We start from the raw sequence: 288358 nt of genomic DNA, 5'->3' as shown, positions 1-288358 counted from the left end.
TTAGGTCACCCGAACTCCTTTTCACTTCCTCTTTTAAATATGAGATAAAGTTTTAATATTCCATATATTTGAGTGCTCTATAACCTAAACTTCTCTAATTTTTCTAGGGTCTTAAGTTGTTATTGAATTTTGAACCTGTTTCTGTCACTTCTACTATGCCACTGCCTATGAGAAACTGTATGCTGATTTTGGTGTGGCATTTAATACTGCTAGATGATTATAAGGTCCATTAAGGAAAATGTAGATGTAATTTGTTTTAATTAGGAAGAAAGTTAAAATCAAATTTTTTTCTTATTAAAATCAAAACAAATATTAGAAAGTGGTCAGTTGCTTTCTGTTTGTTAATCACTATTACTGTCATATTTAGCAATTTCTACTCATTATTAACATAGCAAAAATCAGCAGATTAGCTATATTTGGTTTACCTTCATTTTTACAAGTATACTGGTAGTCTTCATAGCATTGCATATGGACATATTATATGGATGGGTGATTACAAACTTTAAAAATTACTCAGTAGCTTCTAATCTTATCTTTAGTGCTATTATAATCAGTTTTATCATATCCTTGGTGACTAATTTTAGGATTGCTATTGTACACATTCTTAGATTATTTTTATGGCAGAAAGAAGTTGTAAGAAATTCTAGAAGATTTTTTTAAAATGTTAAAATTTTTCAAAATAAAAATTAGTACCTAGGTCATGACATCATAATTGCAATATTTGATCCCCTAAATTATATTTAGGTGTTTTCCAAAAATTTGTTTTCCTTTCTCTCTTCCTTCCTTTCTGTCCTTGTCTCTTTCTCTCAATCTTGAAATAGACATCAGATTTTGAAAGATGTTGAAATCTTTCATATAATTCTTTTTATGATATTAAATAATATTTGAGTGATTATAAAGATTTGAGGGTATATTATAAATTATTTTTCTTCTTTCTAGTTTTCATTTCTCTCCTGAGATGCTAAGCTAGGCTTCCTCCGACATTAATTTCATGACAGATGTGTCCATGACATCTCATATTCTGAATTGCTATCATCAAAATATAGCTGAAGTGAAGACTATTTTTGCCTGCCATTTGGGCAACATGGTCCTTCTCTCCAGAAAAATGCTTTTGATATTTAATACTTATGTCCCACAGAAAAGACTTTGAGGTCTGTTAATAACATCACCTTACATTTTGTACATTTACATTTTCTGGTGAATTTCAAATCCTGTATTAGGCCATTAAAGAAGCAATTTAAGGAAGATAGAATAAATATTTTTCTGAATATTTTGTAAGGACACTGAGCAAGGAATGTTAAAATTGAAATACAAAAAAACTGCAAGATATACAAAAAACATTAGGCAAAAAGATACCGAAGTTTTAACTAAATGTGTGAATACGTTTAGAGTTTATGTGGTCTTTAGAATGTTTTAAAAAAAATTTTAATTTGAGTATAATTGACACACAGTATTACATTAATTTCAGGTGTGCAATATAGTAAACCAACTTCTCAATTTATGTACCATCTGTCACCATACAACACTCTGACAAAATCATTGATTATATTGCTTGTGCTGTGCCTTTTACACCCATGACTTTTCATTCAATAATTGGAAACCTGTATCTTTCACTCTTCTTTACTCATTCTGTTCATCACCCTAACCCCTCCCATCTGGCAGCCATTAGTTCTCTGTATTTGCATGTCTGATTATGCTTTTTGTTTGTACATTTATTCACTTGTTTTGGATTTAGATTCCACATATAATGTGAAATCATCTGGTATTTGTATTTCTCAGTCTGACTTATTTCACTTAGGATAATACCCTTCAGAGCCATCCATTTGTCACAATTGATAGAACCTCATCCTTTTTTATGGCTACATTATCTTCTGTGTGTGTGTGTGTGTGTGTACATCATCTTCCTTATCCATTCATCTACTAATAAACACTTAGGTTGCTACATATCTTGGTTCTTATAAATAATGCTGTAATAAACATAGGGGTAGAAAAAAATATATATTTTTGAATTAGTGTTCTCATTTTCTTTGGGTAAATACCCAGTGGTAGAATTATAGGTCATATGGTATTTGTATTTTTAATTTTTTAAGGAGCCTCCATGTTGATTTCCAGGAATATTTTATATTCCTACCAACAGTGCACAAGGATTCCTTTTCCTCCACATCATTGCCATCATTTGTTATTTCTTGTCTTTTTTTTTTAGTTTAGCTATTCTGACAGGTGTAAGGTGATATTTCATTATGGTTTTGATTTATATTTCCTTGATGATTAGCAATGTTGAACTTCTTTTTATGTGTCTGTTGGCCATCTCTATGTCTTCTTTGTAAAAGATGTCTGTTGAGGTCCTCTGCCCACTTTTTTAATAGGATTGTTTGATATTTTGGTGTTGAGTTGTATAATTTCTTTATGTATTTTGGATATTAATCCCTCATCAGGTATATCTTTTGCAAAGATCTTCTCATATTCAGTAGGTTTCCTTCTTCTTTTGTTGATAGTTTTCATCGCTGTTTCTTTTTTATTTTGATGTACTCTCAATAGTTTATTTTTGCTCCTTCACCTGAGAAGACATATTTAGAAAAATGTTGCTATGGCCAATGTCAAAGTAATCACTGTCTGTGTTCTCTTCTAGGATTTTCATAGTTTGATGTCTTATATTTAGTTCTTTAATTTAGAAATTGGTAGTGTTTCTATACAGTAATAATGAAGTAGCAGAAAGAGAAATTAAGACAATTCCATTTATAATTGTACCAGAAAGAAAAAAAAAAAAAAAACACTACCTCAGAGTAAACTTAACCAAGGAGGTAAAAAGACTTATACTTTGAAAACTATAAACATTGATGAAAGAAATTGAAGATGACACAAAGAAATGGAAAGGTATTCCATGCTCATAGATTGGAAGAATTAATATTGATCAAATCTCCATACTTCCCAAAGCAATCTGCACCTTTAATGGAATCTCTATCAAAATTGGGGTAAATTGGAAGGGGAGGTGAATCACGGGAGACTATGAACTCTGAAAAACAATCTGAGGGGTTTGAAGTGGCGGGGGCGGTGGGAGGTTGGGGTACCAGGTGGTGGGTATTATAGAGGGCACAGATTGCATGGAGCACTGGGTGTGGTGAAAAAATAATGAATACTGTTTTTCTGAAAATCAATAAATTGAAAAAATTAAAAAAACAAAAAAACAAAAAAAACCTATATTTTAAAATTTGAACAAGAAAAAAAAATAACAATAGCGTTTCTCACAAAACCAAAACAAACAATTCTAAAATTTCTATGGAACCACAAAAAACCCTGAATAGCCAAAGCAATCTTAAGAAAGAAAAACACAGCTGGAGGTTTTTCAATTCCAGATTTCAAGGTATACTTACAAAGCTGCAGTAACCAAAACAACATGATACTGGCAAAAAAAAATCTGACACATAGATCAATGAAACAAAATAGAAAGCCCAGAAATAAACCCATGCTTGTATGATCTATTGATCTATAATAAAGAAAACAAAAATATACAGTGGGGAAAATTTAGTCTCTTCAATAAATGACATTAGGAAAACTGGACAGCTATATGCAAAAGCTACATAAAACTGGATGACTTACTCACACCATACACAAAAATAAACTCAAAAAGACATTTATAATGTTTAAATTACTACTCTATGGATTTCTTTAGATATATCTATTTTATAAGACTGATTTTAAATTTTATTGAAGGAGTATGTCTGTGCAGGTAGTTGAGTAAGACATTCTGAAAAATTGTCTTTTCCATAAAAATAATACATAAACTGACAAAAACTGTTGGAACTACTTTTTTCAGAATTCTGGTTATTAACTGAAGGCTTATTTTTGAACTCTATTCTGTTTCTTTGAACTTTTTATCCTGAGCTAGTAGCTTACAATTTAGTTAATGTAGTGCTAGAGTATATTTTGGTAAGTATCTTGTCATATCTTACCTTTTCTCTTCCAAATGTTCTTGGATTTTTATTAGATTTACCTTAGGATTATATTAAGATCACAGATTATACTGAGAATTAATACCTTTGTGGTCTTAGATTTTCCTACTCAGAAATAATACATTACTTCATATTTGTTTTGGTCTTTTTTATATACTTCTGGAATGGTTTATAACTTTTTCATATAGTTTTGCATAGTTTTTATTAAATTTATTCTTTTATTTTATATATTCTGTTATGGAAAAGATTTATTCTTATTATATTTTACATTTGCTAATTGTAATATATGGAAAACTCTTATTTGTTTGTTTAATTTGTAGACCTATAATATGTAGATTTTATGTATCTTGATTCTCCAAGTAAACATAATCTCTGACAGTACATATTTTGATTTTTTTCCTGTTTGAGTTGCATACTCTTCATTTCCATTTCTTATGCTATCATCCAAGATAATAAAATCTTTAGGTTGATGATTAATAACTGTGGTGACTAAGAATTCTTATTTTATTATTTATAGAATGATAAAATGGTATGATTTTGGCATACCATAGATATCATCTAATCCAGTCCTTTAAATTGAAATATGTGAGAACAGGGAACAGAGTAATAAAGTGACTAGCTTAAATATTTTTATTTACTAATTTGAAAGAGAGAGCCTGAGTGGGAGAGAAAGAAGGAGAGGGAAAGAGAAGTTCAAGTAGACTCTGTGTTGCATATGGAGCCCAAGGTGGAATTTGATCTCAGGACCCTGAAATCTTGACCTGAGCCAAAACCAAGAATCTAACACTCAACTGACTGGGCTATCCAGGCATTCCTAAAGTGACTTCCTTAATTTTATATCGTTCATTAATGGCATAATTTCTACGAGAATTCTCCCTTTGGCTTTCATTCCAGCTATTTACTACTCTAGCCTGAGTAGTAATCTTCACAGGGCAATCAGTGAGACCACTTTGAGTAGAATCTCACTTTGATTTTTCAAACATTGTCATTATACTGGCACTCTGCTCAAGCCTGCCAGGTAAATAGCTGAAGCCTCACTTTCCACCACCATTAGGTACTTCTCAGGGCTAAAAAAAGATAAATAAATAAATCAAGGTAACATACTCTTCCCTCTGGCCTGGTAGTCATTACATGTATTTATTTATTATACATACAAGACTACATACATAGTCTTTGATTCATATATATTCAGAACATATAAAATTATTTGATCAAGTTTCTTTCTCTAATGGATTTTCAATTTAAAGCTCATATTTTGATTATTTTGGTTTTCATTAGTATAGTTTTTTGAGGAGTCTGGGTTGGTTAAGATGACATCACCTTTACTTTCAAGGAAACAGGTGATTTGACTGCAAGAAATATTATTTTTGAAGATGTGTCTAATGATTTTTGAAATTCCAAAGACAATATTCTACCTTTGTCTATGTGAATATTTTGTCAGAATCAATTATAGAATTTGTAATTGTATGGATGTTGACTAATTAATGTAAAACCCATTGGAAATACCAGAGAGTTAAACAAGTTCTGTCTAGTACATAAGAACAGTTTCTCTGGTAGGTCAAATTTCATTAAACTAATGATGTCAACCATGTGAAGGGTCTTAGGTAAATTTAGGTGATAATTACACATTATAGACCATGATTCAAACATCGTTTCATATCATCAAAGCCACATTTCACTGTGGCAGAGACCATGTGTTCCAAGCTTCTCAGCAATTCTTTCAGTACAATTATGCAACATGATAGGACCCAGTAATAAAGGTTGCTATATTTTTATTCAACTGAGCATCTTTATTGAAACGTTTTATTTCATGATCATAGTTCACTGGTGTGAACAAATTCTAATAAAGATAACTGTAGTCTGCTTGTTCCCCATATCAGAGACCATGATAGTTATCTATCAGGGTACAGTTGAGAAACACAAACAGAAAGGTGATGAGCATAAATATTTTCTATTTCATGTATACAACTTTCTAATCAGTTAATCCAGAAGAATTGTGATGCTGCCCCACTAACTCTGAATTCCATGATAGTAGAGACATTATTTTTAAACTATGCTGTTCATCACTCTGTCACCATGACTCAGCCTATAGTCCGTCTGGTAAGAAGCAGGTGTTCATATTACACAATTTCCAGAGAAAAGCCAGAGGACAGTATTTTGATGAATGTTAAGCCAAGTTAGAGTCACTAAACCATATCTTTACAGAAAACTTTCCTATTATATCCCTAAAAGAAGTAATCACAGAAGAAAAGCCAGGCTTTGGGGATTTTATACTTCCCCCAAATCAGTATATGATGCCTGACCTCTGTGTAGAACATATCTGATACAAAAGGATTCTTTTTGCCTACCTAGTCCATGTCAGCCTTTGTATTTATACAAAAACTTGTCTTTTGGGCACTTTGCAGGACCCTGAAAAAAGGCTTAGAAACATGAACTCAAGAAGATTGTCAATGAGTGACTCACTTATATATTTTCTAGAATTCTAATTTTATGATTCTGTAGCACCTGTGTAAAGTTCCAAGAGTAAAAAAAAAAAAAAATCCCTAAGAGAAACCAGATAAGGGTCATCATTATGGAAAATATTTTTAGTCCCTTATATAATCAACTAAAAATTATTTATTACTGTGATTAGTTCTCCAAGAGCATCATAGTCCATAAATATTGATTTGGGTTCATACGCACCTCAGCACTCCTCAGTGAATTTTAGGAATAAGGTTGGGGCCTTGAGAGTGGAATACACCAGTGGCCTGACTGTGCCACTAAAAGTTAGTAGTGGTCAAATTCCTAAGAGTAAGTCAGGGAGCCTGGCTGCCAAGGCAGATGAATTAGTAAGGAATTCCTAGCCTTTGTATGCTCAGCTCTTCATATATTTCTTTTTAGCAACATTCACCCATAAAATTTCCAAATGCTATTTCCTCTGGAGGAGTAGGAAAGAGTATTTCTTAGCTCTTTCCACTATTCATGTACGTAATCACAAAGACGTTTATGTAGCTTTTGACATATCCTAAACCTGAATGAACTGTGAAGAACAGAATCTCACTGTAAGACCATAGTGGTTAACATACTCTTTTAGGATTATTCTACTTGATGAGTATTATGAATATTTACTTCCCCTCTATCTGCCTGTATGTATTTCTTCAATAATGCTTAAAACTTACATTATGATTGTTAACAGTCAACTACAATAGGCTAATTTGTATTACAGTGCTATAAAGCTAGGTGACATTTTGCTGCCTATAAGAAATACAGTGAATTAACATCATGAAATACACAACTGGATGTTAGGTTCCATGACAAAATGCTGATTTCTTAAAAAACATACTTTATATCTTAGTATTAGACTGAGTAAAATAAGAAGAAAGGGCCAGTTCTTTATCTCACCCCCTACAGATACCATTAGGAGACAGATCTTGGATTACCTTTCTTTATTAAGTACTTCATGGTTGTACATTTCTTTCTCTTCTCATGTCTGTTCTCCCCAGACACAGACACATACTATTTTGACCTGTCAACAAACTGAAATCATTACTAAATGCTCACCTATTTAATTTTACAGATAGGACGTTTTAAGGTAAAGAAGGTTAATCTTAGTTTTCAGATTCTAGGTCTGGTTTTGCTCATCATTTTATCCCACTTACCCAGCACAGTGCCAGGCATATAGATGATCCTCAGTTAATATTTATGAAATGAATAAGGAAATGAAAAAGGTACACTAAGTAAAGACATAGGAAGAAAACAAAATCTCCTGGCTCTTTTACTCAAAATTTGAATAGAGTCTATGAGTCAGAGGTTGGTGGTGGTAAAAAGCATTGCTGCCAATACTGTGGATGTTAGAACTTCTGTCAGCTACTGTGTCTTTCTCATATAACCTTAATAATTTTCCCTGGGAAGACATCTTTTAGCACCACTGAATTGTACTATATAAAGTGCAAAGATTGTCATTGATTAGAATAATTATTATCTATTAAAAGCATTAGGTCAGCTAGACCTGTGGAAAGAAACCCTGCTCTGCTTTTATTCACACCAGGTTAGTAATCATGGTACATTATTTGATATTAAATGGAATTTTTTTAGGTTCCTCCAAAATTATTACCCATTGAAGACTTATACAGGTACCTATTTAGCACACATCATATGTCAGAACAATTCTTGTCTGATGTAAATTTAAATATTATGGAAGGGTTTTTATTGCAACGGTACCAGTAGCAAATAGAGCTCTCTCAAACTTACTGAGTAGTGTTCATTTTTCTCAGTTCAATTTAAGACGTGAGGATAAAAGCAAAAGTATTCCTCAAAATGCCAAACCCAAGAAAGGGGATGAGAGAGTAATGGTGATAAAATGAAATCTTTGCGAAGGTTTATACTCATTATGTCAATCTGCATATACACACTTACCTGCTTTTCAGGTGTTTATTTAGGATGGCGACATAAATAGCACTAGACCTCTGAGAGGTTTGCTAATTCTAGCTCTCTAGTTACATGATGAATTTGTCAATTTAACCTTAATGTCTTTAGCTGTCTGACAAAATTCACTAGACTACAGTACTGGAAGCTAAGAGGGAAGAAACCTCTTTTCTGGCTATATAGGAAAGCTTATCTCTGACTAGCCCTGCACCAGTGGATCAGTAGATCTTAGTCTATTTTCTGTCAGTGTGGTTTGTGAAACCTAAGAGACAGTTACATTGTTTCAGAAGTTTGTAGCATTTGTTTATATAGAAGTCTACTAACAGCCTCTATATGTGTTGATGTATGTCATGCATGTAGAAGCTTGCCATGAATGGCTTCCCCAGCATTATTCAGTACACAGTCTCCATCATCCTCTAAAACAGCCATGGGTCCAATCCACTCTTGTCCTTTACTTCAAAGAACCAGGGATATTTGTATCTTATGAAGACAACAATCATTTTAAATATAGTCCCTTATGTTCTGTGTTCACAATTATAGATAAAGAAGGCAATCTATGCCTTTCTGCCCTTAGATCTGCTAGTTCATGTACAAACTTTTTTTGTGCATATATTGTTGATGCAAGCGAGAAGCATCTCATTTCCATTTTCACCTTTCCCTAAGTCTCTTACTTAGAGAAACTTTAAAAAAAAATTTATGGGCTATCAGAAGCACCTAGACCAAGACCTAAAATCTATCTGGCCAATTCTGTATAGTGACATGAGTGTTAATGAGAGAACTTGCTAGGCCAATAATTGCCTCACATATCACATACTTTTTAAATTAATTTGTGAATGTCCGTTTCCCCCACAAGACCTAAGTAGCAGGTACATAGGAACCATAACTCTTGTGCTCACCTTATCTCTAAAATTTTTCACAAAAAACTTGCTCAGAATGTATTTGAATAAATTTTTAAAAATATTTTAAAGATACATAAATTGTAAATGAAACAATATTAATACCTTAACAGAACATCTAGCAAGTCATGACATCTGAAAGCTAAAAAAAAAAAATACTAAAACTATTTAATTTAAATGGAGGAGAAGAAATTCACTTTTGTTGTATACTTTCCCATTACATATATTATCCAATTATATTTACAGCTATCTTAAAGAGTAACTCTCATTGGAGGGTTATTAAACTCTCTGACTATTGTTTGCAATTTGTCTAGTTTTCCTTGTAGTTCTATCATTTTGTGATTCATGTATTAAGAAGTTCTTTTGTTAGTTGCATAATTATTTAGAATTATTACTTTCTCTTTAAGGATGACTCCTATATCATTCTGATCTATTTTAATTCCTTAAAACATTCTTTACTCTAAAATCTATTTTTTGTAAAGTTAATGTAGCCATTTTAGTCTTCCTTTTATTTAGTGTTAGCATGTTAAATCTTTTTCCATTCCTTTTAACCTATTTGTATCTTTAGATTTAATGAATGCTTTTTATAGGCAGCATAGAATTAGTTGACTATCTAACATTTCATTGTGTTATTTAGACCATTTATGTTTATTATTATTATTATTATTATTGATAATAGGCTTAAATCTATCATCTTTTCATTAGTTTTCCCTTGGTCCCATTTTTTTCATTTTTATGTTGTTCATATTTTCTGCCTTCATTTGCAATGATTTTATCCCTTTTTTGGCTGTTTTTATTACTATTATGTGTTAACTCTTGCTTTTTTAGTGGTTGCTTTAGGGTTTTTAGTATACACACTTAACTTATCATAGCCTACATTCATCTACATTTTATCTATACTTCATGTAATGAAATTATACCAATTTTAAAACACTTAAAGAAATTGAAAATAATATACTTCATTTCTTCCCTTTTCACCTTTGAGCAATTTTTTGTCATAATTTTACATTATATTGTAAATCCCTAACATATGATTATTATTGTTTTTAAAAAGTCAGTTATCCATTAAAAAGGATTTAAATAATAGTAAGAAACATTTCTCACATATTTATACATGTAGTTACACTTTCTAGCCCTCTTCATTTCTTGTGTAAATCCATATTTTTGGCCTGGTATCATTTTCTTCTTGCCTAAGGACATTCTTCAGTATTTGTTGTGATGCAAGACTTTAAAGATGAATTCTTTCTGCTTTGTCATGCCTCGAAAATGCTCTATTTCATTTTTGTCTTGAAAATAATTGCAGTGCTATAGAGATATAGGTTAATAATTTTTTTTTCTTTTAGCACTTTGATGATGTTCTACTGCCTTCTGATTTTTATTGCTTTTAAGAAGTTAGTTAATGTTCTTATACTTTTCTTCTCTAGTGGTATATCTTTTTTTTTCTGGGTCTCTAAAGATTTTCTGTTTATCTCTGGGAAATTTCATTATTATTTTACTTTTCTATTGCTGCTATAACATATTATCACCAAGTTAATGATTAAGAGAGCATAATTTTATTGTCCCACAGTTTTATAGGTCAGTAATTCAGTACAGGTCCATTGGACTAATTCAAAGAGTTGGCAGGTAGCATCCCTCTCTATGTTAGAATCTACTTCCTGAAGTTAGAATCAACTTCATTCTTGTTGTTGGCATAATTCAATTACTTGTGGTATAGACCAAGTTCCCCATTTTCCTGCTGGCTATAAATCGAAAACTGTTTCCAGCATCTAGATGCTACCACATTCTTTGATTCATGGCCTTCTTTATTTTTGTATTTTTATAAATATTCCTGAGCTGTGTTCTGGAACTTGGTTAAGTAACTGATAATAATTTGGTTCTTTCATGTCTTGCTTTTAAGATTTCTTAGGTGAGATGAAAAAAAAAAAGTTCAATATGGTCTAATCATGCCAATTATGAGGCACACTGTTTCTGGATACCCTACTCAGTGCCCTATAAATTTTGTGTTTCCATTCTGGCTGGTGAGAAAAGGCACTATTCCCAGCTCTATGCGAGCTCAGGCAGTATTTCTTCCAATCCTTATTGTGACTCACTCCTCATTCTCAGGTAGTTTCTTAATATGTATTTGTTGATACTACTTTGCTGAATATTCAAAGGCAACCTTCAGAAGATAACTGGAGCTATCTGTTTATATAGTATTTTCCTGTCATGTATTCCATTTATCGAGTACCAACCAGTTTGGTTTCTCCTAGACTCTCAGTTCTGCTTCCTCTACAGGGAGTGCACTGGCATTCAACTGGTTTCCCCTTCCCGTGGTATTGGCTTATAAGCTGTCCAAGCACTAAGCTGGGATATTTAAAAGGTCTATCTCATTTTTTTTCTTGTGTCTGAGGGAGCATTCACTTTCATTACCCAATGTCCATTATATTGAACACCATTATTTCATAAATTCTGTTCAGTTTTTTGATTGTTAAATACAAATGAATCAATCAGTATTCATTTACTTCATCTTTGTTAGAGAAATCTCTCCAGAGAATCTACTGAGAACTGTAGAACACTGTAGACTGTAGACTGTAGACTGTGTTCTACAGTTCTCAGTAGATTCTACAGTTCTACAGTAAAGCACACTGAGAGCTTAAAGCATCATGTCCTTATTTTTTGACTCAATAATTTATTTTATTATTTTATTTAAAAATCTTGTTCTCATTTTTTTAAAAAGGTAGGAAGGAGGATTCCTGATAAAGAAAGGATATATATGTATGAGAAAGAATAATTCATATTCCAATCACAAATAATATAGATAAACTAAATCGGGGCACAATTCTAAGTGACTATATCTGTGTTGGACATAGTAATAACAATAATAATCTAAGACAGCAAGAAAAGTTTCAATTTTAGTCAATAACCTCTCTTTATAAAATTGAGAATGTGAGATAATCTGTTTTTTAAAGTTTACTAAATCAGAATGGCTAAAATAAAGGCTTATTTTATTTTTTGTGATAGTCTATACTTCATTTACCTGAAGCATTTTTCTGTGGACTAACTCATTCTGTTTGATGCAGTGTGAGTAAAGTTTTGCCTGGTCTCTCTGAGGTACCAGCAACATGTCCATTTGTATCTATAAAGCAGATATTCCTCTTTGGTCCTTCACTAACATGCATAAGATAATTTTAGTGGTTTATATTTTACTCATCATCTGGCATTTTATTCTTTAATCAGGGCTTCTGACCACAGGACCCAGGGTGTGCTATGCAACGCATCCCTTCAGAAAATAAATAAGAAAACTTGCCTAAGAGGAATGTCAAGCTGTGATCACTCATTCCTCAATCAGCACACACCAGAATCTCTTTTACAATGCCCAATAATTAGAATGGTTAAATTACTTTCTCAAGGCCATACATCAATTTAGGGGAATATTATAATTGCCTCTCAGATCGTCCAAGAACTCTAATAGTAAAACGTGACTGTGGAAGCAATTTGTAGTCCTCATTAAAAAAAGAGCTGTACAAAAACAAACTTAGACATACAGATGCAAAGAATTTTATTTCCTTTCCTCAAAAAGTATAATTTGACAGTTTAAAAAAAAGTAAAAAGTTTCAATCTTTTTTTCTAACGTTTTCCATCACTCCAGTGAAGAGTACTTTGTGAAGAACAAAAGTTCATGCAAAGTGTTCTACCAGCCCAATAAAAGGTGGGCTTTTATTCTTTGAGGTTAAGTTGAGATTGAGACAATTAGTCATCTGATTCTAACTTAAATGATATCAAAAACTGAGATAATAAGCAACATGATCCTACCCTTGGGATTGTGCTCTGAATGTGAATGGTAAATATCACCTTTATTTTAGATTCGTTTTTTATCTTTAATTTACTTCCATGCAATTATCCAGAAATGAATGTGTGCTAATTTACTACACTATTTGAGGCAGACATAAATGTGTCAAGGTTGTCACTGCCATGGCACTTGTTCACCCATCCACTTTCAGGAGCTGAAATAAGTATACCTGCTTCATCACAATTCTTAGATATCATTTACTCTTCATCAGAACCATCTTATATGGTGATATTATTTTCAGTAATTAGAAAAGCTATCACTTAATCCATATGAGTCACAGAAAAACCAACAATAGTAACCCACAGTTAACGATGAGCAATTCTCCTTATAGTAGAGGGGAGGTGGTTAATTAGAGAAGGGAATTAATGAAATCATCCGGCTAAGCCCCTGGTGAGAAGGTTTAAAGAGGGTGGATTCACAAGTGAAATATATTGTCTTGTGCTAAAGCAATTATAAGCAATTAGATACCAAAAGAAATAATTGAAATCTAAGATAAAACAATGGTTTTTTTTTTAATGATTCTATAATGTACACACCCAGAACTCTTAACTACAACAGTGATAATGGTTTGAACCTAGAATGAAATTATACTAGTTGCTCTTATTTCTCATCTCTTAAAAGATTTGTGGCAACACATATTGGGGCCATTTTTCTCCTTTTCAAATTGCCTTTATATTCAGCCAGTGAATAAATGAGGCTGAAAATTAATTCACATAGCATTTAACCAATAGTCAGTAATTTCTATTCAGCAAGCAAGAAACAGCCCAATGCACTTAGGAATGATTTTCCCAAAAGCCACTCTGTTAGCTGCCACCTGAAGGGAACAAATCCATTTCATTGCCATACCTTTTCACCAAATGAAACTCTTGTTTTTATTAAGATGCCAGTATCTAAGCTACATTTTATTCAGTATAGAGGCCATTTGTCTCTTGTTTTTGGCCAGACTGCCTCTGAACCTCTTCCAATATTTGGGGATATCTCCACTTTGTAGATCTTCTTAGTTGGCTGCCTTCTATTATTAAAGCAGAAAAGGCTAGTCAAATACTTTCTTAGCCCTCTTGCCAGCTATGGCAGGAGACTGGATCTACCAGTGAAATGCATCCAGACCAGAGGTTCAAGTCTGACAGGAAACTCTAATTTTTGCAGTAATAATAATTGAAAGATGAAAGGATATAACAAGAGCAAACTTCAGGGTCTAATGTTTCCCCATTAGTGGTGATAACTTCAGCAGATCAGTTCTGCAGTATGATTTTTGTCATTGCCCTTTACTGAATCCCCCACACTGAACAAAACAAAACTGTTTCTCTAGTTCATGATACCACTGTCTTTCCAAAAGAACCTTCCTGTCTTCCACCAGATTGGTCTAGCAAAAAGAACCTGCAGTTCTTTGCAAACCTGCAAAGCCTTTGCAGTCAGATACACTCAGGTTCTGACCTCATCCTGCTCAGTTCTCTAAATTGTATTATTAGGCTTTAGTCAAGCTGAGGACAAGTTTTTCTCTTTTCAAAACTGGATTGCTCTGCATATCAGAGGAGTGTACATGTGTACAGCACCTAGCATATGTCAGGATAATTTACTGATATATTAACTGCTATTTTGTATTTAATGAAGTTGAATAATTAAAATAAACTGCTAATAACATTTTGTGCTCTAGATGTTTTTTCCCTCTCAATTTCTGTGATGTTAGTGAAGACTTTGTGCTTTTTCATCTCAGAGTAGTTCAGGCTAAGAGATTATCTGAAGATATTTCCCAACAGCTTTAGTTTTTGTAAGGTTGAGTTCACCAAAACATTATTTTAAGAACAAAGAGATGTAAGTGCAAGCAACAAATAGGAAGAAGTCTTCCCAAACAGGCAAAGAAGCTTGTGAGGTTCTTAGACTGGGAAGATGGAGTAGCCTCAAGGAGTGAAGGTGTTTACGTTGCACACCTAGAGAGATAGAAATCTGTCACTGGCTATACCAGCCTCCACTTAGAAGAGCAGAGCTCATGGCCAGCAAGGGGACCATACAACCATACTAAAGAACATTTTCTAGTTTTATTTTTGGTTTTTGCACAGCTACACCTCTTATATGTATACATGTCCAGAGGAGGGGTAAAGATCTTACCACAAATTCATGAATAAGCCTAAGTTTCCTGGTAACCCAATAAAATGAGGATTCAGTGTCATCTTCAGTTCACTTTGAAGGAAATGATATATGTCTTTCTTGCCTTTGTGGACTTGATTCTTTTGGTTATACTGACACAGTGGTACCTCAGAAAATATCAGTTCTATTTTTTTTTGTCCCCCTCCCTTTTTTTTGTCTTTCTCCATCACTTCCAGTTATTGTGAAGTACCTAGTTCAGGGCCTAGCACACAAAAAGTTACTCAATGTATTTTAATTCTGTGCTTTCCTTAAAGTTGATAAATCTTAAACTTGTGAGGTCATTTCTAGACCTAACACATTAGCATGGGCTTGGGATTTCAGTGGCTTCAAACTAAATTCATTCAAATATGGTTTATCTAACAGTTTTTAAAAATATTTTATATTGATCATTTTAAGGGGAAGACAGAGGACAATCATGTTCATTACAAGCCCCACCTCACCTTTGATATATTTGGGGTGGGGATGAAGAGGATTATATTTTATTTTGAACATCAACAAAACAAAATAAAAAGACAGTAGGAATAAATTGAAAACCAAGGGTGCATTTACAGGAGGAAACAATGAACTAAAACTTATCAAGACTCTACATACATATACACTGGGTTAAGAACAGACATGGATAAAATGATTAGAGGCCAGAATTTTCAATTATATATGGATTAGCTCTTATCCTAGGAATTTGTTCATGTATTAGCACATATAATTTTTACCTAAGTTATGAAATATATCTAAATTTCATTCATTTAACAAATAAGTAAAGTGGAGGTACTGAGAAGTTGAGGTTTATCCACAGTTACTCAGTATGAAAAAACAGTCAAGGTTTTAACCTAGCAATTTGACTTGAGATTCCACATATCCACCACCGTATATTAATTTTTGTGGTTTAAAAATATATCAACTTTTGGGATGCAGCCAAAGTTGTCCTAAAAGGGAAGTTTGTAGCAATGCAGGCCTATCTCAAGAAACAAGAAAAATCTCAGATAAACAACTTAACCTAACACCTAAAGGAGCTAGAAAAAGAAAGAAAAACAAACAAAACCAAATCAGCAAAAGGAAGGAAATAATAAAGATTAGAACAGAAATAAATTATGTAGAAACAAACAAACAAACAAAAAAAACCAACAGAACAGATCAATGAAGCTGGGAGCTGGTTCTTTGAAAAGATCAATAAAATGGATCAACCTCTAGCAAGACTCATTAGAAAGAAAGAAAGAAAAAAAGAAAGACTGACTGACTTAAACAGAATCACTAATGAAAGTGAAGAAATAAACAATACCATAGAAATTCACATAATTATAATGGAATATTATGAAAACCCATATGCCAAAAAATTGTACAACATAAAAAAATGGATAAATTACTAGAAACATATTATCTACCAAAACTAAAGCAGGAAGAAATATAAAATTTGAACAGACAGATTACTAGCAATGAAATTGAACCAGTAATCAGAAAACTCCCAAAAACAAAAGTCCAGGACCAGATGGCCTCACAGGCAAATTCTACCAAACCTTTAAAGAAGAGTTAACATCTATTCTTCTTAAACTATTCTAAAAAATCCAAGAAGGGAATCTTCCAAATGCATTCTATGAAACCAGTGTCACCCCGATACCAAAATCAGATAAAGACAACCACAAAGGGAAAAAGGGGGGGGGGAACTATAGGTCAATATCTCTAATGAATATAGATGCAAAAATCCTCAACAAAGTAATAGCTAATCAAATCAACAATACATTAACAAAATCATATGCCACAATAAAGTGGGATTTATTCCCAGGTTACAAGTATGTGTGGTTCAATATTTACAAAACAATCAGCAAGATACATCACATCAACAACAGAAGGGTAAGAACCATTTCAATAGATACAAAGCATTTGACAAAGTATAACATTCATTTATGATAAAAACCCTAGGCAAAGCAGGTCTAGAGAGAACATTTCAATGTAATAAGGGCCTTATAAGAAAAACCCACAACCAAGATCATACTTAATGGTGAGAAACTGAGAACTTTTCTCCTAAGGTCAGGCACAAGACAAGAATGTCCACTCTTACCACTTTTATTCAACATAGTACTAGAAGTCCTAGCTACAGCAATTAGAAACATAAAGAAATAGAAGGCATCCAAATTGGTAAGGAAGAAGTAAAATTTTCACTATCTGCGGATGACATGGTACTCTATATAGAAAACCCTTGGTGTTCTGGTGTGGCTCAGTTGGTTAAGCATCCAACTCTTGATTTGGCTCAGGTCATGATCTCAAGGTTATGAGATTGAGCCCTTCATCAGGCTCCACACTGGACATGGAGCCTGCTTAATATTTCCTCCCTCTCTATATATATCTCCCTCCTACTCTGTCCAAAAGAAAGAAAGAAAGAAGAAAACTCTAAATTAGACTCCACCAAAAACCTACTAGAAATTATAAATGAAATTAGTAAACTCACAAGATATGAAGTCAACGTACAGAAATCTGTTGCATTCCTATAATAAAGAAGCAAAGAAAGTGAAATTAAGAAAATAATCCTATTTACAATTACATCAAAAACAATAAAATATCCAGGAATAAATTTAACCAAAAAGTGAAAGACCTGTACTCTGAAAACTATAAAACACTGATGAGAGCAATTCCAGATAATGAAATGTAACAAAAAGGTATACTATGGAGGACAAGGGGCGTTAGAGAGGAGTAGGGAATTTGGGTAAATTGGAAGGGGAGGTGAACCATGAGAGACTATGGACTCTGAAAAACAGTCTGAGGGGTTTGAAGTGGCGGGGGGGGGTGGGAGGTTGGGGTACCAGGTGGTGGGTATTATAGAGGGCACGGCTTGCATGGAGCACTGGGTGTGGTGAAAAAATAATGAATACTGTTTTTCTGAAAATAAATAAATTGGGAAAAAAAAAAGGTATACTATGTCTATGGGTTGGAAGAACAAATATTAAATGTCTATACTACCCAAAGCAAACTACAGATTTCATGCAATTCCTATCAAAATACCGACAGCTTTTTTCACAAAACTAGAACAAACCATACTAAAACTTGTATGGAACAACAAAAGACCTCAAATAGCCAAAGTAATCTTGAAAAAGAAAAACAAAACTGGAGGTATCACAATTCTAAATTTCAAGTTGTACTACAAAGCATTAGTAATTAAAACAGTATGGTACTGGAATAAATATTGACACAGAAATCAATGAAATAGAACACAAAATCCAGAAATAAACCCATAATTATGTGATCAATTCTTTGACAAAGGAGAATAAATATTGAATGGGAAAAAGTCTCTTCAAAAATGGTGTTGGGAAAATGAGACATCTATAAGCAAAAGAATGAAACAGGACCATTTTCTTATACCATGCAGACAAAGTAAACTCAAAATGGATTAAGGACCTAAATGTGAGACCTGAAACTGTAAAAATCCTTGAAGAGAGCATAGGCAGTAATCTCTCTGACATCAGCTATAGCAACATTTTTCTATATAGGTTTCCTGAAGCAAGGGAAATAAAAACAAAAGTAAACTATCGACCTACATCCAATAAAAAGCTTCTACACAGAAAAGGAAACAATCAACAAAACTAAAAGGCGACTGGGGTGCCTGGGTGCTCAGTCATTAAGTATCTGCCTTTGGCTCCGATCATGATCACAGGGTTCTGGGGTTGAGCCAGCATTGGGCTCCTTGCTCAGTGGGAAGCCTGCTTCTCCCTCTGCCTGATCCTCCCCTGGTAGTGCTTGCTTGCTCACTCACTCTTTCTATCTTTCAAATAAATAAATAAAATCTTAAAAACAAACAAACAAACAACTAAAAGGCAACCTATGGAATGGGAAAGATATTTGTAAATAATATGTCTGCTAAATTTTTAGTATCCAAAATATGTAATAAAAAACTTATAAAACTCAATAAGCCAAAAACAAATATCTAATTTAAGACTGGGCAGATGACATGAACAGACATTTCTCCAAAGATGACATCCAGATGGTCAAAAGACACATGAAAAGAGGTTCAACATCACACATCATCAAAACTACAATGTGATGTCATTTCACATCTGTCACAATGGCCTAAAACACACACACACATACACACAAGAAACAAGTTTTGGTGAGGATGTGGAGAAAAGGAAACCCTCTTGCACTGTTGGTGGGAATCCAAACTGGTACAGCCACTATGGAAAATAGGATGGAGGGTCCTCAAAAAATTAAAAATAGAGTTACCCTATGATATAGTAATCATACTGCTGTGTATTTACTCAAAGACAGCAAGAACACTAATTTGAAAGGACACATAAATCCCCGTTTATTGCAGCATTATTTACAAAGCAAACTATGGAAGCAGTCCAGTGTCCATCAATAGATGAATGGATAAAGAAGATGTGGGGTGTACATATAAAAAGAGTATAATGCTAAGCAAAATAAGACAACCAGAGAAAGATAAATACTCTACATTTTCACATATATGTGGAATTTAAGAAACAAATGAGCAAAGGAAAAATAAAAGATTTTTTTATTGAGAGAGAGAGAGAGAAATCAAGATATAGACTCTTAACTATAGAGCACAAATGATTACCAGAGGGGCAGTGGGTAGGGGAATGGAGAAAATGGGAGATGGGAATTAAAGAATACACTTTAAAAATATCAACTTAATAACCTATGAGAGACAGAATAATTCTATGAATGACCAGAATAAGAAATAAATAATGGAAAGCGCAAAGACAGCTTTTCTTTTGAAAATAGAATTAAATAAATAGGAAGAACTTTGCAATGGTCCTGAGAGGAATAAAGGACCCGAGTTTATTTAAGAGAGATTTTTGTTATGGAAGCACTTCCTAGTACTGCTGCTATTGCAAAGGAAAACTTGTGTTTATATCTTAGACTTTATCTGTAATGCCCAGGTGTTCTTACATTCAGGAAATGACAAACCCTAATTCTCAGAAAAGAGGATTCATAGTAAAGTTCTTTGTCATGCCTTGAGACCTGTGCTCATTATACCTTAGCAGTATTTGTTTGGCTCTTTTATGAAATTGGATAAAAGATGGAAGATAGAACACTTGCATGGCAAATGGTTGCCCTGTTGTAGATGGCAGCCTGTATATCCATTTAATCTATGAAACATAATTGCAATTGATGTGACATCTGTGTCCATAGCTAGGAAATCCATAATAGCAGCCTGGAGAGCCCCACAATTAGACATGCAGCAAAACAGAAATGGAGAGTGGATTGTGCAAGCAAATGAGGAGCTACAAACAATAGCTAGCCTGATGACTGAAAGAATTTCCATATTAGAAAGGACACATTTGTATTGTTTCATTTATTTAAGCATGGCTCAGCATGTGGCTGACTGCTGTGAAATCTGTAACTTAGTTTTCAGAATGGCTTTGAGGGTTGTTTTTGTTTTTGTTTTATCAATGGTGGAAGCAACAAGGTTGTAAAAGCATACTCTAAAAATTTTTGAGATGTGTCTAGATATGAATCAAAGTACAAAATTTCAAGGAAATGAAAATAAATGTTGACTTTTCATTTTAATATGTTTCTAATGTTTTCCTTTCAATATAAGTTACTTTTAAAAAATATTGACTTCCTGTATAATGTGAATTCATAATTAACTCTAGCATAGAAATAATTTCATCAGAGTCCCATCTTTCTTTTTGTGCCCCTAGGCATTTACATTCTTAGGTGAGTCATAGAATTTAAAAGTTGACTTAGAAGTTACCTAAAAGGAGAGTGGAAAATATCCCATTCAGTCACAGTTAGTGTTTTGGTTATTGATGTTTCTAGAAAAGCTGTTATAAATGAATCCATATATATATGATTTTAAGAGTGTGAAAGAGAGTGCACGAGACAGGGTAGGGTCAAAGGGAGAGAACTGAACAGAAAGCTATGCAGGACTAGATCCTGGGACTCCAGGATCATGACCTGAGCCAAAGGCAGTTACTTAACCAACTGAGTCACCCAGGCACCCAATCCAAATATATTCTGATACTAATATTAAGCCATATCTAAAAGAAACGTAACTGGTGACAATAAGGTGTTGGTTTTGACATCGTTCAAATCCCCATATTATCACTGTTTAACTCCTGAATGCTTGGGCTGATTATCTAACCTCTCCTAGCCTTAGTTTCCTGTAAAAATGGTAAAATTGTAACTACCGCACAGGAATTTTATAAGAAATAAATGATGTGATGTGTTGTAGAATGACTACATTCTAAAGTCAGAATTACCTGACTTTATTGTGACATGTAGTTTATTTGTTCATTAAAAATTGGTTAAACCAGAAACGTATAGGATTCCAGATGCCTTGGAAATTATCAGTATGATTAGCACAGAAAATGGAGAGTGATGTATACTTCTTATTGATTTCCATGAAGGTCAGTCAAGAGTTTCTTCTGTATAAGAAAATGCCTAGAACCTGGCTCAACATATATTTGCTCTTTTCTCTTCTTTTCCCTTACTGGGAATTCAGTGGAATCATTGAGAATTCCAAAACCAATTGTTTTCTTGTAGTTGTTTCAAAGGAAATATTTTCTTTATGATTTAGAAAATGTATTTTTATTATAATAATAACAATAATAATAATCAGCAAATATAGGTTAGCTTTTTAAAAAATTTATTTATTTTTTCAATTTCTTTTCAGTGTTCCAGAATTCATTGTTTATGTACCACACCCAGTGCTCCATGTAATACGTGCCCTCCATAATACCCACCACCTGGCTCACCCAACATCCCACACACCTCCCCTCCAAAACCCTCAGTTAGTTCCTCAGAGGTTAGCTTTAAAAAGAAAACAGAACTGTTATTTTCATAACATGCAAGTCACATTTAGATGTCATACTATTAATGCAAATTGTACTATCAATAAAACATCATCATGGAGGACAAGGGGTGTTAGAGAGGAGAAGGGAGTTGGGATAAATTGGAAGGGGAAGTGAACCATGAGAGACTATGGACTCTGAAAAACAATCTGAGGGGTTTGAAGTGGAGGGGGCGGGGAGTGGGAGGTTGGGGTACCAGGTGGTGGGTATTATAGAGGGCACAGATTGCATGGAGCACAGGGTGTGGTGAAAAAATAATGAATACTGTTTTTCTGAAAATAAATAAATTGGAAAACAAAACAAAGCAAAACAAAACAAAAATCACTGAGGAGCTTAAAGCACATTTCAGACTTTGGAAATAATTCTCACAAAATTATCTTTGGAGCTAGTGACAGGATCATATTGGTCCTTACTGTCCCTCTCACTGAGGTGGCAGTAAGAGTCCGTTTCACTCTTGGAAATGGGAAGAAAATTCTCTCTCCTCCTTCCTGAGGGAGCTCTTGATCCATATCTTTCTTGAAGAAAATGGTATTGGAGAAGGCTCCAGTAGTGTTTCTTACTTCCTTTAACCTGTAATTCATCTGTGAACTCTCATGGACCAACTTGGACAAACCACACCCAAATTTATTATCATTAAATCTTTCTAGTCTAGCCTTTGAACTCACTTTTTTGGCTTTCTTTCTTCACCTGGCATTTCAGTTCAGAAACTGGGCAATTCAGGATTTTGCCCCATTGAGAATATCATCATTTCTCCAAGTACCCTTGTACACTGCTTAGAATGAGTGATCTATATTCTAATTACAACTCGAGGTCTTCACAGAATGATTATTCTCTTTACTCCATGCTATTCTTTGTCTTTCAAACCTTTTAGGTCTTACTGCAGTCCACTATGCCCATGACTATGTAACCAGTTCTCTCTGGACAGTTTTCCTAGTTCTACTATCTTTCAAGGATAGAAATATTATAGCTCCCTCCCCTTTTCTACACTTTAAATCATCCTCTTCACAGTTTTTTCTTATTTTCATCTGTTTTCTGATACTCCAATCTTATTTATTCTCTTATTTTGATATTTCCTTGTGATGGCCTCACTTTTTGTGCTTTTCTTCACATCTACACACTCATCAATGAAAACTCTAAACACTAGATCCCACTCAGCCTCTACTTGTCATGGGAGGAAAAGTGAACATGCTAAAACCTGGAATTTTATATCTTAACATAAACCTTTGCTCAAGGAAAACCTTTCTTCATTAAGTATGATTTTTCCTCTATTCCTGCGAAAACAGATCATGATTCACATTCTGTTTGAAATGCATTTTCATTTGTGTGGTTTTGAGACCTTCCCTGCTAGAATCTGAAATGATCATCTCTCCTTATTTTAAGGGAGTTCATATTTATTGAGCACATATTACATGTGAATTATTTTGTTAGATACATTACACATCATCTCATTTATCTTTCACTAACAATCTGAGTTAGTGGATTTCAGCCCTTTCAAGTCCAACGCCCTATTTTATAACAAATGTTTTATGATCACTTTACCAACCCAAAACTGAATTTGAGAAAGAACACTTGCTTGTGCATTTAAAAAAGGATATAATTTTATCTCATTAAAAAAAACTTAAATAAATACATGGATGTATATTTTAATATGCTTAGACATGAACATAGTAAATGGCTTAATGAAATAGATTCTTTCACCATTTTATTTAATTTTTTTAAAGATTTTATTTTATTTATTTGAGAGAGTGAGCAAGTGAGAAAGAGAGCATGAGTAGGGAGAGGAACAGAGGGAGAGGGAGAAGCAGACTCCCTGCTGAGTGGAGAGTCTGATTTGATCCTGGGACTCTAGGTTCATGGCCTGAGCTGAAGGCAGACACTTAACTGACTGACCACTCAGGTGTCCCTCTTTCACCATTTTAGAGAGATAAGAATCAAAACCATTCTGCACATGAATAATAGGAAAACCAAAAAGAAGAGATATTATTAGATGCTAATTCAAAAATAAATGTTAAGGTAAATATTCAGAGACAAGATATTAGTATATGAGAAGAAACATAAAATGTGAAATAAATAAAGGATAAACATAACAAGACAAATTACAAACTGAGCTGGAAGAAAAGAGAAAGCGTGATATAACCTTGCCAAAATTCTTTGCTAAATTTTCAATTAATTTTGGCATTTTGTTTGTTTTACTTCATATGGCAAATAAAAATCTTGACAGTAGAGCCGTAAATTTATGTTCAAGAGTATAAAAGGCAATGTCAAGTATTCCCATATCAATTGTTGAGTTTTTCATACTACTGAATACTTTGAAAAGGATATTAAGGTATGTTTATCTATCTATCCTTATATAATATTTCTATACCTCTGTTTCCTTAGAATGCAATGGGTAAAAATTCAAACTGATACAAGTGTATTGTCCTGGCTGCTTGAATACTGTTTTGCCTCTGGGGTTATTTCTGAAATGATGAACCATTCCTGGTAAAGTTCAGGAAATAAAAGTACAGTCTTTCTTTGACTTGCATGTTAAAGTAGAAAATCCAGTATAAACCAAATCTGAGCAAAAGTACTTGGTATATTGATGTAAACAGAGGTTTAGGCTAATAAAATTATAAACATATTTTTTAAACTACATTTCCAGGTGGACATTTAAAAATCTGTAGACATGCAGAATCTGCTCAGCATTGAAAAGACATTGATATCACTGCCTCTCTTCTCAAATGCTAGCACTACCTCCAATCAGTGAGGCAATCATTTATAATATTTGCAATGTCCAGGTCTTGCTTACTAACTAGAATACAAAGTTAAAGACATGCTAGTTTGTAATTATCTTTGTATGTCCTAAAAACATTTAGAATAATATCTTGCATGTAATCGGGATATAAATAATAAATTTCCATTTAATTAACTTAGAATTTAATTAATATCTTCATTGGCTAGCTTGGTATATTGGAAAAAAGAGTTTAAATAAGTCAAACAATGTGCTTATGACATAACATTATTTCACATGTAGACCCCTAGTCCTATCTAAATGTATCAGCCATCAGATCATGTTAACTTTCTGTTAATAGTATAAAGTGTGAGACCTTAAGGATATTTTTAAAAAATTATCTTTTTTCCAAAGAATATGATAAGATGAAATGTGTTCAAATACATTTCCCAAGAAAGCAAGAAAGCATTCTATCTGCCAAGCATTCCAGCCAACTAGGACCCTTCTTGATCTAATGCTATCTATTTTTTAGTTGGTCACAAACCATTGGTAGCCCCCCTTCCATTTTGCTTTGTTCCTGGATTAGAAATCCAATTACAATAGTTTTTAGATGATTGTATTTTCTATAATTCATTGCCATTAATATTTTTACTGCCAGATAATTTATCTATTTATTTTTGTTTTCTTTAATATTTTATTTATTCATTTGACAGATAGAGATCCCAAGTAGGCAGAGAGGCAGGCAGAGAGAGAGGAAGGGAAGCAGGCTTCCTGCTGAGCAGAGAGCCCGAAACCAGGCTCCATCCCAGGACCCTGTGATCATGACCTGAGCCGAAGGCAGAGGATTTACCCCACTGAGCCACCCAGGCACCCCAACTTTTATTTACTTTTATAATTAATTTTTTATTATGTTGTGTTATTCACCATACAATACCTCATCAGTTTTTGATGCAGTATTCCATGATTCATTGTTTGCATACAACAGCCAGTGCTCCATGCTATATGCCCTCCTAAATATCCATCACCCAGTTACCCTATTCTCCAACCCCACCTTCCCTCTAAAACCTTCAGTTTGATTCCTGAAATCCATAGTCTCTCATGGTTTATCTCCCCATCTAATTTCCCTCCCTTTATTTTTCCCTTCCTTCTCCTAATGTCCTCCATCCTATTCCTTATGTACCACAAATAAGTGAAACTATATGATAACTGTCTTCCTCCATTTGACTTATTTCACTCAGCATAATCCCCTCCAGTCCCATCCATGTCAATGCAAATGTTGGATATTCATCCTCCCTGATGGCTGAGTAATATTTCACTGTATATATGGACCACAATTTCTTTACCTATTCGTCTGTTGAAGGGCATCTTGGCTACTTCCACAGTTTGGTTATTTTGGACATTGCTTCCATGAACATTGGCGTTGCTCTATTTTTAACTTTTTGAGGAACCTTCACACTGTTTTCCAAAGTGGCAGCACCAACTTACATCCCCATCAACAATGTAAGAGGGTTCCCCTTTCTCTACAACTTCCCCAACATTTGTTGTTTCTTGTCTTGTCAAATTTTGCCACTCTAACTAGTATAAGGGAGTATCTCAATGTGGTTTTGATTTTAATTTCCCTGATGGCTAATGATGTTGAACATTTTTTCATGTGTCTGTTATATGACAATTAATATTAAAGAAGCTCTGTGAATTTGTTTTTTTATTAGAAGTGACTCTAAGAGCTATTTATGCTCTTGGTCAGGCAACATAACATGTAAGATTAGTAGAAATAGAATTGCCAGGGAATGAAGTCATGGCTAAGGAATGGAGACAAGGGCATCTCTTGTTTCTACAGATATATAGATATAGATATAGATATAGATATAGATATCTATCTATATATATAGATATATATATAGATATATGATTTTCAATCTACTAGCCTATGGTGTTGCTCATATATTGGCAACAAAATTGCCACAGATTTTCCTCTGAGGTTCTTTTGGTAACTATAGCTTAGTTTAGTCTCCAATGTGGGTTAGAACATGTTAAAGAGAAACATTTTTTTTTCTTTCTAGCATTTGACCAAATAAATACCATTTGACTATGCCTCCTCTCCCTCTAAGTACACTAACATTAAGTCACCAATCTGTAATTGTGGGCATGATGACTAACATTTTCTTTTTACTCTTTTTCTCAAATATGAGTTCCCATCAAGGACTCCATAAAGCATATCCTGTCAAGTTAAGTGGTTAATGCTGGCTAATTGAACACTATAATAAAAAAGTGGGGAAAAAAAGGCAAGTGGTTAAGCATTTGTGGTAGTTTTTATTTGAAATGTGCACAAGGTTTATAGGTTTTCATTAATGCTAACGGTTCATCTGAGTGAAAAGTGTGTTGAGACAGGTACTCTTCTGAATGTGATTTTCAGATCTCATTCACACACAGCTGCTCTCATGGAAGGGTAAGGCAAAGATTATTTCTGCCAAAGTACATACTTTTCACACAACTAAAGGTGGGGCTCTTGAAGCACTGACACATTTTCTAAAAACCAGATATATTATTTATTCTGTTTTTGTACATGTAGTAATTGGCAAACTAAAAATAATGGATAATTATTGGTCATCTTCTTCCCTTCTGGCTTGGCACTCACTGTGGGAGCTAATGAATGTGATAGTAAGAATTTATCTGTCGTCTTGTGGCTACTGGGACTACTTGGTAGTCATTTTCATAGATATCTAGCTGTTGTTGTGGTTCTGTCTCCAGGGCCAAATAGGATCTCAGTGGTTCATCTAGAGATGATACTAGTCCAATGAAGTACTTTCATGGTATTTGGATAAATGCTGCATGACAAATTTTAAATTCATTTTTATTTTGGGGTATGATATCAGATACTAATGTTCCTGATTCTAAAGGTCAGAAGCCATGGTAATAAACCTAATACACTTTTAGCTTTCAACAAAAAATCACATCTTCTTTTGTAGCCAGTGTAAATTGGGACTCTTAAGGTTGCAATTTCAAAAATATGTTCACTCATTTGTGGAGCATAACCAATAGCATGGAGGACAAGGGGCGTTAGAGAGGAGTAGGGAATTTGGGTAAATTGGAAGGGGAGGTGAACCATGAGAGACTATGGACTCTGAAAAACAGTCTGAGGGGTTTGAAATGGCGGGGTGGGTGGGAGGTTGGGGTACCAGGTGGTGGGTATTATAGAGGGCACAGCTTGCATGGAGCACTGGGTGTGGTGAAAAAATAATGAATACTGTTTTTCTGAAAATAAATAAATTGGGAAAAAAAATATGTTCCCAAACTCTCATAAGCATAGAGGAAACATACTGCTTTTTTATAACATTAAAGTCTAAGGAAAAAAATGGGGTCTCTACTAAAGAGTAAGCCTGGGATAATGGACACTATGAGGGTCTAGAGATAGTTCAGGAAGCCATTTTGTATTCTGAGGAGGCAGAAATTCCAAACTCTTCTTGCTTCCAAGTTGCATACAGTAAAACCAAGGAATCTGTGGGTAGAATTGAAACATCCCATGTGAGAGCAGAGCACTAGAAACTCTTATTCTCTTAACTTCCCTTGAGAAGATCCCTAGGATACAGGTGATCCAGGGCCATTCCACTGTTTAACTCCTAGACAGAAGCTTCTCTCTGGCTTTGCCCCATTTGTGGAAATAGAATAAACTTGGGATACGTCACTATAACTAAGAAGCAAGTTACACATAAGAAAGGTTATAAATAAATAAATAAAAGGAATGTTACTGGGACTGAGATAAGGGATATATTTTTCATATAACTTCAAGTTATATAATAAATTAAGATAAAATATGGTAAATAAAAGAAAATAGTAATAAAAGAAAAAGTATATGGTTTTATAGATACTCTTTTTATCGGAATATCTAACAGTAGGGTGTAAATACCATATACCAGGGAACTGAGAAGTTATATGAATAAAATTGTTTAAAGTGGGAAGAACATGAAGGGTGTGGAATTCACTCCTGGTGACTCTAAAATGTTCTGCTGAAGGAGCACACAGAGGCAACTATAGGCTGAGAGAAGAGTCCCCAACAGCCAATTACCTACCAATTATGACCACTAAAGCAGCTAGGAACTTGGCAGCTAGACAGATCATGAGAATAGTTTTAAAAGTTCCCATGGTGTCTAAGAGAATCAGCCTGGAGAAATGCATTAAGAAACAAAATTGTAGGCTTACTTCTTTAATACATCAAAAATCCTGCAGGTTAACTTATCATACTCATTGCTCAAGTGTTGATGATTCTTATAGAAATGAAAATTTACTCTAAGACTATAGGCAACTAATAAAATTCCCTTGGCAATAATAATTCAGAGATATGAGAGGATATTTTAAATCCAATATTTTGAGTGCAACAGCTATTGATTATTTCTTCTTTCATTAAAAATTGAAAAAAATTGTATTTCTTCCTCTTGTATAGTTTTATTTTGAACACCATATTGCTTCAGACTAAATATTCTATCTGAGCTCAAGACGGACAGTATTTTCAACTCCATAGGAAGTCATGATTGCCAAGAAAAGATTTCAAACTGGCAGGTCAATTAGGAGTACAGAACCCCTGCCTCTAGGCAAATTTCCATGCTGACTCAGAGCAGCATGTCAGTGGCTCTTCTCTGCTGGCAAGGTATATGACCTTACCAAATTTACATTTTCTTTTCAGAAAAAAAGAGTACTGAAGAATTTTTTATAACTCACTTTCAGAATATAATTGTGGCTTCAAGGATCACAATAATACTAAAATTTAAAAACTGGATCAAATTCTTAAATTCAATAATGATTGCTTGGAAATCTCTTCACAATTATTTTCAACTAAGGGTATTTTAGAAATTTTTGTAAATTAGAAATAAAGTATACTTATTCAACAGTTACTGGGAAAGCAGATTAACTGTCCTGTTTAACATGTTAGAAATAGTTATTTCAGCTTTCTCTAATTTAACCGGAGAGGAAAATCAGTATGTGTTTAAGTAAGAGTCATGTATCCTAGCCCACAGTTCTATTCACCATAGGGCTGTTGCTATCTACCCATATTAGCAGTAAAGCAGTACATTTTGGTAGGGGAGGGAGGGGCTGCATTTTTTCTTCTTCAAAATTTTGGTAAGCAATTTAAGGAATACATATTTTTAAAAAAAATTATTGAATGAGTACATCTCATTTTGAGAAATTGCTCCTGGACCTGTCAAGTAAAATTTTAAGGTAAATTTAAGTATAACAGGAATTGTATTTTTTCAAAGAACCCCTATAGTGACTTGGTTAAACAAAGAATCCTTTAGTAATATGTCCTTCAGTTTGTTTCTATTGTTCATATCATTCATGTGGAACAGAAACTCATTCAAAATACCGTGTGTAAGGAGTGCATAGCTCTGAAAAAAAAAAAACCAAAAAACAAACAAACAAACAAACAACCCATGAGAGCAGCAATAGCAGGAATTTTTAAAAAAAGAGTGTAGATGTGCTCATGAAGACTGGAACCAAAAACCTTCAAGAATGGGGATACTGCCCCTTTCTCCTATGTTTTTATCTTTCCTCTTATATATTCTGATCTCTCATGACGGTCCTTTCTGATCTACGTGAACTCTGTCTCATAGCTTCTTATTACTCATAACTATGGCTTCCCATGAGATCTTGGGGCTCCAACTCTTCGTTTGTATCCTTCTAATCTCAGCTCCAACAACAAACTGTGTCTCTCAAGTCACGGTAAAGTCTGAGTGACTCACTTCACCTTTTATAGCTTAAGGATTTGCTGCTTTAGAACAAGAGGCTAACCCTAAGACCAGTCAGCTGCACCGGGCATGTTATATATATGTGATATGAAATAGAACTATTTAAGGGCTATAATTTCAGCATATTCTGAGTGTGAGGAAGATGACCTTAAAAGGGAATTAGTTCTGTGGGAGAAATTCTGAGACATTCAGAGGCTTAGCTTGCCTGGTGAAATTTTTATAATTCTCTTAGCTTTATTTGTTTTCATTTTTTCATAAAGTATGTATTTTAAGTGTGTGTGTGTGTGAGAGAGAGAGAGACAGAGAGAGAGAGAAACAGAGAGAGAGAGAGAGACAGAAAGAAAGAGAGTTGACATTGTGGTTACTTCCGAAGCTTCTACTCCCTTTCATTCAACATAAGGAAGCCAGTCATGTGATTTGAATGGCTTTGACCTCATCCTCATTTCCGGTGGTAGACCAATTCCAAACCATTCAGGCCAGCCACTTGTTAATAGTAATTGATAATCTGAGCCTATGACATTTCGTATTTCAGTTTTCTTGGGTAAGGAAATATCCTAATTGAATCAATCAAAATAAAGCCCGAGACTATTGTATGATTTTCAGTAATGTGAGGTTCTCTTTCTTCCTGCTTGGTATGAATGATGAAGCATGTGGTGTCTGAAGCTTGATCACAGAATGGGCAATCAGTTACTGTGAGGTGAGTCAGTCTTACAACTGACCACACACCACCTATGTTTGAGCTTCTGAATTAAGCCTCACAGCATATTACTTTAAATGTTTCTAGTTCCCTATTATTTCACTAAGTTACTTAAAAATGCAAGATTTCCAACTAATAAAGTCTATTGTATTTTTCTTAGATAAAATTTATTGAATAAGAAACTTGACTTTTACTTAAGTATTAGCTCTAAATAAAACACTATGTTTAATTTAGGTTAATATCCAGTAAACTCTATTTCCTAAAAAAGTAGAGGTGGGTGAAAATGGATTCTAGGAAGGTTGGGCAAACAGTAGGACAAGGTGAGAAAATTAAGTCAATTACCATGAGTTCTGTGCAGGCTTGAACAAGGGAGAGAAAAAAATTTTTCACCGTGTAATATAATAAATCCTTTAGTAGCTGTTGTACCAATTAAGAGGATGGATTATGGGTTACATTTTTAACTTTAGTTCCTTTTGAGTCTATTCTGCTTGTTTGCAGCTTAACCATGAGGAACAAGAGCCTTTTTTTTTTTTTTTTTTTTTTTAATCCTCTTAGAGTGGAATGCTCTTTCACTGGCAGAACTCAAAGTCAGCACTGGCTGTGGAAGGTGGTGGTAGTTCAAGGAGGTTCACAGAACTTTGTGCTCCTAACCAGAACCTGAGTAGAGCTGTAGGCTGATGTGATGTGAACTGTGGAAGAATGTCCTGGACTGAGACATGGCTATGAGCACTGAACAGTGGACAGGGAGCATACTTCATGGAAATGACCAGAACAGAGGCCAAGAAGATGACTGTGTGGGTGGTTCATGCCTCTGGATGACTGGAGCAACTCCAAGGCAGCAATTGGTTCTATGCAGGCATACCTGGAGAGGGGAGTACCACATAAGAGGAAACTCTTCATCTAGGTGCTCTAAGATCAGGAAGTACACTCTTGGAGAAGGTAGAGCTTTCAGGAAAATGTACTGTATATTAAAGCTAGAGGAAACTTGGAGATCAGTATTTGCCAACATAGGTCTCTTGTAATAGTATTTCTTTGATATATTAATAGATGTGTCGTAAAAGGAGATTTTGGAGGGCATTTTCTAGTTAAATACACTCAATTTTTTTCTTTTTTAAAAAAGATTTCATTTATCTATTTGTCAGAGGAGGACACAGAGAGAGTACAAGCAGGTGGGGCAGCAGCCGAGGGAGCAGCAGCTCAGCAGGGAGCCTGATGTGGGGCTATTCCAGTACCCTGGGATCATGACCTGACCTGAAGGCAGATGCTTGACTGACTTAGCCACCCAGGCATCCCACAGAGAGGGATTTTCAAAATAATTTAAGATATTTATTTACTGTTAGGAAAATCAGGGTCTCATTAATATGTACTGAGAATCTACTATTCAGTGTGTGCTCTCTCTTTACTTCTTAGGCCCCCTCTCCTTTTTTCTTTTTCCTCTTTCTCTTTCTTTCCTCTCCTCTCCTTTCCTTTTCTTTCTTTCTCTTTCTCTCTATTTTTCCCCTCCCTTCCTTCTTCATGCCTTCATTCCTTCCTTCAAAATCATTACTTGGCGGGACGCCTGGGTGGCTCAGTTGGTTGGGCAGCTGCCTTTGGCTCAGGTCATGATCCCAGCGTCCTGGGATCGAGTCCCACATCGGGCTCCTTGCTCAGCGGGGAGCCTGCTTCTCCCTCTGCCTCTGCCTGCCTCTCTGTCTGCCTGTGCTCGCTCTCTCTCCCTCTCTCTGACAAATAAATAAAAAAATCTTAAAAAAAAAAAAATCATTACTTGGCAGTGAACTCATAGAATATATCTTAGAAATGTTATTTGAAGTTTTTTTTTTTTTTTTATGAGTGACTCTTTTTTTTTTTTCAGCATAACAGTATTCATTATTTTTGCACCACACCCAGTGCTCCATGCAATCCGTGCCCTCTATAATACCCACCACCTGGTACCCCCAACCTCCCACCCCCCGCCCCTTCAAAACCCTCAGATTGTTTTTCAGAGTCCATAGTCTCTCATGGTTCACCTTCCCTTCCGATTTCCCCCAACTCCCTTCTCCTCTCTAACTCCCCATGTCCTCCATGCTATTTGTTATGCTCCACAAACAAGTGAAACCATATGATAATTGATTCTCTCTGCTTGACTTATTTCACTCAGCATCATCTCTTCCAGTCCTGTCCATGTTGCTACAAAAGTTGGGTATTCGTCCTTTCTGATGGAGGCATAATACTCCATAGTGTATACGGACCACATCTTCCTTATCCATTCATCTGTTGAAGGGCATCTTGGTTCTTTCCACAGTTTGGCGACCGTGGCCATTGCTGCTATAAACATTGGGGTACAGATGGCCCTTCTTTTTACTACATCTGTATCTTTGGGGTAATCTCTTTGATATCAGCCACAGCAACTTCTTTCAAGATACGTCTCCAAAGGCAAAGGAAACAAAAGCGAAGATGAACTTTTGGGACTTCATCAAAATCAAAAGCTTCTGCACAGCCAAGGAAACAGTCAAAAAAACAAAGAGGCAATCCACAGAATGGGAGAAGATATTTGTAAATGACAGTACAGACAAAAAGGTAGATATCCAGGATCTATAATGAACTCCTCAAACTCAACACACACAAAACAGACAATTATATCAAAAAATGGGCAGAAGATATGGACATACACTTCTCCAATAAAGACATACAAATGGCTATCAGACATATGAAAAAATGTTCATCATCACTAGCCATCAGAGAGATTCAAATTAAAACTACATTGAGATATCACCTTACACCAGTTAGAATGGCAAAATTAGCAAGACAGGACACAACATGTGTTGGAGGGGATGTGGAGAAAGAGGAACCCTCTTACACTGTTGGTGGGAATGCAAGTTGGTGCAGCCTCTTTGGAGAACAGTGTGGAGATTACTCGAGAAATTGAAAATAGAACTTCCCTATGACCCTGCCATTGCATTCCTGGGTATTTACCCCAAAGATACAGATGTAGTGAAAAGAAGGGCCATCTGTTATTTGAGTTTAATCATGACATAATTCAGACAAGGAAACTGAGGCCTAGAAAGATGATTCAGCTCAACTCAGCTCAACTGGTTGAGTTGATGAGGATCAAAGTATGAATTAGTGACACTGTTAAAATGTAGACATACACCCAAGCTTTACTTTCTCTCTACCCCATGATGATTTCCCTCTTCTGTAACACAGAACATGCAATAGTCTTAATTTCTTTTAAGAAATATTCCTTCTCATTCATCTTGCCTGGTGAATTTTTAAATATAATTGTAAACTGTTAACTATGTAGACTTGCATCAAATTTCTAAGCAGTGCGCCCAAGTCAATGGATGCTTGATTCCTTAAAAAACAAGTGGATCCTTTGTGTCACAGAGACCTCTAGCACAACAGTTATGAATGCCTTATAAAAGGATAACATCTTCAATAAATAGACTGAATACTGTACAAACAGGAGTTTGTGAAGACATCTATTTTATACAGTTTCTCACTAAAATGGAAGTACCTATATTTATAGTATCTTAGCCATTGTTAAGAAGGACCTGTAAGGACATGAAAATTGGTTTCCTACATAAGACAGATTCAACTTTTATATTTTTCTAAATATAAAAATACACTCTTGACTATAGAAAAAGAATATTGAAATTATATGAGCAGATCGCCTTATGCTACATTTTAAGGTGTAGTATAAAACACTCCATAAATGCTATAGCTATTTATCTTCGTATTTCTCTGAAACACTTAGAGAGAGCTCATGGTGTGCTGGAAGATTGGAATCTCAGATTATATCTTAGTAAATATTGCAAAATCCATTTCAAATAGTTGAGTAAGTTTTCATAGTTCAGTGAAGTATGAGGTCAAAAGGATGGAATATATAGGAAGAGTTGTTCAGTCAGTCAGTAGGAAAATGTAAGAACTTGTCATTTTTAGCATGCGTAATTATAAATTGTAATTTAAAAAAAACTAATTAAGTGGAAACTAAATAAGGACAATGCCAAGCCTGATTTTCAGTAGGAGCATTTCATATAATTGTTCAAATGTAGAATAACAATGCCAAACTCTATTAAAATCTTGACATATTATAAAGTATTGAATAACACACAGAATCAAGTTGATGAGGTAAACTCTTTTGAGTTATATATAAATAGGAAAATCAAGTGACTTGGATAAAGAGTGGATAACTGTTTATTAATTATTATATCACAATAGACAAAATCATAAAGGTTGATTCAGTATAGGTTTGTGTAAAATAATGTCATCTTTCTGTAGGAATGATAAAGTCAGTCTAATATCAAATAAGCCTATTTCGTTGTAAAGACTAGACTTAACCTATTCAGCACATTAACCTCAGCTCATAAACAAAGCTTGTCATGAACAAGTTTGGTCGCTAGGATCATGAAAGGTAGGACATAGTTTGAGGAAAAAGGAATCAAATATGGACTCACCAAAGTAGAATAAGAAATCTTAATATTTCTACTCTGTCTTGATCTTCAAAGGGAAATGCTGTGAAGAGGTTAGGAGATACCTAGAATGTACACCAAAGACCCACTTGTTTGGGTGACATAATGTTTAGCTCTGAGAAGTTTGGAGAAAGGTAGGTGGGTGGAGACTGGGCTATGGTGCTTTCTCTCCATAACCTCTATCAACTGTGGGAAACTCCAACTTCTCTCACTTGGAGCCTTCAGCTACCCATTCATTGAGCTTTGCTACCAGCATTTAGTACTTCCATCTTCAAGGCTTTTAAAGGCATAGTCAAAGCAATTTCCAATCAAGACCTGAAAATTGGTTATTTCTATTTTAACTCAGAGGAGAAGAAAAAGACTTTTTCCCCTGCAGAAGCATGTTCTGTTCTGATAATGTCTTCCTTATGCCTCCCAATAGATGGAAGTGCTCCTTAACCCATTATGGAAAGATTTCTGTAGCAAGAGAGTGAGGAACAATGATGGAACCCTTATTAACAAACTCATATCTGTTAATATGCTGCATCAAAGGCAGATTCACTGGGAAACTATTGGCCCAAGTTTCAAGTCCCTAGCTTAGACGAGCCTGTTCTGAGACCTGGAAGGAGCCTTTGCAATGTTTTCATGTGATCGTATGTTTGTATAAGATTTGTAAAAGTACCATAATTTGTTTCATTTCTTTTGAACAGCCTCCACAAAATATAGAACTGTATATGAGAGAACCTTACTGCTTCTCTCATATGCTAAGAAAACTGACTTTTCATATTTTTATATTTTATATATCTGATCTAATCTTACCCAATCCTTGGATAGCAGGTTTTTAGTTTTGTTGTTGTTGTTGTTTTAAGTTTCTAAACTGCAGCATCTCAGTACCTTCTGATGTTTGCATCTCCTTTTCATGTAACTCTGTTGCACTTGTCTCTTTTGACTATACTTTCAGTATTCAGTGTTATGGTCCCAATTTTCTTTTCCCCAATATATTCGGGGTAGTGTACTTGACCTTGTGGTGTGTTGCAAGGGAAAGAGAACAGTAAACTCTGTGTGCTATCTTTTCGGTCTTTGCTGGTTTCCGTTTCATTGTTTTAGCTGAGCTAGAGCTAGGTAGCATATATATTATTCTTAGGTATTTTTTGTTGTTTTTGTTCTGTTTTATTTTGTTTTAAACCCTATAAAAGCCTAATAGTTCTTTTTTTAATGTTTCAACAAGTTTATAGTTAACATATAATGTAATATTAGTTTCAGCAATAAATTTAGTGATTCATCAGTTACATATGACACCCAGTGCTCATCACAATAAGTACCCTCCTTGACCTATCTCCCATCTAGCCCATCCCAGCCTCCTCCCTCCATCAACCCTCAGTTTGTTCTCTTCAATTAAGAATCTCTTATAGTTTGCCTCCCACTCTCCCACTCTTTTTTCCTTTCTCCTATGTTTATCTGCTTTGTTTCTTAAATTCTACATATTATTGAAAGCGTATGGTATTTGTCATTCTCGGAATGGCATTTATTACATAACATAATACACTCTGACTCCATCTACATTTTTGCAAATGGCAAGATTTCATTCTTTTTGATGGCTGAGTAATATTCTTATGTATAACAATTATATATGTATGTGTGTGTATATATATTATATATATATATCATATATATATATATATACAATGATTATGTGTGTGTGTATATCAATATATATACACTGTCCCACTATATGGTTGTGTGTGTGTGTCTGTCTGAGTGTGTACTACATATCCTTCATCCACCCATCAGTTGATGGACATTTGGGCTCTTTCCATAATTTGGCTATTGATAATGCTGCTATTAACATTGGGGTGCATATGCCCCTTCAAATCACTATTTTTGTATCTTTTGGGTGAATACCTAGTAGTACAATTGCTGGGTCATAGTTCTTATTTAATTTCTTATCAGTGCTGCAGAACCTGATGTGTGTAAGCAACACTATCTTTATGATCCTTATACAGATTTTTTTAACCCCAGCTTCTGTAGCTTGCACCTTTCTTGATGATTGTGTAGTGGGTCTTGTCAACTTAGTTATCACTTCCTTGTCTCCCATAGGGCATGCAAAAAACTTCCAATTACATTCACCTCAGTACATGTGGGAGCAAGTGGAGGGCTGAATATTTTAATCAAGGCTCCCCTTACAACTTCCTGCTGGACATTGGAACCCTGTGACTGTCACTCTCCACAATACCAAATGAGAGTAAGGGAAAGCCCTCTTGGCTTTTGACTTTTTCAACACATCTATTATAGAATTTTGCCATACATGGCAATGTAGACCACAAAAATGCCCCAAATTCTTGTTTTCCTCATGTATTCATGTACATTGCAATGTAAATGTGCAGTTCTGTCCATGATGAGGTGGCGTCTATTTCTCCACTCTAAATTTGAGCTGGCCCAAATGATTCACTTTGACCAAAAGAATGTGGTGGCAGAAGTGATGCTGTGCAAGTTCTCAAGCATAGGCTTTAAGAGGTTTTATAGTTTAGTTCTGTTTGGTCTCTGCCTTCACTGTGATAGCAAGACTGAGATAAAATCCTGAATGATGAAAAGTAATGTGGAGCAAAGTGATTCATCCCAGCCAAGCTCACCCCATTTCAGCTACCAAAGGCCTCCTTGCTAACTGCAGACTCATAGACACATATGCATGAGCCCCTCAGATCAGCCTAACTTCATACTCAACCTATAGAATCATAATAAATAATAATTGGTAGGCAACATAAGTTTTGTTATGGTTTGTTATATAACAATAACTGAGAGGTCAGTCCCTAAATCAATCCCCTTCTTCTGATGAAACTAAAATCTTTTTTTTTTCAATTTATTTATTTTCAGAAAAGCAGTATTCATTATTTTTTCACCACACCCAGTGCTCCATGCAAGCCGTGCCCTCTATAATACCCACCACCTGGTACAAACTATGGAAAGAACCAAGATGCCCTTCAACGGATGAATGGATAAGGAAAATGTGGTCCATATACACTATGGAGTATTATGCCTCCATCAGAAAGGATGAATACCCAACTTTTGTAGCAACATGGACGGGACTGGAAGAGATTATGCTGAGTGAAATAAGTCAAGCAGAGAGAGTCAATTATCATATGGTTTCACTTATTTGTGGAGCATAAAATCTTTTTTTTAAAGATTTTATTTATTTACTTGATAGAGAGAGATCACAAGTAGGCAGAGAGGCAGGCAGAGAGAGAGAGAGGAGGAAGCAGGCTCCCTGCTGATCAGAGAGCCCGATGTGGGACTGGATCCCAGGACCCTGAGACCATGACCCGAGCTGTAGGCAGAGGCTTAACCCACTGAGACACCCAGGTGCCCCGAAACTAAAATCTTTTTTTAAAAATTGTATTTCTTTACAGAATATCCTGAGTTATCTATAGCCATGACTTAATGATGCCAGAACTTTGTTTTATATATGTAGTGGGAAATCTGTAGTATTTGGAAGTCCATTCTTCCTTTCAACATATTTTTTTCTCTAAGATCTCATAAAATACTCTTTGAAATTAAAGTAGAACAATGATCCCTTTGTGCTAGTTGTATCTGCCATCTCTTTCAGAGAATTTATGGCATTCATAGATTGTGTGGTGACCCACAGGCAATCTGATTTGTAGCACATGAAACGATAATTGATAATCTTTCAATACAACTATTGTTGCATACTTATTCTAGGATTATATTAAAATAAAAATCTGAGGAATGTTTCAAGGTAATGATTATCTCCAAGTATAGCCGATACTAAATAAAATTTTTGTAGTTTCCAGCTTAATGATCAATAATAAAAATGATATGTATGAAGCTTTCTACATTTACAGATACCATGATCAATATATCTCATTTAGATACTTTAAAAAACTTTATAAGGCAGGCAAGGCATACATTATGATCTTTATTTTATGTAAAAGGAAATTGAGCCTTAGAAGCCTTAGAAGCCTTAGAAGTCCTGGAATCCATCTCAACTTTGGAAGAATGAAGTAGAAGAGACAATATATACATATATATACATATCTAGAAATAATATAAGGTAGAATGTGCCAAAGCATATAGAAAAGGTAAATATAGTGCTATAACAATTTAGAGGAGGGAGGAAGACATTACTTTTGCTGACAGATCAAAAGTGGTATTTGAATTGGGTTTATAGAAAAGGACATTAGCTGAGGAATATAACAATGAATCAAAGTCATAGACAACTATTAATATAAATACTCCACTGATAATAATGGATTCTATTTTAAAAATTACCATTTCAAATAATGCAGAAAAGCAACTATTTAAATTTGTTATCGATTTAAAAACCTAATAGCAAACTAAAAGTATAAGATACTTTTCTTAATTGAATAATGAGTTCCTTTCAAAAACCTAGAACAAACATCATACTTAAAGGTAAAATTTCAAAAGCATGCCAATTAAATGAGGAGCGTGACAAGGATGTCTTCTAGGACCCGGGCTAGGGTGAAACCAGTAAAAACAAGGCTGACATTTGCATAACCCTCTGAGGGAGTGACCCCTTAAAGTTTGTACCTTAGGCTTCACACTAAATATTCTAGGCAATAGAACTAAAGACATGTAATTAATAAGATGATTTGAATAAGTCACATGAATAGAAAAAGAGAAAAAGCTGTTTTTGTTAACAAACCACGTAATGTTCAGATATCAAATATGTATCAGTCTGGGTTTTGAGAGGTGCCATTATGAACTCCAGACCCATCATGTTTCATTTGCAAAACTGAAAATCAGGAAAAAAATTTTAGTATTATAGCAGCATTCATAATTTTCATAGAAAGACTTTTGTGATTTTCATGAGCTAAATAACAAAAACCAATAGCAATCTTACAACTACCAATTTTTTTTATTATGTTCAGTTAGCCAACATAAGGCACATCATTAGTTCTTGATGTAGTGTTCAATGATTTATTAGCTTTGTGTAACACCCAGTGTTCATCACCTCTCCTTAATACCCATCACCCAGTTACACTATCCCCTAACCCCCTCCCTTCTGTAACCCTTAGTTTGTTTCCTGGGGTCCAGAGTTTCTCATGGTTTGTCTTTCTCTCTCTGATTTCTTCCCATTCAGTTTACCCTCCTTCCCCTATGGTCCTTGGCTCCATTCCTTAGGTTCCATACATGAGAGAAACCATATGATAATTGTCTTTCTCTGTTTGACTTATTTCACTTAGCATAATCCCCTCCAGTTCCATCCATGCTGAGGCAAATGTTGGGCATTCATCCTTCCTGATGGCTGAGTAATATTCTGTTGTATATATGAACCATATCTTCTTTATCCATTCATCTGTTGAAGGGTATCTCAGCTCCTGCCACAGTTTGGCTATTGCGGACATTGCTGCTATGAACATTGGGGTGCATGTGCCACTTCTTTTCACTATATCTGTATCTTTGGGGTAAATACTTAGTAGTGCAATTGCTGGGTCATAGGGTAGCTCCATTTTAATATCTCATGGAACTCCAAACTGTTTTTCAGAGTGGCTGTACCAGCTTCCATTCCCACCAACAGTGTAAGAGGTTTCCCCTTTCTCCACATCCTCATCAACTTTTATCAGCACATTAGCCCTGTTGAACACATCTCTTAGTTGTGGGGGAAGTCTCTGGTTGGGGGTAAGTTACCACATGAAACGAGCAACAGCTTTTTTTCACCCACATTAGTGCCTACTCTTCTTCTCTGACCCTGTTTAATAAAACTCACCACATATTTTCAAGAAGTGTCCCACTGGTGGCACAGTTGGCAGTGTCATCTGTAAGGGGTCTGCTTTCTGTGTCAAAGGGTCCTATGATTTTCCAAAGTAGTTTACCACTTGTCACCACTGTTATTAATTCCTGCTGTTACCAAGTAACGGGCAGCAGACACCACGTCACTTGAGGTTCCCTTTATCAAGTGAGGGCTCTATCCCTACACCTGGGCGCCGGGTCCTATTGCTGCCTTCACATGTATGTCCTCTCAGTATATCAAAGTGATTCTATAAACCTGAACATAATTTGGAGATGTCAGATGTATTCTGACATTATGAGATGTATTCTTCATTATGCATATATCTTGCATCCTCAATATCTTAGTGAGCTTTTAGAGAAAATATTTTTCTAGGCTTATACCTCAGCCCTACTATTTCTGGGATTCAATCCTAGCCCTGTAGCAGATCGGCCAGAGGATAAGTTTGAATGACAGTATCACACTGTAGTTTCAATTGCCCATCTCCCTCTTGGCTTGGGAAAGGCTTTCCCATTGTGCAGAATTTTGTGTTGTCCCAAGGTAAACTCTTTTCTTGTACTGTTATTTCTCCTCCATGCAAAAAATGCTTCTGGCTTGTCCTTCTCAGTCAGTCTACCAGATATACCAAGCTTTACCACAGTTAGGCATAGCTTAGACTCAATTAAGAAATTGTGAAGTCTGATCTTAACACAAAATCCATTTGTCAGTTATTCAGTTTGACAGTGAAGGTATGTAACAGTGAAAGTTAATAAAATGCAGGGTAAATTTTCAATACTTAGAAATAAAAAAAGGCACAAGAAGGTGTTTGGCCTATTGCTTCATAGTCACATATATTCAGACTATAAATACCCAACAATAATGAGAAAGAAGAGGAGGAGCAGAAGGGGAAGATGACAGTGACCCACTAATTAAACATCGTAACAGAGAAACAACAGTGTCTGGAATGTCAAATATTGTGTACCAGGGTTTCATGTCAAAACCTTGGGCTTAATGTGACACAAGAGATGAGGGCTGAAGGCTGCAGCAATCCACCCAACTAGATAGATAATAGATAGACCCCAACAATGCAATGCTAAATTCTGGGAAACCAAATCACCCAATTGAAAAAATAATAATAATAATGTACTTCTTATACATCATTAGCTGTAAAATATACAGATTTCTGTCTTTCAATATTTCAAACCTAAATAAATTAGATAAGTTTCTTAGATAAAAAAAAAAAAACCCTTATCTAAAAAAGTGGGATCAGGAAATTCCTCAAATGAGAATCTTTTTGGAAAAATGCTCTTGGAAATAATTTTCCTTATATTTTTGCATTCTCGGTTTTAAGGTTAAAAACATTAGCTTTGGGGAAAGACTTGAGTTTGATAACTTTCTACTGTTCCTACTAACTCTGTCATAGATAATTACTTAAATTCTCTCTTGGTTGAATTTTCTGTAAGATGGGGGTTGTAATTTCACAGGGGGTTTTAATCAAGATTTAGTAGGATAATGTCTTCGTGTGTTTGCCCTAGCCACTGGTATACAGCCTTACTCAATTAATGGTCACTGTTTTTATTTTTAAAGTTTATTCAGATCTTCCTGGCCTCTTTGGAAATTTTTATTGGGTTTTACCCTGTTACCTGTAAAAGACCAGATGTATAAATCCTTAAACACTTTAAGTACCACCCATTCTCCCTCTTCTGTTCACCTTTGTGACATACATTAAATGAAATTTGCTGAAAGTGGCTGTGGGCCCCTCAAAACAATATAATACAATATTTCATTTCTAAAGGATTCTTTATATGATAGGTGCTCAAACATGCATTTCAAATATTCAAGATGAAGTGGGCAAACTGCTGCCTTAATTCAATGAGAAGAAACATAAAGAAAACATACATTGTAGAGGGGTAACACAAATATCCCTTACTTTGGATCTTTCAGCTCTGGGTAGAATGGTAGCTCATAGCACTTTTCAAATCAGCAATGCAGCTCAACTACGGGAGTTATAATTAGATTAAAAAAATGAGCTCAGTATCAAATTTTGTACACTTTTAACGTGCTTGACAATCTTACAAAAGCAAGTGTCTCTCCAGACAGTGGACGGCTGGGCTGGGCAACCACAAGAGGCTGAACAAATATACCTTTAAGAGCAGTTGAAATTGACCCCTCATATCAGCACCCATCCCATGGAAACCTTGTTCTCTGGAGTTTGGATTCCCTACCTCAGAGACTGCTTCGGCTACATTCAAAATAAAGACTGAGATCATGCGCATCAATTTCACTTAATTAGCTTTTTACATGACTTTCATTTCTGTTAAGTTACCTAATTAGCAACATGCTTCCAAATCAAGTCTCTTACTCTTCTCTCTTGAGTTCACAGACTTCTTCACTCTCATATTCACTACAATCAGCTCTGTCAACGTCTCCTCCTCACCAATGATTCAGGCTTGAGGGTAGTTCCCCATTGAGATACAGTAGTTGTACTATTAATTTTGTTCTATACTTTTCTTTCTCCAGGAAACAGGCTATTTAATTCGTGAGATCGCTTTGAGGCAGTATGTTTATGTTGTTGAGCAGATTTATGTAGTGTCTGTATTGAGCAGCTGAGTATGCTGGCTGAAAATTACTTAGACTTGCCACAGATATGAATTTTAAATAAAATTTTTCTAGTGTCTGTTTAAGCAAATGAAGAGTCCTCTCTCCATTACCAAAACGGATGGTATCTTGTTTCCCATATTTTTTTTCTTAAAAAGAGCTGGGATTATATCTTTGTGACAGACCTTCCTTTGTTGTTGAATGCACTGTTAATTAAATACATTTTGGTTGATCAGGATTTTGGTGTAAAATGGCTGATAGCATTAGACTCCTTAATTCTTTCAAAACAACCATATTGAGAAACTTCTAAATGACTCTCAGACTATATCAAAGCTTGTAATCAATATTTTGATCCAGCCAAATTGGTTAATTCTTTGTGGAAGGAAAAATCACATTTCTCTCTCAGTACCCATAGGTTTGATTTTTTAAATATTTATGTAGAAAATTTTAAAAAATTTGTAACTTATTTTGGTATAATGTGTGAGGTAATTAGTATGTGAATTTTTGTTTCCAAAAGTTAGCAAATTATGTTAAGTCATCAATTGACAAAGTTACCTTTTCTATAGAGATGACATCCTATCATTATGCAAATTGATTTTTAGTACTGCATAAACTGGCATCAGAACTTGTGTCTCTCCTTTTGAACATAAATGAAAACTACTTAAATTACCCATTTTGGAGAGGAATGCAGAATGTAAACTTCGAAGGATCTGGAACCAGAATCTTTTCAATTTGGATTTACCCGTTCATTTTGGAAGAGCTTAGTAAATGTTTGGTATTTTATAACAAAGCAATATGTTTGCCCTACACAACATACAGTTTCAACTACTAAACATTTAGCCTTGGTGAATAAATGCCACACATTGTCAAGATACCCATTACTGGCAGCGTATTGGAATAGATTGAAAGAAATTTTCTGTTGTGGTTTACCCAAACCTTTGTGTATCTCATCTTCATCTAATTTCAAAAATTCCTTTCATAGAATTACTTTAGTAAAGGATTGCAAGCGATACCATATTGAATAACAATAAAATGTCATTATTAGTAAATCCTAAATATATAATTCATCAGAAAAAAATCACTTAAAAAAGAATCATATCAAGTTGACAGAAAATTGTCGATTTGTGACATATCAATAATTCCATATGTAATAACACATTTAAAATATACATATTATTTTCTTGTGGATGAAATTGGAGACTCTCAGCAAGTGGTATATTAAGCCTTAGTGATGGCAATGATATATGAGGGTATAGAGACGGATATTGAAACAATTTCAGTTCAAGCTTTGATTTATAGCCTTCACAACTTAGAGAGTTAGATGCCAAGTCAGAGAGTATAATAAAAATTCAGTATGCAAATAGGTTTTGCTAATTTGATATAAATTCAGATTTTTTAAATTTGAGATTCAGTAAGCCCATGTCTCTAACCAGGGAAGAGAGTTGTCTCAAATGTCTTGTATTTTTAGCAGAGCAGAAATGCTGGTAAAGACCAGCATTATGCAATAACTCACTGTGGAAACCTATCTGAATTGTATGGATAAAATGGTTCCACAACGTTAACTCTACAGAGTTCCAGATCCCAGCTCCACTACTTATTAAATATACCAGCTCAGGCAAGATACGTAACCTCTTGGAACATGGTGGCCTTATTTGTAAAATAGGGATAATGAGATGTATTTCAAGGCATTATTAGGGATTAAGTGAAGTTATCATTTCAAGGGGCCTAGCTCATCACCAGGAAGAAAGAAAACATTCAGTAAATTGGTATCATCTCAGATGAATTGTAATCCCACAGAAGGCAGGAGTTAGGTCTTATGTTTCTTCCATATCCTTCATGGGTTCATCATATTGTTCAGCAAATGGTAAGCCTTTCTCTGCATACTTAAGAGTTTTGTCATGTACTGACAGATTCCCGATATGCTATTAGGATGTGCTTTCACATAAACTGTTGTCTGAATGTAACTACATGGAAAATGCAGATTTATCATTTGGAAAAGTAGGTTTGTGCCAGTTTTTCTCTTACAGAAATAAATGTAACTTTGGGTTACAGACAATCCAAGAAGGAGATTGAGAAGATTCTGTCTTCTCCATTTAAGGAAGGCCAACTGTGCAATGAAAAACAGAATTGGGTTCAGTGTAAACTACTCAGCTGCTATTTCCTTTTCTTGAGGATAGTATCTTTTCATACCTGATGGCTTTTAAGAACATAAACTGTTACCCAATTTCCTTCTTCCTTCAGCAGGTTTGTAAATCAGATAGCTGTGGAGAACATTGTGAAGGCTTGCTCTCAAATGCTCTTACACCTCATAGGCTGTTTAATAAAACACATCCTGCCCACAATTGAGAGAGCAACACTGGAACTTCACTGACAGCTGAATTCCGGAAGCATATATATTATGTTTTTATAAGACACTCATACATAGTGTTTATCTCCATGCTTGTGGTGATTTTTGTTTTCCTTTAAAGTAGGCCAAGTTGTAGAGACAAGAGGAAGAGGATTATTTTGCTACGTATCATCCAATTGACTGAGAGTATATGAATTTGATAGTGTTTCTAATCCTGATGAGCGATGTTCTTTTTGTCATGCTTTCTAGAAAAGAAATATAGAACAGATTTATGACAGCCAAATCATTAGTGCCTCTTTTCATCTAACAATAAACCAGTGGTAACAATCACCTATAAAGATGATCGAAACTCTTCAAGTGACTTAAAAACCAGTTCTCTGAGTACTACTAAGTCATTTACATCTGCTTATATTATTGATATATTTTTGATTGATATATATTTATGTGACTAAAGAACACAGACATGGTATTCTTACAAGATTAAACATTTTATAGATAAGATATTTTATTAAGACTATTTCAGGGACACCTGCGGGGCTCAGTCATTAAGTGTCTGCCTTCAGCTCAGTCCATGATCCCGGGGTCCTGGGATGGAGCCCTGCATGGGGCTTCCTGCTTGGTGGGGAGCCTGCTTCCTCCTCTCCCACTCCCCCTGCTTGTGTTCCCTCTCTCGCTATATCGCTTTCAGTCAAATAAATAAATAAATAAATAATATCATTTCTTAACAAAAGACTATTTCAGAATTCCTCTGATTATAAGATTACTTCATGTTTGCTATAATAATTTATGAAAAAAATACAGAAAAGAATAAAGAAAAAAGTAATGTTTCTCATATGGCTACTCTCAGAGACAGCTGCCATTAGAATTGTTACAGCTACTTCCAGTATGGAGTTGACAAGTCTGAGTCTATAGACTTATTTCCTTTTCAAAATATGGCTACACTATAACTACTGTGTGGTTTTTCCTCCAAATAATAATTTTGGGCAAATCTGAAACATTTTTATTTTCATCTATTAACAAATGATTATGTTTCTAAAACATTACATAATCTTGCTGATAGCTTTAGAGATATTACAGAGAATTACTGCCTATGGATATACAATAAATATTTTAATTTTCTGCTCTTCTTGTGCACTTAGATTATTTTCATTGTATGTTCTCTTCATCTCATTTATATCATCACGAAGAGCGCTAGAGTCATTTTGTTTGTATTCAGTCTAAGTACATTTCAGATTACTTCATTAGGACAAATTAGTTAAAGTGGAATCACTGGATAAACTATGATGAAAATCATTTGATTCTATATTACCTAACCTACTTTCAGAAAAACATGACAGTTGATACTCCTAACTGTTATATATGAAAGAGATATTTCACTCATTTCACGTCACTCTTCTATAGACTCATATAGGCAAAAACAAAATTTGCTTTAATTTGCATATTTTATAACTTCTAGTTACACTAAATATGTCTGCAATAGCACAGGGTATTTTATGTCCTCAATTTTAAAAATATTTCTAGTGGAATATGTATCTCTTGTTTATTAATGTGTGAGAACTTTCATATGTAAAAGATGATGACTTTAGTAACTAAACACAAATAGTTTTTTCAGTTTATCTGCATTTTAAGGAATTGTTATATTATTTTCATTTCATTTTATCGGTCATCTTTTCACTCATATTTTAAAAGAATATTCTCAATTTTAGTCACATTTTCACATTATTATCTAACTTGTTTTTACAGACTTAATTCAACAGAGCATATTGATAATCAATACTAGTTTTGAAGACTATTAGAACTAATGTTTACACCATTTTGAGTTTTTTGAACATCAGAAATAACAAAACAGTGGATCTGTAGTTTTTTTACACCTAATTTTAAATTAAATTATGTATACAAAGCCCTTGTCTTGAGCCTTGCACATTTAAACACTAATTTACTGATGTCCTCTATGACAATAATAATTTATAAAACTTCTTTAAACTCTGTGTTCATGTAGGCATTGTGGTTTTGTGGGTTGTGAGTGGAAGGTATATGAGCAGGTCAGTGTTTTGTTTTGTTTTTTAGTTTGTAATTAATTTGTATTTTATCTCTTCTTTAATATTGAAAAAATGCTATTTCTGTTTTTCCTATCAGTGGAATTAATGTATTAACAATTCTTAAATGTTTTACTATTTCTCAGAAATACACTTTGCATTTTTTAAATGAATTCTTATTCAGCATATTTTTAGATTACAATACTTCCTTTAAGAATCTTAAAATCTGTATTCTGACTAGTAACAAGATTGCATTTGTCCCTTTTAGGGCTTTTTTTTTGGTTTGGTGTCAGAATTTAGGATAATTTTATATAATAAATTGTTTTTTAAAAATCTTTCTTATATATATAATTATATAGATTTATTATTATATCTTTACTTTTTCTTATTTGTAAAAAAACCTAATTCCTGTATTTATGTAGATTGTACTGTATAAGGCTTGCTTCATTTTTATTAAGAAATAAAAAAAATAGTGCTTAGTATCTCTGGGATTCTCCTATCAGACTAACTTTCAGGACTACCTGAGGAGCATTATACTTAGCAAAGTATAGGAGAAGTTGTATTTTTCCAAGTTTTCTGGCTTATTATATGTATTACTAGTTCTGAGACCTGAGCTTTGGAATCATTAAGCAGTTCTCTTAGTGTTTTTTATTTACAGTTTCTTGTGTTTGTGGTATGTATGCATGCATGTGTGGAAATTGTTGTTAGAAAATCCTGTATCTTCTGAGGATTTTTTCCCATACCAGGGGAGAAAAAGTTAATAACTAACTGAATCTTTTTTTCTTTTTGGCTTTGTGAGGTCCAGAGACAAATTAAGACTTAGTCATAGTAAGTTTCTTTCTATACTGCCTATGTGATCTCTTTTTGTCTGACTTTGACCTTGTAATTTCTCTTATATTGATCCTATCTTCACATATATAGTATGCAAACCCTTAACTTCAGCTATTTTATAATTCTTAAGTATAAAAGTCTTCATATACTAACAAGGTCTGTGAAGACAGATTTTTTTCTCTGTTATTCTCCACTATATCCCCAATACCTTGAGTAGAACAGAGCCTAATGTATGCAGTGGCACTCAAAATATATTTGTTGAATGAATACATAAGACAATCAATTAGTGATTCTGAAATGAGGTGGGAAGTTAATAAAAATACCCAAAAATGCTATCTTAAAAATTAATAAAAGAAATTCACAATGCCTTGTCATTAATTACTGTGTAGCTACCTTGTCCTTTCTGCTTTTTGTTTCTAGAATTCTTGTAAGTATGGTCAATTGTATCCTTCTCTCTTCTATTGGAACCATGAGGAATGAGAATATATTATTTGTGATTTTTAAACCAGTTTTAAATTATGTGTTTAAATAGTCCATTGAAATAGCTTTTACTCAAATTGCAGTTGCTCTAAGACTAATAATTTCCCCTGGAGCATTATCTTACTCATTGCTTACTTACATATAAAATGACACAGGCTTATTTTAGCACAGAGTGAAACGTTTCAGTAAAAATGTAGGATAAAATATGACTATAAAGAAGGGCTGACAGCATAATATATTGTCCTAACAAGCATAGTTCTAAGAGTAAACCTGTGACCCATTAAAAATTTAAGCCAGGACAAGAAGCGTAAGCGAGGATGACCCAGGGTAAACTGAAATGTGAGGTCACCCTAGTGTAATGTAGGCTGTGGCACTGAGATGTTGCTTTTGGAGAAAAGCTTTTGGCTGTGTCCCCAAATCTCTGGGGTATAAATAAATGCTCCTCTGCATAAGGAGGCATGGTGGAAACATTTGTGAATCTCTGGTGATCATGGTGTTTCTAAAATGCAAACTGGAATATTCTTTCTCTGTCAAATTCGCTGGTAGTTGTCATTTAAGTTCAACATCTGAACTCAAGTCCTCCTGTTCTAGATACTTCTAAGAACTGCGCAGCACTGGATGGAGTTGAAATTTTGTGTTTATTAATTATTTAATTAATCTCTCCTATTTAAAATTTATGTACCATGAAGATAGACACTATGGTGTTTTGTTCATTTATCTGCTGGCTTATTGTGTCCCTGGAAGCCACTCTAGTCTGACACAAATAGGTATTAAAAAATATTTAACAAATAAGGAATTGAATAAATGAATCTTTTATGTTTCACTCATTCTCATTACATGTGCTCTAAGAGACCGTTACTTCCATGGCATTTAAAATGCTTTCTAATCCAACTTTCATTTTTTTCTCTGTCAGAGTCCCTAAGAACATATATACTTGATATAAATTTATTAATTGTGGTTTTTTCCCAGTTATTTAGAAGAAAAAAAAGAAATTGTAATGCTTTTTCTATAGAAATATATGTGGGAAATCCAAACTGACCATAAGACAGTTACTTATGGTCAACTATAATTTTATCATTATTCTAATCTATGTAGCCATGGTAGAATGATTATCATGGAACAAGTCTCAAAATCTAAACCAAATTCTCAAAATCTAGAATCAAAATCATGTTCTCACATGTCCATGAAATGAAAGTGGTCAGCAATGATGTCTTTTGTTTTGTGTGTCAAGTTTTATTTAAATTCTAGTTAGCTAACATATAGTATAATATTAGTTTTAGGAGTAGAATTGAGTGATTTATCACTTACACCCAGTGCTCATCACAAGTGCCTTCCTCAATACCCATCACCTCTTTAGCCCCTGCCCATCTCCCCTCCAACAGCCCTCTATCGTTAAGGGTCTCCTATGATTTGCTTCCCTTCTCTTAATTTTTCTCCCCTTCCCCTATGTTCATCTGTTTTGTTTCCTAAATTCCACATATGGGTGAAATCATATGGTATTTGTCTTCCTCTGACTGACTTATTTTTCTTAGCATAATACACTCTAGCTCCAACTACGTCATTGCAAATGGCAAGATTTCATTTTCTTTATGGCTGAGTAATATTCCTCTGTGTGAGTGTGTGTGTGTGTGTGTGTGTACCATAACTTCTATATCCATTCATCAGTTGATGGACATTTGGGCTCTTTCCACAATTTGGCTATTATTGATAATGCTGCTATAAACATATGGGCACATGTGCCCTTCAAATCAGTATTTTTATATACTTTGGATAAATACCTAGTAGTGCAAGTGCAGGGTTGTAGGGTAGTCCCATTTTTAACTTTTTGAGGAAACTCCATACCATTTTCCAGAGTGGCTGCACCAGTTTGCATTCCCAAGAACAGTGCAAGAAGGTACCTCTTTCTCCACATCCTCACCAACATCTGTTGTTTCTTGTGTTGTTTGTTTTAACCATTCTGATAGGTGTGAGGTGATAGCTCATTGTAGGTTTGATTTGCATTTCCCTGATGATGAGTGACGTTGAACATCTTTTGATGTGTCTGTTAGCCATCTGGATGTCTTCTTTGGAAAAATATCTGCCCATTTCTTAGCTGGATTATCTGCTTTTGGGGTGTTGAGTTTGATAAGCTTTTTATAGATTTTGCATACTAAGATGATACTAAGTATCATTTCCCATTCCAAAGGTTTCCTCTTAGTTTTGTAGCAATGATATCTTTAAACTGCCTCAATATTGTGCAGTCTTGGATATAAGAAATGAGCAAAGAAAGAGCTATCTTCTGACTAAATTTTGACTTTTTACCACGTTCTGAATCATTGAAGAAAGCTTCCAGGGGAGACCATATCTTGTAGCTCCAAAATAAATTAGAATATAGTAATTTTCAGTTTGTTGCCTCATTGGTTCTAAGATATTTATAGTTAGGAATTATTGCTTACTTATCTTTTTGGAACTTCAACTTATTAAAAGTCTGTAAAATGAAAGCAGAATAATAATCATAATAAAGTTAACTTGTTTTAGGGTAAAAAATTGGAAGTTCTTTTGAAAATTATAAAAAACTATGCAATTATGAAGTATAGTTATTTGGTAATAGGTTTTATACACACACCTACACACACACACACACAAACTGTTTAATTTTTTTTTCCCAAAAATATCTTTACAAAGAGGTCTCTTAATTCTTACTACATGCTTTATAATTCTTTATAAATATAATTCTTTATAATTCTTTTTTTTTTTTTTTAAAGATTTTATTTGTTTATTTGACAGACAGAGATTACAAGTAGACAGAGAGGCAGGCAGAGAGAGAGAGAGAGGGAAGCAGGCTCCCCGCTGAGCAGAGAGCCCGACGCGGGACTCGATCCCAGGACCCCGAGATCATGACCCGAGCCGAAGGCAGCGGCTCAACCCACTGAGCCACCCAGGCGCCCAATTCTTTATAATTCTTAATAATGCTTAGTCTGTGACCTGTAGTACTACTTTCACAGGTGGAATAAAGCATTATTAAGAATTATAAAGAATTCTTAATAATGCTTTATTCCACCTGTGAAAGTAGTACTACAGGTCACAGACTAATTCACAGGACTTTATTTTCTTATAATTTTAACAGAGCAACATCTGGTCTTCTGGCAGAAAATTCAAACCATTTTACTGGCAGCTACAGGATTATCCCTCGGTGAGTCTGTTAATAGGATGTTTGAGTTTACGTGCACTCTCAACCACTATTACCTTGTGGTATATATTCTTCTTTCCAGGTATTTTCTATGTTGACTACACACATTAAGGTTTTTTAAAATTAGTTTTACTAGGAAAAAAAAAACCCTAAGGAATCATATTTTATTGGTAGTTCATGTAAGTTATTTTATTCCAGGCTCATATACTGCTTTATCTTAACATTGACTCTTTGATCTTCTGAATTCTTATTCTGTAATTTTCCACCTCCATTTCTAGTCATACTATTTAACTTTTCCCTGTTGGTTAAGTTTTCTTTCTATAATATTTGTAATTTGACTGTATAATGCAATTCTCCATGAGATTTTAAGAAAAAAATAATAAGAAAAAGTATTAAACAGAGATAATGTGGGCTTTTATGGAGGATTGTTTTCTGGATTATTATGGTTATTATCATACACATTAACTTCTTCCATATCTATAAAAGACGTGAAATTATTTCATTAATAAAAGATCTTATGTGGAAGCACAATAAGCCTACGTGGGGAAAATAAATGAAAACTGGGAAGTTCCTAAAACTGAGTTAAGGCCTTATAAGAAAAAGATATGTAAATAAAATGATGACTTATCAGTCTTGTTGTGTGACCCAATTCCACTTTTGGATGTTTTGGGGTTTTTTATTACAATTTTTGCTTCTCTTAGTCACACTAATTGGAATGGATAGATATGATTATGACTCATATACATTAGAGCTAAATAGATGGAATAAAATATGTAGCTCTAGTAATAGTTTAAAAAATTATTTAACAACAGTAATGATACATTCTTTAATTTACAACAAACTGTGAGGAGATAATCCTTTATATGTTTCTTATTTTTTTAAAGATTTTATTTATTTATTTGACACAGAGAGAGAGATAGTAAGAGAGGGAACACAAGCAGGGAGAGTGGGAGAGGGAGAAGCAGGCTTCTTGCTGAGCAGGGAGCCCAGTGTGGGGTTCAATCATGGGACCCCAAGATCATGACCTGAGCCAAAGGCAGAAGCTTAAGGACTGAGCCACACAGGTGCCCCTTTTATATGTTTCTTGCATTTCTTTGCTTCTTGAGGGCAGAGGTTATAATTGTCTTTTTGTTTCTGATTACCTTCTAAAGAAAAGTTTGTGTATGGAACAGTCTTGGAAAATAGATATTATGTCTCCCTCCCAAGCAAAGGACTGACTTGTGTTTCATCCAATACAATAAAGACCATGTCTTCCTATAGGACAAAGATTGGGTTTGCTTGCAGTGGGTTAAAAAATATCAGAGTTTCTTATACTTGGAGACTTTGAGCTTTAATACAAATCCACTATCTGTTCAGTATCCACCAGGCCTCTCCACGTCACCCGATGAGACCTTACTAGAAAATAAAAATGACATGTGCCACAGATAATTAAGTTCTTTGTCTCTGAACCCAGGAGTTTCTTCTCTTATGCCAGCATCCATAAAACAGACAGGATAATTTGTTATCTTGGAAGTACGTTTATTTTCAGATCTTTCACAGTTTTTGAAAAACCCTGTAAAATAAAGTAGGTTCTAATACTACATACATTTCTAAATGAGTATTACTAAGGCACAGTGAGCGTAAGTATCATTCCCAAGCTCATACAGAGCACAAAGAGAAGAGCTGGGATTCAGACTGAGACGTGTGGCTCTGGAACCCATGCTTTCAAACAAGTCACTCCACTCCTAGGCACATTTACTGCTAGTTTCTCTTGTGGTGCATGCTTCCTGACAACGTGACTATAAATGTACTTAACAAATAGTAGTGACTATGAGATGAATTTTTACCCGAAACTTCATTATACAGAAGTATTAAAATATTCTTCCCAAAGAATGACAAAGTTCAGTTTTCAACTGTTTTCTTAATTTTTTAAAAATCAATTTTACTCTTCAAGCCTGGAGCAACCTACAAGTAACTGACAATATGTACTCTGCAATGATCCAATATCTAATATTTTTAATTTTAAGGAAGATTTGATGCCCTCCTCTAAATAATAACACTTACTAATTATTCTTTTTTTTTTCATGAGTCTCTTCTCTGAAAACTTTCCCACCCTCTTGGGAATTTCTCTTACTGTTGTATCACTTTCTACAGGGGACATTTATTGATCTTGGCTTCTCCACCTTGGTTACCCCTTCTTTGTATAACTTTGTCATATTAATTACCTTGACTTTCTGGTCATGTAATTTGAATAACCATACCCTCCCCCCCCTCAGGATGGGGCATGTATCATCCACAACTTGCTATTACTGGCGAATATTGCCGTTTCGTCTCTCCTACGTGACTGGTTCAGACGTGCAAGTGTGAACCAGGTTTTACCAGTCAAAGGTAGTGGTCATCAATCTGGAGGTTTTGTTTGAACGACTGGCACACAAGTCAAACTGTAGTTGAATTTGCTAGATTTTGGAAGTAAGCCTGTGTCCGCCAGTGGCCATTTTGGTGTAGAGGAAATTTCCTTCCTGGGAATAAAGACAACACAGATCAAAGCAGGACCAAAATATAGAAGGTAAACATTTTCTGACAATAGTGTTTGAGCACTTGGTTCCAGCTATGCTATGCTTTAACCTAGAAATATCCCTGGACATTTTAGTTTTGTCATGCAGTTGTGCTCTCGCCATACTTATTTTCCCTCTTAAGCCACTTTGCTTCGGAACGTGGCTGCTTACAAGAGTCTTCAGATTTTTGTGCAATCTCAGTTTCCTTTTTTCTAAAATTATGTATTTTCACTTGATTTATACTTTCTCTCACTTTAGAATGTTACAGTTCTGTGATTTTTTTTTTTTTACTTTTTGATTTTATTTTATTATTTATTTATTTTCAAAAAGATTTTATTTATTTATTTGTTAGAGAGAGAGTGCCCGAGCACAGGCAGACAGAGTGGTAGGCAGAAGCAGAGGGAGAAGCAGGCTCCCTGCCGAGCAAGGAGCCTGATGTGGGACTCCATCCCCGAATGCTGGGATCATGACCTGAGCCGAAAACAGCTGCTTAACCAACTGAGCCACCCAGGTGTCCCAAATTTTTTATTTTAAAATATCTCTAAAGATTGTGTCCTCTTGGAACAGGAAAAGCAGCAGAATTTTTTTGATGTTAACTATGCAACATTCAATCATATGTGGGTCATAATGATATATATTACATTTAAATAAATGATATAACAATAATTATGCAAAACAGTAAAGTGATGGAAGAATAGCCCCTGTCTGAAATACGAATGAATGTGGTAAAATCCCATATTTACTCAGCAATTAACACTTTGCTTTAAATAATACAGTGCTGATCTTCTGTTTTGAAAATAATATACCCAATGAATTTATGGTATACTCGGTTTTGCATTAACAAACATGCTGTGCTAACATATCCATGTATTGCTTATAGGCTTGTTTCTCTTATTCAGTCCCACATGGAAGATAAAGATCATAATACTTCTCTGCTTATCAGTCCTCAGGTACACACACACACACACACACACAGACACACATACACACACACACACATATATATATATATTTTTTTTTTTTTTTTCCTGGTGACGAGAAATACTCATAAGGTGATGTTTTTCTCATTTATCCTGAAACATTACCTCTCACATTCTGTATACATTCTCTCTCTAGCTTTGATGACTATTCTGCAAGGTTAATCAGAAAGACGCCAAGACCTCTATTTTGCATACAAGATAAATGAACCAAGTATTTCAATGAAGTCTAGAATACAGAACTTCAGTTGCTTAGTCCAGCATACCTGTAACTGCAACACAAATAGAAAAATAGTCTGAAGTTGGTAGATCAAATAGAAATAGCCTCACCTAAGCATTAAATCTAATACATTTCATATATACATCTTTAAGGTATACAGCCTAGGACAGGGTCAGAGCTGTCATATTGCATTACATGGTAGAAAATAATAATGCAGAAGACTCGTTGATTTATCGAATCTTCAAATATAGGAAGTGTATTGCAACATGCCAGGCACTGTTTAGGGATGAAGTCTCAGTGGTAAACAAGTCTGACTCTGTTTCAAAGATAATCTTCTTTTGTAATTTCCTGCCTTTATTATTTCAATTGGAAAAGAATCTATTCTCATATTCAATTATTCCTGGTATATAAGCCTAACTCAAAGGTCCTGCTAACTAGGAAATCAAAGGGACCCTATTAGGCCTTGGATGTGCATGAATATGTTCTTGAGTAAATTAAAACAATAAAAAAATGTATAATCTTGTCTGAGTACAAAATCATATCAGAAGCAAACATATATACAAACACACAAAACAGCATTTTTGGCTCTGGTGGCTGCCCAGGTCAGCACATAGTTAATCTCTCCCATGAAAAATTATTCACCCTAACCTTGGAAGATTTGCTGCTTCTTGAAGAGGCTGCTTTTTGAAGGTGGGATGGGCGCAATCTTTCTGCTCACTACATAAACAGAAACAGAACAGACGTATGTATAGCCACGTAGCAAACCCAAATGTCAGCTTTCAAGTACAAAGACTTTCTGCAACCTCAGGCAGCCAATCTTCCAAAGGTGCCAGTTTTGTTCCCCCTCTCTGCTGCGCTCTGAGAAGGAGAGGCACCACGGGGATCAAAATTAAAACACTTAATTACTTTACGCGTTAAATGCAAACTATCTGTGGAAAACAGCAGGCCAATCTTTTTTCCTATGCACTCAACAGAAAGCTCTTTGGTCCCCGGACAACTCCACTAATCATCTGTGTTTAAATACTTTTCAATCGTCGTGCATTCTCCCTACAAACATCTTTACCCTCTCTTGGAAAGGCCTATACACTTGGTTACTATTTAACCACTTATCTATTGAAGTAAATGCCTGAGAATTAAAGCTCCCTGGAGCTGGCTGATGAGCTTTCACATAGAGTAAGTGTTGTAAGACATCTGGAAATAAAGGCTATGGGGAAAAGAAGGCTAGAATGAGTTTCCAAAGGCACTTCTTGGAATTTGCAGAATTGCCATTATAAAATGAAGTGTTTTCAGTGGAATCAAATTTATATTTCATCGATAACATTAAAATCATCAGGAAATCTTGATCATCTATCCCAGTGTCATTAGCAGAGAATGACATTGGGATAAATATCTTAAAGGCTTAAAATAGACCATGATAACTATAGAAAAACAACTGAGAAAATTCTCCAAATATATTATAGATTTTAAATTTGCATATTTCAATTGCTCATTATTCTTTTATCTTTTTTTGTTTAAAGTTAGCACACTGTTTGTTTTCTGAGCATTTCAACATTTATTTTGTAAGTGCTTTTATACTTACAGCAGTGATTTGAGTCAGAAAATAGCAATTATCTCAGTTTTGCAAATAAGGAAAATGTACAGAAGTTGTCCTGGCTTTCACTTGAGGTCACACAATTAATTAGTGCAGAACTCAACATAGAATACAGATTTTTAAAAACCCCTAGCCTAAGACTTTTTCATTAGAGTGAGTGGCTTCTTGAACATGTATTTATACAGTCATTATAAAAATATATATTAAGTGAAAATATGTAAAATTGACTTCCTAAAGCTTGGGAAAAGACTCTTAGGTAATTTGAAAAGAGTCTTATGAGAAGTAAATTTGTTCAGATTATATGAACTATATGTGTAAATTGAGACACATTAACCACATACCAAAATCACCAATCAAACACAGTATGTACGTTGGAGAAGTCCAGGATGGTTGGAAAGGCAAGACAAAAATGGAATGAAATGTGGGAGACAATGTGCTCCTTCCACACTCCTGAACTTAACTTTCTTCTCCAAATTGTCTCTGATTGCTGTAATTTGTGGTGACAAGGGTCAGTAAAAAAAGCATCAAAGATCACAGTACAAAGGTGAAATGATTCACCCTGCTTTTAAAATCTTAGTACAGAACTCTGAAATCTTCTAATTAAAGAACCAAGATAGACATCTACTCGACCTTTACTTTGACATCTTTAAATTTAAAGCAATTCAACTCACTCCTACACTCAGGTTAATTTTCACTAGAAGAAATGATTTTGACAGTTTCAGAAACTCAGATTAAGCTCATATAAGGAAAAAAAGGATAAAATTATCTCTTTTACTAATAGACGTATCCTCCAAGATGAGATTTCCTGAAAGCTCTAGGACTGGCCAGGATGGGCCAGAGCATAATGTGCATCCAGGAGTTCAAAATTGGGCCTGGAGTCAGAAGTGTGGGTGTAGCCCATCCCCACCAACACCTAGCCACACTATGAATTGTCCCTATGATCTTGAGAGAAACACATAAACATCTCTGAAAGGTGATTCCTTTTGCTGATTTAGGGATTTATGATGTTGGTAGTGGGTTGAGTGGTGGCCTCCCAAAGGATATGTCCTTGGGCTAATCCCCAGAATTTGTGAATGATACCCAAAAGGGGTGTTTTGGTACCTCATGATACCTGAAGAGGGTCTTTTCAGATCTAATTTACCCAAGGATCTTGAGATGAGATCTCCTTGGAATATCTGGGTGGACACTAACTCTAACGACAAGTCTCCTTATAAGAGACAGAAAGAGGAGAGACACACAACAGAAGGGCAGATTGTGTGACAAGAAAAAGAAAAGACCAGAGGTCATAGGGTTACAAACGAAGGAGCACCATAGCTGAAAGAGGCAAGGAGTGGATTGTCCCCTAGAGTTTTTGGAGGGAATAAGACCCTGCTAATATCTTGACCTCTGACCTCTAGAACTGGAAGAAAATAAACTTCTGTTTTTAGTCAACAAGTTTATGGTAATTTGTTAAATAACCACAGGGAACTAATAGAACATTAAATGAAGTAATTGCAAAGAACGTACTTAGTGTATGACCTAGAACTTAGGATGGCTTGGTAAATGGAGGTGGTTATGTAAAGCCTGAGAAGTACATAGAGCCTAAAACTATTGCCAAGGGATGTGTGCACTTGGGAGCCCTTTCTATTTGTCAAGTATGCATTCTATAGTTTCTCCATCTAGCTATAACAAAAGTAGATATTATCATTTCTTTTAGCAGAGAAGGAGCTTAAGACTCAGAAAAGTGAAATGGCTTGCCCAGCTTCTTTTTTTTTTTTTTAATTAAAAAATTTTTTTTTACTAACAAAAAATGTATTATTAGCCCCAGGGGTACAGGTCTGTGAGCTTGCCCAGCTTCTTATAAAAAGGAGGAGCATCAAGATTAACTCAGGCCTATCTGAAAAAAACATTTCCTATCTTTTCCATGCTGCTTTTGTAAGATACATTGTGCTGGACTGGTGAGGGGATTCGGGGGAGATATTAAGCTAAGGCCAGGAGTTCTGGGTAAGTTTGTCAGCCTTACTGGTGATGGCACAGTGGAAAAATCAAACAGTGAAGCAATGGAATAGATAAAGGGAGGTGTAGACGAAGGTGAGGGACTTGGAAAGAGACCCAATGTGAAACTGGCAAATGTTTCCTAAACTAACTGCAATCTTGTTCATTGGAGGCAGGAAATGGGTGTTGGTAAATTGTATAGGATGTTAAACGTTTCAACACTATCCCGGGGCAGAATTCTAAAATGGCCCCCAAGATTTCTGTCCCTTGGTGTACTTGGCTATTATAAGCCCACCTTGGAATATGGGTGGGAACTGTGACTATGATGGGATGTCCTTCTTAGGATTACTGCACTTTATATGGCAAAAGTAAATGGATTTTACAGGTGTGATTAAGGTCCCAAATAAGTCCATCGAAAGAGAGATTATCTTTTGTAGACACAATAAATCATATGAAAGACTTCAAAGGAACAACTAGGTCTTTTCTGAGGTTAGAAAGAGATTTTCTGACTGCTCTTGATGAAGCAAACAGTCATAGTGTGAATTGCCTTTGGAGAAGGTACATGGGGTTGCGAGTGGCCTCTGTGAGCTGAAGTCACCCCAGCCAATAGTCAGCTATAAAACATGTACCTCAAACCCACATTGATAAAGGGGTAAATTTTACCAACAACCTGAGTAAGCCTAGAAGCAAATACCTTCCTAATCAAGCTTCTGATATGAATACAGCTTTGTGAGAGCTTGAGCAGAGGACTCAGTCTAGCTGTGCCTGGACTTCTGACACATAGCCCCTTTGGAGAGAATAAATGTGTGCAGTTTCAAGGCAGTAAAGTTGTGGTCATTTATCACACAGTAATAAAAAACTGATACAGACACCTCTAAAAATCAATCTTTTGGTTTAGTTACATAATTTATATGAAAAAAAATTACTATTATGCTACAAACTAGTCTAGACCTTGCAGGGTTTACCGATAGTGCTGCACACTTAGGTTTTGACACTCTGTTTTGGTCTCAAAAATGTCCATCCCCTGTTTTCATACCCTCACTATACATCCTTCTACCCACTGAACATATTGTTAACACCATCAACTGTGAGCCGTGAAATCTGAATGCCACCTTTGTACACACATGTGCATACACACATACATAAACACATAGCAGGCACATACATGAACATACATACCTCTCTGCACACACACACACAGAGACATACATGAACTCAACCCATTGCACTACATCTGCACACACACAGTGCATACACACAAACTTGCTATCATTGCAGCCTGATAACATGTGCTATGCCTTTTTTACTTACGTGAAAGCCATGTCGGTCCTTACTTTATTTCTGTTTCTCTTTAGTGCTTAAAACACACTTATGCCCAAATGTACTCCTGCAGTTGTATAGTAATGTACTTTTAACACTTTTATCACATAATAAAATATCATGGTGACAGTACTTTAATGTTCAACTGCTGCATTATTAATAAGAGAGGTTTTGCCTTTCCAGAAGCATCCTGAATTTGTTGTGATCCACAGTCATTATAGCCCAATAAATATGATGTGGGTCAGATTGGAAATGCAAAGAATTTGGTGAACTCTGAATATATTAGGTGCACTTTGAACCATTTACTGCCACAATTGCAGTAATATTATTTCAAAAGAAGCATTTTAGATCTTCAAAGCAAATCTTTTTAACACCATAGATGGTTACCCTCTCTTGCAGTAAAAATAACAGATTTATTGGCAAAGGTTGTCACTTGTTAATTTCATATTTTAATTTTCCAAACTCTGGTAGTTGAATACAGAGTGACATCGTTTAAGCATAAAGTAATGATTTAAAGCTCAGCATATTAATGTGATCCAAATAGTTTTTTACGGTTCAGCTAGATTAATTTGCCAAGGTGGGACCAAAAATCTTTATTTTTCTGGATGAAATTAATATTTTGATATATTTTTATATGATGGGCTAAAGTATCACTGAATAAAGATGATAAGTTAGTTTTGATTTACAAATGTATTTTAAACAAGTAATTCACAAAGTAATGAAACACAAATCCATACATGATGCAAATAAAAATAATGTAAAAAGACTAATAGTACAAAAATTTTCCTAATCAATACATAAAATAATATTTGGAAGTGTTATTAACAAACAAAAGGTGTGAATAACTAAAAGCAATCAGTCATTTATTATCATTTAGCAAATATTTTCAAGGATTATAATAATAAGTTTTGTCATGGAAATAATGAAATGGGCAACCTATCTGAAAGTGTGTATCAGTATAATTCAAAAACCTGGAAAATATATATACCTTTGATACAGTTATTCCAATTTTCACTTGTAATTATAATTTCCAGAAGATAATACAACAAAGTTACAAAATCTTAAAAGCAGAAAAGACATGATAATTCAATCCAATCAATTTATTTTAAAAAATTAATGATGATAATCTGTTTTAAATAGAACATAATTCAATACATACTATGTCATTCTCACAAAGTTAATTAATTGGTGATATATAGGCATATGTTTATTTAATGTAAACAGTCATGATGAGCAATTTCTCTGACATCAGCTATAGCAACTTTCCTAGATGATTTTATGCTCAGTTCAGTTATACATTTTCCATTTCTAAAATTCATCTTCATTTTTTCTAAATATAATACTTGTTCCCTGTAAAAAACTGAATATATAGCTTCAAAGAGAAAAAGTACAAAATGAAAGAAATAAAACTTGTTCTCTTAATTTTAAATGACCTTTGGACTATGAAATTCATAAATATTTTCCTAGTGATTTGGAACTTTTAAAAAAATTCTAACATTGGGTATATTATACAAAAAAATAACTGCTGGGTCTTTTAAAATAATATCCCATAGTCTCTCTTGGCCTGCTCAGGTAAATATTTGACTACTGAATAGATACAGGAATTTTAAGCTATGATTTAGTGACTCCTTTTCAAACTTTTCAAAGGATTCTAGCTGTGGCTAGTATTTCATGATAGACTGACAGTAGAATTAGGTCTCTTGTTTCTATATATCTCCAGCACCCTTATCACATATTAAATTTGAGATGAAGGATATTTTTTTCTGAATTTCAGTTTTTTTCTGATCTCCTAAATGTCATTATTATTAGACTTACAGGAAGATAATTTGAGAATTCCATTTAAAATTGACCTTGGTCAATTAATCTTTGACAAAAGAGGCAAGAACATCCAATGGAAAAAAAAAAAAAAAAACAGTCTCTTATTAAATGGTATTGAGAAAACTGGACAACATGCCAAAGAATGAAACTATACCACTTTCTTACACCATATACAAAAAATAAACCCAAAAGGGATTAGGGACATAAATGTGAGAACTGAGACCATAAAGATTCTAGAAGAAAGTGCAGGCAGTAATTTCTCTGACATCAGCTGTAGCAACATTTTTCTAGACATGTCTCTTGTGGCAAGGGAAATAAAAGCAATAATAAACCACTGGGACTACATCAAAATAAAAAGCTTCTGCACAGCAAAGGAAAGCAATCAACAAAACAAAGGACAACCTACTGAATGGAAGAAAATACTTGCAAATGACATATCCAATAAAGGGTTAGTATGCAAAATATCTAAAAACATAAAATTCAATACTCAAAAAACAATCCATTTTAAAGATGGACAGACATGAGCAGACATTTCTGCAAAGAAGATAAACAGGTGGCCAGTGTACATGAAAAGATGCTCAAATCACTGATCATCAGGAAAATGCAAATCAAAACTGCAATGAGATATCACCTCACACCTATCAGAATGGCTAAAATAAAAAACACAAGAAACAAGTGTTGGCGAGGATGTGGAGAAAAGGGAACTCTCTTGCACTGTTGGTGGGAATACAAACTGGGACACCCACTCTGGAAAATGATAGGAAATTTCCTCAAAACATTAAAAATAGAACTACTGTATGACTTAGTAACTAGTCACTAGTAACTAGTCACTTAGTAACTTAGTCACTACTGGATATTCACCCAAAGAATATGAAAAAACCAATTCAAAAGAGTATATGCACCCTTATGTTTATTGCTGTGTTATTTACAATAGCCAAACTATGGAAGCAGCCCAAGTGTCCATCGAGAGAAAAATGGATAATGAGATATGGTATGTCTGTGTTACATGTACACACACACACACACACACACACACACACATACATATATACATACAATGGAATATTAGCCATGAAAAAGAATGAAATCTTACCATTTGCAGAGGCATGGATAAACCTAGAGAGTATAATGCTAAGGGAAATAAGTCAGTAACAGACACCATTTGACTTCACTCATATGTGGAATTTAAGAAACAAAATAAATGAACAAAGGAAAAACAGAGAGAGAAAATCCAAAAAATACGGACTCTTACCTATATGGAACAAACTGATGGTTACCAGATGGGAGATGGGTGGGGGGTGGGTGAGATGGTGATGGAGTTTAAGAGTACGCTTATCATGATGAGCACTGAGTAATGTATAGAATTGTTGAATCACTATATTGTACACCTGAAACTAATATAACACTGTATTTCATTATATCGGAATTAAAATGCAAAACTTAATAAAAAATTGACCTTGGGAGGTTGCCAGTATAAAATTAGTTCCCCCTCTTCCCATCCTCCCTCCTTCCCCCCTTCTCTTCTGTTTCCTTTCTTGGTTCTCTTTCTTCTCTTTCCTTCCCTCCCTCTTCCTTTTTTTATGTATTCAACCAGGATGTATTCGACAGATACAACGTGCCAAACACTGTGTGAGACAGAAGGGATACAATTGTGAGCAAGATAGTTTTGTATCTGTCCTCCCAGAGCTTAGCATTCAGGAGTTGAAATACTTCAAACAAGCATTTACAGTAAGTTATGGTAAGTGATACTGTAAAGAAAGAACACAGGTTTAGGGAAATGCCCAGCAGCAGCCCCAAACACAGTTGCTGGCAGAGTATTGCTCAGGGAAGAGTTTCTAGATGAAGTGGAGATTCGTCTGAGAACCAATCATTAAATATTAGAGAGGTAGTGGTTCCAACTCTATAAGAATGGAGGCAGTTATTTATCTACTTCAGTAGACTGCTGGATCCTCTTTGTATGTCTGTTACCCACCAAAGTGCCTGGCATATAGATGGTGTTTAATAAATATTTGATTAATTAATGCAGATATATCAATAAGTTAATAGTATATATATCAAATACAATTTGATACCTGAATTTATAAATTAAATAATTTAAAAAGCATGGATTTCAAGAAATACTAATACTCCCATATTTCCACTGCTAATCTTAGATTCTCTATTTTTTATTTTATTATTTGTTATGCTTCTCCTATTTTTTATTCATTTTTAATGCTTTGGCCTGATAGGCCAACTCATATGGTATATATTTGATTTTAACTTTCTGCCAGTATAATTGATAAAAGCTCCAATACTTGTTCAAAGTTTAATGACTTATTTTTGGTTATAATCTTATAAAAATATGAACTTATAAATCTTCTGAGGTAATATTTGCCCTTTACTTTTGCTTATAGGGAAATTAGTCCTAAAAGTCAGCAAAAATAGACAAACTGCCAAAATATTTGGAGTATTAAAAGATTACCTTTGGTATTGTTTTTAAAAACCTGAATATTAAGTTCTGCATGCATATGGAACATACACAAATTTATACTGCTTTCACTAGAGACCATTTAATTAAAGAAGAATGAAAATTACTTAAAAACTTATTCAAAATTCATTTGGTAATATGAGGGTATAATACACATGGAGTTACTAGACTCATAAATTCATAAATAAAGGAAGTAAATTAGAAAATAGCAGTGCTAATTTGATATAAAACACCAAATCAGTGGGGCATCTAAAAATGTCATTCAAAGTTGGAATATAGTTAAGAAAATGAGCTTTAAGATCTCATTAGGAACTAAGCCCAATAAAACCTCATAAGTTTTTTAGCGCTTAGGGTGACTATTGGAAATTTGCTTATATTAGTTCAACTTGGTCTTGAGTATCTCATTTTCTTGTTATTACATATTCTCAATTATCTGAGAATTTAAATGCAGGAAAAGGAACAGTAAAGAATGCTAAAGGTAGAATTAGGTCATAATTTCATAAATACTATCATACATTGTTTTTTGAAAACCAAATAATTTTTTGGAAAGCCTCAGAGGCAAAAATCTATAGTTTATATCAAAATTTGAAGGAGAGGAAACTTAATTTAGTTTGCTCCAAAAGTCAAGCCTGATTTTTCAAGAGAAACAAATTTATTCTTCAAAATACCAAATACGCACACAAACACAGCCCCCTTCACAAAAAATATGGGACATCATATTTTAGAAAATAAAAATATGTCCTAAATTATATTTTTCTATTTTATTTTATTGTATTTCTTTTCAGTGTTCCAGAATTCATTGTTTATGCACCACACCCAGTGCTCCACTTAATACGTGCCCTCCAAAATACCCACCACCAGGCTCACCCAAGCCCCCACCCCCCCAAAACCTTCAGTTTGTTTCTCTGAGTCCACAGTCTCTCATGGTTCGTCTCCCCCTCCAATTTCTCCCAACTCACTTCTCCTCTCCATCTCTTAGTGTCCTTATGCTCCACAAGTAAGTGAAACCATATGATAATTGACTCTCTCTGCTTGGCTTATTTCACTCAGCATAATCTCTTCTAGTCCCGTCCATGTTGCTACAAAAGTTGGGTATTCATCCTTTCTGATGGAGGCATAATACTCCATTATATATATGGACCATATCTTCTTTATCCATTTGTCCGTTGAAGGGCATCTTAGTTCTCTTAACAGTTTGGCAACTGTGACCATTGCTATAGTTTCCTTTTAAGAAATTGTTTGATCATAGTGGAACTTTTCAGGAAGGGTTTTATCTTGGATTTGTGAAGTTTACCAGTTCTCATTTTTGTGCAATTTTAAATAGGACACTGAACTGTAATAGCTCAATTTAAAGAACATGAATTAATATCTTACCTAGAAATGGTGTATTAAATGCAGGTGGAAATAGTCAATTAAATCAGTGTTTCTAATACTCTTATCTCATTTGTGTCATTTGGTAAAATTCACAGAACCTGGTAACTTGAGTAAAAATGCAAAGGGGATGGAAAGATACATAGAGGCATATTACAATCTATAAATTTTTTTCACCCAAAAAATGCACAACTTCAAGTATCCTTTCCACATGTGGAAAAGAGTGTATCATGTAGAGGAAACAAATCAGAAAAAGGAGGTAAAGAAAATAGGCACTGGGAGACTATATTGGGATAATTCTCCCATATTATTTGCTATCAAATGTATTTTCAGAGCTTCTCACCAAAGGGGGTCAGAAATGGGGTGCTATGCACTAAGTGAATGGATATTTCCAATATAGTAATTTGGAGTCCTAGCACAACCATTATAGGACAAGGGATAGTTAAGTAATCCCATTGTTTAGAATCTGTGCACTGATGGAAGAAGAAAGGGACAGGAGGAAGAAAGATTAGAAACTCGGATTGAGCTGATGCCATGAGGTTCAATTACCCCTACATGGGAAGTGCAAGGGCAAGCTTTTGGGTTTCACTTGGATAAAGGAGTAGCAAACTAAGGCAATTTCAGTTTACAATTTTGCTCAATTAAAAATTACAATGTGTTATTTTGCTAATTTGTTATTTAAATGATGGTATATTCATTTCATTTACTAATATTAAAAAGCTACTTTCTCTACATATATTATCACCTTAAACTTGAAGATTGAGGAAGTCTAAACTGCCATCAGAGCTGGTACAACCATGGCGAAACCTAACCCTAATCATAACCCTAACTGTAATCCTAACCCTAACCCTAACTGGTTAAAGGTTAAAGACTGAAAAATGGAAAGTGAAATTTCATTCTCCCATCTCTTTCTAAACTCAAATTCCTACACAATGAGATATATCCCTAAGGCATGATAGGAAAAGCAGCAACTTATTCTTTAGAATAAAGAGAAGACTTGCTACTTGCAGATTTCAGTTTATCTCCTTTCATAATAATTTAATGCACTTACAACGAATTGAAGTAATTAGATTTTAAGACTTTAATTTGTCAACCATAGCAATTTATAATTCTTAGTAGCAAGGATCCAGCCACTGATATGTATCAAAAGTATCCTTTTAGTATCAGGGGAAGGGGCTGATGTTCTTGATAAGAGTAATTTTGCCATAATGGAGAGATCAAATTACAAAGATAACCTTGAGTTAAATGTCATTCAGCAAGACAGTGGAACTGATGCATCTATGCAAGAACATGGTAGGCAGTTGCACTGGTTATTCTTTTGTTGAACAATTGGTTAGCTTTATAGTCTGGAAAAAGAGATAGTTATCAATTAGTTATGAATTAGATTTGGTCCTGAATTCACTCCTTCACTTTGTAGTTGTAGATTTGACCCAAAGTTGAGTATTTTATCTAGTAAATATAAAATGCTAGCTGTATCTTTGAATAGGGTTGGTGAATTAATCTTCTCACAAATTGTTGAAGATTAAATTTTGCTGTGATTTAGCTTTTAAAAGGTTTGAGCAATTGTAGACTTCCCCACATTTTTCTGACACACAGTATATCCATCAGTGAAATATGGCCATTGTCTTATACTGAACCATGACAATACAATGTATCTTCCAATCTAGAACAAGTTTGAAAGTAAACAAGGTACTATTAATTTTATTAGGATACCAGACATAAGCCCAAACTATTTTAGACCCATAATGGGGGCATCATAATTATGACAGACCTGTTTTCCATGAAAATATTTTATGGTGGGGTAGAGATAATCAGAAATTTGATGTGACTGTGAAGTTAATTTTACTTTGGCTTTCAAATGAAACTCAATTTATGGAACAAATAGTGTCTTGAAAAATGTTCCTATTTTTAATTTATGAGCATTCTATTTGTTTCTGTTTTCAGTTCTTCAAATTCATTTCCATTTCTTATTTTAAAACCTTCCATATTTAATTATCCACTGTATATTGAGATTTTAGGTGATACTAACATATACTTTATATTTAATTTCCAATACAGAATAGAAAAATTGCCAACAAATCCATCAGTTGGTGTATCAGTTGGTGATTTTGAGGGCATTACGTCTGAGTAGATATTGAATGTTGTCATTTAGCTACATTGGTTAAATTGTGTAGAATTTTGGGGGGGGGACATAGGCTTATAATAAAGAAAATTATAAATTCTGCTTTTATATAACAATTTATGACAGATCACTTGAGAATTTTAATAGAGATATGCTTTAAAAGAAACTCTATCTTGCTGTCCAGTCAGTTTTGCTCCAGAAAGGATAAGTTTATTAGATTACAGAAATAGAGCTACAACTTTTAGACTAATTAGACAATGTTAGAGAGTCGACTTTGCAGACCTACTTAAACAAGATTCTCTGGTGGAGATTCTGTGTTACTATTCTCCTAAATACGAAGGAGTTTTGACTTCTATTTCTATTCGTTATGGTACCTTGTGCATACAAAACCTTTTAAAATATATGCGGACTGCAAAGTATTTATTTTAATGTCTTACCTCTTGAACAAAATTCCAAATTCTGAAAGAAATCACTCCGGTAGAACTGAGAGGGAACTTAGGTAACTGTTGACCTTTTTATAGTTTTTTTTTTTCCCTCATTCCTCTTATGAGATTCAAGCTCTTCCATGTAATTATCCAATCAGTTTTAATGCAGAGAGATATCTATATAGACGTTCCTAACAGTTCTATCTAGAGCTCCAAAATCACACTTTATCAAAATGTACTGATTAAAAGTTCCCCCTTGTCTTTTTTTTTTTTTTTTTTTTTTTTTTTTTTTGTAATCTCCAGAAGGAGTTGTCAATCAACTAGAAAGATCAAAGAGTGGAAACAGGAATCTTTTTTTTTTTTTTTTTTTTTAAGAAAGAAGAGATTCTGAGAATCATGAAATACTGGATAGTTTATGTTTAACGTTGTATTTTAAAATCTTAAGAGTATATCTGAAACTAATATTACACTGTTTTTTTTTAAGGCTTTTATTTACTCATTTGAGAGAGAGAGGGAGAGCTGGTGAGAAAGAAAATGAGCAGTGGGAAGGGGTAGAGGGAGAGGAAGAAGCAGACAACCAGCTGAGCTGGGAACGTGATGCAGAATTCGATCCCAAGTCCCTGGGATCATGACCTGAGCCAAAGACAGACACTTCACTGACTGAGGCACCCAGGAATCCTGGTAACTAACTGGAACTTAAATGAAAACTTTAAAAAAAAAAAATTATACTGTGAAAAAAATCTTAAAGGCAAAAGTCAAATTGTCAAAAATAATATTTAAGATCTAATGAATATCAGAACCAAGAAAGTTATATATAATGAGAATATACAGAAATGGCCTGGATCACAGTTGAAATGCAATAGTTCACATTTGTTAAATATGTACCATGTGTTTTACCTTTAAAAGGTATTTTATTTCAGTAGGAATGCTTCAGGATATCTTTGTCCTTATTTTACCCCTGTAGAAACAGAGGTTCAAAAAGTCAAAGGAGGGCGCCTGGGTGGCTCAGTGGGTTTAGCCGCTGCCTTCTGCTCAGGTCATGATCTCAGGGCCCTGGGATCGAGTCCCGCATCGGGCTCTCTGCTCAGCAGGGAGCCTGCTTCCTCCTCTCTCTCTGCCTGCCTCTCTGTCTACTTGTGATCTCTGTCTGTCAAATAAACAAATAAAATCTTTAAAAAAAAAAAAAAAAAGTCAAAGGAGTTGCCTGGTAACTCAACTATTAGGGGACAGAGAAGAGGTTCCCGCGAAGACCATGCAGATTCCTGCCCAACTCGGCAGCCTTATAGACCTAGGAACTATTGCGGAAAAAATAAGATTCCTCCTCTACTGACTCTACTGCCCCAGTTTAGAGATGAAGAAATTGAGGAATGCAAAAGGCGAGGCCAGGATTCTCATTTCTTTATAACTCCAAACTCTGTTCCCCACCATGCCATATTACATGATGAAAGAACACCTGTTGTTTTTTATTAAAAATATTCAAGAGTAGCTAATAATGTTTCATTTTTGGCAGCGGAAAGAAAACACGTATTTGGAAACTTGAAGGGCATAAATTATCCAATGAAACTAGTGGTTTCTATACGTACTTGAAATTCTAAGGGGAAGAGTGACATATGAAACATTAAGGAATACAAAAAGTTAACATGCAATTGAGTACATCCCTCTGCCTGTGGCTTTTTTTGTTGTATTTTTGACCATCATCAAATGTTCTGAAACAAATCTAAGTAAAATTATTCCTTAATAGTTCTTTATATTAAAAAAAAAAAAAAAAGGTATGGCACACCAGGGTGGCTCAGTCAGTTGGGCGTCCGACTCTTGATTTTTGGATCAGGTCATGATCTCAGGGTTGTGAGATCCAGCCCTGCTGTGGGATCCACACTCACTGTGGACTCTGCTTGAAATTCTGTAACCCTCCCCCTCCTTGTGTTCTCTCTCTCTCTTTCTCTGTCTCAATAAATAAATAAATAAAATCTTTTAAAAAAAAACTTAAACTACTAAACTGAAGAAAATTATAATGTTGATAAAAAAAATTTAAGATTTTATTTATTTATTTGACGCACAGAGCGAGATCACAAGTAAGCAGAGAGGCAGGCAGAGAGAGAGGAAGAAGCAGGCTCCCTGCTAAGCAGAGAGCATGGTGTGGGGCTCAATCCCAGGACCCTGACTGAGATCATGACCTGAGCCGAAGGCAGAGGCTTAACCCACTGAGCCACCCAGGCACCCAATGTTGAGAAAAATTTAACACCAGCTATTCTATGTGAAATCTAGAGATCAGACTTCAGCTCCTCAAAATTTCCAGGCCATAGTTTTTTGGGGAAGACTATGAATCTCCTAATACTGTGTCCTAGGTTTTCCTTCTTACTTTCTTCTTTCTTTCATCCTTGAGGTAGAATATAAGTAGTGGCTTACATGTTCAGTCTTTCGTTTTTGGTGGTGGTGGTTTGTTTTTGTTTCTATTTTATTTTTAATTGAAACTTTTTTAAAGAGAAATTTAATGTTCATAGAAAAATGGAGGGGAGGGTACTGAGTATTTCCTGCCCATTTCCTGCCCTCTATAATCTATACCATTTTTAAGTATAATGCATAACTGCTGCATCTCATTTCATCCTAAAAGCAATCTTGTGTGACATGGGTAGTCTAGGCCTCTCAATGGAAAACCACAGTTTACACAGGTTGTGACCTGCCTAAATTCACAGAGCTCTTAAGTGGGTCCAGTATCACTATAGTAATGTTTGGTAAATGCTTAATAACTGGTTTTCAGGTGAAAAAAAAAAAAAAAGAGGGGGCCCTAATCTCTACCTGACAATTTCCTGGTGTAAATACTCCTATCATGACCAATTTCAGGCATCAACTCTGATGTCATTGAATCAGAGGAGAAGAAATGCTCTTAATCTGAAAATAGCAAATATATTAAGCTTTGCTAGCTATACACTGTCTGTTACAACTACTTAAATCCACAGTATAGTACAAAAAAGTCATGGGCTAAACATAAATGAATACATGCAACTGCAAGTGTGTTTATGGATACTGAATTTCAAATTTCATATGGTTTTCAAATGTCACATAAGCTTATTTTTCTTTTGATTTTTTCCAGCCATTTAAAAATGTAAAAAGCATTTTTAGCTTGCAAGATACATAAAATATAAAAACAGGCCACCGTCTGCAGATTCCTGGTCTAGACTGTAGAAAATTGGTTAAATTGGAAGAGACTAAGCAGAGTGGCCTTCCTAACTAGTCCAGACATACCCATGTCTATAGAGTTTTTCATGTCCTACCTGAATCTTTTCAGCTTTGGGTTATCAGTTTCCATGGGCCTTTTGTCCCTCAAATCCCACCAGCTCTGGGGTGCCTGGGTGGCGCAATCAGTTAAGTGGCTACCTTTGGCTCAGGTCATGATCCCAGGGTCTTGGGATCAAGCCCCATATCGGGCTCCCCACTCAGCAGAGAGCCTGCTTCTCTCCCTCCCTCTGCCTGCCACTCTGCCTCCTTGTGATCTCTCTCTCTCTCATTTTGTGTCAAATAAATTAAAAAAAAAAAAAAAAAAAAAGACTCCACCTCTAAGATGCCTGCTTCCTTAGGTGGTTTCTTCTTCCTCTTCATGTCTATGGACATTTCTTGTGCTGAGCTCTGTGGCTGTCAGTATAAAGTTTGCACCATACATTGGTTTTAAAAATTTTAGGAACCAAAAGAAATACACTTTATATACTAAAGACACATAAAAACATACACAAAATAGCTGAAACAAGCATTTCACGAATCAGATTTTTTTCCCATATCGTTTGAAATTACTGTTATCTTTTCTATTCTATTCATTTCCATTCCATTCCATTTTCTTTTTAAAAATTTGTTCCTGGAGACTCATTAATGGGTCAAAATCTATAATTTGTAAAACGCTGATTTAATTAAAATGATTGACACCAAGTTGTGAATTCTCTATAAACTAGCTTGCCCCTATGGTCCCCTACACACACACACACACACACACACACACACACACACCACACTCTGGGCTATTTGCAGAAGAGGATCCATTAGCCAAGTGAACTATAAGTTGTGGAAAGTATGTAAAAGGTTTTTCTGAGCAGGGATTTCTAAGACTCTTCCCACTCAAGGAATTGTTTGTTGGGTCACTTCTTTCTCTTGTCAGTGACCCAGCATTCCCTCTCCATAAGCAAATATGCATCCTAGGGACTCATAATGACACGTTTTTGGGGCAATGCAGCTATGATATGCAAAACTCTATCCTGATTTGTATAGGGTTCCAGCACAATATTTCTAAATTTGCATATGTTTTATATTCATTACTTAGGTTTTTGTGATTTTTTTCCTGTTTCTATACTCTTGTACATCATCTACTTAGTTATAAACAAGGCAGCATGTGGATTAATCAGTCTACGAACACTGTTACTATTTTATGTTTTACTGAAAACATGCATTTTTATCCTTCTGCTGATTACTGAGCATGCGCATAAAACAAAACCAAATCAACATAAATCCAGCTTGAAAATATTATGTCAAAACATACATTGTACCAAAATGTTCTATGACTCCATCAGACACCTCCTTTCTGTTATGCATATCTTTTCTCTGATGGCAGGCATTAGGGAAATGTAACTTTCTGACTCAACCTGGGAAATAACTTGAGGAAGCAGTTTATAGTCTGATGAAAGTTTTAAATCACCTTTGAGAAAATGATTCTGACTTGAACTAGGAAGTTCCTATTCAAATCATACCTTAGCATAAGAACTATGTGACCGTTAGCATATTTATGAATATAGGTCCAGTTTTTTACTCTGTAAAGCCAAAATAATACTATTCTACTTAGCTCATAGGCAGTGATTAGCTAATAAATGTAAATTTCTTTGTAAACTTGAAAGCACCCTAAAGCAGAATAAATCCTCTGTACATGAAGAACTGTTAAGTCATCTTTGTCACTTCTAATTTCACTTTGATGGGGAAGCCACATCTCACCTCTGCTCCTCCCTCCGCATCTCTGTGGTATGACAGCCTCCGTTCACTTCTCCGTAAGGAGCCACATTTGGTAGCAGCAGGCAGCGTGTGCGTGTGTCTATATTCTGAATGCCTCATTTACTACTTTCTGTGGCTCAAATGCAGTGACAGAACAGGACTTTGACAGTTGGTGGAGAGAGAAATTTCAGCAATAGTAATAACTTGAATATATAGGCAAAATTTTTAACATTATCATGACTTATTGCTAGAAGACGCTGAATAAATGCATTAGACACACATCAGCTCTTTTAATTACCATTTTAAAGCTTCACTAGTTCTTTTATCCTTTATGTTTAATAAGCTATTATAACTGTTTCATATTATCTTCGAATTAAACTTTTCTTCCATTAGAAAATGAAACCTTTAAAAATGATTGAAATATTTTAGTGCATAGTTGAAAAGTGTTTCAAAGTGAAAAAGTCACAGATGATTCTCCTTGCTTTTCTTTCATATATGTGTATGTACATAATAATGGAAGAAACTCTTCAACAAAACCTGTATTTTATAAGGCAAAAACTTGAGACCTACCATGGGAAGGGGAAAATGAAGTCTTATACCTTCCTAGGAGATCTGGGTAGAGGATCTGAGTTAATAACAGCTGTAATGTGTAACACAGATGCTAGTATCAGTCTCTAGGTCCCTTGAATACAAAATATGATTTTATTGTTTTGTTTTATTATTGTATTTTCTGATACTCAGATGGCTATGTTAAGTGAATTACACTAACTCAATTTATGGCACATTATCATCAATGATTCATGCAATCTCTCTCTTGTTTTACTCATTTATTTATTCCCTTCTTTTCCCCATGCTTCACTTCTATTCCCGTTTATCTGATACTCGTTGTAATAATACCATTAATATGTTTAATGTGTTTTAGATGTGTGTATATTTTGGCAAATGTATATCACTTTGTGTTCATGTATTTTTTTATACTTTATATATTTTATTTAGCTTTTTAATTTATATTTTATTTATTTACATTTTAATGTTATATGATTTATATTTATATATTATATATTTTGTTATTTAAAACACATTTTACAAATATAGTATTTTTTAACCTACCCATTGCTTAAAGATCATGTAGTAGAAAGATGGTATTTTTTTAAAATTTCTTTTCATAACAGATTTCATTGTTTATGCACCACACCCAGTGCTCCATGCCATACGTGCCTTCCTTAATACGCACCACCTGGCTCCCCCAACCTCCCACCCTCGCCCCTTCAAAGCCCTCAGATTGTTTTTCAGAGTCCATAGTCTCTCATGGTTCATCTCCCCTTCCAATTTTGTTCATGTATTTTTTTTCCAATTTATTTATTTTCAGAAAAACATTTTTCATTATTTTTTCACCACACCCAGTGCTCCATGCAAGCCGTGCCCTCTATAATACCCACCACCTGGTACCCCAACCTCCCACTCCCCCGCCACTTCAAACCCCTCAGACTGTTTTTCAGAGTCCATAGTCTCTCATGGTTCACCTCCCCTTCCAATTTACCCAAATTCCCTTCTCCTCTCTAACGCCCCTTGTCCTCCATGCCATTTGTTATGCTCCACAAATAAGTGTTCATGTATTTTTAATGTACTTAAGTGGTATTGTGCTCTATATGATAATCTCTATCATCTTTCTTCACCTTTATCTTTAATGCTATGCTCTAAGAATATTCATGTTTCTTTGTGTACTTCTAATCCCTTACTTCAACACTCAGTATTTCCTGCACATTATTCTGTGGTGTACATCAACTTTGTTTTCTCTTCTTCTCTTCTAGTAGAATCCCACAAACTCTCTATTACTATGAATGTTGCTGCAATGAGGATCAATATACACATTTCTCCAATGACTTCTGTGAGAATTTCTTAGAATTATACACCAGGAGTGGAATTCCTGGATTCTATCTAACTCATACATAGATTTTTTTATTAGGAAATGACAGTCTTTCCAGAATGAGTGTAATAATTTACATTCTCAGCAGCAGAAGAAGGAAACTCATACAGGTCTTATCTATGCCAGTCCTTTGTATTATCTAGCTTTTTAATTTGGGGGGCCATTTTATAGGTATAATATATCTCATTGCTTTACATATATAATGCTCTGTTCACTAATAATCATAAACTTTTTCTTAATGTTTCTTAGCTTCTTTTGATTTCCTCCTCTGTTTTTACTTATTCTTACTTGTTTTTATTTATTTGTCAATTTCAATTCCTTTGTCAGTTTTTCTATAAGGGATGACTTGTTGGTTTGGGTGGCATTCTAATTTTTGTTTCCCTGTCACAGTAGACTTTAAATATCTTTTTCTATTATATTTGATATGTACTAATTTTGTTCAGAATCCATTTTGAATACACATTCTTCATTTTCTGTTATGTAAACAAATGCAGTTTTTGCCTTAAGATTTGTGTCTTTGAAATTTTAAGAAATCCTTCTTTTTCATGAAGACACTTTCCAACATTTCCTTCTAATATTTTTATAGTGTTACATTTAACACGTAGTATTTAATTATTTTGGAATCCTCTTTTGATGTGATAAGCTCTCTTTCTGTTGCACTGAGTTTTTGTCTATTTTGATCTGAGACCATACCATATTTATTATTGTGGGCTCGTAATCCATCTAATTATCTGGTTGGTCAATTTTAGGGATGTTAGGGGACCATAAGGTCATGTGGTCCGAATTTCCATCTGATCCCCAAATCTTTTACAACGTCCCTAACGAATCATCCTCAGCCTGTGTTTAGTCAACTCTGCCGATGCTTCTCCAAGTAATCCACGCTATTGTTGATTAGGTGCCTTTACACATGATCTTTGCACCTTGAAATGACATCTATTCTACTGTAACTACTACGCTTTCACCATAGGTGTTTCCTCTGGGGCAAAACAAAAGATTTACTTCATCTAATACATGACAGTTCTTTAGCTATCATTGTGATCTTCAAAGACATATCTTTCCCCTCTAGATTTAATACCTCAGCTACTTTATCTGTCCTCAGGTGCTCTGATATTCAGAAGCCTCTCAATTCTAGCTATCCCCCTCAGTGCACAATTCATTTGATCTTTGATCCTTTTAAAACACTGTATATGTAACTGGAAAATAATTCAGATGTGGTCTGGGAAACATATAGTATAGTGAACTTCTTGTCTCTCTTCATATGGGCTCTTCCTGGTTGCTCCTTCCATGGTTAAATTAATAGAACTTACAAATGGTAGCACATCTTGAGGAACAATTAAAAAAAAAAAAACCTCAAGTCTACTAATTACTACCACTGGTATGAATCTTAATCTCATCAGAGAAAAAAAAATAAAGCAGTATATTTAATGCAATTAAATTTATGATTGCAAAATCTTCCTTTAATGACCAAATTCTCAGAGACCTTTGACTTGCTATTTGTCAAGATTTGCACCAAGACTGGCCATATCTATGGTCACACTTCACAAAACCAGCATTAAGTACAGTACATCTGGTATTTTGACTTATCTCACAGGAGATCTAGTTTCCTTGGACCACTCTAAGTTAAATTGGCCATAATAATGCCTTGACATGTCTCTCTCCTATTTTTAGGCCATATTTCCTCACACATCATTCGGCTCTCAGCGTGGAGGTATCTAGGAAAATACTAGAAGTATGATTTGCCCCCTCTAGGCAAGAAGGGGGCAAACCTTAAGAATCAGTGACAAGTTCCATGTGAGGAGAACCCAAAATGTGACAAATCTTGTCACCTATACGACATAGTACTGCAGGTCTGTCAGCTCACTTTCAGTGTTCTAGTAAAGTATTAGTTACATCACATCCTCATGCAAATTCCAGCTGTGTGTCCTGAAATACTGGGAAAAGTCCTGGTGACTTTCATGGGGGGCGGTGTTCATTGAAGTTCATTGCCTTGAATTCTCTTAGTTCTTTTTCCCATACATTCCTGCCTACACTCTTTGAAAAATAAATACTTTTGCTACTTTGAGCTCCAACGTATTTCCCTAAGCATTTCTAGCCTATTTTGACAGGCTGTCTTTAGGTTGCTTTGGACAATGTAAGCAATTTGACTGAATGCATTTAGAATCAGCTTAGAAATCTGTGGAGCTTTGTCTGATTATATACTAGCATGATTTATCTCATCCTTCAAAATCTAAGTCCAAGGTTATCTCTTCAGTGATGTCTTCCTCTGTTAGAATTAATGCTTTGCCTTTTTATACTTTCTTCAAAGACAATTCACAACATGATTATAGTATTTATTCACTTATTGAGAAAACATTTGAATGCCTATTACAAATCAAACTCTGTGTTATGGACTAAGGGTTCATAATTGAACAAAAGTTAACCCCTTGCTTTAAAGTAACTTACAATCCAGTTGTGGAGATAGACATGTAAACCCACTTGCATAACAGGAAAATGTAGGACCATACCAGTTAAATTTTAACAAAAACTTTGTTTACAAATAATAATAATAATAATAATAATAATATATGCTAAACACAATTTCAACCAAGTGTGATAACTCTCAGGGTAAAGATATGTGTGAGAGAGAGAGTTTTTGTAGGGAAGTGATCAAATTGCCTTGGATTTGAGTCAGTTAAGGTTAGCCACATGAGACATTTGACTTAGGTCTTGAAGAAAAAGGAATTCACTTGCAGTCCAGCTTGTTTGGTATATATTGGCTTCTACCATCAAAACGCTGTGCTTCTTGGACTAGAAAACATGAGTTCTTTATTTCTGAATTACCACTGCCTGGCAAGAAAATGGATATATAGCAAGTGGTCAAAAATACTGTGTCCTTAAGCCAAGGACTATGTCTATGATAATCATAAATGCTGAATAGCTTACCTTCAATAAAACATTCCTCCTAGTTAACCATATAAATAAATTAGAACTGCTAGGGAAAACAAAAACAAAAACACTAAACTGTAAAAAGGGGAAAGTAAGGGATATACTGGGGGCACTTATTCATTCAAAGAAACACTTATTTCTAGTGTTCAAGGAAAAAGGAGGGAGAAAGATAGTGGTAAATGTGTTTCTAATCTGAAAACAACCAGCTTTGTCCCCTATACTGCATCCACATTACTCTCCCACACAACCATGCAGACTTTTAAGAGTTGGGTGTTTCTCATTATTAGTTTTCAAAAACAGTTACTTTCACACTGACTCGCACATCACTCTAACAATTATTGACCTCAAAAATAATGGCCATATCCTCGATGCTATGCAAGTCATTTCAGTCATCTCCTTTATTAAATATAAAACTCCTAAGGTGTGTGTGCCTTCTCCCTGTAGTGCAGATAAGTAAAATGAAGTTCCTTAAGTTGATCACACCACACAAGAAGCAGAAGCCTGAAAGTAAGCCTGCCTAAGTCTGAACTCTAGGCTTATTTTATTAAATCACTCTGCCTCCCTAATATATATTTATAAATGTGGCATAAATTAAAGAGATTTATACAATCATGAACCAGCCATAGGAGCAGTGTAATTTTCCTGCGATTCGGAGGCAGCCAAAACTAAGCCAGTGGTTAAGGAGAACTTTAGACTCTGGGCAGTCTTATGTGTTGGGAGGAAGTTTATGAAGATGAAGACACTATTCATAAAGACAAGTTATTGTAGCAATCAAGAACAATTCTAGATATAGATTTGAGATTGCAAAGGAGTTTAGGGAGATGTAGGTACAGAAATAAGTTAGGAGGGGTCAGTTGGTAAGTTACCCAATCAATGCCTGGTTCTTTTGAGCATATTAGGCATTGGATTACCCAAGCTGTTTCACTTTTTGAGCAGTGGTGGGTGGCCAGTTGAGAACAATGAATAAAATATATTACAGTGGCGATTTGAGTTAGATCTTCTTCCCTGGAGACCAGTATAGCGCTTAGACCATAGCAAACAGGGTCTTTCGTATGACTTGGATTATTTTTCTGGAAATTTCTAAATCTGTCAGTGTTGGAACATGGTAGGAGTGGGGAAAGAGGTTGGAGGATAAAGGTAGGCAGCAGTGCTACTCTGTTATTGGGGCAGATACCCAAAGCCTGATGTAAAATATACGTAAACTCTGAATCTATTTCTTCCCTTTAAGGTGCTTTCCAACCCTCCACAACACATGTCAGTAGGGTTCAACCCATGCCTCAAGAGTTTCAAGATTTTTGCATATGAGGTCACATATTCCTTAACCAGGCTGGGGTTCCACAAGGGCCCCTGGAAAGTGGATCACTCTCCTCTATAACTTTTTTCCCCCCAAATTACTTGAGATAAGAGACCAGAATGGTGCTAACACACTGACTTAGGGTGAGTCCCATTTACCTTTCACCAAGGATAAAGATACTTTACATGACCAATTGAACAGAAGACAAATGTCTAAGTACCAGTTCTCTGTTCATCACTCTAAATCTTCATCATTAAATCATTATTTTTCCCACGGGCTATTAATTTTATAATACATTTTACAGTCAAATTGCTGGTAAATGCCTAGATTCTGAGGGAGAAAAAAGATTTATCTGGCTAAGACTCTGTCGAGTTCTAAAATGAAATTCTGGTGTGGTGAGTGCAGCTGCAGAATTCACAAGGTGGGGGCTGGGGACCATCTTTCTGGACGAGCAACTGTTCACAAACACACTCTAATGGAGCAGGACCGAAACTTGGTGGTACCACAATAGGAGAAGCACTACTATGGGGTCTCAAAGCTTTTTTTTTCCCCTTCAAGAGATGATTTACAATTGAAATTTGAGTTGAGCAAAAATACGTTCGATGTCCTGAAATATATTTCAACCCATAGCTACTTATTTCTATGAAGGATTTTTTAATGTAATTTATATAATTTATTATGAGAGTCTAGAATGTGTGCTAGCAAGATTGAGAATGCTTTGATTTTTTTTTTTTTTCTCCTGGAGGGGTGGGGGTGGAATGGAGAAGTCTTGAATAGAAGATCGAAGTGGAAAAAATAAATCTGTGAAGGCAAGAGTGATGTGGTGTGCAATAACCAGCTCAAAGTCCTCAAAGGTGCTTCAGCAAGGCTGCCTCCAGCCCAAAGTGATGATGTGCATCTTGGGAACTTTCCGTGAGTTCTGTACTTCAAACTTCTTCATGTGGCCCTAATATAAAGGCCACAGTGTGTTCTATCAGAGGAGCCCAAGGACATGGAGTTTGGATCATTAATACAGATCCACCCACATCACAGACTCTTTCAGCTGAAAAGTACATAGAGTCCATTTCTGCTAAATAACATTGTTCTATTTCATTATTAGTTACTTCTGTTAATCTCTTACTGTGCCTAAATTATAAATCAAACCTTATCATAGATATGTATGCATAGGGAAAAAGCATAGTATATGCGGGCCTCAGTACTATCCCCAGTTTCAGGTATCTAGTGGTAGGGGTCTTGGAATGTATCCCCTGTGGGTAATGGTAGGGGAGGGTACTGTGCATTAAAAGGATTACACACCATGACCCAGAGGGATTTGTTCCAGGGATTCAAGAATGATTTGCTATTACAGTTGTGGTACAGCACCTTAACAAAACGAAGGACAAAATCATATGAACATCTCAATATAGGCAAAGAAAAGCATTTCACAAAATTCAACATCCGTTTGTAATAAAAACCATCAACTAAGTGAGTATAGAGGAAACATAACTCAGTATAATAAAGGCCATATACATCAGACACACAGCTGCCATCATACTCAATGGTGAAATGCTGAAAATCTTGCCTCTAAAATGAGGAACAAGATAAAGATGTCCAATCTCACCACTTTTATTCAATGTAGTATTGGCAAGAGAAATAAATAAAAGGCATCTGAATTGGAAAGGAAGAAGTAAAATTGTTCCTACTTGCAGATGACATGGCAATATATACATAGAAAACAAAACCCTGAAGACTTCATAGAAAACCTGTTAGAACTAATGAATGAATGCAAAGTTACAGAATACAAAATCAATACTCAAAAATCTGTTGCATTTCTATATACTAATAATGAACTATCAGAAAGAGAAATAAAGAAAGTATTCCCATTTACAACTGAATCAAAAAGAAAAAAAAAATACCTAGAATAAATTTAGCTAAGGAAGTAAAAGACCCTGAATACTGCAAGACATTAATGAAAGAAATCAAAGAAGACACAAAAAGATAGAAAACAAATAAATAGATATTTTGTCTCACTAATTGGAAGAATTGATATTGTCAAGATATCCAAACTACCCAAAGCATCCTACAGATCAAAATTGCTATGGAGGGATGCCTGGGTGGCTCACTTGGTTAAGCATCCACCTTCAGCTCAGGTCATGATCCCAGGGTCCTGGGATTGGGATAGACTCCCACACTGGGCTCGTTGCTCAGTGGGGAGTCTGCTTCTCCCTCTGCCTGCACCTCCCCCTACTTGTGCATGTTCTATTTTTCTCTGACAAATAAATTAAAAAAAAATCTTTTTTTTTAAATTGCTATGGCGTTTTTCACATACATGGAACAAACAATCCTAAAAGTTGTATGGAACCCCAAAATACCCTGCATAGCCAAAGCTATCTTGAGAAAGAACAAAACTGGAGACATCACACTACCTGATTTAAGTCTATATAGCAAAGCTCTAATAACTGAAACATGGTATTGGCATAGCAACAGACACATAGATCAGTGGAATAGAATAGAAAGTCTAGAAATAAACCCATGCATATATGGTCAGTTAATTTAAGACAAAGGAGCCAAGAATATACAATGGGGAAAAGATAGTGTCTTTAATATAAGGTATTGGGAAAACAGGACAACCACATACAAGGGAATGAAAATGGACCACTATCTTATAGCACACATAAAAATCAGAATGGATTAAAAACTTGAATGTATGACCTGAAACCATAAAATAAAAAAACTGAAACCATAAAAAAAAGCAGAAAATGAACAGTAAGTTCTTTGACATAGGTATTAATGTTGTTGTTATTTTTAATCTGAATGCAAAAAAGAAAAAAAAGTAATGGGACTACATCATATTGAAAACCTTCTGCACAGCAAAGGAAATCACCAATCAAATATAAAGGCAACATACTGAGTGGGAGAAAATATTTGAAAAATCATATATCTGATAAGGAGTTAATACCTAAAAGATATGAAGAACTCATATAACTCAATAGGAAAAAAAAGATTAAAAATGGACAGAAAATGTGAATAGACATTATTCCACGAGGGCATACAAATGGCTAACAGGTAATTGAAACTTTTGTTCAGTATCTTTAATCATCTGGAAAATGCAAGTTAAAACTACAATGAGATACGACTTCATACCTGTTAGAATGACTGTTACAAGAAAGGCACTATAACAAGTGTTGGTGGGGATGTGGAGAAGAAAGAAACCATGCATTGTTGGTGGGAATGTAAATTGGTGCAGCCAAACAGTATGGAGATCCCTTAAAAAATTAGAAATAGAAGTACCATATAATCCAGAAATTCCACTTCTGGGTATTTATTCAAAGAAACTCGAAATAATAACTAGAAAAGATGTATGTATCCCCATGTTCATTGTAGCATTATTTACAATAGCCAAGATATGGAAACAACTTGAGTGTCTACTGATAAATGAAAACTGAATAGATAAAGAAATACATATATTCATGCATATAATTCATGTAATAATGTATAATAATGCATATATAATGTATAGTGATACATATAATATGTAATTACATGGGTATAAAATAAACATATAAGAAAATATATAATACATAATAATTATTATTCAGTCATAAAAAAGAATGAAATCTTGTCATTTGCAGCAACATGATGTAACTTGAGGGCATTATGCTAAGTGAAATAAGTCAGAAAAAGACAAGTACCATATGATCTCTCTCATATGTGAAGTAAAGCAAAATGAAAGAAAATAAACTTATCAAAAACCAAGTTCCTGGAAACAGAGAACAGACTGGTGGTTGTAAAAAGGAGGGGTGGTTGGAGACTGATTTTTGTCTTTTTTTAAATTTTAATTTGTTTAAATAATAATAATAAAGAATAATATTAATTCTGAATGGCATTATATGGGTCCCTGGAAATATATTTTAATACATACCAATATATGTAAATATATATCTATATACCTATGTCTGTATCTATCTATATCTATATCTATATATCTTATACCTTTTTGGACATTAGTATTTACTATATAATATAACATATTATATATAATATAAATATATTATGACATATTTTATAATAAAATAAATATAAATTCATAATTTATAAATTTTAGGAATTTAATAATAATTTCTTTATAATATATTATATATTATAAGTATATTTATAATATTTATAATATATTATAGAGATATGTTTATATTAATTTATATTTATAATTATATTAACTTATAATTTATATTAATATATAATGTATATAATAAATATATTTATATAAATTCATATAATTTATATGAATTTATATATTTATATTTATATATATTTATATATTTATATATAAATACCTGTTTAGGCATTAGTTTTATTTGCCTAGCTCCTGTGGGCACTTAAATTTATAATGACCAGGTCAAAAAAAGGTCTTTTAGGTAAATAGTCAAACTGATATGAAGTGTAAGTACTGTAGTTGGGGGAGAATACTTCTAAGTATTTCTAAGAAATGTTGAAAATAAGGAAATTTATAAGCTGAAATATTAATGATATTAGGCATTTATATATTGCCTGCTTTTAATGATCTTTACCAGAAAGCTATTTTTTCCAATGTATCAGGAGTTATCATTGTCATCTAGCAACATGTTCAAAAAATGATTTCAGAGGCATAAGTAAACAAAATTGTGTTGTAGCTAGAATTGTGGACTGGAAGGAATAGGACATGTATTTGCCTGTGAGAGAGGGGTAAAGGCTCCCTAATTCTTTTAGGTAAAGTAGTCCATTCAGTTAAATATCACTTCAAGACCTTTCCTTTGAACCAACTTCTTTATCTTTAACCTGACCTTCTCCTTGAGTGTTTGTGTTTAAATTGTTTATTGATACCATGCGTGATAAAGGTCACAGTCAGTAATATGCCCTATTTCATATTTTACATCATGCAGGTCTAATGTTTCTGACCAAACCCCAAAGGAATGAGTGTTAGTCATAGAGTTCAGCATTAAGAAAATAATTGAATTTGTCTGGCTCTACAGTATAAAACGATTTGAAGGACAAAGAGGAGTAATAGTCTGAAAAGCCAAGTCAGAAAGAGGAGCAGTGTTTGGAGAATATTTTTATTTTCCCCCACAGAAAGCCATACTTCTATAGATAGTTACGTGAAATACTTACACAAAAGATCTCAAGCCAAACAAAGGACAATCTCCATAATTTTCTCTTCATTTTCTGGGTATTTTAGAAAAATTCATTTCAACAGGGGTGGGAAATAACAAGGAAAAATGGAGTGACTGGAATGGACGAGTTGGGCCATTTCCTCATTTTTATTTTGCATGTAGTGTAACATTACTTCAGGATAAAGTCAAGTTGGGACTATGTGGCTTTATGGAAAAACAGTTGTAGTTATAAACTTAACAGGTTAAAATCAAGGACTCTCTTGGTTTTTCAGAATATCACAAACTTGACCCATTTTTACCAGCTTCTAAAATGTCTTGAGCATGTACTGTGCTCCAAGCACTATTCTAAACACCTTGGATGTGCTCTTTTAATCTGTTCAATGTCCCAGTGCTGGAGGTACAATTATATCCCTCTTGTATAGAGGAGAACCCGAGGTCAAGAGTCTAAATAGCTTGCCCAAGACTACAGAGCTAGTGGTAAGCATAGGATTTGAACCCAGGATTTGAATCCCAGGCCAGATGCCTTCCTTACAGGTTCCCACTAGGTCTAGAGCTTAACATTTTGCCTTTGCTGCATCTAGAATGCCTGCAAAACACGTCCTTTTCTCAAAAGTCTGTAATTCATATTTCAAGAGTCTTAAAACTATCTTTAAAGTGAGGAAGGAAGTCTGCTCCTCACTTTCTGTTTTACCAATAGAGAAACAGGGTCCACACTCAGAGTCCCACGCTGAGGTAAGTGTCCCAGAAGAAACTAGGACTCAGGACCTCTGTCATGTTTCAGGACTCCCAGGGGTCTGTGTACTAGACCAACTGATATTTCTTGACTGTTTACTGTTTTCTGGGCACTGTGCCAATTTTATTTGCTTCATCTCACTGAATTTCCTCTCAAAAATTTTGCATCTCCTCAAACTTTCTGCATTTTAATTCTTCATTGGAAATCTTCCTTTCATCAAAAAATAGGAACCACATTTTTAGACCTCTCTTCTTCAGAGCAGTCATCAGAGTGGGTGCATTGCAAACGTAGGTGGACTGAGTGAGAAGTCACTGGAAGGAGACAGATGAGGCAGGTAGATTGACATACACAACTTTACTCTTCCCTTGCTCTGAGGAGCTGACAGTAATTTACCTGAGATTCAACTTGTTCCTCCCTGTTTCAATCCACTCTCTTGCCTTTTTCCCACTACACCATCATTTCCCCCCAAATGATAAAATTTGTCCAGGGTAACTTGTCCATGCTTTAAACATGTCTCAAGATACCCTTAATAAGAGAGTCATCATGGGGCCCTCATTGGTTCCCTTTGTCTGTGCTGTTTCTATTCTTACAAGATTATAAATGTTCTACCTCCCCATATGGAATAGAAACTCTCTAGAAAGTTATGATAGCTTTATATATTTTATAAATATGTTATAAAATTGAAAAGTCTAGACAGACTTATAGGTATTCTTTGATAGCAAAGTATCTATTTGTACTATTGACTTTCCCTTGACTTGTTTGTACCTTGAGAAATAATAGTCTGAAGGCTAGGGCTGAAATGCCTTTATTATCATTAACTGAAAAGCAGAATGAATGCACGTTGACCTTAAAATATAAAGTAATAACAGCAATGTGAAGAAAGCGTATTGCCATTGTTAGTGGAAAATTATATTGATGCAGGTATTAAAAGGTAATATACATTTTTTTCAATGAGATTTTATTAAAGATCAACCTTTCTGAAAACAATCCTAAAAACACCCTTTGGACTTTCTTTGTTATTCTCTTTGTTACTTTTACAAGGTTCTTTCAGAAAGTACCAATTTTATTTTAAAGTCTTAATCAATATTTCACACAGTGAAATCTTTTCCTTTGACACAATGAGTTATCAAAGCATTTTTTCTTCCTGAGGCAGCAGCTTTGAGCTGTAACTGACAATAGATCTTGTGGATACTGTCTGTGTCAAGATTAGATCAGACACCATGGGGATTCCTTTTCATGTTTGTAACTCTTAAATCAGCATAAGCAATACACAAATTCCTCCATTCTAAAGGTGAGTTTTCCTCAGTGGAATGACTATTGCTGATCGTATTTGATTTTCATTACTTCAAAAACAAAATAGAACTGTATAGCTGGAAATCGTACCTGAATATATACTTATCTGACACTTTCATTTTCTCCAAAACTACAGTAAAAATTTCTCTTTAATATATTGTCTACAGTTTAAATGGCATATGCAATTAAATCTTTCAAGTAAAATATTAGTCCTCTGTTAATACAAACCCCTTTCTTTTTATTTATATATTTATTTTAAAAAAATTTAAGATTTTATTTATTTATTTGACAGACAGAAATCGCAAGTAGGCAGAGAGGCAGGCAGAGAGAGAGGGGGAGCAGGCTTCCTGTTGAGCAGAGAGCCTGATGTGGGGCTCTATCCCAGTACCCTGGGATCAAGACCTGAGCCCAAGGCAGAGGCTTTAACCCACTGAGCCACCCAGGTGCCCTACAAACCCCTTTTTATATTAAAAAAAAGAAAAAGATGAGTTACCATCTATTCCTGAATATATATCTGTTTTCTTGTTATGTTTAATTATAGTTATAGTTTCTGATTGTATTTGTGCCAAGAGAAACGTTACTCCCCATTAAGACACTGAGAAAGGTTTTGGGATACTGGTTGAGTGCAGTCTGATATTAGACTGTTGTGGGCTTGAATCCTGCATCTGCCACTTACTAGTTGTGTGACCTTGGGCAAGTTACTTAAATTCTCTGAGTTGCATATTCCTTAGGTACAACAGTGCCTGACTCACTGGCCAGGTAGAAGGATTTAATGAGATAATTTACCTAAGAACTTAACCCTGTTCTTGATATATACTGGATGTTTCATACATTATCAGCATCCTACATCCTACATCATTCATTAGCATCATTATTATTTATGTAGTAAATGAAAGGAAGAATTGCCACCTCCCCCTGTCTTTTATGTCTTTGAGTATTTTATTAGCCTTTTTCTTTCTTATTTTTTTTTTTTTTTTTTTGGCAATCAAGTCTAAGAGGTAAAATAATGTCATTTCTTGAGAGTAGAAAGTAATCGGCGTGTAACTAATATAGCCTTCTGGGGGTAACATTTTATACATGGATTTTCTTAAGCAGTCAATATTCTTTTAATATTAGATAGCTCCAGATTTTTATGATTTCAGTGTTCTGTGACCAGCCAACCAGAAGAATTCTTAAAGAAAATTGCCAACGCTGGTCGGTTCCAAGAAAAACGTACAGTTGGGCTATGAGGGAAATTTGCTTCCTATTCAGCTAATATGGCATCAGGCTCTGTTAGGGGAGGTAATGGCTGTCTTGATTATTGATGACCATCTGGATGCTTCCCTGCTTCAGAAGAATTGGATAAGTGGAAGATGAAGTCATTTTCTAAAGCTTGGCCCACTGCCCTGCACTCTCTTCACTCTGACCGTTCAGACAGTGGGCGCATAATAGCAAGAAAGGAAGTGTGATGCTGACATGAAAAATGGGGTTAATGAACCACGAAGATGAATAATACAAACAAAACCATTTTAGCAAAGTAGAGTTTGCATTTTTGCTCCATAAACAATGAGCGTACACTCCAGAAATTAGCCAGCTTTTAAAATTTTAATTAATTTGAAATGTTAGGTGAATCTTAGGTATCTACTTCCTTGTTGAAGGCTACAGGGACGTTTAACATCAACAGAACTTCTGGGAAAGGGAATTTTTCTGCATCCAGGAAATCTTACAGATGGGAAATTTTCATATATGATGCTAATACTTTCAAGTAGGGTCTAAAACATTCCTTTACATAATCCTGTAATTAAGGCGTTCTATGCCTTAATTTTCTGCACAATATTCAGAAATATTTAGGAGAACTACTGATATCCTAACTACATGAATGATAAAAATAGATCTTTAAAAGTATATGATATAATTATTTGGAGAATTAAATGTTTACGGAGAAGGACTAAAAGGTGTTTTAAATAAGACCTCCTTTTTCCCTTTAGCGAGACTTATTCCCAGAGTTTCTGTTCTACAGGAATTGTTATATCCAAATCACACTTTCATTTCCTGAATAAAGGTACTTCTTTAAGGATGTGCAAGTGAATTGGAGTAGCTCTCTTTGCAGAGCAAAGGCCCTTAAAACCACGGCCTATTCCTCATATGCGTCACCTCTCCCAGGTGAAAACAGTCAGGTACATTATTCCAGATCAGCTCCTCTCAAAGAGAAATATCCTGTTTGATCCTAAACAGATTATCTTAAAAAAAGCTTCCAAGCCAGTGGTAATCAGAAATTAATTAAAACAAAAAGAGAATGTTTATAAATCCCATTAAAAGCCTGAAAGTAGACACAACAACAACAACAAAAACAAAAAAAACACAAAAAGTGGACAAAAACAAAACCCAGCTCTCTTACCATTTGGCCCTCACTTCTATCTGGAGAGTACGTTTGTGTGTTTCTAGTCTATACAGCCTTAGGTGAGCGAGGTGATATGGGGACCACATGATAGTTTATGCCACAGGGGCAGGTGCCCCCAGGGTAAACAATGCCGTCTCTCTGTGATGCTAAAATGGAACTGCCATTCTCCATCTGCAAATCCTCTGTCTCCCCATGCTACCTGTTCTCGGAGAAATGTTACTAAAGCCTGGAGGTACCTGCTTATAATAGAGCTGTGCCGAAGAAGCTTTTTATCCGCCTCACTGACAAGCATATCACATTCTCTTAGTCTAGGAATAACTATCTTTCAACCCCAGTCCGTCAGCAACTAAAAATGAAAACAACAACAACAACAAAAACTACCTATGGCTCTAGCTCATGTTACGAATCATGTTGGTAAAAGAATCTCCATCTTCGGTCCAAAAGGCTATTTTTTAAATATTTAGAATAAATTATGAGAGAGACCATAAATGTATAAAATTATTAAATACTCTTTTTTGAGGGAGTATTATAACTTTATCTTCAAAAGAAGGGAAACCTTCAGAAATAAGACAGAATATGATAAAGAGAAATTCTCTGTGGATGGTTTTTAGGGCTTTCCATCCTAGAACACATGTATTGAAGCACATGAGCGACTTCTCTGTGTATACATATAGTGATATTTCTGTTGGTGTCAGGTATGATGGATTGCTATGGTTTTGCAAAGCCGTGCTTTGTGTCTTTATAAAATAAATCATGTTTCAAAAAGTCACTGACTTATTTTTTTTACATATGCTGACATTATGTGGAAACATGTTACATTAAAGGAAGTTTGTATATTAAATACTATTTAGTATTTATATTAGAAGATTCAAGTGTATAATATGTGTATCTTGGTATCTTCCTTTTCTCAATATGTTTGAAGATATGTGCACCCCCAGGTGCTTGTGCTAATTCCCTGATGATAAAATATGTGAGAAGCTATAAAAAATGCTAATGTCTGTGTAAACAGTGACTTTCAGTTGGTTTGGAGATTTGGAATTTTAATTCCTCTCTCTGGAAACTGGTTGCAGTCCATTGCTCCTTCTCTGTGTTCCTGCTTCACTGGACAGCTGTCCTAATCATAGTCTAATAGGGCACAGACTGCTTCCTGCTTGTCCACTTTCAGGCTTTTAATGGCATTTATAAACATATGCTATTTTGCCATTCTGTTCTCTCTGAGGGCACCAGACTATGAGTTTCTTGTTTATCAGTTTATTTTACCCTAGAGACTCACATGGTTCCTGGCACACAGTGGGTGCTCAAAGCCTAATTTTGAGTGAATGAGAGAAAGAATGAGTTCCTCTCATCAGCTGATCCCTGAGAAGCTTATGTGTCCACAAGCATGTGAAGAGATCACTAAAATGAATTTCTTACCATAAGCTTCCCCTTATGTTTTCTTCCAAGAGTATTATGATTTGAGATTTTATGTTAAATCTTTAATCTCTTCTGAGTTAATTTTTGTGAGTGTTATTAACATAGTGTTCTCCTGTGGCTGCATGTAAGTGCACAGGGGAGTGCACTTTGGCAAGTTGTGGGTCGGGGGTGTGTGAGCACGGGGGACCACAGGGTTCTACGTTGTCTTCTTGCATTCTTGCAGGCACAGAGGTCTGAGCTAGCTTCCGGTGTGTTTCCTGGGCTCCAGTGGGAACAAATAAGGGGAAGTTAGAGACTGGTGTCAGCAAGTGGCGCAAACATTGATGAAATCTTCAGGGTGTCTTCAGCAGTGATGCTGGCCTTTGGTTCCTTTTTTGGTGACAAAAGTTTCTGAGTTTATCCATAGAACAAGTCACTGTGAACCTCACCCCCTCCCACCACATAGCCGCTATTGATAGTCCCTGATTATCTTTCTTATTTCTAGCTGTTTTTATAGGTCTCAGCTTAACTGGTCTGGGTGCAGTGAAATGAAAGTGGGACCTTGGTATGGTGCCCCCAAAGGCTGGAGAAGATGGTAGCTCACCCATTCCTTCTTTCTTTGCAAAGAGAACTCATTCTATCTAAGAAGTAGCCTCTTGGCACTGAGCAACGCCAGCTTGGGAAATAAGATGATGCTGCAAGATGAAGCTGTCTCCCTTCTCTTCTTATGTAGTTATTCTCAGATTTTTGTTCCATTGCATTTCTAAAATTTCTTGAGTAGACTCCAAAGCTCTCCCATAGCTGATTTTATTCATAGATAGCTCTCTAATGTTGATTTTTGTTGGAAGATGAAGGCTAGGGTCTCCTACATCTGCATCTGCCAGTTTGGTAAATTGACTCTCAGAAGAGCTATTTTTAAATTAAAGACCTTCCAGTTCATGTCTAGCTTGTGCTATAGCTTGTGCTATTACATTATACAGTTTTCTACATATACATTACCTTGCCTTTCCACCAGCAACCACAATTCTTGAAGCTTCTGGAGCCTGGATCTCCATCTTCCTTCTTCCATTTCTAACATTATAGTAGGTAACTTCGGTAGCCACACGGCAGAGCCAATCAATATTCTAGCTTTACAAACCCTTAATCTCATCCTCAGAGATATTCATCTCCCTTCCACATTAGTCACACATTTTCTAAGGCCAAAGATCTTCTCACCTCAACTTCATCTCTGAAATTGTAAATTCAACTGCTGCATGACTTCATACAATCTTTTCTCTTTCTATCTTTCTCACTCAGTAGTCATTGTTAGATATGATATTTGATCTGATCTTTTATCTTTCTCCTCTGACTAACTTGTTCTACTGCAGAACATCTGGACCCAGATCTTCAGATGGTCTTCTATTATAATTATTATTAGTAGTATATTTCTATAGTTATATTCAACCTGCAGTTTCCCATCATTTTCAATTATTTTACCCTATTTTCTCTATAATACTACCTGGAAAACCTTAATCCTGGATCAGTCCCAACTAAGCTATTTAATGCTGCTTAAGGAATTCCACTACATTAGTAATAGATGAATGTCAGTATAAATTATCATCTGTATATACTTTTTCCCCCCTCAGGAAGCCTATCTCAATACAAAGTTTCTAAGAAATTCTATTTCTTTAGGCAATTAGCAGGTATTGTATAAGAAAACATGCTCCTTGATCAAATTGGTTTGGGGAAATGCCAGAAATCATAAAATCAAACAGGTCTGACACAATATTCAAAGAGGCTGTATTAAAAGGCTACCATGTATGATGAATGTCCCAAAGGTCACATAATGTAACATTACCCAGACTTAGAATGTGAAGCAAGGAACATTATCACAAGAATATTACCACCCCACACTTGCTCTTTAGCTTTTTCATTTTTACTGCCAGGTGATATGTCCTAGTTTTCTAATCCAAAAGAATAAATGATGTGCCAACTTTTCTGATCCCTTGGCAATCTTCTCTCTTTCCACTTACCATCAAATTTCACAGAGGAGATGGGACTCTCACTGTTCCCAAACCTTCCCTAATTTGCTTTTATTTCTACTGCAGGTCCCCACAGATGCTGCCAGACCATGGTTGCTTCTTCCCCAGCTTTTATTTTTTTTTAAAGATTTTATTTATTTATTTGACAGAGAGAGAGATCACAAGTAGGCAGAGAGGCAGGCAGAGAGAGAGGGGAGGAAGCAGGCTCCCTGCTGAGCAGAGAGCCCAATGCAGGGCTTGATCCCAGGACCCTGAGATCACGACCAGAGCCAAAGGCAGAGACCTTAACCCACTGAGCAACCCAGACGCCCCCTTCCCCAACTTTTAAAAATATTCCTTCCTCTAGAATTTTTTCCCTGCCTTCCACTCCTCAATAACCGTTGACAATTCTCCTTTCTGTTTTTACACTTGTATGAGAACGTTCCTTGAAGTTTTTTATTGCAAGTGATCTTCTCTCCTCCAGTTAGATGCTTTCTATTTATTTGGATCCCTCATTATTTCCCAAGGCTTCATGCAACATCATATGTATTGATTTCCTAATTTGTATCTTTAACACGGATCCTTCTCCTGAGCTCTAGATCTTTATATAGAGCTACCTGCCAAATACTCCCACTTGAACAACTCTTAGACACCCTAGTGTTCAATAACTTCAAAATTTAAATAATTGTTCCTGTGCCAAATCAGTTTTCTTCTAACTTTCCTATGAAAAACTTACCAGAAAAGAAATACTGAGGGTATTTTCTTTCTCCGGCTGCCTTCTCTCTTTACCCTGCTTAATCAACTTCAGATTCCTGTTGAATCTATCTCTAATTTATTTTTCACATCCATTATGTCTCTTAATCCCGACTACCCATACTCTAGTTCAAACCACTGTCACTATCAGGTAGATTTCTAGATGCCCTAAACTTGGCTCATGCTCCCGGGGTTTGGCTCTCTTGAATTTATTCTTAACTTCACTATTCTGATTAAAGGCCTTGAATGACTTCCCATTGCTATTGCAAAATAGTGACCACCAGATCCTGGAAATTAATCTTCTATTCCTTATTATTAAAATGTATATGGTCTATTGGACACCAACAATTGTCTGAATAGTGAAAATTTCAGAGAGACTAGTTATTTTCATCATAAAAAGCAAAGAAATCTAAGACATACTTTTGTTCTTTTAAATTTTTAAAATTAAATATGTATTGTTTAGCCAGGATACAGTACTAGAGCAAAGATGGTACAAAAATAATATCCTACTGTAAGATAATGGGAATTAAATGAGTTCTGGTTGTTGTGGAGAATCATTTCATAAAGGAGAGGACTGCTTTCCTCTTTCCCTTGCATAGTGAATAGTATTCATAGGTATTACTGTTTTTCTAAGGTACATAGTTGAGAAATGGAAAAAATAAAATATCTGAAATGTCTGGCTACCCATTTGCCTGTAATGACAGCCATGGTCACAGTCTGGACCAAATACATAAAGGTATATGGGATTCAAGTTTTTGAAAACCCAGCCAGTTATTTATTTATTTATTTATTTATTTTTTTTTTTTTTTTAAAGATTTTATTTATTTATTTGACAGAGAGAGAGATCACAAGCAGGCGGAGAGTCAGGCAGAGAGAGAGAGAGAGAGAAGCAGGCTCCCGCCAAGCAAAGAGCCCGATGCGGGGCTCGATCCCAGGACACTGAGATCATGACCTGAGCCAAAGGCAGCGGCTTAATCCACTGAGCCACCCAGGCGCCCCCAAGCCAGCCAGTTATTTATTGAGTAGATGGCAGTTTGAACCCTTGGTCATTATATATTAGCAATAATTCTATTGATTAACAGAATCCATTTCAGCTGATCACAATTTTCAAAACTTTCACTGACTGCGTGGTAGTCACATTGAAATATACTTAATACTGTGCTATCTGTCAGGATTACAATGTTTCTTTTTGAATGGACTCATTAGTTTTAAGTTAAGGTTTTAAATCTCTGGATGAACTCTTCAGTAAGAGACAAGACTCACTTCCAGCTTCCTTGATTTCTTTCATTACCTTGCAACATTGTTATACTTTTTTTTTCCAGTTTATTTTTTATTTCTCTCATCAGAAAGAGATCTGGAAAATCTCAAAGATCTCTCATCAGAAGGAGAAAAAGAAAATATGCTTCAAGTTCTAGCTCCACTTCCCCCACTCTGTTACGGTTCCCTGATGACTCCTCACAACACACCTCCTGCTCTCCCACCATACCTTATAGTTCTCTTGGTTTTGTTTTATTCTTCTTTAATCACAGGGCTGGAATTATTTACTGATCTCATTTCTTCATTAGAATAGGATTTTCTGGAGGAGATATTTTCTTCACCTTTGTATGTTCAGAATCTAGCACAGAAGATGACCAGAATGGACACCAAGTAATTCTTTTGAATTAAATAATTATGCAGAAGTGTTACCATCTCTAATATTAAAATGTCCTTATTTGTTAATGTTTTCTTTGACTACTGCCATTTTCTTTTGGGGGGTTGAAACTTTATACATCTACCAAGTTAGGTGACGTCGTGGCTGTTTTTTCCGGTCTTAAAAATAGTCCATAGTGTTCATTCATCTCCACACGGACTCAAAGAGCACCTGTGCTGCAGCAAGCACTGTGCTAGGTGGTGAACATGAATGGTGAGCATGACTGATAAAAGTCCTCCCATGCAACTTACCTCCTGGTGGGGAAGAAATAATAAGCAAAGAATTTTTTAAAAATACAGGATCAGCTAATGAGAAGGTAGGAAGAAAATTAAAGCCAGGGAATATAATTGTGAAAGAGTGTTGTTTTATGTTAGGATGATCATGAAAAGGGTTCCTTGATGGTATAGAGAGGCTGTTAATGAAGTTGTTCAGAAATATGTGAACACACAGGGAAAACAGATACATCAGCCAACTTTGAACAGATCGGGAGAAATGGCCTTGATACAACTTTTATTTTGTAATTTCTTAGCACATTAGTGGACAAGTATACAAAAAATAACTCCTTCCCCTTCCCACCAAAAAAAAAGAAAGCAAAAAAAAAAAAAAAAAACACCACACCAAAAACCACACAAATGATGGATGCTATATTATTTTCTTTAATATAAAAATGTAGAATTTTACAAGAATAGGTCTATGGGCAAGTGTAATTATTTATACGGCCTTTCAATATTTTCTGCTTTGTTTTGCATCATTTAGCTACTGAAAAATAATGCCCTCCCCTCCAAAACATTATTACATTTCAAGAATCCTCTCTCCTACCACCACTAACAAAAACTCTGTATGATTTGATATGATTCTCATTAAATATATAGAGATATAGATATATATCTATATATATCTGTGTTCTAACATGGCAGGTTATGTTTGAATGTTTGATTCCCCCCAAAATGTACATACTAATTCACAGGTAGTAACTTTAAGCTACTTTTTAGTTATGGTATTCAAACAGGATAAGTGTCCTTAGATAAAATAACGGAGAAACCGGAAAACCAAATAAGAAACTCTAATACACAGAGAAAAATAACAGACTTTATTTGATTTTTTTCCTTAATATAGATTATAATTTGGCTTTAGAGAACCTCATCAATAAGGTATTTTGCAGACAAGTTAGAAAAGTAGTTTCCTGTAAATCATTGGAAAAATAAAAATGAATTCTGTAACTATAGCTTCCGTCCATGCATTATATCACATATATGCCTAAGGAAGCAATAACTGATCAGGGTTCCTCTAAATGGGTCATTAGTTAAGCAGAAGGCATGTGTCTAGGAAAGTCATTTACTATTCTTTTTTTGGGGTAGAATGTTTTCTTAATGCATGGAACAACCTAAGCAACACAATGAGAACAATTTTGACTTTCATTTAATAAAAAGTGGGGAAGAAAAAGGAAGACTTTAAGAGCTGTCATTAAAAAAAAAAAATTAAGCCCACAGTTATTCAGAAATAGTCCCTACCTTAATTATTAAATACAAAGAGAAATCCATTAGCTAACAAAGAGATGGGATAAATCCAAACTGATTACTTCACAAACACAATTTACCTTAAATCCCGGAAGAACAAAGGCAATTTTGTTAGATGGACTACCCTTTCTCTCAGGATTATTTTTTAATTGCTTCTGGTTTGACAGATAAATAGGGTCAAATAAAAAAAAACTGATGGAATTGTTTATTAGACCTTTTCAAAACCATTAAAACAATAATAAATACTTAAAATAGAAACTGAATCATCTTAGTTATATTAAAGTTCATTGCATGCCTCTTGTGGGAAAGTGTTTACTAGGTTCCCAGGACATATTTATTTAATTTTTTTTAACTTTTATGTAAAATACTTTTAGCATAGTTCCAGTCAACTCAGTTCAAGCCAGAGCAATAAGCCTTTACTCTTTATAAAGCACGGTGCTAGATAAAATGTGGGGTATGAAGATGCTAAACCTTGACAGCTGGCCTCGGAGGGATCACAATGTAGTGTGGGAGAAAGAAGTTGAAAGCAATTAACCATAAAGTAAGACATAATGTATTAAGTGCTGGAATATAGATACTACGTGACAGGAGAGAAGAGCAAAAGGAAGAATTAATTCTGACTCAGGAAGGAAACGGATTCCTGAAACGGGTTTTGTGCTAATGCTTTTTGAAAAATTCAGATTTGGGTAGGTGAGGGAAACACACAGACATAACAAAGTTAGTTAATGGGTATGAGGAAGCCTGAGCACAGATGATTCTGGAGGTTAGAACACGGGGAGAGAACGAGCATACACGAGGGTAGAGACTGGAAAGGGAGGTTGAGGTTGAGTTCATGTAGAACTTTGGATGCAAGCCTAAAGAGTTTGGACTCTACCTTCTAAGCAATAGAAATGCATAAAGGTTTCTTGGCCAGAGAGTGTCACAGTCTGACGGGTGTTTCAGAAGGTAAGTTTGGTGGCAAAGAAAGTAATAGATGGCAGAGACAAGAAATTCAAGTTAAAGAGATCATACAATAAAGTAACACCATAGCAAGAGAACGTGTAGAGGCAACCCGCAGCCGTGGCACAGAAAATGTAAAGGGAAGAATAAATTGAGGGAAAGCATCAGTGGGATGTGCTCTGGTGGGGTGCAGGGGATGAGGGAGAAACAAAGGTCAGAAGTGACTTTGGGTTCTGGAAGGATAATGATGCTTTGAAGCAAGCGGTAGATGGAGAAGGTTTGGGAAAATCAAAGCAAAAATAGCTATTTTTTTAATATAGCAAGCACTTAAAATTTTTCAGTAAGTTAGAATTCGTGACTCAAGAGAGCATGCAGATCATCGAATCCAGTGATTCTTGATTATGGCTGAACCTTAAAATCAGAAGGGGAGCAGCATTTTTAAAATCCTGCTATCTGTACCCTGCTGCAAGAGATTTGGATTGAAGTGGTCTGACCAGCCATTCTTTTATTATCCTTTTAAATCTCCCCAAGTGGTATGAATATAGAGCCAGGTTTAAAACCTCTAGAATAATCTGTACCCTTGATTTAAAGATTATCCTGATAATCAAGGAGATTTCAATCCTTTCCTTTTTTTTTTTTTTTTTTTTTTTTTTTTGGCAGGTTATGCTCTTGGTTTTTCCTCCCCTTTTATCTGGTTTCTTTCCCTCTTTATCTATTCTTTTTATACGTTGGTCCAGTGAGTCCAATAAGTAATATACTAAGGATTGTTTAAGGAATTGGGAATATAAAAATGAGTGGGGAACATAGCAGCTGCTTATATTAAATGCCTTTGGAAAGTCACATCTTGACACTTAACTTTTTTTTTTTTAAAGGTTTTATTTATTTATTTGACAGACTGAGATCACAAGTAGGCAGAGAGGCAGGCAAAGAGGAGGGAGGGAGAAGCAGGCTCCATGCTGAGCAGAGAGCCCGATGTGGGACTCAATCCCAGGACCCTGGGATCATGACCCGAGCTGAAGGCAGAGGCTTTAACCCGCTGAACCACCCAGGTGCCCTTGACACTTAACTCTTAAGTCAGGCCCTACTTCAGATCTCCCCTCCTTCTTTGTACTGCTTCTGATTTGCTTTCCAGATGTCTCGTGCTCCATGCCCGGCTGTCACCACAAACTCAATGTTGCCAGGTTAAAACTGGCTTTCCCTCCAGATCATCATCACTAGTTCTCTACACAATGAGCATCGAATAATCTTGGTCATGAAAACCCATTCATCTTACCCATTCACACTTAACTTCCAGAGTCATCTTTCCCTGGCACCCATCATGTGGGAATCTCCCGCAGGCTATCCAGGGTCCCAAGTAGAGCACAGATTGTTAATGATTAACATTTCCTGAGGCTGCTCACAGAAAGCAAGATGTTCCCTTCAGGACCTCTTTCATCATTTTTTTTTTTCCCCTTTATATCTTGTTCCACCACGCATACAAAGACATCTAACCCAGCAGGAATTTTCTCTCTTCTGGAGGGCAAGGTATCCTACTCTTCCCTCATTTGGTGTCTCTCCTTCAAAGGTACGGTTTCTAACACAATGTTTTTCCTCACATGCTAACAATACTAAACTGCAGTTTGTGGGGAGAGCCAGAGACTGGAAGTTTCTTTTTCTCAAATCACATCCTATGATGATGAACACATTGATTTGTATGGGAAATAAAGGTAGAAATAATAGCAAGGAAAAAATTCTACCCATAATATTATACTCTTCCCAGCTGTATTTTAACTCCCTGTGCTTCACTTTCTCATTAATAAAACGAGAATAGTTGTATCTGTCACAGTTATTATAAAGATTAAAGAAGAAAAATGAATAAACAGCACTTAGTAATTATTATCATTGTTACTGTTCCTAATGGTCAAGGACTTCACCTTAAATATCTAGTTAACGGGTGGCTATTTGTCACAAAAAGAATCAGGCACAGTGTGTGACTGTTTAGGAAGAAACATCCGTTACGAGTGGCGTCACCACAAGGATTTTCATCATGACCATCTCCCGCAATATTAGTGAACGGTGCTCCCTTTGGGGTGGCAGGGGCACAGGTGGTTCTGGGCAGTTAGATGTCATAAAGCAATCCCGGAGGACTTGTCAGATGTCTTGATTAATTGCCGTTTTTTGAAGCAGAAGTAAGAGCATGAACAAACACGAGACTTCCAAATAAGCTTGCATCCAGCGCGGCTCCGTGCCAGCCGAGGTACTCAGCTGTGAACTGGCGGTGCTTAACTTGCCTTCTAAAGTCATCGAAGAGCTTTGCGGACCAGCAAATGATAACAATAAACAGCTACCCATGCATGAAACAAGAAATCAGAATTTTCTACTTGTATGCAAGCTTAAGCTAGGAGAGATGCCAGTCAATGAGCTTAAAAAAAGGTGGGGTGGTGGGGAGGGTTGTTGAAGCAACTTCAAGATGGCACTTCGGAGCTCCGTCTAGACCTAGGGAAATGTGCCCAATGCTTTACGCTGTGGGGAGAAGCTACGGCTCTTAGAGGCTCTGGGAGATGAGCTTCCTGCAATAGGCAGAGCGATTAACCTAGAGCAGACTCTGGCTGCTAAGTGGGGTAGAAATGCCTTTGTTTGGTCAGGCAGAGGCTTCCCCGGTGTGCTCCTATTGGGATATTTCACACAAATTCGAGTTGTGTGGTTCAACAGCTCCCCTTGACAGAAAGGATTCTAAAGGCTTCACTGATGTGGCTCTGAGTGCAGAGCTGGGTTGAGAGAACCTGGAGGATTTACAAGGAGAGGCTTTGGCGGAGAGGCTCCTGCCTCACCTGGGGAGAGGAGGGTGTGGCTCTCTGCTGCTGCAGGTACTGCTTGTAGCTCACTGGCCAGTTCTTTCCTGAAAGTGAAAAATAAAATCCTGTGTTTTAGCCCTGGATTAAAGAGAGGATAATGTTTTGTTAGAAAAGTCAGCTGCCGAGATTCGGTCGGAGCGTGGCTGCGGCTGCTGCTGAAAGGTTTGATTTGGCTAATCACAGAGGTCTTTCCTGAATACTAACTAAGGATTCCAAGCAGAACAAATTCAGTCCTGATGAAGTCTTGCAGCTGACAACGTGGAATAATCTGAATCACAGACCTGTAAAATCTGATCAGGGTGGAATTAAATGAGTCTCCTGCAGTGGTTTGGCAAGTCCATTTTCACCGAGGCATTGCAGTGAAAGGGGGGCGCCAACCAAGGGCCATCTTCATCTGCCTTCTCACTCCGTGTCTGGCTGCCAGGAAGGATTCTGAGGGTCAAGCCTTGGAGAATGTGCTTGCTCGCCTTAGTCAAACCTAAAAATAAGGTCTAACACTTGTACCTTCTCTCCATTGCTGTGTATGGTTTCATCATTTACAAGTATCCTGAGCATTTTAGGATCCATTTACGCTAAGACCACCTCGTGGGGGGCAGGCGGAGATGATACTTTTACATTTATTGACACTTGTGTGAAAGACAATTTCTCCTTATTTCTCTTATACTTCATATCTGATGCAGGTTAAAGAGTACAAAGTACATGGAGAGAAAATTGGAAGCTAGTATAAAAACATCAGCCCCAACCTTGAACTGCACTGACTCCGAGAGAGAATTTTTTTTTTTAATGGCCTTGATATAATATGCTCTTCTCTTCAATAATTCTATCAAGAATAGAATATTCTACCCCCCAAAGATGGAACATATGAAAAGTTTTTTGTTGTTTTTTTTTTTCTAATGTTATGGCCTGTCTCTTAGACAAAAGGCATGATGAGGGAAGTTTCTGAGAATTATATACAGGGCACTGCTAATCAAATTTTAGGAAATTGTGTGGTGGTGAGATGAGGGATTAGGATGGCAGTTGTTTCCAAAGGAAAGGAAGATAGGGAAAAAATTCCAAGATTTTTCCAACAGTATGGAATTCCAAAAATTCCATACTATTCCAAGAGGGATAGTATGACCAAAATTACAGAGTTTCAGAGAAATTAGGTGAATAGAAGATGTAACAGGGCTGTAATATGAAAGTGATCCAAGAAAATTCATCATAAAATTTAACTGTCAGGGCGCCTGGGTGGTTCAGTTGGTTAAGCCTCCCTTAAACCTTCAATTCTTGGTTTTTGGCTCAGCTCATGATCTCATGGGTCATACAAAAATACTGATTTAAAGGGATACATGCACCCCAAGGTTTATGGCAACACTATCTACAATAACCAAATTATAGAAAGAGCCCAAATGTCCTTCAACTGATGAATGAATAAAGAAGAGGTGGTGTGTATGTGTGTGATATATAATATGTAGTACAATATATAATATATAGTTATATTCTATATAAAATATATTCCATTCTATTATATAGATTATATAATATATATTATTCTATTATATAGAATAAGTGTATTCTATATAATAACATATATAGAATAGAATATATATGTAATAGGGCGATTCACAGACCTGTACCCCTGGGGATAAAAATATAAAAAATAAAAAAACAAAAAACAAAACAAACAAAAACAAGAATATATATGTAATAGAATATTACTCAACTGTCAAAAGAATGAAGTCTTTCCATTTACAATGACATGAATGGAGCTAGCATGTGTTACATTAAGCAAAATAAGTCAGTCAGAGAAAGACAAATACCATAGGATTTCACTCATATGTAGAATTTAAGAAACAAAACAGATGAACAGGGGAAAGGGGAAAAAGAGAGAGAGAGAAGTAAACCATAAAAGACTCTTTTTGTTTTTTGTTTTTTAAAGATTCTATTTATTTATTTGACAGAGAGAGACACAGAGTGAGAGGGAACACACTGCAGTGAACAGGCTCTCACTTCAAGTAACTCATCTGGTAGGATCACTTCTGTATATTCCCTGAGGCACACAGAGTGACTATGCAGGCTAAGGTAGAAGCCAAGGGTGAGAAAGCCTGAAGATTTGATATAGTAGTCCCCCCTTATTTGTGGGGTTTATGTTCCAAGATCCCCAGTGGATGCCTGATAGTACTGAACTTTATATTTACTGTTTTTTTTCCTATGTATACATACCAATGATAATGTTTAATTTATAAATTAGGCACAGTAACAGATTAACCGCAATGACTAGTAATAAACCAATTATAACAATATTCTGGAATAAAAGTTATGTGAACGGCTTCCCTTACAAAAAAATATCGTACTGTACTCCGTCTTCTTGTGATGACGTGAGACTATGCGTGATAAGGTGAAGTGAGGTGAATGACGCAGTTATTGTGACGTAGCATGAGGCCACTATTGACCTTTGGATGATCTGCTTTCACACTGTGGTTGACCCAGGGCCAGAGAGACTGCAGAAAGAGAAACCACAGATAAAGGGGCACTGCTGTAGTTCCTTACAGATGCATATGAGGGTGGACATGCTTGATGTTTGAAACATTCTCTAAATGCAAAAATAATTCTTTTGAAGCTGAGCTTTGCTCTTCTAAAATACTGCAAAAATTCCCAGGGTAGAAGGAAATCTGCTTTTTTTTTTTTTTTAATTATGCAACTATTCATTCAGAGATAAGCACAGGAATGAGGAAATTGGTAATGAAGTACAGGCTTTTCTCTACCACAACTCTACCCTATGTCTTAAATGAATTTTTAAAAAAATTCTACTTGTATATAATTATATATATATAAATATATTTACACACATATATAAAAATGCATTTATATAAGCATGTATAACTATTTATACATATATGCATTTATTTTTAAACAAATCTTATATATATATACACACATATATATGGTTGTAAATATAATACTCATATAAGAGAGTTGAATGAGAAAATGTTTTTTCTGAGTTACACAGTACCAGAATACGAAACGGGAACTTTGTCTCTCAATCTTAAGTCAGCATTGATTTAAGGGAGAGAAGAATGCTTTTAGTAACTGTTGGAAGCAACTTTTTACATGTGGTTATACTTAAAAAATCAGTTTTTCTTCGCTATAATTTGTTTAAAAATAAATTGTGAAAAAATGTTCTGAAAATGAAACTTCTTTTAGGCAAATTGGAAAGTGCTAGTCATGTAAAATGATAGACCCTTTTTTTCTCTGATTTACTGGAACAAATATGACAAGTCACTTGATATCCCTTTAAGCTTAGAATATTCAGCTGGAAACAGAGATAGTAATCATGATGCAATTCAGAGAATGGTTAACATCTACTACTAACATCATATAGAAGGAGAACATATTTACATGTATGCGTTGGAGTGGCAAAAATAAAAAGATATTTTGTTTTCCTGATCGTCTCCTGTTGAATCCAGAGACAAAGAAATATTGATTTTCAGAAAGCTTTTGGATTCTGCAGAAAATAACTGGTGAATATTTTAAGAAATATCTACAGATTTTATGGATTCCCCACAAAGCAACTGTAGCCTCCATTGCTACCATGGTAAAATTGCCAGTCTCGTGGGGCCTGTCTATTCTCCTTGGTGTCTCTTATACTGTTCACAGGCCCTTTCTCCAAGCTGTCTTCCTTCAAGTCCTGTGAAGTTGTACTTGGTGTTTTCTCCCACTGACTCATGCCTTCTTCATTTCCTGTTTCAGCTCCTCTTCTCCCTCCTGCTCCATAAATGAGGCCCTCTGCCAAGTTTCCATTCTCTTCCTATGTATGCTTTCTCCCTCATACTTTTCATATACTCCCAGGGCTTCAAATATTACAAACAAGTTGAAAAAATGTTAACCCATTTCTTCAGCAGCAGACCTCTCTTATGGTTCTAGTTCCAAGGTCAGCTCCCCATCTGTAAACTCCACATATGCATCCTATGTAATATTTCTGGCATCCAGACCTTTCTGATCATGCAGCGTTTGTGGACTACCCCTTCCTTGGTGCTTTTCCTTCTATATTCTCCTCCTGAATACCAGTCGCCTCTCTAAAACCTTTAGCTCCAGATCAATACATTCTATATACTCAACAGATTCCTTAATAGCTCCACGTTAATGTCAGAAAGCTATAGCAATTCAACTTATCATGCACAGAACTCTTTTTATTTTTTTTATTATTTTTTTTAATGTATTTATTTGACAGAGATCACAAGCAGGCAGGCAGAGAGAGAGAGAGAGGAGGAAGCAGGCTCCCCGCTGAGCAGGGATCCCGATGTGGGACTCGATCCCAGGACCCTGAGATCATGACCCGAGCCGAAGATAGAGGCCTTAACCCACTGAGCCACCCAGGTGCCCCATGCACAGAACTCTTGATTTAGCACTCTCCTAATTTGATCCTTTTCTCATTTTCTTTGCTTCAATGAATTGGATGACTCTCCATCTTGATTCACAAACTAGAAACAGGGCACTTATCCTTGACTCACCCCCATATGCAACACAGTCAAATCCTCACTGTTGATTTATTCAAAGGTGCAATTGTCTTTCCCCACACTACACAGAGCACGTAAGCACTTTTCTTCTCCACTGATTTCTTCCCTACAACTAGAATCAAGAGTCATTTCCTTTTTCTACATGTGTCTGAAATTGTACCTGTTCTTAAAATCTCGCCTTACAGCCCAGTTTTTCTTCGGACTCTTTCATGACTCCTTCTAGCCCTCGAATCTTATTTTATTGTTACAGTAGCAATGTGAGGGCAAGCCATGGGTTTTGATTATACCCATCTCCCGTGCGTGAAATCTAAGGCTCAGAGAAAAAAATGCCCAAAGTCATCTAATAAGTTGGTAACAGAGCAGGGCTTTGAAATCAGGCTTATTGACTTAAAATTCATTCTTATCTTCCATCATTCCTTTAGTGTTGTCTTTTCTCTAACATATTAGTGTCACTACTATGGTACTTATCTTGTATTTCCATTCTTTCATATTCCTACCTGATATAGAAACTCCTTGAGGTTAGAACTGTTGCTTCATTCATTCCCTTAACAGATGTTTTTGTCTATTTTATACTTGACAAAACATTAAGACCTAGGCATAGAGCGCTGACATGCCAGATTTAACAAATAAATACCTGTTTCCAGCATAAAATATACTGTTTCAACAAATCTTAGTAATTATTAACAAACTATGAATATATTCTATTTTAATCTTAACATTATTAATAATCTTCACTAGGTATAAGACTTTATGAACCTGGTTATTGAAAACTTAATGTAGCTGCCCACGGTATTTGGGTTTTGGAAGATAAAAACATTTGCTTTCAGAGGAATGTCTTTGTAAAAGACCAGGAGGTGCAGCCAATTCTTATACACCCTTTAAATATTAGATAAAGTGCAGAACAGATGATGTGTTTAACAGTATAGGAATTCACAGACTGAGTTCAGAAGTGATTATGTAAATAAATGTTTATATTTGTAAGGTAATAAGCATAGCTTTCCTGAGATTAATAGAAGCTAGTGGAGTCAGTGGCTCAAATGTTCAATAAAAACCACAACTGTTTCACTTGGGGAAAATATGAAGGTACGCTATTGCCTCCTAGATATTCTAACCGACCTCAGCTCCTCCTTCTGAACTCATTGCCCATGGACAGCTGGGACAGAGCAGATGGTGTCAATCTAGGAGCCGGGCTCAAGTGGGCAGTATGTATTAGTCCCAGGTAGCTGGTATATCTGAAACGGTGAATCTGTCTAGGAAGTTCAGCATATCCTTGATGACCAAACAGTCCCTGCCTCAAGACCACATACTGTGAGGGGTGGGGCGGGGGAAGCCAGTATTCTCAAAGCATTTGGTATGCTTATGTTGTCAGTTTGTCGTTAGTGGTCATTCTGTCTGGAGTGAACTACATTTCTGGGCCATATATATCCATCATCAATATATCTAAATTGGTCAGTGCAGGGAGATATGTTTGCCTAGAGTCATCAGTAATTTTGGCTTGGCCAAGTGTTATCAATGCCTTTATGTTTTTCATACTTTATTTTGTTTTGTGGGAGAGGCGGCTCAAGGAAGGCCATTTCCCAGTTGAAAGTATCAAGATGGAGGTTAGGGTGAGTAGACTCATTGGTGTCCTTGGAAAATCTGGCTCTAGCCACATAAACAATGTCCCTCACGCGTGAACAGTCCTGCTAAGAAATTGCTCAACTCCCATGACGAAAGGAATCTGTACCAGTATAGCAGTTTCAGTCCCAGGGCATCTAAAGGTTGGAATTGGAAGCCAGGGCTACCTCAGGGATCAGGACCCAGTCTGAGTTCCTGGCAACCTAGTTAGCAGGGTTCCCTCTTCATCATTATCTCTGATTTTTTGCTGACTCCCAACCTCCTACAATCCTTTGTCTCTCTGAGTGACATCTGGCTTTTGCAGCCCCAGCTACTGTCCTTTCCTTTGGGCTCTTTTGTAATAAGGCCTGTTTGAGGAAGCAACGCTAACTCAAGAGCTAGTGTAAGCTCAGAAGTCAGATTTCCCATCTTTGAGTTTCAGTTTCACTGTCAGTAGTGTAGCCTACGAGTCCTCGTGAGTAAAATGAGATGATATTAACACTAAAGAAAGCTAATGACTAAATAAAGTTGTTTTTGTGTAGCATTTGGCAGTATACCTAGCACAGAGTAAGCTTTCCATAAATGGAAGAAATTATGTTTTCCCTGTTATTTTCAAAAATAACTTAGGGATGATTTAAAAGTTTTATTTGGACATAGTTTTCACAGAGAAAAAGAGGGAATTGTGCTAATTGCTTATCATTAGCTCAAAAACAAAACAAAACTAAAACCCTACAGGTTTATAATGTATTATAGAATATGGAAAGTGAGAAGTGCTCAGTCAGTTAAGCATCTGACTTTGGCTCAGGTCATGATCCCAGGGTCCTGGGATCAAGCCCCAAGTCTGGCTTCCTATTCAGTGGGAAGTCTGCTTCTCTCTCTGCCTGCTGCTCCCCCTGCTTGTGCTTTCTCTCTCTCTCTGACAAATAAATAACATCTTAAAAATAAAATAGATGGAAAGTGAGAATGATATTCAAACTAAGTTTTAAACGATAAACAAGGGTATATCAAATTTAACGGATTGGGGTTGATGTGTAGAAAGAATAAACAGTACAAGGAAATGAGAATCAATTTGGCTCGGTTGAGGAATAAATCTTAGAGATCGATGTATGGATTTCCGAGGGACATGGGAAAGTCAACTTAGGGTAAGATAACAGAGCTTTGCAAAAGGAAGTTAAGGAGTCTTGAATTTGTCAGAAGGTTGATGGCATCACAAACAAGGGGTGAATATAACTGGCTCTGTCTTTGAATCATCTGTGTGCAAATGGAGTAGTAAAGACAGGGAGACCAGTACAAAGGACCTTTTAGTGGTATTGTAGTATCTCAGACTGTTACAGTGGCAAAGGAATTGGAGAGAAATCTCCATATTCAAGAGGTATTCAGCATTATAAGCAACAACATTTGATTATCTGTAGGGACCGAAGAAAATAGATGACAACATTTTGGCTTTAGTAGCTGGGTGGATGACGATACCATTTGTTCACATCGAAAACATCCGAAGAGGAAAATGGATAGAAATGGGGGGAAATGTTTAGCTTTAAGTACATTAAACTCACCAATAAGCAGCTGTCTATCTGAATCCAGAGGCAGGAGACAAGTCTGGGCTGGAAGCTCAGCTGAAAGATGCTATGTAAAGAGGCTCCTGCAGCAGTGTGGGTAGAGGAAGTGCCTGTGGAGGGGAGAGTAATGGAGGGACGAGAGCCAAGGACTGTAGCTTGCCTGTATTTGGTGCATCCCACATGTGGCTGATATTCAGCAAATCTAAAATTGATTAAGATTTGGATCAAAATGAATAACATCCTCTCATCTCAAGGGTCTTCTCCATGGAGAGGTAGATTTCTGCAAACTAATTTTTTTAAGTTTTTATTTCATTTCCGTTATTTAACATGCAGTATAATATTGGTTTCAGGCATACAATATAATGATTCAACGTTTCCCAAAAATACCTGGTGCTCATAACAACATCACATTTTTACTCCTTCTCCCACCCACCTCCCCTCTAGTAACCATCGGTTTGTTCCCCATAGTTAGGAATCTGTTTCTGGTTTGTCTCCTGCTCTTTTTTTTTTTTTTCCTTCCCTTTGCTTGTTTGTTTTGTTTCTGAAATTACACATATGAGTGAAATTATGTGTTAGTCTTTCTCTGACTGACTTCTTTCAATTAGCATAATCCATCTTTGTTGTTGAATCTACGTTGTTGAAACATGACTCCATCTATGTTGTTGCAAATAACAAGATTCCATTCTTTTTTTTTTTTTAAAGATTTATTTATTTATTTACTTGACAGAGAGAGATTACAAGTAGGCAGAGAGGCAGGCAGAGAGAGAGAGGAGGAAGCAGGCTCCCTGCAGAGCAGAGAGCCCGATGCGGGACTCGATCCCAGGACCCCGAGATCATGACCTGAGCCGAAAGCAGCGGCTTAACCCACTGAGCCACCCAGGTGCCCACAAGATTCCATTCTTTTTATGACTAATAATATTCATTCATATATCTATATATGTGTGTGTATTTATATTATATTATATTATATTATATTATATTATATTATATATCACAACTTCTGTATTCACTCATCAGTCAATGGACATTTGGGCTATATCCATATTTTGGCTCTTGTATTATCATCCACTATGTCTATCAGACTGCATGTATCCCTTTGAATTAGCGTTTTTGTATTCTTTAGGTAGATACCTAGTGACACAATGGCTAGATCATAGGATAGTTCTATTTTTAGCTTTTTGAGAAACCTCCATACTGTTTTCCATAGTGGCTGCACCCATTTGCATTCCCACCCACAGTGTAAGAATTTTCTCCTTGGTCCATAGCCTCATCAACACATGTTGTTCCTCGCGTTGTTGGTTTAAGCCGTTCTGACAGGTGTGAAGTGATGTCTCATTGTAGTTTTGATTTGTATTCCCCTGATGATGAGAGATATTGAGCCTCTTTTCATGTCTCTATTGGCCATCTACATGTCTTTTTTGGAAAAATGTCTATTTGTGTCTTCTGTTCAATTTTAATTGGATTATTCGTATTTTGGGTGTTGAGTTTTATAAGTTCTTTATATATGTTGGATGATAACCCTTTATCCAATATGTCATTTGCACAAATCCTCTCCTATTCTGTAGCTTGCCTTTTAGTTTTATTGATTGCTTCCTTCACTGAACAGAAGCTTTTTATTTTGGTGAAGTACCAATAGTTTATTTTTGCCCCAGGAGACCATATCTAGAAAAAGTTGCATAGCAATGTCAAAAAGGTTACTGCCTGTGTTCATGTCTGGGATTATTATGATTTCAGGTTTCACATTTATGTCTTTAATCATTTTGAATTATTTTTGTGTATGTTGTAAGAAAGTGGTCTAGTTTCATCCTTTCCATGTTGCTGTCTAGTTTTCCTATCAGCATTTGCTGAAGAGAGCATCTTTTTCCTGCAGGATATTCTTTCCTGCTTTGTCAAAGATTAGTTGACCATGTAATTGTGGGTCCATTCCTGGGTTTTATAGTCTGTTCTATTGATCGATGCATCCTTTTTTTTGTGCCAGTACCATAGTGTTCTGATCACTACAATTTTGTAATATAACCTGAAGTCTGGAATTGTGATGCCTCCAGCTTTTCTTTTATTTTTCAAGGTTGCTTTGGCTATTCAAGTTCTTTTGTGGTTTCCATACAAATTTTAGGAGAGTTTGTTCTGGCTCTGTGAAAAATACTCAAGGTATTTTGATACAGAGTGCGTTAAATGTATAGATAGCTTTGGGTAATATCGATATTTTTATGAATATTTGTTCTTCCAATCCATGAGCATAGAATATCTTTCTATTTCTTTGTCTCATCTTCAATTTCTTTTTTAGTGTTTTGTAGTTCAGAGTATAGCTGTTCCACCTCTTTGGTTAGGCTTATTCATAGGTATCTTATTATTTCTGGTGCAGTTATAAATGGAATTGATTCCTTAATTTCTCTTGCTGCTCTTCATTATTGGTGTATAGAAGTGCAACAGATTTCTGTTCATTGATTTAGTATAGTGTGAATTCATTTATCAGTTATAGCAGTTTTTGGTGTAATCTTATGGGGTTTTCTATTCAGAGTATCATGTCTGAAAATAGTGAAAGTTTAACTTCTTCCTTGCTGATTTTGATGCTTTTTATTACTTTATCATCTGATTACTGTGACTAGGACTTCCAATACTATGTTAAATAACAGTGGTGAGAGTGGATATCACTGTCTTCTTCCCAATCACAGAGGAAAAGTTCTGTTTTTCCCCATTCCCCAAGATGATATAAGCTATGGGCTTTCCATATACGGCGCTCATTATATTAAGGTATGTTCCCTCTAAACCCACTTTGCTGACAGTTTTTATCATAAGTGGATGTTATACTTTGTGAAATAATTTTTCTGCATCTATTGAAATGATCATATGGTTCTTTTCTTTTATTAACATGGTGTTTCACATTGATCGATTTACAAACATTGAACAACCCTTGTAATCCAGGAACAATTCCCACTTGATTGTGGTGAATGATTCTTTTAAAATATAGATGGATTCAGTTTAGTAGTATTTTATTAAGAATTTTTGCATCCATGTTCATTGGGGATATCAGCCTATAGGTCTCTTTTTTTTGGTGGAGTCACCCAATTTTGGTATCAGGGTAATGCTGGCCTCTTAAAATGAATTTGATGTTTTCTCTCCTTTTCTACTTTTTAGAATAATTTGAGAAGAGTAAGTATTTAGCTCTTCTTTAAATGTTTGGTAGAATTTGCCTGTAAAGCCATTCAGTCCTAGACTGTGTTGGGAGATTTTTTATTACTGTTTCAGTCTCTTTGTTGGTTATCAGTCTTTTCAAATTTTCTATTTTTTCGTTTCAGTTTTGCTAGTTCCTATGTAAGAATATATCCTCTTCTTCCAGATTGTCCAATTTGTTGGCATATAGATTTTTATAATATTCTCTTATCCTTGTGGCCCTTTGATTATCCCATCAGAATCACACCCTGCTCAAGTGATTATATCCCTTCTGACCTGACTCAATACAGCTGAAAGACCTCCTTCAAGAACTCATCTATCCCTAGAGCATCACTGAACTGTGTGCTCAGAGACACTCCGCCTCAGGAAGGCAGGTTCTCCTTACTGAATCACCTACTCAGGATCTCTCAGCTTCTCAGGTACACTGAAATGTAGTTGTGAAATGATAGGTGACATTCTGCTGCTTAGTGTGTTTCCACACAAAGTTGCTCTTGATCATGTTGTCACTTCACATGAAAAGACTTAGAAGGAGAATAAGTTGACTTTCGCTGTCCTCTCAGAAATGAACAAAGACACTCTCCGGGAGAGTAGGATCTTGAATTTTCAAACTTGACTGAGCAATATTTCACCTGGCTGCAAAAGCTACCACATGCTACACACTCCCGATTGCCTTTAGACTTGCTAAATGCATTTATAGGCTGAGAACGAGCCGTAGGAAAAATGTGGTAGATGAAATACAGTCTTTTTCACACTGCCCCTTTTATTATTGTGTTATAAAAACCCAGGCTCAAAATAGATTGAGGTAGATTTATCTTTTAATGAAAATCACCAGGAGGTTGGAAGTCAAATATTCTTATCTTTTTCTCCTGTCTCCAGAGCAGGACTCGTTCGCGGGGCTGACCTTGCATTACAGTCCCAGAGGGAGCTACAATGACATTGTGGACTGACTTCCCTTAGAAGAGACTTTGAAAAGAGACAATGGAGCTAGCATGCCTCCTTTTAGGCTCCGTGGTCTGGGGTTGTGCGGGTCAGCTTTTCCCGAGAGCAAAGGGCGGAAAAGTTCAGGAGCCACTGTGTCCAGCAGAAAGGAGCGAGTTCTTAGGACACCGTTAGGGAGCTGCCCTTGGCCGCTCCAGAGGCCTTCTGCGGCAGTTAGAGGCTCCCGGGCGCACCTGAACTACAGATCGGAGGCTGGGCGGGTCCATCGCAGCGGGTTCTTTTCACAGGTTCCCGCAGTGAGGGGAACTGCCCTGCCTCCTTGCCACCGCGCAGCAGTGCCTGGTCCCGGGGGCCCTGGTGGTCTCCTGACTCCTTAACCGGGCAGCCTGAGAATGGTTTTACCACCCGTCTTTTTTGGGGGGGTGGGGGGTGGGGGGGGTCCGTAGTTTTTGGTCTTTCATAAACCGTTGGGGAAATAATGTTGTGTTTGTTTTTGTTTTCACTTCCCTTGCATGAATTTCAAAGTTCATCACAAAGAAGAGGTTGCGGGTTGGTGTTGGGAGAAATGAAAGTAGAGGTAATAAGAAAAAGTAGGCAAAAGAATGGCATTTAGAGGAAGAGTGATATCAGTCAGCATTTCAACTATCTGTTAAAAAAATCACTCTGGAGAAATACAGTAATGAGAATTTAATGTCAAAATGATTGTAATTTTATGCCTAAATACACTCAACATGACAAAGAATTCTCTTAATCTTAATTAGGGATAGGTGGGGGCATTCTAAATTTTTTTTTCCATAAACTGCATAGCTCCTGGAATTAATTGCCTTCTCAGAGCAATAAATAATAGAAAAACACGATTGTATCATATGTTCTGGAGAACATAAATAGCATCCCACTGATTTCTTAACTCCCTGAACTGGAGTAGCATTTCAATCTAGCTGGTAGTAATTAAAATTCCATATATCTATCTATCTAAATGGAAGGTCTTATATTTTATGTAATTACTGTACAATTACCTTACTATGAATGAATTCCATGTGCAAATGACAAAGCGAGCTTGAAGAACTGATTTGGTTAAGTAGCTTTAAATCTATTACTCCTGAATAAAAGTCTCAATGAAGTTGTATGCTGCTTAACAATTTAAGGAGTTTTGTAAATTGGCGAAACAAATTTATCTTCTATATAGATATGATTGTCTGAGACTTGTCTAGTGTAGTAAAATCTACTCCTACCCTGCTCCTACCTTCTTTTTTTAATGAGTCACAGAACTCCTTGGCATCCAGCCAGGGATGGCTAAACAAAGTTGATTAAGTTTACTTTTATTTTTCACTTTTTAAAAATATTTATTTATTTATTTATTTATTTATATGAGAGAAGGGGGGAGAGAGATCATATACAGGGGAAGGGGCAGACGGAGAGGGACTCTCTAGCAGTCTCCCTGCTGAGGGCAGAGCTCCACATGGGGCTGGGTCACAGGACCCTGAGATCATGACCTGAGCTGAAACCAAGAGTCAAATGCTTAACTGACTGAGGCACTCAGGCACCATGCTTAAGTTTAAGAAAGTTTTTTTTTTCTCTGCTTGACTTATTTCGCTAAGCATGATACGCTCTAGTTCTATCCATGTTGTCGCAAATGGCAAGATTTCGTTTCTTTTGATGGCTGCATAGTATTCCATTGTGTATATATACCACATCTTCTTTATCCATTCATCTGTTGATGGACATCTAGGTTCTTTCCATAGTTTGGCTATTGTGGACATTGCTGCTATAAACATTCGGGTGCACGTGCCCCTTTGGATCACTACGTTTGTATCTTTAGGGTAAATTCCCAGTAGTGCAATTGCTGGGTCATAGGACTCTTAATCTCACGAAACAAACTGTGGGTTGCTGGGGGGAGGGGGGTTGGGAGAAGGGGGGAAGGTTATGGACATTGGGGAGGGTATGTGCTTTTGGGTAAATTGGAGGGGGAGATGAACCATGAGAGACTATGGACTCTGAAAAACAGTCTGAGGGGTTTGAAGTGGCGGGGGGGTGGGAGGTTGGGGTACCAGGTGGTGGGTATTATAGAGGGCACAGCTTGCATGGAGCACTGGGTGTGGTGAAAAAATAATGAATACTGTTTTTCTGAAAATAAATAAATTGGAAAAAAAAGATTAAAAAAAAAAAAAGAAAGTTTTTTTTTTTAAGATTTTATTTATTTATTTGAGGGAGAATGAGTGAGAGAGAGCATGAGAGAGGAGCAGGTCAGAGGGAGAAGCAGACTCCCCAAGGAGCTGGGAGCCCGATGCGGGACTCGATCCTGAAAGTCCGGGATCATGACCTGAGTCCAAAGCAGTCACTCAACCAACTGAGCCACCCAGACACCCCTGCTTAAGTTTAAACTCTTCTCCACTCACCTGAAATTGGTAGAGCCTCCCTCAAACCCTACTAGAACCTTCCTAAAACTAACCATTGTGTTAAGAAAGAGGTTTCTTGAGGGTAGGGGGACTGAAAAAAAAAAAGAAAAAAGATTTCATTTCATCCTCTTTAGTTTTCCCTAAGATACACTCCAACTTAAATTCAACTGGGTCATGAAAATTATGTTCATAACTGGATCTGATATTAGTTGAAAACATATGAAGATCTTTTCCAGTGAAACTTAAAATCCGGGATAAGAAATTAATAACAAAATTAAAATTAGAAAAGAAACATAACCACACTAAAACCATTAGTGTGGGCACAGGTTTTTATACATCTATAAATTGGTGTGAAGTGCACACTGTTCCCCAATCTAAGAAGCATACCTATGTTCTTCCCTGTAGTAGAAGGCCTATTTATTTGTTTACTTATTTTTATTCTTTTTAAATTCTTTGAAGATTTTATTTATTTGAAAGACAGTGAGATAGAGAGAAGATGAGTGGGGGGACAGGCAGAGGGAGAGGGAGATTCCCTGCTGAGCAGAGAGCCTAATGTGGGGCTCTATCCCAGGATCCCAGGATCATGACCTCAGCCAAAGTCAGGCGCTTAACCAACTAAGCCACTCAGATGCCCCTAGAAGGCCTATTTAAAAAAAAAAAAAGTTAGAAGGCTCTTATGTCTTAGATACACTTAGAAGTGCACATCTGATATTAAGAATGAAGAAAAAATAGGTAGTGCTAAGGTAAACAAACTTTATTTTCTTTTATTTGTATAGCAAAGTTTTGTAACTGAGAAAGACTCTTATCTACTGTTTCTTGTTGTTTTGTTTGATAAAGTCCTATGATAAGCCAAATTTAGTAGTGTACCATGAGGTTGTTGGAAACATTGGACTGAGAGGAGGCACTTTACAACTGTATATTAACAGAGGGAACAAGTGAATGAATGGTAACTTGAATTAATTTATTATTATGGTATGAGAAATTTAGGAAAGTGTGAAGGGTGAGCTCAACAGTTTAAAATTTGCAGCTTTCGATTTTTTTTTTAAAAGTATCCAATGTTACACTGCATTCCTATATGTAAAGTTATAAATTTTCATCACAGTAATGGGTTTGTTGAATTAGATGTAAGATGTTTTCCCACTTCAGTCTCTTGTTCAGCAATCAAAATTATAGACCTGAATATCATGGTAACTCTAAATCTTCAAATATTTTAAAAATGTTGCTTCCCCTCAAAAACTATTTTTTTTTAGCATCTGTTAAGTGTCAGGCAGTTTTAAATGCTGAGAATAGAGAAGTGGATAATAGAAGCAAGACTTTCTGCCTTCCCAAAGCTAATATTCTACGAAAGGGAAGTAGACAGTACAAAGTAAGTAACATAATAGGTATCAGGTAGTGATGAGTGTTGGGTGTAGAAAATAAAGCAGGAAAGGGAGATAGGTATATATTTAATATAATGTAGTTAAGAAAAGGCCCACTAAGAGTGTGACCTTTGGGAAGAGAACAGAAGATGAAGAGGAAGTGAGCCATTGGAGGTATCCACGGGCAGAGGGGACACTAGGGAGAGGGTTCAACAACACAAAGGGTCTGAGGCAGAAACATAAATGATATGGCAGAAAAATAGCAAGGAAGCCACTGGGGCTGGACTGACATGAAGGAGGGCAATGGTAGTATGTGAGTGGTTCAGTGTTGCAGATCATGTAGGGGCCACTGTTAGGACCAGCTTTCTGTCTGAATGAACCAGGAAGGGGTGGGAATTTGCCTGGCATGGATACATAAATTTTATTTTAGCATCAAAATTCATTTGAATGTTAATGCTTTGGAGCAAGAGTTCAAAATGAGGCTGAACCCCATGACTTCCACTTTCTCTCTGAGTCAGAAATGAGGATTTTATTTATTTATTTTTTGGGGGGGTCACATTATTGCCCCTATTGTCAAACCTCTAATAATATGAATATTTGATATAGGACACTGGAATTAAAACTGCATGGATCAGGTTAAACTGGACCAGAAAGCCAAGATGTATTCCTCATACTAATGATCATCCTGAAAATCCCAAGACACAGGCTCCTCAGTGAGGTGTCCTGATTGCAAGAGGAGAGGAAAGACGAGAGTGGGAGTCAATGCCCCTGAGTCCAGAATCTCCTCTCAGAGCTAGAGTTAAGGCTCAACCCCTGATGTCTGAATGTTCAGGAAAGTCTGGAAACCAACAGAAGGGAGCCCATGGTTGGCTGCAACACCTCAGAACAGGAAGATCAGCACTTCCTGCCCACTGAGCCCTGGAGGTCTGGATATGAGAACAAGACATTGCCAGGGGTGCCTGTGTCCTGGGTCAGCCCCAAGGTTAATGTGGACACGTGGTTTTGTGCCTCAAAGGGAGTCCACAACACCTCCCCTTCAGATGAAAAGATAGGCATGCTGTGTCCTTGCAGGTGGCTTGTAAGTTTTTGTTTGTTTTGTTGTTGTTGTTTTTTTAACTCATAATTGCAAATAAAGGGGTTTAGATTTAAATACATGGTGAAGCATCTTCTGTCCTTTCAGATGCAAAGGACAGGTGTTTGTGGCCTGAGGATTTTGGCCAATGTTAGATTACTCAATAGGAAGATAGCCAGCCTGATGGCGACACAGTTTTGTTTTAAGAATTTGATAATTGATTTTTTAAAAAAGTATAAATCCATCTTAGTTACTTATTTTACTTTCTCCCAAATATTTTACTACATAGTTGTGTTTCAGTTTTTGATTATATATGGAAACACATTTTACATTTTTTGGGTTAAGTTCTCTGCCTAGCTAGAGCTAGCTTATGTTTCTTTCTCAATGAAAGATGTTCATTGTGGACAACCTGGTGATATTAATACATTATGCTATCACCAAGATATTTTGAGATCCTGCTAATGAAAATTTGGGGTTGTAGCAATTTGTGGAATAAGAACAAGCTAATGCAGCATGAAGGAAATCGTTAAGGAACTTATCTTGAGAATACAAATGCGTCAGAAAGGATCTGGTCAATACTAATTGATGGCTAATAATGAACTCATTTGCACACCACTAGTACACTTATCATTTATTAAATGTCAACACCACATTGAGAAGATAATTTAAAACTCCAAGAATTTTTATTCATTCATTACCATCATTTTGTAGAATCAAATACCTCCTTAATTGTAAGACTCTCTATTATTTTAGCTGAAATTAAAACAAAACAAAGCAAATCTTCCAAATAATTTATAAATAAGATGGACATTAAGCAGCACTCTGCCTTTAGACTTGTTAGAATATTAAAATATGTGTGCCTTGGAATCAACTAAATACAGTAGTTAAATAATTCATCTAACTACAGGAATTACTGACGTACTAGGTGTCAGCTACTATGAGGGGCACTCTAGTTCTAACAGAACTGATACAAAATAATCTCTGTCCCCAAGCTATTTTATTTTACAAAATAGAAAGAAAATTAAATAAGTAATAATAATAGAGTTTGGACAGTGCTTTGATATGGGAAATACAAACTGGTGTTTGAGCTGAGAGCCAAATGATCAACAGATGCTAGCCAGCTAATATGTAGTGGGTGTCTGGAAAGGTGTTCTAGCTAAAAGGATTGGCCAGAGGAAATGGAGAAATGATGGTGCTAAAAAAAAAAAAAAAAAAAAATTAGTATGGCTAGAACATATGGTTTGGTTCATAAAATTTAAGTGTCAACAAATGCGATTCAAGAAACAAGAAGATTCAAGTTCCTGAAGAGTTGATAAGCCCAGAGTAATGAAAACTGCTCTGAGATCTATAATAGCTATCATTTAATACAGTCAGGGTCCTAGTCACCCTGAGTGCATCTATCTTCTTTTTGAAATACCCTGTTTCCTCGGAAGTGAAATGGAATTAAATGTTTGTTGTAAGGAAAATGTTTACCTGGAGGAGCAACCTGTAATTAACAGAACTTTTGAGTTGAGACAGACAGGTAGGCACATAGAGTACATCTTGACACATGCAGAGAAGCTTCAGCTTTGCATCTGGAAAGCTGGAGGAAGGATGCTGTCTGAAAATCATTCTTTCATCTGAATATTCCAACAGTCAGAATTTTTAAAATTTACATTCATACCACAGAATACTAAATAGTAGTGAAAATGAATCTGAGTGCTATATGCATCAAGATCAGTACCAGCTCTACATACACTAAGAGAAAAATCCAGTGGTAAAGTGATACATAAAGTATGAGTCTACTTTTATTAAGTTTAAGCCATGTATAAAAACTATATATTATTTAATGACATAAACACATGGTAAAATTATCATGGAAAATCAGGGGTTCTAGATTCTATTTTGTCATAAACACACATTAATATATATGTGAAAGTTTGTATAATTCGTTATAAGAAAATAGTTTTTTTTTACTATATTTCCAATATCAAGTACCTTCAGCATATAGTGTATTACAAACCCTCACCATTTAAATTATTTCCACCAATTATCACATCTTAGCATATCTAAGTGTCAAACTCCACGAGGCTATTATTACTTTCTCCAGTTAACAGATAATTTGAAAATTAGAGATTTCAGAGCAAATAAGTGAGAGAGTCAGGGTTAAATCAGGCCTTTTTGTCTGTAGCCCTGAGGTCTTTTCTCCGTAGACATGACCTGATCATTGACTGTGAAAATTCCCCCCCAACCTATTGAAGCAGGATGATCTTGAACCATGCTGTCCAAGTCAATAGTCATTATGTAGCCTTATGTTGCTATTGAACACTTTAAAAGCTACAGATTCAATATTTGGGGAGGTGGCAATCTATGTGTCCCTGATTTTTGTTTCCCCAAACATGGCCCTGATTTTGATAAAACAAGCTTCCTTGGTTGAGCATTTTACCTTGTTTGGAGCTGGGCTATTTAGATGATTAAGTTTTGGACCTAGTCCTCAGCTTTTCCTTTTTCTTTTTTTTTCTTTTTCTTTTTCTTTTCTTTTTCTTTTTCTTTCTTTTTCTTTCTTTCCCCTCCTCAGAAGAAGAATGTATCTCTGTGAACTCCCAGAGTCCCTTTCTCTATCCTTTCAATCGCCTGTTAATTAGTAGTAGCTATTTATTATATTTTTCTAGAACATCATTTATGGTGTTTAACAATAGTCATTCGACCCTATTGTCCTTAAAATTGCTATTTTCCCTCTATTTCTGGTATACTATCTGAATGCCCTGAATGATCCAGGATAGGGCCTAAGTCAATACCTTAGTGTGTACTAGGGTACACGTAAGTCATACAAATAGGTGATGCGCAATTCCATATCAATTACTTCTGCTGAACCATTGTTTATCCCCAGCTCACATCTATGGCCTCTAAGGAGGTTCCTTAGGACTAAGTGCCAGAGGGAAAATTCATGTCTAAGTCTCAGATAATTCAGCTTTAGTTAATTCTGAAAATGTGTTTCTGACTGTACTTTAGCACAATCCAAGTGTGGTCCTACAGGACAGTGATAAGAGGAAGCCCTCCCAGGGAGTAGAGTTGGGAGTAGTATGCTTGGTCGTTTATTCTGAATCAAAGTGGCACATGATTTGACTCATTGAATAGGGACTTAGACAGGCAAAAATTGGAACATAGGAAAACAGAGGAAGTCTGGAGTCTTACATTCAGATGGATTTGGGATAAAATTTGTAGATTATTGTTTGTCTCATATTAATAGCTGACAGAGACAAAAAGCCTGTGTGACTAGGTGGACAAGATGGGCCATCCTGCTGATGAGCATCAGTCCACTTCTCAGCCAGTGCAGTGTTTGCACAATGGGCCCATGAGCAAGTTATCCTGGTGGCTAAGATGGAACGATGCATGGGCCCGACTGTGTGGGTTCCTTCCCACGAAGATTGATAAGCTATTGCCATTGCTAAATGCATAACCTGTCAATAGCAGCAACCAGTGTGGGCCCTAAATTCGGTATTAACTTAGGCTGAACAATCTGGAGGCCTGTTGAAATGATAAAAGGTGGCATTTTTGGACCCTTTCGAATTAGACCCTTTCAATTCTAGAGCAGACAGCAATTTAAACTTACCAGAATCAACATAATTCTCAACATGGATTTGCTTTCCTACATTCAGTACTTCGCCAACCTTATATTATCCAGGGTCTTAAAAAATCCCTAATTCATTAGAATGGGATCATCAAGGTTTCCTTAGACTAACAAGACAATTTTATGGCAAACAACGTGAGGCAGTGCATAAATTACCGTTACCGTGGAATTGACTTGTTTCACTCTACACCCTGTCACCACAAAGTGTTAACCTAATGTGGTAATAGGATAACCTCTTAACTGCTCAATAAAATGACAACTCAGAGCCAGGACACCATGCAGTTTGGGTATACTGTCTTTTTTTGTTTTTTTTTTTCAATTTATTTATTTTTAGAAAAACAGTATTCATTATTTTTTCACCACACCCAGTGCTCCATGCAATCCGTGCCCTCTATAATACCCACCACCTGGTACCCCAACCTCCCACCCTTCCACCACTTCAAACCCCTCAGATTGTTTTTCAGAGTCCATAGTCTCTCGTGGTTCACCTCCCCATCCAATTTACCCCAACTCCCTTCTCCTCTCTAACACCCCTTGTCCTCCATGCTATTTGTTATGCTCCACAAATAAGTGAAACCATATGATAATTGACTCTCTCTGCTTGACTTATTTCACTCAGCATAATCTCTTCCAGTCCTGTCCATGTTGCTACAAAAAGTTGGGTAGTCATCCTTTCTGATGGAGGCATAATACTCCATAGTGTATATGGACCACATCTTCCTTATCCATTCATCTGTTGAAGGGCATCTTGGTTCTTTCCATAGTTTGGTGACCGTGGCCATTGCTGCTATAAACATTGGGGTACAGATGGGTCTACTGTCTTTTAAGATGTGTGATCTCCTTTAAACTAATGGCCAGTATATGGTGCTGTGTCCCAAATATCTAGAATGCCAGTCCTATAATCAAGTGATAAAAGTACCATTGGCTCTTTTTCTCATACGTCTGTCAATTTATTTTAGAAATGTTTGTTTCTGGTATTCACATTCAAATTCCATTAGATAATAAGTCTTGATTTCTAATGTGGGAATGTTTTTCTTTTCCAGTGGACTCAATAAAGTTCCACTAAACTTGAAGGTAGCAATAAGCTAATATGCAAAGAAAGGAGTTATCATACTGGCAGAAGTAACAGACACAGATCATGACAGAGTTGGTGCTATATGATGAGGAAAGAGGAAACTGTGTCTGGGACCCAGCAGATTCACAGGGTATCTCTAGTTGCTTTAGTGCCCAGACATAAATCTGAATGGAAAATTGCAGCAATCCAAGAGAAGTCAACTATGTGCCCAGATTCAGGTCACCTCTCTACAAGAAACCCACACTAGCTGAAGTAAGGGAACTCTGAGAAAGGAGATGATGAATATCAATTATGACTTGGAATAATTTACAGATGCTTGGACTATAGTTGCCAAACTAATCGCTTACAGCCATCTGACAATTTAGAGAGTTGGTAATGGACTGGAATTAATGGAAGGTACCAGCCTATGCAAGTGGTATGCTAGGAGGACTATATTAAATACTTTATGCACTACCTCATTTCTTCTCCACTTCATGACTCATTCTAATCATTGACTTAGCAAACAATATTATGTAGACTGTGCCTAGTATCAAGCATGCATTGCTTTCACATACTACTTGAGTGTTTTTCTGGCACATGCTTTAGGTCATCTCTGGGAGCTAGCTAAGAATTCACATGTACAATCCACAAATTGAAGAAGTTTATCACACATGGAGAAACTCTGAATGGAGGGTTGGGTCTGATGGGTAATTGCTTCTTCTATAGTCTTTGAATCTGGAGATCCTTATGATAAATTTCTTCAGATAGTCCAGGTGGGACTGAGCACTCAGTCTCCACAGAAAACGTCAATTTGAAAACATATCTTTTATATAGGCTTTCTCTTCTTTCCTGTTACACTCCTCCTATGTGTTAGTCCCTTCAATCTGCAGTAACAAAATATAATTGACAAGGGGGCTTATGAACAACAAATTGTCATTCTCACAGTTCTGGAAGGTGAGATGTCCAAGAATCAAGCTCCAGCAGATTTGGTGTCTGCTGAGGACCTGGTTCCTGGTTCAAAGACAGCCATCTTCTTGTCATGTCTTCACGTGGTATAGAAGGTCAGGGAGCATTCTTGGGTTCTTCTTCTGTGAGGACATTCATCCCATTCATGATGGCTCCACCCTCATGGCCTAATCACCTCCCAAAGTCCCCATTTCCAAATACCACCATTTGAGGATCAGGTTTCAACAACGAATTTTGGAGGGACACAGACATTCAGTTTATGGCACCTGGTTCCTCACTTCTACTCCCTGGGAGCATTTGCCCAATACACTATTTGCATTAAAAACCCCCTTGAGCTGTTTATTAAAGGGAACCTATACTATGAATATGACATGAATATGCATATTTTGTCTCTGAATAGATTCCTTAAATTTATTATTCCCGTATACCTGTACATCTGCCAAGTTTACAAACATCAGAGTGGGTATGATCTCTAGAGGTGTAGAGAGAGAAGAAAACTGAAGAGAGCTCTGCCACCACCACCTCCAATGCCAAGGCTGGAAGCGCTGCAACCATGGCACCTTACAGCATTGTCTCCTCACCTGTTGGAGAGTGATGTAAGGCCATAAGCATGCTGCTGGCTGACCAGGGCCAGAACTGGAAGAAGAGGTGGTGACCAACAAGACCTGCCTGCAGGGCTCATTCAAGCCCTCCTGTCTACCAGGGAAGTTTTCTGAATTCCAGGACGGAGACCTTAAGCCTGTACCAGTCCAAGGCCATCCTGCAATACCTGGGCTATTCTCTTGGGCTTGGTGGGAAGGACCAGAGGGAGGCCGCCTTGATGGACGTGGTGAATGGCTCCATGGAGGATCTCTGTTGCAAATACGTCGTCTTCATCTATGCCAACCCCACGGCAGGCAAGGAGGGGTTTATGAAGGCACGACTATGGTACCTGAAGTCTTTTGAGTTCCTGCTGTCCTAGGACCAGGGAGGGGCAAGTCTTCATCGTAGGCATCTGGATCTCCTTCTTGGACTATACATTGCTGAACTTGCTGCTGATTCACCAGGTCCTAGAACCCCACTGCCTGGACTCCTTCCCCCTGCTCTCTGCCTACGTGGCATGCCTCAGCCCTGTGCAGGAGCTCAAGTCCTTCCTGGCCTCCCCCTAGCATGTGAAGATCCCTATCAACCACACCAGGAAGCAGTGAGAGCATTGTTATTCTCTCCAGGAGGTAGGGCCCCGCACATCTTCCTTTCTCCAGGACCAATAAAGTTCCTAAGCACGGAAATAAAGAAGAAGGAGAAGACTGAAGAGAAATCCTCAGAAATACATTTTAAATAAGGACAGGAAAGCACAAGCCCACAGAGGAAAGGGAGGGTATGGTCACTGAATGAGAATATTAGAAGGCTCACATTCTATATTTTGGAAAGTTTGGGCAGGTGGATTTTCAAATTCTGAAACCATCCCCAAATCAAACTTTAAAGTCATGATAATTTGGAAGGATTTGTCAAAGTGAAAGAAATAAGTCATTGTTCAAAGTCATTACTGGAGGCAAGTAAAGGACTTTTTTTTTTTTTTTTTTATGGTAGATTCCATCAAGCTGGAAACAAAGTTAATATTAACACAGAGATATTTGGAAGTGGAGGGTCTTATACAATGGGAAATTTCAGTAAGTCTGCACTTACCTGGCCTTAGTAGGTGTTTGGTTTAGGGTAGACTTCAGTTTGTTTAAACTTGTAATTCAACAATGATACTATACTGGTCAGGAGTAGGAGTGGAAATTACCTAATTTCCATAAGCAGTTTTTTAGGGTAATGGTTACTAACACACACACACACAGAGAGAGAGAGAGAGAAGGGCAGCTGGTTTCTGTTCTTTACTCCTTTGTTAGTGGACTATTGCTTGTCTTGATTTTACTGCCTGACTGTAAACCATGCTCAAAGTAGCCTGTGTCCTTTGCCTTGCCCTTTTGTGCTCTCTGAACTCTCTGGGCACTCCAGAGATAGAATACTTGTTACCAAAGGATATGATTTCTTATTCTCTTGTATGTCTCTTCCAGGTAAACCTCATGTTTAGTAGAATGCCTTGTAAGTAGTATTACTTTATAAAAGTAGTTTATAAAGTAGTTTTTATTTTACATACCATCAAGATTTGCAAATGCATATATATATATAAACTCCCATAAGAAAAGCATACCATCAGCGTCTACAAAATTAAATAAAATTACCCTATAAGTGAATGTCTAGTATATTGTTGTTGTTTTGGTTTTTTTTGTTTTTAAAGATTTTATTTATTTATTTGACAGACAGAGATCACAAGTAGGCAGAGGCACAGAGAGAGAGAGAGGAGGAAGCAGGCTCCCCACTGAGCAGAGAGCCCAATGTGGGGCTCGATCCCAGGGCCCCAGGATCATGACCTGAGCCGAAGGCAGAGGCTTTAACCCACTGAGCCACCCAGGCACCCCTCTAGTATATTGTTAAAAAGCAGGACTAAGAACTATGAATAGAGACAATTATTACATCAACCCACAAGATTACAATGACCACAGAAAAACTGACTATACTTATTTTTCTTTCACTAAGTCTATGCTTTACCTTTGAAGAGCTCAGCAAATAAAGACATAAGGTAAAATAAAGACTTAAAATAAAGAATAAATAAAATCTAAATAAATAATAAAGACTAAAATAAAGACAAATAAAGACATAAAGTAAAATAAAGCCAAATAAAAATTTGGCTTATTAACAGAGCCTACAGAAACATTTCTCCATATATGTACATGTTAAATACCAAACAGCTGGGCTTGGATCTACCCTGTTATTGTTCTAGATCTGAAAAACAGATGATCTATTTGAACACAATGACCTTACGCCCAATCATGGAGATCAACTCACATGGAATCTACAGCAGAACAACTCCAGGGTAGTGATCTTTCTTGGAAAACATCTGCTACCAGCTGAGTGTGTTTACATTTTGACAGCCCTGGCAGATGTGCTCATATACGGCCCATCTGTGTGGTGTTAGGCTAGAGGTGAGGAAGCTGGTCTGGACAGACAGTTTGGAGAGAGCTTATTGTAGTACACGGAGTTGTTCTAGAAAATGCAAATTAGCACCTCATAGCATTTTTTTTCTTCCTGTGCTATTAATAGCAAGGAACTGATTTGTTTGCATTGCCCAGAATGAGCAATAAAGTTATGTTTGGGACTGCTTTTTAACATGTAGCCATGGTCTGATTAATATTTTAAAAAAGGATAATTGTTATTATAAAAATTAATACAGAAAGTTTAGAGAATAAATAAATATATCAGTTTAAAATATTTTTCATATTTGAAAATATTATTAAGATAATATTTTGGTCTATGGGGAAAAAAACACTGAATAAATGAAGTATTTATTTCTACCTGAAGCTTTTACATGTTCTATTCTCTGCATCGTTTGTTACATTCTGAAGTATTATTCAAAGTGTGTTGTGAGGAATATAATTTCACACTTCATAGTAGTTACATACAAAATTACCTATGTCTTTTTAAAAATTATTTTTATTAACATATAATGTATTATTTGCCCGAGGGGTACAGGTCTGTGAATCATCAATCTTACACATTTCATAGCACTCACCATAGCACATGCCCTCCCCAGGGTCCATCACCTAACCACCCTCTTTCTCCCCCGACCCCCAAGCATCCCTCAGTTTGTTTCGTGAGATTAAGAGTCTTATGATTTGTCTCCCTCCCAATCCCATCTTGTTTCATTTTTCCCTTCCCTACTCCCTCAACCTCCCACCCTGCCTCTTAAAGAAATTTCTTTATTGTAAGATTTCTCAGATGTTTTAATATGTTGGTGTATTTTCAGAATATCCAAGGAAGAAATATACAGAATTCTCATTCAATGAGCATATTTTTGTGGAACATATCTCAGACTAATATTCTCTTGTGTTTACTTGAGAAATTTTACTTTGGTGATTGAGTCAGAAATCAGCAATCTGGAAGGAAAAAAGTTAAAAAAAAAAGAAAGAAAAAATAGATTCATATTAGCATTTACTTATTTCACATAATTCATTTATAGAGATTCCAGAAATTAAGGAACTAAGTGATTAAGATATATCTTAGTTTGATATATTATCAAACAATAATTCTATTCTTATATCCAAGATTTTTTTTCTCTTTCATGGGCTCATGCGTAATGAAACTAGTTTATAGGGGAGATCATTAAGATGCTCTGTTAATTTGGATATTAGGTTATTCCCATTCTCATAAAGAGAAAGAAACTAGTTCTAAAATGTTCTAAAATGTTCTAAAAACACGTAAAATGCATGAACTTCAACCTTAAGAAACTTAAGTAGTTGCTAAAAGAGATGAATGAAACACCCAAATTCAATCATGTTTGTTTAGGAATCTCACAATTAAGAGTTTTAAATAACTGTAATGTAATAGATTTTGTGATACATAGTCAGATTCTAACATAGGAGTAATGAAAACGTGCATGAAAAAAATGAGGAAAGAAGTTGGAGTGAGAATTGGTAGGGTTTATGCAGCAGAACTGGGAGAGAGCCACTGACCTGGAAAGCACAGATCTTGTCATTAGAGATGTTTGTTCTATTTGAAGACAGGGATAGCTTATTAGATGGTCCCGAAGTCCCAAGTGATATACTCCTCCTAAATACCTGCCTATACTTTTGAACTTTGCTCATTAAATAAATTTTTTTCAAGTTTTTAATTGAATTCTAGTTAGTTAACATATAGTGTAATATTGGTTTTAGGACTAGAATTCAGGGATTCTTCAGTAAGATACAATACCCAGTGCTCCACACAAGTGCCCTCCTGAATAGCCCCCCACCCATCTAGCCCATGCCCCACCTACTCCCCTGGGGTAATCCTCAGTTTGTTCTCTATCATTCAGTTTCTTTCTTTCTTTTTTTTTTTTTTTTTAAGATTTTATTTATTTATTTGACAGACAGAGATCACAAGTAGGCAGAGAGGCAGGCAGAGAGAGAGGAGGAAGCAGGCTCTCTGCGGAGCAGAGAGCCCGATGCAGGGCTCGATCCCAGGACCTTGGGACCATGACCCAAGCTGAAGGCAGAGGCTTTAACCCACTGAGCCACCCAGGCACCCCTCTATCATTCAGTTTCTTAAGGTTTGTTTCCCTCTTTCCATTATTCCATTTCTCATATGTTCATCTGTTTTGCTTCTTAAATTCCATGTATGTGTGAAATCATATGGTATTTGTCTCTCTGACTTGTTTCACTTAGCATTGTGCTCATTAAATAATACTGTTTGCAAACTTAGTTTCGCAGGGAACCTCTCATCAGTTAAAAAGACGCGGCATCAAAATGTGACGAGAAGGTGGGCACCGAAGTCACACTGGCTGGATTCAATAATGGTTCTTTTAACTTCTGAACTGTGTTACCCTTAGCAAGTCACATAACTTCTCAATCTCATCTGAAAAACTGAGGTAGTGCTATATCCATTACACAGGTTCATGCTGAGTTCTGATTTTATCCCAAGAATCAAGAGGGATTACCCATTGTATATGGATCCTTGAAAATAAAAGGTAATTATGTAAATACAAGTAAGATCTATTGTCATTAAACATTGTTAATGGTTCACTCTTGGTCTCTAGCAAATACTCAAAAATTGCAGAACACTAAAAGTGACCTCATGAAAACACATTAGTTTCTGAAGAAAACAGCGCAGAGTGTGAAAATGTAGATTTGGCAGTTACATAAAGTCATGGAAGAAGACTGAAATAAGCAGGTTTTCAGAAATCACCTCCTGGAGTGTGAACTGCAAACAGTAGTAAGTGGATGTAACAGCAGCTGAAATCACAAGTCAAGGGCAGCCATAAGAATGTGCGGTGTGTGAGGAGCCACGGACCTCTCCATGAAACCAGACTGACCCGCCGACAGTAGGATAAATTGGATACAAATGTAACTGGTGTTAACACTCCATTCCCTGAACCAGAAACAGAATGTACCGAATTTAACAAAAATTGTTAAAGATTTCCTGATTTTTTTTTAAATTTTATTTGCCAGAAAGATCACAAGTAGGCAGAGAGCAGGCAGAGAGAGAGAGGGAAGCAGGCTCCCCAGAGAGCAGAGCACCCAATGCAGGGCTCGATCCCAGGACCCTGAGATCATGACCTGAGCTGAAGGCAGAGGCCTAACCCCTGAGCCACCCAGGTACCTTAAAGATTTCCTGATGTTTATGGAGCTTTTGATATTTTTCATGTTTCTGTGCATACGCTGTAAAAATAAATGGTTTGCCAGATTGTCACTGGCTAGCAGAGGGGCAGGGAAGACAAAAGCACTAGCTACATTTTGTTTAAAACTCTCCTCTTATCTTATTGTACAAAGTGGAACTGGGGGGCTTGGATATAAGAGATGAGAGAAAATTAGGAAAAAAAAAAGGGAGATTTAATTTATTTTACAACTTTACAAATGATAAAACAATAACACCCAATTGCTATACATAAACAATAGGAAACAGTGTTGAGCAGAATGAACTTGACAGAATAAATCTCACCTTTCAATTCCACAAATGATGTAAGAAATACTCAGTAGCAATTATCCTGTGCAGCAGTGCTATCTCTGTAAACTCTTTTTTTTTCCTGCTATATACATTTGAAACACTTGTGCTTTTGCCTACACAAAGAAACATTTATTAAAAGGTGCTACTTAAATGGGAGACACAGGGCCTGGGAGCCACTGAAAACTGCAATTTAAATACATTGCCAGCTTGAAAACTTTTTTAAATTTTTTTTTTTTTTTAAGACTTGGCCATATTAGACCCTTATTGAAACTCTAAGTATGAACAATAGAATTCAGTTATAAAGTAGATCCCTCTTAAAGCAGGTTAATAACTGAAGTCTCAAAAGAACTTCTTTATTCTAAAGTAGTCTAATCTCCAGACTGCTTAACAGCACAGCCTCTGAAGATGTTAGCATGACACGAATCTAGTGTGTGTATATTACAGACTCTGTGGGTAACACAAACACACATATATAACATTGTATATATGCATCACACATGTCTATTTGTACTATATAGATATAACTATAGCACATATATAATAAAATATCTATGTCTAGGTGGGCTTTATTTGGATTTTCTGTCATCAGATAGGAACAATAACCCTCTTTCACTCAATTTTTTAAAACATTGGTATACTGATAAGGTCTAATGGGAAAACTTCCAAACTCGTAGAGGTAACAACTAACTATACATGACTTTTCCTATACCTCTTCCACAATTATAGATACTCCCAACAATAAGCACATGAAAACAACTCTTATGAACCAAATACCACATTGTGTGCAGTAATGACTAACTGGCTCAATTAGAAATAAATTACTTTGTTCACCTTTTTCCTGTGTAGAAGCTTAGTAACTAGTTGGTATGTACACTACCCCCAGCATCACTTAAGTAAATTGCTTATGTAAGCATATATGTAGAAATTTCCATTAGCAGTTGATATACATTTCATATGATATACAATACATAAAGACATCTGAATGCCCAGCACCTTCCTTCAGACAGAAAAACTTCCACAGTAATTTCATCAGTCCTGTGGGCTGAATCACTAGATTTGCCCCCAAAATCTGTTACTGATTCTTTTTTTTTTTAATTCCAGCAACTTAATATTGAATATAGAACAGGCTGGGTAATAATGATGAAAATATTTCCATGGCCTATTCATGTCAACAGCACAGTAACAAGCACGTTCTCTAAAGGACAAGAATATTTCACAATCAGCTGCCTGAGCATTGCCAGGTACAGGGGGAAATTGTGAAAAAGAAACAAAAAATTAAAGCTGTGAACATACGGTAGTCTCAAAAGAAAAAAATTCAGATGTTTCAAGTATGTATTTATTATTTGATATTATCATGATCCCTTTTGGCCCATATTGGTTAAATGGAATTCTTCTTCCTGCTTTTAGCCTTCAGCGATCTCCTTGCCTCATCCTTGTAAGAAGGCCACAGTAGCTTGTGAAGGTGGTGGGGCAGATGGAAAGCTATACAATAGGGAATGGAATGGTCTTGTACAGTTTGTTTTCTTTGAGCACTAAATGCCTTTAATTGAATTCATTCTTGAGTATTGAAAGTTCCCTGAGATGAACAAAAGTAGTCTCAGTCGATACTGAAGCCCTTTTTTATATGCTGAAAATTTTTAGAACTGGGCAATTAATTTAGAGAACACGAAGTATAGGGCAACAAAGCAATGCGAAGCTAAAAAGGCACTACTCAATGCATCTATGAGATAAACATTAATGCACTAAACAGTGAGTGGCTGGGATGCTTTTGCTGTGGCCTTAAAATTGTTTAAACACATTTGTTGATAATGCAGTAAAAATGGCAAGGTTCCTTGCTGCTGCTTTTGAAGACATACTTTGAATGAGTTCTGAGGTGGATTTGACTATCAGAATTTACTTGTAACTTCAAATTTTTTATTGAATTCAAATTAAAGCCTACTCAAAAAGCTTACCCACAAGTAGTAAAAATTAAGGTTCTATAAATCATCTACTTTGGATTTGTTACGTGGATCAGACTTTTCATCTTTACATTCTGAATTTGTGCCTAGTTCTTTTAAGATTTCCAATAGATAAGAGGTTAATGACAAAAGTGCATCATGTTCTGTCCATTTTTAGCTCTGCATCTCCTTTATGCATTCTATTTTGTTTTCTTAGAGACACATGAATTCTAAAAAATAGTATTCTGAAACCCAAGGTTCTCCTATTTTTAAAAATTATACCACATATTATTAATATATTAAGAACTGTCCTACTGTGAACATCCTTTTCTATGAGAACATGTATGTGTATATATATATTTATATATCTATAAATATATATATATATATGGAAAATCTCCATGCTATTTCTTTTTTCTTTTTTCGGACTAGAAACAAAACATACATATTCCCCATGCTATTTCTTCTTTCCTCAGACTGCTTTCCATAAGAAACAGTAAGTCACGTAAGTGTTTCAGGCTAAGAGTAGAAGTGGGAACATAGTACCCCTGCTTTCTAAACAGTTTGCCATTAGGATTACCTACCAGTATAGTATAAGTTAACAGAAAACTGGCCTATTGGTCAATTCTATCACATGTTAAAACTTTTTGAATCACTTTCTTAATAATCTCATGTGCTTCTTTGAAAACACATTAATGTGATAATGTGAATAAATTTAACCACAGGAAAATATTGGCCAATTTAATTCACTTGAAGTGCAAATACTGACACACAGATTCATTATTAAACCTCTTAAAATTAATCATCTGTTATGAAGACAACATTCTACTAATCATGTTGTTTCTGCACTAAGAAAATTTAACAGTGACGTAAAGAGAATGCCAATCTTTCCATTTGAAGAATAAAGGGAATATCAAAGAACTGGAAGTCTCATATCAGCCCCATCAGTCTAATACTTATCTAAAGGGCAAAATGCTTCCACAAAATTATTACGAAATGTAAAAGCTATGGAAATATTCCTTCAAATAAAGTTTGAGTTTGAAAGCTTTAATATCTCTAAAGACAACTTCCATATTAGTAGCATAATAATATATTAATATAATATTTTCATGAAAGGAGAATGGTTTGTTGTGTAGAAACATCAGCACAATCTTTGGTACCAAAAGTGCTTGTTTTCTTTCTGCTAATTTTACCATCTCAGATGACACAGAACATCTTTCCTTTAGAATGGCTCAAGATGACTGAGTGGTACAGTTTAGCTGGTACCTTCTACACCCCTGGAAAAAAATCTGGAGGTCTAGAGTTGTGCAAAATAAAACTCTTTTACAAAGTCGTCATGTGATTGCTCTTTAAAAATATAAGAACTTTAAAAATGATTCCTTGAAGGTTATTTATCTCATTAATATTTATCTCAGAAAAGATTTCTAAACACCCTATACCCAAACCAAAAGAGACTCCAGAAGACAAAAACAAAAACAACAAAAACAAAAACATAAAGTTCATGATCAGACTCAGAGTCCTGACTGAAGGCATTTACTTGAGTTGTTTCATCTTACGGATTTCACTGCTCAAACTATTTCCATCTCGATTTCTGCTGACAAGGATGGTTTAATCCCCAGGGCTGAGCTGTATTCCTGGGCGACTCTTTTAATGTGCTTGGCGTTGCCATGGCAGCCCAACAGTGATGAACACATTTGCCTCATTAACTAATGACAAGTGCATTGTTGGATCTTGTAAACACTACTGATTATACATTCAAACTGTGTTCTTAGTGGAAGTGGCACTTACTAGGACCCTTGAAGTCAAAATATGTGTTTTTTAGAGCACTTTGCAGGTATTTCATCAGCTGGTAGCAGATTCCTCATAAATGTCCTCTATCACCTTGTATCTAGATTCTTGGTGGATGCTGAAACTCAGTCTGGTTTTGGATCCCATTTTCAAATCTTAGGAAGCATCTTCAGAAAAGAAGTGCGTATTCAGTTTGTATGTTTTCAAATGTGCTTTATTGCTTTATACACTTTCCTGTTGTTAGTTTCAGAGCTCCTCTATTATGCAGCACATTCAATGTTTTGAATTCTAATGGCATTCTGTGAGGACTGGCGTTGGAAAAGTACCTATATTTTAAGTCATCGTAGTAATGATATTTGACGGCTTTTCCATTCAAATCCTTAGGGAATGGCCAGAATCCATACAGGTGAATTTCATCACAGAATCTTGTGGCAAGTGTATACATGAGGAGACCTGTGCTGGGTCTTTTGATGGGAACTTTGTTTGTCAGCCAGTAACTGGAAAAGAAAAAAACACACACAGAAAAGAATTTAGAGAAACATACAACATACCCTATGGCAAAGTATATATGATGTGATATGGAAGTAAAGTTAAATTTGAAAAGTATCATTATGAGTAACATTCGAAAGACTGCTACAGCAATAACATATTTCTCAAGCACTTAGAAAATTTAATATATGCATTTTATTTTTCCTTATTCTTTATCTCCTTGCTTATTTTTGAGGTTGTGTAAAGTGAGAAAGTGTGTAAATATTACTGTGGAATATCATATTCAAAATGAATTCAGAGCAAACATTTGTAATAATATACAGAACAGAATCTTCTCAGAAAGTGTTAAATATCACTGTGAAGGACATAGTAATTGGGAAGAGATTAGGTAATTCTCCTAGAAAAAGAGAATTTGAAACTTTGCCCATTAGTTTTTCAAAATCTCTGATATTTCAATTAAAAATCCAAACAAATACTTCACTTGCCTTATACTGACTTGTTTAATTTCAATTGTCCAAATTCCATTTTACAAAATTAAAAATATTGCCTTAACCCACAGAAAAACAGCATAAAACAAATAACATATAAACAAACAATTCACCACTTAGTTTAACATTTTGTTACATAGGTAAAAGAAATTTAATAAATATTTTATACTATTCATTTTCAAAGGCAATAAAATACTCCAAAATGTTCAGATCCATCATTGTTGCCAAACTTTGTTCACCTGAAAAGCATGCAAATTCACAAGTTAATCATCACCCCGGGTGAGGAAGGGGGTTTCCAATACTTCATGGCATACTCATTACCTTATGTGGAAACAGCTAAAAGAGGAAGGGTGTAGATTTTCTTTAACTTTTAAAGTTGCCCAATTACAAATAGAATAAAGCTAATATGTATTTTTTTTAAATTTTTGTTTTAACTCTTGTCTCTTACCTGGGGATATATATATATATACCCTGCCTGCCATTCAAACGTAAGGTGGAAGATTCTACTAGATTCTAATCATTGCTGTATTTACATATTTGCCTTAGATTTTATATAATATTCTTTGTCTTTTTTTAAAAATAATTTATGAAGCTTTCCGGGACACCAAACACACCAGGTCTACTGAAAGTTGACCAACAAATACTGGACTCTGAAACATTCCTACATCTAAATCGGGAAAATACACTTATGAAATATCACTCCTCTTTCCCACCCCCTCTTTTGAACTGGCATTGACCTTTCACCTTTTTTTTTTTTTTTAAGATTTTGTTTATTTATTTGACAGAGAGAGAGATCACAAGTAGGCAGAGAGGCAGGCAGGGAGAAGTGGGGGAAGCAGGGTCCCTGCTGAGCAGAAAGCCTGATGTGGGGCTCGATCCCAGGACCCTGGGGTCATGACCTGAGCTGAAGGCAGAGGCTCAACCCACTGAACCACCCAGGTGCCCCTGACCTTTCACATTTTTTAATTTTCTAGCTGGGTGAAGGCCACGTGCTGAATGTTTTGAGCAATATGAAAGGCACGGTAGATCTTTTGTTACCAAAAGTGTTTTAAGGAAGCCTATTTTCAGTACAGGAGATTTATAAGGAGTTTTCACAGATTATTATTTAAGAATTTTTCCACAGCACAAAGTTAGCTAATGAACAAAAACCATCGCACTTACATTGTTAGCATCGTGAAGAAACCACGGATACTGGTTCTGTGCCAGGAGCTTACACTACAGTTTGAAGGTTTTGAAGAGACTGTGATATAGCCGCCGAGAGCCCTCTCAGCTTTGAGAAAGCAGATGCTCTAACACAAAAGGATGATCATTGGAAAATTTTGTGAATGTGATCTGTATGTGATTATAAATGTCAGTTGATAAAGTTGGTTAGTTTTTTTTTTTAAAATGCACATATTTATAAAATTTTTTTTAAAGATTTTATTTATTTATTTGACAGACAGAGATCACAAGCAGGCAGAGAGGCAGGCAGAGAGAGAGGAGGAAGCAGGCTCCCTGCTGAGCAGAGAGCCTGATGCGGGGCTCGATCCCAGGACCCCGAGATCATGACCTGAGCCGAAGGCAGCGGCTTAACCACTGAGCCACCCAGGCGCCCCCATATTTATAAATTTTTAAAGAGGCTGAGGTAAGTTCAAACTCAAAAAAATGATTATTTCTATTGGGGAATGTCAATGATTGGGAATAGTCCAGCAATACAAAGGTCATGCTAAATTATCTTATTTCTAAAGTGAGGGGGAAAAAAATCATCAGGCAATAATATACTGCATATTATTTGTAGGGGACTCCAAGGTCACATTATATGTGACTTGAAGAATACATTATAAATACACGCTTTCCATTTTCTGGAGAGATTTTCTGGATAGCCAATCAACCATGAATAATCATAAACAAAATACCGAAGGAACTTTTATATGTAATGCAAAGCAGCAGTTATAATATTAAAAAAAAATGCCAAAGGCAAAATTATTGGCCTAAATGTTTTAAATGTTTTAAAATAGTGTCAGAGATATATAGTCACTCAACATTTTTTTTTATTTTTTTTATTTTTTTATTTTTTTAAAGATTTTATTTATTTATTTGACAGAGAGAAATCACAAGTAGATGGAGAGGCAGGGAGAGAGAGAAGGGGGAAGCAGGCTCCCCGCTGAGCAGAGAGCCCGATGCGGGACTCGATCCCAGGACCCTGAGATCATGACCTGAGCTGAAGGCAGCGGCTTAACCCACTGAGCCACCCAGGCGCCCCAGAAGAAAGGCAACATTTTTTGATCTGGGACACCAGAAGTGACACCACAAGCAGAAAATCTTCTTACCCTCAAGTACCTGACATCTAAAAGCAGAGCAGGCCATGAGCTGAATGGAGACGTCAGCACATCCAGAAGAAAGCAAGAGAAAAATGTGATTCTTGGGACAATTCTCAAGTATGTGATGCAATTTCAGAGAAGATTTTATAGAGGAAATAAATTTGTGGCTTTGGGATTAGGGAAGCTATACCCACAACATTAATTAATTGATATTAATAAATATGGTGTTTTGAAAACTAAACTCAAATCGCAAAGCCTCCTATTTGAAAATAATGGGTACAGAGGCTTTAGAGACGTGTTATTTTAATCTATGCAGTTCAAAGACTGGTGCGAAAAAACGTTGCTTTAGAACTCCTAACACTCTCTGATGCTTGACTTGTAATAATTTCAATAATCTCAAAGAAATAATAAACTACCCATTTCCAGGACATTTTCGGAGAAAAAGCACACAATAAATGCCATTTATCAAACAGCTCTTAATAAATGGTATCAACATGTAACAGATAAGTTGAAACAAAACTTGAAAGCAGGTTAAGAACTAAGGCCACAGCTAATAACATTCTGTGAAGTTAAAAAGAAACAAGAACTGATCCAATTATAGTCAGTAAGAATTTCCTATGTGCTCATTATAAATCTAATGTTGGGCTTGAAATTGTATAGGCTAACATAAATTACTGATATTCAGTAGTTGCCCGGGAACACATTCCATATGTGAAAAGGACAAAAATGGATATTCTTTTTAAATTCTATTAGCACAGTCAGAGAATATCTGCCAACTTTACAAGCCAAAATCCAGGGAACAATTTTAAAATCCGTATCTGGAAGTATCTAGTTATGTACAAGCTGACATTTAAAAACCACAAATTTCTTGTGAAGAGTTAATCAAAAATAGAATGCTAACTTAAGTTTTTAACCCTAATTAGGGAAAAAAAAGAACTGAAAGTAATGCATATATAAAATAATGAACTATTTATATTCTAATTCAGTATAAGCTTTTCTAAATTTTATCTCAAATTCATTTCCGTTGTAGTTTAAAATTGGCAATGTTTTCAATTCAGCAAATAATCTAGTTTCCATGTATGTATTTCTTTTTATAGATTGATTTTTTTTCATCATAAAATCAATGTGGGCTCCCTGTAGAAAATTTGAAGAAAAAAGAAATGAACGAGGAAGAAAAACATTCCTTATAATCCAACTACACAGTGATAATTACTGTTATAATGTGCTGCATCCTCTTGTTTCCCTGGCTGTTTTGGATCTTAATATATATTATGATCATTCATACACAGAATGTTTTTCACCAGCGAGGCTAAGTTTTATTTCAGATACTATTAATTCCCTTCCTCCCCTCCTTTCTGCTACAGTGTTGGAATACTCTGTCTTGTTGGGCGAAACAAACTCACACTGGATTTTAAGTGTAAATTGAACATTTCTTTTTTTTTTTAAGATTTTTTTTTTTTAATCCATTTGACAGAGATCACAAGTAGGCAGAGAGGCAGACAGAGAGAGAGAGAGGAGGAAGCAGACTCCCTGCTGAGCAGAGAGCCCTATGTGAGGCTCAATCCCAGGACCCTGGGATCATGACCTGAGCCGAAGGCAGAGGCTTTAACCCACTGAGCCACCCAGGCACCCCGACATTTCTAACTTGGCCTCACTACTTCCCAGCACGGAAGCTCTGTTCTTGCCAAGCAAGGCGTCTTACCTCCCTTTCCTCCAACATATCCATCCCATTTCTTACTTCAAACTAACTCAATATTTTTCCATGTTTGCCTACCAAATCCGTGTCACAAGATGTGAGTGTGAATCCATGATAGTAATACTTGAGTCTTTGGGAAAGCTACTTCACTTCCTTGGACCTCAGTTACTAATATTTAACCTCTAAGGTTGTTATGATAATGCAAAAGAGATGGTAAGTGTGAAGGTCATTGTACAAGCTCAACACCCGGTAAGTAATATTAACTGAATTTTAGCATATCCCATAACCCATTCCTCAGTCCCACTCACACATCCCATTTCTCTCTGGGTGCTTTGTATAACTACATATTGCCTGGAGAATTGTGATCATGTCATTTAACCTCAATGGGCATGTTTCCTTAGTTGAGAAACAAAAACACCTGATTATATGGCCTTGGGGTTTCCTCTATTCGTAAGATGCTATGGCTGTTTCAAATCATTTTTCTCCATGAAACTGCACACTGCTAGAAACTGGGTGAAATGCTCTTGATTATTCTCTCCTACCTTCTCCTCATTCTGTTCTCGACAACTTTTTTCAAGTTTTAATATACTGAAAGCAAAGAAAGTACTTAATATAGTAGTTTTGATATTAAACCCCATACTAGATTAGATTTTGTCTCATAATAAAATTAGGTAATGGGGCACCTGGGTGGTTCAGTGGGTTAAAGCCTCTGCCTTCAGCTCAGGGGGTCCTGGGATCGAGCCTCTGCTTGGTAGGGAGGCTGCTTCCCTCTCTCTCTCTGCCTACTTCTGATCTCTGTCTGTCGAATAAATAAATAAAATCTTTAAAAAATATATAAAATTAGGTAATAATCACCTGAGAAGCCAAAACATATTATTTCAAGCAACCAACATTTTCAAAATAAAAGAAAAAAAACTTACTTTCAACAGCATTCAGCATTTGATATACTTATGACAGTTCACACTCAACATTTTGGCAAACAAGGAACATTAATTTGCATTTATATTTAAACAAAGGAGTCTACAAATTTAGAAGTAGTATTTTTTTCCTCTAAAAATCAAACATGAAAACTTCTAGAAGAATATAAAATATAATATAAAATATTCAAGAATGTGGAATCCCACTGTGCCAGTTTTAGTATTATATTATATGCAAAGTTTCTATTTATGAACCCAGCAATTCCTTTCTCTGGAATGTGATATGAAGTACAGAGCATGGGGTACTTGTGCATACTATTTCTTCTCTCCTATTACCTCTCCACAACTGAGCTTTGTGCTTGTCCTGCAGGAAGATTTTGTTAAGGATAAATAAGATGGCTTCTGGGTCTGAAATAGCTATAGAAATTTGAGATCTATAGAAGTTTGAGTTACTATAAAAGAATTAGCTTTCTATAATTCATATTTGCTGAAGATGGGTTAATCTCCCAATTCTATACTCCATGCTGCAAAACAACTTTTTAAATAATACCTGAATATTATACACAAGTTTTCATATTTGTTAGTATGTTGGCTTGTTCTTAGAAAAAGGACATGGCATAGGCTGTATAATATAAAACTTAAGGCAGTCATCCCTGGGCATATTGAAATGGAATATCTCCACTGTTTCATTTTCAACTGTTCACACAATCCTTTCATTGTATCCCCAGTCTGAGCTATGCTCCCTCTCATGAATTGACTTTTTAAAGTGCAGAAAACTTAATTTTTTAAAAAAAACTCTTTTAGTAATTAATGCTGTACTATGTATGTTGGCTAACTGAATTTAAATGAAAAAAAAATAGATAAATGAAAATATCCAAAGACAACAATTAAACATGATTATATGGGGAAAAAATTAAAAATAAATAGAACTGTTTTACTACCTCTTATTAAGATTATGATACCTCTTACTAAGATTATGAAGTAGATTTGTCTTTCTGTAACAGTAGGTCTGGTGATGATTTAAAAACAAACAAACAAACAAACAAAAACTTCCAGCACTATACTCACAGAGAATAACAGTCCACCATGAATTAACTCTGACAGTATCCCATTAAAGGAAAAAGCGATGGATCTTAGATCTCCCTTTCATATGAGGAAACAAGGGGGTGAGAGAGGCATATTTCATGCTTTTTGGCAAGCCAGGAGTGAATCCAGGAATCAACACTTACGCAATATCATACAAGGTAGCAACGGTAATACTAATTTATTGAGTGTTTATAAAGGACTAGAGACCGTGTCAAGAGCTCTAACTATGCTGTTTATTTCATTTAACCCTCATCACAAACCCGTGAATGGATGGATGCTCGTTCACAGATGAGGACACTGAGTCTTGGGCAGGTTAAAGAGCCAGTTTAAGGTCATGGAGATTGCAGGCGACAGAACCAGATTTTAAGCCCACACCTAGCTGGCTATGATGACTTCAATTTTAACTGAAAAGGAACAGGATTGTTTAACTTCTCAAGAGAATTCAGCTTGGAATAGTAATTTCCTTGGTACATTTTCAACATAGGGTTCATATGGGGAAAAAAAAAAAGTTCTGTATGGTGTTTTGATGATCGACAGTCTGTGTGTTTTACACATGGAGCTTTTCTGGCTTTTTGTTTCTTTCAAAAGTAAATAAGAGCTGACCCACTTTCCCCGTGAACACTCTCAAAAGTACTGCAAGTCAGATGATTTTGTAGTTTCAATATATAACTTACTTAACCACATTGCAAATGTCAAAGGTAGAGCCACTGTATCAAAGGGTGGGGATTTCCATGCAGATATGAATCAGTTTCTTAAAGTATTTGGCAGCATTATTAAAATGAAAGCAGGAATTTGTGACCTCAAGGGGTCAATTTGTCAGTATTTTTTCTAGGTATCCTTTGCATGTAGAGCTCTATATGGTTATACTGACCTTCAAAACCTGATTCATCAGAGTCATAGAGTTCTCATGGCATGGAGAAGGGAATAGGAATACTAAGTTAGGCCCCCAAATCTCTATATTCTGCTTGTGTTATGTCTACTACAGGAATCAGACTCTGACCTTATCTCTGAATTTCAGCCTTCTTTTGTCTAGCCAGATACATAGCCTGGTTAAGCATTGACCGTATTATAAAACTCAAGATCTACCTATACTAAGTTGGTTTTGCCAAGTGTCTTGCGTTTTATTAGTGAAAATATAACTCTGGTTATTCATATTCACAGTTTTAAGGTATTTTTACATGCTCCTCATAAAACCCCGTATAGAGGCTGTAGTATATATCATAATTTCTATTTCACAGTAGATCTAGTGAAAAGTTCAAGAGGTAAATGCTTTGTCTGAGTTGGCTCAGCCAATATGCTGTCCACTGGTGTGTTAGTAACTGTTTAACAACAGACATTAACTACTAGGATAGAAGGAATTGCTGATTTGTAGCCTTTGCAAACTTCTGTAATGTGAATACTCCCATCAGGCCTGAGTTCAAGCTATGGACCTGGCATCAGTGAACAGTGAAGAGGGACGAGATGGTACCACCCACTCTTGGCAGCCCCCAACAGCTCTCTCCAGTATACCACCAGCTATAGAACACACAGAAAATTTTCTTCCTGACCTGTAGCCCCATAAGGTTTGCACAAGAAAATTCAACATTAAAGAAACTTGCCTTAGAAAAATTTCCAGATAATTATTTATATATACCTCATTTGTAAAAAGAGAAGATGGGGTATAATTTGCCTCTTATAATAGAGAAGTTTAACATTATCTTACAATGAAAACAGAAAGAGATGAATGAGTCTTTTATTTTTATCTCTCAAATAAGATATTTAAGCACAGTGTTGGATACACAGCAGATAGTTAATGAGTGCATATTTAATTTACTCCTGCTGCAGTTTTAGAGATTTTTAGTGTTAATAAAAGGGAATATACTCATGGTTTGGCATTCTCTGAGTGACAGTATTTAATAGGATAAGCACTGGAAAAGCTGGAGTTTTGACTTTGCTTTGCTTTAAACTAAAAATACGATCTTGGGCAAACCACTTAAACTTATTCAGCTTTAGTTGACTCAATGATAAAATGAGATTTTTAGTATGGCTCCTACTACATCTAAAACTCTCCTTTTTAAAAGGTCACAAGTAATCTGAATTCAGACTGAGAAACATGAGAGTTCCTCCATTTGCAGCTGGAGTCTTATGTTTTGCTTGTAGTAATTAACTACCCCCATTTTTATAACGTATGATCTGACATCACACGCAGCATATCCCTTTCAGTAATGTTATAGAGCTGTTGGATAAAATCATCCCTGCCAACATTTTAACATCATATCCGATTTCCTATAATACTTGTATCTAGAGGTCAGAAAATTTTCTCTTCTTAAAATTCATAATAAATTGATTTTTGACTATTCAAAAATTATAAAACTATCCACCATGATTTCGAAGATAAAACCAGTGGAAGAGAATAAAGTAGAAGAAAATGGGATCTTGCTCAGATGAGAGAAAAATTAAAAACAGAGGGGATCCTTTGAAGGACTTTATTTGCCCTGAAATAAATCCAAATGGAATTTAAATGGATCACTCCAAAAATGTATTACATGTTGGTTAGATTTTGGTGAAAGGGAATTGAAAAAATTATTATAGATGAATTCTATATTGCATCTATTGAAGATCGGGTGCCTGGCTGGCTCAGTTGGCAAAGCATGCAACTCTTAATCTCAGGCCTGTGAGTTTGAGCCCTACCATTGGGCATAGGGATCACTTAAAAATAAAATCTTAAAAAGAATATATTAAAAATTGTATCTTTGGGGACTGCTCAAAGATTATACTTAAAAACTTGAACTGGAGCATGGGGGCTGTGGAAAAAAAAAAAAAAGTAAGTAGATGTAAAGCCACAGGTTTTAATGACCTTCTTTTTTAACCCAATTGAACTCTGAAAGACAACCAAAATTTATGACCTGAACTGCCAGAATGAGGAAGTCATGATGTCTGAAAGGTGAAATACTGGAAACAGAAGGGGGATGGTCTTTTGAAACACGATGATAGAATTAAATAAGGTTCATGCTAATATGCATTGTGTATGATTCCCACTATGAGATCAGATTGCTTTCTGAAGGTCAAAAATCATGGAAACTTTGCATTTTTCCTACTAAGATTAAAAGGAAACAAACCATTTATCAGAAGATGTGGAGTCCTACAAGAAAAGAAATAAATAATTGAAAGCAAGTGGGGGAAGGTAATCCTGAAGCTTACCAAAATGGGTTAGATATTGAAAGATGAAAATGATTGCAGTATTTTATCCATGCAAATGTTTTCTTTTCATAAACATTATTCCAAGAAGGTACTTAGAGATTATATTTCCACATTCCCAGATAACATAAAGATAACTTCCTGATAAAAGTCCCTTTACTATGATAAAATGTAAACAACTCTTCTAATGGTCTGATGACCTTATTTTAGCTTGATGTGGACAATTTACAAATGAGTATGCCCAGTTTCCATCAATAAGTCAGGTTACATTAACCTTCCAAATAGGAATTGTGCTAAAATCTATTTCAAGAGGAGTAAGGACCAACAGATGTGATCTATAATCCATTCAATAATGTAAAATGCTTGCTAGCAAAGTATACAAACTAAACATAGGCCAAAGATCAGACTTCTCAAAGCTCAGTGAAGGAACAGAATCAAGGTAGCTAAATGCAAGTTCAAAGTAGTTCTTTATAGTCTTCCCAGAAAGTATCAGAAGAATAGCATTTGGGGAAGTCAGTCAAATTTAGATCATTATTTTTTATATTCATTCCTGCCATAAAGTGTGCAATACTGAAGGGAATGCCCATTTAGACAATTTCTTTGTCCTTGGTATAAATTTATCACTCAATAAATTGCTTTCTGTGAGCATATAAGTTGATAAAGGGGCTTCCAGCCAAGGGAAAAGCCCTCCTGAAGGAATATTGCCAGGGCAATGCCACTGATGTAGGTTTTGGGATTTGAATTTTATTCCAAAGCAACTTGTCACTAGAAATACTACTGCTATAATTCTGCTCCCAAGATTAATTATGGGAAATTATATTTTTATCCCTGAAACTTTGAAGGACTATGAGGTAGTACATAATATTTTCATTATGTCAAATGTCAATGAACACTTGGGTCTTTTCCCTACAGATGTCAATGTATAGTTGATGAAACCCCAATTTGATGCAATCAATGGTAATTTTCCTTCTTTTCCTCTCTTTCAGCATCACTTAATACCAATCCTTTCAATGTATTTTTAGGTAGACTGATTTAATTTTAAATCACATTTATAAAATGACTGTCAAATGGAAGCCCATTAGCAGAATTAAAAACCAAAAACCAAAAAACAATGTTCTTATTCTTCTGAGGAAATAAAACAGTGAAATACATCTGTAAAGGCAACTACACTAGGTAATAGGCTATTCTTTGTGATAGAGAAGTATAAAAATGAAAACAGTACTACAAAATCAGACCATCATGTAACAAACTGTACCTTGACTGAGCTGTGCCCCTATTATGATGTTTGTCACAATATTCAATTAAAATGCAGTATTGAAAGAATGAAGTTGCACCCCTGTATCATACCATATGGAAAAAAGAACTCAAAATGGATCATGGACCTTAACTCAAGAGTTAAAACTCTAAATCTCTTAGAAGGAAATACAGGAGTAAAGTACCATGACTTTAGAGACGTTTTTACTAGATAACAACAAAAGAAAAATTAAAAAGGACTTAAACAAAATTAAAAATTTTGTGTTTCAAAAGATGCCATTAAAGAGTGAAAAAGCAGAATGGAAGTGAGTATCTGTAAACTGTATATGTGGTAAGCGACTTGCATCAAAATACATACAAAACTACAACACGATGATAAAAATATAAAAAATCAATTTTAAAAATGAGCAAAGGCATAGATATTTTTCCAAAGAAGACAAATGAATTGCCAATATGCATATGAAAAGATGGTCAGTATAATTGGCTATCCGGGAAAAGTCAGTCAAAAACCACAATGCGATACTTTTTCACACCACCTGGAATGGTTATAATAAAAAAGACAAGTAGTAAGTGTTACTGAGGATATTATGGAATTGGACACTCAGACATTGCTGGTACCTGTGCACAAGAGTAAAGTGGAATAGACCTTTTGGAAAAGAGTCAGCAAGTTCTTCGAAAGGTTAAACATGAAGTTACTAAACATGTAGCAATCATACTCCCATGTAGAAGATTCTCTCCTCAACTAAATTTAGTTCGATTCCTCTGAGCTCTTTTCTCAACTAGGCGTCTACTTTGGCCTTCTACATCCATGCTTGTTGAGTCTAGTTCTTAGCAAGAATTCTGCCAAGTTTCAGTTTAGTGAGAATTCCCCCACCCCTGATATCTGTTTATCTGTGTTTCAGTTTCCTGATAAATTTGAGGCAAAACATCTTACCTTCTGGATTACTGGAGGAATTGAATGATCTGATAAAAATAACAGTTCATACAAAGAACATAATAAGATTATAAATTTTATACACAAGATCAGTTTAATATATCATGCTGATGGAATCATATTAGGAAGGTCAGTCACATTATCTATGTACACGCCTATAGATCATTCACTCAATTTGCAACGGCCTTAATGGAACTAGAGGGTACTATGCTAAGCCAAATAAGCCAATCAGAGAAAGACAAACATTATGATCTCACTGATATGTGGAATTTAAGAAACAAGGCAGAGGATGATAGGGGGAAAAAGGTAAAAATGAAACAAGATGAAACCAGAGATGATAAACCGTAAGAGACTCCTGATCTTAGGAAACAAACTGAGGACTGCTGGAGGGGAGGGTAGTGGGGGATGGGATAACTGCGTAATGGATGTTGGGGAGGGTATGTGTTGTAATGAGCACTGGGTATCATATTATATAAGACTGATGAATCACTGACTTCAACCTCTGAAACCAGTAATACATTGTATGTTAATTAATAGAATTTAAATTTTTTAAAAAAAGAACATTCACTTAACTAGTGCATTTGAATTTAGCTTAGCTCTTGTTTTTCTTTAAAGAATTTGATGGGGCGCCTGGGTGGCTCAGTGGGTTAAGCCACTGCCTTCGGCTCAGGTCATGATTTCAGGGTCCTGGGATCTAGCCCCACATCAAGCTCTCTGCTCAGCGGGGAGCCTGCTTCCCTCTCTCTCTCTCTGCCTGCCTCTCTGCCTACTTGTGATCTCTGCCTGTCAAATAAATAAATAAATAAATAAATAAATAAAATCTTAAAAAAAAAAAAATAAAGAATCTGATGGATTATTGCCTGCATTCTGCAAATAGGGCCAAGTCATCTAGCAAAACAAAACAAAGCAAACAAACAAACAAAAAAACCCACAATAGTTATTTTTTAACTTGATAAATTTTAAAAAGCAGGGATAAATGATCATAAGGTTTCCACTTAGAATGTGAACTATGCAGTTCAACTGAATATAGCAGTCATGAAATTCACATAGGTTTAGAGGCATTGCCTAAGACAACCATTTATTTTACATGATTTGTTTTCTTTTAGTTATACCAATATAATAGAAATTCAGGAATGAGAGTCACAAAACTTTTTTCCTGACTCTTTGAATGAGAATGTAAGTTGATAGAGATAATTAGCTCAGACTTCATAACAATAAACTTATCAAGAGGGTGAACAATAACTTTCTTTAAAATGGAAATGTAATTGAAATGGCTTTTTGTTTTTGTTGTTGTTCAAGAGGAATATTTCCATAATAAAGAATCCAAAATCACTTATCTGATGATTGATTCTACTGGGGGAAAAAAAAATATTGAAGACAGGCAATCTGCGGGAGTTGGTTTACAAAGCATGTGTACAGTATTCTTGACCATCTGTTTCTCGTTGTGTTAGTACATTCACGTAATATTGTTTTGGATGCTGACTAAAATTTCATTTATAAGTTTCCTTGATGCACAAAACATGATAGAATATAGAAAACAAGGCATGAAATCTGTAGAATGTACAGGTTCAGAAAAGGAGTATACACTACTGGAAAGTAAATTACATTTAAATTTTGGAATAAAAGTGATTAAGTTTAAAATATTACAGAAGTTCACACTGGATCTCTAATGGTCTTGCTAGCTAATAAAACACCTCTCAAATATCTCAGCTGCTATCTCAATGTTCATACTTTCAAATAAGAGGCTAAATGAAATGCACCACCAAAAAGCTGCAAATCATTAAAATTCATGGGCATTCTCTAAGAGCTGTCTAGAGGGTCCTTCATTTTGTACTGGCATGAAAATAAGCCTTTTCGTCTTTGGCTTATCAATTGTGTATAAAAGCAAACTCAGGAACTTAGGGACTGAGCTATAAATCCAAAGTACATTAAATTATAGAATCTAAGAGAAAAAAAAAGGAGCCAACGTAGGCCATCCTGTAGAGTTCCTTAATTAAGAAAATATACATATAGAGTTCCTTGAAATGGCTGCCTACATGAGAGACCAGAGAAGATCCTTAACCAGCTTATTAAAACCAGAGATTATTCACTAAAGAAGGGGAAACAGGTGGATTTCTGGAGTGGTGTGGAAGCAGAAGCAGCATAATAAATATTATAATTGTTTTGATTGGGTTTAAGTCATACTACTGATTTTGAAATTCCAAATATAATTAAAGGGCATAAGATTTCCGGTTTTCAAAAAGGGGAAAGGTCTGAAAAAGCTTTGAGAATGGTCTATGAATTCTACCTAAATATATTCTATATTAACATTAAACTTTCCAAGTCAATAATGTTGAAATGCAGTAATAAGCACAGAAATAAGTAGTACACTGATGGCTGTCTTTAATAGTTCACATTTTGGTTATCATATTCTGTCTGAAGCATATGGAGTTTCCAAAATATATATATTTGTTAAGTGTTCAAATTCTTAAGCATTTAAGAATTCAGAGTTAGCTCATCCAAACCAATGCCAATTAGTTTGGTCTCATAGACTTTAATTTAAAGAAAACCAAAAATACTGTGACTGTTTTTCCCACAGCAAGAGTTACCCAGTCAGAGATAGGCTCTGACTGTGCAGCATAGTGACTGAACACTAGAGATTAGGTGGTCTTTTAGGTCTGGCAGCTGGTTAAGGTAAGGAAAATAATTCATATTGTTTGCAAATGGAATATCCGTATATAAATAGAGGTGCATCCTCTAGCTCTAAATGTGGACCTGTCTCAAGTAGATATTTATCATCTTTTTTATTTAAACAAAAAGCGTTATTTAACTAATTTATATCTTGTAGATTGTTTTCCCTAAAACTGAATTGCCAGTAAGTTTCATTTTAAGAAGACTATACGGAGGTCAAAATATAATTGTAATATGTATAATTTATGTAAAATATAATTTGGCAGAGTAAACAAATCCTTGCCAGAAGAGTACTTTATTTCCTCTCTCTTAACATTTAATCAGCACTTCTACATTTCTCCAACTAGTTCTCAGAAGAGTTTTCTGACCAGAGAGAATCACAGGCAACCTGATACTTATGCTGTCATTTCAAAAGTTGGTGGAAAATGGGTTGATCTGGAATGACCTGAAACTATTTTCTGTATGTGATGAAAGAAATGGGAAGTGTACGGCAAGGCTATGTGATGATCTTCCAGTTTTTATCGTCACACATTTTGGCCAGTTTCCCTGTTCCCTGTCTCTTGTCCATACTTAAGAGCTAACTGCATATTCCACTGTGGGAAAACATTGCTCTTTTTCAAACAGAAGTTCTACATAAGTTTCAATTTCCAGTTGATTCATCAAAACAAAGCTGGTTCAGAAAGGGGAAAAGTCACAAATTGCTTACATCTGTTCAACCTAAAACATTATTCATAATCTGCCAGGGATGATGTCTAAGCCATCTGGGGAATATGATAGGTGTTTGGGGAAAAAAATATCTGTCACAGTGCAATGGAGAAATGACATGTGAGAAAGTCTCAAGGTTACCACATGGTTCAGTGATGACTTTTAGGTACTCTGCAACAGACAAGTTCTGAATTTCTATACATACAAACTAGAAACATTAATCTACTCAACAATTTTACATAGTAAGCATGAACATATTTATTAAATAAACTGATGAATTACTGGAATCAAGAGTTTCTGAAATAAACACGTGAAATGAGTTATTGTAGGTTATGATTAGGAAATAGGATATTTCATTCCAATTAAAAAAGTGAATCTTTGGACACCTGACTGGCTCAGTTGGAAAACCATGTGACCTTTGATCTTGGGATAATGAGTTTGAGTCCCACACTGGGTGTAGAGATTACTTAAAATAAATATACTTTGAAAAAGTGAATCTGTATACATAATATACTAAGTATGACCATATAATACATATGGTTATATGTTACATATTATATATACATGTATAATTATATATGATAAACTATGTAGAAATACACATGTAAATAATGATATATGATATGTATATATAGCTTAAGTATATATACATTTTCATAGCAAATTAGAGATATATTTACATAAACATCCCATAGGTATGTTATAATTACCTAAATATCGGAATATGGAGTTGACAATATTGCTTTAAAACAAAAAATAGTTTGAGATAGCAAGACTTTTATGACTGTATGTCTAGTTGAATCAAATATTTCTCACATTTTCATTTGCTTTTAGAAGTCTGTTGGTTGAAAATGCAGAACTGTACAATTCCTAATAAAACTTGGCCTAAGATGAGGCAATTTTACATTTATTTCGGCCAGTTTTATCAAGAATGTACCAAATTCAATCAATCATGAATTTGTTACTTGACCCTATTTCCTACTTTTCAGACACTTTTAATACAAAATTACAAGAAAAGAAATCTGCTTTGAAATTGATTTACTTCCATCTATTTGGACACATCTGGGGAACCATGTATATTAATCCCTTATTAGGAAAATGCTTATATAATCACTAATCTCACTCACTGAGCTTCTCTGGACATTAATGGAACAAGCTGGAAGTTTTTAAATTTTATTATAAATTTTGGTGTTAATGGTATAAATTTATAAAAATGTTGAATAGGATAAGTTCAGTATCCAGGAATAAATACAAAATAATTCTTTAAAATCTGGGTTATGGAACTGTGTCTTTTGCAAACATTTCATTGAAATATCTTGGGGGATCTGTAACATTTTTATCCTCGTTGACGAAAGAGGAGGACAACAGCGCATAATTCAAATGTGTATGACTTGCAAATACTCCGTGCCCCTCTCAAACACAGACCAAGAGAAACGCTGAACCAGTCTGCCTCCAGAAAATACTTAGCAATCAAAGAGAAGAAGAGGTACTGGGGTCATTTCCACTCATCTGCTTATTAAGCAGCGATGATCCTGTTGAAAAAGTCACATTCAATGTGACTGGAGCTGTGCATTTGTATATGCTCCCCTTGGGAACCAGTTTGAATGTTTTTCTCTGGAGATTTATGTATTTCAGCGACAGCTGCATTGCCACAATGTGCTGCAGTGGCTCCTCTTGACAGGTCATATTCTGAATTTCACATTCTGAATGGCAGCTGGGATGCCAGAGAGTTTCCTCACAGCGGGTGGGCCCTGTATTTAATCAGGCCCTCCCTGGCTTCAAAGACAAGCTGCACACGTGTGGCTACAAGTCACTCTAACAAGTCCAGGATGTACCTTTGTCACTCTGGTTGCTCCCTAAATAGCAGTGACATTCGCGGTGACAGTCTCCGGGACTCTAGGAGAACAGTGTGAAGCGCCTTTTAAGATCCCAGATTTCCTGTGTCCTGTCGAAGCACTTTCCCTGGATGCCACAGGCAGGATCAGCGCCAGGCATCACGGTTATAAACACCAGGTAAGTGGTTCGAGTCTCAAACTGAATCTCTATTTACACCCATTTATCTATGGATTTACAGATCTAGAAACTGACATAAAAATCAAACACCTTAACTTACAGTTCTGGGACATCTCACCAATCAGAGCAAAGCTGTGACTGTAACAAGGGAACATGAGCCCACTCCTATTCCTGGGAATGTGAATTACCTGTCTGGGGTGAGCCCTTGCTTCCCTCCTGTAGTGAGTTAACCCTTTGTGAGTTCACTACTGACTGGGGCCTGCATCAACCAACCACTGCACAACCCTAATGAGCTGATGGGTGATAAATTAATATTTCCTGACTTGAGGACTAGTCCCCTCAGCTATTCAGAGTCTCTTTTTGTTTTTTTTTTTAAAGAATTTATTTTTTTGACAAAGAGAGATCACAAGTAGGCAGAGAGGCTGGAGGAGAGATGAGGAAGTAGAACTCGAATCCAGGACCCTGGGATCATGACCTGAGCCGAGGACAGAGGCTTAACCCACGGAGCCACCCAGGCGCCCTCAGAGTCTCTTGTCTGTGCTATGCAAGCAGAGTTTGGGGCATTCATCCAGTGCCCCCCAAGAAAGCAACCCTCTGTTACTCCTTCTATAAACTTGAGGCTCTACTTTTCACTCCCTGAGATCTCAAGAAGTAGGACCTCTTTGAAAACCTCTCTGAAAGCGGCTTGTAACAGAATAAAAAAAAAAAAAATGTGTTAGATGGGAATATAGGTTGAGCTTAAGATGTCTAAGCACATCTTTGCAAATAGATTCCTCTCAAGTCCAAAACCTAGACTGTGCTGTAGATTTTCTGACTTGCAAGACTCTGGAGACATCTAAGGCCATGTTTCAGTATTAAATCTGCAGTGTGCCCTTCAAAAACCTAGAGAGAAAGCTCTCAACTTCTAATACAGGAGATCAGCAGTTTGCATGGGGTGTGGAGGTCCTTAGTCCACAGGTGTTGATCCAAGTCAAAAAAGGAAAAGGCCTTTCAGTTAACAATCCTCCCTAATTGAACAAAGGAGGAGTTCAGCTTTTTCAAAGACCCAGATTCGTGTGAAATGTCTTAGCAAGTCTGAGACTGAGAAGAATTTTCATTTGCTTAATTGCTACATTCAGAAAAAGGACAAAGCCCTGTCAAGCCGCCTACCATGAAACGCCAATGAAATCCGATGCAGACACTAGTTGAGCTCAGACAGTGATCCTCCAATGGCTGATATGGGAATAAGGATTTGTAGGTGCAGGACTATTCCCATGTCACAGAGTTTCTTCACGAACTATGACTATCCTGTACATAGAAATATCAGCAGATGTGCGCCACAGCCCTGCCGTGCTCCATCTTTGTGGGATAATTACCAACGGGATCCCAGTGAGCAGAAAACCGGGGGAGGCCCTCAGAGCTTTGTGACCAAGAACTCTTTCCCAGCACTGTCTTTCTCTCTTCAAAGCAATTATGCCTTCTCCTTGTTCTATTGTCCTCTCATGGATTCAAAATTTAGCCTTAATCCTTTTTCAAACATATATATCTCTTATATCCATTTTCCCTGACTCCTTCCAACTATTACCCAAAATGTTTTACTCTTTTCATTTACTTGCAGTTTTTTTCTTTGCCTTAATTCTACTTTAGAGTAATAAAGGAAAGGTTGGAAAACAAAAGATACTGACAGTGATAGATCTAGAACAGGGAAAGGAAAGTCAAAAGTAAAGCAAAAAGGGGACGTAATAAATTCCTTGTGTCCTTTACCTTTAAAAGGCTTGAACTATCCTTCAGAGGTACCAGAGTCTATCTGGCAACATGTTCTCCTCCAAGTAAAACTGATTTTTCTAAAATACAAATTAAAATAAAGAGATAAAAGTCATCTATTTATTATGTATGCTGTACTATTAAAAGTGCAATAGTGACATTTTTGGAATCTTTGACCACGAATGTGGAACAATAAAGATAAGGCTTTATCTTTATCTTTGTTAAAGATAAAGCCCCTTATCTTATGCAGTTTAGTCAGGAGTTTAGCTCTTTAAAAGAAATTATTAAAATGTTCTATAAGAAGACCTTTCCAAGGGACAAGCAAGTGAAAGGCATTAGAGCTTAATAAGATGCATCACGATGCAGTAGTTATGGGCACACTGGAGTCAGGTGGGGGTCAAGCCCAGGGCTACCACTTCCTGGGTGAGCTCATACAAGGTATTTAAATGGATTGTGTCTCACTTCATCATCAGTTAAATGGGATAATATTTACCTTATAGGACTGTTATGGAGATTACATAAATTAACATTTACAGAGTGCAGCAATGAATGCCTGGCACATATCACTGCACTATTTATTATTGAATAAAAACAATCAATAAGAGTATTAGCTTATTATCATTTGCTCAGGGAGGTCGTCCCTATTCTTTACCCGTTTTCCTCTGTACTAATTACCCAATTCTAATACAAATAATTTGTCCAATTATTTAGTGTTTCTCCTCCTATACTGCAAACTATCCGTCAGGGTGGTATTCACCAATATATCTCTACCAACTAACACTCAATCTGACACAGAGGAATGGATCAACATGTATTTATTGCAAAAATCCTCAAATAACTGATAAAATCTACCAAAACAACAGCCAGTAAGGACCTAAAGTTTTACAGCTCAATCCATTTCTAAGTTGAAAACTGTGCATATGCAGCAAGTATCTATGTAAAACAAAGGTTTTAATTTTCTGAATTCAGGATACCTTTTCAAACTCAGGAAACCTATTTTATGTCTTGTAATATCTCTGGAGATAAAATATTGCAATACTGCTCATGAGTTTAGGCAAAGAGTTAAAGATATTTTGTCCAGAATAACATGGCATATCATTATTGTATTACTTAAACAAAAATATCCTTTTTGATGGCTGCATTATATCTGTCTGTGTATGTGTGCATATGTTTGTACAGACATGCAAAAAGTATATGCATGCAAATGCAAGCAAAATTAATTTCAAAAAAGGTAGATTTTTTTTTAGACAAATGAGTTCTACAGAGGATTAAGGATAGTCACATCTATTTATATAGCCATACTTGAATATGACTTCAAATCTAAGTATGTTTTATTATGTTTCCTTAAGTTGTTACTTTATTATGTTACTTAGGATAACTTTAAGTACAGTGTTTTAATAACAAATTGCTAACACATTAGTCCTTAAAATTTAGATCCATAGTTTCTCAAAATAAATCCTGCAGTGAATAATATATAGGGCTTGCTTTAAGTGTCCATTGACCATATGTCCATTGACCATAACATGAGTTGAAACTGAAGTTTGGGGGCACCTGGGTGGCACAATCGGTTAAGCATCTGCCTTCGGCTCAGGTCATGATCGCAGGGTCCAGGGATCGAGTCCCTCATCATCTGGCTCCTTGCTCAGCAGGGAGCCTGCTGCTATTCCTGCTTGTTCTCCCTCTCCCTCTCCCTTTTTTTTCTCTGACAAATAAATAAAATCTTAAAAAAAAAAAAAAAGAAAGGAAAAAGAAAAAGAAACTGAAGTTGCTGGGTTTACCACTGGATCATTATTTACGTTATGAAATTATATTTGTCTATAAAAATTAATTTTGGAAAGATTTCTCTCTTTTATTCACTTAATGGTCCAGTCCTCCAGCAACCACTGGGTTTTGAGGTCTACTCTTCACCAGGAAGATTGCTGAGGAACAAGTACAGAACAGGACAGACACCGTTCACCACCCTGGAGAAGGTGACAATCTCCACCCTACAAATGAACACTCAGTGAGCTGTTGATAATAAGCCAAGTAAGGGGGTGTGGATTATGCCCTGGCATGGCCAGATATGGAAAAGTTTCAAAATGAGGCTATAAAGATAACGAGGGTTGTATCTTAGGAGATGAAGTACTTCACAATTCTACAACTTCCTACCTGGATTTCGAATGGACTCTACCATTCTCATCTCTAAAGAGGTTTATCAAACGGATTCTTTCTGAGGATTAAATGAGAAGATAAATGTTCGGTCAGTGGAGTTATCAGTATGGTTATTTCACTTCCCCCACGCAGACACACACAGATCTCCAGCCTATCTGCTCATCTCCATTCTGCTGCATCACATGTACGTGATTTACTATGTAAATCACGTGGATTTCTGCTTTACCACAGAAGCTTCCACTGCAGTGGGGATCCAGTTCTTAACTAGATCAAGCGCTCCACAATGACTGAGTTCCGGTCATCTCTGAGGGTGCCCCAAACAAATCATTTTACTTTTTAAAATTCTCATCTGACTCTTGATTTAACTTTTCTACAATTTTTTCTTCCCTTGCAGTGAGGGATGCGTAAGTAACAAAGAACCTGAGACATGATAGGAATCTATAGGTGCAAGAGAAAAATATTTGTGTCTCTCAGAATCTGGAACCATAACTTTGTTTAAAATATTGATTCTGGCAAAAACTTAGAATTTATCTGTGAGTTCTAAACAGAATCTGTTTTCATTTAAACACTATCTTTTTCTAAGCAGATACTGAATATCAGTAACAGAGATTTCATATTGGGTAAATTAAATGTGTTGTGTTCATTTATACTTAAAGAGAGCTTTGATATGAATCAGTCCATGCTGCAGATTTTATCTTTTTTTTCTTTCCCCCTTAACTCTAGGATGACTAGTTTTTACTTTTGGGGCTCTGTTGGGGACCAGAGGTTTTGCAGTTACGCCTAAAGTGTGGTACTGTATATCTGGGACATATGCCTGAGGGAAGCCTTCCCAATTCTTAAAAAATATTGAGGATATTTCAGTGCCACAGATGTTTCCTTATTGAAGATATTTCAGTACCACAGATGTCTCATTTTCAAACATGCTTTGGACCACAGCAACTGTAATAATAAGAAGAAAGATTTGCTATTCTCATCAATGAAGTGAAAGAAATTGTTCTTATTTTCCAAGTGTGACTCCCAGTTAATATAGGTTAGTGCGCTAACATGCACTGCGGCACCCGAAAAATTCAATATACCCCGGCTGACTTCCACATCTTTGTTTCCTTCTCTTCTTGCTTTTCTGAGCTGGCTTTACATCATCATTAATTTGTACACAGTTGAACTAATTAGCATCTAAAATACTCTTACAGTTTCCAGTTACCCAATACAACACTTAATTTTTAAGTAAGTACAGCTCTGATCTTGTCACTTCTTGCTCACAAGCCTCTGATTATCCACTTTCAAAAGAATCAAGCTCCTTTCTATGTCATTCAAGACTTTCTAGAATCTTAACACAGTCAGCTCTTCAGATAATCCTCTCACTGTATTTACTTAGTTCTCTATTTTTCAACTCTAATGATTTTGTTCATCCTCCCCTCCATGGGTCAAACAAGTTTCACTGACCCTACTATTCTACCACCTTCCATTAGGGAAATCTAACCCATGAATCTAAAGGTGAATAAGGTAAACTCTGTGCTCTCGTATCATTCAGATGTCTGCTCGGGTGTATTTGTCTTAGGTTTTATATACTCTTTATTGGCTAACATATCATCTTGTAGGCAAATTTGAGAGCCCATGGGGGGCAGAGATTAAACCAATTGATCTTATGTCCCTGGGTCCTAGCAGATTTGCATGTAGAGGAAGACAATAAATCTTTGTCAGAGTGAAGTGAATTCCTAATCTGTCATGGAAGTCTGATTCATGATAAATGACACAGGCTTTATGGTGATTTATACTATTTCAACTACTGTAAGTCTAGTTTTACTGGACTCCAAAAAAAATGCCTAGTATAATAAATTTTTACTTTAACATATGTCCATTGTCAAGTGCAATATGGAACTGAGAGGGCGAGTACACGTTATAGAATCAAGTTCCTTGGCTTTGAATCTGGCTTCGCTTTTTATCAATTGTGCAGACTTGAGCACATTACTTAACTCGTTACTTCCTTGGTTTCTTCATATGGAAAATGGAAGTAATAATGGAACTAACCCATAGCGCTGTTTACCTAGTGAAAATCACTTGTAACAATGATTGGCACAGAGTGAGTGTTACATGTCACCCAATATTATCCAATGAAAAGACTGCAAAAAGGCATATGCCATTTTCTCTACCTGAGACATTTCCTCCCTATTCCTGGCATGAACTAAAACATCAGTTTCTCCAGCAGGTCTTTTTCCTTTAATCAATTTCCATTGTCAATTCTAGAAGTTACCCTCTCCCACCCCCCCAACACAATGTTGCTTTCCCTCCATCAGTGCAATTGTTACATCATACTGCAATTTTCTGGTTCCGACATAAACATCAAGTGAAGGTGAGAATTGTGTCTATTTAATCCAAATTTGCACCCCGGATCTAGCAAAGTACTTGGCATATAGCATATGTTCAATTCAATTCATATGTTCATTCAATCCATATGTTCAAGTCAATTCATTCAGTGAATGAATGACTTCAATTCATTCTTTAAATTGAATGAATAAATGAAAGAATTAGAGAAAACCGGAGTTTAGGAAATCATATTAACCATGTGAGCACTAATAATAATAAAGGAGATGCCTATAAAACACAAGCTAAATATATATATATATACACATATTTAACGTATCTGAGTATATACTACTGAGGTCTATTTTTAATAGAATTAGGAAAATAAAAAATGAAAGAATAATAAAGGGAAATAAAACATGAAATCCTGGGATGCCTGGGTGGCTCAGTTGTTAAGCGTCTGCCTTCAGCTCAGGTCATGACCCTAGGGTCCTGGGATCGAGCCCCTTCCCCACATCGGGCTTCCTGTTCCGCAGGGAGCCCGCTTCTCCCTCTCCCACTCCCTCTGCTGTGTTTTCTCTCTTGCTGTGTCTCTGTCAAATAGATAAATAAAATCTTAGAACAAAATAAAACAAAGCATGAAATCCTATAGTGACAAAGGAGCAATTGTTAGTTTGTGCAGAATGGAAACAGAGTCGAGCAGTTTAGGACTTAGCACTTCTTAAGATTTCACTTGGATATTAAATACAGTAAATTCATGGTTCTCTGTCTCATATTTAAAAAAAAGTCCTTATTTGTGACAATGCCTGTAATGGTATCTAATGGGGACACAGTCGCTGCAAGACATTATTGTGTCACTTATTTTAGTTTGATGGTTTTGAATTTCTGAATGCTTAAAAAATATTTTTGGGTCTTTTTTATTTTGTTCTCATCTCCATTTGTCACTCTTAATGAAACTGACTCATCCTCTTTGGATCAATTTTTTTTTTTTTCAAAGCCATAAAACAGAGAAATAGGAAGAAGTCTTCCAATTTATATTCTTGAATTTAAAAGCTGTAGCACTTCTACATACCAGACATGACACTAATTTGGTCTTTTCAATTTGTACACAATGTTCTCAATCCAAATTCTAAAAAGACCCGAAGGTTCAGCTTTTTTTGCAACCGGTCATTTCATTAACTCAACAAAGTGACATTTCTCTCTTAGTTATGTGGTATAATAAGAAATATATTTAGTCTTTGTCTCCAGTCCCTGGCACAGAGCTCCTAAAACCCTTGGAGTCTCCTGAGTGATGGGAGTGTCTTTCATAAAGGATCCCTTTCCCTTACACCTGAGTTCATACTCATGCGGTGACTTTCTGTGGGGCCACTGAGGCTGGTGGATAAAAAGCCAATTATTACAGGGTGGGCACCTCTGAAAGGTGGGGAGGACTGAAGATTGGGTTATAGAAACTCTTGAACAAGGAAAGTCAGAGAGCTTCCCGGTTGATGTACACACCATGAAGCTGGAACCCCCTAGCCATGCCCCTTTCCCCTCTCTCCTACCTCAATCATTATCTTGCCATACGTATCCCTTTATTTATTTGGCACATCCTCAGTTATATCCTTTAGGATAAACCAGTGATAGTAAGTAAAGCACCTTCCTGAGTCGTGTGAGTTCTAGTATATTACCAAACCTGCGGAAGAGGTGGTAGGAACCCTCAATTAACAGCTAGCGGTGAAAAATGGAGACGGCTGGGGACCTGGAATTTTGTCTGAAGTGGGGGCAGCCATATGGGCCTGAGCCCCTTAATTTGTGGGATCTAAAGCTAACTCCAGGCAGACTGAGTCAAAATGGAACTTAGCTGTTGAGCAAGCAGTTGATGTCCGGGCAATGGGAGAACTGGTTGTTGGAATCAGAAAACAACCGATGACCATGTGGGGAGTTAGTGGTTCCTGGAAATGTGAAATACCCTGATAGCCAAGCATGGTGTGCTATGTTGAAAGATAATTACTATATTTTTTCAAACATAACCAAATTATGTGGGAAAATGCATAGGAAAATACATGGGGAAAACATTAATTTTCTTAAATCCCTTTTTTTTTTCCCATCCCAACAAATGTAGCCACTTGAAATTGGAACAGATACTGAGTTATAGAAAGGAAACACTGGATAATTTGCTTTCTGTAGTATTGACATTACTGGTAGTTGAAGTAAGTTTCATATTCATTCATACTAAATTTGTCATCAGAATTATACTTGCCACTTGTGAAAAGTTTAAAATGAGGTTTAAGATGGAAAAAGTTGTTAGGATACTATGTCTGCCAATTAGTCTTTAAGAAGTAACAAAGTAAAAGACAACAGAGATTTACCAACAGCTGATGGAGAGCTGATAAATCTGCCAGGTTTGGAATGGAGGTATTTCCTCTTTTGGGGATTCATTAGACATATTCATCCATTATTAATATTCACCAGAATGGAAAGATAAACATCAGTTGACTCCAAACCGAACTGTGAGAAAGCAGTAAGGAGGAAGATAAACTGAACATCTCGGGTAGAGTAATTTCTGATACTGGGGTAAGGCAGAAGATGTAATTACTGGGTCTGCTATTGGTTTTTCTGGCCAAAGTTTTAATTTTTTTCAATATATTTTATTAGGCACAATTACTATTAATTTAAATAAACCAGCAGAAAGGTGGAGGTGAGGGAATCCCTACAGAGGGGAATACCTGGAGAAAGAAATGAGCTTTTCGTAATTACCCAAAGGGCAATTTATTGAACCTATTTTTCAGTGACACATTAATTAGTTATTAAGTGCTAAGCCTTGTTAAGCATTTGCAAATGTGCCAGGCACTGTTCTATATGCTTTACTCTTAATAGCCCCATTTTACAGAAAATGTAGAAACCTTTAGAAACCTCAAGCACCATGAAAAAAAAGAATTGGCCCAAAGTCACAGTGTTGGTAAGCTGTGGAGCTGGGAAATGATCTCCAACCAGAGAATGTGCCCTAAAAATTATGTTGCAGTGAATCTCAGTACTGCTACTAATTTGGTCATGCTGTTTTAAGTTGGCATTACATCAATTTCGAATCTTTAAATTAATAAAAGGAAAAATGTCACTGAAGGTCCAGTACTCCTTTTTATAACTTCATTGAGTATTATTCTGAGGTTAGTTATTAGTTATGTTATATTAACTAATTAAAAAAAAACACTGAGAAGTAGAAATGTTCTAAAATGTAATAAAGAAGGTTAACATGCTTTTCTCAGTTAAATATATGGTACTCCTTATTGAATGTCACCTGGGATTAAACAACTTCTAGTTTTTCATGGCAAATGTTACACCCCATGTTGGCTTCCACTTGTCAGATCAAAGTTATCATTCCATATCTTTGAAGGGGATGGATAATGTTTAGAAATAAAAACTAATGTAGTTGATCAATTTGAACTACTCATATTAAGAAGGAAAAAACTCAAGAAAAGTGTTTTATCATCTCCAGATTCTATTTTTACCTGGATTGGGCAGAAATAATGCTGATGCTTAGAAAAGAAAAGAAAACAAAACAAAACAAAACAAAAAAACCACCAAAACCATCAGAGAAAACCACTCTGTGCTAACATTTAAATGAAATACTTTGGAGACTTACTCTCCAATTCCAGGTAAAAATACTCCCATGCCAGTTATTATCACTATTGACTTTACTCACAGGTGCTCTAAAGAAGTATAGGGAATTTTCTCATTAGTGCCAAAACACACATACACACACACACACATACATCATATAGCTGAGGGAAATATGAAACTGTTCTGATTATTAGCTCTACTTTCCACTTGTAAAATCTGAGTCATCTTAAGAGGTGCCTTGGAGAGTCAGTGTTGAATTGGTTTACAAAGAAAGAAAGAAAAAGACAAATGACAGATGATAGCTAGCTAGGTAGATAGTCCCTAGCGAGCTGGCTAGACAGATTCCTGCAGCTTTATTTTCCCTACCACGCTTTCTCTTTAAATTAGGAGAAAACACATGAAATAATTAGCCAATATATCTATCTTAGTCTTATGCATCCGTTTCTACTCCTACATTCTGACTTGAGGATAGTTTTAGAGTACTAGGACACAGACTATTTTACTTTTCTCATGTTATTTTTCATACACTCAACCCAAACTCAAAGTCCTAACCTTCTCCAAACCATTGAGTAAAACAGATAATTTACTGTATGTTATGGGTGAAAAACTGTAAATAATAGAGGACAGAATTCAACAACTGTTCCAAGTGATTCTCCCAGTGCAACACACACACACACGCACGCGCACACACACACACACACACACACAAGTTCTTCCATTTTGCAAGTCTTTTCTCAGTCAATAGATAAAGTAAGTAGGGGTCCCAGGTCCTGTGAGTAACAGCAATCTCTCACAAGTATTTGAATGTTTATTCCCAAATCTTATCTCTCCTCACTTCCCCCAAATTAAATGTTACATTTGCCTGTTTCCTTATTGCTTCTTTAAACTGCAGAAGAAAATTAACGGAAACAAATGGCACAGATTCACCATCTGTAACATTTAATAATTCTGTGGCTCTGGGCAAATCATCTTCTTGCAAGAGGGGTGAAATATTTCAGATGTCACGGTTGCAGCAGAACCATATTCAACTATGGGAAAGTACTTAAGAGATTTAAGAGGAAACACCTACTATTTTATTTTGTTTGCCAAAACAGCTCTATAAAATCTGTTTTATTGACAAAATCATTCTCTTCAATTATAAGATTTAAACTGATAGAAAATGGAGTAATATAAACAATATATGATCTCAAGCATTGTAAAGGTTCTAATTCTCTGTGGTGCTGAGATACTTTTTTTAATGGAATGAGGAAGAAATAATATTTCCATTTTTTAACTTAAAACATGTTTGAAATAGATCCCTGAGAGTTACAGGAACATATGACAAGTGAGATGAATATTTTTTCTAAAAATCTGAACTGCTACTTTGCACACATATATATTTTTTCTATTTAGAAATGAATCTTATTCTGTAATGTTAATTCGCTTAAATCCTGCATTAGAATACTGGCATTATATGCAGAATTGGATGTGCATTAATGGAACAGACACACATATATGCATATATATACAAACATGTCTATATATAATATTTTAATCATGCATTATCAAGTATTGAAATTTATTTTTCTTTATAAAACTTGTACAAAAATTATTTTTCTTCCTATATCTTTAGCTATTACTAAAGGAAACAATGTAATTTTATTTTCTCAGATAAGTTACTATCATTTTTCCTAACATCATTTGATTTTTTTGTTAAATAGTTAGGAAATCAATATTTTCCAAATGTGTAAATAAGCACATTTCTTACCTATTAAGAATCAATAGCAAACTACAACTTTCTGGAATAAAATGGAAAAATTTATTTCTCTTGAAGAAAAAAGTTTTAAGCATTTAGAATAGAGAAATCAGAATATAAGAATTTTGCCATATCATAACTATTATTGAGATTAGGAGCTCTTATATTTTAGAAAAAATGATGAATGTGTAGGTCAATAATAATAGATTTAAAGTAAATACTCATTTCTGACAGACATCATAAAATCCAAAAGCTATTCAAAAGCATTTAGCCAGGCCAAACTCAATAACAGAGCAAAGAATTTGAGTAATTTTTCTGTAGTCAATAACATTCAGAGACTCCACTTTAAGGATTATTATATAAAATATCCATAATGTATGCTTATTTTGATTAGTATAGTAAATGAAAAATATGAATTATATGAAAGTTATTGATTTTGCTTTTATAGGTCACTGATGTCAGTGCATTTTCATTAGCCAATCTAAACTGTGATAACAGATACAATCAAAAGAAAATATTCTAACAAATGAGATATTTCTGATAGAGTTGCCAGGGTGATGGAAAAGATCTTATTGAATAAGCATATATGGTAATGGCTTGAATTTCTCTGTAAGATACATTAAGAATTCCTGAGTCACACATTTAGTCTGGTGGGTTAGAACTGGCTTTTACTTATTCGCCTGTGTTCAACCTTGAATTTTATAAGGTGGTTGACATCTCATCATAGCTTGAAAGTGGACCTGGTGGCAGTATTTAGATTATGGAAATCAGCAAATGGTATAATCCAGGTTTGTTTGTTTTCCCAGAGAGCTGATTCTTAAACAGTTACTAGCCACACAGCTTGAAAAGAATTTCTATTGGCAGAACACAGTGTAATTTTCTACAACTATTCCACAATCAATTTCTTAAACTAGTGAAAAGCAGACCATTTGGTGTTGAAGGATGTATGCTTGAGGCCAAACTGCTCACTTAACCTGCCCAAATATGCTTTAATGTCATTATTTTTAATGAGATTTTTGATTAGAAGACATGCAAAGTCTTCTCCACTTATAAGACGGTCTGAATCAATTACCATATATGTTTCTACCTTACTCTCCTCCCAAAAGGTAGAATAATGAAACTAATGGTTAAGAGCTGGAAAAAGCAGAACGAGGATGAGTGAATCAGGCTGACTGTTAAACGGACGGGACCCCGGGTTATGTTGTTTCTGAAGAACTGGATAACATGCCTAGACTACTGAATACAGAACAATTGAGCTGTGGCTCGGAGTTACCACGAATAAAGGCTGTCAGGTCTTCCTATTTTTTAAAGAATCAACAACAACCAAAAAATGAAATTTTTATTTGAAAGCTGATGGCTATTAAATGTTGGCAACAAATTTTATTTTTAAATATGTGTTGTTAAACACAGGTCAGTAGGCTGGAAATCAGAATTTATTTTGTTAGTCATTAAATTGTTAGTCATCTGTTTGCTAGCCCTATTCTACAATCAGGAAGAGGAACAGAAATAGCAATAGGGTGTTTCTACAAGAGAAGTGAAAGAAATTAGGGATTTTAAAAGACCAATGTTATATTACACATACTGCCAACAAATAAATAAGGGCCAAATAAATACAATAAAAACCACATTTTATAACAGTCTGTTTTGGCCAGAACTAAATCTAATTTATACTTTACTCATTCCAGTCCAAACATAAGTAACTGAGGGAGTCAGTAACAGAGAGCACCAGAGAAAAAGAATGGTAAATTAAACACTGAATTAAAAGTCAAAGTACTACAAGTCACTGATTATGTATTTAGAAAAAGGAAGTTTGTTTAATCCAAATTAAAAATAAAGATTTACCATGAAGATTTGAGTCAAGAGACTCAAGTATAAATCATCAGCATTGTAGTTACTTAGAAAATATTTTCTGGGGGCGCCTGGGTGGCTCAGTGGGTTAAGCCTTTGCCTTTGGCTCAGGTCATGATCTCAGGGTCCTGGGATTGAGCCCTGCATTGGGCTCTCTGCTCAGCAGGGAGCCTGCTTCCCCCCTCTGTCTGCCTGCCTCTCTACCTACTTGTGATCTCTCTCTCTGTCAAATAAATAAATAAAATCTTAAAAAAAAAAAAAAAAGAAAATATTTTCTGGCACTTTTCTCAGATATATCCTTACGCACATTTGCTTTGTATAGGATAATAAATATGCACAATAGAAAAGATTATCACTAGGTAATTTCAGCAAGTTGTGAAACAGCAACATTTGGATCCTAACACTGTGTTGTTCACACTAAACTTCCCAGAAAATTTATTTAATCCATTTTGACAAAGCTTTCTCTAAAAACAGATGGCTATTTATTCCTCTAAACTTTCAACTACTTAAAATGTGCAAGAATTGATACTTAGTTTTGGTACAAATTTTACTTGTTCTCTAGCCAAATACATATTTTAAAGTTCTAATGTGTTTCAAATTTTATTTAAATTTAAATAATTCAAATTTAGATGGCATGAGCTTCACAAATAATATGGCACACCATCAATCAATTTTCTAGAAGAGATCTTGATTTTGCGATGCAGATGTCAGCTGAAAGCCTGAGTAGATAAGTGAACTTAAATATAATGAAACACTCGGAGCTCAGCTATAGAATTCATGTTATCTCTTTCTGAGTTGGAAAAAAAATGGAATTCTATTTTAGAATTATTTAAAACTTATGTCTGAAGTTGGGATATAAATCCTTAGCTAGATAGGTCATTTATTTAGGCGTTTCCTCTTCTTGTTTGTGAAAAATAATCTTTTTTATCTCTGGTCAGGAAGCACAAACCAGAAACAACTCAAGATCTTTGATAAGTTATATAAATAGGAATGCATTCAATTTCTGAATGTAACTTTGGCAAAGTGTACAAGGCTATATAAATTAATATGTATTATTAAATTGAAAATAATACATCAAAAAGGAATTATAAAATGACAAAATATGTCATAATAATATAAAGTGATACTCTTCTATGGAGATATTGGTGGAAAGTGAGCTGTTCTAGAATCACTGATTTTGGCTCTGCCACTGGGTATCTCCTTAGATGGGACTCGGGGCCTTAATACCTGTTCTGTAAAAGGAGAAGTTTAAGGAGCTTATATCAAAGGATCACTGCAATCAATACATATTAATTAGCTATGGATAATATATTTATATACTTTTTCCCCCTCCAAGCTTTTATTTAAATTCCAGGTAGTTAACATGCAGTGTTCTATTAGCTTCAGGCATACAATTTAGTGATTCTATACTTCCATGAAATACCTGGTGCTCTTCACAAGCACTCTTCCTTAATCTCCATTGCCTATTTAGCCCATCCCCCACCTGCCTCCCTGTCCATGGACTAAGAATGGGTGTATATACCACACACACACACACAATGGAATACATTTACACATTTTTATGATAACATCATTTACATATTTTATCTATACCTAAAATCTGCCTTTAAATATTCGTGACCCTTTACTTTTATGCTATTATGGTTTTATTAGTGAGATACAGAAAAATTGTCTGATCCACAAAATGAGAATTTTCAATGATTTTCAAATGGGTTTCAGTTTTTCTAAGCAGTTATGAATGTCCTCATACCTTTTTGCAACATTTTCAAGTATTTTCTACTTATTTTAGGGAGGATTGTAGTGCTATTTATAAAGAAATTCAAAGCAGAAGCTATAACTGATGAACCATATAAATACATGGCCAATATAGAGTTTCCTCTAGGGTAAAAGGCAGGGGATTTTCAAAGAAACTACAAAACATGTTTCAATGTGTTACCGTAATGGAATAAAGCACAAGTTATGAAAATGTTCTGTAATATCATCATCAAATCAGCTTGGTTAGAAAGTCCCCAATCAAACCTAGGTGTTAAAAGGTCCAGAACATTGAGGAGAGACGTCAAATTCCCCAAGCAGTTCATTTCATCATGAGTCATAATGCTTGGGCAATGCAGTTATTTCCTAACACTCTGACTGCTACAGAGGAAACCTCATGCTTCCATCAGCCCCTGACCAGTCAGAGCACTATCCTACTGAACAGTCTTATCTGTCTTTGCGTCTCTTGGCGATGGATCAGCCTCATTTGCTCCTGTAACATTTTTGTGCTTGGTTACTTAAGGACAGAAGAAAACCAATCTCCAAAGTTTTTCTATTACCCAGATCAAAAAAATAAAACAAAATGAAGATAGGTTTTCCAGCCTGTCACCTTTTTCTTTCCTAATTGCTTCTTCTTGTTCTGTTCTCCACTAAGTCTCTGCCCTCCACCTGATCTAGTTGCTGTCACAGTGTGCCTCCTCATTGTCATATTCAGTGTCTCAGACACAGTGAGAAATTCAAGGACTTAGTTCCTGTGAACACCAAGTTAAATGAGAAAAATGGAATAAGGGAAACGTCAAATCCACCATATATCATGGTGGAGAAAGAAGAGAGATTTATACATCTATTCGAACGTAATTTTGTTCTGTCACTTTGAATTATTTCTAAACAGGTTACTTATTTCAGTAGCTGTATAACTGTTTCCTTTTATCACCTTCCATCCTTTTCTAGAATAAATTTTAGCATGTAGGAACACTGGTTGGATCCTGAAGCTTTTTGTAAACTGGGACTCCAATTAACTTTTCTTTTCTTTTTAGATCAAGCCACAGGTATTGGAGTCATTACGATTAGGTCTTTCAAAAAAGGACTATTTAGCGGTAGGTAACTCCGTGAAAACTTATAAATAGGCAGTACTGTGAATTCTTGGTTTATACTCTCAGCTGACTTTTAATCCTGCTTGGAAACTCTTTTGTGTATCTCTACACATGAGTTACACAAGTGTAGACTGACCTCATTCACATACCCCACCACATGTATTCTAAGCATTTGGCAATTCCTTGGACTAACATTCCCCAATCACTTTGTCCTTCCATACACAAACCTCTGGATTTTATAAGCCCATCACTTAAGGACGCCCCCGTCGTAGTCTTCTTCGCAACCCCAGACCTAGCCCAGCCTCTGGGACAGGATGCACTCTGTCAATGTTGCTGAAGGAGTGAATGTGCAGAAACACATTAATTCATTTTTGCCAAATGTGGAATTATGTGATTTCAAGTACTTGGCTGCTCCAATAAAAACTTTTTAAATAAAAAATTCGTATTTCATTTTTTATTCTAATAGGAGCGCCATGTGTATTACTACAATATTTGTAGGAAACATATTCTGTGTTAATTATTTTCTGTAAAATAATCAGCTTACTAGTTTTGAAACTGACAGCAATTTCGCTGTAGGCATCTGGTCTAGAGAGAAAAGAAACAGAAAATATTTGCCAGCTGAAGAATCTACAAAAATGTGTTTAGCACACTGATTCTTCCTAGTACTGACTTTTATTAATGGCAACCTGACTACAACACATACGGATTCTACAAAGTATCTAGTCCTTCTAGTTTTTTTTTTTTAATGATGACTATTAAGAAGCACAAGAGTTTTAGGAAGATGCCCACAACCCACCACAACATTGTTTCTTTAGCTTTTGTTGTTTTAAAATGATACTGTCTAACATTTATATGGCTGTTCAATTTTCTCAAGCACTGCTGAAAAAATATATATTTTAATGTAAGATCAGCTTGTCACACTGTGAAAATTTTATATGTGGCTATAAAATTATTTCTGCAGAAAGTTCACAGATCTATTGAGAGGAAAAGATCAATGGAATAAAATGCAAAATCATAACTTCGGCTACAGGTAATAATTTTAAGTCAGATCCGCTAGAGGAAATGAAAAGATATAAAGGAGTTGCTATTAAACCAAAATATCAAAATACTAACAGTGTAATATAGAATCTCTTGCATTTTAGATTATGTGAAGAATATGTACATGTCACATAATTGTTCTAGCTATTTAATTTTGTCCAAGTTTTTAACTTGCACAAATATTACTGGATATCTGAAACAAGGAAGCTCTAAATCTGAACTCAGTTATTTGGTACTACAGCTTAATTAATTTTGGCAAATTTCTCTGAAATGTAATAAAGGCCAAGGAAACGCAATCTATGTAACTTATTAAATGGGTTCCATATACTCCAAGTACCAAAGAATTCCTAATTCCTTTATCATATAATCACTTTATGACTTTATTTTTTGCAGAAGGACAAATGGATCCTCTACTATACCTAGGGTGACATCAAAGGGCAATATTCCCTTCAAGAGTGGGCTTCAAAGGAGGGACGACAGAATGGGACAAATAACATGAACCATACTTTTATCATGACAACAATTTGGTGTTGACAATGAAAATGTATACTGCCTGAAACAAAACCAGATTATTCTTTGGTAAGAAACTAATGATAAAATAGCAACTGGAAGTCCATTCTCTCTCTGCAACCAACGTGCTCACAGTGGATGATGGTCTGGAGGACAAAAGGGGAGGCAGGATACAATCAGGTGACTGTAACTGAGTTCTTCATACAAAGCATGTGACTGATATTCTGACCAGAAAAACTTAATTGGGAAATTCAGCTAAGTAATCTGACTGTTGAGGTAATGAGGTTTGGTAGAAACTCACATGAAAACAAGAAGGCAGTAGGCATTCACCCTCTAACAGAGCAGTGACTGTGCAGTTTTTTGGTGCTGACCTTAACTTCAACAACGCCTAACTTCATGATGCAGCAGGATAAAGATGCAGAGCAAGGAGCAACGGAAGGACAGAAATCAGCAGGACTTACTTCTGTACCCAGATTGTTTCCACTTCGTACTCCCCAAATTTCCCAGGTTGGTTCATTGGGCCTTTATGATGACTCCCTTTATTCCCATTGACATTCCCATTGATATATGTGGGAAATTTGGCATTAGGTAAGATTTGGCATTAGGTATTTGGCATTAGGTAAGAATTATTTGGCATTAGGTAAAAATTAGCTTCAGTTATATATACCTTACAGTTTGTCTAAGTTACTTTATCCTCTCTGTCCTGAGTATTTGACGTTTAGGCGGATATTTCTTATTGAAACTAAAATCTGTTCTAACTATATTGAAGTGAGGTCATTTAAGGAAGAGAAAGCCTTCACAACACATATAAAAATTCTACGATCTTGGTGGAGCCCTAAGTTATTGGCAAGGAGTAGCAATGGTGTATCGGTAGGCTAAAGTTTGTTGCTGCTGTTGTTTACTTTTTAAAAAAAGATTTTATTTATTTATTTGACAGAGAGAGACAGAGAGACAGTGATAGAGGTAATAGGAGAAGGAGAAGCAGGGAGCCCGTTAAAGGTTTCCTGCTAAGCAGGGAGCCCCATGCGGGGCTTGATCCTAAGGCCCTGGGATCATGACCTGAGCTGAAGGCAAACACTTAATGACTGAGCCAGCCACCCAAGTGCCCTGACTTTTGTTTTTTTAATAAATTTTTAATTTTAGTTTCAGTATAGTTAATATACAGTACTTTATTTGTTTCAGGTATACAACAACCAGAAGGCCAAAGTTCTTAAGATACAATAGAAATTATTATTATTTTTTTTAAGAACTGAGAAAATACTTCGGGATTTTACTTTCATTTAGGCCCCTGGAGTGACAGCACCAGCATCCCCCATTTGGCGGAAGTGACTGTAACCATGAACACTGAAAAGAAGTGTAAGGGTTTAGAACTTACATGATGTGATTTGATTGGTTCTTAAAATAAACCACTGAACACTATTTCCCACAGAAATAGTGTTCCCTATGTCAACAGATCCATTGTGTTTAAATATAGCCTTCAGAAAACCATATTGAACCACAAGCCCTATACTGAGGGAGAGCACATTCATTTATTATTGCATAACAAGAACATCATTCAGCATATTAGTCAGGCACAGAGAATAGCCCTTGGCTCTTTGGGGAAAAGGGATCGTGGTATGCTGTCACACGGGCCTTTGAAATTTGTGTTAAACTCTGTCAATAACTTGTTCCTACATGAAAATTCTAGTACCCAAGTCCCAAGTCTTTTGCCTTATTCTCTTCTCATATATTACTAGTATCTTGGCATTTCAAATATCTAAGCCATAATTTGAAAATTATAGCCTGAGACTGTGATCATCTGATCAACCATATTAGGAATTAGTTTTAGTTGACTGACTGTGATCAATTATATAGATTCAAGCTAAACCACATCTAAGTTATTCTATGGAAATAAGAAACTACAATTTTTTTTAAAAAGCTTTATGGAGTAGTTGATTCAATAACCTTCCTTGGAGAACTCAGTATCTAGTCATGCTCACTGTTTAAAATTTTATTACAATGTATTTGCTTTTTATTTTAAATTCACAATTGTTTTAGTGTATATAAAAATCCCTGAATGTAATAAATTCCCAGTCACCTGAACTTAAATTAGAATAGCTTTATGCAAATTAATTCAATACATAGTTTGCATATTGATCAGTGTTCCTCTTTTTTTTTTTTTTTTTTTTCCTGAAAGGTCAGAGAAACAAGGGAATTTCTAAGGTTATTTATATACTTTCTAACACTCATTACGGGATTGGGTCTTGAAAGTAGAAAGGCAATAAACCTATGAAATAAATTGATGAATTTTTATTGTAGCTCTTAAATATAGTAGTATAAACATGTGTTCCAAATACTAAATTTCAGTCTTGAAATTTAAAAAATGATGATGATCAATTTATTTCCCTTGCTAAAGTAATTAAAATGGACATTTTTCTTCTAGGAAACAGTATAATAAATTAATATTTTAAGAAATCATATACATATACAGTTTAGGAAGATAATGCTCAAGATAATAATGAATAAATAACTCTAAGTTACTAAGTTACTAAATTATGGAACTAAGGCACTTTCTCAGGTGGCCAGGATGAATTTATAGATGTTCATTCTGGATGTTCCCAAGTGTCTCACTCCATTGTTATGGTTCATTTACTTTTTAATCAGAATTTAGTCTTACATTTTCATTCTAACCATACCTTAGGCAGGTATTAATTCAGTAAAATAATTGATTTACAATTATGGGGGTATGAGGCACAAGTTGGTTCTTGATATATATTAGCTGATTAATTAATAAAATGCTGGGAAGATAAGGTATCTATTGAGATTCAAGCCTTCCTTATTGTTATGGTTCTCCTCTGTTCCCACATAAGCTAAATGGTAAATATGAATTCCAATGGTACCCAGACTGATTTAAAAAAAAAAAAAAAAAGTTTCCTCCATCAAGCTTGCTGACCTGCTGATTGCTCTAAAGAACAAACATGAATCAGACTTCAAAGTCTTTCTTCAGTACAGCTTTGCCCTTTTTCATGACTCCGTTCTCTCCCCATCTCTGCACCTGTGTCCCAACCCTCACCATTAGGAATACAGGTCTTTCACCCTTCTTCCTAGTTACATGAAGACATAGATAAATAGAGAAAAGACACCCATGTCAATCTCTGAGAAAGGGACAAGAGTGAGGAATTGTGCCTACTGGAACTTACCTTTAACTGAGAATTGAAGAAAGAATAGAAATGATCCAGAAGAAGAAAAGAACAAAATGCATACCAAGGGAAAAAAATTAGAGTATGTCACTGTCACTGATTGCCATGAAGGCTTCTCCACTGCTCAAAAGCCATTTTAGATACTTTGCAGAACTTTTTAGTCTCAATGAGAAAGAACCAGGTATTGGGAAGTATGTTGGCCAAGGGCAGCCTATCAGCTGTTTTTCCAATAGCTTCCTTTTTCAGCCATATACCTGCGAATGAGTTCTCAGATATAAGCCATTTATATGTTCACATCCACAGTGAAATATAAACAATAGGAGCTGCTAGGAAATAATACTGTGACACAAGGGGAACTGGATTATGATTTCAGGAAACACTGCAGTGCCAGAAGGGTAAATATCACCATCCCCAGCAAGAGAAAAAATACTACATCATGAAACTATCATGAGGTTTAAAATACGTATTATGCAGTAGTCTAGCTACCCAGAAACATTAAAGAAAGATGCATGTTTTTTAAAAGGAGTATTACAGCTGTGTTTCTCATTGGTCAAAATAGAAACAATCTGGAAATGTTTTTGGCATAAGACTAAATTTAAAACAAGTAAGCCATTTTCAGAAAGCATTTGGAGTGAATGTCATGATATTCAAAGTTTTTTTTTTTAATACTTCTCCTTGTGTGACTTTGACTTGGTCCAATATTCCAAAATAATCCCTTTGAATAACAGTGATGAACTATTTCCTATCAAAGGTCTATTTCAATCTCTACTTTTACTGGAGACTCTTTTGGGAGCCTGGTCTGATTCAAATTCTGCAAGCTCATGCCATTCACATGAATTTAGCCTGCAGAGGATTACCCTAATTTTATATAGCCTTTTATCTTTACACTTACTTAAAATTGAAAGCTTTTCACATCTGAAAGATGAGTGCAGTAACTAATATCTGAAAAATTGCATTTTTGTGTTAGTCGTAACAGTGTAGAAAACAAGTTAATGCTGAAAGATGGGTGAAGATAGAACAATCTATTTATTTGTTAAGAAACATATTAAAAATCATACATTGTTATATATACAATGGAATATTATGCAGAGATGAAAAGGATGGGATTGTGCCATTTCCAACAACATGGATGGCCCTAGAGCGTATTATGCTGTGAAGTAAGTCAGACTAGGAAAGACAAATATCATATGATTTCACTCATACACAACATCTAAGAAAAACAAATGAACAAACAAAAAAAAAGTAGAATCAGACCTAGAAATAGAAAGAACAAACTAATGGCTGCCAGAGAGAAAGTGAATGGGTAGATGGACAAAATGGGTGAAGGGAAGTGGAAAATACAGGCATCCCATTATGGAATGAGTAAGTCATGGGAACAAAAGGCACAGCATAGGGAATATAATCAATGATACTGTAACAGTGTCATACGGTGAAAGGTGGGAACTACACTTGTGGTGAGCATCACATAATGTACAGAGAAGTAGGATCACAACGTTGTACATGGAAACTGATGTACCAGAATATCAACTATAACCGAATAAAAATTAATGCAAACAGATCATACATTTAACAAAGCAACTAATGTGTGCTTCTTTAAATAGAAACATATACTTTGGGGTGCATGGCCTCCTCAGTTGGTTAGCATCTGACTCTTGATTGCAGCTCAGGTCAAGATCCCAGGGTCCTGAGAATGAGTCCCCAAGTTGGGATCCACACTGTGAGCACAGAGTCTGCCGGTCCCCCTCGGTCCCCTTCTGCCCCTCCTCCTCTAGCCCTTCCTACACTAGCACTCTCTCATCTCTCTAAAATAAAAATTTAAATAAATAAATAAATAAATGGAAAGCAATAGTTGCCTAATGAAAAATTTGGAACAGAATGACAATCAGACCGATAAGAGGTGAACTAGAGATGTCACTTGATTTGATTTCTGCAAGGCTTATTATTCCTTCCAACATTTAAATCCACAAGCCTTAAATCATGGCCTTGATCATTAAATTGTGAATGCGGTACTCACAGCCATACTAGTTTAGCATGCCAAAAGAAAACCTCACTGATCCAGCAAAACCCTGGGAAACTTAAGATGGTATATTAAGAGATATTCCATTTTTTCCCCATTTTGTTTTTTTTTTCCATTTTTTTATTTATGACAAAATGAAGATGTATACTGGTCATAAAAAATGCAAATTAATTAGAATATCACCTTACATTCTGAATAAGAGGAAATAATTCAAAAGTTTTTTAGTTACAGAAATAGTGGCAAAGAATACCTATCCTCCCAACACAAGATAGAATTACTAAGAGTAAATTCAAGATAGCACAACAAGTACCAACAAATAAATATAAAGTGGGAAACTCTTGCTGTATATTAAGCATGGCAAAACCAAACCAATTTCTGAAAATGCCAAGTGACAAGTCGAACATGAATAAACATGAATTGCCATTATAAGCAAAGCCACTGCATTACTGGTACTGTGCTTAACAGGCAAAACATCTAGCAAAGCAACTTGCATGAAATACTATTAGTAATCATAGGTTATATTTTTATTTAAAATAGTGTATTATATTGTGTATTGCATACTTTGTAAGTATATATAAAATATTGATACAATATTTAATGTTATTGTATGTTGTGTGTATATATAGCATATATGTATTACATTCATTTTTTCCAAATTCAACATATAAATACCACTCCAGAAATGATTTTAAATAATTTGCATTTATAGAAAGAGCTATCTTTGCTTTTTTAAAAGTTTAATAATTTTAGAAATTTAAAGAAAGAATAAACTCAATAGGCTAAATGGCTCCCTAACAAATATATACATATATATATATATATATTTCTATATGTTAAATATATATCTTTATCTTATCTATCTATCTATGTGGGTGTAGGTATTTATGTCTGCATATGTGTGTGTGTGTGTGTGTGTGTGTGTGTGTGTATCTTTTACCAGCAAAAGGAAATTTTTAGATGAGGGTGTATTAGCTTAAATATGGTTTTAAAAAATATAAAGAATATTTAAATTCCAAGAGAAATGACTTTGAAACAGGAATATTTTCGTAAGCTACCTCAATTATCAAAATGAACAAAAGTTAAATGAAGCCTTTTACTTAGGTTAAGAGAAGACATTTCTGAGAATGTCTGTAAAAATTAAGTACAAATCTGTATCATGTTGCTTTGAATATTCACTTGAGTAAGAACAATTAGAAGTATAAAACCAGTGAAACTCAGTACTGAAAAGAATATTAAATGATTCAACACCCACTTTTTAAAGGATATAGATTTGAGGATATAAATAGTCTATCCCTGGACAGAGCTGAAGTTTTATTTGACCTTCCTTTTATATCAAACTCCTAAATAATTCTTAAAAATTCTCTAAGCCAGTGTTCTGAGTTTGGATCAATGTAGACACAAGTTTTAAAGAGATTAAGAGCATTTTCTCAGAACTTGCAAAATACTCCAATCTGACAAACACTGCTATAGGTCATGGGGTACACCAACCATTTAAAATGAAAATTCTTAATTCCAAGCAAATTTAAGGCAGTCGTGTAGTCATTTTATCTCACCCTTGTACATTTCTTTTGTAGTTGTTAAATTATCCTTTAAATAAGAAACATTTGGAAGATTTGTCAAATACAAGGGTAGCACATGTATTCCTCACTAAAAGATAAAGAACAAAACTCCTAAGTAAAAGTCATAAAAAATTTTAAAAATCTACATGAACTGAATGTATCTTTCTCTTGAAAATCATTATGGTGAAGACGTTGTTTACAGAATTGTTGGATAACTTTAGAATTACCAACATATAGAACATTATGTACTCTTGTTAATCTTAATAATGAAAAGCAAGCCCTTAATCTGTGTTTATCTCAATTAATACAAAATGTTTATCAACTTAATGAGAGTACAGTTCCTATTGTATGAATATTGATATTAAAACAAATAACTACAGTATGATGAAAAAATAGGATAGATAAATAATCTTTATTACAGTAGAATTAAAAGTAATAAAACTAATGGATGGTATAAATTTATAAAATAATTAAGACTTGAATATTTAATTTTTGGCTTGAATATTTTTTAAAGATTTTATTTATTTATTTGACAGAGAGAGACACAGCAAGAGAAGGAACACAAGCATGGGGAGTAGGAGAGGGAGAAGCAGGCTTCCTGCTGATCTGGGAGCCTGATGCAGGGCTCGATCCCAGGACACCATGACCAGAGCCGAAGGCACACACTTAACCATCTGAGCCACCCAGGCGCCCCTTGGCTTAAATATTTTAATGCTTCATAATCATCATCAGGGGGTAAAGGATTCAACTATAAATGTTTGAATATATTTTCCAGAATGACTGCAAACAAATCTAAAGTTTAAATTAATTATGCTCTTAAATAAGTATCTGAATAAAGGTAAAAGAATTACAATTAAGATATAAGATAATAGAGACAAGAACTAAAAGAGCAAACTTCCTGAAGTACCAACATCAAAAAAAAAAAAAAAAGAGGCAGAACACTACATATAATTCTAATGAAGAATTGGCAATTTATATATAACATGTTTATGTATATAAGACATCATTTAAAAATATATTTATTTATCTATCTAATCTCTTTCCTTGGATAATTCTTAAGAAATTATCTATCACACTTGGTAGTGGAACTAAGTACCTACTTTTTGCATGATGATTTTTTTTTTCACCATGTTAAAAAAATAAGAAACTAAAGTATAACCATCCCAGTCAATAAAACAACACTTGGCTATTATGAATCAAATTATAGTAATTATAAAAATTGGGTTTTTTTTTTTGCTGAGACTAAATATTTTATAAAATATATATTTTGAGGGGTGTCTGGATGACTCAGTGGATAGCCTGCTTCTCCCTATCCCTCTGTGGGCCGCTCGGCCTACTTGTGCTATCTCTCTATCAAATAAATAAACAAAATCTTTAAAAAACTATCTATCTATCTATCTATCTATCTATTTTCACAGCCTGGATGGTTCAGTTGGTTAAGCATCAAACTCTTGTTTTGGCTCAGGTCATGATCTCAGCCTTGTGAGACTGAGCACCATATCTGGCTCTGTGCTCACAGGGAGGGAGTCTGCCTGAAATTCTCTCTCTCCTGCCTCTCTGCTCCCTACCCCCACCCAGATGCATTCACCTTCTCTCTCTCTAAAGTAAGTAAATAAATAAAATCTTAAAAAGCATTTGTTGAAAGGTCTTATCATTTAAAATTGTATTTTAAATGATGCCATTGGGCAAATTGTTTGTTTCCGGATATTGTAGGCTGTCCATTGATAATTTTATTATAAATGTAAAAGAACTTTGATTTTTTTTATATCTTGTAGTCACATTTTTAAAGTTTCAACAAGTCATTTTAAAGCTTCAAACTCCTGTCTTCATTCTTAAAGTCTTATGAAAATTGCTCCATTTTTCACAAGGAAAATTACAAAATGATAATTAAAATATGTAATCATGTGTAGCTTTTGAAGAAATACCACTGAAAAGTTTGCAACCCCAACCACTTTAATACATTCATGTAGTCTCTTAAAATTGTAAATATATCTTTGTCTGTCCCCATTAGATTACCTTTTCATTATTTTGTAAGATTGTTTTAAAATTAGAATCTAGCTATAGTTTTTCCTTTTATTTTATTTAATATGGCTTGGGAAGAATGACCATTCATTAAAACATAATCTAAGAATCTCTTTTAATTTTTCGACTGATAGTTGTATTTTTAGGGCATTGAAAAAAAAACCCCACAATTAAATAGATGTTTAAAGTTAGTTAAGCTATCAGAATTTTCAGAGAGGAAAAATACTTAAATAATGAAGCTTGGCCATATGAAAACTATCAGAATGATTCTCATTGTGTTAACCTTTTGCCTTGCAAATCACTTAAAACTTTCTACCTGTAACTGCAGTACTTGGAGGGCCCTTCACGTTTTAACACGGTGATGATATGCATACTATACTGCATGCACTAGGTGTTCAAACCTTCTGTTAGAGACAACAAACTCCAATAATCAACAGAGGCTATGAAATTCTCTAAATTATTTTCCTGAATTGTATTAACCACAGTGTTTCAGAGAGATTAAAACAGATACTTAAAGAACAGCTCTTGGGGGAGTTTGCTCTTGCTTTCATATCATGTGGATCTTTGTCTCATCAGCATTCATACTTCCTTATTTCAGTAGTTTCAGTAGCCTTGTAGAGCACAAACATTATGTTGAAATGCTACATTGCACGCATTATTAATTCCATAAATGAAATGACTTTTCACGTATACCACGTGTACAAATTTCCAATGTATTTGTAAGGTGAAAGGCAACTCTAGAGCTACTCTGTAGATCCTGGGTCACAGTTTTTAGAATTTAATCGCTTGTCACTTGAGGGGGAGAATGTAGATATATAACCATTAGAGTAGCAAGGTTAAGTTCCTCCTAGAGATACAAAAGAAGTCTTGTTAAAAACACCTAAAGCACAGTAATCAAATGAATGTATACCATTTACTTCATCAGCGGTCAGAAGTTTGTTTGACCTTGTTACTCTGGGATAAAATGCTTAGGAATTAGTGAAGTAGTTTATAATGGGTATGGAAGGAAAGTGGATAAAGCAAAACAAAAGGAGAGTATAGATGAACTAGTTATTAAAAGGCTCTGCACTTTCTATATTTAGGAAAGTCTATAAAAAGTGTATATGAATTCATAGTTCTTTATCATGTAAAACTCTGTCTGGATTCTAATTTATTGAACGTACCTCTTATTTTGTGTTTTGACATTGATAGTCAACGAAAATACAATTTAGGGAATAAAAGTACTAGTTCCAACGCTTATATGGAGAGGTAATGTAAGGACCTATTTTACTGTCCCTGCTCCCCTTCCCCCATGGGACTTAAAACAAGACCTGGAAACCAGCTCCAGGTGTGGAGGCCAAGAAAAACAAGGCTGTAGCCCTGACATCAGTACAGCCATCTTGGCAAAGCAAAAGCCGACACCTTGCACTATTAAAAGTGGGTTAAGCTTAAGAGTGGCCATCCTGAAGGCCGGGAAGCCATTTTACTGAGCGTCCCTAACCAGCCCACAGGGCGCACGGAATTTGAGATAAGAGAAAGTAGCTAAAACCTAGGAAACAACTTAATTATATACCACCAGGGCGGTTAGGTGATGGCGCCACAGGGACCAGATTGTTAAAGGAAAACAAATAGTTAACTTGCAGAGATCACAATCCTGCAAGATGGAGTCTCCCTTGGTTTGCAAACGCCCGGTGATTTACAACAAAAAGGGCTATCTCTTCAATGGCCCAATTTCCAGAGACAAGTGGCTCAGTTCCTCAAGGCCTAAGGTCGCCCTCCCCACCATAAAACTGAAGGAGGCTGAGGCAGAAGGAAATGTAAATCAAGTTAAATTTCTTCGAAACCCAATTCTCACTTAACCGCCAGGATGGCGCCAGGGTGATGCTGGGGTGGCAAAAAGTTTAAACAAATCTAAACTGTCAAAGTGGGGCCCAAGATATGTATGTAGCCATGAGAAGTGCCTTGAAAATGCTGTATAAACCCTTGGCTTTGAGTGCTCGGGGTCCTTGGTGAAACCCACTGCGCCTGGCGGATACTTGGACCCCAGTTAGCTAGAAATAAACCTCGCTGTGTGACTTGCATTATTGAGAGTGTTCTCTGTCTAATTGAGGGGTGGTCGACTCTGTACCCTAACAACAAAAGACCAGAATAGTCAACAAAATACTGATGGAGAAAAAGAAAGGCAGAGTATTGATACTACCTGACTTTAAGACTTACTCTAAAGCTAGCATAATCAAGGCGGCATGGTGTTGGTGGAGAATAGACAAACAGATCAACAGAACAGCTAAAGAGCCCAGAAATAGATAAACAGATAACACACACATATGGTCAACCAATGTGTGAAAAAGGAGCAAATGGATACAATGGAGCAAAATCGTCTTTTTTTTTTTTTTTTTTTTTAAAGATTCTCCTGGTGCTGTCTTGTGCTGGAGGTTGCTAGGAGAACCCAGCCTGCACATGTGCCGAAACCTTGCTCCCGTCCTCTGATGTGCGCCTCACAGGTGCCCCAGAGATAATCTTTTCAACAGATGGTGCTAGAACAACTAGACAACCACATATAAAGAAAAGAAACTAGACAGAGATCTTATATCTGTCATAGAGATTAACTCAAAATAGATGATAGATCTAAATGTGAAATGCAAATCTATTCAACTCTTAGTAGATAGGGTGCCTGGGTGGTTCAGTTCATTAAATGTCTGTCTTCAGCTCAGGTCATGATCCCAAGGTCCTGGGACTGAGTCCCCCATTGAGCTCCTTGCTCAGTGGGGAGCCTGCTTCTCCCTCTCCCCCCTGCTCATGCTCTCTGTCACTATCTCTATCTCTTTCAAATAAATAAATTCTTAAAAAAAAAAGAAAAACAGAAAAGAAAAGAACATAGATCATCTAGATAACTTTGGGTTTGGTGATAACTTTTTAGATATAACACCAAAGGCAAGATCCATGAAAGAAATAATTGATAAGTTGGACTTGATTAAAAATAAAATCTTACACTCTGTCAAAGACACTGTCAAGAGAATGAGAAGACAAGCCACAGACTGGGAGAAAATATTTGCAAAAAACCTATCTAATAAAGGAGTGTTATCCAAAACATATATGTATTAAAAAAAAAAAAAAAAAAAAAAAAACCTTCTTAAAGCTCAGCAGCAAGAAAACCAACAACCTGATTAAAAAATGGGGACGCCTGAGTGGCTCAGTGGGTTGAGCCGCTGCCTTCGGCTCAGGTCGTGATCCCAGGGTTCTGGGATCGAGTCCCACATCGGGCTCCTTGCTCGGCAGGGAGCCTGCTTCTCCCTCTGCCTCTGCTTGCCTCTCTGTCTGCCTGTGCTCACTCGCTCTCTCTCCCTCTGTCTCTGACAAATAAATAAATAAAATCTTAAAAAAAAAAAAAAAATGGGCCGAACACCTCAACACATATCTCACTGAAGAAGAGATAAAGATGGCAAATACACATACTAAAAGATACTCTGCATCATATGTCATCAGAGAAGTACAAACTAAAACATCAATGAAATGGCACTACATAACTATCAGAAGGCCAAAATCCAGAACAATAAAAGCACCAAGTGGGGAGGGTGTGGAGGAACAGTAACTCTCATTCCTTACTTCCGAGAATATAGAATGGCATAACCACTCTGGAAAACAGTTTGGCAATTTCTTACAAAACTGAACACACTCCTATCATAAATCCAGCAGTTGTACTTTGGTATTTACCCAGATGAGTTAAAAACCACGTCCACCCCAAAAGCTGCACACAGATGTATATAACAGCTTTGCCAAAATTCAGAAGCAACAAGTGAATGAATAAACAGACTGGTACATCCAGACAATGGAATATTACTCAGTACAAAAAAGAATGAGTAACAGGCCATGGAAAGACATGGAGGAACTTTAAATGCTTACTGCTAAGTGCAAGAAGCCAATCTGAAAAGGCTACATACTGTATGATTCCTACTACAAGACAGTTGAGAAAAGGCAAAAACAAGAGAGACCATAAAAAAACAAACAAATTGAACATAATTTTTTAAAAAAAGAACAGAGTCAGTGGACATTATAACAGAAAACTACATAAAATCTAAATATACAAGATGAGTAAACGTATCATTATTATGATATATCAGCTCAGTGGAAAATTGCTCAGCAATAAATGTGTACTTTGAAGGCAAAAACAAACAAACAGTTCTTGCCATGAGCTAGTGGGGAGGGATGGCCGATTAGGCTGAACACAGAGGACTTTCAGGAAAGCAAAACGACTCTGTATGATGCTGTAAGTGGATATATGTTATTATACATCTGTCAAAACCCACAGAATCTACAAACTAAGAGCGAACTGTAGTATAAACCGTGGACTTTGGATGATAATGTTGTGTCAGCGTAGGCTCATCAGCTGTAACCAGTGTACAGCTCTGGCGCAAGATGCTGATGACGGGGCTCTGCATGTGTGGGGGCAGGGATATGGGAAGTCTCCCTCCCTCCCTTCCTCCCTTTTAATTTTGCTGTGAACCTAAAACTGCTTTAAAAAATACTTTATTAAAAATAGTACTAAATCAGAGTCATCTTAAATTTTATTAGTTTCCAGTAATCAAGGAGTATTTACTTCAAAACATTTTTTTTTAATCTTACTAACCCATCACTGGAGTGTGCAGGTATATGTGTATGTGTGTGTCAGTGTGTCTGTGTATAAGATAAGACAATAAGAGCGTTATCTTTAAAATTTTCTCACACTCAAATGATATTCAACATTAACATGTCAAAAAATAAGACGTGTTCCTAGCACGATGCTTTTATAAAGTTACCCTGTTAAAAACACATTTTTTTTTCCTTCAGAGTTACATTACCAGGAAACTTTGTAATTAAAAAAAAATTACTTATCCTCCAAATGAATGTATTTTATCTTACTTTGTTGAAGCTTCATGTAAAACATCAAAAGAATGCACGTTGATTAACCAAGATCTAATTATAAGAATGCAATTTAATTGTGTGCAGAATAAACGATCCAAAAAGCTGTCTTGACTCTTAACCAAGAAAATGGTAAATTCTGGAAGGAAAGTATCATAATAACAAAACAAACTGAAAACACCTTAGCCCAGACCCAGTTACAGTATATGAAGCAGACTATTTTTAACTCTCTGTTTGGAAATCTTTTTTCTTTTAGAACTTGCAGCCATTCTACTTAATTGGTCCCTTGAACTTGCCCTTCCTTCGCATGGCCACTGATTCTGTCCTACATCTTTATCACCTTATGAGTAAATTAATCAAGAAGAGTCTAACTGGTCTTCATACATCTAGCAGCTCTTCTCGCTAATGCCGAGTTGGCTGTTACAAGATTTAGACTCCTAAATTCACCATCTTAACTGTGCCTTATGCAAAATAAAACTGATTCTTTTCCTAACCAGATCACAAGTTATTTTTCCAACTTTATATTCCAGTGCTTCACAATGAACTCCATTATTTCACAAGTTTATTGTGTACTTAATTATTTCCTTGTCTCTGTTCACTCTAATAATGCAACAATATTTCCTTCTGTTTGGTTTTCTCTGTTGCCATCTCCATCTCTCTGTTTCTGTCTCTGTCTCCTTCTCTTTTTATTCCTGAAGAATAGCTATTCTGTTCTTCAAGCCTAGTTCAAATGTTGGGCTTTTAAGTCTTCTTTGCTAACATGAAAACAAATTCTACACTCCTGACAATATACCCCCTTACCATGTGTCTATGTCCTAGCAAGTTGTATATGGGTCTGTTTCTACTGTAGAACCTATGCATTCCTTTAATAAAGCAGTGACCGGCCTTCTTCATTTTTCTGTCTCCAATATATAACAGTAGATATTCAGTGAGACAGGTTATTGCTTATTTTTGTATTATATATTTTTACACATTTATACATATGCATGCCTGAATTTGGACTTTTGATCACTTGCACTTTCAAATAAATTCTATTTTTTAGGTTTTACATCTGATATTGTATTAATAAAAGGGAAATGTTGACTGAATTCATAAAAATGGCATCTGTGATTTGTGGTGGGAGGAGCATTAAGGCATGTCATCTCAGCCAGCCTTCTCTTTCTCTGGTAGGTCTCAACTACAGATGGTACTTAATGGCTCCTTAAATACATCCAACATTGATTCTTCCAGAGTAGTGCCCAGTCACCATTTAGCACTTCTGTTGGTAGCTTTCTTACCTGAAATTCATCAACTGTACTAGGAATCCTTACTGGTCTCTTCGGCACAGCAGAACATAAAAACCGGTAGTTTGTTCACGACCACACATAAGTAAGTGCCGAGTTCAAATATTTGCTTTTTTAAGAAAGAGAGTGCAGTAAAATAATATGGTACATAAACAAAACTCAAGTTGGTGAATCGAGTAGCCATTATTAAAAAAGTGGAAGCATATATCCATCGGGAGATTTTACCGAGGCTCCCTCCTGTCTAGGTAAAAGGTTTAGTTATGTGTTCCACTGTGCCAAGGACAGACTGGTTCTTTCCAGACACTTACCCTCTGACAGCATGAATAAGTCTCAAGGATGGATAGGCAGTTCGCACTTTCAGTTTATTCTTAAGGATTAATGCATTAACCCACTCCACGTGCTTCTCTCCTCCTTTGACCATGAAAGCAGGGATCCAAAGGACACTGTCATTCAGCATGGAAAGTCTATGCACAAATTTTTCTCTGTCACTCTCATTCCGAAAGCCTCCAAATGCTCTTTGTACAACTGATGGGTTCATGGTAATAAAATCTGATTTAGTTCCCACATCTGCAGCAAACTCCACCACAGGGGCTAGATTACACCTGAAGAGGAAAAAATTAATGGACAAATGAAAAATAAATACGAAACAGTCACTCCTAAAATGGGGTGCATCAAAAGAAGAATGGGGAGCAAGCATTTTCTTTTCACCAGGTTGGGGAAAAAAGAAAAAGATAATCTGCCTGGTAAAATTATATTTCAGAAAATTACCACACATTCAGGAATACGGTCTTCAACAATGATGTGCTTCCCTAGTATGAGGCTCAAATTGTCAGATTAATTCAACCTATTGTCTGAGAATACTATTTGCTGTCTGTTATCTTCATAAAACCACATGATATGAATTCCATTCCTAAGAATTGGAGCTTGATGTTCCAATCTGCACGACTTGTCAAGCTTAAGTAGTCTTAACAACTTTATAAACAAATCAACTGAAGGTGGCTTTTCTGTACCCTGAGGTCAACTGAAAGTATAATTCCTTATAGTATTTTCCACATATTTGCAATTGCCCTCTACTGCCCTCAATGGGAAAGGAAAAGTTAGAAAAGTGGAATTATCACATTTAATATGGCTTTTGGAGATGTTAAATAATTCAGAAAAGCCTTTAAGACCAAGTATCTCTTTCTGTTCTTTTTGAGCACATCCTTCTGATGCCTATTTTCCTTTGCTAACATGCCACATATGCCTTGTGCTTTGTGGAGCAGGGACAGAATCTGATGTCCTGTTCTTTCCACTGAAGCTCCAGGGCCTTACAATGTGCTTGCACCCGATTTTATTCTTGTGACCTGATTTCATTCTTATACTGAAAGGGAGCTCTGACAAGCACCTTGAATTTTTACTTCAAACAATTTGTGATGCTTCTTTGATTCTACCACACAGATCTTTGGATTCTCAACATAAAAGATAGCTTAAAATATTTTTAATTTGCTAAAAACAAGGCAAGTTTTAGTTAGTTAATAAGTGAAAAGTCAGATTTGTAACAAACAAGAGTTTGCTAATTTGGAAAAAAATCATTTACTTCTATTCAGTCTACCCCTTCAAGAAAACACACATGCATACATGCACACGATTTCTTTTTCTCTCCTTGTATCAGCCTTTAATGAAAAAGAGAAATAAACTGATTTATCCTTTCTGTATTTTTGCAGGTCTGACTGCATTATGAAAGTTACTCACAATATTCTTCCTTGTGCTCTTTGCCACTTTAATTAAGCTCTCAAACAAGTTAGATTTAATTAAAGAGTAAAGTACGTACTCTGCTATTAAAAATACTGGCTTGTGTATCTTTCCTTATTTCTTTTAATTAATATATCTTATTACTTTCTAGATCTCTGACAGCATTTAGTCACCACAACAAACACCTCACACAATTAAGCAAAGTCTACATTATTTAGGACGAGGTCCTCAGAGAAAAAAAAAAAAAAACAACAGAAAATAACATCATACTATTTAGAAACAATTTTTTAAGTTATATATATTTAATTATACCCACTATATCGTATGATACAGTTTTTGTTCTAGCCATGATCTGTACATTATATGAGACTAGGTATTATTCATTCCCATCAGAGTAAGAATATGATGAATGGGACTGCCTTGGAAAATAGCTACATGTGAACAGAAGCCAAAATGAACATCTTACTGTGGAATTCACGGAAGATCGAGAACATGCTAATTTTCCAAGTCCAAAACTGTATTCCATACCAACTTTAAAAATAATCTACAATTCTAACTAAGTTAAATATGAGATGAATTTGGATACTGTGGGGAAAATGCCTTTTGAACATCACTATTACAGACACTTCTCCTTCCTCAGGTAAAAATAGACAACACTTGTTAACGTTAGAGTTAACATGATATTATCTTTCCACTAAAACAATTCCTCAGCAATTCTTTTCAGAGGATTACTAGGATAGAAAAATACATCTCTATTTCATTTTCTCTAGAACTATAAGAATAATCAGAGCCAACCTAGTTAAGCAGAACAAAAATAACATTCTGCTGCATTATCTTTTCAGGGGGGAAAAAAAGTCACTTGATTACGATTTTCATTACTTTTTCTTATCACTTATTGAAAAACGCCTTTACTCCCATGTTGGTTAACACTTCAGGATTTTAGGATTGACTTTTAGGATCGACTCAGCATGCTCCTAAAACATAACTGTCTGGCCACGTGTCTTTTAAGAACTAACAAGAGACTCATCAGTGAAATTGGATATTGAAAGACAGGTATTTTCCACTAGGAAGCTAAAGTAAACTAGGAGAATAAGAATATTTCTGGAGAACAGTATTGATCTGGGAGACAAACCAATATATACAATGCAAAGAATGCTAAATGATTGTATTGCTAACTAAAAGAGCACCGGGAGTTCAAAGAGTAATTGATTCACATGAACTTGACTGAAGAGTTTTTATGACCTAAGCATAGCCCAATTAAGCTTTGTGAGGGATGGAAACAGAGGTACTGAAAATAGCATGACAGAGGGACATATCCTAAAATACAATGTATGCTAGCTCTAGGAGTCCAGTATATTCATTTTCCTTGGGATTATTATGTCTAATTTTTCACTGGAAGGAAAGATTAACATTGTGTCCACATGTGGTCAGTGAATTAACTACTCTGTAGTTGAGTCAGATATTTAGTCATATAATTAGCTGAATGCCACATAATCAGGGCAAGCATTAAGAAACCCAAAATAACCAACCAGCTGTGTCACACTCCAGCAATTCAGTAGACTTATTGTGAACTTCATAGCGTTACTAGTAGTAAACTGCTGATTGAGCAAGATTATGAATAGATGTGCAATCAAACATTCTTCCTCTTTCTCTTTAAAAATCTTCTTAGGGATTATAATACTCAAAAGTATCCAGAATGTGTAGTAAGCATTTATGAATTAACACATTATTTCACATGTTATTCTTAATCCCATAAAACTGACGAGTGGCCAATTTTTAAATGATGGATTTTTGTAAGTCAAAACTACAGAGTACATAAGAGTATTTAAGACACTCACCCTCTATTTATTTGGCCACATTAAATTTTTGTACTGTCCAACTATTTTTGACATATATGAAAACATATATTCAGAATTAGGAATGTAGGCCAAACCCCTGTTTACTCTAAGCTGTCCAATTTTAAATTTATTTGTGTTTATTTCCCATCATTAAAAACCTGCAGGAATGTACTCCAGACCTCTGAAATTTCTTCTGTGATCACACACCAGATGGGATCGCCTCTCAACATTTCTTTCACGCAGAATTGAAGATAGAAATGTTCATTTCTTTCAAGGCTATATAAAATGTTTTAAAGTAATTTTCATTTTAATTCATTTAGGTTTTTTAAGGAAAGAGCTGCTTATTTCGTGTATAACACCTAAGGAATTCCCTAGGAAGGTGTGTCTTTTAGGTGTGTCAACATTCTCTGCATTTCCCTTAAGTATCAGCTCAACAGTCAAGCAACTAGGAGGTCCCCCTTCCAATAGCTCAGCAGATAGGTCTTGAGAGTTCATTGTGCAAATACTATATACTAAATGCTCAGAACTCTTTTTCCAACTATTTTACTATTTGTGCTATCTTACAATGATATAACCTGGCCAAAAAATAATCTTGACCATTATTTAGTCATATCAGTAAGATAATGTTCATTCATTTAGCCATACATTTATTCATCCCATGATGTGTGTTATACACTTATGCTAGCTATAGCATACTAAGTCATCCGAGATACTAAGCTAAGACCTTAGTGTATCACAGTGTGCACTGTGATACAGGAGGTTGTTAATTACTTCTTTACACATATAACACAGATTAAATGAGAAGAAAACAATAATGAGTAAGTTACAGACCATTCTCTATTGTTTTTTACCACTGAATGTTTAAACAAGTTCCAAACACCTCATTAACACCTTTTTACTCTTTTGGCCAGTCTCACTGTATGTGTATTTCTCTGTATTGACACTGAAATTTTTAAGCCTAAGTCATCATTACCAAGAGAACCACATTTAATAACAGACCATGAAATGGGAGACAGCCTCTTCTCTTTTCTCCCCCCAGGGGAAGCTTATGGTTCTTAACTGCTCTCTTCCTGCTTTTGAGCTTGAAGAGCCAGAGAGAACAAAGACTCTCTGATACCTGCCCTTTGCCCACACACCCCAGGTTTTGTGGTTAACCTCTCCCAGTGGCTAAGGGAAGCTAAAATATGCAGCCTATTAGTTTTTCTGACTTTCTCAAGTGAGCATAGTAGGCCCTAAATAGACCTGAAACCAATTATTTTTTGCAATGCTTTGAGGTAAGGAGTTGTATTATCTCCACTTCAGACATGAGAAACCAAGGTCAGAGTGGTTAAGAAACATGTCCAAGGACCCAGTGCATATAAAAGAAAAGCACAACTCTTTAAGAATGACTTTAGGACAGGAGTTTTCATTGACACTGCTTACACGTGTGATTTGGTTCAGAACCAGAGGAAATGTCAGTATGTTCATGCTTCACCCCAACCTTCCTGTAGGAGAAAGAGTGCAGATTCCCAGGATTTAGGCACATTACACAAGTCCACTTGGCCATGATGTTCCCCAAATCCTCTGAGCAGTTATTAAGCAAAGGGTTTTAAGTATCTAAACCATAAAAATAATACTTACACCTCAGATATCTTGAAGGAAAGGATTTTTAAAATGCTGACAAAAGGATTAAATACCAAATTGATGTGATATTTTGAAATATGAAGCATAGAATTATTAGTTAATTTATACATGGCATACCATTATGTAGTAAACAAAGTGCAAGGAATAAGAGATAAAATATGTTGAAGATCTGCACTGCAGTGTGGTGAATGGCTACAGAAATACAGAAACACACATACACATATCACATTTTATGCTTGCTGATCAGTAACAATTAATGAAACGCTCAGCTTGACAGAAATAAATACAAATGACACTTATGTCATGAAAATAACTAAGTGACAAAACAGAAGAGGAAATTTTTTCACAAACGCAGATTTGTTTACATTACTGGCAAAGGTGGGAAGAATAGTGCCCTATTATTTCTAGGGAAATCACAGAATAAAAAAAAAAATTTCAAACTCATTCTAAAAGACAAAGATGAATACTGAGAATTGTGTTAGGCTATGTCATTCCCACATTTCTGCCAAAACCAAAGTGGAGTTATCGAGCAAAGTTGCTATAACTACACAGATATTATTTAATGACTTAGTTTTTTGGGGTGAGGGATGGGGATGCTATGCTAATGAATGGATACGTTGTGCTGAAATCAAATCAAATATTACATATGTACCTACTATGTATTCAATTATAGTTTAAACTTTAAGAATAAAAGGTATTTAGTTTAGTTTCTGCCCTCAGCCATCATTTAAATGGTAGCTATGTGGGCACTGCTGTTCACATCCCAATCAGCATGACCTCAGACAAGTTAAACTCTCTGAGATGCAACTTTTTCTATAAATCAGGCTATTAACACTGACTGAAATGCAACTGAGAAAATTAAATAAACACAATATCTGAATTTCCTCTCAGCATTGCTTGGTTAGAGTTGGTAATAATTATTAGCTAATGGTAATCATTTTTTTTAAATGCCCTTTCCTTTTGCAACCTATTGTGAGAGACAAAATGAATGGATGCAGGGAAATTAAAGAGTGTGTCAGAAAGGAAAAACTTACAAAGCAAGAGTGTGTGTGGGGGGGGTGTTTAAAAAAAGGTTTATTTATAGCACACTTAAACCATTTTGTCTGGAATTCAGCCATCTTCCTCCCCCCCCCCACCAAAATTAATTGGGATTTGAATGGTTGATTTAATGACTGATGAAGAACCTCTTGAACATTAGACAAAACAAGTCTCTTTTCATAGGCAATATGAAAAATAGAGAAACTCATAGACATGGCCAAGTGTACTTAAGAAAGAGAATATGACACATATATTCAGGAAAAACTAGAATAAAGTTTTGCAATTAGGGCTTTGACACAATTCTTATATAAGGTAGTGAAGATCTTTCATTATGACAGTAAGAAGAATAATAGCTAAGTTTTACTGAGTACTCATTATGTGCCAGAAATTGTTCTATTTGCTTGGCATGAAATATCAAATGCAGGTCTCAAACTAATCCTATGAGACAGGCACTATCATTATGCTTCTCCACTGATGAATAAACTGAGTTGTGGTAAGCTGTATGCATTTACAAAGCTTGTAAGGAGTAAAGAAAGGTTTTAAGCTCTTCCTATTGTGCATCTATTAATTCATGTGAATGTAAAGGAAGAACTAGACAAACAAATTCAGCCAGATATCTTGGTCTCAAGTTCAGTTGCATTTAAATGTGATACAGCTATGTCTATCATCTCAGTGACTTCACTGATTGACGTGTCTGGTCTGAAGGTCTGGCTGGCTAAGGGAAGTGAGGAAGTCACATCCTTCCTCACCCTCCCATAAACACTCTTCACCAAAGGTGGAGGTTGGATGGGAGAACATGACAGACCCAGCATTCCAAGGTTACTCCTTGGCAGCAAGGATATATAAATAGCTGTGCTCCTCTGAAAAACCACCTAAGCAAGTAAACATGAAAAGGAATGAGAAGGGGGGGGGTTAGTTCTGAGATTTCCTACCAGAAGATTATTGAAGGAAGGTGAGGTAATTCAAATGTGATGTACATAAACTAAGGAAGGAAAGGGAGGGAGGAAGAAATGAAGGAAGGAGGGGAAAATGGAAGGAAAGAAGACAGCAGAGAAATGGTATCATTTAAAAGCGCAGGACAAAAATTCAAAATGAGACCCTATGGTAAAATTCTTGGACTACATTTTTTTTCTCTAAAATAGAGAAATTGTCCTAGGTGAGAATGAGAAGTAAAGTTTAATTTTGAAATAAATACACCGAACTATTCAGGTACTCATTTTCTTTTTCTACTGAAGCTTTATTTCCTAGAAAGTGTTCTCATTATGAAAAACTACTTATGGACAAGTGTTATGGCTGCAAGGACAAATATCCTCAATGTTCCTTAAAATAATGAGAGGATACTGAAATGATCTCAAAGTAATATAGAGAGTACTAGAAGGCTACCAGTAATTTTAACAAATTTAAATGTCATATAAAATACAAATATCTCGGGGCTCCTGGGCGGCTCCTTGGGTTAAGCATCTGCCTTCACCTCAGGTCATGATTTCAGGGTCCTGGGATGAGCCTCTCTTTTGGTTCCCTGCTCAGTGGGGAGTCTGCTTCTCCCTCTCCCACTGTTCCCCCTACTTATGCTCTCTCTGTCTCAAATAAGCAAAAAAAAAAAAAAAAACTTAAAAAACCAACAACAACAAACAAATTATCTCCTCTTATATAAAGCACTTTAAAAAAGGCTCAAATATGCAAACTTATTCCAAGACTTTAGTTCTGGACAATATTTTGACTCAACACGCCTCTGCCTAGACTCCCACAGTTAACTTTAGCATAGGAAGAGACAAGAGTCTGGGAGATCAGGAAGGGTGGAGAGAGGCAGCTTTTCACTCTGCCATTTTTAATCAATTCTCAACCTTGACATTTGTCATTCTTCCTCTTGGAGCCTACCTCATTTTGAATAGTACGAATACTTAGAAGTCATTACCTTTTTTCAAGAAAGAATAAAAAAATAAAAGGAATAAAGGGAACAATAGGAGAAGTAAAGAGAAAAGACAGACATTGGAAGGACAATGACTAAAAACTATATTTTTCTCAAGTAAGAAAAACTCTCCCAGCCTCTGGTGGTCAATGATGGTTGTCTGTACTAAACAATACATTGGAAGGGGTTTTGACTGCTGTTCTCCATCTGGGGCTTGATAATATACTTATAAAAGTTCATAAACTTACTGAGCATTGTTTAAAAACCTGTCATTATACTACACAGATTTTAAAGGAATTTAAATGTAATTTACTAATGTCATCCTTTATTATAATTAAGAATTTGCATATGATTGCTTTTTCATAAAAATAAACATGGAATATAGATAGGGTAGTGAGACTAATATTTACTTCAATTATTGTAAATGTTGTTTCTTGAAATTGTACATAGAATGAATACTAAGCAACCCATCTAAAAATAATATTTTTAAATATTCAAATATAATTAAAATATTTAAAAATATTTTAAAATATTAAAAATTTTCAATATTTTAAAATATTGAAAATATTTAATATTTTAAAATATTGAAAATTTTTAATATTTTAAAATATTGAAAATTTTTAAAATTTTAAAATATTGAAAATTTTTAAAATTTTAAAATATTAAAAATATTTAATTTTTAAATTAAAATTTAATTTTAAATAAAATATTTTAAAATATTTTAATTATTTTTTAATTGATTTATTTATTTTCAGAAAAACAGTATTCATTATTTTTTCACCACACCCAGTGCTCCATGCAATCTGTGCCCTCTCTTATACCCATCACCTGGTTCCCCCAACCTCCCACCCCACCGCCACTTCAAACCCCTCAGATTGTTTTTCAGAGTCCATAGTCTCTCATGATTCACCTCCCCTTCCAAATTACCCCAACTCCCTTCTCCTCTCTAACACCCCTTGTCCTCCATGATATTTGTTATGCTCCACAAATAAGTGAAACCATATGATAATTGACTCTCTCTGCTTGACTTATTTCACTCAGCATAATCTCTTCCAGTCCCGTCCATGTTGCTACAAAAGTTGGGTATTCATCCTTTCTGATGGAGGCATAATACTCTATAGTGTATAGGGACCACATCTTCCTTATCCATTCGTTCGTTGAAGGGCATCTTGGTTCTTTCCACAGTTTGGCGACCGTGATCATTGCTGCTATAAACATTGGGGTACAGATGACCCTTCTTTTCACAACATCTGTATCTTTGGGGTAAATACCCAGGAGTGCAATTGCAGGGTCATAGGGAAGCTCTATTTTTAATTTCTTGAGGAATCTCCACACTGTTCTCCAAAGAGGCTGCACCAACTTGCATTCCCACCAACAGTGTAAGAGGGTTCCCCTTTCTCCACATCCCCTCTAACACATGTTGTTTCCTGTTTTGTTAATTTTGGCCATTCTAACTGGTGTAAGGTGGTATCTCAATGTGGTTTTTAAATATATTTTTAAATATATTTAATTTAAATGATTATTTTAAAATAAACATTTTTATTTCTCTGAAGAGGGTGAACAGAGAAAATTATGGCAGTTGTTGAGAAATTCCCTATTCATTGTCTTGAGTAAAAAACAAAACAACAAAAAACAAAACAGAACAAAACACACCATGACTGGTATATCTAAGACTAGGGGTTTGCAAACCAAGTAACAATTCTTTTTTTTTTTTTTTTTTTAAAGATTTTTATTTATTTATTTGATAGAGAGAGATCACAAGTAGGCAGAGAGGCAGGCAGAGAGAGAGGGGGAAGCAGGCTCCCCACTGAGCAGCAGAGGCTTAAACCACTGAGCCACCCAGGTGCCCCACCAAGAAAGAATTCTTTAAAGTATATATGCTCATGGAGCGCCTGGGTGGCTCAGTGGGTTCGAGCCTCTGCCTTTGGCTCAGGTCATGATCCCTGAGTCCTGGGATCAAGGCCTGCATCAGGCTCTCTGCTCAGCAGGGAGCCTGCTTCCCTTCCTCTCTCTGCTTGCCTCTCTGCCTACTTGTGATCTCTGTCAAATAAATAAATAAAATCTTTAAAAAGAAAAATAAAGAGTACTCTTGTCATAATCAGGGGAATTGGGCCACTCTACTATTGTTTTACAGAGGAAAGAACTGATTCAGCATGAAATTATGTCCTTAAAAATCATGTTGTGCATTAAAAAGAAACAAACAGGATTCATGAAATATTATGGCTGATATTTTCACCTTTCACACCTGAAAACCATGGCAGAAAAACCATAACTTTTTCTCTTTGTACTTTATGGTTTAATAAACAATATACATTATGGTCATTTCAGTGCCTTGGTAAATATATCTGAGTTTTTGAACTTTTAGTGATTACACTATCAAACTTGTCACAGCAACAGAGCTTTGACATTTAATTTTATCATTTAAGAAAATAAAAAAAATTTTTGATTTGTCATTATAAATTATGAATATATTTTTTTCTTTCGTTTTTTTGAAAGTATAACCAAAGGTTGAAAAATGATTTATAATTAGTACATATGATTTATTCAACACTTGATCCTGGAAAGACAGTTGGTATAATGCTCAGAGGATTTAGGCATTCTGGTACCAATCAAGTATACAGAAATATTGTCAAATTATGAGTGAATAAAAATGAATGTTTTATTTCCTGATATAACAGAATAGGACAAGGCACCTTCACATTCATTAACTCTTATTTATTCTAAGTAGAACTTTCTCATACTTTATTTTATTTATTTTAATTTTATTTTTATTATTTTTTAAAAGATTCTGTTTATTTATTTGACAGAGAGACACAGAGAGAGAGGGAACACAGGCAGGGAATGTGAGAAGCAGTAGGCTTCCCTCGGAGAAGGGAGCCTGATGCGGGGCTCCATCCCAAGACCCTGGGATCATGACTTGAGCCAAAGGCAGACACTTAATGACTGAGCCACCCAGGTGCCCCTCACACTCTTATTTTGGTAGAAAGTCACATTCTGACTTGGCTGAAAGACTTTCATCTCCATAATTGTTTTATCCTCCATATCTGATTCAAAAAGTTCCTTTCAGAAGATCTCTCCTGAATATATATTTTTCTATTCCCACTGATATTTTCTCAACTTAGCTTATGTACAACTATGTCTCTTTCAACTACTGTTGGAACAATTTGTTAATTATTTTCAAACTACTAGAAAGACCCAGAGGTGGATCATGAATTGTATTTAGGGTCACTGATCAGCAATTTTTAAAGAATGCGAAAGAACAGAATGGATTATAATTGAAAACAACAGTGTTTCCGACACATAATTTTATGAAAATTTGTTGAAGTGTGTGTGTGTGTGTGTGTGTGTGTGGTATCACAGTAATAGCAATGGAAGCCGTAGTAGGAGTGTAACATGATGTAAGTTCTATTTCTTACTATGCATCTTTATTAAATAGAATTGAAAAACATTGCTTTAACCAGTTCTTTAACACAGACTCCATATTATTCTGCTTCAAAGATGTTATCATCTTGTTAAAATGCATATTTTTAAAATTTAAAAAAAAATTTTAAATTGTTTAATGTAAATTCAATTAGCTAACACGTAGTACATCATTAGTTTTTTTTTTTAAATTTCTTTTCAGCGTAACAGAATTCATTGTTTATGCACCACACCCAGTGCTCCATGCAATATAAAATGCACATTTGATCACTGTCATACTAATCAAAAAATCTTTAGTGCTATCAGTCCGGGGTTCTCATAACTTGTCCCTACCCTTACTTTTCATAATTTTCTTTCCACAAGCCCACTGCCTATCTTAGATCTGAGTGGCTACAGACCACTCCATGTAGTCTATGTCTTTTCTGTCTATGTCCCTTTATTTATGATCATGTCTCTGCCTGAAATGACCTCCCTCTCCAAGACCACTGCATTGTTCTAAAGTATTTACTCATATCTTTTTTCTACCAGACATGAAAAGCTATCATCATATTTAGTTGCTTGCATTGGGTTCACACCTTTAATGAAATTAGTAGAGCCCCCATAATAATAATGAGAGTTACTCTTTGTATTCTGTGTATGTGAACTGGTTACCTGTGTATGGGGTATTTGATCTCTCAGTCTTTTAAGAACACTGCTGATGCTCTAAACTAGAACCTGAACACACACAGTGCTGAGTCAGAGGTTAACCCAACTCTGGAAAATGGGCAATTTTGCTTGACTATTTCACCTTTAATGACTCTTCTGGGCTTGTGATGATACACACCAAAGAATCTAGACTGGACCCTCAGGCTGTCAGTTTGTGAACTCTGCACGAAATCTCCTGATACCGTACAATCACTTCAATCTTTATTTATTTATTTTTTTTAAAGATTTTGTTTATTTGACAGAGAGAGATCACAAGTAGGCAGAGACGCAGGCAGAGAGAGAGAGGAGGAAGCAGGCTCCCTGCTGAGCAGAGAGCCCGATGCGGGACTCGATCCCAGGACCCTGAGATCATGACCTGAGCCGAAGGCAGCGACTTAACCCACTGAGCCACCCAGGCGCCCCTCAATCTTTATTTTTAACATGTTAGTTGTGTTACACATGTTAAAGATGTCTCTAGAAATATGATATAGTATATGTTTTACAGTTGAGCTAAGGAAAACGAAAGGTGCGGTACTAATAAGTATGTGCTAAGCTGAAAACTGGGTTTCAACTGTAACTGTTAAAATATTAACTGTTAGAAATCATGCTAGTTAAAACAGACCAATATTGAAATAAAAATCAGCATTTTAAGTTGGAATTATTTAACCTGAAACAAGAAAGGTGATCTGTTCCACTGATGTACCTATTTTAGGTAACTGATGTTTCCTGTAAGCAAAGCCATTGTCATTCAAAACAAGTTAGGAAGACTGGAGAAGTTCTAAAGTCATAGTGTTTTTTTCATTCTGATTTTTTAAAATAACTCTAAGTCAGAATTTACTCAGAAGAGTTAGTACATGGGGATTAGTGGAAACAAGAAACTACAGTGTTTATTGTTCTTCCAATTGTTAGGATTCCTCCTCCTTTATTAATAAAGAACAACTTTCAGTTTGTGGTTTGTAAAAATGAAACTCCAGTTCTCCCTTAACCAAATAGCGTTCTGCTTTTTAACGTAAAATACTGAGGCAAGCTTAAAAGTCTATTATGCATTAAAATTGCCCAAGACTTAGAAATATCTTCATCAGGTAACTAAAGAATAGATCAGAAATATCATAAACAGAAAAGTTTCCAGATTAAGCATACCAATATTAATAGTTTTCTTCCAAGTTACATATAGAAAGTCACACCTGGGGAATTTGAAAAATTGAAGTGAAGGCCAAGGTATGCATATATACATGTTAAAAAGCTAAGGATTATTATTAATGATCCTGATCACTGAAACTAAAAGGCAGAAAAAGCACATTGACACAATACTTTGATAAGACGATGTGCAAAAAGAATAATGACAAGAATATCCATAAATACACAACATTCTTGGAAAGGGAATTATTGTTCCTGTTCCACATAGAACTATCTTAAAACTTAGTTCCATTCATTTTTATAATTAATTCCTTCTGTCTCACTGACAGCAACACTTTGTTCTTAGCTCTATGTTTATGTGCTACTTCTTACCCCTCTATCTCCTCCACCAGACTGCAAACTCCACACAGAACAGACCATGTAATGTATCTTTATTTCCCCTAATATCTACATCTACGGCAGTCCCTCAGGATTTGGCGTCTACTGACTGCTTGACAACTGTTTGTCGAATAAAATAATATTTGTTGAAATAATGTGACAAATTAATGGAACTACTGTTTGTATTTTTAAACTTCAAATAACTGTTTTTATTTTTTTTAAATCATCATATTTAAGAGCCATCCATTTATGCCAAAGATGACTCTAGAACTCAAAAAATAATTATGGGACTCTAAGTTTGAACTTCATTCCTGAACAAGTGATGAGTCACAGTAAAAAAAATCATTCTCGGGGCGCCTGGGTGGCTCAGTGGGTTAAGCTGCTGCCTTTGGCTCAGGTCATGATCTCAGGGTCCTGGGATCGAGTCCCACATCGGGCTCTCTGCTCAGCAGGGAGCCTGCTTCCTTCTCTCTCTGCCTGCCTCTCCGTCTACTTGTGATTTCTCTCTGTCAAATAAATAAATAAAATCTTTTAAAAAAATCATTCTCAGGTTTTTATTAGATCACCGTGCTTTTGACATGTTGTTCAATCTGATAATCTATTTAATTCATTAAATATAAGAGCTATCAGTTATTGCCTTTTGTCGTATATCATTTATATCTAAGTTATTCAAATTTTATAGAACATTCATATAATAATGCTATATGTAATCATGTTTTACAAATGAGGAGGAAAAACCTTCAGTTTACACATCTTCAAGCTGGTATTTAAACCCAAACTTGAATCTAACATACTGCAAATTCAAAAGAACGTCACACTTGTGGTGAGTATAGCATAATGTATAAACTTGTTGAAACACTATGCTGAACACTTGAAATTAATGTAATGTTATGTGTCAACTGTACTTCAATAAATAAATAAACAAACAGGAAGGTACAAATAAAACTGAGGTAAATGAAACAAAACAACATGAATTAAATTTATAGCACAATATCAAAGTTTCAAATGATTCTGATTATCCAAAACATATATTCTCTCTCTTACACACACGTACACACACATACTATGCTTGTCATTAATGAGAAAACACTCAAAACTACAGACTACAAAACTCTGTAAGTAGAGGTTTTATGTATTGCTTAAAACACACACACACACACACACACACACACATTTCATGCTCAAAATCACTCCGGTAGTCTTACAGCTGGAACATGAGTTCAACTCTTCAAACTCCCAGTATATTACCTTTCCCATCTATATTCCAGATTTTTTTTTAAAGATTTTATTTATTTCTTTGACAGAGAGAGATCACAAGTAGGCAGAGAGGTAGGCAGAGAGAGAGGGGAGGAAGCAGGCTCCTTGCTGAGCAGAGAGAGCCCGATGCGGGACTCGATCCCAGGACCCTGAGATCATGACCTGAGCCGAAGGCAGCGGCTTAACCCACTGAGCCACCCAGGCGCCCTATACTCCAGATTTTTAACATTTTTTTAAAATTTTTAAAAATTTTTTGAAAGTAAAACTGGTTTTGTTCCCAATTTAAAAACAGTTCATGTGTCCATTGCATGGGGAAATGGATACACACATACACACACACACACACACAATCACTACCAAAAACAGAAATTAAGCTAATACAAACATAAAACACTTTTAAGTCACCTTCTAAAAGGTAATCACTGTTAACATTTAGTACTATACTGACTGCTAATATTCTAAAAAAATATATATATATATTTCCAGTAATGGCATAAGTCAATATACCGAAAAGATTTTGTGGTTCCAAGAACTCTGGTGGATGCCAGTAAAGTAGATATGGGAAGTGGAAGGTCTTATCTCTTAGAAAAACGTCAGGGTCCTTTCCCCAAAACTATACTAAATGATGTCGACGTAAAACAGCTTCTCTCTCCCTTTTGATAATACTCATATTTACTAGTTCTTCTTTATTTATTCTTTATGTACCATGACTTCCCAAGGCCCTGACATCATCACATTTACAAAAATCCATATGAATCATTAAAACTTGGTTTTGTTTTTCTTTTGCTAAGAAGTGATACTCTTCTCCTGATTTTGAGGCTTAACATTTGCTTGCAATCATCAGGAGGAAAGGCAACACTCCTGGACCAAAGGAAACAAAAGCCAGACTACAGGATGCAGTATTAAGTAGAAAATGTTATTTCTACAAAACAAACTGATGAGAAGGAAATTTATTCACAAAATATGGCAACAGAAGGAAAAAATTGAAACAACTCTGCAAGTTGACAGGACCTATTCCAAAGGTGTCTACTGAATCATAAGAAAATAGAGTCATAGAGTTTCAGAGCCAGAAAGAAATTTATGAGACCATATAGTTCAACTGCCTCATTTGGCATATTGGGAACCTGAAACCCAAAGTGATTTATATTACTTGTTCAAAGTCACACAGTTATATTTAGAGCCAATGTCCGCAGGAGGATCCAGGTTTCTGAACTCTCAAATGAGTATTATTTTAATTATACTTCATGGGAGAAAACGTAACTGCTTAGCAACAATGACCATTTAACTGCAAATATTTACATCTTCTGTGACCTAGGTCACAGATATAATTTCATACCATGAATATACTACAAATGCATTAATCTTAAACCATCAGAAGGAAGAGAAATTTACATTTATTGAATAAATAATTTGTACTTGGGTTTAGTCAGTTTCACACATCTCATTTTATTTCTATACCCACAAAAAATAGAAGGTGAATAAACCATGGCTTGGAGAAGTAAATAAATCAGTTAAGGTTGAATATATATATATTATATATATTAAATGGAAAAGCTAGAACTTGAAATCAGATCCACCTGGTTTAAAGATTTATCTCACTTGACTAAAGTGTTAATTCCCTTGAAACAAAAGGTCTCAGTCTCCCCCTCACTTATCTGGACTTAGAATATTCTGGCATACTTTTGGCACATAGTGAATAGACTTTTTTTTTAAGATTTTATTTATTTGAGAGAGAGGGAGAGTCGGGGCAGGGGCAGCAGGAGAGGGAGAGAGAACTCAAGCAGACTGTGTGCTGAGCAACGCAGGGCTCAATTCCAGGACCCAAGATCACGACTTGAGCCAAAGTGAAGGGTTGAATGCTTAGGGACACCCGGGTGGCTCAGTGGTTAAAGCCTCCGCCTTCAGGTCATGATCTCAGGGTCCTGAGATAGAGCCCTGCATCGCGCGCTGTCTGCTCAGCAGGGAGCCTGCTTCCTCCTCTCTCTCTGCCTGCCTCTCTGCCTACTTGTGATTTCTGTCTGTCAAATAAATAAATAAAATCTTAAAAAAGAAAAAAAAGAGTTGAATGCTTAACTGACTGAGCCACCTGGGTCCCCCAACAAGCAAATATTAAAAGAAAAGAATTTTCCACAAGATGGTCCGTAGGTCACAACTGGAGAAACTGTTCAACACTATAAAGTCAGTGTTTATTTTTTATTTCTTGTTTTTTGGTCCACTTTTATTAAGATATAGTTGACACATAATATTGTGTAAGTTGAATGTATACAACATGATGATTTGGTGTATGTATATATTGCGAAATACCTGCCAGAACAAGGATTATTAACATATGCATTACCTCATATGGTTACTATTATGTGTGTGTGTATATGGTTTTATATGTTTGATCTGTTTTTTAACCTACTTTGAAGAATGGCTAATGCCATTGTGGGATATCAGACATTATAATGGCATTCCTATTCTTTTCTTTTTTCAAGATTATTTATTTGACAGGGAGATAGAGAGAGAGCACAAATAGGCAGAGAGGCAGGTGGAGGGAGAGGGAGAAGCAGAGTCTCCGCCCAGCAGGGAGCCCAATGCGGGGTTCGATCCCAGGACCCTGGGATCATGAGCTGAGCTGAAGGCAGCTGCCTTATCAACTGAGTCATCCCAGCGCCCCTATAATGGCATTCCTATTCTGTTTTACATGCTAAGTCATCAAAATTTGAAATGTACCCTAATAAAGACAATCTCTCACTGGTCTTATTTCAGAGTAAATATACAACTAAAAACCTCTTGATCTAGTACAGCACAAACTATTATTTCTAATTGAAAAATATGTGTTTCCAATCTTTAGTTAAAAATAAAATATTAAACTTTGAGAAGGAGTGGAAAAAGCTCTACTGTTGCTTCCTTTCCTAACTTACTATGTATACTCAGGAAAGTCATTCAAGCTCTCTGTTCTTTGAACAAATAGAGTTTGTTAACCTAAGCTTAACTAATTCAAAGGACCAATGAGAATCAGCTAGGTTTCCTTAAGATTTATTTTTCTGGTATCCAAAAAATGTCACGTTTTAAAATGGAGCACATTTGTGTTTACTACCATTAGCCTTTTCCATCTATTATGCAATTCATATTATTCCTTTATTTTCTCAATTTGCCTTCTACTCTATCCCCTCATTATCTCCACCTTAAAAGAGTGCTTCCAGTAGTACCATTTTTATTCCCTTCTTAATTTACCTTTCACCTAGAAATCTTCCTGAAATTTAAGTTTGGTCATGTCATTCCTCTACAGAGTCGCTTTACAGACCAGACTGTGGGCAAAATGAGCCCAATTTCCTTAGCAAGGCACCATGCACCCTGTGTTACCTGTCTCCCAGTCTCGTACTCCAGCCTCACCTGGTTGCACTGGCCCACACAACCTTCTATTCCAGAATGCTGAAACCACCTGCAGACTGGAAAAGCTACTTTCTTCTATGCTCTGGCCCCTTTGTGTGTAATGGATACAGTTTGGATTTGGTCTCACTAGCTTTTCCCTCCATTCTATATTTACTTTCTCAGTCAACTCAAGTGCTGCTTCTCTCAGGAAATCATCTTGAATCCATCCACCTCATTACTAGTCTTACTTCTCTGTATAACTCTAATAAAGCAATGTGCAATGTTATTATTAGTCATTACTTTATCTCCTTCACTAGACCATGATCATTTCAAACTTAGAGACTTGCTTTTCATTTTTGCAGCTCCAATTCCTCATAAGTAGATGGATAAAAGACTGAAGGTGTTAGTTAATAAATTATAAGAAAGAACAAAGTTATGCTATTTATCACTGAAATAATAGGTACTGAAAACTTTCTATTTAGTTTTGGGGTAGATACTTTGGCCATATATCTATTTACAGATGACTTTGTTGAAAAATAGCAAATACTTTAAACCCAAAACTGAAGCCTTATTTAGAAAAAAATCTGTGGAAAGACTGATCAACTGACCATTTGGTAATGCTCAACCGATGTCAGGAAATGATAGTTTCCACAACATTATACATTAATATGAGTTATAGCATCTAAGCTTAGTTTATCATCTTACTCTGTCCTATGAGATGGATTTCATCACATTTTGCCTTATCTAGTATCTTCCTTATTGAGTGCTCTTCCTGTTTTTTTTCCTTTTATTTATATATTATCACGGTCCTTTAAAACCCCAACAAAAATAAACAAGCCAACAAACTCAAAGGGCCTTTCTTGGACTATAGGATACACTGTAAATCCTTAACAGGGCGCAATGATTCTTCATCAGGTAATTTCAACATACCTTGACATTTCCCCTTCCATACTGTTTCTCATTATGAACCTAACAGTAGACTGATCCCAAACTCTATCTATCCCAAGACCATGGAAATTATTTGCCTTTATGCTTACTGGTCTCTTTGCCTTAGATCCCTCTTTTCCACTTGTTGAATGACAAATCATCCAGATGTAAAATTATTTACTTATTTTTATTTGTCATGCTTATAAAATGCTTTGAAACATAAGCAACTGTTCATGTTTGGATAGATTCCTAGAACTGGAGTTAGTGAATAAAGAAATACACTACTTATAAGGTTAGTAGACATTATCAACCTGATTTTTGGAATAGTTACATCAATTTATACAACTGAAAGCATTTCACGGGAATGCCAATATCAACACAAGTTTGCACTTAATATTAAGAGTTTTAGGGAGGTGAACCACAAGAGACTATGGACTCTGAAAAACAATCTGAGGGGTTTGAAGTGGCAGGGGGGTGGGAGGTTGGGGTACCAGGTGGTGGGTATTATAGAGGGCACAGATTGCATGGAGCACTGGGTGTGGTGAAAAAATAATGAATACTGTTTTTCTAAAAATAAATAAATTGGAAAAAAAAGAGTTTTAATTTAAAATCCTTGCTAGATTTGCTAGATGAGAAATTATAATTTTTTAAAATAATGAATTTTTAGAGAATAAGATAAGCATTTTTAAGACAATGCTCTAAAATTTAAAATAGTTAACACTTATTTCCATTAAAAAAAAAGTCTCTTCTAGATAAAATCTCATCTGGTGGCACCTGGGTGGCTCAGTGGATTAAGCCTCTGTCTTCAGCTCAGGTCATGATCTCAGGGTCCTGGGATTGAGCCCTCATCAGGCTCTCTGCTCAGAGGGGAGCCTGCTTTCCCCTCCTCCTTTGCCTGCCTCTCTGCCTACTTGTGATCTCTCTCTGTCAAATAAATAAATAAAATCTTTAAAAAAAAATCTTCTCATTCAAGGAATTATATGGCTGGGGGAAAAAAGTTAGAGCTTTACTTCAGACCACAATCCATAATGAAGTCCATATTTGGCTTTAAGTTAAATTTTAAAAATAATAAGAAATTATAAATAATTATAATAAAATGGGAATTCTGATTTTTCCTTAGAAAAAAGATTTTATGATTAATATCAATGGAAATCACAAGGGTAGTTTTATATAAGCTATAAAATTTCATAAATTCAAAATATGAATAAATATTAAGTAAAAATATGGAAGAAATTAAATGGAGTGAATATCGCATATGCAATGGAACTATCCCTAACTTAGTAAATGGGTATTTTAATCAAAACAAACTTTTAAAAATCTTTCTAATGCCTTGGATCTGGCTCACCACTAGAAACTTCACTGTTTATAGTTAACATTTGAGTTAAGGACAAACATATTCTCTGGGATAGTGAAGAGGAAACAATCAAGGTCATTTTTATGAACACACTGAAAAGCAGAAATATTTTTTTCTTTCCCAGAAAGAGTCTATTTTGCTATACGAATTAGCATTCATAGGTCAAGAGGATGAATTAAAGTTTGCCCTAAATTACCCACTGGTGGAGAATCAAGAATTGATTGAGTCATAAAATGCATTGTATCAGTCAAGGGAAGTCAATTCCTCCATCTTTTTCTTTTTTGAAACATATTATCCTTTCTTTTAGGAAGCTAGATGATCATAAAATAATAAACATTTTTATCTTATTGCTTTAGTTTCCTGAAGAAATGTATGTCTTTACTACAGTTGTTCCTAATAATACAAACTCAGATTTTACAGACACTCCTATCTGAGAAGAGTTCCTGTCTCTTTGCATCCCATATTTTCTTTATGTTATTCAGTGTCAACTCTATACATATTTGATAAATTTGGAGAAAGTATACTTCTTGTTCATATCAGACAGTGAGAATTTACTTTTCTAGTCAACGGCCATGGCTATTAGGAAACGACAATCGCTTCTCGGCCTTTTGGATAAGATCAAGTGTAGGAAATGTAGTGACAAATTAATTTTCAACTATGACACTTAAACAATATGTGCGTTAGTATCATATAAGCTTTATAGTTTATGCATTTCTTTACTATATTTTCCAACTAATGCTTAGAAAAACATTTTAAAATAATAGGCCTATATTATCATCATCACTGGACAGTGGAAAAATGATGTTTAGGTATTTATCCAATATCATGCTTCTATTAACTACCAGGAACCCAGCTCTTTGACCCCTAGTATCTAGGGCATTTCACCATACTGCTCTTCATATTTCTGTATTTTCTTTTTAGTTGTAAGGGTTTAAATGACCTTTACTCATATATGACTCCTCTTACATATTACTTTTGAAATTCAGTGTATAATAATACATGCACACAAACCACATTTTTCTTAAGTCCTACATTAATTTGTTCACTCTGTAAATAAATAGCATAGACCTCAACATATCAATTTTGGTGCTAGATCCTGAAGACACAGGTTAAATAAACATACTGGGACTTCCAGCTTGCCTAGAGCTTAGTGTCCACATATACAGAGATGTCCAATACATCTCCAAACTTAATACATGTAAAATCACCTGAGCACTGTGATCATTCCAATTTTAGTATATGTGCTGCTGAAGCGAGCACCTGAGCACTGTGATCAAATGCACATTCTGACTCAGCAGGTCTGGTACAAGTTCTAAGTTTCTGTATTCTTAACAAGCTTCCAGGTGGTACCAGCACTAGCAGTTCAGAATTACAATTTGAGTAGCCAGATGTACTTATATAAACATATATACAAACATAGGTAGGTAGATAATTTTAATTGATCTCTCATTGCTAGTTTTGTATTTTTAGAAAATATATATAAACCAAAAAGGAAATTAGGAGGGAGCTGGTCAACCATGGCAGGAACTAAGGATGATGACCAAGAAAGGAGAAACCAAGCAAACAGAAGATGGTGATGTAGGCTGGAGGGAAGATGGGGACAGGATAGCACAGAGAAAAAGGAGGTACAAAGAAAAGAATAAATGAACAAAATTAAATTTGGAATTCTAACTAGCCCAAACAGAAAATGTGTTTTATAGTTCTTAGTTAACCATTTCTTAATCACTTAAGTCATACTTGTGATTCCTAGTACCTCTGTTTAAGCACAGTTTAAGCACAACGAATTCCTTCCTCAGAAGATTCCACATAATGTCAAAGGTAGTACAGAGGCGGACCAAGTTTACTTTTATCAGAGTGGACATAGCCTCTCTTCTACGAAAAACAAGTAAAGATGTGTTGCCTGACATTTCCTACAATCACCAGATAACCCAGAAAAAGGAAAGTATGCACAATCATTTTCCCACACCAAAGCGGGGTTGAGAAGATTACGGAAGATAGAATGAGAGTTTGTTCTCCATCATCTCTCATTATCAATATTAAGAAATACCTGAATATTTTTGTCATTAGAAAAATCACTATTGCTAAACATAAAATTCTTGAGCATAGACAGCACAAATATTAGAATGTATCATAACATAAATTCACATGGGAGTAAATTATCTGAAAAAAATTGAAAAATACCTTCAGGAGAATTTAAAAGCACTTTAAATATTGTTTTCCAAAGTCCAAAACAATTTTCACTGCTTAGTGTTAAGACATACACTGTTATAATAATTTTACAACTATACAAAGTTTAAAAAAAATTTAAAGGATACTTTTAAACAAATTGTTTTTGTTTAAAAGTAGCTTTCTAAACCTATTTTCCTTTGTCTATGATGATATGGAAATGATATATATTGTCTTCTAAACTCTAAATTCTTGAAATTCTACAGCATACTTTTAGGTATGTCCATGTAGAATAAACAGGACAGATATTTTGTAGAGCAATTCTATCACTTGTGGACTCTGTGAGTAGGGGAATTGTGGATGAAGTTTAGATGAAGAGATGTAGTTTATATGATCATCTCAGTTTCTAAATTAGTGAAGCACAGAAAGAAGTCCAACTTCAATGAATATCATTACTGTGAACTCTGCTTGGACTTGAACTCTATACTGGGTAAGGCTTTTCCTATGCAGCACTGATTCTCTCTCTCCAACAGTGAGCATATGTCAAGCCTCCCAAATACAAAATATAGACATTCATATCAATAGGATAATTTCTCCAATGCTTACCAATTTTTAATGTAGTGATGAAGAGTCTAGTGATATTCTTCTTCTTCATGGGATATTAAAAAGAGCTACTGGAATGAAATCTGGCTCAGAGAAAGTGCTATTCAGATTATCCCACAGATTGTGTGTCAAGTGTAAAAGTGGGCCCGGATATCCTATGGTGCAACTATAGAAGAAGTCACAGGCTCTTTAGAGTGACTGGAATATTGTTCCGTATCTTATAAGTCTATTGATGGCTTAGCTAATTCTGTAAGGTATATAATGTAGCTGTTCAGTATGTTCTGGTTTGTGTATGTCAGGCTGTCAAGACAGTTCATGGCACTATACTAATGTCTTGTAATGCCCTACGGTATCTTCTTAGAATGTACTGTGTGTGACAACTGAAGATTTGTTACCTATCTAGAGTTCTTCTGGAATTTTCAAAGACTTCATGTAAAATTCTGTGTTTGAACAGTCTCATTCAGTACAGGAAGCATACCTCATATGCTCTTTCAAATATTTTCTATCATTCTGCATAATTTGAAGTACCAATGCTGGCCAAAGACAAGTATTTTAGATTTTACCATGTGTCTTTAGAGACTTCTTATTTCAGTGATTATTCCCGGCCCCACAGAGACAGGCCTCCTGCAAGAAGGAACGTAATGTGAAGATAATCATTCTGTAATTGTATTCCACTCATGACTGGCCCATGGTTGGCACTCATAAAGTTGTGGGTTTTTTTTTCTTTTAAGATTTTATTTATTTATCTAACAGGGGGAGACACAGCAAAAGAGGGAACACAAGCAGGGGGAGTGGGAGAGGGAGAAGCAGGCTTCCCACCAAGCAGGGAGCCTGATGGCAGGGCTCGATCACAGCACTCCGTGATGAGTACCTGAGCCAAAGGCAGATGCCTAATGACTGAGCTACCCAGGCGCCCCGGCACTCATCAAGTTTTGTTGCATGAATGAACTAATGTAGTAAGTTACTACTACTTTTGAAAAAATAATTTAATGTAATGACAGTAAGAATAATACCAAACAAATGTATTTCAATGGGTAGAATTGTAGTTAATGTGGCACTTGGATGGGAGAAGAATTTGAGACAATCATTTGTGAAGGCCTCTAAATGTCCTGGTTCTATAAATACCGGTACAAATGAATGTTTCACAATTTTAAAATCACATACATTTTTCCTTCTTTGGTCTATACACAACATTAAAATAATGTTAGAAGTGTAACAGTAGCCAACTGAGTATTTGGAATGTCTTCTTTTTATTAATTAATAAAATAAAGCTATCATTAGGCATAAAATTGTACTTCTCTTTTCTTAAAAATGCCCTAGATACAGATTTTATTTGAAGAGAAGAAGAGCTTATCCCAGACAGGAAAAGAGAATATTGGAGATAAAATTATACATCCCACAGAACATTCTTTCTGTATAGATCCCAGCCTGTGCCAACTCCATGGATGCAGAAGCACATAAAAGAAAGTCATAGTCTCCTCTGGTTTCAGGTGGCAGATTCAGAGAATTCAAAATGCCTATATCCAGAGAAGTAGGTCTAATGAATAATATTAAAATAATATTTCCCTTCCTGCCATTTGTGACAACATGGATTGAGATTGAGGATACTCTGCTGAGTGAAGTCAGAGAAATATTTTGTATATCGTTTAATGTGGACTCTGTTACTTAAGAACATTTCCCTGTTATTAAAAAAAATATATATATAATGCATACACACACATATATAATGCATACACACACACATATATATAAAATGCATACACACATAGATTTTACAAATAAATTCAGTATTTAATCAGTTATTAGAGAATCTAAACTAGGCTTTAACTTATTTTTCTATCTTTCTCTTACTTAAAATATCATATTGACTAGAGCTTTTATTTTGTGTAATGTCCCTCTGAAGCCAACATTTAATTTAATTGATTAATTCATGATACAAACTGCCACTAAAGGAGTCTATTTTTTAGGAGAGAAAAATGCATGGTGTGTGTGTGTGTGTGTGTGTGTATGTGTTTGTATTTATGAATAGCTACCATTATATGTGCAAATACACAAATAGGTACTTTTCACAGAATAATTTTAAAATACTTATGTGGGGTATTAAAAATAGCATTCTCCAAAATCATATTCACAGGACAATATGCCACGTATATATGCCATGCCCTCTTCCCCCAATACTACAACTGCTTGGAAGAATAGATAACTGTTGGCATATAATAATGCACTGTACATCATTACACAAAAAAGACAGCATTTTAGTTCTATAAAGTCTATTTATATTATATTTTATTTCTATAAAGTCCTTTTGAAAAAACTAAAGATGAGACTTAAAGTTTAATTAATGTGAAATGAAGATTTTCTCTACAAGTAATGCTTTGGTTTATTAAGTTAGAGGTCAGGTTGAATGTAATACCTAGATGAACCTGATCCTTGAGGGGTCACTAGACTAATCAGTGCAGTCCAGGCATGATGGATTTCTCTTAACAAACAGGAGAAGTGGAAAACAAATAAACAACCTGAGAACACAAGCTATACATGCAATCAAATTACCAAAAGTATCTATAGATATGCAGATACAGACACAGTACATTTCTAAGAAGGTGAGAAACTTGAAAGATTCTAAAGATTGTTACTAAAATTTGTAACAACTTCAACCAGGTTGATATGGGTGGGAGACTAATGCAAAGATTGAGGCTCTGATGGAGTTTTACAGGAAAAATCCTTCACGGTGTTCTAGGGTAAAAGAGATGTGTATAATAATGAATGGTCAAACATATGTGGGGAAGGAAAAGGTATTTAGCACATAGATGATGAGACAAAACTCCGTGAGAAAGACAAGAGCTTCAGAAAGGACTGAAGTTTGGTATAATGATATGTCATTGAGGACTATTGTGTCTAGGAGACTCAAATGAATGAACTCCCTAAATAGCTATGATACAACCAAGATTGTTTTCCGGCAGAGATTTTATTTCTAATCATGAGCGGACTCTTGCTAAGTTTGCCTCATAAAATCAGAAACCTTATCCTAACCTAAAATCAGAAACATTTCCCTAATACATACTTTAATCTAAAATATTCCAACTTCTATTTTTGGAAGCTAGTAAAATCCAGGAGGAAAAGAAAATAAAAATAATTATGGTGATAATTTTCATGTTTTTCATTAAGATGGTTTTCCTCATTTTTGAAGGGATTGGTCATTATTTTGTTCTTGTTAAATAAGTTTTAAAAATAATTATAGCTTAGAAAAGTATAAATAACTTCTTGAAGTTCTATTCCTAAAAAAAGTCCACCATTTGCTCAATACCAATTTGTTCAAATACCATTTGCTCAAATACCAGTAAGTGACTTGTAACAGATAGATAACAAAGTTCTGGAGATATAATGTATAACATAGTGATTATAGTGAATAATACTGTAATATGTATTTCAAAGTTCCTAAAATACTAGGTCTTAATTGTTCTTATTATAAGAAAGAAGTGGTAATTATGTGAACTGACAGAAGTATTAAGACTACAGTCTTAATTTCAAAGTCAGAAATGGGGCTGAACCCAGTAAGTTAAATATAGATACCAAGGTTTAAGCTATATAGAGCCCAGGGTTAAAGCTTAGAGGGATATAAGAACAAGGAGTCAGTCACATGCAGATCCAGTATTAAACTTAAAAATTCTTTCCTTTACATTGGAATTAATTTCTATTTCTGTAAAATCTTTACTTCATTTTTCCTGACCTCTGATTTTTAGTCTCTTCAGAAATTTTAGAAGCCTTATTTTTTCTTTTTTAAAAAAATTTATATATTTTTTAATTTGTCAGAGAGACAGAGAGCACAAGCAGAGCGAATAGCAAGCAGAGGGAGAAGCAGACTCCCCGCTGAGCAGAGAGCCTGTGGGACTCCATCCTAGGACCCTGGGATCATGACCTGAGTTGAAAGCAGCCACTTAACCCACTGAGCCACCCAAGCATCCTAGCCTTCCTTAGTTTTTCTTCACATCTTCACACAGTCTTCAATGTTTGGAGCTCATTACCTCCATTTCCAGTGTAATTCCCTAATTAAATATTTCCCTTCTTTTTGGAGACAATTTTGTTTGTACATCTACATGTTGACAGAGACCCTCTCCCCCAACCACAACTCAGTCTAATCAATTTAAGAGTTCAAGTTTTTAAAGGCTCAGCTGGATCTACAATCAATCTTTGATTCTGCTTCCAACTGAGAAAAGGTAAAACAATAAAGTAAAATGTTCATAGTTATATTCATAGTTATTCACCTGGTAGTGTTCTATTATAATAATTTTTCATGGCTATTATTGTTTTATGGAAAAATTTCCTATTTATGGTTAATACTTATATAATTAATTACATTTATTTTAAAGACTATATTTCAAAATAGTTCATTCAAGATCTATACTTTCACAGGCTGACTTCCAGCATAACCTCAAGACTCCAGACCATCAACAGAGCAAATTGGTATGCCTTCCTGTCTGTCTTCACATTGAAACATTTCATATTCAACATACATACTTCATTCATTCAGCAAATTTTCCCAAAGAACTAAAACAAGCCAAAACATATGTCTCGATGCATGAACTGGAAATGGAAAGCTATATCTATGTTGTCATCACAATCCCATTTCTATTGCTGTGTTTCTTTCAGTTCATCTAAAGTTAACCAAACACATGACTCATCAAACATCTGCTGACCATCAATGAAAAACAGGTATGTTTAGTTATGTGAGAAAAAGCAAAAACCAAAATATACTATCATACACAAATATCACATATAAAGAATAATGCAGGCAATTTGGTGCAAGATATCAAATGTAAACTTGTTTATATACTTTTTAAAAACTTTATAAACTTGTCATATTCTTAGAATCTGATAAATAATTGTCATTAAAAGGGTAAAATTACTTATATCTATCATTACACAGAAATGTTCAAATATAATTTATTGTATGTAAAAAGGATTAAAAATATAATCAATTAAGTGGATTAAATGAATTAATCCTTTCACCAATATAAAAATTAACTATTAATTAACTAATAAATAGCCATTAGCTATATTAGTGAATGAATTAATATTAAATTAATGACATAAAGAAAAACTATTAATAAAAGTCATTTTCCTGTGTATTAAGTCTAATATAATTATCATTTGGCAAAAAAAAAAGCTATTATGAATCTTACTGCTATAATAAGATACAATAATTTCCTTTCTTTTCAGTGATACAGTAATTTTAATTTTATATCCCAGGGTAAACGTAAATTTGGATACTACACAGAAAAACTTATCATAAATAAGTATTTGAACTTTCAATAATCCTTAACATTAATATTAGAATTATACGTTTCTGTCAGTTTTCTATACCTCAGTAAAACATCTCTGAAGAAACTACAATCTTTAGGAACAGAAGAATGCTCACCTTATTACAAAGTTGTGACTGTCAATCTCCTTTCCACATTCACTATCTAGCAGAATGCCAGAATTTCCAACAACTGCACAGGTCTTAAATCTGCGATTTTTCATTGGTGAGACTTCAGGTAGGAGGCTGTGAAGATCCTGAGAAATATTTAATGTCCTGCGCCTGTCTAGCACATAGTGTATGACATCACCAGGCTTAAAACTGCTCTTGACCACTGAGACATCTCTTTCCGCATCTAGGAAACGAAGAATGTTCTTCCTATATTGAAATACAAGCAAAGTTTTCCATTAATGACAACATATCCAAGAGATGGTACTATCATGTACAAAATAAGATATGAGAAAATGTAAACTGAACATTACTAATCTTAAATTGTAAGGTGGTACTTAAATCAACCAATTAAATAGATTCTACTGATACTGAATTTGTTCTTAAAAAATCACTTGCAATTATCATATGGTTTCACTTATTTGTGGAGCATAACAAATAGCATGGAGGACAAGGGGCGTTAGAGAGGAGTAGGGAATTTGGGTAAATTGGAAGGGGAGGTGAACCATGAGAGACTATGGACTCTGAAAAACAATCTGAGGGGTTTGAAGTGGCGGGGGGGCGGGTGGGAGGTTGGGGTACCAGGTGGTGGGTATTATAGAGGGCACGGCTTGCATGGAGCACTGGGTGTGGTGAAAAAATAATGAATAATGTTTTTCTGAAAATAAATAAATTGAAAAAAAATCACTTGCATAGAGTTTCTCAATGATTGGTAAATAAATATAGTATATAGTATATACATCTAGTTATAGAGTGAAAAAAGATACAGAAAATATATTTGGGTATAGCCACTGTGGAAAACAGTATGGAAATTCCTCAAAAAATTAAAAACAGAACTATCTTACAACCCAACAATCACATGACCAAGTATTTACCCAAAGGATACAAAAATACTGATTCAGGGGCGCCTGGGTGGCTCAGTGGGTTAAGCTGCTGCCCTCGGCTCAGGTCATGATCTCAGGGTCCTGGGATCGAGTCCCACATCGGGCTCTCTGCTCAGCAGGGAGCCTGCTTCCCCATCTCTCTCTCTCTCTGCCTGCCTCTCTGCCTACTTGTGATCTCTCTCTGTCAAATAAATAAATAAAATAAAATAAAAAATACTGATTCATAGCGTTGCATACACCCCAAAGTTTATAGCAGCACTATTAGAAATAGTGAAATTATGGAAAGAGCCCAAATGTCCATCAGCTGATGAATGGATAAAGAATGGATAAAGAGATGTGATATATACACTCAACCATCAAAAAGAATGAAATCTTGTTATTTGCAGCAACGTGGGTGGAGCTAGAGTATATTATGCTAAGCAAAATCCATCAGAGAAAGACAAATAGCATATGATTTCACTCCTATGTGGAATTTAAGAAACAAAACAGATGAACATAGGGGAAGAGAAAAAAAGAAAAAAAGAGAGACTCTTAACTATAAAGAACAAACTGAGGGTTTCTGGAAGGAAGGTGGGCAGGAGATGGGCTAAATGGGTGATGGGTATTAAGGAAGGCACTGATTGTGATGAGCACTGGGTATTATCTAAGTGATGAATCACTAAATTCTACTCCTGAAACCAGGATTATACTATACGTTAACTAACAAGAATTTAAATAAAAACTTGAAGAAAAAAAAATAAGAAAAATTAGTTTATTAAATAAAATGAAAATACCATGATTTGGCTTTGCATAACTAGATATTCTGCTAGCTTTAATTAATTCTCTATACTAATTTTGTTTTGTTTAATATTGTCTAGTTAAGGTAAACAGAAATAACTCAAAGTGGTTTGGAATCATATCTTACTTAATTCTATTAAAAGGATTAAATTTCCTAATACATTTATACACATTAATCCAAATCATGTGTATATTACAATTATTTGAAGAAGAGTTAAAACTATACGATCTGAAAGTTTCCTTTGAAGCTCAAGAATCCAGGAAGAAAAATGGGTATGTTAGAGGGAAAAAAATGGATAGACAGAACACCACACTATGCCTGGCAGAGATAGCTAATTGTTCCTTAGTGTTCTTCCTTCCAGTCTTCCTTTTAGTATTTGTATCTTCTAAGTTTTACTGAGGCACATGAATCTTCAACGAAAAAATTTCCATTTACCTACCCAAGTGCATCTGGGTTTGGTCATGTGAGTTTTCTTACATGGGATATGAGCAGATCACGTGCATGGCTATACAAGAGAGAAAAAAACCTCCAACTTGTTTGAACTATAGTATTTTAAAGTATCACTCTCTTTTGTTACGGAAGCTTAGCCTCTCCCACACATGATAAAAAGAAACCGATAACAGATGTGAGATGTTGAATAAACAAGTAGGTAAATGCTAAGTTAGATGGTGGAAAATGAAAATAAAATAGAGCTAGTTAGAAAGCTAGCGACCTTGGCATTATATAGCAAAGCACTTGATAACATGATTGTCTGAAGTAATTTGGAAGTCAAATCCTATATCTAATAAGCCTGTTGCTCTTGGAGACATGGTTAAAAAGTGTTTGTATGCTGTTTCATGTTAGTTGCCCCTTCTAGCAAGGCACTAAAAAAGCAAAGTCAGGAATGAAACAGCCAAGTTGCAGGCTCAGAAGGTAGGAATGTCTCTGGCAATAAATGGCCTGTATGTAAACTGTGTGGAGACTGTGTGAAAGTGTGGAAACTGAGACCTCCAAAATGTTTTTAATACCCCAGTTAGCAAGAAATAAAACTATAGATCAGAGTCATTCCAGGAGCAAGAGTATTTGCCTTCCCACCGAAGTTTATAGATTCAAATAAGTTAGGCAGAAAAGGAAGGGAGAAAAGGGTTAGGCTAGAACAGGGAGAGTCAGAGACTGAAGAACTATTCAGGTGAAATCTTTGGGTGCAGTTACTTATCCCAGGAATGGAGTATAAGGAAATGGCCCAGGAGCCTACTAAGTTTTTGAGGGAATTATATAGCCAAAGAAACTATGAGCCTGCCTACAAAAGTCTGAGACCACCTCATTCTCCAGAGAACACATACCAGCTAGAAGCAATCTGGGAAAACCCTCTCCAGACTGGAGATTGGATATTATTTACAGAAGTGCTCTTATTGTAAGCTTGTATTTCCAGAGTGCTAAAAACAATACCATTATTAAAACATTTAAGATACGACAGACATCGTTTCCTTTAGTGCTGTTACTGTTTAAGCTCTATCCATTCATAAATTTTAGTACTGAGACAATATGACCTACTCGCATTATTCCACCAAAAGGGCAATTCTCCCAGTCCCAGGTATACGCCAGAAACATGGCTAGCAGGAAGAGATGGAAAATAAGTCAAATATTTCTTTTTTGTTTATTTTGGTTTGCTTTAAATAGGTCCCGGTTTAATTTGTAGTCTTATTAGAAAACCAGTTGGCTGAAAACTTTGGCCAGGTTTGATACATAAAAGATACATCCATTAACTCTCATAAGGGATACATAAGGGATACATCCATTAACTCTTTGGAAAAGAAAATATTTTTTTTGAATTTTTTTCTTCAATCAGAATATCAGGTTTGTTAAGTAGAATTTATACAGGAAAGCTTGTTTAAATGCCTACAGATGAAATTTAAAAATTAATAGTAATACTATCAGGCACCATAACGGTTCATCTTAACAAAGTACAGATTACATATGAAGACAATTGCCAGAAAAATCAACAACTTTCAGTTGTATGAACAGCAGAAAACTGACAAGTCTTGCCTTATGGTAAGCACATTTAGTTCTTCACAAAAGTTAAGCAGCACCAGGAACAGCAATCCATAGAAACTTCTGTATCTACTTATTAACTACCATTTGTTTGGGGGAAAAAATTTAGCAATGCCTGACACCTGTATTTCAAAAAATAATCTCATTTCCTGTGGAAATGACAAGGCTGGCTCTAAAATAAAGATTGCACGGATGTGGTCAAATCACCAAACTAGCTGGTATTATCATTTTCCTTTGAACATAGTTTAAAGTGTGCGTTTTAGATACTTGAAGATGTAACTTGCAAGTAGTGAAATGTTTACAAGTGTGAAGCGAATAGACCAGAGATTCAGATTTGGAAGAAGACTCTTTAACTTGGAAATCCAAAAGGGAAAATCCCTTTATTCACAAAACAAGTTAACACTTCTATGCTTGTCAACTGATGGTACAAGGGACTTTACAATAATAGCATCTTTGCTGTCTTACAGAAATTTAGCAGCAAAATATTTTAAACACAGGTCCTCTACATTCCTGAGTATAAGAGAGCATCTTTAATGTGTTCACTCTTAGGGAAAATTGATACTAAAATGTAAAACGTGGACAATAAGAGTTCAGCGAAATTTCAGGGACACCTGGGGGGCTCAGTTCGCTAAGTGTCTGCCTTGGGCTCAGGTCAAGATACCAAGGTCCAGGGATAGAGCCCTGTGTAGGGTTCCCTACTCAATGGGGAGCCTGCTTCTCCCTCTCCCTCTGCTCCTCCCTGGGATCATGCTCTCTCTTTCTCTCTCTCAAATAAATAAATAAAATCTTTAAAAAGAAAAAAAGAAGTTCAGCAAAATTTCTAAAGATACCACATTGCCTAACTCTTGAGATAAATGACATAATTATTAAATGCAGATAACACTATGTGTTCTTCCAATATTGTTTTTATAGGCTCAATGATTGTTTATTCTGTTACAGAAGTATTTGCATTTTTAAACTTAAAGAAGGGTGAAAGGAAACCTTGAATGTTTCCAGTATGTTCTTTTTCTTACACTGAACTAAATTTCAGTTTCCATGTTAGGGCTTACATCTATGCATGGAATATTATTTGAGCTAAGATTCCTGGTATAAGATTCAAGAAAAACTGAAAATAATTACAATGAGTGAACAATATTGTGGCTACAATGCTTAACATTTTTTTTTGGAAACAGTAAGGAAAGTTTAGGGTCTTTTTTTTCCCCCCTCCCTAGCAAGCTGTAGTGATTTTTTATTTTATTTTTTAAAGAATTTTACTTATTTGGGCACCTGGGTGGCTCAGTGGGTTAAAGCCTCTGCATTCGGCTGGGGTCATGATCCCAGGGTCCTGGGATCGAGCCCTGCATCGGGCTCCCTCCTATTAAGCAGGGAGCCCGCTTCCCCCCCCCCACCACCTACTTGTGATCTCTGTCAAATAAGTAAATAAAAAATCTTTAAAAAAACCCAATTTTAGTTATTAAATTGAGAGATAGATAGAAACATGCACAAGTGTAGGGAAGAGGAAAGGAAGAGGGAGAGGGACAAGCAGACTTCTTGCTGAGCACAAAGCCCAACTCGGACTAGATCTTGGGAACCCTGGGATCAAGACCTGAGCCCAAGGCAGACACCTAATGAACTGAGCCACTGAGGGACCGCTAGGCATTTTTTAGATTATAGATGTAATGGACTATAAAAAGTTCTGTAGATTTGTTTAGTTGTTATTCACACTGTAGGCATATAAAAAAAAAGAAAACTAGTGCTTAAATATAATTAACTAAATGTCATTGGAAGCATGAAAAACTTTCAGTGAACTGAATAATATTTTCAGAATCACCAAGAAGAACATGTATGCTTTTGCTCAGATAACTGACATAAGTGAAGAGAGTAAACAAAATTATTTCAAAATGAGAGATAGAAAGGAAATTCAGTTTAATTTCTGGGTTCTAAAGACACATGAATCAACCAAAGCTAAAGTTTAATATTCAGGCTGTCTCAATACTAGTTTTCCTGATAAGGGAAGAAGTCATTACCAGATATTTAAAGCAAGGGGTTGTGTTTTCTGTGTGTGACTGAAAAAAAGGATCTGTTATTGGTCTTTAACTGTCATTCCGTGGGCAAAAAGTAACTTTTGAAACCCTATTAATAAGCAAAAATCTAAATTCAGCAAATGTTTTAAGGTTAAAGATAACTGAAAGAATCTGAAAATGTGTTTCACTTTCAGTGAGACTAAAAATCTTAGTCATAAAGATTATTTTTTGTTAGGCAATGCTGGTTTAAACTGAAAGGCTGGTTGAGACTGTTCAACCGACAGGAACAGATTCTATACAGAAACTTTTCAACTGAATTTTCAAGTAGAACTTCCCTTTCAACATCACACATCACTTGAAATAGCAGCTGCAGAGTTCCAGAGAATTAATTTACTAAACATTGTTTTCACTTGTGAAATGTTAAATATAGCTAACCTATCACCAGGTGCCACTCTTTCTTCTCTGTAGGTTTCTTGTCAACAACAAGCATACGTGCTGCGGCAACTAAAATTTAATCTAAATGACACTGTTGACTCCATCAGTGAGCATTGTTAAGACAAATCTTACAGCTGGGATGCATCACGAGTTGAGAAGCAAACTGGGTTATGATACGTATATGAGGAATCAGGTTTTGCACACTTTGGACTTGAGACAAAAATCGCCGAATCAATTCAATTGTTACTAACGTGGTTTACTAAAAAGAAATTGAAAAAGGTTTAAGAAGCGTCAAGCGTTTCATTACGCCTACAAAAAAGCAGAGAGAACACACAATTTTTTGTCTCAAAGATTATTTTCGCAAGGCAACATTCTTCAAAGCACTGGAAGAACATAACCTGTAGCTTGTTAGGGCTTCTGAGCTTAGGGTCCCAGCTGTTACAGAAAGATATTCTAGTATCAAAGAAAAATCCTATGCAGCCAAATGAAAAGGCAAAATGGTCTCAAAATGCTTGAAGAAAAGCATTTCTTTTAGTTTAATTTACTCCGCAGAAGGCCATTTGGTTATTTGACCCAGAATTCAGTAGTACTGGATGAATAATATATTTTGTTATTTTGGAGCAGAAAAACTCTCCACTCTGTGTACTTCATAAGGCTACATTTTTAGGATTAATATAGAGTCCTCCAGGAAATTTGTTTCATGATAAGAGCTTTGGTTCTAGTTAGGCCTAGTTCTGAAGCTTGACTCTGCCACTAACAAGTTACGTGACCCAAGACATTCTCCTCTGGCTACTTACTGAACAAAGTAAGTAGAAGAAGTGCATGTGGACCTTTCCTTAAAGTGAATCCATGCCTGCAACAGTAAGTTCTTTTTGGTAGGTAAGCGTATATAAATTCGCGATTATGTTTAGTTAACCTGCAAGTTTGATCTGTTTAAAAACCTTGACAGGTGATGACATTGACTTGAAAATACTCTAATTATGATGTGTGTTGATGAGTAGCTAAGCTCATACAACTCTATGCGTCCACATTTGGGTTTTTTTTTTTAATTTTTTAAATTTAATTTAACTTTTTTCAGTGTTCCAAATAAACAATGAATTTTGGAACATATTTGGTATTTTAATTCCTTAGGTTTCTTAAGGGGAAAAAAAGATAAACAACCTAAAGATGGGGAAGAAAGGGTGAAGTCACAAGTGTTGGACAAGACCACATATTCTCTTTGAACAATGTTTATAGATTTACTCACAAACATCTGATGAATCTTAAATATGTTATTTCTTTTTTTTAAAATTTTATTTACTTATCTGGCAGAGAGAAAAAGAGAGAGGGAGCACAAGCAGGGGAAGCAGAAGAGGGAGAAGAAGGCTTCCCGCTGAGCAGGGAGCCCGATCTGGGGGCTACATCTCAGGACCCTGGGATCATGACCTGAATCAAAGGCAAATATTCAACTGACTGATCCACCCAGAAGCCACAGGTATGTCATTTCTTAGCTTACAGTAAAAAAGAACAAACTACTAGCAGTAAAATCAAGTCCATAACCAAGGTAATTATTTTAATTGTGAAGTTAGCTGTGGAATGGATAAATTCTTCTAAATCGTTGATGAATTTCCAAAGCACAATGAAGGTGAAACCACCTCTCTCAAAAAACTCCCCAGAGGTACAGTTGCTTGATGAACATACATGAATTAATTCTTGATGAGTTTACGAAAGTACCAGAGTATATATAGGGCTGAAAAAATTAGTAATAAGAAAAAAATCATTTCTACAAATGTAGGGAAAAACAACTTATCATCAGTGACTGTTTCACATGTTAATGCAAATAGATAAATAATTTATTAAGAATGTCACAAGAGCATTATAAGTTTAATGAGATTTTTAAAATGAGCAAGATCTGTAAGCATGGTTTAATCATGTAAGATCAAAAATTGTTAGTTGTAGTATCTTAATCAAAACTTCAAAGTAGAATTTTAAAAAAACTTGTAAAATATGCTGACATCCACTCACAGAGACCAAGTAATGTGGTTCTTCATAAATGTTATAGATGTGGGGAAGAAATAAAGAAAGATAACAATCCAACTTAGTTTATGCTAAGTTTCTGGCATGAAAAACAAGAGCTAAGCTAACAATCAGACATTTTCACATATTAAATTTTTTATTACAGATGTCAAGCTGATAAATACAAGTCACTAATGCTATAGGCAATTTTAATTTTTATGAACTGTTTTCATGTGGTAGAATAACAGTTTTACAAATTTATTATTTCCTTGTAAGAAAGTGACAATTTTGTATGTATTATTCAATGTTTGCTCAATGTTTTATTGTTTACTTCTTTCTCACTTAAGAAGAATCATGTGAAGAGAGTACTAACATTTCATACATATTATCATCTGTTATAATTGAAAACAGATCACCTTCACAGATATGAATGCAATCTTCATTAATTTGTAAAATTGCAAGAATGATTTGCTTGGCTCAATTTATGTTTAATACCCTTAGCTTGAATATATTAAAAGTAGCAGAATGTACCTCTGTAGCCTCATTTTTGTATAGATACTAGGAAGGCATGGCCCTATATATTAATTAAATTATTGCTAATTACTTTTTGAGTTTACTTATTAGACTTTACCTTGTCTAATATTTAGATATATTAATTAAACTATTAACATTTCTTAATTTACTTTACTTTCTTCCATTACTTTCCTTTACCTGATCTATATTGCCTTACCTAATTGGCTCACTTCTTGCCAAATCTTTCAGTTTGAAAGTTCCTTTTAAGACAGCCTTATAGATCAAAAATTTCCCTTTTAAATCACCTATATTTCTCTCTTTCCAATATCTACCTCCAAGAAATGTGAATCTTTATTCCATTCTAAACTAAATCAAGCTTGTATTTATGACCTCATGTACTCCCATATTCTGTAGCTTTTCTCTCATAATTATCTCTTTTAGGGTTTCTAAATTCAAATTTGTATTTAGGGAAGTGAGATAGTGAGGAAGATAATATGTGTCAAGAAAGAAGGGAACCCCAGGCGGAAAAATGTTAAGCTGCAGGGATCATGGGTAGAGCTGACCTCAGCCAACTAGTTCTCAGAAGGCATACAGGTCCAGAGTTGTCAAAATTTTCACTTTCTTAAGAGTATAGAGAAAGTTTTCTTTTATAAGGCATCTCCTAATTTTAATTTTAATCCTGGTTTTAAGGGTTTTTATTTATCCAGTTGAAATGAATTTTGTTTACTGACCATATTCTACCCAAAAGACACCAATTTATAAACTCGGTCTTTAGACCCTACTCATCTCCTCATTCTTGTACTCTGCCTACAAATACACAACATTTCCCATAACTAAAAGCAATCAAGTACACACTATTTGACATTGCCATGGTCCGATTCCTGTTTCCCATTCCAGCCAATTCCAAAACTTCAAAACAAACGAATTCCTGCATTTCCCTGGCACCCATCTTTTTTAAAAATTTCCAGTCTTTCAAGTGTATTTCCACATGGACTGAGTGTCTTTGCCACAAAGCATTTTAGGAACTGCAATGCATACTCTGAAGATGAGTCTTAGAAGACTCTTCCTTCAAGTTGCACATGATCTACATTACATGTAGGTATGATCCAAGAAATGAGTAGACAGAAACACAGACAAAGAGATCAACGGCTTACAAAATCTGGGCAGTAATGTTTGTTCATTGAATAAGTAGCCTTTTGCCAATATGAAATTGCAATGATTTTTTTATATAAAGGATAGTTCTTTTGAGTTTAATTTACTGAAATGCTCTGATGTAAACATATCAACCAATATAGCAATGTAGGTATAGGAAAACATGATGTGTTTCCATCCTCCATGCTCAGGAAGGTCTGACCCTAAATTTATTAGTTGTAGAATTGTACTAGAAGAAAGTAAGATATAATAGATACATGCAGGCATGGAGTTTGAGTTCAAGAGCTTGTTTCAGGCAAAATGCCAAAATCTTACAACAAATAAAGAAGTACTCAAGAAAATTTATTTTCTGACTTTTGCCAATTTAGGATATAATTATTGAGATTTTTATTACAGGAACTCACATGGAAATACACATTTATAGAGTAAATAAAATTTATTTAGAATAGTCAGCAAAATAGGAGTTGAACAGGTTCTACTTTCATTCAGTGCGAAAAGACACAGATAGGTATGAAGACTTAATAAAGAAGTTAAAGATAATTCTCAGAATATATGTCCATCCGGAGGAATAAAATAAAAAAAGTCTATTAAATGTTAGGATTCTGTTGAATATCTTATTCTATTGGAATAAAGACAGTATATTCAAAAATCACATAATCTTCCTTAAATTTCTGACTGCATAATGATTTCAGTTTTATGGTTTCATATCCTTCATTGATCAACATGAAGTAGAGCTGGTTCACTCTTTTATTGAAGTATTCATACCTAAACTATAAATCAAGCGTTCAATATAAGTTTGCCAAGCCCAATGTATTTGAGAACATGATGTGAAATTTATTATGGCTTATTAAAGAAACTCACCTTATTTCCAGGACCAAAGAGGAATTGATTTTCCAACCTTCTACAGAGTGCTGGAAGATTGAAGAGCCAGCCTTTCGAATGATTTTATCAGAACTATTGACAAGGGATCGACTCAAACACAGTTCACCATCTCTGAAACAAAACAAAAATGCCCGCTCTGTGAAAGTAAGAAGCATTTTATCTAAGTAGCATAACACATCATTTGATTTGGATTACTGGTGACAACTTTTTCTACATGGTTAGAAGAGGGATGAGATTGAAGAAAGGTATTATGAGAAGTAAGAGACTATGACTTTATCAGGACATCTTTACACTTATTCTCTGTGAAATAAAAACACTTTTCACATAAAGAAAAGCCTTTGTGGTGTTTAAAGAAAAACAAAAATTGTCTTCAAACTCTATCCTCCCTCCCTGTTGCGCTTAGACAATAGAGACAGGAAGTTTGGCCACTTCTCTTGCATCTGTATAATTGTGACTCCCAAGATTGCAATTTTATTTTTACAACAAAAAGAGATTTTGTTTTAGAGTAAGATGACTTTGGGGTATCAGCTGATCTGGGCAAGCTGGTGATTCTTTCACTTGCTAACCTATATGTCCTTGGATAATATTCTCTTTCTAGGCCACAGTGGCCTTGCTTTATCTTGAAAATTGCAATAACATTATCTACCATGCAATGACTTTGTGAGAATTCAGCGGGAGTCTGTATGGGAAAGTAATTTATAAAGCACGATAGAAGTGCTAATTCCCAAAATTACAGTGAGTCTGAAATCATCTCAACACTGAAGACACTTTCCTGATAGTTGGTGGTGGGGAAACAGAGACTGTAATGAGGAGAAAGAAAACTCATCAGTAGTCATTTTTAATGGTCTTTTCTATTACATCACGTACACAAAATCAACTGTGCCATCCTTTTCAATCAACGCTGTCAGGCAAACATATAGGTGGCATGGTGGTGCTGTTCATGTTGATGACAGTGACAGATAACCTATGATAGCATTTCTATCATCAGGACCATTATAGCGAAACCAGTTTATTGTTCAATAGACTATTTTCTTAGTAATTATAGCCATAAACCCAGACTCCCAGAAACAAAATGCTACCTGTTTATGGTACAGCCCTTCTAGTATCTGTATTTATTTCTTTACATGTTACCTCTTTTTTAAAATCTCAAAAATAGAGTTAAAAAGTAATATGACTATTTGCTCAGTCACAAAATCTAAAACTGTGTTTATTATGTAGGCAACCCTCTCCTACTATCAATGGAAACATTGCCTGTGTAACAGCTGTTAGATGAATTCTGTAATTAGAGGCTTATAGTTTGGTATTTTGGTTTGCATTCTTTTTTAAACATGTAGTCCCAATGTGAAGCACTCAAAGCATCACATGCAACTACTCCCTGTGAAATTTAGAACTCTATAAAAATCAGTATTTTAAACTATCCTACTGATCAAAAGGATACATTTGCATGCCTAAGCATGGTCAATAATAATCATCTTATAGAGGTCATCTAAGATGCTAGGAAGCATAGGGTGCAATTTACTACTCAGTGGCCAAGAAGTCAATTTTTATATTACATGTTTAATGATAGTAACTAGATATGAATGAGAACATGAAAATATACAGAAGCTAACCTTCACACTTTTGGAGATGCCTTCAAGAATATGGGTACAAACTCTCACCATTTCTAAGGGCAGAGATTTTTTTCCTACTTTTATCTTGTTAGCTGGATTGTTAATACCATCTTTTTCTAACCACAGAGTGTCACAATTACAATAATTATTTTTTACTCCAATAAACTTCTCATAGAAATAAAAATATACATGGGCTGGCATTTTTAAATATCTGTGGAAGACTGTTTCACTGACATACAGCTAAGAGTACATTTTGCATGGCAAAATAATTGCTGTGATATACTCAGTTGTATGGAGGCTTTTCAGAACCCTCAAGACTTACAAAAAAGAGTGCTTTAAAAGTTTAAATCAGTTTTATATTAATGAAATACTACCATATTACTCTGCTCTTTGAACCATTTTCATTGAACTGATGACAAACCAAAATTCAGTTTCATTCCTGGAAAGAACTTTGAACAAAAATAGCTACCACTAGTGCCCCTTCTTGAAGTAGATGGAATTCCTATGTAAGAAAGCTTAGTACAGTCTGAGTCTCTGGAGCAAATTTCTTTGTATAAAGTTAAGTGGGTCTCAAGGGATGTTTCCATTTGTGACCTTGGTAGTATTCTGACTTAGAAAGGGTTTTCCTTCAATGCAAGGCATGAAGGATGTTGCCACCCCCTACTAGTTTTTCATTCCAGATCAAACACAATTACTAAACAGCTGCACTGAAAACATTTCTTGCACAGGGCTATACACAGGAAGATCCAACATACACTTCTAAGCAGAAAATCACAAAGCACATCAGGGAAATAAGGCAGGATAAAGCAATATATCTTATAAAGCATTCCTGCTTATGTTGAGCTAAGAAAACCTATTTACAATGATAGTAGTGACAGAAATTAATCATTAGTTATGTTACTAGTTTTTACTAATATTTTTCTCTTTGAAATATGAGTTGCCAGGCATTACTACAACTTATTCTATTAATTCTGGAGTATGTAACAAATATAATTACTTTTGTTTCTTGAGATTAGGTCCCCAAAGCCCTGCATTCAGCCCCACTAAAAACTCTTCATAACTTGGCTTTGGAATAAATGTGTTCCCCATGAACTAGATTAAATTTCCTCCTTATTATAAAATTATGAAAGTCATTCAAAAGAAGACTAAGCCTGAGTACCAACGGCAGGCAATTTGGTGTTTTCATTCCCTAAGTGTCAAACAACTAAAAATAAAGATGAGATGTACTACCTTAACCTCCTGCCTACAGTTTCTAGTAGAATTCCAAATGAAGCAAGCATACAAAGTGAAAATCCTGGGTTTCCCGATTTGTAAGAGTGTGCTCTACCCTAGCATCAACTGGAACTAACTTTGCTGACAATGGCAGTATTCTAACTATGAATGCTTATATCTACTGTCAGTATTATAAGTTTCAGAATTAATATGGACAATTATTCAGTGCAAAAAAGAACAGTTAAGTTAAAAAGGAAATCTCTAGATGATAAGAAAATTAGTCTCATTTGTGATCAAAGAGGAGCACAGTATGTGTCAAGATTTAAAGACTTGCAATTAAAACAAATAGTTGTGTGATATTAAAGTTTATGCCACACTCTCAGATACATTATCTCATTAAATGGGCACACCCACATGTTTTTATTTGTAGGACCCTTAAGTTAACCCATTATAAACAAAGAGTGCACAAAGTCAGTGAACTCATGGGCCAGTGGTGAGGCAAGTGTCATTTTTCCAATTATGGAAAAAAAAAAAATATATATATATATGTCAAGAGTAAACCATTTTATAGACCCATGCCTTTTGAGTCAAAACTTTATTAACTAGTAATCATACCAGGCAATTAATAGGGTTGCATGAAAGGATACATTTCCAATAATTACTTGACCCATTCTCAATTCCTTAGAAAAACCATGCTTTTGGGGCGCCTGGGTGGCTCAGTCACTGAAGTGTCTGCCTTTGGCTCAGGTCATGATCCCAGAATTTTGGGATCGAGTCCATATCAGGCTCTCCGCTCAGCGGGGAGTCTGCTTCTACCTCTGCTGCTCCCCCTGTTTGTTCTCTCTCTGTTAAATAAATAAATTTAAAAAATCTTTCAAAAATGCTTTTTAGTATTTCTCTGCAGGTATGAGAATGTGGATGGTACGTAGGAAAATTGTGCCTGTGTTCTCTTTTCCTCTGCGTGGAATGACTGTTCAATATCGTATATAAGAACAACGCTGCACTGACTCTCGATGGGACCTCCAGTTAAGGTGGGGGTGGGTGGGGAATAAAGAAACTGCCTATTGGAAATGGTAGCAGGAAAACTAAATATGAGGATTTTTATTTTATTTTATTTTTTGGCGGGGGGTCGGGGAGAGGGTTCTAAGGTACAAGGACTTAACCTACTGCCCACTCTCAAGTCATGCAGTGCCTCCCAAAGGTCAGAGGCTGCGTGTTACCTGACTTCTGAAATATTAGACCAGGACTCTGGGGCCCAATCTCCACTTACTCATCTCAGAACGAGCCCCTCTAAACGGCCTGGGGTAGACAAGAGTAGAGTCAAAGAGATCACTGGGTCGTTGGATGAGTCAACTCCTCCACCAGAAGCACTATTTGGAAGTTGAAACGAAATCACGAAGCCAACGTTTCCTCTGGAGGGAAAACGGAGAGAGCGCTCAAGGGGACTTAGCTGGGTCCGCAGTCTCCCAGCAGCGCCAAGTCCGCCGAGGGAGGGCAGAGGCGGGTGCGGGGCCGCGGCGGCCGGGGAGCTGCAGGGCGCCGGCAGCGCGGCGCCCGCGGGCGGCTCTCGGCCCTTCCCCCGCACCACCGTAATTGAGTGCGGGCTTTAATTAAGGAGGAGGAGCCCGGCTGCCGACTGAGACGTAGAAGTGATTTTTTTTTTTTTTTTTAAAGCGGGGACCTGACTTCTAAGGAGACTCTAACCTGTCCCCGCACTCGATCTCCCACCCTCGCGGAGGAGCTGAGACAGCGGTGCGTGCGTACCTCGCTTCCTGTTTGATTAACTCACGCGCCCGCCTCCTTCTTTCTCCGAGGAGCCGGGGAGCAACCGCAGCGCAGCCCCGAGAGGGGGCGAGCGGAACCCAGCCGGGCTAGCCCGACCGCGGCGCGCGTGTCTGCGCCGCCGGCTCCTCGTCTGCGCCCGCCGGCCCGCGGCGTCCAGGGAAGGGCCGCAGGACGAATGTTGCCCGGGAAACGCGGAGCGTCCCAGGTCGGTTCCGAGTTCCCCTGGGAGGGACCCGGGGTGCGCGCCCCCTTCCCGGCGGCGGTTTAGGGAGGCCCGGAGAGGGCTCCTGGACTGCACGGGGCGCCTCCTGTCGCTCACGGGTCAGCCCACTCCTGCTCCTCAGCGAGGCGAGGGCCCGAACCCTCGGAGTTCTGGCGGGGCTTGGCGGCTTTGTCTGGGCTCACGCTCGCGTTCCGTTCCGAGCCCACCGGCCCGGAAGGGAACAAAGAGCCGCGACCCCCCACGCCCAACCTCCGCCTCTCCCCCCACGCGCCGCTTTATCACCTTCCCCGAGACCCCTTTGTCTGCCTGGGAAGCACAGGTCGGCCGTGGATGCCCACGCCCCCGCCCAAAGTCCTGCTTTGCTGACAATTGAGCTCGGCTGCGTTTTCAAGCCACCCACTCCCTGTGTAAACGATCTCCTACAGTTAGGCTTTTTCCCCCCCCTTTTCCAGAATAGACCATTTGTAGATTTGTCGCTGCATAACGACCATCCAGCTCATTCTTTATTAGCTTTTTCATTCCCTTCCAGTCCCTTTCGACTGTACTTCTGCTATCTTAGTTTTCTATAAAACAGCAAATCCTTAAGTATAAGCCACCGTCTTGCTCACTGAAATACTCATTACTTAGGGAGCAGCAGGAATATTAAATGGAGTGCATGAAGTTTGTGTGTGTATGTGTGCACGCGTGCACGTTTTAGCAGTCCTTACATGCACATGCACACACGCGCGCGCGCACACACACACACACACACACACACACACTGGCAAGGGCTCTATCTTCGTTTTGATAAATGTCAGGGAACATAAAAACCAGGCTGGCATCTGCCAGCGTGGAGTTTCCGATAGCGGACGCCTCCGGATAAGGGAGGATTTCCGAAACAGGACTTTGAACAGAGTTGGCAACCAGGTTCACATCCTCAGAAAACGCTTCCAAGCTATGTAAGCAACACAAAGTTGCAGCCACCTCCTGGGTAAACTTCAAAGCAACAGAGGCCAGGGGAAGGGAGGAAGGAAGTGCGATTATTTAGAGAACTTACTGGGTGGGGGAAGCTTCTGAACTCATTTAGACAAACTGTAGAAATAGCAGAAATATAGTCTGTGTGAAGCTACAGTACCCGGTTTCTAAAACTGTAACCATGACGCCCATGCGTTTTACCCACAGAAGAGCAAATAGGGAAGAATCCTTGCTTGTATTGGAGTTTCTAATTCAAATGATACACAGATCTACCCAACGCCAAAGAAGAGGAAAGAAACAGAGGAGACACATTTCTGCTTTCTGGGCTTTAACTTCAGCCTTTCAGGAAGCCGGCTCTCTCTACTCTCTCCTTAGAGTGATAGGGCAGAGAAAGAAGGAAGGACAACCACATGGGCAATGAAGACATCTCTCCTGAGTTCTGCCCAGGGCTTAAAAGGACAAGGGCACACGTTCTTTGTTGACACTTCTGCAGTGACTTCTCCTTGGGCGTGCGAAGCCCAGCGCCAGCAAAACTGTCACTACCCCCACACAGGGCAAGTTGAACTCACACTGGGAACATGCCCTGGAGAAGCACACACACCTCGACCAACAGCCTTTGTTATTTAATTCATGAGACTAAACACACAAAAGCTCATCCCAACACACAGACTATCCCAACCCTCACTCTACCGACTCTATTCCCATTTCATTTATGGCTTGACTTTTTTGTTTTGTTTTGTTTTGTTATATCCTGAAATGAAGCTTTGCATTTACCCGATGAGTTGCGTCTCCTGGTGCTCCTCAGTTCTTGCTATTTCTTTTGTCTTATAAAAGATCAGGAGCAGACTTATCGTGCAGATCGTCCACCTCTTCCTAATGGAGCGCATCTTGGGTGCCCGGGAAAGTCCAGCTCCCTCACCTTCTCTTCATAGAAAGGCTCCGTTTTGGGGAGATACAGTCGCGGGGGAAAATCTGTAAAATTCGAGGAGAACGTGGAGCCGGGATCTCAGGAACAGGTCGCAAGGGTCCTCTGCGTCCAAGCTCCCGCTGGTCCTTGAGCGCTGCCCAGCGCTCTCCCTCCGGGTTCCCGCCAGCCCTGCCCCGGTCGCTCCGCGCCGCCTCCCTGGGGCTCAGGTTTCTTCTCAGATGAGACACCTTGTACATTGGAGGTGGCGGCAGCTTCTGCAGCTGGGTTCGGGGGCGTCACTGGCCCTTCCCTTTTCCTAGCAGGGAAATGATGAGCAAAACCAGCCAATCACCAGACTGAGGGGGCGGAGGCTGCGGTTGCCTCGCGTTGCTGTCGGCTGCTTGGAGAGTAACGTCGCCGGCGCTGACTGCACAGTGCCGGGAGAGGAAGCTTACAAGCTCGCAGTCGTGTACACACACACACACACTCGCGTGCACGCACGCACCAGCACTCGCACACCCCGGGGAGAACGCAGCGCGCCAGAAGGAATTGAGGTCGCCTTCCCGGGAAACCAAAGCATCAGCTCTCCGGACGAGTGCGGAGATGGTCTGTCCTTAGCGTGGCGAGGACACCTCAGCTGGGGACAGATTAGAGACGCAGCTTGCTGGAGAGATGCTTCGTTTTCGTTTTCGTATACAGTGGAGGTGGGGTGGGTGTGCAGAAGGGGTAGCTTCTTCCTGGCGCCTTTGCTGAACGTACACACTCGGACATACACACGTGAACGCGCATACACACGCCCTCCCAAGTAGAGTGAATCGGGGTAGGGAGAGGGAAGAAGGAGGAGGAGGGCGTTTTGTATTCAGTGCACAGCTCAATCTGGAAAGTACAAATGCACACATGAACCAATTAGCCGATCGCCCACTCGGAGCGGGTGGTGGATGACCACCCCGATTCAGGACCTAGTAGGAAACAAGTGATGACAGAGGTGTCAGGCGCTTTGTGGATATTTGTGTGACTCTTTTTCATTGCCATTTGGAAACTCCTCACGCAGGAGTCAAGGAAACTCCAATGCTCCTTAAACTTCACTGCGGAGAAACAGAATTCTGAGAAAAAGCAGCCACCAAGGACATCCTTTTTAAATACAAGTACATCCAGACACGGGAGAAAGAAAGGGGGGAAAAAGAGGTAGGAAGATAAGAAAGGAAAGAAGGAAGGGCAAGTTCTTCCTCAAAAGTCTCAGTGATGTGCATTTAACTTCGGGTTTTCACCTCCTAGTGATTTTCTTACTCCTGTTGTATTGTGTGGCAGGAGTACTTTTAAGTCCTGGTTAACCCTGAGCTGAGTACTTCTTTACTGTTCTGTGGTCTTGCCCTCACTGAGAGAGAAGCTTGCTGCTCTCCTTAGACCTATGCCTTGGTTTGGCTGGTGGTAATCAGTAGGGAGGCACCCCTGGTGTGAAATCTTGTCTGGAAGCCAGGAATTTCCCCCATCTACCAAGTTCCTCCCCTTCTCCCCTCTCTACCCCTTTCCCATATTTCCAGCAGCTTCTCTCAATTGAATTACTTGTTCCTTCAGGTTGTGCAGAGGCTCCAGCTGCCATCTACTCTTGGGCCCTGGGGGTTTATACTTCCCCAAGCCAGGAAATGATGAGGCCCACCACCACTCCTTGGGCAAGAAGGGGAGTTCTGATTTACGAGCCCACTGAGGCCTTAAGATAGCAACCGGAACAGCCAGCACCTTTGCTTAAAATCCTGAGGTCCCTGCTAATGTTTGCCTTTCCTTGCCTAGGGTTTAAGAAGTTAAGAACCTCTCAGTTCTCAAGCTTCATCTGAGCAGCCTAGTGAATTGGGGGGTTGGGTCTAAAATGCTCAAAGGAGCAAGTAATTATGAGCCTTTATTGACACTACAAGTGGCCCTCCGGGAGCCTTTGGAGTTTATTGATGTCTGGGCAAATCCCACTAGCATCTCTATCACACTGACTTCTCAACTAGCAGAAACTGCAAGAATAAAACAGCTTCTTATTTAAGTTAAAAGGGAATTGGGGCAGGAAGAGGGTGGGCAATGCATGGTTAGGATTCTTTAGGTTAATTAATTAAATTCTTTAGGTTAACATTTGATTTTTAAACAGTAAACAAGATACTTTGGAGTCTAAAAAAAAATACTTGCTGGTGTGGATGGAGTAATATGCATCAGTTAATTAAATTCATACAACATATTTTGAGCAGTTAATATGGTCCAGGCAATATGTGAGGGCTTAAGAACACAGAGATGAATAAAATACAGCATCTAACTAGGGAGGAAGCTCACTCACTGTGGGATGGTGGTGGGGAAGACAGATTGTATAAGTATTAATTTGCAATGTAGCACCATGAACTAACACTGGCATTTTAAGTATGTGTCTCCTGTCTGGGTACACTACAGGGTAGAAGCAGATGGAATGTTTAAGTTGTTGGGAACAAGGAAAGTGATCTTTCTGGGAGAAGGCACACATCAACTGGGGTATGCAAACCTAAGAAGTAAACCAGGCAAAGGAATCAGAGGAAAGATTATGTGCACTCCAGAGAGGAAGAGAATGCTGATGCTTTGGGAAACTTTGAAGTAGTTCAGTACTGTTAGAACACAAAGTGGGAAAAGAGAAGAGTAGGACAAAAGTTTTTAGTGGGATCATAATATTCTATAGCTTTGTAATGTCAAATTGTCTTCTCTAATGGAGAAGTTGCAACAAGAAAATCTTCAAGAGGAAAGTGGGTTTAATTCATGTTTTTACTTCATGTGTTTAATTCATGTATTTACTTTAATTCATGTATTAACTTCAAGTTAAATTAGGGGGAACTGTTCCTCTGGCCCAAGCAGACCAAAACAAACCCTCCAATAACAAAACCAAAGCACGCCAAGAACTAGTTAACTAGTTAAATTTAAACACTGATAAAAGAGAAGAAAAATGAACTCTCCAGCTGTAGAATGCTGCTATTTCTGTATTCATTAAGCATAACACCTTCTATATTGAGGTGAACACTTCTGAATGACTGATAATGGTTTAGTGAGACTCAAGAGATTCCCCTTTCCCATAGTTCAGCAATTTTGAGTTTAGAGAGTAATATAGTGTCATTTGTTTAATATGATTAGATTCATGAAATATGCATCCATAACAATTTTCCAGGTTACAAAAGAAAAAACAAAAACAGAAACGTATAGGTCAACACTTAGACCAAACAAAGGATAGTCTGATTCTTCTCAGTATGCAACTAGGTTTAAGAACCATAAACCTAGGGGCACCTGGGTGGCTCAGTTGTTAAGCGTCTGTCTTCAGCTCAGGTCATGATCCCAGGGTCCTGAGATCCAGCCCCACATAGAGCTCCCTGCTAGATGGAAAGTGTGCTCCTCCCTCTCCCACTCCCCCTGCTTGTGTTCCCCCTCCCTCTGTGTCTCTCTCTGTCAAATAAATAAATAAAAATCTTAAAAAAAAAATAAACCTAAATATTGAGTAAGAAGTCTTATTAATGTAAGAGTCTTTTGGACTGAACTCCTTCCATTAAAATGCCCCCTTTTGTTGATCCTAAGAAATTAAAGTTGTTTCTAAATTTCCATTCTATCTTTGGGCTATAGTTCTTCAATAAAGAGAACACATTTTTCTTTATTCAGCACAATTATGCAATTACACAGCACCTGATGAATAAATAATGCAAGTAATGGCAGCTGGTTTTAAAATGTTACTGTATCCTTTAACTTCATGTAAATCATGTTTTGATTGCTGGCTATGCCGTCTACTTTAGCTGGAAAGAAATGGGTAGACACTTGCAGTGTCATAGTTATAATGGCCCATGACATTTTTTTAATCAGTCATTTTTTAGAATAGTTTAGGTTTATAACAATATTGAGCAAGAAGTATAAAGACTTTCCTTATACCCTCTCCTCCAAACATGCACAGCCTCCCCCACTATCAACATCCCACACTAGAGTTGTATATTTGTTAAAATCAATGAAACTACATTGACATATCATTGTCATTCACAGTTCATAGTCCACATTAGGCTTCAAGCTTGATATTGTATATTCTATGAGCTTTGACAGATGTATAATGACCTATGTCCACCATTATGGTGTCATACGGTTTCCCTGCCCTAAAAATCCTCTGTGTCCTGGCTATTCATGACTGCCTCCCCCAATGCCCCCAGTGCCAGGCAATCACTGATCTTTATTGTCTCCATAGTTTTGCCTTTTCCAGAAATCATAGAGTTGGAATTACACATTCATATTGGCTTCTTTTACTTAGCAATATGCTTTAAAGTTTCCTCTATATTTTTTCACAGCTTAAAGCTTTTTTTTTTTTTTTTTTTTTTTTTTTTTTTTTAAACATCAAGTAAAATTCCGTTGTCTGGATATATCACACTTTGAGTACCTGCTGAAGGACATCTTGGTTGCTTCGAAGTTTGAGCAGTTATGTGTAGCTCTGCTATAAACATCCATGTGCAGTTTGGGTATATACCAAGGAGCATAGTTGCTGGTAAGCTAGATGGTAAGACAGTGGTTAGCTTTATAAGGAACTTGTTTTTATGGCTAAATTGTCTTCCAAGTGGCTGTACTGTTTCCCAATCTACCAGCAATGAATGAGAATTTGTATTGCTCCACATCTTCATCAGCATTTGGTGTTTTAAGTGTATTGGATTTGGGGCATTCTAATAGGTGTGTAGTGGTATCTCATTGTAGTTTTAATTGGTGTTTTCCTGATGACATGGGATGTGGGACATCTTTTCATATGCTTATTTGCCATCTGTATATCTTCTTTGGCGAGATGTCTGTTCAGATCTTTTGTCCTTTTTAAAATTGGATTGTTCTTACTGCTGAATTTAAGAGTTCTTTGTGTATTTTAGATAATTTATCACATATTTCATTTTGCAAATATTTTCTTCTACTTCATGGCTTGTCTTCTCATTGACAGTGTCTTTCATAAAGCAGAAATTTTAAATTTTGATTAAGTTTATTTAAGTTTGATTGGTTTATCATTTAGTTCCTACATTGATCATTCTTTTAATGTATCTATAAAGTGATTGTCAAATTCAAGGTCATCTAGATTTTTTTCATGTGTTATCTTCTGGGACTTTTATAGTTTCTCATTTTATAGTTATGTCATAATCTTTTGAGTTAATTTTTGTGAGGACTGTAGGATATAGCTCCAATTTCTTTTCTTTCTCTCTTTCTTTCTTTCGTTTGTTTTTTTGGCATGTGAATGTCTATCTGTTTCAGCACGATTTGCTGAAAGGCTATCTTTTCTGCATTGTTGTTTCCTTTGCTTCTTTGTCAAAGATCAGTTGAATATACTTGTGCCTATTTCTGAGCACTTATCTGTTCCATTGATCTATTTGTCTGTTCTTTCACTAATATCACATTTTCTTGATTATTGTACCTTTATAGTAAGTCTTGAAGGCTCATAATGTCAATCCTCTGTTGGTGTCCTGCAATTGTGTTGACTATTGCGAGTCTTTTGTTTCCCAATATAAATTTTAGAATCACTTTGGCAATATCCTCAAAATAACTTGCTCGGATTTTGATTGGAATTGCATTAAATCTAGAGAGCAAGTTAGAAAGAATTGGCATGTTGACAGTATTGAGTCTTCTATACGTGAACATGGATTAACTCTTATTTAGTTCTCATTTGGTTCATTTCTTTTTTTCATTCTTTGATTCAGAATTTGACATATTTCTGCACATATCTAGTTATATTTATATCTATTTCATTTTTCCGAATGCAAATATAAATGTTTTTTTTTTTTCATTTCAAATTCCAATTGTTCCTTGCTAGTAGTGCCTATGACATTTTAATAATGGGAATGTTGGCTCATTAGTCAATAATCTCCAGAGAAACAGAACCAAGTCTGTATCCCCAGAAAGAAAGAGATTATTTTAGGGAATTGATCATGTGATTGTAGGCGTTGATAATTCCCAGAACTGTGGAGGAGGCTGGTAGGCTTGAGACCTGAGAAGAGGGAAGAATTGATGCTGTAGCTTAAGTCTGAGAACATCTGGAAGCAGTCATCCCTCTTGCTTGGGGAAACTCAGTCTGTATTTTTCTTAAGGCCTTCAGTTTATTGAATGGGGACCACCCATACTATGGGGGATAATCTGCTTTACTCACACTAATTTAAATATTACTAAAACGACAACAACAAAAATACCTTCATGGTAACATCAAGTTCTAAAATGGTCTTTGACCAAATATGTGGGTACCATGGCCTAATCGAGTTGCTGTATAAAATCATCACAGAGGGGCTGGTTGAAGTTCTTGTTAATGACCTTAAATTATAGTGAGAATTATCCATGCAAAGCCTTTTACCTATGAATCAATGATCAAGAAAAGCAAGGAGCATATTAATGAGAAAATTCAGCTTTTCACCACTGGACAGCTCAATCCCTTTTATTTTTTTCTGGACAAAATATCTAGTTTAAAAAATTATTCTAAATTAATTTATTTTACCTATGTAAATAGCCATAAAATTTTCACAATTTTTTTTCTGTATATATATTCATCCTCTTTCTGTTACTTGTGTTTTGTTTTCATCCTTAATAACCAAATATAATAAGTTTACAACAGAAGGATGACCTTGACTTTAAGTGTAAGCTAAAATGATGAATCTAGTGAAATTTCTGGAACAGGATAAATCCCATCATTACTATTCTCAGTTCTTCCCCTTATGTAACCCATGGTACTTACATTATCCTTTGCATTTAATACTTGATCTCTATTTAATCATGAATATCCATAGAAGAGACAATTCTTAACTACCGTTAATCAAATATTCTTTAATTTGTAATATTCATTTGAAATGTTCTGTGAGACATCTTTTAACTACTGCTAATCAAATATACCGCAATTGGGAATGGCGCTTCATGTGCTCATTTTAGTCCACATTTTAGTTGTTTATAGATTCTTAACTCTTTAGTTCTATAATCCTAGTTCTTGCTGTTTTATTTTGTATTGCACAGATCCCTGAAATGTTAAAATAAAGAGATACACTATTCTATACATGTTTTGGGAAATCTTCATTGATCTACATTATTATCTAGAAATATTTTTTCTGTGTTCTCTTTTTGCTGTGTTTACTGTGCTCATTGGTGATGGGAAGAACAGAATGGAAGGAAGAGAGTAACTTGGGCTAAAAACTACCCAAACAGCTTTCCTACTGAATACTGATCACTTACTTGATAGTTTTCTATGTTGCTATCTAGAGAGTTTATTATTTGGGCTTGTAATTTCTTTAATCTTTGTGAACTTTCTAAATGTCTCCCTTTTATCTGAATTAGATGCAGTTTCTTCCTCCTCTCTTACTATCTTTATTTTCTTCTCTTGCCCAGTGCAACTGCCCACTTAACTTCCTCTTTAACGTAACCCACCTTCCCTTTATATTACTTTCAATTCATCATAATGAAAGAAAAAGAGAATGTTCAAATTGTTAGAAAATTATTTTTATAGGTCTATCTTTTTCTAGATATATATGTGTGTGTGAATATATGTATATATACATATACACATCTCTGTAATTGCTTTTATAGTTATAATAGTATAGAAGGAGTATCTGGAAAATATCGTTTCAGTGTACATAATTATAATAAGAACAGTGCTATGTAAATCAAATATTGTGATGCAGACATTTTAAATGATTCATTAGTGTTTATTATTTCAAGATTCTAAAGAAAAATACTTTTGAACTCATTATTAACTTTAACTGGTAAACATTATTAACAGGTAAAGCCCATAGAAGACTTTTGTTCATAAAGTAAATTAAATACATAAAGTAAATCTCATAAAGTAAATTAAATACACACAAACACATACACACACAATGAATTGGCAATATTTTAAATTTGTTTTCAAAAATGTTGTAAGAATTGTCAATACCAGACTCACCTGCTCTAGTGGTAACAATTCAGTGGGATTAAATAGCTGTTTCATCTCTCCCTCTAATTTTTGTTCATTCCAGAATTTATTAACTTATTTTATCTACTCGGTCTCCACATGTATTTGAGCTTGTAATACTTCAAGTAAATAATTCTATTAAAGGATATACATTTCATAATTTACCTGTTTAATGGACTGAAATTTTGATAATCTTGACTTTTATAAAGTAAATAGTTGAGCAAATAACTAAATAAAGCCCTTATGAACTAAAATTTTGATTGCTGAGTCTAGCAATGCCTGCTGACTCTGCCAGCAGGAGAAAGTTGCTCTGGGAGAATGAATCAATAGATACTTATCGGAGGGAGCCTGTGGGAATAAAGGAATAATAATGAGTCTAGTTCACATCTGACCTGTACTTCATAATATAAATAATTAATCTGTCTTCTGCATTACCGCAATCCTACTTCCAACATTTCACTGGAAAACTTTATGTAAATACCTATGGATAACATAGGTATTAAAGCTAAACACATTTTCTCAAATACATAGTTTATGAAAATTATGATAACTTATATTGGTTATGATTATGTTCCTATCATTAGAAAAACAAAGAAATACATTTTAAAATTCTACTGGGAAGATCCAGATGTCTGGGAATTTTACAGCTCTTGTATGACTTGAATGTAAAACTATTTACCTTTGACCACATATGTTAGATGGAGATATGAAGAAGAAAGTAGATTATATTTATTGGATTTATTCACTAATGATTTTTTTGACAGAGAAATGAACTTATAGGAACTGTCAGGGGTGAATGGGTTATTATAACATTTTTCCCATTTATTTTTTAATTTTTTTAAATTTTTTAAATTTCTTCTCAGTGTTCCAGAATTCACTGTTTATGCACCACACCCAGTGCTCCATGCAATACGTGCCCTCCGTAATACCCACCACCAGGCCCACCAAACCTCCCACCCTGCTCCCCTCCCAAACCCTCAGGTTGTTTCTCAGAGTCCACAGTCTCTCGTGGTTCGTCTCCCCCTCCAATTTCCCCAAACTCCCTTCTCTCCAAATCCACATGTCTACCATGTTATTCCTTATGCTCCACAAATAAGTGAAACCATATATAATAATTGACTCTCTTGCTTGACTTATTTCACTCAGCATTATCTCCTCCAGTCCTGTCCATGTTGATACAAGAGTTGGGTATTCATCCTTTCTGATGGAGGCATAATACTCCATAGTATATATGGACCCCATCTTCCTTATCCATTCATCTGTTGAAGGGCATCTTGGTTCCTTCCACACTTTGGTGGCTGTGGCCATTGCTGCTATGAATGTTGGGGTATAGATGGCCCTTCTTTTCACTACATCAATATCTTTGGGGTAAATACCCAGTGGTGCAATGGCAGGGTCATAGGAAGCTCTATTTTTAATTTCTTAAGGAATCTCCACACTGTTTTCCAAAGTGTCTGCATCAACTTGCATTCCCACCAACAGTGTAAAAGGGTTCCCCTTTCTCCACATCCTTTCCAACACAGGTTGTTTGCTGTCTTGTTGATTTTGGCCATTCCATCTGGTGTAAGGTGGTATCTCATTGAATCTCCCTAATGGCTAGTGATGATGAGCAGTTTTTCATTTGTCTGTTAGCCATTTGTATGTCTTCATTAGAGAAGTTTCTGTTCTTGTCTTCTGCCCATTTCTTGACATGATTATCTGTTTTGTGTGTGTTGGGTTTGAGGAGTTCTTTAAAGATCCTGGATATCAGCCCTTTGTCTGTATTGTCATTTGCGAATATCTTCTCCCATTCCATAGGTTGCCTCTTTGATTTGTTGACTGTTTCCTTTGCTGTGCAGAAGCTTTTGATCTTGATGAAGTCCCCAAAATTCATTTTCGCTTTTGTTTCCTTTGCCTTTGGAGACATATCTTGAAAGAAGTTGCTGTGGCTGATATCGAAGAGGTTACTGCCTATGTTCTCCTCTAGGATTCTGATGGATTCCTGCCTCACATTGAAGTCTTTTATTTATTTTGAGTTTATGTTTGTGTATGGTGTAAGAGAATGGTCAAGTTTCATTCTTCTACAGATAGCTGTCCAATTTTCCCAGCACCACTTATTGAAGAGACTGTCTATTTCCACTGTATATTTTACTGCTTTGTTGAAGTTTATTTGACCATAGAGTTGAAGGTCCATATCTGGGCTCTCTACTCTGTTCCACTGGTCTGTGTGTCTGTTTTTATGCCAGTACCATGCTGTCTTGGTGATCATAGCTTTGTACGTAAAGCTTGAAATCAGGCAACGTCACGCCCTCAGTTTTGTTTTTCTTTAGCATTTTGGGGTCTCTTAGCATTTTCTTTAATATTTCCTTAGCAATTTGGGGTCTCTTCTGATTCCATACAAACTTTAGGATTGTTTTCTACAGCTCTTTGAAATATGCCAGTGGAATTTTGATTGGAATGGCATTGAAAGTATAGATTGCTCTAGGCAGTATAGACATTTTAACAATGTTTATTCTTCCAATCCCTGAGCATGGAATGGTCTCCATCTTTTTATGTCTCCTTCAATTCCTTTCATGAGTGTTCTGTAGTTCCTCAGGGACAGATCCTTTACCTCTTGGTTAGGTTTATTCCTAGGTATCTTATGATTCTTGGTGCTATAGTAAATGGAATCAATTCTCTAATTTCCCTTTCTATATTTTCATTGTTAGTATATAAGAAAGCAACTGATATCTGTGCATTGATTTTGTATCCTGCCACATTGCTGAATTGCTGTATGAGTTCTAGTAGTTTGGGATGGAGTCCTTTGGGTTTTCCATATAAAGTATCACGTCATCTGCAAAGAGAGAGTTTGACTTCTTCGTTGCCAATTTGGATACATTTTATTTCTCTTTATTGTCTGATTGCTGTTGCTAGAACTTCTAATACTATGCTGAATAAGCGTGTTGAGAGTGGGCATCCTTGTTGTGTTCCTGATCTCAAAGGGAAGGCTGTGAGCTTTTTCCCATTGAGGATGATATTTGCTGTGGGTTTTTCATAGATAAATCTTACGAAGTTGAGGAATGTTCCCTCTGTCCCTATACTTTGAATCATTTTAATCAGGAATGGATGCTATATCTTGTCAAATGCTTTTTCTGCATCAATTGAGAGGACCATGTGGTTCTTCTCTCGTCTCTTATTGATCACATTGATTGATTTGCAAATGTTGAACCACCCTTGGATCCAATGGATAAATCCCACCTGGTCATGGTGGCTTTTTAATGTACTGTTGGATCCTATTAGCTAGGATCTAGTTGAGAATCTTGGCATCCATATTCATCAGGGATATTGGTCTGAAATTCTCCTTTCTGATGGCGTCTTTGCCTGGTTTGGTGACCAGGGTAATGCTGGCTTCATAAAAAGAGTCTGGAAGTTTTCCTTCTGCTTCAAACAGCTTCATAAGAATAGGTATTATTTCTTCTTTGAAAGTTTGGTAGAATTCCCTAGGGAATCCATCAGGTCCTGTGCTCTTGTTTTCTGGGAGGTTTTTGCTCAGTGCTTCAGTCTCATTACTAGATATTGGTCTATTCAGGTTGTCAGTTTCTTCCTGCTTCAGTTTTGGAAGTTTATAGTTTTCCAGGAATGCATCCATTTAATCTAGGCTGCTTAACTTATTGGCATATAACTGTTGATAATAATTTCTGATGATTGTTTCTATTTCTTTGGTGTTAGTTGTTATCTCTCCCTTTTCATTCATAATTTTGTTAATTTGGGTCTTCTCTCTTTTCTTTTGGCTTAGCTTGGCCATTTGATCTCTGCTGTAATCTTGATTATTTCTCTTCTTGTGTGTGGGGTTGGCTTAATTTGTTGTCGATTCTCCAGTTCTTTAAGGTATAAAGAAAGCTGGTGTATTCTGGATTTTTCAATTTTTTTGAGGGAGGTCCCCCTTAGGACCACTTTTGCTGTATCCCATAGGTTTTGGACCGATAGTGTCTTCATTCTCATTCATTCTCATAACATTTCTTTTTTTAATAACATTTCTGATGTATAGAATTCTTTCAGAGACTATCATAGAATGCATGAAGATTTTGAATGTGTGTCCTTGGTATGATAGATATCTTCCATATGTCTGTTGAGGTGAGCAGAGATGTTTGGGCAGTTTTTTATAATATAATATAATATAATATAATATAATATAATATAATATAATTTTTTATATAATTCTTATCCATGGATGTTGAGATCCCTCTGAAGATGCAGTTACCCACAGGAAGCATCAAAACTAGCCTTATATCATTGGTTCCCTGTTGACAAATGGTAGAACAAATGCAAAAACATACTTTAAACAATGAGTTGATTCAACTACCCACTTCATATCATGGTACAGCTATTCACAACCTCTAGTCAAGGAGTTAAAGAGGGAGACTTTGGAAACCTTGTATTTTTATTATCTTCTTACTTTATAGATTAAAACAAAATAAGTTAATATGTTTTCAAGTCATTTGCATAAAGTATTGATTTGTAGAGGAGGAAAACTTTTCTTTCCTTCTAGATTCTTTTCTTGATAATAATTAAAGACATAAGACAGATTAACAGGAGAAAAAGAAATTTAATTTTATACATAGAGGAGCTCATAAAAATATGAGACTCGAAGAAATGATCAAAGCAAATAGCTTTTATACTTTTAGATGAAGAAAAAATAAATTTGTGATAAATTGACAAGACAAAGAATTTTGAGCTTCTCATAGTAAATTAGTGAGGAAATAACAAGATTTGTTTATATAGCTTGCTAGGCCTTGACATCACTAACTCTAATGGTAAGATTGCCTTCTAACTCCTAATATAGGCAGGGTACCTTTCACAGGGGAGATTCACTTCTTGCTTTCAGGGGAACAAAAAAGGTTAAAGACTCCTCCTCTTCCTCCATCACCTCCTCCTCCTCCTCCTTTTTTAAAGATTTTATTTATTTATTTGAAAGAGATTACAAGTAGGCAGAGAGGCAGGTGGGCTGGGGGGGGGCGGGGGTGAAGCAGGCTCCCTGCTGAGCAGAGAACCTGATGCAGGTACATCCCAGGACCCTGAGACCATGACCTGAGCTGAAGGCAGAGGCTTAATGCACTGAGCGCCCCCAGGTGCTCCTAGAGTGTCCTTCTTGTACCTGATATTTCTTGAGTAACTGTAATTTAAAATAACCAATATGCCAAAATGTGTTTTGGGGTGGCATATTTTGCTCCCTTTCATATTAATTTACCCATTAGTTAAAAAACATTCCTTGAATACTTACTGTTTGCCAGATATTATACTTGGCACTGAAGATACAGCAGAGTACAGAACAGACAAATGTCTTCTTGAGGAGTTTAATTTCTACATGTAGAAAGATATGATAAAAGGGAAGAAAAGGAAAAAAGTGGGGGTAATTACATATTGTGATTAATGCTGTGAAGGAGTAACAAGGCAATGTAACAGGATAATAAAGGGTCTGTTCTTTGAATAAGATGGTCAGGGAAGGGCTCTCTGAGGAAGTGACATTTGAAATGAGATTTGCAGAGTAAGAGAGAGCTATGACCTGGGTAAGAGCATTATAGGCTGAGAGAATAGCAATACAAAGGCCAAGAAGTAGAGAATGGCTAGGCAGAAATGTCAGAAAATAAAGAATACAATGGAAGCCATTATATCGTGGATAATAAATTAAACAAAATAGAAGATACTGTATAAGAAGATATTTGCTGAAAGCAAATTTCTGAATTATTTATACCAAAGCCTGGAAAAGTGAAATTATGTAGGACATGTAGCATTACTTTTAGGTAGTGCTACTTGTCTATTTAATGCTTAAGCTCATGAATTTAAACAGAGCCTTGTCAGTGTGGTTATATGACTATTTCTAGCTGAGTTGAGTTATCCAGGCTTTAGACAACATAATCTATACATTTAAGTTCGATGAGAGTTGAAGTTTTGTCAGAGAAGTGTGGCAGAGGGAGAGAAAATAAGAGTTGTAAGTACTTTATTAATGAAAATAGTGATGAACTAAGATGATACTCTAAGATGGAAGAAAGGAAAGTGAAAACATAGGGGACAGATGCATTAAGATAAAGTCTACAACCCAGTGGGATGAAATTTCAATGTAATGAAGTAGATTTAAGGGGCCACCAGAGAAAGTAAGCAAAAGAGGTGATAGACGGTACTCAGAGAGAGATACTCACAAACTGGATTTCTGGGGAAGATAAGTAATGGTGGTGCAAGATACAAAATGTTTATGGGAATAGGAGACTAATGGGAGACTGAATTGAGGTGAAACCAAATTTTACTAGCAAAGAGAAAAACAAGAAGAGGAGAAGAGCTCGGGTGTTGGATGAATTGCCATATGATTGTTTGAGGTCACTAAGAATGATGGAAGTTAAGTGTGGATTACATGAGTTCATCAGCTGATCAGTTACAGATTCCATGAGTTGATTAGTTATTAGTGACTTCATCTTAAATTGTTATAACCAAAAGAAAAAGAAATAATTTTTCAGCAGCTCTGGATTGCAGATGCCTTCTTATTCAAGATTTTTTTTCTTATTTTGTATTAATGTGAATTCCAAATAACTTTAATCTTATTTTTATTTTTGTTAAACAGTATATTTTTCACTCTTGCTTGACACAACATCTAAAATGGATTCAAATTAGAAATTCAAGTTTGCTGTTTAAGTATTTAATTTTGGTTATTTTCTAATCAAGTATGCATTTTGTTAGCTTTATTAAAAACAAATGACCCTCCCCAAATCATAGTAGTTTACAATAACACACATTTATTTCTTTTTCATGAGAGGTGTCAATGGCTTTCAGTCAACTTCTGTGGCTGGGCCACAGGTCTTCTCGGGTTCCTCTTTTTTTGGGACAGCTAAAAAAGAGGAACTCTTGATGCCTTTCAAAGGTTTCTGTATGTTATGTTCCCTCACATGCCTTTGGCTAAAGCTTGTATTGCAGGCAAGTCCCAAATCAATAGGAAGTATGTTGGCTTTAATGTAGAGCATGAACTCAGTCAGCGGCATTACTGGGCTTGCTAAAATGTAACACAGAGGCCGCTGGGGGTGAGGAAAGATTTCAGAGAAGGGTGTGGGCCTTTGGAATGCCAAGGTCTGCCTGACCACTCTGACGTTGGAATGTGCTGGGGAGTTGCTTTCTTAGCACAAACAGCGGCTCTGCCATCTAAGAGATGTATGCATTGTCCCTCAGGCTATGTTTAGCAGAACTCCTAGAACACGCAGATTAGCATATCCTATCTTTCAGGTAAACAGATCCTCCCAGTTGAGTCTTACTCCCAGTTGAGTAAGACGCCTTGTCACGTGTTTGAGAAACAGTGATAAGGATTTGTTATTATCCTGAAGGACCAATAAAAGCAGGAGTAAAGATGAGCAAAGGTACTTTGTCTCTGAACATTGACCCCTTCGGCTTCTCCTCTTTTTCAGAGCAAAGTTTGGAGTCATCTTTCATCTGTGAGTACTGGCTTGCTGGCCATTCCCAGCAGCAGTACTGTACGCGTCCTTCAGGAGGTCTCTGCATGCCTCGTATCCATGAGTTAGGTGGGATAAAGCCCTTACTAGGAAGAAAAGAGAGCGGAAATTTAGCAGCAAAAATAAGATATACTAGTGGAAGGTAGCACTGATACCTTACACGAGATAAAAAGTTAAAATAGATCCAGGGCTCATTAGTGCTCAGGAGATAAATCCACTCTGGGCATATAGACATGTATCTGCCAAGGGTAGAAATCCAAATGCTGACAGTTTTGCAGGGTCCGAAGGGATAGGAGATTTAAAGGCAGAATAAATGTCAAGAATTTTTCTGGAAAAATTATAGAAAATAAAAGCAGGTGAAGCAGTGGGCATAGTAGCACTGTTAGAAAAGAAAGGTTAGCTGGCCTATATTCCTAAAACCCCCACAAAGTAGCAATTCTATTGTAAAATTTTCCTGCTCCCATTGTCTGACCACCGAATTTACTGACTCAAATATATGATGTTGTTCCATGTGTCAGAGGGCAGGCTCACATTATTTATAGCTAATAGCTTGTTTTATTCATCTCAGCCTAGGGAGGCTTTTGCTAGGGGGCTAAATGTATTTGAAGGCTGATGGCCAAAGCTCTCGTTCCCCTAGGACCGTGGTTGGGTAGGAGCTTCCAAACTTGTTTCTCAGGTTTCTTTTCTGTACTATTTCTGGATTGATTGTAACGCTTTCTGACTGGCACGTTTATTCCGTAGCATTCGTAATCCATAGTCAGGTTACACTTAGGTATTCACAGCTATGTAGCTATCCCGTCTCCCTCGTATAACATTGTGTCTGCTCTTTAATTTTAAAATTTTGCTCTCAGGAAGCAACCGTCCGTTGCTACACTCCATTCTAAAATTTTAGAGGGTATACCTTATTGTAATTCCAGAGAACAGACATGACATACACATGAATCTGAGTCTTAAGAGAAAGTTTCCCTTAATTATATCACATCACAAAATTAATAATTTAACATTTGAAAGATGGACATCAAAACTCTGGAATATGAAGCCAACAGCACAAGATACCCGTTAAGGGGAGAAAGAACAAAGGAACAATTAGCTATGAGAATAGAGGTGTTCATAAACGTGTAACAGTGAGTTAGTTATGCTCTGTCATTGTCGGTCATGGACTTTATTTATTTATTTATTTATTTTTATAAAGATTTTGTTTATTTACTTGACAGAAAGATTGCAAGCAGGCAGAGAGGAGGCAGAGAGAGGAGGAAGCAGTCTCCCCGCTGAGCAGAGAGCCTGATGCCGGGCCAGATCCCGGGACCCAGAGATCATGACCTGAGCCTAAGGCAGAGGCTTTAACCCACTGAGCCACCCAAGTGGCCCTGTCATGGACTTTAGAGAGAGTCATTCTAATTTGGTTGATATAACTTACATTCAGTGAGATGTATTCTTAAGGAGGCAATTTAAAAAAAAAATTTTTTTTGTATTTTTAATTTTTTTAATTTACAATAATATATTATTAGCGCCAGGGGTACAGGTCTGTGAATCGCCACGCCAGGTTTACACACTTCATAGCACTCACCAGAGCACATAACTTCCCCAATGTCCATAACCCACCCCCACCCACAACCCTCAGTTTGTTTGTGAGATTAAGAGTCTCTTATGATTTATCTTTAAGGAAACAATTTGATGAGTTTGGTAAAATCCAAAAGCAGTAACTAGAACTCTGGTCAGAGCATAGAACATTCCATCAGTCCAGAAATGCCCTCTATACTCCTTCCAATCTCCATTGACCATATGCAATGATTCTTTATCATGTATCTTACTATAGATTAGTTTATTTTGTTCTTAAGTTCAGTAAGATTTATATAGTACCTACTCCTTTATGACTTGGTTTTGAGAGTATTTAATGTTTTGTTTATTGATAATTTGATTATCATATACCCTTTTTCTTCTTTTACTTTTAACTCATCTTTGCCTTTATACTTTAGGAGAATTTATTGGAAGCATATTACTAAGCCTTGATTTTTTTTTCAATTTATTTATTTTCAGAAAAACAGTATTCATTATTTTTTCACCACACCCAGTGCTCCATGCAATCCGTGCCCTCTATAATACCCACCACCTGGTACCCCAACCTCCCACCCCCCCGCCACTTCAAACCCCTCAGATTGTTTTTCAGAGTCCATAGTCTCTTGTGGTTCACCTCCCCTTCCAATCTCCCCAACTCACTTATTTGTGGAGCATAACAAATAGCATGGAGGACAAGGGGTGTTAGAGAGGAAAAGGGAGTTGGGGTAAATTGGAAGGGGAGGTGAACCACGAGAGACTATGGACTAAGCCTTGATTTTTTTTAATCGAGTTTTACAATTTATTCATTTTGTTTGGAATTTTTAGTCTATTTAGTGTTTTTGAAGTCTTTAATTTTAAATTTTTAGTACACTTTGATTTAGGTATACTAACTTAGTATTACTTTTATACTCGATCCATTTTTTGCTCTTTTCTTTCTTTCTTGTCTTTCCCATCCTCTTTTGGATTATTCCAATTTTTTTTTATCAATTTATTTTATTTTATTTATATGTTTAGGCATATTTCTATTATTATAGCATATGTTAGAATGCTATATAAAACATATATATATATGTTTTTTGAAGGATAGTTGTCATACAATATTACACTAGTTTTAAGTATATGACATAGTAATTTGACAATTCTTACATTACTCAGTTTTCCCACTGAGCATGGGCACGTTATACAATATGATTGAGTATATTCCCTATGCTGTACTTTTTATCTCCATGAATGGGATTAAAAGGATGTTCATTCTTAAAACACATAATTAATATTATGACATGTAAGGAAGCTTTTTAAAAAATATTTAATTTATTTATTTGACAGAGAGAGAGATCACAAGTAGGCAGAGAAGCAGGCAGAGATAGAGGGAGGAAGCAGGCTCCCTGCTGAGCAGAGAGCCTGATGCAGGGCTTAATCCCAAGACCCTGAGATCATGACCTGAGTGGAAGGCAGAAGCTTTAACCTTGAGCCACCTAGGTGCCCCTACATGTAGGAAACATTTAAGTATATACTTCTGTTTATTGCATCTGTGCTTTTGTCAGTTTCCCTTTGCCATGTATCATAAAACTGCACAATACAGTGTTACTGTTTTTGGTTCAATTCATAGACTTTTAAATAAATTTAAGGTAGTATAAACTAAAAACATCTGTTTATATTTATCCATATATTACCATCTTCTTGGTTTTCTTTATTATTTTATGCAAATGTGAATTTCCATGGACACTTTTTTTCTCTTCCTGAAACAGGTCCTTTAATATCCTTTGTAATTCAGGTCTGCTAGTAACATGTTCTTTTCATCCAACTTTTGGAAGGATGCTTTTGTTTGATATAGAGCACCTATGGGAAAATATTTATTGTTCTTGTTCCAGCGTTTTATGGATGTTGTTTCATTGTGTTTATTTCTCTCTTTCTCACCCTCCCTCTCTTCTTCCCTACTTTTTATGAGAAGGCAGCTGTGATTCCTCTGTTAGTTCTCCATAAGTATGAGCCTTTTAATCTGGCTTTCTTCAGTATTCTGTGTCTTATCTTTATTTCCCAGCAGTCTATTTTGTGTGTAGGAGTTGTTTCACAAGCTTTCTGGATCACAGGTTGATGTTTTTCACGAAGTTTGGGTAAGTTTTGGCCATCACTCTTGACCTCTTTTTCTGACCCATTTTCTTCTTTCCTCTTCTAAGAAACACCAGTGACAAGGACATGTATCATACACTTGCTATTTTAACACTGGCCCCTGAGACTGTTTTTTTATTTTCCTCCCTTCTTTTTTTTTTTCTCCTCTTTATTCTTTAGGTTTGGTCATTTCTACTGGACTGTATTCGAATTCACTAACATTTTCTCATGCTGTATCTAATCTCCCACTAAACTCACTCATTAAGTTTTTCATTTCAGATGTTTGTATTTTTGTATTTCCATTTGTTTCACTTTCATAGATTTTTGTTTCAGTTCTGAGAGTCCCCATCTGAGTATTCATCACGTTTCGGTGTAACACCCTTGTCATATTTGTTATAGCTGTTTTCAAGTCTTGATAATTTCCGTATCTGGCTTGTATTGGGTTATGTTTCTGTGCACTCTTTTTGCTTGATTGTGGGTCATGTGTTTTGCATCTCTCTTTTTATTATAGAGAGGCTATTGAGCGTAGATAGCACATTCTAGGAAGTCTTGAATATGTTATAACTGCAGAGTCTCCCCTCCTTACGTGATTTCTGGTGTCTCTATTAGCTGTCATCCTGTGGCAGCTACTCTCTGTTAGGTCTTACTGAGGGTAGCTTAGTAGGTTAAGTGTCAGACTCTTGATTTTGCCTCGGGTCATGATCTCACGGTCCTGGAGTGTCACTGTGTGTGGAGCCTGCTTCCTTTCTCTTCTTCCTCTGCCCCTCCCCACTCCCATCTCTCTCTCTAGAAAACAAACAAACAAAAGACTCCCTGTGTACCTATGCAGCCCTGCCCTCAAGCAGTAGTGTGCATTTCAAGTGAAATTCTGGGGCTCCGCTCTGTGTATTTCTACCTCTTTTATTACTTACTGGAAAATTCCAGCCAATTTATGGGTCTAGAACACAAGTATCTTCTCTGCAGTTCAGCAATCTGTATTCTGTTTGGCTTTTAACTTCCTGCATTTCAATCCAGAACATGGAATACATTCAGAAATTAATGTGAACATGAGACTCCCTTCAATCATTTCCCTTTTCTTAGAGATCACATATGTGCTAGTTCATTTCATGCAAGAAGCAGTAGCCAAGGCAGGATTACACATGCAAAAGATATACTGGAGGAGGGATTATGACCAATACCCTGAAGGCAGCCAGAGGAGGCAGGGAGAATCATCAAATTTATATAAGTCTTAGCCCTTTGAAGGAAGAGGGAAGGGAGGAGGCTGTGTAGGAAGTGAAATCTCAGTCTTTAGTACAATTCTATGAGTTTTGGTCAAGCATATGGAGAATCCTTAAAGCAAAGTTGCCCATTAGAGGGCATGAGTATTTCTGCCCTAATTATTCATTAGTCAGAAGCAGCCCATAGGAAGTATGGCCTTGGCCAGAATGGGGTGGTAAGTTCATAGTGTAGCCCTGGGGTCCTCTATCATTTATGCTTTCTGCATCAGGGCATGTCAGCAGTCCATTTTCATAGCTACTTGCCACTACCTATCCCCCCCTGCTCTCTGCCCCAGATTCACTTCTCTATCCTAGTTTAAGAAGCAGTTCTTGTATGATTCTCCTGGGTCTGTCTTTCTAAGAGGAATCTTAGAAGGCAGTAGTTAGTTAAACAAATACAGCCCTCACCACTGCAAATGTTCATAGGGCTATATCCTATATTCATTGTCTCTCTCCTCCTCTAACCCTCAGCTATCACCATCTTGGTGGCTTACTTAGAAGTTTGACCCAAACCTTCATTCATGAGTGTTCTGACTCCTTGGTGTTTTGCATCACCATGAAAGATGGTGTAGTCATCTTTCTAGGACAAGTTTGCTCCATGTGTGTCTTCACAATTACATTAGAGGAATGGAGTAATGGGAAATCACAGGAAATGTCCAAGTAGGTCACATTGAATTCCATATGTATTCCTTCTGCCTCCAACATGTGTATCATCATGCCTGCAAAGATGTTCTCACCCACTGGGACATTTTTCCAGGTCACCGCTGGTGAAATTATTAGGAGTTGGGCTACACCTTGCACTAGTGTCCCCCCCTTCCTTTCAAGATTGCATCTTGATGGATAGCAGGTCAGCCAGTTCAAAATCTTGATCTTACCACCTATTTTTTGATTAATCCTGGTACCATTTGTATTATTTCACATATTATGAAAGGTGACCATTTCCATTACTCTCTGGGAGAACCCATAACAGCCACTCCATTTTTTCCCACTCATTATGGCAGGATACTTTGCTTCTGACAGTTAGATGCTGCCTTTGGCCTCTATATTTTCTAGATTCTATCATCCTCCTTACCTCTGAGAACACGGTTCTGTAACAGCATTTATTACCATGAGCCCTACCAACAGAAGACAGGTGCCTTTCAGTGTCTCAAAGATGATGGTGTTTCTCTTACTAGTGCATTACAACTGCTTTTGTAATTGGGGTATATTTCAGGCTTTCCCTTAGAATGCAGTTAACTGGTTTTCTAGCCTTACATAGTATATCCAGTAGCTTGGCCATTTTTGTGAATTTTTTGAATTCCTCTTCTTTATGTCTACCATGACAGTTTTGGTTTCTCTACTCTACTTATTACTGGCTATCATTTTCTCTAGGCTTCCAGGAATCATCTTGACAATGTATTAGCATTGTTTTCTGAGGTCTTTGTCAAGGTCTCAAATCCTTTATAATGGGATAATTCCTTCTTACCAATTAAACAAATCCTTTTCCAATCTCCTGTTCTGCCTTTTTCCATATAGAAGAGTCAGGATATAGTCGAATCATACTCCTCTAGCTCCTTCAAGTGTATATTGATTAGGTCCTACAGAACCCACTAGAAGTTTATTGGGAAGCGCCCTCAAGTTCCCTTGGGGATATAGTCCCTTATTTTTCTTACCATGCCTCACACTTCCCCAGCCTAGAGGCTAAATGGGGAGCTACTGGCAGGTATTGAATGATGTTCATGATGTCCTATGAGGCAGTGGTCATTGCATCATTTTCAAGCAATGGAGGCATGCTAGCCTTTACTCAGAAGGAATGGGCCTCTCTTCAAGCCCAGAGGATTTAAGGGCTCTGGAGTTAATGTTTATGAGTTTATCAACCCAGATGTCCCCAAGTCAAGTCTCATGGTCTCACTCTTTTCGACCAAGAATCTATCACTGATACATTCTTTGTTGGAAAGACTGACAATTCAACCTTCTCTAGAAGGCTCTCTGCTACTATTAGAATTAATTTCTGGGCCAAATTCTCAGGTTTTTTTTGTTTTTTGTTTTTTTTCCCCTGCCTCCAGCTACAGGAGATAAAAGCCTCTTTATAAGCTGCCAAGGAGGCCCTCTGAATTTTATAATTCACCTTCAGTTGGTGATTAATCACCCAAAGCCTTTTATTGGTCTTCTCTGATGCATCAAAGTCACTCAGTAAGAGACATCTGATGCAATTTCCTTCTAATACTTCCCTGGCTACTCAAAAGCCTGAGATACTGCACTTGTGAATACATTCATTTGCACCAGCATACCAAACCAGTTCACCACAGGGTGAGTTTTAATAAATATGTTGTATAATTGAAGAGCTCCAGCTACTGAAAGTTATGGAGTCCTCCTTGCCCCTTGTTAGCAAAGCATTCAGCTTCAGGGTCCCATAAAACCTATACTTAGAGTACTACTGATACCGATTGTCTTAAGTCAGGAAAATGGACTGAGATGGAGATTTGTATGTGAGAAGTGTTTTGGTCTGTTTGTACCCTCAATATTAACATTTTTACAGTGGAGTTGGGATGGCCCTTTAGAATGGCCTTCCCTTGAGACAAAGGAACTATGACTTTACACTTTTTGACAATGGGTAGACTTCTACTTTGGGATGGGGTATGATTTGAGTGTAGTTATTCTCTTTAGCTAGAGAGAATTTCTAGAGGGAGACTCAGCTACTGGCATTCTCAAAATGTGGGAGAATGTGTCTCAGTCCTAAAGGGTCAAAGTAGCATGTATTATAAGCTACAGAAAGTGATTGAGAATGACATTGTATTGGTTGGTCACTTCTTGATTTTGCATTTGTAACAATATTAGGGCTTTTTTCTTGTCTGTTTTTACTATAATTTCTGGGAGGATTAACTAAGTTGGTTCAGGTTTCATTAGCTTTTTTTCTGTACTGTCATTAATATTCATACAGGTGGCACTATATAAAGTTACATGTGTTAGAGTTTTGTTATTTAACATTTCTATAAGAATGAGAATGTATTTCTTTCAAGACACTCAGGATTTTTAGCAAAAAGATGGCTTTTTCTGAGGCTTACTAAGTCTAATTTCAGCAAGCCCAATTGCTCTGTAAGCTTTAGAAATATGGGCCATTTAATTAATTCTTGGCGGCTTAAAGGAAAATAAAAAGAAGTGAAGAAAAAATAAATACCATCTACTATTTTAAGTGGATTTTGTTCATCTTGCAGTCTGAAGTGGCCCTTTGTTAATTTTGGAAATCCTTTACAATATTTAACTTTATGATCACCTTTAATGCTACTGAGATTTACTGTCTAAATGAAACAATCAAAATAAGAGACAGTGATATAAGCGGCAAGCACCTCTGCTCTATTTTCTCTTTGCAGTAGGATAATAAAGCTCAGGTCCATTGATCTAGGCACCACTGTATAGGAGCATCCCATGGCTCATAGCACAAAATCCCAAAGATAATATGTGCAGAATCACACTCTAATACAATAGTAAAAGCCCAATAGTAAGGTAATGTTCAACATTATGGTTTGAAGAAAGATTATTTTTTTTTTTTGTGAGAGATTGCACATTCAAACATATTGAATGCTCAATGTGGCATTTATTTGGATGGGCAATGAAAAATTCATACAAATGTTCATGAATGATCACATGGTTGCACATAATGTTCAGCAATAGTTACCTAAATGTTTTCATATTTCCATAGAAAATTCATATATAAAGCTTGAAAGCATACATTTGAATGTATGATTAATGAAAATAGATTAATTGATATTATTCTACCATCATCTACTCACTCTAATCTTTACATAGATCTTAGCATTGTTTCCAAATATAAAAATAAAATGTGGCATGAGAGCGGTAAAGATATTTGACAGGTTATTTGAAAGAATGAGGATATAAAAGCGCAAATGAATTAGGAGCCATTTTATTATTTTTTCATAGATTGAAGAAAGACAGTTGTTGAGTCAGTCTTTTAGAAGCTTGTGAAAATAGGGTTGGCTCGATTAACTTTGAGTGCTTGGAACAGTGCTGTGTTTGACACAAAAGGCAGAAGATTCTGCTTCTTTATTTCCTGTTTCACCCAGTGTGACTGCAGAGCTGAACCAAAATATTCCTATTCACTGGATAAAATTTTGAGGGTGGAGGATAAAATCAAGGGAGTATAGGTATTGTATACATTGTAAGTATCTATGGAGAAGAAGAAAGATGGCTAGGGAAATTCCTCACAAATTACTTTGACTCTTGCCTCAGGACCAATAGGAGAGGTTTAGAAAAAGCCCCCCCCTCACCCCCCCCCCAAATCAATCTGATTCCTGTAGATTGGGAGTTAGAATAGGAACTCCTTTCCCAAAGTTTAATTAGTACTGTGTATAATGTTGCTTTCTCTTTAGGAATGTTAACACCAAAGGCTAAGGTTGAAAAATCTCTTACCCTTGTGTGATTAAAACTGCTTATTAATTGTCACACTAATTGTAGAGTTTTCACACATGATTCTTTGAAGTATCTAAAGTCATTAGTGCTCCTGAGTTTCCACAGCTATCCTTATGTGCAGCTGATGTTTATGCCTTTGGGACAATAGTAAACATTCTAGATATTTAATAGTAGAATAAAAAAATACTACTGTTTTCCTTTTACATCAGCTTTTCAATGTTCTCTCTTCTGATGCTTTTTCTATAACCTCCTCCTGTTCCTCTTCATAATAGCTCCTCTTCATTACACCCTATAAAGTATGTCCTTGTTAGTTTTTCAAACATTCATTTTAAGTTGCCTGTTTTCTTGTCAGTATTTTAATAAGGCCTAAGGAATTAATGTAAATGGGATTCCAATGGTTAATTTTATGTGTCAACTTGGAAGATGAAATTAACATTTAAGTTGATGAGTTCTGGGTAAATCAGATTGCTCTTTATAAAGTAGGTGGGCCTCATGAAATCAGTTGAAGGCCTGAATAGAACAAAAATATCAACCTCTGTGAGAAGGAAGGAATTCTTTAGCAAACTCCCTTTGGACTTCATCTGCACCATTGGATCTTCTCTGTCTTGAGCCTCATGGTTCATACTGGATTTTGGCCTCACCAGTCTCCATAATTGTGTGAGCCAACTTTTTACAATAAATCTCTGTCTTTCTGTCTCTGTCTCTCTCTCTCTCCCACCTTCTGTCTCTCTACATATTTATCTTGTTCTGTTTCTCTGGAGAACCCTAATACAGCTATCATATAAAATTTGGCTACTCAAATTAGATAAAAGTGCTTTTCAGAAAGTTAACCATGATTACATTGTTAGCTCCACTCCATGGTTATATCTAGGTCCTTAAATTCTCTCTGCTTGGATAGCAGAGCCTGTTTAATGGAGAGATTATATCGCTAACTGTGTTGCCAGGGCAGCTTTATGACTACACACCAGTATCTTTCTCAAGAAAGTGACAATGAAAGCAGGTTTTTTTAATATTTGAAATCCCAAAATATAGCAAATGGGAAAGGAAGAAAGATGGAATTTATAATGCCTATTAATATTAATATCACCTTTTTTAGGAAAAAAAAAGAGACAGTATTAGGTATAGAATAGCTTGATAATCAGGGCAAAAACTCCTAAAGTTACTATTAATACTTGACTTTTCGGGTACCTGGGTGGCTCAGTGGGTTAAGCCGCTGCCTTCGGCTCAGGTCATGATCTCAGGGTCCTGGGATCGAGTCCCGCATCGGCTCTCTGCTCAGCAGGGAGCCTGCTTCCTCCTCTCTCTCTGCCTGCCTCTCTGCCTACTTGTGATCTCTGTCTGTCAAATAAATAAATAAAATCTTTAAAAAAAAAAAAAAAACTTGACTTTTCTTTCAAATATTTCTGCTAAATACCTTCCTAGCTGGTAGAATCAGTGGGATTATGCAGTGAAATTTTAAACTTTATTTTTTTTATTTTTATTTTTCTTACATAGTTGTGGCCTTAATTCTCTAAACAAGCAACATCACACTTACTGCCTAAGAGCATTTTTTGGCTCTACAGTGTTGCTTAGGTATATTTTCAAAGTAGGACTCTGCCATCAGAACATACTGGAAAATTTATATAATCCTTTAAATTCTTGTGGATTTTAGAAAAGAACAGTAATCTATCAATTTTGTATTTTTTTTTCAGAAGTGTCCAGAAGTGTTCCTCAGAAAAAAATGTGCATAGGCAACGAGTTTCTTGATAAAAAGTTTCTTCATCAGAACTACACAGAGGACTTATGCTTCCAGGTAAGTTTACTTCCCTCCATAAACAACTAGAAGATTTGACAGAACATTTGTTTTCAGGTACTGGGTGGCAGATAACGCAAGACTGACTGTGACAGAAGAGAAACAAGAGAATTAACAGCTCTCAGTCACTCTGGCTTTCTTCCTACAGGCAATTTTTTGAAATCCTAGAGCAGGGAGGGTCGACACAAAAGATGTAGTTTGAAGTTTGGAAAAACCGTGGTGGCTAGAATATTGGAAGCAGATTACCAGTGAAGAGAAGAGTTACACAGAGAAAGCTCTGGAAATCTGCATAAGGATCATTTGGAGTCTTAGACTGAATACCAATCTGTGTGTATAAGGTTAAAATTCATGAGAGCAGGCAAAGAAAAATTTCAGAGGAAATAATTGCAAAGTAACTGTAAGCCAAACAATTGTTGTACCTCAGACGGGGCCATGGATCCTTCTGAAACCCAGCAACCACAGTGAAGAAACCTCATTACATACGTAGGGCACTTAGTAGAGATGCAAAGCCATGCTTTAGTAATTGGGCTGAACTACTCCTCTAGAATAGATTACTGTAGATTGAGGTCAGCAAACTAAGAACCAAATCTGACCCTCTGCCTGATTTTATAAATAAAATTTTATTGGAACACAGCTTTTCTCATTATTTACATATTATCTATGGAGATTTTTGTTTTACAACAGAGTTGATTAGTTGAGATAGAGCTCTTTTAGCCTGCTGAACTTGAAACTGATGCTGTTTGGCCTTTTTACAAAAACTTTGTTGAGTCCTCCTCTAAACTCACCCCGAGTGATAGGATTTTCATGCAACTCAACAGCCTGTCAAAACAAAGTTCAATATTGTTAAAAGTCAGACAACAAAATTCAGTAATCAACAATCTAAACATTTCCAATGCCTGTCATCCAATGAAAATATTGTTTGTTTGTTTAGCAAGGGTGAATGAGAAAACACAAGCATCAAAAACAGGTAGGAAGGACTGAAGACACTTAGGTAAGGAACTACAAATTTCACTTAGCCTAGGGGTCTGTAAGACTCTACAGAAAGACTACAACAAAGGAGCAGGGCTAATGAGCATAGAGTTGCTTCCAACAAACACACTCGTAGGACCCTTCCACCAGCTCAGTATTGAGGGAGCAGGCAAAATGATCCATCTCCCAGTCTTTCCCTGGAAGGGTTACATCTGCATACTTTGAAAGTTCTGCCTAAGTTGTCTTCTAAGTTGGCTATATCAAGAGCTATAGATACCATTTTGTTTCTATTTTTATCATTAGTCTTGAAAGCATTCTGATTTTTATTGTTGCATATATGTCCCATAGTGATTTTAATGAAATTTGGGAGATGGAGATACCCTTAAAATTTGCCTCATAAGTGAGAGATATACTATATGTATATTTGACCTTTGTTTTATTGGAATCATCATCATCCTGAATTTAAACTACAGTGCTATCTTTATCCTATGAAGAGGGGTTCTCAAGTTAATAACTTCATGTCCATTCTGTTTAGATTTCCTCCCATCTTCCCATGGTATGTTGGAAAGATAATCTATATGCTTTGGCTAAATATTATTATACAATTTTACTTTAATTTACTTTACATGTTTAATACACTTACATGATTAATTGTATTCAGTTTATATTTTAGTATAACATTCTATTTTATGATTTTATGTATTTATATATGTATATATTTATCATGATAAGTGTACTCCTTAATCTCCTTCTCCTATTTCCCGTATCCCCCAACCCATATCCCTTCTGGTAACCATAAGTTTGTTCTCTATAGTTAAAAGTCTCTTTCTTGGTTTGTCTCTCTCTCTTTTTTTTTCCTTTGATCATTTGTTTGATTTCTTAAATTTCACATATGAGTGAAATCATATGGTATTTGTCTTTCTCTAAATGACTTATTTTGCTTAGCATTATATTCTCTAGTTCCATCCTGTTCCGTCCATCCAAAAATTTGCTATATCCAAATAGCAAAATTTTATTATTTTTTATGGCTGGAAAATACTCTGTTGTGTATATATACCATGTATTTGTTACTCATTCATCTATCAGTGGAAACTTGGACTGATTCCATACTTTGACTGCTGTATATAGTGCTGCAGTAAACATAGGGGTATATGTATCCCTTTGTATTAGTGTTTTTATATTCTTCAGGTAAATATCCAATAGTGTGATAACTGGATCGTAGGGTAGTTCTATTTTTAACTTTTTGAGGAAACTCCATATCGTTTTCCACAGTGGCTGTACCAGTTTGCATTCTACTAACAGCACAAATAGGTTCGTTTTGCTCCACATCCTCCCCAACACTTGTTATTTCTTGTGTTTTTTATTTTAGCCATCCTGACAGGTATGAGGTGATATCTTATTGTAGTTTTGATTTGAATTTCCCTGATGATAAATGTGTCTGTTAGCCATCTGTGTGTCTTCTTTGGGGAAATGTTTGTTTATGTCTCATTGAATTATTTGGTTTTTGGCTGTTGAGTTTTGTAAGTTCTTTATATATTTTGTATACTAACCCTTTATTGGATATGTCTTTTGCAAATAATCTCTCATTTCATAGGTTGCTTTTTAGTGTTGTTGTTTCCTTTGCTGTGCAAAAACTTTCTATTTTGATGTAGTCTCCATAGTTTACTTTTACTTTTATTTCCCTTACCTCAGGAAACATATCTAGAAGAATGTTGCAGTGGCTGATGTTGAGAGATTACTGCCTATGCTATCTTCAAGGGTTTTTATGGTTTCAGGCCTCACATTTAGATCTTTAATCCATTTTGAGTTTCTTTTTGTGTATGCTGTAAGAAAGGGGTCCACTTTCATGCTTCTGCATGTTGCTGTCCAGTTTTCCCAACACCATTTGTTGAAGAGACTGTCTCTTTCCCATTGGATATTCTTTCCTGCTTTGTCGAAAACTAATTGACCATATAATTGTGTGTTCATTTCTGAGTTTTCTGGTCTATTCCATTGATCTGTGTGTGTATTTTTATGCCATATGATACTATTTTAATTACTACAGCTTTGTAATATATTTTGAAATCTGGAGTTGTGATACCTGCAATTACATATATATATATATATATCAATTACATATATATATATATCAAATATATATATATTTCATTATATATATATCAAATATATATATTTTATTATATTATATATAATAAATATATATAAATATAAATATATTTATATATATTTTTATTATATTATAATTACAAATATATATATATTTACTTATATATATTTATTTATATATATTTATTTAAGATTTTATTTATTTATTTGAGAGAGGGAGAGAGAGAAAGAGAGAGAGTACGCAGCAGCAAGGGAAGTGGCAGAAGGAGAGGGAGAAGCAGGCTTCTCACTGAGCAGGAAGCCTGATGAGGGGCTCTGTCCCGGGACCCTGGGATCATACCTGAGTCAAAGGCCGATGCTTTTTGACTGAGCCAACCAGGTGCCCCTGTGATAACTCCAGTTTCATTTTTCTTTTTTCAAGATTGCTTTGGCTATTCAAGGTTTTTGTGGTTCTGTACAAATTTTAGGATTGTTTGTTCTAGTTCTGTGAAAAGTGCTATTGGTATTTTGATAGGGATTGCATTAATTCTATAGATTGCTTTGGGTAGTTAATATAACACTCCAGTTTTCACTGGATTACAAGTCAGGTATTCTTACCTGAAAGTTTTAGTTACTTATATTTAAACCTTTGCCATTGTTTTTTCAACACTAGGCTTTCTTTAAAAAGTTCATGACACCTAACTGGAATATGATAACTTCAATGACCCCAGACCCTGGTGTAAAGACATTTTTGAATCAAGTTTTGGCATTTTATTTGAGCTTTAACAATGCAGATTATAACATTGTACTACAGTTCTGAGATGTACTAAAAAAATAAGAGGCATAAGGCTAATTGTACCAGGTGGTGCATTTCATTTGTAATGACAAAGCTTATTACTACCCAAAATGAGTTTACTGTAAAAGAATGTTAAGAATTCCTATCTAGTGCATCACCAATTTCTTTAATTACTCCCATTAATGTGCTTTCACTAGCAATACACGGTGCTGACAAGCTACCCAGAATTAAATATTTAATTAATACTGCACCTTTCTTATTAAAGGAAATATTTAAATATAGCACAAGGAAAAAAATGAATATAGCACAAGGAACTTTAAGTCCAATAATCTTCAGTTATGTGAATGAAGATTAAAGAACATATTCTCTCTTAGGGAAGTTGGTAGTAATTGCTGAGTTTCTTTAATAATAAAAATTAGATTCAACAAAATATAAACAACACAAATAATCGTATGTTTAAGAGGCTTAACATTTTAGTGTGTTAATTACCTTCAAAGATATATTCTGCCTCAAAGCTTCTTTACATGCTGAGGAACATATTGAGGAATTATAAACATGTCGTGTAAAATATGTTGTCATATATTCTTCAGTAACTAGGTTTCAGAAAAGCCTGCCCAAGGCTTAAGAAAAAATCAGAGAGTGCTTTAAGTGTTATCTGCCTATATAAAAAGCAGTAGTTCATTGATTAAATGAATTATGGTAATCTAGTGAAATGCAGAAGTTAAAATGCATATGTATAATAAAATAACGTGTAACTAGTAAAATAGTATTTTTATAAGAATATTTGATGTTAGTAAAATATTCATGATACTTTAAATAAAATGCAGTTGTTAAATAATTATGTGTACTTTGTGATAAAAATAGTACAGATGAGTATAACATGTGTGTATATATGTATATATAGAAGGTGTAGAAAGTCAGAGAATGAGAGAGAGAGACGGACTCCTTAGCACCTTTAAAGAATTATAACCAAGTGGTAACAAGCATCATTGGGGTAGTGGGGTTTTGTGTTCTTATTTTTCTTAAGCTTTAAAAATATTTTTAAGTTTTCATTATGAATGTATATAACTATTATAATAAGACAATGACAATTGCAAAATTTTTTCATTAATGATCATAAAGAAAATATATTTATTAATTATTTAATATAAGCCATACTAATAATTGCTTATTTTAACAGAAAAAAAAATCTTTGGTTTTTTTTCCCCTCTAAAATCAGGTAGAAATATTAACCAGTGAGTACTATATATCCTAGATTTTATAATATTGTTATATGTTATAATTATGATAACTCCTAATCTACCTGCTCCATTTTATACCCATTCTTCTATTTACCACCAAGAAAGGAATCTGGTAATTCCTTTGTATCTCATCTCATATGTTAATCTCACAAATGAATATGAAATTTGTGGTGGACGCTATATATGCCCCCAGGAAACATGCATTCCATTAGAAACCAGGAGTGTTGCGTGATAATGACTGACAGCTGAGTGCTTCTCTCAGAAATGCTTTGTTTGAGGGGCGCCTGGGTGGCTCAGTGGGTTAAGCCACTGCCTTCGGCTCAGGTCATGATCTCAGGGTCCTGGGATCGAGTCCCGCATCGGGCTCTCTGCTCAGCAGGGATCCTGCTTCCTCCTCTCTCTCTCTGCCTGCATCTCTGCCTACTTGTGATCTCTCTCTGTCAAATAAATAAATAAAATCTTTAAAAAAAAAAAAAAAGAAATGCTTTCTTTGAAAGGAGTTGAGCCCCCCAAGCCTCCATGATCCCACCCCAGGAGTGGCCAGCATCCATCTCTGGCTAATATGGGGCAACAGAGGGCTAGCTGCTATGCCTTGATTTAGGAGTTCTCTAAAAGGCCATCTTCTTCTTAGATAACTGTGGGGTTGTCTGATGCTTGCGTTCCTGTTGTATCTAGTTCTTCCTTCTTGTCTTCCCAATCCTCCCTTATGTACATTCTCATAGATACCGTCCTGAGAGTATGGCTCTGTGCACTTCCTGCAAGCACATCATTGTCTCTGGGCTTATTTTGCAGGGAACACATCAAACTGATTATACAAAATTGCTTCCTGTGAATATTTACTGGAATTACGCAGGAAATGTTAAGGACCTAAGTATGAAGGAGAGCCTATTTTCAGTTCAAATTCCACATGAGAGAGATTTCTTTCTCCTGCCTTCATAGTTAACATGGCAAAGGACCCTGAAGTAAGTAGGGCATTTCAGGATAGAGAGAGCTGTATCCTAAGAAGACAGACAGACACTATTTCTGTGCAAAACAAGTAAACCTGTCAGTCAGCATATTGCAGAACATATCAGAGGGAAGCAAAGTCTTTGTGGAAATAAGTTGATGTAGATTCTACTTAAAACGAACTGTGGGGTTTTTTTTTGTTTTTAATTTCAAAGGCTATGTATTTGGTGGTAATCGCTCATAAAATCATTGTCGGAAGGAAAAGGATCAGCAGAGTTGGGATAATTTAATTTAATTCAATTAAAGAAATACTTATTAAATTCATCCTATATTTTTCTAGCAGTGTTCTGATGCTGGGAACAGAGCCGCCAAACACAGAGTAAAAAAAGGAAGAAAAATCTACTTCATTACTGATGATAAATATTAATGAGAAAAATAAAACCAGTGAAAGGAACACATAATGCTGGGTGGGGTTTGAGATTTAAACAGGATGAAGAAAGAAAGAGGAGGTCTTTGACTTCACCCCGAATGAGTTCTTGGAGCAAGCCATCATGTTTTCTATGGGAAGAAAATGAAAAATCAATTTTAGAAAAGATTATGATAGAGACTGTATGGGGAGTGACCATGGGTTCCCATTTCCTCACTTTCTTAATGAGGTGAAATACAGAACTTCTTACCTATTTCTCCCCCATTCCTCACTGTTCAGACCCCTCACTGTTTCAACTCTTCGGCCAGTCCTGTCTCACATCCCCACAGTTCTGGAAGCCTTCTATCTAAATTCAAATATTATTCAGTCTTTAAAAAGAAGGAAATCCTGCCATTTTTGATAATGTGGATGAATTTGGAGGACATTATGTTAAGTGAAATAAACCAGACACCAAAAGACAAATATTTCATGATATCGCTTATGTGGGAACAAAAAATGTCGAATTTAGAGAGACAGAGCATAGAAAGTTAATTGCCAGGGACAGGGAGGTGGTAGAAATGAAGAGATGTTAGTCATAAGAGACAAACTTTTACTTATAAGATAGGTAAATTCTAGAGATCTAATATACAGTGGGGAAGGTTTAGTTTATTTAATCTATTGGGTATATGAAATTTGCTAAAAGGTGAGATCTTCAGAGTTCTCACCCCCCCATACACACATATATACTTTATTTCTAGGATTTCTGACTTCTCAAAGATTTTTCTTCCTAGCACTCTGTTTTAAGAAATTCCTCTAGACACAGTTCTATAATTTCCTGTGCTATTTCTGCAACATACTTAGCTATTAACATCAAAATTCAGGTATCCTAAATGGATAAAACCAGATATGCACTACACCTTCCATATACCATCTTAATTCTGGTTGTTTCCGCCTGAGTTTCTTACATCTCCACAATTTACTTTTTTTCCTAATGCATCCTTCACTATCTTACTCCCTCTTTCATCTATTTCTTTGGGTGATTTTTGCATCCTTAGTGAATGCCATCCTTGACACTCTCTTTCATAAGAGTCAGGTTGGCTCGTGGCCCAGGAGACAGAAAGTTATACTGGGTTTTCTAATATACTTCAAAAGCCCTGAATTGCATTCTGACATCAAAGAGCCATAGAATGATAGAATGACAGCCCTAGATTGTACTTTGAGAAATCATCTAGTTTAATCCCTCTCCTTCTAAAAGGTTAATAATTGCAGTCGAGGTAGTGGCTATTGTATACTTTTTTTTTTTCTTTTTTGTCCTTTTCCTTTCACTCAAGCCAACATGGATGGCATTTCTCCCATCTCACAAGTTACCCTATTCCAATATTTAAATTCTCACAGAGATCTTTTTCTTTTTCTTCTTCTTTTAGGAAATACACATTTCCTTAGTATTTCCTCTAGCTCAAGTATTATGAAAACGTGAGAAACAATTTGTTCGTATCTCTGTCATTTAATGGTACTAACTTTATAAGATGGTCATTATTGTGTCGTGATGTCTTCACTGGTAGAGTAGGTACAAAATTCATTGTCTACAAACACTAGTTGCCCAAGTAAAATTTTATTTTTCATGAGTGGACTTAGGTATTGGGTCCCAACTTCTGCTTTTATTAGAAAATTAGTGCCAACTTAAGGTAAAAGCAGTTTTCTCTGTCTCTCTCTGTCTCTACACCCCCCCCGCTCATCCCCCCCCACCCCTTCTAGTGGTTAGGTAATCTGTCAGTTCGGTATTTTCCTTTCTCCTCCATTGTTTCTCCCTTCTCTCTTTTGGGTTTGGAAGATGAGTGAGGTGGTGGGCAGGAACTTATATGCCAACTGTTGAATTTTCCTTCTGTTTGCTCTGTAGTTCAGCAGGTGAGCACCGTTGGGAGGCCTCTTTAGACCTACTTTTCTACTCAGCCTCATCCTGAGGATGCAGAATACTTGGAGATATTCTCTCATGTTATTTCAGAGTTAAAAGAAAATGGTGGTAGTAGTGTACACAGAATAAGGGTTTCTTTTATTTCTTTGTTTTTGCTTCATTTGCTTTTGTCTTAGTTTTGCTTCCTCGAGTTTCTCATGGTATAGAAGATACTGCTTTTCTTGACCCCAGAATCTGTAAAAAGTATATGGATTTATCTCCTGATACATACTTCCTCAAGAACCCTGATGGATAGAGCAAGGTGCAGGTTTGCATCTAGTATGAATATCCACTTTGATCCTCAGTATTTTGCTATATATCATGCTATTTTCTCTTTTGGGGTTTGGAAAAATGAACTTTTATCCTTCAGGCTATAATTTATAGTAAAAAACTTCATGTGCTAAGTCCTCCAGATCTGAGAGGGATGTAAGTGCTGGCTAATGTTCTGTTCTTGTGGACATTACATGGCTCTGAGGTCTGGTCCTGAGAGCTCTAAGCCATCCTGAATGTCTGCTGTAGGACTTCCCACAGTCTTGGTCTTCCCTCAAAGTACTGTTTCTTCCCATTTGCCCAAAGTAACCAAACTTCTAACCTGAAATGATTCTTTCAGAATTAGTATTTCTTCTCCACTCAGGCATTTTGTTCTGTTAGCTATTCAACTTTCAGATAGAGGCTATATATCACCAAGACTCAGGATAATTTCTCTTTGTGTATAGAGTTTTTATTTTGTTTTGTTTTGTGGTGAGGTTATGCTTTGCGTAATAACCCTTTTGAAACATAGATGAGTTTCCTTTACATGTCATAGTGTACATCCCATAATGAATTATAGTAGCACAAACTCAGGGAACAAAAATATCATAATATTTATTTCTATATAACAGAAATAATAATGACATGACTATTAAACTTTTATTTTCCCCAGAAAGAAGAAACTTAATCTGATAATTTGCAAACAAACACTATCATTTTGGAAATTAAAAAATAAAATCTTTTTAGAGAGAGAGAGAATGGCGGTGAGGGGAAGAGGGAGAGAGGTACATCTGTACAGATGCCCATTATTTTGGAAATTGAACACAATCTCAGAAACTTACGTTCAAACAAAAAACAAATAACACTGTATCTTTGTTTTATTGTATAAAAAAAGTAATTTTTTATTATGTCTCTTTATTTTCCAGTTTTGAATACATTTATTTACAATGAATGATACAGACTTTATGTATACTATATTAAGTATGTGCCATGTAATATGCACTATATCTCCCTATCTTGGTTTCTCTCAGTCTCCTTAACCTGAGTATGTGTGAATGGCTGTGTATGGTACAAGTTAGAATTCTGAAGCTACGATTGCTCTTGTTCAGTCTAGAGTGGTACTGGTGTCCCCATAGTATGGTGTCACAGTCCAAAGTAATTTCCAAAAACTTAAGTTCTTAATTCATATTCATTAAAGATGAAGAAGGAAAAACAATGCTCAGTGTATATATGCACCATTGCTGTCACTCCAGAGCTGCTCTTGTTCTTCCTTCTTTACTCTTCTTTCCCTCTCAAAAGAAGGAAACTCTAGCAGCCCCGCCCCTAGCCTTCCGGGTTCGCACAGAGTCCATGAGGTTCTATAGTCTCTGTGCTTAGTATAGCATCATATAGTTTTTGTACACACTTCAGCCTGTATTTATAATATACTGAAGTCCAGACTAGTTTTTTTTTGTTTTGTTTTGTTTTGTTTTTTAATGGAGAAAGTCCAACAATTGAAATGCATTTTCTCTTCTCACAAAGTAAGAATAAGACTATTCTCATTTTCAAAGTCAAATTTTAATTTTGAAATAAAATAGCATGTTATTTATAAACAGATTACTGAATAAGATGACCATGTCTGGTCATTTATTTTGGAATTTTTATTCCAAAAAAAAATTCTGAATCATTTATATTACTTTCCTATATGTGAGGTCTTACAGTGATATATCATCTCACTAATGAATCTGATCAAATTGTAAAATTTTCGTGAAAGGTTTGCATACTATTTTTATCTAGCAGATAAATAATTGAAAGAGAAATATGGTGTAAGTTTTGGCATAACAAATACAACATAATTTATCTTAGCTCATTTTAGTTGCTATGCTTTTCAATTAGATTAGTGTCAGCAGCTTACCTCTGTTGCAGCAAAACCCTGGAAGATTTTTTCTGATTATTACCAGTGGGTTTTCTTGTGAACATTGCCTAAGAAAGTGAGTTTGTATGTGCGTGTGTGTGTGTGCGCGTGTGTTTCTTCTCCACTGGTATTGATAGCCACTGGTGTTTTCCTTATTTATTAGCCCATCATTTATAGAACCGTTCTTAATCCTTCAGTATTACTTCAAATATATTTGCTAGGCTGGGCATTTTGCCTATTTATTTTCATTTTTATTACTTGTACAACATCCAGCATCCCAAAATGTATTGAGAGAGTATCCTTATATATCATTAATTATTCTTACACTTTAGTTTAATGTTAATTTTTACTAAAAAATATTTCTGGGTACATATGCTCCAGGTCTACCTTAAAAATAGTTTCATTTATCTTTTATATTTTTAACTTTTTAGGAAAGTTCCCTATCTAAGGCAAATTTTGTTCCCTATCTAAAGCAAATTTTTGCCACATCCCATCCATTTTGACTCCTCTCATTGTCATCTAGCAACTCTGCTAGGTCTCCCTGACAGTGTGATCAGACTCTTGTCTCTTCAAAGTCTGAGCCAATGACATTCTTGTACTATACCGTTTATGATCCATTTGGGCAAGGTGGTAGATGAAGGTACACTGAGAGCTATTTCCCCTGCCATCACTGTGTGACGGCAGCCCTATCTGTTCCCATCATGGCCACCTACCAGTGTCATGGTAGTGCTTCTCTTCTTGCCTGCTGATTCCTTTACACAGGATTCCGAAGAGACCAAGTAGGAACCATAGCTTATGGGAATCTTGCTGTAACTATGCAGAAAATATTCTCCCTTTAGAAATAACACCTTCTGTATCCCTAAAGGCCAAAGAGTCAGGGAGACAGGTAGCACAAAGAGAGGGTGTGGAGGCAGGATTTTGGCCTCCATGATTCATGGATTTGGCCTCCATGATTCATTCCCTAGTATTATACCTGTGACTATGTTACTAGGCAAAAAGGGAGTTGAAGTTGCAGATGGAATTAAGATTGGTAACCTTAAAATATAGAGATTATCCTATAATCCTGGTAGGTTTTATATGATCACGAAGTCCTTAAAAGCGAAAGAGGAAGGTAGCATAGTATCAAAAATGTGTCATGGAGGAAGAGGTGAGAGATATTTGGAGTATGAAAGACTCAACCCATTGTAGCTGGTTTTGAAGATGGAGGAAAGGACTACCAGCTTAGGAATGCCAGTGGCATCCAAACCCTGGAAATGACAGCTCATAGCCAGAGAGGAAGAGAACTTCATTCCTACAATGGCAAGGGACTGAAATCTGCCAACAATCCAAATAAGCAAGGAAATATGTTATCCCCTAGGTCTTGCAGAAAGGAATACAGACCTATTGACCCTTCGATATTAGCCTAGTGAGAACTTGATCATATATCTGAACTACAAAACTCAAGATGATAAATTTATGGGTTTTTTAAGTGTCCCTTGGCATATTTAAAAAGAAAAATTATCATTGTATACTTTTTTAAAAACAAGATATGGAAGCAGTCTCTATAAAGACATAAGCTAAATACAGAACATCCTTCAATGAACATTTAAACAAAGTTTCCTTCAATAAGTATTTAAACATGTGCAACTTAAGCTAAATATAAGATTTTATAATGATAACACAGCCAACAAAGAAAATAAACTCAAATGAAAGCAAAACATAAAAGCTAAAAATTTTCTGTTCAAATGTTATTTTCATGTCATGATTTTTATAAAGGAAAACATTACATAACTGTTAAAAAGCCCATAAAGATATATATATATATATATATCTATATATGGCCTTAGGAAGAACTAACAGCTAATTGGTCTGATAAATATATAGAGTATTCATTTGTTGGTTTGAGTTGATATGTATCTGAAGGCTAATATACTTAGGAATTAATGGTCACTTTGTGTTGCTAGGTACTTAGTTTCTATATTTTTAAAAATTTCTTTCTGTATTGTTTTACTGTTTTACTCTTTTATAATAAAATGAAAAGTCAGTGTTCTGTATATCTACACACAAAAAGTGTCAGAGCCATGCATACTACTTAGGATGGGCTCTGTAGGGTTTTACATTGTCTTGTTGAGTCACTTTGGTGAATCTTGCCAAGACAAGCATATCTGATGAGTTTTAGAGGCACTCTCAGTTCGTGAGAGACAGATAAATTTGACACAATTGGTTGATAAATCTACACTGAAAATTTAATCACTGGGTGAGTGTGGAGATATAACAAATCAAAATAACGGTGTGATCTTAATGACTAGTGCCACTGAGCCTTGATGGTTTGATGGTTCCACTGTCACCAAAAGGATAGACCTATTTTCTGACAGACATGGTACTCAGGACAAGAATTCTATAGGGAGACCATAGAGACAAACTGTCACACAGTGCTCTTAGATTCAAAACAATTTTCTCATTCTTTCTTCATGCAGAGTACAACAAAGTTACTAAATTTCAGTTATTATTTATTCTTCTCAAGTGTGTAAGGTACCCAATTATTACCAACTTTATTTACTTTCAGTTTATGAATTGTTTCTTAGAATGGGTGACATCTATGGGTAGATAATGTTTTCCTTTAATAACCTAAACTCTATTACTGATATTCTTTATTTTAGTGGATGACCATTACTGCAAACATCAATATTTAATATTGATATATTGAGAATATCAATATTTAATATTGATATATTGATGATATCAATATTAAATCTAATATTGATATTTATAATATCAATATTTAATTTATTTACATTTAATTAATTTATTATGGTCCTTACATAGAGTATTGACTTAGTAAAATTCTTTAGTTCATGGTAGCTTGTCAATATCATAAATATATACAATGCTACATTTTTATCGTGTTTAATTATTTTCCCTTCTCCCCCTTCCCCAATAATATTCTCTTTCATATCACGCAGGAGGAATCTTGCTAATATATCTAAAATATATCTTTAGATAAGAATATACGCTTCGGCAGCACATATACTAAGAATATACCTGAAAAATATTAGTTTGCTTTGCAATTTTATTTATATCAATCAAATTATGCTAAATAGTTTTCTCATTTTTTTTACTCAATGTTATGTTTTCAAGCAGAATACTAGATAACATCACTGTATATGGACATACATTTTATTATTAATTCTCTTTATGATGACAGCTCAGTTTTCTCCAACTTCTGCCACCACAGACAAACAAAGAACATACTCAGGAACCCGGTGGGGATTGTATATTAAAGCTAAGCCTTGCAACACATACTTAATTTCATAAAAAGAAAATCCAAAAATTTCTCTAAAGCAGTTGTCTGATTTATGGTCTTACTGGCAGTAAATGTTTCCATCTTTCTATATTCTAGTAGCACTTGTTATTATTCAATAATTTCTCATATGTACTTGTTGTCTTTGGTTAATGAGAAATCCTCTTTTTTTTTTTTTAAAGATTTTATTTATTTATCTGACAGAGATTACAAGTAGGCAAGAGAGGCAGGGAGAGAGAGGAGGAAGCAGGCTCCCTGCTGAGCAGAGAGCCCAATGTGGGGCTCGATCCCAGGACCCTGGGGTCGTAACCTGAGCCGAAAGCAGAGGCTTTAACCCACTGAGCCAACCAGGTGCCTCGAGGAATCCTTTTTTAATATAATAACATTTTTACTTCTATGCTTAATGCTTTTGGGGAATTTTTAAAAGAAATGATAAATATGAAGAAAAGTCATAACAAGTTTTGAGTGACAGATCAGTACATATTTAGTCATCATTTGACCTGAATCTTAATACTACACACAGTCTTACATTATGGTAATTTTGAAGTGTCAGCCTCTTGGATATGGAATGAATATCTGTTCGGTTTGTTTAAATATAAGTCTTTATGCTTTCCTTCCATACATTTTAAAAAAATACAGCGTATTCAAAGGAAATAAAAATATTTCCAAAAATCATTTTATTTTGGGTAGGTGTCTAGATCATGATACATTTGCCTAGGACAAAGGTTAGTAAACAAGATGGGATTTTGGAATAATAGGTGAAAATTGGTACACCAGAACAGATGTTCGTGCTACCTTGAATAACATTAAAATTCTTTCCAACTGCATATGCAGTTGCTTTTCTGTGATGTGTGCTTGTTTCTAAGCACTGTCTGTGAAGTGGGGAGGGTAAGTGGAAGAAGTTAGCTAAAGGCACTCCAGGTAGATCCCGTCTGTCTGAGGGCCAGTATATGCTGGGCTCAACAGTGTCTGTCGCAGTATTGCTTGATAAGCATCTCATGATTCAGAAGGATGTGAACTTATAGATTATTCATTACTGAGAAGGGATAGCCAGGCTTCTCTTACTTATCTAAGCTTTTTGTGGCATTATTTCTCAGGTTATTACCAGTACAGACGATATAAATCAGCAGATAATTCTTCTTGGCCTTTCGTAACCAACACAGCAATTTTTGAATTCCAGTGACAGAGATAAATAGGAAGGTGGAAAAGTAGACTTTAGAGTTGTGAATTGTGAATGTAGCTACTTTGCCCTTCCCAGTTTGGATTTGCTATTTTGTACCATTTAGTGTAAAATGTTTCTGTTTAAAAAAAAAAGTTATATATATATATATATATATATATATATATATATATATCTGAGAAAGTCATTAGAGAAATATAGCTCAGGGATTCTGGGTGCATAGATGCAACTGGCTGAGCAACAAACTTTCTTAGGGAAAACATATACAAATAAATCATAAGAATAGTTGTTTTTTTTTTTCTCAATTTCTGTCATTTGCCAATGAGTTATAGCTTGTAAAACATCCAAATATATCAATTCTAGGTAACCTTTTTCTGGTTTTTGTTTTTACCAATAAATAAATAAATAAACAAACAAACACATACACAAATATGTCTGTATTCATTTGCAGAATTATTGACTTATAATTCAGCAGACTCTTTTTTAAGTCACTGGATTACTTTTAATAAATAGCACCATTACTTGACTAAATGGTTCACCAGGGGTCTGCAAGACTCCGTATAAATTCTCTAAAGAATAGTTCACATTCATGTCACTGTAAAATCCACTCCCTCTCGCTCTTTCTCTCTCTTTTTTTCTCCCTCGCCCTCCCTCCCTCTCATTCCCTCTCCTTCTCCCCCCGCGACCCTCACCACCAGCCTGGCTGAGTAGAGGAACAAATCACATAGAAGTTTTTAATATACCCCAGAAATTATATGATATTAAAGGAATCCACATTATTTCAAAATCACTGTTAGAATTTTAATAAATCAAACAGTATTCTCCCAATAAAAATATGTGGCTTTAAATTTTGTGAATAGTTTAGTACAGTTGGGCCCTGGAGAGTAAGTCTTACAATTACACAGTGGGATTAAAAGTACTTAAGTGATAAAAATAAGTGCTAAAATGTTTTCTCCATTCAAACAATTTCTAGCTTACTTTGAGCTTTATATGTAATTAATAAGCCATTTTAAGACCTTTTTGGATGAAGGTAGTATGGCTAAACACATAAGCCAGAAGGTACTTAATATTTTTATGAAATTATAATCAATTTTACTATTCTGTTTACACTTAAAAGATCTTTATAGTCATTCCCCAAGTTCTAAACAAAGTATGCTAATTTGACAATTAAGTTTGATTAGTCTATATTGTCACATAATTGGGACTTTAAGATGTGTTTTGTACAAAGCAGTGTTTTAAATTATTAGGATAATTAGTCATTTTAAATTATTAGGATAATTAGTCAAATTAATCCTATAACTTCCTATGTCTGTTCTTCATGCTATACTACAAAGAAACAGTCTTAATGATATATAGTATATACTCATACAAAATGTCAAATGGAAGGAATGTTCAAAGTTCTGTTCTTACTGCACTAATATTTAATATACTTTTATATTTTAATATGATCAGTTTAAGTACAATTATTATAAATTTTAATGGTGGTTAGATCATTGCATGTAGTTTTATTGATTTTTATATGTTAATTCAAAATTTAGATGAATATTTATGTTTTCCTTTTATTCAGATTTATCCTTCAATTTCATTTACAATGTAATTACATGTTTACTAAAAATTTTATTTCATAGGATGACTTCCACTCCAAAGTTCACCTTATAGCTTTATTAAGAAAAAAATTTGCATTGATTTATTTTTCTACATTACCCTTTTTAAAGAAAGTAGATGAGTATTATATCCCTTAATTTACAAGGTTCCTGTTCCACTCCCAAATACCGCTACCAAGAGTGCTCTGCCAAGAAATCACTTCAGCATAACGATTCCACAATGGTAGAAAACAGTTGTACCAATGCCCTGTGTATAGTGCCTATCATTCAGTGTACTCCTTTTATAGATCATTGGTGTTGGCATTAAAAAAATGTTGGTGATTATATGAAGAACCCACAGAAAATTAGTATGCAAACTAAGAGTCTTCATAAGGTTGTCGGTATTTTTCATGTACATATGCTTTGGTGGAAAAGGGAGATAATATTTTAAAGAATACTGTGAGCTTACTATGGTTAGTTTATTAATCCAGCATCCCATTCAAAAATACTATTGAATGTGGAATGTGCTCCAGAAACCTTAGGCCTAGCATTGAACTAAGAACTAAGAACTAAGGCCTAAGAGAATGTCCTCTCTGCTTCTTATGTCATTATTCTATACTTGAATGAATTTGTAACTTTTCTGTCTATAGTGAAAAAAGAAATATTAGGCTGTGGAAAATGAAAAATTAAAAATATCCACCACACTCGTCCTACCATTGATCTAAAACTGAAAGTAAAGATTAGAATCATTTTCAGTGTCTGTATGCTTAAGCCATTGATACTTAACTGCTCACGACTGGCTCACTTATGGGAGAACATAATACACGTGCATTGTTTATTACAACGTCCCGTGGAAGTACTTTTTGTTTGGTTAGGCATTCACTCCACCAAAGTTGCAAAGGAAATATGGGTTCTCATAGGATTTTTTTCCCCAAAGAATTTAGAAAAAAAATTAATGCATGTTGAGATTAGTGCAGATAAAAAGGCAAACCTTAGTACTCTTCTATGTCTAAGGAGACAAAATTGTCACCAAACAAAAGGTAAAAACCTTTAATTAATAATAAAAATGTGATTGATCTATTGGATAACAAAATAGGAGGATTATTTGGGCTTAGCAGATATTAACTCAAAGAGACCGTTTAACAACTAAGCATAAATACAAATGTGATTCATGATAGCTAGGGCTGGCTGACCTTTGTGAACACATTAAAAATCACAAGTTTCAAAGTCACAAGACAGATTCTAGAAGAGTCAAGTCATTGTCATTCCCTCCTCCATCTAAAAAGTTCAGTGTCCAGCAAAAGAACAAAATGAAAATACATACAATCATAGTCAGATATTATCTAGGAAGTGTTATTTAATATACTTTTTAAGTGCTATGAAAATACATTGCTCTCAAATGTCATTTTTTTATTTTAGAGATATATAGCAATATTCAATTTCCTTTATAATTAAAGGGCACGATTGAAAATACAACCAAGATGTTAAAAATGGGCTCTGACTTTTTAAGTAAAAAATAAGTGATATTAAAGTAAACCATTCATATTTTGACCATTACTCTTTTATCCTACACTTAAAACCCATATGTACAAATAGGAGTTATACAGTTAAAGAAAAAAGTGACTGAAGAGAACAGAAAATGGAAAAGGGTAGTATTGCTGATATTTTGGCATTTGACTCTATAGAAGTTCTCTGGATGCCTTCTCCTTTTCTTCAGAACTATTTCACATAGCACTTAAGCCTTGCAAAGGTACAATGAGCAAGACTAAGAGCAACTGCTGCAAAACTTGCCTTCTTCAAATTCAAGTTCAAAATTTGGTGTGGTCAATATGACCTCCAGAACAGGCAAATTGCCTTATGTTTTGCAGGGAACCAAACAGGCAGATTAGACCATTACAACAACAAGATGCTTTTATTAAAACTTTCAATTTGGAAATAATTATAGACATAACAACTTGCAACAACATCACAGAGAGCTTTATACCATTCACCTAGCTTCCTTCAATATAAGGTCTGTTAAATCATAAACTGAGGCATATTAAAATTTTCAAGAGTTTCCTTGAGCAAACATCAATTTGAATGGGGCCGTGCCAAACTGAAAGTGGTTAGGAGCTCTCTCACTGGGGGTTAAGGGAAAGATTTTTGTAGAGGAGATGGGGAAGCAGAGTAAGGAAATTATTTGATTGCTTACTGCTTGAACAGTCACCTTATTTTGAAAAGGCTAGTTGGCTGTTTGTGATTGGTTGTTCTCAAATTTTGTTTTCCTTGGTCCAAGTGCATTGACCCTACCATAGGTTTTGGATTTCTCATATAGGCTACGAAGGCATCAGAATCACCCCGGGCTAATGACCTCCTTGATTTAACACAATCGCACAGAACTATGGAACATTATCAACATCAGAAAATTAACAGTGTCACATTACTCTTAACTAGACAGCAGATCTTAATAGAATTATGCCACTTTTTACAGGCACCATTTGGGTGTGGCCGTGTGTGTATGTGTTTCTTTGAAATACCTTCAGAGATACAGATTTACCACCACAATCAAGATTCAGAACTGTTCCATTACCAGACAGGAACTCCACATTTGCCTCCACCCATGTCTTGATGATATCCTTTTAGAATTTTCTTCTAAAAGTTTTAGAGTTATGTCCATTATTCGTTTTGAATTTTTTTTTTGAGAATTGAGGTTCGTTTTTTGCCATGTAGGTAACCATTTATTTCATCGTATATTTCCTGTATTGAATTATCCTGACAGATACTTGCTGAAAATTAATTTGATTTAATTTTTTGAGGATTTTATTTATTTGAGGGCGAGGGAAGAAAGAGAGAGAGAGAGAGAGAGAGAGAGAGAGAGAGAGTAGGGGGAAGAGCAGAGGGAAAAGGACAAACAGACTCTGCTGAGCTTGGAGTCCAACACAGGGCTGGTTCCTAGGACCCTGAAATCATAATCAAAAGTCAGACACTTAACCAACTGAGCCACCCAGGTGCCCTCACCCACAAATTAATTTATTTTAATTTAAGTATGTGGGTCTATTTTGGGGCTTTTCCATTCCATTAATCTATATGCCTATCATTAGGCTAATAGCACGCTATCTTATTGTAGCTTTACCCTGAAATCAAGTAGTTTGAATTGTATAAATATTCTATGCCCTTTCAGTTGTTCTGGGTATACTGTATCCTTTGCATTTACGTATAAATTTAGATTCAACTTGTCAGTTTTTATAGAATACCTGCCAGGATTTGGATTGGAATTACATTAAATCTTTTGAAAAATTTGGGGAGGATTAACATCTTAAGTTCTACAATCCGTGAACATATTATGTCTTTTCATTAATTTACTTATTTAGAGCTATGTGTGCCCAACCAACTTTTACTAACTAGTACTTTAGTGCTTCATTGGTTTTACTTCTGTTATTTCTAAATTTTTTGACAGTATTATTGCCTTTATTCAGATCTAAGATGGAAAATATTTGTTATTTTACCAGTAAGTATGATGTTATAGCTAGATTTTTCTGTGATGCCCTTAATCACAATAAGGGAATTCCTTATTATTTCTAATGTGGTGAGATTTTGATTTTCTGTTTATGAATTGGTATTGAATTTTTTCAAATTATTTTTTCTGCATCTATTAAGGCATAGTTTTGATAACTGGAAATAATTTCCTTATAATTTTCTATTATGCTATTTGTATAGTGAATTGCATTAATTTATTTTCAAATGTCATACCAACCTTGTATTTTTAGGGTAAATGTCACTTGGTTCTGGTTTTTATATTGATTATACTTTACTAGATTCAACTAGGTGGAATTTTGTCAATGATTTTTCCATTCATGTTCTTGAAGGCTACTGACATGTAGTTGTTTTTCCTTGTAATGTATTTAACTGGTTACATTATTGAGGTAAGGCTGGCATCATAAAATGAGTTAGCAAGATGTATGCATGCATTCTTAATCTAAGCTTGCATGCTAAAACTTGTGCTTATCTCTTGGGTAGCCTAAAGTCATAGAGCTAACCCTTGAAGTTTAAAAAAAATATGCTATCAAGTGATTCATATACTCCCATGTTAGGGACTGATACAGATCAGGAACAATTTATACCTTTTTATCATCATTTAACTAATTGATTTTTTTGAAACCATATTCTTATTTCTTTAGCCATATTTGAAATCCAATATGGGCATATCTAGGCATAGAATAATGAACAGTAAAACTCTATTTATTTAGGTGAAAAGCCTGAGGAAAGCCAGTTAGCAAACAATATAAATTTGGGATTTTTGCTAACTAATTAGTATTTTGCACATAGTTTATTTCATGTATTCCTGTTTCCTGCTGCTGAGTCTTACCATGAACCCAGGTTTTAGTTCTGTGACTGGAAGAGTATTAAAAAAGCTCATTGGAATAGACTATGGATCCCCTTAAACTAAGGTGTTTCACATTTATCTGATGGTTTAAACTCTGAAGCTGAAGTCTTTCTTGTGTGACTGAGAAAGAAGGGCACTGTGCCTTTCTAATGTTTGCCTGTGAGTTGTTTCTCCTGTTTACCATGTCTGTGTTTTCTTTTTTTTAATTGAAGTATAGCTGACATACAATGTTAGATTCATTCCAGGTGTACAGCACAGTATTTTAATAAGTTTATGTGTAATACAGTATTCACCATGGTAAGTCTAGTTACCAATTGTCACTGTATGACATTATTACAATATTATTGACTATGTTCCCTATGCTGTACTTTTCATCCCCTTGACTTTCTTAGTTTATAAGAAACTTATAACTCTTAATACCATTCACTTATTTGGCCTGGCCCACCCACCCCTTAGCATACCTTTTACCTTTATTAAAACATTACATCTGTGTACCCTGTGCAACCTCATGAGTTTTTTCAATTATCCAATGATGTGTAATTACTAGGGAAATATTCCTTTATCTTCTAGTATCTGAGATAATTTGTGTAGGATTGGTATTATTTCCTATAACTTACCAGGAAAGCCATATGAGCCTGAAGATTTCTCTGCAGAAAGGTTTTTATACTATGTATTAATATTTTTGAAAAAACAGACATGGCGCTGTTCTTGTTTTTTCTTTCATCTTGTGTCTGTTTTGGAAGAAATTGCAAGAAATTTTTGCAAGAAATTTTTAAATTTTGTGAAATTTTGCAAGAAATTTTTAAATTTTGTGAAACTTGTTAGAATGAAATTATTCATAATTATTTCTTTAAAATTTTAATGTTTGTAGAATCTAGAGTGATGTCTCCTCATTCATTCATTCATTATTGTTCATTTATCTTCTTGATTCATCTGGTTAGAAATATATCAACTTTATAGCTATTTAAAAAAGATCAGCACTGGTCTCTGAATTTTCTTTTCTTTTTTGTATTTTTTTCTCATTCTATTTTCTCTTTCTTTCTTTTCCTTTCCCTTCCCCTTTTCCTTCTTTCCTTCCCTTATAATTTCTTTCCTGCTCTTCTTTTTTTTTTTTTTTAAGATTTTATTTATTTATTTGACAGAGATCACAAGTAGACAGAGAGGCAGGCAGAGAGAGAGGAGGAAGTAGGCTCCCTGCTGAGCAGAGAGCCTGATGTGGGACTCGATCCCAGGACCCTGATATCATGACCTGAGCCAAAGGCAGAGGCTTAACCCACTGAGCCACTCAGGCGCTCTCCTGCTCTTCTTTATTTGACTTCTTGAGGTGGGTGAGTTGGTGACTTAATTGCATGTATGTGTAGATTCCTCAAGTTTCTCATACACATCACCACTCCCTCTCCAGTTCTCTACCCTACAGTTTCCAACTGCTTATCCTCTTCAAACTCTATTTTTTTTTTTTTTTCCCTCAACTCAGCAATACTCACAAACTTTGCTTGGAATTATTCTCCTGACCCTGTGGTCTAGAATGGTTTTCAAGCAGAGAGCTGGGATGATAAAGAGCCTCCTTCTTCTGCTGCTTCTTTTTCTCCTCCTCCTCCTCATCCCCCCCATGGTCTCCCCTCCTCCTCTTTCTTCTTCTTCTCAAGAACTTCCTTCTGTTAGTTCCTCCCCCTGGTGTACAACATCTGAAACAATGTTTTATATCTTTTGTCTGCTTGTGTTGCTTGCATGGGAAAATTAGCCACAAGGAATCTGTCTGCAGCTGTAAATCACTCTAAATAATATAGGAGAAATCATGGAGATTGAGTGTTGCCAAAAGGAAGGACAGGACAGGGGTGCCTAGGTGGCTCAGCTGTTAAATGTCTACCTTTGGCTAAGGTCAGGATCTCAGGGTCCTGGGATCCCCTGCATCAGGCTCCCTGCTCTGCAGGAAGCCTGCTTCACCCTCTCCCTCTCCCCCTGCTTGTGTTTCCTCTCTCACTGTTTCTCTCTCTGTCAAAATAAATAAATAAAATCTTAAAAAAAAAAAAAAAGATAGGACAAATGCCTATACTTTATATTTGGATTTTAGGTGTATCCCAGAAACTATACATTTCTTAGCTTTATTTTAAATCACGTGTAAACACTTTAGGTTGGCATATTACCTGATAGTTAATATAGAAAAAGAAGATGATTATTTGGATTATTTCACTAAGAGTGAACCAGACAAAATAATTCATTTTAATTTTGTACTGGGGTTACTAGATTTGTTAGAGAGATAGATAGGTATACATACAGATACAGATATAGATATAGGTATCTTGATAAATAATATGCTTTGTTTGAGGCTTTAATGACACTACACAGGGTACAAGGCATATTTATACTAGATTTACATCTTAAAGAGTTAAAACCATCAGAGGGGGAAGCTGATGATTTTTAAATGTTTTAAAACATCAGAACTCTTCTATGTTGCATAGGCAAGCTAATGGTCATGGTGGATGGGTAATTCTGAGAAGTTTAGATTTTCCTGTTTTAAGTGTAAGGACAATTCCCTTTTATATTAACAGTTTTCCTTCCATTGGTATCTTCTTTTTTGGGAGCAAGTTAAAAATGCTATCAGAAATTGAACAGAATTGTATCCTTTTGTACATAAAATATCACTTTTATTTATATATAAAATATTCATAACTCTAAGTGCTTTGGTGGTAATAGAATACAAGAAAGAGAGCATTTTAAATTGAAGAATTACTCATACTGGCCATTTTCCAAACAGGTTGAGTTAAATAACTCTTGAACATTTTTGAGCTATTCATTTCAAACTTCTTTGAGTCCTCTGAAAACATGATAGAAAAAAAAAATGGCACTTAGAAGCATGTGTTCTGCCCGTGTACTTCTGGTTCGAAGTGTGAATGTCAAAAACGCAGTGGGTGAATGACCATAAATAAAAAGCAGTGAGATATATTTTAGGAATTATTTATGAATGCATTCAATCTTAGGATATTGTGAAATCATCAAAATGAATGAACAAGTTTTTTTTTTTTAGCATACGTTTATAATATATCTATTTATACTATATTTGTACTTATGTAATATTTATAATTTACATATACACACGTAGCATATACAGCCTTACTAAAAATTGATAATAAACAGTTACTTCAAAAAGAATGTGTACTTGTGAGGCTTAAATAACAGAAGTTGCTATTTTGAGCAGCTACTATATACAGGAACTATGGTAGGCAGTTCATGGACATTATCACTAATTGTCACAAGAACTCTTCAAACTAGATGATACTGACCACTTTCAGAGAAACAACTCACTTAGCTTGGATACCTTACTCATGACAAAGCCAAGATTTGAATTTGGATCTCCTGGACTCTAGCTTGGATGTCTACACCATTTTCCCTCTACATACCACAGGTGTAACATAGGCTTGCATGAGTTTTGCTTTTTTTTTTTTCCTTAACTATCCACATTTTCAGAGTATGCTTCACAGAACCCTGGTGGCTGTCACTGAGTTCAAAGGATTTTCAACTCATTTCATTTGAATAAAGGAAACGGAAACATAAATACTGCTTCTCTCAGAAGTTCTGTGCCACTTTATAACTCTAGCATGTTTACGTTCCCCAGATTTTTATCAGAGCTCTTGATTTTCTTTTTATACGTGGCCAACTCAGTCATACAATGCTCAGTGAATGCTCAGATTACTCTGTTGTCTCAATTCCTGTTCCCTCTTATTAAAATCAGTGCAATTTTCTTTTGTCTGCTGAAGAAACCTTATAACAATATTTTGAAAATTAATGAACTCTGAAGGTTATCATCATATCCCTTATATTTTCTCTTCTTTCACATTTTTTTTTAAGATTTTATTTATTTATTTGACAGACAGAGATCACAAGTAGGCAGAGAGGGAGAGAGGAGGAAGCAGGCTCACTGCCGAGCAGAGCCTAATGCGGGGCTCGATCCCAGAACCCTGAGATCATGACCTGAGCCAAAGGCAGAGGCTTTAAACCACTGAGCCACCCAGGTGCCCTCTTCTTCCACATTTTAAGATTATTATAGTAATATTGAGTCTCAAGAACTACAAGTTAGGATTCTGAGGAATTGTACAAGTCTGTGGATTATTTCAAGTTTCACTGACGTTTTCAGGGCCTTAAAAAACACTGGATTCATTTTGAAAATAAGATTTTTTTCATAAAAATATTGACTTTGGGACTTTGATCTCTAGTCATTGTCTTTGAGTTTTCTGGATTTAAGTCAAACATATTTAGCTATAATTATCAACCTATTATCCAATATGATGGTGATTAAAACACACTTTAAGCCTTCTAAAAACTGCTATCTACATTTTACATTTCAGTGGATTAATGACTTTTGTGGTTATGTACAGAAATCTTTTTTCTGGAACTATATTTCACTAAGAGTTCCTGTGGTTACTAATATGACCATTGGTGGATTAAAAAACAGATAGTTTTTCTTTTCCTGTGATGATCAACTATGGTTGTAACATTATAGCATTATTCCACATTATTCTACCTGATAGTAATAATTAAAACTTCTCTGTGTTTGGACTGGATATGATGATATTTACATTCCTTTCTAAGCCATTTTGGTATAGTGCATGATTTTATAAATAACTGTTTTTTAACCAATAAGTTAGTTACAACCTGTACAACCTAAGGGTGAGGCCTCTTATAAACCCATTTCTCATTTTTTATCAAAAATAAGTTTGCTTTGTTGATATTATTTCAAACTGGTTTACAGGAATAAAGGAGCTGTTTCTTTTACCTTCATACTTAGGCTCTACCTTTGCTTCAGGTTTCATAAAGTTCTTATTTAAATATATGCTGGTTTGGGGTACCTGGGTGGCTGAGTCAGTTAAGTGATTATTGGTTTCAGATCAGGTCATGATCTCATGGGTCCTGGGATTGAGCCCCACATCCCATCTCTGCTCTCTGTGGGCAATCTGCTTGGAGATCCTCTTCCTCTGCCCCTTCCCCTGCTAACTCTCTCTCTCTAAGTAAATAAATAATTCTTTAAAATAAAGAAATGAATATATGGTGGTAAAAAGAACATTTTAAAATTAATTTGTGAATCAATTGGGAAATTCTTTATTTTAACTTTTTAAAAATTTTATTAACATATAATGTATTATTTGCTTCAGGGGTACAGGTCTGTGAATCCTTAGTCTTACAGAATCCACAGCACTCACCATAGCACATATCCTCCCCGATGTCCATAATCTAGCCACTCTATCCTTCCCCCTCCACCCCCAACAACCCTCAGTTTGTTTCTGAGATTAAGAGTCTCTTATGGTTTTTCTCCCTCCCTGGTCCCATCTTGTTTTGTTTTGTTTTTCTTTTTTTTTTCCCTCCTTCCCCCATGACCCCTGGCCTTGCCTCTCAAATTCCTCATACCAGAGAGATTATATGATAATTGTCTTTCTCTGAATGACTTATTTCTCTTAACATAATACCCTCTAGTTCCATCCATATGGTTGCAAATAGCAAGATTTGGGGTTTTTTGATGGCTGCATAGTATTCCATTGTGTGTGTGTGTGTGTGTGTGTGTGTGTATCACATCTTCTTTATCCATTCATCTGTTGATGGACAGCTAGGTTCCTTCCATAGTTTGACTATTGTAGACATTGCTGCAATAAACATTCGGGTGTATGTGCCCCTTTGGATCACTACATTTATATCTTTAGAGTAAATACCCAGTTGTACGATTGCTGGGTCGTAGGGTAGCTCTATTTCCAACTTCTGCAGAAACCTCCATACTGTTTTCCAGAGTGGCTACACCAACTTGCATTCCCACCAACAGTGTAGGAGAGTTCCCCTTTCTCCACATCCTCACTAACATCTGTCGTCTCCTGACTTGTTATCAGTTGGGAAATTCTGAATAAACGAATAAATGAGTTGTATCATGTCACTGAACTTCTACTGGCTTCATAGACTTTTCTTATTCTGACACAATGTACAAAGAAGTACTAAATTAGATGCCTCTACTTTCTCTAAACAATGGCAACAAAACAATCCCAATAACAATAAGCTTTGTTGGGACGCCTGGGTGCTCAGTTGTTAAGCATCTGCCTTCGGCTCAGGGCGTAATCACAGGGTTCTTGGATCAAGTCCCATATTGCTTAGCCAGGAGTCTGCTTTCCCCTCTGCCTGCTGTACCCTCTATTTGTGCTCACTATCACTCTTTCTCTGACAAATAACTTAAAAAACATTAAAAGAAAACAATAAACTTTGTTAAAAACTGCTGAAGAAGCCTTATAACAATATTTTGAAAATTAATGAGCTCTGAAGGTTATCATGTCCTTAATATTTTTTCTTCTTTCTCATTTTAAAATTATTATAGTAATATTGAATCTCAAGAACTATGTTAGGATTTTGAGGAATTGTACTTCTGTGGATTAAAGTTTCACTGACATTTTCAGTGTCTTAAAAAACACTGGATTTATTTTGAAAATAAGATTTTTTCATAAAAATATTGACTTTGGGACTCTGATCTCTAGTCATTGTCTTTGACTTTTCTGATTGAGCCACCCAGGCATCCCTCAACATCGCACTGTTATCATTATTCTCCCTACCCATTCTTTTAACTATAAATATTTAAATATAGTTTTGCTTACCTTGCAATTAGTATGCATTGATTTGAGTCTCATTTATGCAATTGTTTTGAAACATAATTAAAATTAACATTTTCCTCATATACGTAGTTTGAAACACACATTACTATTAAAAACTTCCAAAAAGAAACTCTCCAGAAACAAAAACAAAAACAAAAAACTTCCAATGATAGTGATTGATAACTTATTTGATACAGTTTAAAAAATCGTGAAGATATTCCATGTCAAACTTGGATATATAATATTTGTTTGAAACCTTCCAAACATTAGATGTCAGGGAAATGTTAATATTCCCTGAAAATTGTAAAGTATTTATAATATGCATAATTGTTTACTGAACTCTCTGATATTTTTCTCTCATAATAAGTTAATTAGTGTATTGTTTCTGTTGCAACAACTGCAACCACTTCTGGTTAATTTAAAAAGAAAAAAAACTTCTTTGAATGATTACGGGGTTGATCCACACAATCAAAGGAAGAATGGGGAAGAATGAGGAAGCTGAATAAGCAGGCAGCAGAAACAAATGGTTTTAGGAATTTGGAAGGTGGCACATGTGGGTAATATCTCTATGGTACTGTCAAAGGGTTAAGTTATTGTCAGATTATTTTAAGACCTTGTTCAAAATATAATTTCCGAGAGTGCCTGATGGGTGCATTTTGATCTTCTGCCCATTACTTGGCCATGAAGAGATACATTGTATTTTGCTTGTCAGTGCTAACAAGACTCTATGTGCAGGGTTAGGATGGTTCCCCAAAGGAAATCCAAGTTGTTGTTATCATGGATATTAGGTAGCGAAATCAATAGATATCCATTAGACTACAATCACCAATAATTTCTTTTCATCACTAATTATCTAAGTAGATAAGTGTCACATTTAAAATATGAGTTCATCTAGTGCTAAAACCTTTTTTTTCCTGCAGGAATATGTTTTGGTTCTTAAATTCCCAGTGGCAATTGTTATCATCCATTTACATATGAATCCAAGATTCCTAACTCTAGCATGGTTAAGGTATTTTCTCTTTTTACTTGATTCGTTTTCTCTGTAACGAGGTCTTCTTTTTGAACTACTTAAATTTTAACTATAGTACTTTTTCAAGTATTTTCCTAAGATTAGGTATATGGGTAACACAGTCTAAATTTTTTAGCTCAGATAAACAGTATTTGGCTGAGTATAGGATTGAGTTGCAATCTTACCTTCTTAGTAGTTTTGACCTAGTGTTGCTTTATCTTATAGCCTTCAATGTTGCAGATGAGAAATATCATTTCATGCTGTTTCTTCCTCTTTTATAAATTAGTTTTTCTTTCTTTTGGATATCTTGCAAAATTTTCTTCACACAACTTGACTTTTCTTCTTGTTTTGTGCCAATCCTTTAAGTGGACTCCAAAATTATATAAAAGAATTATACAGGATCAAGTAGTCAATAAGTGAGACACCTTCTAGAATAAAAAGAGAATTATTGTTACATTCCCAGATAACAATTATAGTAGTGCTGCAAAAATGGTGAGGGTACTAAAACATGCTGAAATGTTAAAAAAAAAAATTTGGATTAAAGTTACTATATCTTCCAATTCTAATGTATTATTTCCTTTTAAAACTCTATTCCGCTAACTGAACCTCACCTTCTGCTCAAAAATAAGTAAGTGCTTCATATTTCATATATTTTATCTATTTCATATATTCATATTTAAGTATATGAAGTGGACTAAAGAATTGGGTGTCTTGTTGCTTTTTTGTTGGCATATGCTAAGATCATTTCCTCCCGTGTTTGAGCATGCAACAAAAAGAACCTTGAACCAAGCACAATATTATAAACCAGTCTCAAAGTCCCTTTGTCATACAGTCCTAATGTTTATTTTCACACAATCATATCAGCAAAATAAATTGGATATCTAATAGGGTACCAGAATTTGTACTACTCTCGGTATTTGTCGTTGTCTAGGACTGTGAAAGTCACTGAAGAATATACATAACATATTGTGCTCAGTAAGGACCATTCCAGTTCAGCGTTGCCATCCACTTCTGTGTGCTCCTCAATGTCACTGGGTATATAAAATTAACACCTATGTTTCCCAGGTCCTTTGTGTCTAGGGTTCTGGTTGTTTATATCAGTTCTACCAATGAGATTAATTTGTTTAGGGCTGGAAGTTCAAAGAAGTGTGAGACCAAAAATATTCCTGTGTCAGCTGACACACAGGTTGGATAAAGAGCGGGACAGTGGCCAGTTCTCATGTTCCAGAGCTCCAGCTCCGTGAGTGTCTGGTAGCTGTGGCTGCAGTTTCTTCCTACAGATTTCCTACCGCATTGATATAAAAACCAAATGTCCCTTACTTCTCCTCAGCAGCATGTCCAGTGATATTGTTAGGACTCAACTATTGTTACTAAATGATTTCTTATTGAAATACCTAGGGTCAATTCTGTTTCTTGAGCTGAATCTTGAAAGATATATATTGTACATATCATAGAAATTGTGTGTGTGTGTGTGTGTGTTTGTGTAGAGTCAGCGAAACCTGGAATTATATCCTTGATTTAGTACATACTTTCCATTTGCGCTTGCTGAGCCTCAGTTTCCTCAAACTGCAATGTTTATAACGTGTTTATTATGTTGTATCATTGGAATGAGAGAATAGTGGAATATATGTAAAATACCTGGGCCAAATAACAGCAGTAAATAAGTAGTGACAGACTGAAGGGGAGCAGTCATTGCTGTGATACGGGAACTGAAATTACGGAATCCTTTGATCAGTATTTTTGTTTCCATAAGAGCTATTTTTTGTTAGATATATTTTTTTAAAGATTTTATTTATTTATTTGACAGAGAGAGATCACAAGTAGGCAGAGAGGCAGGCAGAGAGAGAGGAAGGGAAGCAGGCTCCCCGCTGAGCAGAGAGCCCGATGTGGGACTTGATCCCAGGACCCTGAGATCATGACCCCAGCCGAAGGCAGCGGCTTAACCCACTGAGCCACCCAGGCTCCCTTTTTGTTAGATATTTTATTCAGCATTCTGGCACTCAGTAAATGGATGCATCGAAAAACAATAAAAAATAAAACTAAACAAATGTGTGATTTTTAAGTTCCAAGATATCATTATAACAGGTAATAAATAAACACAGTAAGCAGGAAAATGTACTTAGGTAAGTAAATAAAATTATATATGTGTGTGTTGTTAGAAAGTAAACCACATTCAGCTTAGATGTAATAATTGAAATGAATATGCATTAAATTCATGGAAATTAAGCGAGTTTTAGGAAAATGCTTTCATTTACTAAAACAGAAGCTAATCAAGACTGAGGTACTATTCTGAGTAAATGAAAGTAAATTAGTTTAAATAGTCAGTTTTTTTGGTTGGTTAAATATACTGTTAATTTGAAAAATCTCAAGATTTTGTCTTAACTTGAACAAATTTATCCATTTTTATTCAATATTTCCTTCTATGTGTATAATTACATTTTCCTTCATTTTCTTTGAAGAGTGTGAAAGAAAATCTCCATGAATTAAATTTCTTTGAATTGATTTTACTACAAATATACTTTACAAAAGATTTACTTATTCTTCTAAACATTTGTATTTTTTTGAAAGACCAATTAAGTGAAAATAAGGTAACTTAAAAATCACTTGATGCCATTGAGAGAACATATAAATATATTTTCCTAAATTACAGTAAGTGGTTATTTTATGGTGATTTTGAACTATGTAATTTTTGAAACATTAGGTTCTTTCATGATCTACCATATTTATAAGTATAACTAGAAAAACATAGAATAAAGGAAAATGTATAGTTTCAGTCAATAGCTAATGTTAAGT

General features: G+C 35.7%; 1 protein-coding gene and 1 pseudogene across 1 annotated transcript; one reads left to right on the top strand and one right to left on the bottom strand.

Moving 5' to 3' along the window:
- The first annotated feature begins 124154 nt into the window (after window positions 1-124154).
- LOC122900960 lies at window positions 124155-124788 on the top strand (annotated as a pseudogene).
- A 5180-nt stretch (window positions 124789-129968) lies between these two features.
- ST8SIA4 (ST8 alpha-N-acetyl-neuraminide alpha-2,8-sialyltransferase 4) lies at window positions 129969-230820 on the bottom strand. Its single transcript, XM_044264933.1, is given in 8 exon segments — window positions 129969-134327; window positions 184575-184868; window positions 213105-213362; window positions 223805-223936; window positions 230384-230519; window positions 230522-230564; window positions 230566-230652; window positions 230654-230820. Coding segments are annotated over 8 exon segments (1353 nt in total). The 5' UTR covers window positions 230774-230820; the 3' UTR covers window positions 129969-134044.
- Window positions 230821-288358: the final 57538 nt, after the last annotated feature.

This window comes from Neovison vison, chromosome 1 (assembly GCF_020171115.1).
Source record: "Neovison vison isolate M4711 chromosome 1, ASM_NN_V1, whole genome shotgun sequence".
NCBI classification, from domain to species: Eukaryota; Metazoa; Chordata; class Mammalia; order Carnivora; family Mustelidae; genus Neogale; species Neogale vison.
This window is presented reverse-complemented; position numbering and strand designations above follow the sequence as displayed.